At 42.6% G+C, this 239,932-nt stretch overlaps 2 protein-coding genes across 3 annotated transcripts; both read left to right on the forward strand.

The window, feature by feature from the left end:
• The first annotated feature begins 11,258 nt into the window (after positions 1 to 11,258).
• On the forward strand, positions 11,259 to 64,094 carry FGL1 (fibrinogen like 1). The gene is made up of 8 exons (XM_084856661.1): positions 11,259 to 11,336; positions 17,023 to 17,098; positions 31,194 to 31,374; positions 38,002 to 38,161; positions 44,504 to 44,601; positions 47,926 to 48,014; positions 48,765 to 48,952; positions 62,212 to 64,094. Exons 2-8 carry the CDS (start codon positions 17,033 to 17,035, stop codon positions 62,369 to 62,371), a joined length of 942 nt encoding a protein of 313 aa, XP_084712787.1. The 5' UTR covers positions 11,259 to 11,336; positions 17,023 to 17,032; the 3' UTR covers positions 62,372 to 64,094.
• Positions 64,095 to 97,720: 33,626 nt separating this feature from the next.
• On the forward strand, positions 97,721 to 238,534 carry MTUS1 (microtubule associated scaffold protein 1). 2 transcript variants are annotated; one of them, XM_084856662.1, is made up of 16 exons: positions 97,721 to 97,839; positions 129,065 to 131,235; positions 133,997 to 134,177; positions 144,390 to 144,575; positions 154,770 to 154,904; positions 156,696 to 156,800; positions 158,113 to 158,163; positions 192,475 to 192,692; positions 214,432 to 214,498; positions 225,325 to 225,539; positions 226,485 to 226,590; positions 227,002 to 227,075; positions 227,497 to 227,592; positions 230,287 to 230,403; positions 234,047 to 234,144; positions 236,312 to 238,534. In XM_084856662.1, exons 2-16 carry the CDS (start codon positions 129,208 to 129,210, stop codon positions 236,526 to 236,528), a joined length of 3,894 nt encoding a protein of 1,297 aa, XP_084712788.1. In that variant the 5' UTR covers positions 97,721 to 97,839; positions 129,065 to 129,207; the 3' UTR covers positions 236,529 to 238,534. The 2 variants fall into 2 exon arrangements, with proteins under 2 accessions (XP_084712788.1, XP_084712789.1); XM_084856663.1 differs by lacking the exon at positions 144,390 to 144,575 and having other exon boundaries at positions 97,744 to 97,839.
• The last annotated feature ends 1,398 nt before the right edge of the window (positions 238,535 to 239,932 follow it).

Raw genomic sequence — 239,932 nt, forward strand, 5'->3', positions numbered from 1 at the left:
AGGAGCAAGCGTCTTTTAATTTCATGGCTACAGTCACCTCTGCGGTGATCTTGGAGCTCAAGAAAGTAAAATCTGTCACTGCTTCCATTTCTTCTCCTTCTATATGCCAGGAAGTGATGGGGCCAGATGCCATGATCTTAGTTTTTTTTAATGTTGAGATTCAAACCAGCTTTTGCACTCTCCACTTTCACCCTCAACAAGAGGCTCTTTAGATCCTCTTCACTTTCTGCCATTAGGGTGGTACTGTCTGCGTATCTGAGGTTGTTGATAATTCTCCCGGCAATCTTAATTTCGACCTGTGATTCATCCAACCCGGCGTTTCTCATGATGTACTCTGCATAAAAGTTAAATAAGCAGGGCGACAATATACAGCCTTGTCGTACTGCTTTCCCATCTCTGGTACAAGGTGCTCTGGTGCTCCCATCTTTTTAAGAATTTGCCAGAGTTTGTTGTGATCCACACAATCAAAGGCTTTAGCATAATCAATGAAGCAGAAATAGACGTTTTTCTGGAATTCTCTTGCTTTCTCCATGATCCAGCAAACGTTGGCGATTTGATCTCTAGTTTCTCTGCCTCTTCAAAACCCAGCTTGTACTTCCGGTAGTTCTCGGTTCACATGCTGCTGAACCTAGCTTGTAGGATTTTGAGCATCACCTTGCTGGCATGTCAAATGAGCGCAATTGTGCGGTAGTCTGAACACTCTTTGGCATTGCCCTTCTTTGGGATTGGAATGTAAACTGACCTTTTCCAGTCCTGTGGCCATTGCTGAGTGTTCCAAATTTGTTGGCATATTGAGTGCAGCACTTTAACAGCATCATCTTTTAGGATCTTAAATAGCTCAGCTGGAATACTGTCATCTCTGCTAGCTTTGTTGTTAGTAATGCTTGCTAAGGCCCACTTGACTTCACTCTCTAGGATGTCCGGCTCAAGTTCAGTGAGCGCACTACCATGGCTATCAGGAACATGAAGATCTTTCCTGTATAGTTCTTCAGTGTATTCTTTCCACCTCTTCTTAATCTCATCTGCTTCTGTTAGGTCCCTGCCTTCTTTGTCCTTTATCATGCCCGTCTTTGCACAAAACGTTCCCTTGAGTTCTCCGATTTTCTTGAAAAGATCTCTAGTCTTTCCCATTCTATGGGGAAATTACAGGAATGTAAATGTGTTCCTATTTGTGTTCCTATTGTAAATCCTGTAATCTGTCTCCGATTTTCTGAAGTGGCGACTTTAATGTGTACTAATTATCAATTTGGCTTCTATTGATCCTGTATCAGGTGTACCACCTACAGTTAATCTCCTGTTTTGCTTTAAAAAGAAAACAAAAGGGCAAAACAAAAACAGGGCTATATTTCTCTTTATTCTTGTGTCTGTTCTCTGCTTCTCAGTCAGGGGGCCTTTGCGTTCCACATATGGCTAGAGACAAGTCCCAATAATTAAGGGCACAATCCTATGCATGTTTAAGCAGAAAAACGTCCTACAACTCCCAGCATTCCCCAGACAAAATGGCTGGGGATTGCTCAGGATTACGCTTTAATAGATGTTACGTTTTCAAAAATGAACGAACAAGCATTAGTCTTGTTTCCACCACCATCACCCTGGGTGCATCCAGTAATCTTGGTGCATGCAATGAGGCTAATTTAAAGGCTAATTCAATCATGTCTGCATGGCTCCTACAGACTCCATTTTAAGAACTGCAGGCTTGGTAAAAACCACCCCCTGCTTTCCCCCTCCACCCGGTGCCTGGCTTTCATCTTGTTTGATGAAGTGTTCTGGAGAACTCAAGGCTGAATCATGACTTTGTGACATGTTGATTGGACTGAATAAAAATATTGCAATACTGTGGCTTTGTGGAGGGAGGGGTCTTGTGGACCAACGCATCTATCTTCTATTTTTGTCTGATTATCTCAGGACATCTTTTAAAAAATACAACATGTGGTCTACTAATCAAGGTGGTCTAGGAGTTGTCACTATTGCCATCTCTCCCTGCTAGAACTGTGCTCCTCCTTCCCTCAGGAAGCCACTAGGTCCAACTACCCCTCTGAGCAGGAGATGAAGCAGCTGATTGAGGTGAACTGTCACATTTGCCATTTCCTCCTGCTGTGGCTGCTACATCAGCAGGACTGGGCCCCTCTTATAGCAGACTGCTTAAGAACCACATTTAAAACTACAACCACCACACAATTTTGCTTCTACTTTCTTTACCTCCAATCTCCTGAAATGTGCTGCTTACTCTTGCTGTTATTGGCCTTGATCTGTTTAATGCCTTTGGTCGCTCTTGTTTGATTCCCTTGTTGCCCTATGTGATTGTGTCCTCAGCTGGTTCTCTTCCTCCAAGTCTATCAGTGTTTTTATACAGAGGAGCTCTTCGTCTGTGTTCCTTCGCTCTGATGGGGTCTGTCAGGGCGTTATTCTTGGCATTCATTTACACAGTGGAGATGATGGTTGCTTTTTTAGAACATCTACTCTTCCTACTAATCTTTTTCAAGCCTGGTTAATTAACCTTGGACAGATTAAAATAGATTCTTTCTTGTGGCCATATGCAAAATTCATCTGTCCAGCAGATGGCAGAAGAACGCAAGGAAAATACATGAAGTGCCTGTGTTTGGTACAGGGAGCTATGACTGTTAAGAGCTCCTAGAAATGCCAAGCAAGTACAGGATTAAGATGTATGTGACCCACAAAGCTTTATTTGTATAAGAGTGGCATACTTCTCCAACATTACCAAGCAGCCTGATCTAGAATATGTCCATGCTGCTGCTGCTGCTGCTATTATTATTATTATTGGAAGAACAAAGTAGATTACACATGCTACATCAATGCAAAATTGTTCTGATACAGATTCCAGTATCTAAAAAAAGCTTGACATATTTAACCAAGAGCTGTCCATTACAACCATGACCGTCAGCTTATCTGTCTGTCCAGTGTCTAGCACCATAACTGGGTGGTGGCTGTTCACATGATATGCTAACCCATGGTGGGTGGCAAGCTATGCTGGGTAGGTGGTTATGCAAACAGCCTACTGTGCTCCTATCAGACAATCAGGCAAACATGCTACACAGAGTAATGTATTTCTCTCTCACACACGCGCGCACACCCCCTCTTCCTCCTCCTCCTCCTCCTCCTGTAGTCCTCTGCCCAGCCAGGCAGGTATCCCAGGGTTTTTTTGCAGCAGGAATAGAGATCGCTTGGGAGGAGCAGAGTGGCGGCAGCATTTTTGGCCACTCTAGCTGAGCAGGTCCATAGGCAATCTCTGTAACCCACGCTGGTGCGACAGACAACGCACTAATCCACCATTGGTAAAATAACCCTTATTGCAGAACATGGGTTCTGAGGGTGGCTTAATCGGTGGAATTAACCCATTATAGGCAGGAAAAACACCCCATCCCCCATGATACACTAGCTCATCATGGGCAGCTCAGGCCGCTTACCCATCATGGTTTAGCGTTGGTGTCCTTTTTGTGTGCCTGCTTCCTGCAGTTCTCGTTGTACACAAATATGTTGAACTGATTGTAGAGGAAACTCATACAGAAATGCCCACAGTCCTGAATAGTTGGTTTGTGGAACTGGATGCATTTTTAATGACATCTGAGGGACAATTACATATAGAGATCTAGAACTGCATTTTCAAGAGTCTGCGAAAAGTGCTCAAGACTGCCCAGTGGAACGAGACATTAAAAAACCCAGCTGTAATCCCCACTTCTCAACCTTATGGCTAAAATCAAGTGGATTTCTAGCTGTAACTCACTATCCTAAAATTATAGAAGGAAAGGGGAACTCAACAAAATTTAACCTGTTCTTATCAGTTTACTATCCAATACGCCCTCGGTTTTAAGAGCTGCAAATTAAATGGATTTTTGGAACCCAGAGACCCTCTGGAATCTTAGTCTGCACCATTCCTTGTATTGCAGTGATTTTAAAAAATTTCTTTACTATGGCTTTCTTCACACTGAGCTTTTATCCTGCGATTGAGATTGCTCCTTCATGGAAGTTTGCAGGCTCTTTACATGACACAGTGACCCTCCAGGGCATCTCCCGCACTAAATGTCCTTTGTTTCATTTTTAAATAGATTGCAGATAATGAGCTATCAAATTACGCTGTTGTGTTCCGCTTGAGTTCCCTCCATAATAAGAGGAAAAGCGGCAAGATCAATGAAAGATAATGGAAGACTCAGATACAGGGAAAAGGAGGGGGAAAGGGGAGGGGGAAGTGGGTGAAAAAGGGAGTCTTGATCCTGCATTTAAAATGGAAGCAGAAAGTCCCGTTTTAAAAGCAGGATTTTAGGCTGGTGTAGAGATGCCATATGTATTTATTTACAGTATTTTTACCCTATTCTTCAACCAAAAACAGCTCCCAGAGTGGCTTACAAAGATTAATACTGAGACAATCCCTGTCCTCAGGCTTACAATCTAAATGACCACTATGCAAAAAGAAAAGTGATTCAGAGGGAGGAGGAAAAAAGCAAAACTTGGAGACCATTTCTGATTGGTGTTCTTTCTGGCAGAACAGGATAAAATCAGCTCCCGGCAATCCCAGGGAAGTGTCAGTTGGAGCTGTGTGTTCCTTTTGGCAGGGAGAGATGAAGCAAGCTCCTTGCAGCTGCTCCCTCTTTGGCTAATATATGGGGCCAGGTTGGTCTCCCCCTTGCCATGATGTTCTTCCTGGGAGCCAGGGGTTGCAGCCTCCCAGTGGTCCTTGGTTCTCTGGCTGATGGATGATGAAGTCAAGAGTCTCCAGTCCCAGGGAACTGTCAGTAGAATCAATGCCATTCCTTCCTTGGGGTTTAAAAAATAATTTAAACATCTTCTCAATAACATTTTTAAAAGCTTCCCTTTTCCTCATCTCCTTCCCTGGACTGAGCTATTTAAAAATCTGGCCTTGTTGGTTGGGGGACAGAGCGGGAAAAGTTAAATATAAAATTATTCTTGAACTTTTAAGCATCTTGTTTTATCTAGCTGCTGGCCTTGAAAATTTCTGTTCGTTTCTCCTTTCCAGACTAGTGCTCTATTAGATTCTGCAAATCATGCTATAAAATGGTCCTTCATAAGCAAAGGGAAAATGTCTACACACAAACTCTTTCATCAGCCTGAAAATCTTCTGGAATGAATCTTATCCAAAGAAATTTAGGAGAACTCAGGCAGGAGTATGTGGGGCTGTAAACAACTCTTGATCAGGCAAAAATGATGAAGAGTTTTGTCTAACTTTAAAGCTTTTGCACACTAACAAGGTGGCTCTAATAAAGATGTTTTTCTATACCTATTTTGTATTACTCTCTGCTAGCAACACAAGCAGTTTGCGACTATCCCAATGAAACCAGACATTCCCCACTCCTAAGGCATTGTTTTGGGAAGCAAGATGGGTGAATGCCAGACTTGAAGACTTCATTCCAAAAAAACAAAAGCTTGAGGGCACCATGTGCTTTAATAATTGAAATGTTAAAAAAGAGCATCTGATAACCATTATTCCTCTGCATTTTGAGGTGCCCCTAGAACAGAACTGTTTTCTCAACACCGTATGACTTTAATTTAATACATGTGTCAGCATTCAGGAATCTAGTGCATCAAGCTATGTTGGAAAGTTCAAAGACAGCATAATTTTCTGTCCATATGCTTTCATACTTTTCATACAAAAATGGTTCTGACTGAGATTTCAAATCATTTTATAATACTATAAATTTGCATAGTGCTCACATCTGATCTGAAACTACCATGGCTTTTGACAGAAACTGTCAAAACATGTTGCCCACTTTCAACAGAGAATGAAATACTGGGTTACAAAAACTTCAAAGGGAAATGGAAAGATTGCCCACTTTTACTCGGCCACTAAAGAGTGAAATATTAAGATGCATAGCCAACTGATGAATCCTATGTCCAATGGGAAAGATCCTTGGCCATCTGGTGACTTCTGAACATGCTTCTTGGAAAGTAAGATCCAAGACATAGAAAGCAAAATGGCACAGGCAGTTGCTGCTTCCTAGAAAATGAGTTGTACCGCTTTATCAACTTACTGGTCTACAACAGTTGTCTTTTTTGCCTGATCATGCTGGTGCGGAGGGGCCTGGACAATTGGGGGAGGGGGCAAGCTCTACCCCCCTCTGCCTCCCTCTTTTGAGGTCCCTGTTTTGGAATGTTCGATACATTCAAATTCATAATTTCTTTCTTGTTCAATGGTTGTTCATAAAAACATACAATACTAAGCCAGTAAGAAATTATTTATTCTTATTTACCCAGTCACTGGATAAGAACCAAGAAGCTATCTTTTTCTTTTACACACTTTTTATCTTGCTTTACAAAATCACTTTTCATCAGGCCAGAATATACAGGCCTCTGAAAAAGCGTTCAAATCTAGCTTCCCAGTGCATGCGGAGGATCTCCTGATTGAATATGAAGGATTCAATAGCACTTAGAATGCTTGTGCTTGTCCCTGCCCAATGCATATGTGCTCTATTCGTCTTCATGAAGTTTCAAACTAAAACTTGATTCCTAAATACATAGCACCAAACCAAGTAAGGGTCACAAAAATGTTCATGGATTTTCATAAGAATTTAAGCATAATGGCTCCCAATATATGTTTCTTATTAGAAAAAACAAGTGTTCATCAGTAGTCAGATATCCAGCAGAAATCTCAACCTAATGTTTGGAAAAACCACAAAAGGCAAATGAATAAGATGCATCCCAGTCCTATGTATGTTTTCTTGGGAACAGGGCCCAATAAATTCAGCAGAGCACATGTAGGATTGCAATCTTACAGTCTTCTTAGATCACGTTACTTTCTGTTAAATTTTTTAAAAATCAAGTCCAGTTCAATGTGTCCTTGACATTCCACCGTTGGAGGGTGGGGAAAGAATGTAAATAAATTAATTCATAACAGATGGTATGAAAGGCAATTTGAGCGAGGACTGAGCAACCATTTTTTTAATTGTACCAACTTTGACCTCTCTGTATTTTTTCATGACAGCTCAAGATGAAGTGCAGCTACACAGGCTAGGATTCAGCCTTCTGAGAAATGGAAAAGTTTCAAGGTGGTACTTAATGCATGCAAGACAAGGCACTGGTCTGTGGCAGTGTGAATGACCGGTATATAATACCATCTTGCAAACAAGGATATTTTACCAGATCCTGGGATTCTGCCAAGTACAACGCTAAAGAAGGAAAAGCTCAGCTTTAAAAATGAACGACATAAGAAACCATTAAGAAATTATTTCACTAGAAGTAGCCATGTACAAACTGGAAGGTTGTGTTTATCTTTCCCAGCCCTTGGATATATTGCCATGTGTTTAGGAAGCAATTAAACTGTAAATGTTAGCATTTACATATAGTGAAGAAAAGGCTGTATATGAGGAGAGCAATGGCTGTAAGATGATATTTAATATGTCTCTTCTTTGTTGAGGATATTTTTCATAGATTGATAGTTCAAGCTTATAAGTAAAGGGTGGGCAAATTTTGGCCCTCCAGATGTTGTTAGACTCCAACTGCTACCATGCCTCACCATTGGCTATGATGGCTAGGGCTGATGGGAGCTGCAGTCCAACAACATCTGGAGAATCATGTGTTTCCCATCCCTGTTATTTACTCAAAGTCAGCCCAACTGTGTTCAGTGGAGCTTACAGGTAAATGTGCATAGGTTAGCATCATTAAGTTAAGATCAAGAAATATAGCTCCCTTCTACCTTGGACCCCATCTTTTAAAACTTCTATTTAAATTTTAAAGCAAGAGATGAGGTAGCCACATCTTCTCCTGCCCATTTCCTCCATGGCCCTCTTGTCTGTCCCCTCACCCCTCTACTGTAGTAAGCCGGTCTCCAGATGTACCACACATCAGCAGAAGACAGGGCAGCAAAGGAAATGGACAGGGGGAACTGCAGCTGCCTTGTTTCTTGCTTTAGCAGGAGATGCATAGAACAATGACTGGTGTCCACAGTAAAAAGTGGGAGCCCAGATGTTTGTTTATTACATTTTAATGCCACACTTCCTCCAAGGAACTCAGGATGTTGTATATGGTACTCTCTCCCCCTGCCCCGTCCCCAGTTTATCTGCACATCAAGCCTGTGATATAGGTTAGGCTAAAGGGTTCATCACACGGAGCTTTTATCCTGCTATTGAGATGGCTCTGTCATGGAAGTTTGCGGGCTCTTTAGATGACGCCGTTACCCTCCAGGGTGTCTCCCACCATTTTCTCCAGCCTATCCCGTCTTTTCCCCAAATGCAAAAACTGTGGTATTTTTCCCAGCCCATGGAACAGGAGCGCCATGACCTCCCCATGAAATTCTCCCATAGCGGAAGAAACCACTCTGTCTGCCTGTTGTGGGCATTTTTTTTCGGTTGCTGGGGTGCGGTCAGGATGATGAAGGCATTGAGGATGGGAGCGGGGTTGCAGGGAAGGACACCCAAGCAGATTTGACAGGCGCGAGGCAAGGATTGCCTGCCGATTGCGTCTCCTGCCTCTGCATTTCTCAGTCAGAGGGAGAAGAGGATGAAATGCCTCCCTGCAATGAAGGGAGACACATCTGCTCCCTCACCCCACCAAGCTCAGAAGCAACGTTCTCTGTTGTTTCAGAACACCCTATTAAGTTCAGGGTGGCTTACTCCCAAGTAAGTGTGCCAATGGTTGCAGACTTATACTGTGGTATTATCTCTACTCAGAAGTCAGTCAGAGGTTTCCTGGGGGCTACAGTACAGCAGAAGTTAAGCTATGAAAACAAGACTCCACCCCCCACCTTGCACACATGCCAGAGAGGGAGGGAGGCAGTTCCTCAGTTCAAACCACATGGCTGCCATGTAAAGAAGTCCTTCCTAATCCCACAAAGAAACCTAAAGCAGGAAGCTCTGGAAAGGATGTGGGATTTTGAGGGTTTTTTGCTTAATGTAGAAACACCCAAAGAGATGGTGGCCAGCTCAAGATTACCCAATGAGTGTTGAGACTGAATGGGGATTTTTAATCCCAGTTTCCCTGTTCAACACTCTAAGCTAGCCTTTCCTAACCTTGGATCCCCAGATGATGTTGAACCACAACTCCTATCATCCCTGGATGATGAGAATTGTCATCCCATAACATCTGGAGACTCAAAATTGGGAATGACTGCTTTAACCACCAGATCACTGGCTTGGTGAGCCTTAAAAAAAATGATACTCATGGGAAATAGAAGTCTTGCTGTCAAATCACAAAGTGGGTCAGACCAAGTCCTGATGAGTATATTTTTTTTAAAAAAAGAAACTTTTTCATACGCATATCCCATGTCCTCTAGTACAAATCATATGAACGTTAATGCTTTTTTAATACATAAAATTAAACCAGTAATATTACAAAGTTTGGGTCATGAAAAAGCTGCTTGCACAAGTCTGGTGGCTAACACAATCCAGTTGAGAAGCACATGTTTTAACATCTGGATCCCAGAAATTTCACTCTGAGGTACTAACCTTACTAGGGCAAAACCTGGAGAGGAAGTCCTGATCAAGGGCACCATGAGTGTAGCCAGTACAGCTGTTTGAGGTATGTTTTGTGATGATTCTCATGATGTTTGCCAAATACAAGAAACTGCTCCGTGTAAGATGCTGAAATGGTATGTCAACATATATAAGCAGGAACCCCAGGACTGTTTAGTTTAAATTCTGTGCCACCATGATCCCAGGTCATTCTGTATTTTTTCTTTGTCTTTTACAGGGATTCTTTGGTACTCCAGGCAGTACCAGGGAAACGTGAAAAACAGTACCCAGCTACCAGCAGTATGATCAGTGATGCAATAGGTGTGTGCACATTAATTCTCATATAACAATGACCCAGAGTATGGGTTGTTGTTGAATTGTGGGTTGTTGTTACATGCGAACCTGCACTATGGTTGAATTATGGGTTGTGTTAACCATGAACAACCCAGAGTTCACAACCCAACAACAAACCATGAGTTCTTTTCCCAGATTGTTCATGGCTACAAACCTATAGTTAGTGCAGGGTTTGCATGTAATGACAACCCACAATTCAGTGACCACCCATACTCAATCCATGCTCTGGGTTGTTGTTATGTGCAAACCAGGCCATAGTGGCTCGGTTCGCATGTAACAAAAACCCATGGGTTGTTTAAACCGTGAGTTGTTGGGGCTGACAGCAGCAAGCAAGCGTGCTGCCTCCCACATGCTTGTTGCTTCTGCTTTCAGTTAATAATCCAGGAACATCCTGTTCCTGGGTTGTTATTGTGACATCCAAACCCAGAAACTCTGGGTTGGTTAGGAGTTAAACAACTCAGAGTTAATCCATGGTTTGTTGTTGGGTTGTTTGTTAAATGAAAGCAGAAGCAACGAGTGCACAGCAGGCGGTGCGCTTGCTTGCTTCTGCTAGATATCAGCAATTCCTGATACTCTGGGATTGCTGTTTCATGCAAGCCGTGTTAGTGGCTGGGGTTCGTACATAACACTAATACATGGTATGAGTTGTTGAATTCTGGGTTGTTGTGATGGGCACACCCAGCCATGCTACCAAACCATAGTTTGTTAACCACAAACCAGAAAGAAAACTGATGGTTTGTTGTGGCATTGTAAACTCTAAGTTGTTTAAACCATGGCTTGTCCTCAGGTTCAGTCCCAGAACTGTGGGTTGTTCATGGGTTGTTTTGCCAGGCTACAGACGTGGTGGTCAAGAATGGTAAAAAAACAGCCACTCCACATACCAGTACTGGAGCATGGTAAAGGCATTTGGGATACAGGAACTGAGCAGGCAAAGGAGGAGGGAAACAAACAACCCAGGGATTGAGAAAACAAACCACTGTTTGTTTGATCATCTGCCAGACAAACCCTAGGTAGGACGACAAAACATGGCTTAATCATGCATTAAATAAACCATGAGTTAGTGTTATGCATGCACTAGGTCAGTGTGACTCCTGATGTCACCCTTCTCCATTAAATTTGCATATTTATCAAGCTACCAATACTGGATTACAGCTATTGCCACTCTAATGTTTCAGGGGAATTTGCTTCCTTCTCTCTAATGAAATGATTACCTCCAGTCCTTAGTAGGACTGGAGCATGTCTAAATCCTGTCCTAAATTTATTTATGTCATGTGCCACATGAAGGAAAGAGATTATTTTAATTTTATTTTTAGCAATAGACTTTTTTTTTATCCCCCCTCCCTTTTACTTTTTTGTTAGATGGTTGATCATCTTAGTATTGTATTTGTAATGCATTAAGTTAGCAGTGGTCTACTACGGCTCTACTGAACATTCCTCCCCACTGACTCACTACAGAGTTGTTCAGAAATTAAGAGCAAAAACTCTCTCAATCTGGAGAAGGATGTGAAATGCTTTGCCTCAGCTCCGAAGACATTAACCACTCAAGGATCTCTCCAGCATTCAGAGGTAAACACTATAGGAATTTTTTGAGGGTGGTAGCGATCTCTGTCTTACCAGTTATACAATTGGGGTACAGTTGCACTGGTGTGCTGTAGTGGGATTAGTATCTTAATGAACTGATGGAAAAGAAGGTAAGGCTGCAATCTTAAAAAGCATTTACTAGGGAGTTAGTTCCACTGAACACAGTGGGACTTGCTTTCAAGTGAGCACACATAGGATTGCACTGTAAGATTAGTATTTTGGCCTTCAAGTAAACACTTAAGATTTTTCATGAAAGGAATGTGAATATGTTTAAATAGCGGGTGCTTCCAGGCAATCAGAGCAAAAAACATTTTTTGCTGTCACGATACAAGCACTAGTCTGATTCAGTGATGCACGTTATGTGGTGGTTCCCAAGCAAGAGAGATCATTCTGCTGGGTAAAATTTGCCCTCCCCCTCATTCCTTCTTCATTCATTTGCTTGCCACCATTGATGCTGAGGGAATCGTAAGCCAGCCCACCCATTCAGCCATTGCTGATCCTCACGGGAGAGGGGAGAAATTAGGGCATCTCTACACCAGCCTAAAATCCTGCATTTAAAATGGGGCTTTCTGCTTCCTTTTTAAATGAAGGATCACAACGACTCCCTTTTTCACATGCTTCCTTTCCCCCCTCCTCCCCGTATCTGAGTCTTCAACTATCTTTCATTGATCTCGCTCCTCTTCTTGCCGCTTTCCCTCTTTTCACGGAGGGAACTCAAGTGGAACACAACGTGGAACCCAACGGCGTAATTTGATAGCTCATTATCTGTAATCTATTTAAAAGTGGAAGGGCATTTAGTGCAGGAGATGCCTTGAATGATCAAGGTGTCATGTGAAGACCCAGCAAACTTCTGTGAAGGAGCAATCTCAATCACAGGATAAAAGCTCAGTGTGAAGGAGCCCTCACTCTCCCCTTAATTAGAGTTCCTGCCAGCTGCTGGGGGAAAAGTCAACTGGCCACCGATTTCCATGTAAGGATTCTCATGCCATTGCTGCTGCTGCTCTTTAGAAAGATTAGTAGTTTGTTTGGATTGTTTTTCCCCCTTCCACATCCAAAGGAATGCGTACACTTTTTAACAAAGAGTGAATTGACACGATTCCACCCTCTCTTCACATCTGCAGGAGTCCCGCTATGTCAGCCTTCCCAAAGCTGGTGTCCTCCATGTGCTTTGGCCTACAACTCCAAGCATTCCTGACCATTGGCCATGCTGTCTGGAGCAGATGGAAGTTGAAGTCCCGAACATTTAGAAGACGCCAGCTTCGAGAAGGCTGCACTACATTTTCCAAAGCAAATTAGGATAAAATGGGCAAGGGTTGTGTCAATTGCACTTCATTTTGCCTGGAAGCTGTTGGGAGAGGGCTGAGGTTCCATAGTTTAAACTCCAGCAATGAGGTGAAAGTGACGAATGTGTTGTCAATTTCACCTAATTTGGCCTTGGAACCATAGTGGGGCCTGCTATCATTCCTACTCCAGGAAATGCGTAGCAAAGGGACAGAGATGTAGAACAGATAATGGTGAAGGAGAGGCAACAGAACCGAGAGAGGGTGCTTCCAGGTGAGGCTTTATAGCACCATAGCCCTGCCTCATTCACATCATTTTACGGGGAGCCCAAACATCATTGTCTTCCACTCATAACCCTCCCATGTTTTCCCATTGCTGCTTCTGTCTTTTTTTCTTACCACTGAAATCCATTAAGGAAAAAAAAAGACAGAATGGCTGCACAATGCTTCTAACTGGTAGGGCTAGGAGGCTGGAAGCACCCACAAAGCAAACCTTCAAATCAGGTGAGAAGATAGCCCTACGTCAGTTCAGTCCTCAAATGATTGTGCTGCACTTGCCCTGGAAGCTCCAAAAATTGCTACAAACCAACACTTTAAAAGGCAGAGAAGGAAGCAATGCCTTTAAAAAGATTGGAAATGTGATGGTTTGGGAGCAATATCATCTAGATTCTCAGGAACAGCGTAGGCAAATGGTTTTCATATATAAGGAAAAGCCTAGTGTGGAAGAAGCCCTGACAATCTAACAGTAAAAAATCAATTTATAACGTACAGTCCAATCCTGTGTGTCTTTACTCAGAAGTAAGGGCTACTGAATTCAAGAGTTTGCTATCAGGCAAAACACATATGCTAATAGTCAAATATGTTGGTAGTCAAATATTTTCCCTGACATTATTAATGGATATTTTCAATCTGCATGGATAATTTGAAATAATAATGGAAGTTTGGGGATGATGGAAAGGCTGCCTGGTGCAGGAATTTATTTAGTATTATCAGAGGGCAAGGAAGAGTGCTATAGGATTATTTCTTGGCAATATGTCTAATGTTTACTTTTAAATCCTTTGAATTCTTGCTAACAAAACACTCATAACCCATGGGCTGTTTTAGGGTTGTGGGTGGTTTGTTAACCACACCAACAACCTACCCTGCACTGGGTTCAGATGTCACAATAAGCCATGGTGATTGCCTGCTGTGGCCTGAATATTCAAAATGGCCACTGACATGCACCACAACCAGCTATGGCTTAAATAAGTCATGGTGGGTTCAGCAATCATACAAACCACTCCATTGAATCATGGATTGTGAAATCTGGGTTGTTTATGGGTTGTCATTATGTGCAAATCCAGAACCATCAGTTGTTTCACCAGGCTACAAAGGTGGCAGAAAAGAGTGGTAAAAAACCCAGAGGCTCTACAGGTCAGAACTACAGTGCCACAAAGGCATTTGGGATACAAGGAGGGAGCAGACAGAAGAGAAGGGGAACAAACAATCCAGCGATTGAGAAAACAAATGGCACTTTGTTCGAAAGTCTGCTAGACAAACAGACAAACTGGGTAGGGCAACAAACCATAGGTTAACCATGAGTTAATAAACTATAGGTTAGTGTTATGTGTAAAGCAGGTCTTACACAAGAATAAGCACCAATATTGCCTTATTTGAAAGTGACTCAGTGGTTCAATGGGCAGTAGCATGTAACTTTAAGTATCACCTTTGACTTACAACTATGAACCTATTACATATAATTAACTTGTTTATTTGTGGGGTTAATCCTGCCATCAGTTACCTAATAATCGTTTATTTGTGGCTTGCAACCCTGTCATCAATTGCCTAATGATGAGTCAGCAGTTATGTAGCACATTTCAAGTGTTTCAAACAGCTTCACATACATGGCCCAGTTTGCACATAACAACAACCCATGGGTTATTTAACCCATGGTTGGTTGGGCCCACATGGGAGCGAGTGAGTTGTTGAGGGGGAAACAACCCAGTGTTTTAACCCAACAGCAAACCATGGGTTAAAACTCTGCATTGTTTCCCTCTCAACAACCCAGAGTTCCAGGTTCACATGTCATACAGCACATGTCATGGAGTTGTTTTGTATACTGGATGCAAAGCAGAAGCAATGAATAAGTGGGAGGCAGCACACTCGCTCACTCGTTCCTGCGTGGCCCCCCAAACCCTGGGTTAAATAACCCATGGGTTATTTGAATAACCAATGGTTAGTCATTACATGCAAAGCAGGAGCTTTTCAACACAAGGCTTTTATTGTGCACTTGTGATTCACTCACAGTTGTTTACAGGTGCTTTAGACATCATCGTGACCCTCCAGTTTTGCTACTGTTTTTTAAGAGCACTTTTGTGAGGAGTTTTGGAGCAGGGAAAATGCAGTATTTTTTTCATCCCAAAAAGTGTAAGTCCCCATAGCGTAATTGTTTAATTCTGCTATACCACAGTGCCTCCTAGAGGTCATGTAGTGGAAAGTACAGAAAGGCAGGAAATAAAAAGCTCTTTGTGTAGGGATCCGAACTTACTTCTGCATTGAAACTGGAAGTAGATACAGTGAGTTAACAGCCTTGTCTAGAATAGATCCAGGTCATTATCTCAGTAAGTCCTGTTATTATCCCCATATTGTTGATAGTGATGCTGAGGCTAAGTGAACAGTGCCATGCTGACTGGGGGTCATGGGTCTGAAAAGGCTGAAGATTACTATTTTTAGGCTATAATCATATGCACATTTATTTGTGAGTATGACCCAGTGATCATAGTGGGGCTTCCATCTAAGTGAACATGCATAGGATTATGCTGCATCTCTTGCATGTGATATTTCAGTTTGTGAAAGTCAACAATAACCCCCCCTCCAACACTCACTTCTACCACATGACCAGTTGCAGCTGTGTTGTTAAGATTAATTGAGCAACATAATGGCTTTATTGCATTGAAGACTCCCTTATCTGTTGCTTCAGTTTTTGTGTGTGCCTAATTATAGTCTTTCATTCCCTTTAATTTGTGTTATTGTTTTCCTTTCTCCTATACAAGTATATCTCATTAGCAAAAAAATCAAAATAATGATGCAAAACCCCATTTAGCCAGCAAAACAATGTAAATGTGCACTTAATGTCCTTGGACTGGAAGTTTGAACTTCTGCAAGCAGCTAAATACCTTTCATTTGTCCAAGTTGAAAACGTTGCTGGAGTGCAGCCGAGATTAACTTTTTAGAATCCCCCTGTGGAAACCTGTCTTCCAGGCAAAGTAATGTGAAAAGCTTGAAGAAAATGTACAGGAAGAACCACTCTTGTAAGAAGGGAGGGGAGTGACTTTTGTTTATGTCAGAGAGTTCAGCCCAGCTAAAATGGCCACCAGATGTGCTGAGAGGATAGATGCACCTAGCAGTGGTACATACTAATCATGCACTCATGCAGATGGATAGCCGCAATAACTTTGTAAGTTGACTATACATAGTTCTGTGAGAATATTTACCTTTGTAGCATTTTATCACTTATTTGCACCCTGTTTTTCCCTGCAAAAGGAAGACCAAAGCAGCCAACTACTTAATGTGAAAACAAATGCAGTGATGTCAAATACAATGGTTAGATCCAGATTCAGTTATGCTTAGAGCAAACCCATTGAGATAAATTAAGCACTTGAGTACTTAAGTGAATCATGACTAACTTAAGTTCCATTGATTTCATTGGTTTATTTTAAGCATGACTAGGTTTGGATCCAACCCAGTATCAACAGCCCTGCACTCCGTACTTACAAGAGGAGTACGGAGCAGCCAAAACGGGGCGTTGGGGGGGGGCGTTCTGGGGCGGGGAAGGCAGAAATGCTGGTATGACACATCCTATGTGTCATCCGGCAGCCTCCTTACTCGCTCTGCCTTTCCACGGCTAGACAGCTGAAATTGGCTGTCTAGCTGCAAATGCAGGGCAGGAGAAGCGTGGAGGGAACAATCCCCTCTGTGCTTCTCCTGCCCTATATTGGATAGGCGGTCGCCTCCACGTTTGGCCGCCTATCCCGATAGGATTGTGCCTCAAGAGGTTAATAAAATACAAGCCATATAGCACAAGCAAATCCAAGCATACTTCTGTGCTGTAAGAAGTTAACAGCAAGAACTAAGCTTTGTATTTTTCTCCTTTATAGTATATTGGTCGGAGAGCATTTTTTTTTAACCTAACTCTGCAATAAGATATGGTTGTTTTGACTTGTTTTTCCTCTAAGAATTGGGGTTTTGGAGTAATTTGGTTTCTAGCAGTATACTTCTCTGCTCCAGCAATGCAATGCAAATGATGGAGCAAACAGCAGGCCCCTAATGGCTTTCATAAATTCAGTGCTGAGTAGAGAGGAGCTTGTGCTTGGAGTTCTGCTGACAAAAGATGAAGTTGTTTTCTTTTACAGGTTCATCAAAATGAAGAAGTGGCACTGTTTTCATTTATTTCTTCTAAATGTGTTGGTAGCAGTCACCGTTGGCTTGGTAAGTTTTACTCTCTGCCAGAGTATTTACAGTGTCTTCTCACTTGTAAGAAGTAAAACCTCAAGTGGGCATATTTATATTTAGACCACATTGAGCTCAAAGATGAGATTTGGTTGAGCATGACCACACTTAGCTAATATAGTAAAGTTTAGCAATGCTACAGTTGTGCCTAAAACCATCAGGAGATCAGAACTATTTTCTCAGGGGGCTTTTGTTGTCATTCCAGATGGTCAATCTGGAGGACTCTCCCCCTGAAAATAAGTGCTGCTTGTTACAGCACTGTTCAAACACCCTGTTGTACTTTTTATGGATTGCCTATACATTAAACTATGAGTCTAAGAATATATAAAAAATGTAATATGTGAACCAGAGATGAGTTTCATATGGCAAGATTTTTGAAACAGCTGACGTCACAGTCCCCTTTTAGAGGTAAATACCTAACAGTTCTCATATTATATTTTTACAAGTGGGAAAACTCACAAAATGTTACAGTGTGAAGTGCTTCCACTCAGGATGCCAGACAACCATGTCCTTTCATAGGATGCTCCATTCCCCATCCCAAGATTTTCTATCCTCCTGCAACAGACACCCAGCATTCTGTGGCCACTGAGCATGCCCAGTCATCACTGGGTAGTTTTTGTGTGTCATTCTCCCTTCCCCTAGAGTTTTCCCCCACTAAAGTTCATTTGTAGTTCTGCAAACCTTAGTGGTCCCCCAAGCCTACTGATGACCTCCCTCTCACGGTTGAATGGTGCTGTTTTCGTTACATAAAGATTGGCACTTGTCAAGTGTATTTCTATTAGATATAGAAAGACATGGTTTGCTAGAGCACACTAGTTTCTTTGAGAAGCCCTAAAGGGATCTACCAATCGCTTTTTAAAATAATGGTTTGTAAACTTTTTGTTTGTTCTTGTGAGTTTCCATCTGTCACTCCCATCCCATGATGCAAAAGTTCCTTCGTAGCGTCTTGTTGCTAACTAATTCACCCACAATGCTCCCAAGACTAGCTTCTGGGATATTGTTCTACCATGTGAACTTCAGGTTACCTAGAACTATCACCAGGAATGACTTCCGTGTAACTATGCATGAAAACCTCTATTATGTCCAGTCTTGGCTATCACTAAACACAATAAAGGATTAACTTCCATGAGAACTAAAATGTAAGACGACTGGACATGACCTTTGAATTACAAAGAATATTTGCCTCTTTATTGTTCTTAGCGGTAGTTCAAATTGTCTCACTCGATGCTGAATATCCAGGTTCAGAAGTATGAAGTGTTCATATAATTCAATCCTCTTGATGTGCACACAAAAGACAGAAAGGGGAGCTGAGAGTGCCTTCATCATTAGCTCTTTTAACTTGACATAAACCTTCCTTAAGATGACATATCAGTCAGATGTTAACTTGTAATTGGCCATGCAAAACCATAAAAATAAAAAGCATCTCTATGTGTTAATGGCAGCAGCTGGGATAAGCATGTGATTGCATGTCCAGACCACAAGATTTGACAGCAGCTGTTTAATATCTGGCTTTGAGTATAGAAAATAACAAATAAATGCTGTCAATATAGTAGGCAGAGCCAGTTACACTCAGTCTGCTTCCAATTAGTGACATAGACCCAATCTAAACAGCATTTTTTCCCAGTGATTATGTCATAATGTTTTCCACTTTGTTTCTTTCAAAGGACTTTAAAAGGCAAAAGAAAACAATCACCAATCACTCTAAATCTGTTTGCTTTAAAAGTTATTACCCCCTTTTCTGCAAGATTCAAGCTTAGAGGATTTAACTCCAGTTACCTGTGAAGTACAATTATGCTGTGGTAAATTGGAGTGGTGCATAGAATTCACTGCTGTGCTGGTTTCTGTTAAGGTTTGAGAATGGTCCTTGTGGCTTTTGCCTAGAGGGAGCAAATCTGACATTCTGAACAGGAGAAATGTGGCATTGTCCTTAAATGACTTGTTGCAACATCAGCAAGGGGGAGGGAGGGAAGCTGGTTATTATCTCTAATCTGATTTGTTCATGCGGATGTTTGATCCACCCTTCCCAAGTGCTTTGGTAAGTAAATTTGCACAGGAGGAGCGTAATAGCCCTGGGGCCTTACTTATGGAGTAGAAATGATCTTAGGGCACAATCCTATGCATGTTTAGACAGAAAAAAAGTCCTACAATGCCCAGCATTCCTCAACGAGCATGGAGAATGCTCGGATTGTGTTTAGGATTGTGCCCTTACTTAGCTTTCTGGCATCTCGAGAATTGAGAGCTCAGCTGAGTGGAGCAGCTAGGGCTGCACCTCAGCTCAATGTCTGGGCCCCACAGCCCAGGGAAATGTCCACCCAGAGAGCAGCAGGGGATGAGGAGCAGTGGCAAACTAGGCTGGATATGGGCATACCAGGGCCCACCAGGACTGATGCCAGCTGCCACAGCATCCTTTGTTTCTTCATATATATATATATATATATATATAGTCAGAAGGGATAGAATGATCTCAATTCAAATTCAGGGTAAGCCATTTAATATCACAGGGATCCAAATATACGCCCCAACCACAGATGCTGTAGATCAGTTCTACGAGGATCTGCAGCACCTACTGGATAATACGCCAAAAAGAGATGTTATTTTTAGGGGTGTACGAAACCCGGCTTACCTGGCTCCGTCGGGCTCCGCAGGTGGGGGGAGGCACTCCATCCCTCCCCCCAGAATCTTCACCGGGGGGGTGAGGCCTCCCCCCAGAATCCTGCCGGCTAGCTCCGCTCCGCGGCCAAGCTGCAGAGCCGCCAGCCGGCTCCAGCCACCCGCAGCCGGACATCCGGCTGCTGGGCAGCCCTGCAGGGATGCAAATGGTGGCTGTCGTAGCTGCCATCATTTGCGTCCCTGCAGTGAGCCGTGATAGGCTACGTAAATATTTACTTAGCCTATCACAGCAGGGGGGAAAAACCCAGCGTACACAAATGGCAGTAGCCGCCGCCATTTGCGTACGCTGGGGTTCCCCCCCCCGCTGTGATAGGCTACGTAAATACTTATGTAGCCTATCACGGCCTCCACAGGGACGCAAATGGCGTCCCTGCATTAGCTGTGATAGGCTACATAAGTATTTACGTAGCCTATCACAGCTGAAGAAGGAGGAAGCGAATGGCGGCCGCAGGACAGCCGCCATTCGCACAGCAGTGCAGACGGGAGCAGGTAAGTGCTCCGTTTCGCGCGCCTTTCGTGGGGTGGGGGCGGCAGGCACTTTGTCCCCCGTACCTTTCGTGGGTTGGGGGGGCAGGGGCTTCGTTCCACAACAGGTTTCACCGAGATTCGTCGTGGAATTCTCTGACATTCCTAGTTAATTACAGGAGGCTGGAATGCTAAGGTGGGTGGTCAAATGACACATGGAATTACAGGCAAGCATGGGCTGGGAGAACAAAATGAAGCGGGGCATAGGCTGATAGAATTTTGCCAAGACAACTCACTGTGCATAACAAACACTCTCTTCCAACAACCTAAAAGACGACTTTATACATGGACTTCACCAGATGGTCGACACCAAAATCAGATTGACTACATCCTTTGTAGCCAAAGGTGGCGGACATCTATACGGTTGGTAAAAACAAGACCTGGAGCTTATTGTAGTTCAGATCACGAACTTCTTATTGCACAATTTAGAATCAGGCTAAAGAGAATAGGGAAGACCCACGGATCAGTTAGATATGAGCTCACTAATATTCCTCATGAATATGCAGTGGAGGTGAAGAGTAGATTTAAGGGACTAGATTTAGTAGATAGGGTCCCGGAAGAACTATGGACAGAAGTTCGCAACATTGTTCAGGAGGCGGCAACAAAAAACGTTCCAAAGAAAAAGAAAACCAAGAAGGCAAGATGGCTGTCTGCTGAGACACTGGAAGCAGCCCAAGAAAGAAGGAAAGCAAAAGGCAACAGTGATAGGGGGAGATATGCCCAATTAAATGCAAAATTCCAGAGGTTAGCCAGAAGAGATAAGGAATTATTTTTAAACAAGCAATGGACGGAAGTGGAAGAAGATAATAGAATAGGAAGGACAAGAGACCTCTTCCAGAAAATTAGAAACATCGGTGGTAAATTCCAGGCAAAAATGGGTATGATCAAAAACCAAGATGGCAAGGACCTAACAGAAGCAGAAGAGTTTCAGAAAAGGAGGCAAAAATATACGGAAGATCTGTATAGGAAGGATAATAATATCAGGGATAGATTTGATGGTGTGGTCAGTGAGTTAGAGCCAGACATCCTGAAGAGTGAGGTTGAATGGGCCTTAAGAAGCATTGCTAATAATAAGGCTGCAGGAGATGACGGTATCCCAGCTGAACTGTTTACAATCTTGCAAGATGATGCTGTCAAGGTGATGCATGCCATATGCCAGCAAATTTGGAAAACACAAGAATGGCCAACACATTGGAAAAAATCAATTTATGATTTGGAAAACACAAGAATGGCCATACCAAAAAGGGGAAGCACCGAAGAATGTTCAAACTATCGAACAGTGGCACTTACTTCACATGCTACTTATACCTTACCCAGTAAGGTGATGCTCAAGATCTTGCAAGGTAGACTCCAGCAATTCATGGAACAAGAATTGCCAGATGTACAAGCTGGGTTTTGAAAAGACAGAGGAACTAGAGACCAAATTGCCAATATCTGCTGGATAATGGAGAAAGCCAGGGAGTTTCAGAAAAACATCTATTACTGTTTTATTGACTATTCTAAAGCCTTTGACTGTGTGGATCATAAGAAATTGTGGCAAGTTCTTGGTGGTATGGGGATACCAAGTCATCTTGTCTGCCTCCTGAGGAATCTGTATAACGACCAAGTAGCAACAGTAAGAACAGACCACGGAACAACGGACTGGTTTAAGATTGGGAAAGGAGTACGGCAGGGTTGTATACTCTCACCCTACCTATTCAACCTGTTCGCAGAACACATCATGCGACGTGCTGGGCTTGATGAATCCAAGGCTGGAATTAAGATCTCTGGAAGAAACATTAACAATCTCAGATATGCAGATGATACCACTTTGATGGCTGAAAGCGAGGAGGAGCTGAGGAACCTTATGACGAAGGTGAAAGAAGAAAGTACAAGACTGGGTTGCCATTAAACCTCAAAAAAACCAAGATTATGGCAACCAGCTTGATTGATAACTGGCAAATAGAGGGAGAAAACGTGGAGGCAGTGACAGACTTTGTCTTTCTAGGCTCAAGGATTACTGCAGACGCTGACTGCAGCCAGGAAATCAGAAGACGTTTACTTCTTGGGAGGATAGCAATGACAAATCATGATAAAATAGTTAAGAGCAGAGACATCACACTGACAACAAAGGTCCGCATAGTTAAAGCAATGGTATTCCCCATAGTAACCTATGGCTGCGAGAGCTGGACCATAAGGAAGGCTGAGCGAAGGAAGATAGATGCTTTTGAACTGTGGTGCTAGAGGAAAATTCTGAGAGTGCCTTGGACTGCAAGAAGATCAAACCAGGCCATACTCCAGGAAATAAAGCCAGACTGCTCACTTGAGGGAATGATCTTAAAGGCAAAACTGAATTACTTTGGCCACATCATGAGAAGACAGGATACCCTGGAGAAGATGCTGATGCTAGGGAAAGTGGAAAGCAAAAGGAAGAGAGGCCGACCAAGGGCAAAATGGATGGATGATATTCTGGACGTGACAGACTCAACCTTGGGGGAGCTGGGGGTGGCGATGGCCGACAGGAAGCTCTGGCGTGGGCTGGTCCATGAAGTCACAAAGAGTCGGAAGCGACTGAACGAATAAACAACAACATAGTCAGAGGGAGTGCTGCTCCCTCCCCATATAACTATGTATATGGTTACAGATGCTCATTTTATTATTCTTGCTTTAAAAATATATTATTTTCTACAACAAAATGGTGCTTATTCCCAGGTAAATGTGTTTAGCATCAGGGCAGCAGAACTCCATTTTATTCCTGTAGACATGATGGTGCTATGATTTTAAGTGAGCAATACTATGGTCCCTGGGAGAGCGTCTCAGGGACCATAGGATTGTTCGGATTCCCCCTTCCGAGGCTGGAGATAGTGCTCTGACCTCAGAAGGGAGAGTCAGAGATCCAACCCCCCTGCCCTGCCCCCTCGCAGCTGGTGTGGAAAGAACCACATCAGCTGCCCTCTGAGGTCAGAAAGACAACCTTGGAGGTGGAGGAAAGGGGGCAGTCTGGTGGGTGGGGAGAGGAGGAGACTGAAGGGGCCAGGATAACAGTTATCCTGAGCCTCCTCCAGCCTCCATCCTTTCCCCTCCAAAGTGCCCTCGCTAGATGGGCTAAAACTCCTGCCTAGTGAAATCTGCAAGGCAGGAGGATGAGGAGGCAAAGACTGCCTCCGCCACTCCTCCCACCCTGCATTGGATGATCAGACACCTCAGAGTTTAGGGGTTTCCGATCACTAAGCGCTCAGTCGATAGGATTGTGCCCTAAGTAAGTTTAAAACGCAAAACTGCACATTGATCTCCATCAGGAGTCCTGTTTAGAATGGACAAGTGGGCCTCCCACGTTTCAAATTGCATGTGATTATTCCTCAGGAGCTCTACTAACTCTGGCCAACTAACTGATTCCACCCATGGGTTCAGGCAACACGATAACCCACACTCAAGGATTTTGAGTATGGGCTGTGTATGCGTTGTTGAAACATGAGTTATCATGTTGTCTGAACCCAGCTGTGCTACCAGACAATGGTTTGTTAACCATGAACAACCCATGAAGAAAACCCATGGTTTCTTGTTGGATTGTGAACTGTGGATTATTCGTGGTTAACAAACCGTGGTTTGTTATCACAGCTGGGTCAGACAACACGACAACTCACATTTCAACAACAACCCACGGTTCAACGACAACCCACACTCAACCCATATTTGACCCATACTCAACCCCTGAGTGTGGGTTATTGTGTTATCTGAACCCAGCCAGTGGCTACTATTAAACACCAGTGACACCAAACATTTTGAATCTGGGGTGGCCCACCTGTACTTACTCCACCTTGAGGCTTTCACCATCCCAATAGCAATAGCAGCTTTCCCAAACCTGGTGCACTGATATAGAACCGGGTATCCTCAGGTCTAAGTAAGTGTTGCAAAGAAACCCCTTGTGCAAATCCAAGCTCCTGCTCCCAGCATCAATACTAAGATTTATGGTGGTGAAAGGTGCTGGGGGGCGGAGAGGGGACAAGCCAGTGCAGAAAGAGATGAGCTAGCACTGTGCAAGATCCTCTGTGGATGGGGATCTTGTGTGCTTGATTTTTTAGAGAGCAGCATGATGCTCTCCTTTAGCACACTCTGGGAGAGAGCAGAGGACAGGAAGGCCTGGCGTGCTATAGTCCATGGGGTCACGAAGAGTCGGACACGACTTAACAACTGAACAACAACATGATGCTGTCACCATAGCAATGACTATTTATTTATTTAAACTATTTCTTGGCCACCCTTCAGGGCAGGAGCCCTCCCAAGGCAGTGTAAAACAATAAAACGCACAATAAAAACCAATGTAGTATTAAAAATAATAGGAACACAATAAAACCAGTAAGAACACAATAAAAACAGCAACAACCGCAAACTTATCAGGGAAAGGCCAGAGTAAAATAGTATGTTTTCAGGGCCTTCTTAAAAGCCTGCAATGATGGGGCCTGGTAGACCCCTAATGGCAACTTATTCCAGAGGTATGTGGCCACTGCTGAAAAGGCCCTCTCTCATGTGAACACCCACCTAACTCCTCTCACAGGTGGTCAAATGAGAAGGGCCTCTCATGTGGATCTTAAAATTCGGGCATGCTGATATAGGTGAAGGTGGTCCTTCAAGTAATTTGGTCCCAAACTGTTTTAAGGCTTTAAAGGTCAAAACCAGCACTTTAAATTCAGCTCGGGACACACTAGTAGCCAGTGCAACTGGTGTAGAAAAGGCGTTACAGGATCAAATCAAATCAAATCGTCCCCAGCCCCCAATATTTGGGCAGCTGCATTCTGTACTAGCTAAAGTTTCTGGACCATCTTCAAAGGCAGCCCCATGTAGCTCAGGCATTCCAGTAGTCCAACCTGGACATCACTAGTGCATGAATAAGTGAGGCAAGGTGAGTCCTCTCCAGATAGGGCCACAGCTGGCACACCAGCCTAAGCTGGTAAAATGCACTCCTGGCTTCCCCAGTTAGCACAGAGTCCAGGAGGACTCCCAGACTGCACACTTGGTCTTTTAGGGGGAGTGCAACCCCATCTAATACTAGCTGTAAACCTCCATCCAGAGCAATTGGTTTCTCAACCCACATTACCTCCTTTGTGTGGATTAATTTTCAGCTTGACTACCCTCATCCACCCCAATACAGCCTCTAGACACTGGTTCATTTGTAGCTAATACATCTCTTCACTCTTCCACAAATGTCTTGTATTTCTTTCAGAGAGGGAAAAAAAACCCCTAAAAAACCTAGTATATATCCTCACCCAGGCATCCCCTCCAAGAAGACCAGCACTGATCAGCCCAGAGCATTGGTTTGTTGTCATCTGTAATGTATCCAGACATCCATCAAAGAGGTGCTATGGCAAAGTAAATGTCTAACTCCACTTTCTCCAACCTGGTGCCCTTCAAATGTTTTGGACTTCAATTCCCATTAGTCTCAGCCAGCACAGCTGCTGTTCAGGAATGCTGGGAGTTGTAGTCCAAAACAACTGGATGGCACCAGGTTGGGGAAGACTGGTCTACTATTTTGATTAGGGTTGTCATGGGTAATTTCCCAATTGTCATAAAAATCCCCCCCCTCCACAAAACCTTAATGTTGGGTTGTCCCACTGCCAGCATCAATTAGGCACTTGGCTGTCTAACACTCATGTGCAAATATGGGGGTGGTGTTGTGTCTATTCATACATTGCACAGTGGTGCACACCTAAAGCACACTTAATGGGGAGCCACAGCCAATCCTGGCTCCCTCTCATACGTGCCCGCACATGTTCTTTATGCTTTGCATTTTCAAAAGTACACTTCAAAACATCTTGGGGGCAAACAAGATGTGATGGTAGTAGCCACATTTGTTTGTGTTCTCATGTCTGCCCCATTCATGCGTAAAGCAGAAGGAGAGGGCAGGAGATTACATGTAGGCAAAATAAGCTGAACCCTCCCCCACTTTGCTTTCTCGCACTCTCACTCGGACACCTCTGTTCTCCCAGCTCACTTCCTGTATCAGAGGTGGGCTGGGAGAAAAATGCGTGGAGCAGCACAGTGCGGGGAGAAGGGGAGTGGTTCAGTGACGGTTCAGCTGCCCTCACCTCTGTGGCCCCTTTTGATGAAAAACTTCCCATCTCCTACTTCCAATTCTTATGCAGTTTAAAAATGTATCTGTCACTATTGCATCTAGGCTGATTCTGAGGTATACACTAGATAAAGTATAATGTGTAAACTAGTCTGAACATAGGGGAAAAAATGGTTCACACGCTCAGAACACATATGGCATGGCATCCTTGTAGAACATGGCTGAAAGGCTGATTTCTTGGGTGTTTTGCACTTGCAAAACCAGAAGAGGGAGCATGTATGTTACGGCATGGTTTTCTAAATTCTGTTGAGCAAAGCTTATAAGGGAAAGTCCATGTAAGTAACCACATATCAATTAAAGCCTATTACATCATATAGATTAATAGGGACAAAGTCAAAACTCTTCGTTTCTCTTTAGTGTTTGTTGATCACACTAGAATCCTGGTAACCAAACACTATGAAAAATGCACATTCTATCATTATGCATTATTGGTGTCCCACCTTTCCACTGGCATGCTCAAGACAGCCCATGAAATTACCTCTGCACAAAACAGTATTGGTGGCTACTTTTTCCCTTTAAAAGCAGGGCCAAGTTTTTGCTAACCCCCATTTGCATCTATTTTAAAGTGAAAAACCATAATCTTATTTTATGCATATGTACTCCTTACATAAATGATGTCATCAGCATGGTGTTTTTTTCAGGTATCTGAACCCAAGTACAAAAAGCTTTTAAGAGAATTAGGAAATTCTCTTACAGTTCCCCTGATATCTGAAAAAGGCACCTCATATGTATGTTTTTAGTAACATGCAAGTTTACTGAAAGTCAGTTAGACTGCAATCTTATACATGTCTTCTCAAAAGTAAGCTTCCTTGAGTTCAATGAAACTTAGTCCCATGTAAGTGTGTATAGCATTGCAGTTTTTATTACTCAGTGAAAAGGCAGATAATTAATCTGCTGAGGGTGCAATCCTATGCATATTTTGTCAGAAAAGAAGTATAATATATAATATGGCTGTTTCTAGGAATGACATTATTCAGCCTGCACACAGAGAGGCAGGCATCTTTACCCTGATGTAGCATCACAGCCAACAGGCAGAAAAGTTGCCTTCTGGATGGATTGTGAGAGCATAACTAAAGCTGCTTTGGAATGGCACTGTGCCTGTCCCTCTGGAATAGTTTCCTGACCATCTGCCTAATCCCACCGCATGTTTTCCAGGCTGTTCTCCATTGCCATATATTGGATTGCACTCAAGGGTAGGAATTAAATGAAAAACAAACATCTGAGACACAACACAAATATTTAAAAGGCAAGCATGCAATCGAGATCACTCCAGAGTCAACATGCCTCAAGCAACAAATGCTTATTTAAAGCAATTTAGGAATGAATATCGAAGGCGAGAGGGATCGAATCTAAAAATAATATTCAATTCTGATTTTTTTCTTTCCATGTAGTCATTGAAGTCCTATCCTGCTCAACTCCCTGCCTTCCCATCTAGTTTGTTTCCTGCAGTTAGTCAACAAAACTGAATCACAACTTTTGGAGTGAAAAAAGAGGAGTGGGGGGAGAACTCCAAGAAACCTGCTCCCATACCACTCTTCTGTTTTACCACAAGTAACAGTATGTAATTATGGCCCAGATTGTGTATGTTTCCTGGATATGATAACAAATTCCTGCTTTTAAGTCAAGCCAAAATGTAATCAAGTAGGGGCTGACGAATTTCATATGTTGTAGTCAACAAAATTCCAGTGCAGAATTGCCCTGACATAATTCTTGGTGCTGTCACATCAATAAAAGGAGAATGCTGAACAGAATTATGTGATGATGGACATGATGGAAACAGCTCAATGATGGATAGATAATATTTATTTGTTTAAATGAGTAGGTCATCAATCAGCATAAAGGGAAAATGAGACAAACAACAGCACAGAATGAGGATGAATATGGGGGGGGGCAGTTCTCATGTAACAGCTGCAGATCATGGGTTAATTAACCCACAATTTGCCATGGCATGTGCCAGAAGAGTTTGGTGGCCAATTTGAATCTTCAATCCCTGCTTGGGCCAACCACGGGTTGCTATGTGACGTCCAAACCCCTGCACTATAGATTAATCATGGGCTAGACAACCCACAGTAAATTTAGCCTACAATTAGTGGGCTAAACAACCTAAAGTCAACCTATACTATTCAAAAAGGCTGTGGAATACACACACCGTGGCAAATCTTGGGTTAATTAATCCACAATTTGCTGTAGTTACATGCAAAGAGCCTCAATGTGTTCAGGAGTTCTGGATACACACATCACAAAACAACCTTCAGTAAAGCTGATGATTATGTAAAGCAGAAGCAGCAAGCACTAGGACCACACTTCAGCAAATCTTGGGTTAATTAAGCCACAATTTGCCCCGTTACATGCAAACCAGGTTGTTGTTTCTTGCTGATACCTTTATTTGGGATAAAAGAAATTAGGCAAGTTTTACTCACTATAGATTTCATCAAATGAACTGTTTCTGGGATTATTTTTCAGCAAACCCATCAGTTATTAATACTGGCAGAGTCAAGGGATGCCTGTAACTTACACAGTACCAGCTTTGCTGAATTCCCTCTCATAAGGTACCCATGTATTTTGGATGTACAGAGTTTTCTTTGTCTGAGCTCCAAAACAGGGATGTCAAGCACAAAAAACCCAGTCTGTTCCACAAGACTTTCCTGAGAAGCTGCAATGCCCTTTAAACACCAGCAATTAAACTTTTAATTGATTAATTGGACCAGTTAATCAACAAAACCTTGAGCTGCTATTAAGAGAGTGCATTCCATATTTTCTTTTTTTTAATATATTTTTATTTATTTTATCTTTATAAACACTACCAAAATTACTAACAACCTACTCAATACTTCAATTCTTATCCATACAATATTTTAGTTTTGTTCAGTCGTTCAGTTAGGACACCATAATAACAGAAAGAGAAGAAAGAAAGGAAAAAAGAAAGGGAAGGAAGGAAGGAAGCCAAGAAAAAAGAAACAAGTTCTTTCCCCTTCCCTCCCTCTCTCCCCTTCTCCACCCCTTAAGAATTAAATTTAAACTCCAACATCTCCCAACCTCCAATGGTATTCTATTTTAAAAAACTATATCTATTATACAATCTTACAATTTAGTAAAATAATCTTTTATATCAACGCAATAGTTCTACACTTCATTCCCAGAAGCCTGAATATTAGTAATAATAATAATAATAATAATAATAGTAATCAAAAAGAGAGAATATAGTATTGTATAATAATAAAACTTAAGATGAATCTTCAACAGTCAATAATATTTTCTACTAGATATTTTGTCTACTTTAAAATATAAAATAGAAGAAGAAACATAAAGAGAAAGAGAGAGAGAAATAATAAAAATAGAATACATAAAGGTAAAGAAATATGTATAAAATCATTTCTTCTGAGTTAGCCTAGATCATGAAAGCTACACACAAGCAGTTAGCAGTACTTGTTTAGAAATTCCATTTCATGGAATTGTGACAGAATTCTCATGCATTTTAACATTCAACCAAGCCCCTGCCATTTCATGATTCGTAAACTTCTTCATCTGGTCTTCAGACATAATACAAAGTGTAGTAGGATATTTTAAGTAATATTGTAAGTTCATTTGTTTTGCCAGATTCTTTGCTTTGATAAATTGCCTTCTTTTATTCGCCACTTCTTTGATGTAATCTGGGAACAGCATAATTTTATCCTGTTTCCAGGAAAGGCTTCCAGCTTGTTTTGCCAAATTCAGGATATAACACTTTGTGGAGACTTTTGCAAATTGAACTATAATTGTATAATCATTCCCTTTAGGATTTGGCACACGAAATGCCTGCTCAATATCAAGAGAATAATCAGAGGATATAGAAAGTATCTCATGCAGAAGTTTATCCACAAAACTAGACAATTTCACATCATTAGATAAGCTTTTAATCCCTACTATATTTATGTTGGCTCTCTTCGTATAGGCCTCCAACTGAGAGATTCTGTCAGATATATTTTTACAAATAACTTGTGTCATAGTTTCATTTCTTGCCACTCGGTCTTCAAGCTCATTAATTTTGGACTCCATTTTTTTCTGTGACGCACTAATTAAATCCATGGCTCTCTCCATATCAATGATGGAATTTTGAATTAAGTCCAGCCTTTGAACTAGTCCCAAAAATTGCAAAGATAGGGTTTTCATCATCGTAAATAATTCTGCTAAATCTTCTGTTTTCGGCACCTTTGACACAGGAGTTGTGGGAGGTTGAAGCAAGCCCTTTTCGTCTCCTCGGTTCAGCCATAATTTTCTCCAATAAATCTTACAGGTCCTCAGATGTTCTCAAATATTTTCAAAGTTCTAAAATTGTCTCTCATAGGTTGCTGATTTTTCTTGCAGGATATATTGTTATGGAACACGCCAGCCCTGTTTTCTCCTAAAAAATAGGAGTCTCATTACAGCTTTTCGCATTGGTACAGCCCTGGGGGGAACCCTGGCATCCAGCTCCTCCACTATTGCGTGGGGGTTACCTTACTCCAGGCAAAAATCCAGAGCTATTTGCCTTGCCCCACCCTTTCAGTTCTCGGGGGGAGATGAAAAGGTATTTCAACCTTTTAAAAAGCTGTTTGAGAAAGCTCGCACAGAGAGTCCGTGGAAGCTGCCAGGGCTACATCGGCCCCAAACTGGAAGTGAGTGCATTCCATATTTTCCAATAGGCTCGTGGAGCTGAATGTGATGGGCTTTTACGGTGACTGGTGATGAACCTGCACTCTAATATTTAGCAATTCACTAATGTTCTTTTTCTCCTTCAATAAACTGCTCCAGCAGACTTTAGAGAGTTGTTTCCAAGAGCAACTGCGACTCCAGGCCCAGGTGAGACTTCTGGAGCACAGTGTAAAGCAGCAACAGGCAAAAATTGTACAGCTCTTAATGGAGAAGGATATGCAGAACGGAGATCAAGGAGGTGAAAATAGTGTCATCGATCTAGGAGAAGAAAGAGAATATAAAGGTTAGAAATGAAACTGGGGTGGGGGGGTTGCTTTACAAATAGGCTCAGTTCAGTCATCACACAAAAGCATGATGTGCACTTACCATAGTTTAGAACCCAAACCATGGCTGGAACTTCTGAATGTTCAGTAGGCAAACCCTGCTTGTCTACTTTCAGCTTCCATCCTCTCTCAGCACTACATTTCAGAAATGCAGCAGCCTTATAGGCAGAGTGATGAATATAACTATGGTTTGTCAATTCAGACATCACACCAAGCCATGGTTTACAAACCATGATACGGAGTTGGATCCAGAATCTGCTTTCCGTAAGAGGAAGGGATCTTCCACAAAAGGAAGGGCTCCATTTGTGGAAGGTCCCTCTGCCTGATTTTGGAATTGCCCCCCCACACACACACACTACAGCTCATTCCATTCAGCAGGGTTTCCTGCCTCTCAGTGTAGTATTTTCAGGGTGCTGGAGGGGCTGCCGTGGAAAGGAGGGGGTGGAGAAGTCCACCTCCATCAATGCAGTTGATCCAGCATAAATCTGGATCCAACCCATGGTTTCTTATTTGCTTTGCCAGGCAATCACAAACTATGGTTTGTTAATTTGGATATCACACCAAAGTAGAGTTAAGCATTCTTAACCATGGTTCGGTGTGAAGTCTGAAATGAGGCATATGTGAGGAGGGCAGCAAGCAGCCGTTAGTTACCTTAACCTCCGCCACTGTATTTCAGACAACATGATTATTCCTCATGAACACTTACTATCTCTTAATGGTTACAGCATTAAAAAGTAACCACAATTAATGCTCTTTAACTAGGAAACTTAACTATTTTATCTTGCAGATGTCAAAGAGCAAACCTTTAAACCTCCCCCTGGCCCCATTACGGCCTGAAAATGGACCTTTGTATAGCATTTTCATGCTGCACGAAAAAGAACTTAAGGGTGCAATCCTATGAAGATAGTCGGCAGCCTCTGAACTTGGAGGCTGTTGAGTATCCAGTGCAGGACAGCTGGAAAGCAGAGGCGATCTTCGCCTCTGCTCTCCAGCCATCCTGCATTTCTGCTAGCTGGGTGATTTTGCCCATCTAGCAGCAGCACTTCGGAGGGGGAGGGAAGGAGGCTGGGACAGCCATAGGAAAAGTTGTATGGCTGCCACCCCAGTCTCCTCCCCACCTTGCCTCTGGGAATGCCCCCTTTCCCCATCTCCGCACTCCATTTCTGACTGCAGAGACGTAGCCAGAACCATGCTGGCTATAAGGAGGAGGGGGAGGGGAGCGCAGTTTCTGGGCTCCGAGGTCAGAGCCCTGTTTCTGACTCAGAGCCCAGAAACCAAACCATCCTATTATTTTTCTGGGGGGGCATGGGATTGCTCCCTAAGTGCAGGAATAGGCAACGTGGTGCCCCCCAGAGGTTTTAGGCACTCAGCTTCCATAATCTCAGACTATTTGCCATGCTGGCTGGGGCTTATGGGAGTTGTAAGCCAAAACATCTGGAGGGCACCAGTTTGGCTACCCCTGGCTTAGGGCTTTAACTGACTTGGCTTACTATTTCTAAAAGAAATGTTCAAATGAAGATTATTGGTCTCATCTCAATTTGCACTGCGGTGGTTTCAACAGCCATCTCTACAATCCCGAGCACACTTTCTAGGGAGTAATTTCATTTAATTTAGTGGGATTTACTTCTGAAAATACATGTTTAGAATTGTGCTGTCAATCGGTGCACTCTTATTGGGACTTATCTACTCTCATGGTAAATTCTGGCTTACTCTGAGACCTTGATTTCAAGTTTGGAACTCTTTATGGGCAACTATATGGTCTGGGTTCAAGACTTGAAAACCCACATTCAGTGGAAACCAGATAGTGTATTTCAACTAAGTAGCTACTCGTCAAATAGAGGAGGATGCAGGCCCATGGAACTGTATATTGTCTACACCAGCCTTCCTCAACCTGCTGCCCTCCCGATGTTTTGGACTACAACTCCCAGAATTCATGACCATCGACCATGCTGGATGGGGCTGATGGGAGCTGAAGTACTAAACATCTGGAGGGCACCAAGTTGTGGAAGCCTGATCTTACCCTATTTACAGAATCAGAAATGTATGATGATGATACGATGGCACGTTTTTGAAATGCAACACAATCAGCGTGTATACTGGGGTCTCTGCTCACTTCCAGATAGTTATGCAATAGATTATGGACCCGATGTTTATTATACATAAAGTCCAAATGTAAAGTCATAAAGGTGCAGGATAGGAATTTACTGTTTTATGTAAGGATATAATATCTGAGAAATGCCATTTCTCCCATTTCCTTATGAACATAAGAACGGAATAAAAATCCATCTATTCCAGTATTCTGTTTTCAACTGTGCCCAGAAAAAAAAGGGGGGGGGGAATAAAATCTCAAAAGTGCATGAAACAAGGTTTTAATTGTCCCAAAACATTTCAAAGTATGGTTCTTCAGGGGCACTACAAATAATAAAAATGAACAGAAAAAAACAAAAAAAGAAGGCACCTATATCAAGGAAAAAATGATGGGGGTAGGAAGATGAATTCTCAAAGGTAGACAAAACATTTTTTTTGGCCTAACTGTGCCCACCCAAATGTTTCTGGGATGCAGAGTATTAGTGATCCATGGCTGTTCCCTGCTTTTCATCTACAGCATCGGGTAGAGGTATGCTGACTATGAATATGGAGATGCTATCTAGCTATTATGTTTAATAGCTATTGATAAAGGATATACATCTATGCTACTATTATGTCCACATTGAGAAATGGATCACCTGGCAGAAGCCATTTCATCAGGTTGCAACAGAGGGAGAGATGGGAAGCAGTGCCCTCCACTGGCTCTGCTGAAAGACTGGAAACGTTTGGTTCTTCCTCTCCTTGAAATGGTTGTTATAAGAAATTTGTAACTAGGAACCGGTCTCCGAGTTTGCCTTTTTCCTCCTCCCTTCTAGTCCCTTTTCCTTTTGTGCCATTTATTTCAGATTGTAAGCCTATTTTACTGCTGATCTTTAAAGCCTTTTGGGGAACCTCTTTGAGCTAAAGAGTGAAGTAAAATAGATAATTAGTTTTTAAGATACAGGTATGCAGATGGAGGTAGGGTGAGTGCTGGACTTAAGGATGTGAATGATAGGTCTGGCTTTGGAGACTGCAAATAAAGGGGGATTTTAAAAATATAAATATGTTTTCAATAAACATATTCAAATAAAAACGGAGTCAGTGGAAACAGTGGAAAAGAATTTGGGGGTTTTATATATATATAATTAAGTCCAGTTTCCAACTGTTTTCAGTTGATTTAACCAGCAAAATATTATTACATGCCTTGAGTTCTTCCAGAAGCTGATAATGAAACAGTTCAACATGGAACAAGAGCATTAAAAAAACAGCAAATGTTAGTTTAGCTTTATAGGCATATATCTCTGGGGGACTGAGGCTGCGATCCTGTATCCACTTTTCTGGGAGTATTCCCACAGAACTCAATGGGACTTGCTTTTGACCAGACCTATAAAGCAGGGGTCCCCAACCCCCGGGCCGCAGACCAGTACCGGTCCGTGGCCTGTTAGGAACCAGGCCATAGTGGTGTGCGAAACCCCCTTACTTTGGGTCCATGGGGGTCCGCAGAGGGGGGGAGGCGATCCATCCCTCCCCCCCGGCATCCTCGCCAGCCCCATCCGGCTCCGCTCCGCGGCAAGTCTGCAGAGCTGCTGTCCGGCTCCGGCTGCTGGTGGACTTCCGGCCACTGGGACACAAACGGCATCCCTGTTCTTCAAGTAATAGGCTATGTAAATCTTTACGTAGCCTATTACTGCAAAGAACAGGGGCGCAAATGGCGTCCTCTATGCGGATGCCATTTGCATCCCAGCGGCCAGAAGTCCACCAGCAAAACCATCCCCCCCCCCCAGTCCATGGAAAAATTGTCTTCCACGAACTGGTCCCTGGTGCCAAAAAGGTTGGGGACCGCTGCTATAAAGGATTGTGCTGTAAGAATCCAGTATAGTCCCCAGATAATCAATTTCCATTTTTACTTTTTGTGTAGCTTTGTTGATGATGACATCATTCTCCAGCAACAGTCCAGATACAAATTTTGACTTCAGTGCCCTTTCTGTGTTCAGCAGAAAGCTAGTGTAGACTGGGCAGTGAAGGAAACAAGACCAGTGGCGGCTGGTGGCTCTGATTTCGGTGGGGCTGTAAATCCATTCTGGGTCTCAGTCAGAACCAGCCAGACCTCTAAAGCAGCTATCCAGGGTGCTGAACCCTATCCCCAAAATATGTTCAGCACCTGGGATAACTCCATTCAAGTTCTGGCTGGATCTGACTGAAACCCAGAATAGATTCACAACCCAACCCAAATCGGAGCCACCAGCCTCCACTGACCAAGACTATTACTCCATTGCTGGCCTTGTACGGCTCCGGACCACGTTCCTAACTATCTATCAGGACACACAAGTCCTCAGACGTGAGGCCTGACTAAGCTCCTACAAAGAGAAAGGGGAGCAGGATCTGGTAGCAGCCCCTTGCACAAATGAAGACCCTGGAGACTCCATACCTCCTGAGGCACAGCCAGAGGCTGGTTTCCCTAGGGCTATACAGATTTTGTTACATCCATTCTGTCTGTGTTTTGCAGATTGTCAGGCATCTTTCATTCCATCATCTGCTCACTGATGGAATCTGATTTTTTTTTTTTAGGGTTGTATGAGAATTTCATTCCACTTGTTCAAGTGCTCATTAGTGCAAGTGCAAATGTGTACTATTACACACACACACACACACAAGTTAAAAAAAAACTCAGTCTGCAAGTCTGCAGAATCCACGCAACTTAGAAAAAGCTAGTCTGCTGTGGAATGCGCAGGTCGGATTCATAGAAATACAAACTCATTTGAATCCGTTGCAGATTTCTCCCACATCCCCAGCTGACATCTCATCCCTGGGAGTTCCCAAAGCAGGGACTCCACTGTCACTTGTTGGGACCCCCATCTTGGCTCTGGGATCCCCTTCATCACTGCCAGGAGCTCAGGAATGGTAATCCAAAAAGGGCCCAGGCTGAAGCTCAAGTCCTTCAACGCAGCCTGATGCTTCCTATCCAGTTTACTGAGGAGGGGGAAGCAAGTCTCATGCACACTCTGGATTTTGGCTCTGAGCACTTCCAGGAAGAGGCAGAGCCCTCAGGCTCTATATTATAGAGTCTATCAAAGGGGAGGGGAACCTTCAGCCCATAGCAGTTCCCCATCAGGCCCACAGAGCCTTACGGGATTCCTGCAGAGAGGGGGTGGTTAGCTTCCAAGCCCCGCCTCCTGGAGGAATCTCCAATCTGTGGTACGCTGCTTCCATTTTCAGAAGCAGCCATGCATTTCATGCAATGTCTGGCCCTCAGGGAGCAAGTTAGATGCAGTTGAGCATAGGCTCTTATCAGATCCTGCAGTTTTCTTCGACATATGGAGCAGAACAATGTCTGCATGGAGTGCCACCACTGCTGCTTTTCCTGCAAAGATAAATTGCCAGCAGCAGGACATGCTGATACCCCAAAGCAGAGGCTATAAGGATGGGGGGTGTATGGCTCTCCAGATGCTGTTGGACTGCAGCTTCCATCATCTTTTGCCATGCTGGGTTGGACTATTGGGAGTTGCATTCCACCAACATCTGGAGGGCCACATGTTCATCTCCGTTGTTTGACCCAGTATCTGGTGGCTGGCTTTATGTTCTCTAAAAGAACTTATACCACAATGTCCATACCAGCCCCAAAGACCACACATAATCTGACTTTATGAAATAATTTCAGAGCAGCTTGTATCTAACAAGAAAAGCCACCTGGTCAAAATATGGCCTTTGCTGTTTTTGCCATTTCTCCCAACATTATATCGCCTTCTGCTCTTTATGGAAAGGGCCCATCAAACCGGTGATGTTTTCACACCCTTCCCACGTCTAGTCTTAAAAGCAATCATAAACAAATAGAGAAACCTGTTCCTACATGTAGATCTCCCCAGTCTTACAGAAGGGTGAATGCTCTCTGGGATTTTCAGTGCTAATGGAAAAAACCAGCATTATCTTACCACAGCTGTAGAGTTCACCAGCACCTCTTTATCATAGGATAAAAGCTAGGCAGTAAAAGTAAGAGACAATCTATGAGCTTTATGATACAGGCCACATGGAATTGGAGGAGGGGGCACCATTTTACTAGGATACAATCTTGTCCAGACAATTACCATGCAAATATTTTACCATAGCTATGACTAAATAATGATGATGAACTATCATGACTCTTACTAATCACCAAGTGAAATGCAGACTCAGCTGGGATGGGGAACATGTGACTTACCAGCCTTGTTGGACTGCATCTCCAGTCATCCCTCACCATTGGTTATGCTGGCTAGGGCTGATGAGAGTTGTACTCCGCCATCAACTGGAAGGCCGCATGTTCACCACCCCTGCTTTGGTTTTCCTGCTTGTCTGGGATTGAGGTGGGGGAGAGGATAAAAAGTCGCAATGCATTCGACAGGCCACAATTTATGGCCAACGGACGGCATTTGGCTCAATGGGGTCACAAATTGTTCAGGCCAGCACTAAACAAATGTACTACAGAAGTAATGAGAACAAGACTAAATGTAACTATGTTGAATAACTGATGTTTTCGGATGGTGCAGATTGTGCTGAGATCTATAATGCTGGACACAGACAGAATGGATTTCACAAGATGAGACCTCTAGGGAGCCTTACTGGGTTCTTGGCCTACTGTGACATGTCAGGAGGAGGAGGATGGACAGTATTTCAGAGACGTTCGGACGGGAGTCAAAATTTCAATAGGTAAGTTTTGGACCTACAATTAGAAATAAGGCATGGACCCTTGGAAAAAGGTCAATAGCAATGGTGAATCTTCTTATATATCCCAGGAATAACTCCTGGCAGTGAGAGAAGCAACACAAGGAAGGCCAGGATCTCTTCTCGATCATCCCAGAGTGTAAGACACGGAATAATGGGCTCAAGTTACAGGAAGCCAGAATCTGGCTGAACTTCAGGAAAAAGTTCCTAACTGTTAGAGCAATATGACAATGGAACCAATTACCTCAGGAGGTGGTGGGCCCTCCCACACTGGAGGCATTCAAGATGAGGCTGGACAGCCATCTGTCAGGGGTGCTCTGACTTAGATTCCTGCATCGAGCAGGGGGTTGGACTCGACGGTTTATAGGCCCCTTCCAACCCTACTATTCTATGAAAATCTGTTCTGTGCTTCTCTTGAGAATGCTGAGTTCAGCTATGGTTGTGCTCCGAGCACCCTGGAGAAGCTTCTGCCTTTTGCTCCTCCCACAAAAATGTGCATGAACTCAGTGGAGGCTGGTGGCTCTGATGTCAGCAGGGTGGTGAATCTGCCCCAGCTTTCAGAACCAGTAAGAACTCTAAAGGAGCTATCCAAAGTGCTTCACAAAGCACCTTAGATAGCTCCTTTAGAGTTCTGACTGGTTCCAACTTAAACCCGGAGCAGATTTGCTGCCCCACTAACATCAGAGCCACCAGCCTCCACTGCACAAACTGGATTGGTTTGGAAGGGGCTGTAGAGCACATGCCCTGTTTACAAAAGGTCCCAGGTTGAATCCCTAGCTTCTCCAGCTAAGACTAAGAAAGAATCCTTCCCCAAACCATAACGTTCTGCTGCCAGTCAGTGTCAACAATACTGAGCTAGATGGAACAGTGCTCTCGCTCAGTAGAAGACAGCTTCTTACGTTCCTATTACTCTTCAGCCATTTTCACATCACGTTTCAAATGGTTTCCTTTTAAATTGTCGCAAAATACTTCAAAAATTGGCCGCAGTCGATTTTTCTTCCACAGTTTCTCCTGCATTAATACATCACAGACCAGGATCCTTCCTTTAACTCTTCTTACATGCCTCAAAGAGTTCTGTGTCTGAGGTGAACACTGCTTCGGTTCCTGGTGACTAGGGTAAGGTTGGCCAAAGCCTGAGAGGACCTTCCTTTTTGGCATGAATGGTTGGAGTCAGATTCCTGACTAGGGATGGGTGAGAAATTTATTTGGCAATGTGAACATACCAAATTTGCACTTCCCAAACCTGAACATGAACTGAAATGCAGTTAGGGCACAATCCTACACGTGTTTAGACAGAAAAATGTCCTACAACTCCCAGCATTCAAACACTGAGAGTTGCAGAACTTCTTTTCTGTCTAAACATGCATAGGATTGTGCCCTTAGAACATCAACATCTGTACTTTTCCAAAGTTTGTGATGCAGCTCGCAGAAATAAAATCCATACAAAAAATGCTTACTTATGAAACGGTGTGTACAAAATGGTGTGTTTAGTTGGAAGAATGTGCATAAAAACACTTTATTCAAAGGAAAAATCACTTGCAAAAATGCATATATTTGAAAAGAGGCACACAAAAATGTGTACAAAAATGTGTATACTTCGAAAACGGCATGAAAATATGTACAAATGTTCAAGCGGACTTTTAAAAAATTGCAGTCTGATGTGGAAATGGGATGGAATGAACTTCACAGTGGAACAATGAGAACCTGAGTGAAATGGAGCTTGAGAGATCTGATCATCCCTATTTCCAAGTAGGGGTGGTTGAGGAATTCAACTTGAATTCTGATTCGAACTGACCTGATCTGCACCTCCTGGACCTGGGGTACCCAACAGGGTTGCCTGAGTGCCTCTCTTGACTCCCACCAGGCTCTGATGTTAATTTTCTTTCTTAAAGTTTTCTAAACAAAATAAACCGGAAGGTTGTCATGCATGCTGCAAAGCAAATTGCTGCCCTCCAGCGCCATCTTCATTTGGGTTCAGAAGAATGGTTTTGTGTTTTGAAGCTCAGACCCCACTTCTGCCTTGTACTTACGTTCTTCAGCAAGTTACTTTTCTTTTAGTCTCACCAGCTTGCCTTCTGGAAATGAGTATTTTATGACTGGCCATGCCCACCATAGCAGCCATTTTATGAATGACCAAGCCCTTCCCCCATGGCAGCCATTTCATGAGGGTGCCCGTGATATTCCTTCAAAATTCCAAATGTGCCCACTGACCCCAAAAGGTTGGGAACCCCTGTGACTAATGTGCAGATCAGAACACAGTTATTTGTTGGGTTTCACAAGTTTTGCAATGCAGTTCTCAGCTCAAAAAGGGTATCAAACTGTATTTTTTAAATGGGGAGTTTCGAAATAAAATACATTCAAAAATGCATGTTTTGAGGGGAAATACATTTAGAAATGTGAGTTTTGTGATAAAATACGTTCAAGAATATTATTTAAATGCCTTTTTAGTGTGGATTTTTAAAAAAGAATTGTAGATTAATGTGGAAACAGGATGGAATGGATTTATGAGTGAACACAAGAGAAAGTAACATGGATTGGAAATACACTGATCCATCCATCCCTAGGGATGTACGAGTCACTTACCTGTTCTGGTCGGGGCATCCACTGGGGGGGGAGGCGCTCCCTCCCCCCAGGAATCCTCGATGGCCGGCTCTGCTCCGCAGGGATTCCACAGAGCCGCTGGCTAGCAGGGACGCAAATGGCCGCCGCCATTTGCATTCCTTATTTTTGGCCGTCTTAGTCTACGTAAATATTTACGGCGAAAATAAGGGGGAACGCAAATAGCGTAGTGGGCGCCGCCATTTGCGTACGTGTGTTTGTTTGTTTTTTAACCCAGACGTGATAGGCTATGTAAGTCTTTACGTAGCCTATCACATCTATGTAAAAAAAGAAAACACACAGAAGTGACCAGACTGTAAATGGCGGCGGTGGCAGCCGGTTGAAAGACCATCCGCTGCCGCCGCCGCCACTGGAACCACTGCCGTCTGGAACATCGGCCCCCACTAAGTCTCGACCCAGGGGGGATCCGCGGGGGGCGGGCAGGCCGTTCGCCATGGATTTCGGGGGGCCGAATGCACTGTCATTCAGCCTCACCGAGATCCATGGCGGAATTCTCTGAATCCCTATCCATCCCTATTCCTGATACCCAAAGGAAAATAACTAGAATTTCCATCACACTGGAATTGGAGCAGAAGGTGGCCTAATAGGACCAAACATACCAAAAGAGTTCCTATCAGGCAAATCTCCATGTACTGGGTCTTTACAATACAGCAGCAGCCTTCTCTGCACCCAGTCAAACCATGGTAATCATGCCATTTGTGAGGGAGCTGAAAACTCCTCGGTTCCACAACCCCTCTGCAGGGGTGGAGGACCCATTAAAATGGTCCACCCCAGGCATCTTATGGATCCAAATGGATTCCTGAACGCATTTGGGGATTCTCTGGAGCACGCCAACGGCCACTCAGTCAAGACCCTGGTGGGTGGCTGGAATGCCACAGTCACTGGGGCATTAGATCGAGTGGCTCCAAAATGCCCTCTCCCCCTGAACAGGGCTTGGACTGCACCATGGTTCAATCTGCGGTTACGAGCTCTGAAACAGGAGGTGAGGCAGCTAAAGCACCGGTGGCGGAAGTCTCGCTCCAAAGACGATCAGACACAGGCTAGAGCTGTATCTTCAGCCTATCACGTGGCGGTGAAGGCAGCAAAAAAGGAATATTATGCTACCTCTATCGCATCCGCAGAGTGCTGTCCCAGGACGCTGTTCCAAGTGGTCCGGAGCCTGGTCAGTCCAGTTGCTCTGGAACTGCTGGAGCATTCTAAGGCCTCCTGTGAGGCCTTGGCAAGGCACTTTGCGGATAAAATTGATCGGATTAGGAGTGCTATTCTGTGCACTGTGGATACAGTTAGTGGGCAAGAGGTGGTCTGTGGCAAACCAGTTTTGTGGGATCAGTTCCAGCTTCTTCCTTTTGATGAAGTGGACAACGTGCTTCCATCTGTAAGGCCGACCACCTGCTTACTTGATCCTTGCCCATCTTGGCTCATTATGAGCTGCAGAGAGAGACTGGGTGGGGGGATCAGGGTGGTGGTAAACGCCTCCCTTGAGGAGGGAGTGATGCCATCAGCTCTCAAGGAGGCAGTGATAAGACCGCTCTTAAAAAAGCTCTCCTTGGATCCCCAAGTTCTGAACAACTTTCGCCCAGTCTTGAATCTGCCATTTTGGGGCAAGGTGATTGAGTGGGTGGTGGCGATACAGTTGAAGGCACACTTGGAAGAAGCCGATTATCTAGACCCATTTCAGTCGGGCTTCAGGCCTGGGCATGGGACAGAAACGGCCTTGGTCACCTTGGTGGATGATATGAGGAGGGCTCTGGATAGGGGCGAATGCTCCTTCCTTGTTCTCCTCGACTTCTCAGTGGCTTTTGATACCGTTGACCACGGTATCCTCCTGGACCGCCTGGAGGGGTTGGGCATTGGAGACACCATATTATGGTGGTTCCAGTCCTTCCTCTCTAGCAGGTACCAGAGGGTAGCACTGGGAGAGGAGGTTTCACACCCATGGCTGCTCACTTGTGGGGTGCCACAGGGTTCCATCCTCTCCCTGATGCTATTTAACATCTTTGTGAAGCTGCTGGGGGCCATCATCAGGAGGTTTGGGGTGCAGTGTCATCAATATGCAGATGACACGCAGCTTTACCTCTCATTCAAATCTTCACCAAGGTTGGCGTAGAATCCCTGTCCAAATATCTGGATACAGTGAGTGGCTGGATGGGGATGAATAAACTGAAGCTGAACCCTGACAAGACCGAGGTACTTTTGGTGGGAGACAAGAGGAGATTGGGGGATGTCGACTTGGTGTTGAATGGGGTATGGCTACCCTTGAAAGACCAGGTCCGCAGCCTGGGGGTCATTTTGGACTCCCAGCTGTCCATGGAGGCTCAGGTATCAGCTGTGAGCCGGACAGCGCTGTATCAACTCCATCTGATATGGTGGCTGTGCCCCTACCTACCTTCCCAACCATCTGCTCCCATCGGTAGTACATGCCCTGGTCTCCTCTTGTTTAGACTACTGTAATGTGCTGCATGTGGGGTTACCCTTGAAGATGGTTCAGAAGCTGCAGCTGGTAAAGAATGCGGCGGCTCACCTGATTAAAGGCAGCCGCCGGTGAGATCACATCACTCCAGTGCTGAAGGAGTTGCACTGGTTACCAGTTGTTTTCTGGGCCAAATTCCAGGTGTTTGTTTTGACCTTTAAAACCCTATACGGTTCTGGCCCAGCCTATCTTAAGGAGTGCTTCCAGCAACACCAGAAAGGCTGCTCAACAAAATCTAGGGATGGGAGGATCACTTACCTGCTTCCGTTCCGGGGGAGTTGATCTGTCCCTCCCCCCGGAATCTTTCCTGGCTGGCTCCATGGCAAATCTGCAGAGCCGCCGGCCGGGGCTGCCTGCAGCCAGACCTCCATCCGCTGCCGGGCTGTGGCCACAAATGGCGGCTGCTGTAGCAGCCGCCATTTGCATCCCTGCGTTAGCCGTGATAGGCTACGTATATATTTACATAGCCTATCACGATAAAAAATGGCATAGTGGACGCTATTTGTGTCCCTGCTCTTTGCCGTGATAGGCTACGTAAATACTTACGTAGCCTATCACAGCTGAAGTAGGGAAGGAAATAGTGGCCGCAGACCAGGGCAGCCATTCGCAGCCACAGACCAGGGCAGCGGGCGGACCGGACAGCCGACAATAGGTAAGATCCGTCCCGGGAAGTTTTGCAGGGTGGCGGGAGGGATTGCTCCGTTCCACCATGGACTCTGGGGGGCCGGATTCTAAAGAATCCGGCCTCACTGGAGTCCGTGGCGGAATTCTCTAACATCCCTAACAAGATCAGCCTCGGATGGCCTTCTCTCTGTCCCATCAGCCAGGACAGCCAGGTTGGTGAGGACGAGGGAGAAGGCCTTCTCTGTGGTTGCCCCCACTCTAGGGAACTCCCCTCCCCTCTTTAATGAGCTTCCACCATGCATTAAAAATGTGGTTGTTCAAGCAGGCATTTGGGGTGGGTTAGGGTATTTTTAGAAATATGATGTTTTAATGTAGAATTTTATTGTTTTAAACTGTTTCTATTATTGTACATCGCCCAGAGTGGCTGGGCGACCATAAATAAATAAATAAATAAATACGACTGAGTTCACGGAAGCATATATGTGGAAGCAAACCCCCAATATTCTAACATTAAGGGTGTGCTGTCGTTTTGAGGGCCATGCAACCTGTTCTTAAGACCATTGGTTAATCCTCTTTGAATGACAAATATCAGAGGTTTACCTTTTATTTTTCAGAGGCTGGGCTGAGTATGAAGAAGGTTTTGGTGATTTTGCTTCATCAGACGGTGAATACTGGCTTGGAAATAAAAATCTTCACTATCTCACCTCCCAGGGTAAGATATGCACACTTAATGTTTATGAGAAAAAACCAAACCAAAGATGACAGGAACATTAGCTACTTGTGCAATACCCCCCTCCCCCAAGAGAAAAAAAAAAGTTGGAATGAAGAACCTGATGTCTTCACAGTGGTTGTAGCTCAGTGAAACCATTCCAGATTAGTGCATTTGTGTATACTTTTCTCTCCATTCTTGTATGACAAGTTGGGTACTTCCAGATGAGGCTTTTATTGTGCAATCACCTTGCCTTATTCTTGGAATTATACAGCTGGTTGAGACAAAGCCATCTTCAGTTAGTAACCCTTCTGTGTTTTCCGACTGCTTCCATCTTTTTTTATTATCAGGATTCAAAAATCAGTTAAGAAGGAAAAGCTGCATAATGCCTTTTTATGGGGAGCGCTAAGCTAAGAACCCTCCATCTGGCAGCACCCTATGAACTTATTAATAGTTTATAATGGCTGCAGTCCTATACACACTTACCTGGTAGTAGGCCCTATTGAACTCAATGGGGCTTACTTCAAAGTAGACATGTATAGGGTTGCACTGTAAAGTTTCGTCTTATGCACAGATTCCTAAGAGTAAGACCCACTGAATACAGTGGGGCTTACTTACAAAGGGTGTTTGCAGACTAGACTTTTATCATGCCATCACCCTGCCTTGTTTGTGGAATCTTACAGGGGGTCCAGAGGATGTCATCTTCCATTCATAACCTTCCTGTTTTTACCCACCATTTCTTACTTCTTTTTCTTTACAGCAGAAAATCCATTAAGGGAGCAATCCTATGCAGATAGACAGCCACCTCCGAACTCAGAGGCGACCGCCTATCCAGTGCATGGCAGGAGGAGCACGGAAGAGATCGTATCATCTCCTCCACACTCCAGCCGCCCTGCATTCATGGCTAGATGACCGAGTTTGGCTGTCTAGCCGCAGGATGTCCGAGTGTGTGGCGGGGAGGCTGGATGACACATAGGAAGTGTTGTACCAGCACTTACAAACTCCCCGCCCCCAGGCATGCCCCCTTTTGCCCTGCTCCGCACTGCTCTTACAAGCATGGGTCGATCCGCGCCACCTACAAGGCATCAGGGGAGGGAGTGGGGAGGCGGTTCTCTGGGAACAGACCAATCCTATGGCTGTCTAGCCTCTGTCTAGTGGCCATAAGATTTCACCTTTAGGGGGGGAAAAGACAGAATTGCCTTCTGATTGGTAGCCCTCCATCTGGAACCACCCCAAGAAAGCATGAACAGGATTGCACTGTAAAAGAGCTGAACTGTGAAAGAGAATGGTTTGAAAGAGGGATCACTGCTTTTATTGTATATGCTTATCTCACTTTCACCTCTGGAGAAATGAGTTTTGCAGAGGTGAGAGTGGGACAAAGGGAATGCATGTGCAAACTACTAGAAGTGAAGCCTCTGAAAAACTATTGACCATCTCCAGCCTTTGTTTAGACAGGCTTGTGGTTTCAGAAGACCCAATAACACTTCATACATGTAGTTATAAGGTTCAGCTTTTCTCCCTCTTCTCCCTGATTACTGCATGATGGCTCCAGTGTTCCTCCTTACATATTTTGAAATAGCCTTCTGCAAACACAGTGCTTCCAGACTAGGCAATTGCACTACCTCATTCATGGAATTTTCTGGGGGTCCAGATGTCACTGTCTTCAGTTTGTAATCCTCCTGAGTTTTCCCACTTCTTCTGTCTTTTGTTCTTACTGCAGAAAATAAGTTAAGGAAGAAAAGATGGAATAGCAGCACAATGCCTTCTCATTGGCAATGCCAAGAGCCATCTGTCTGGAAGCATCCAATGAAAGGGTGCTAATCAATAGGGAAAAAACCCAAACTTTTTGATAATGGCCTGTTACAGATCTGGGAGGTGGGATGATTTTCTCTATTGTTGGATCCCTTCTTTACAAGGTTTTCCCAAAAAGAATGTCTGATAGGCTGACACACTCTACTGTGTCTTCTGCTTAAGGAGATTTTGATCCCTATTGCCAAGGAGCCCTCCCTTCAGCTCAGCTCCAGAAAAATGAATAAAAAGAAAGGTGCTTTGGATTTTCTTGCCCAAAGCCAAGAAACATAGAACTTAACCAAAACCTTGTGAAAATCCTAAGGACACAAGCAGTAGTTTTGCAACCATGTGATCATTCACATGGGGAAGGGTGTAGACTTTAGAGCAACGATGGGGAACCTCCAGTCTGCAGGCCAGATGTGATCCCTGGGGATTCCCCATCCAGACCACAAGCTTCTTTTGTTGTTATCGCAAAATGATGATGGGAGATAAGAGAATATGTAAAAGCAATTAACCTTTCAATGCCCCATTAAGAACTGAGCTCTGTGTTTTGTAGGCATGAGAGCTGTTGCAAAGAATTCAGGTGTGCATTTTGCAGGCATGAGATCCATTGCACTAAAGCTTACTTCTGAGTAGATTTGCTTAGAATTGAGCTGTGTATTTTTGGTAAGAAAATGTCCAAATTGGTCAGAATTACATCTGGTCAAGTCAACTTTGCTTTCTCTGTACTTGGCCCACTGTTGCAATGTGGCCTGAGACCCTTCCCAAATCAGCCCTTCGCAGGCCAAAAAGGGTTTGACATCCTTGGTTTAGAGAGAAATTCCCTTTTAAACAATGCAGCCAAATGTCCAAATATAGAAATGGAAATTTATTGCGGGGGGGAGCAACAATCACACACACAGAATTCCATTAACCTAGTTAGACATTACCTTCTTCAGAGTAGAGTATTGGGTTTCAGAGCATATGCAGAGTTCATTGCAGAGAGGAGGGTTTGAGAGAGAACATCTTAGCCTGAGATTAGATGTTATTAGGAAGATGGTGAGGAGTGAGAAAATTCTCACTTCTATGAGAATCCCTGTTCAGAAAAAGCCAGCCCCTTAGCAGAGACTGTTGCTTTGTTAAATAGTGTGATACCCTCCATTTCGGATGTCAGTGGTCTAGCCAGAAAATAAAAATTACTTAGTGGCTGGATGCACTTTTATATAACAACCCTAAACTTACATCTCAATAAACCCAGCTGTTTTGAACCAGGTAGCCTATTATAAGAAAAAGCTGATGTTTTGAATGCTTATTTGAGAACAAAAAGGTGAAATGAACCTGTTTGGGTTTCCTGGCATGGTGCGAACTTACCAGATGCTCTAGGGGGCACTGTTAAGCTAGATCAGAATATAAGTGTGTTTATCACATGTCCCAATAAACAAGAATCACAGTTCAACTACATTACACAGGAATCCTTCAGTGCTTATAATGAACTGAATGGAAGCTCCCCTTTCTTCTACTCTGGGTTATTTATTCTTAACACTGTTATTTATTCAGGGAATTATACCTTAAAAATTGACCTGTCTGATTTTGTGGGTGAACAGCGCTTTGCACAATATGAAAATTTCCGAGTTGCAGATGAGAAGGTAATAATTTTACTTGATTAACTTGCACCTTGAAATTTATAATTGCAATTAGGATTCCTAATACTACAGAAAAAATGTTCCAAAACTGCCATATCTATTGAGATGGTATGTGTGTTAGCATGGTGTAGCAAGTAGAGTTCTAGATTTGGACCAAGGAGACCTTCATTCAAATCCCCATTCAACCATGAATATGTGACCATGAGGCAGTCAATATATCTCAGCCTAACCTACTTCACAGGGTTGCTGTGAGGATAAAATGAGATAAAGCATAATTCATGTGTGTCACGCTGAGCTCTAGGAGGAAGGATGGGATAGAATAAAGTGATAAATAAAATAAGAAGTCTGAACAGGGAAACATGATAAGGGGACACTACAGGTTTGGGAAGTTTGATTTTTAAGAGCTCTGCAAGTCATTTTGGCTACATGTTGGATCTTTCACAAAACCAGGATTTCCACCACAAGGCCTCATCTGTGGTGCTAAGAAGTCTTCCACAGGACTCCACCTAAGAAATGTGATTTCTATTTATGTATTTTAAACTTTGCTATTTTTACCTTTTCTTCTTCACCTTAGCTTCCTACTTGTCTCTTTCATGACCACTGCATGTTTAATGAAATTGTAGGCAATGTTTGTATTTACAAACAATTCTGGTTGGATTGTGCACGTCAGTTGCCTTTCCAAATAAGTTCCTGAAATGCTGTGGCTGTGTTTTCCTTATACGATTCTTACACCTTCTCCCAACATTTCACCAGAGTTCCTACAAGATGAGTTGTGGACAATACTATGGAACAGCTGGTGACTCCCTCACAGGCGGATTTCACCCGGAAGTGAAATGGTGGGCAAACCACCAAGGAATGAAATTCAGTACCAAAGACAGAGATAATGACAGCTATGAAAGGAACTGTGCTGAAGAAGATAAAGCTGGCTGGTGGTTTAACAGGTCAGGTATCTTTTTGCCTTACTTGTACTTAAAATATTTTACTATGATTTTGTTTCTAAACACATTTGTACTAATGCAAAAACTCTGAATCTGCATGGTGACCTGTCAGCCGACTCCACTGCTAGCACAGGTTCACCCTACACCAGTGAGGAATACTGTAATAGAATCTCCTTCCCATATTAAGGCTGCAGTCCTGTGCACACTTGCACAGAACTTAGAGAACCTTACTTTTGAGTCAACATGTTTAGGACCATGCTGCAGCATAGTACAGAGGCAGTTATTACAGCAGAGAGCTGTATTGACTCCCCGCCACCCTGGGGCTACCAAAACAGGCTTTAGTAAAGCAGACAATCCTGTGCATTTCCCCTCTCTTCCCTAGCCATTCCCTGCTGATTTGTTTTCTACCTCAACTTCTACAAACCCTGGCTGTGACTGTACCACAAGGGTGGGATGAAGGGAAAGTAGCACAGGAGTCTTTGCAACACATATGCTAATCCGCGGGGGATGTTGGCATGAAGTATAACACTAGTAGGATGGAGTGTTAAGTACATAAGACTGACAACGCCTCCTATTGTACCGCCATTGCTAGCAGTTGTGGATGGGGCTGCCGTTGACGAAAACATGATTGGAAGGCATTTTAGTGGGGTTGAATGTGATTGGAACATACTGTGAACCGCAGGGGTGGGAGAGGAGAAAACCTTGTTCGCGTTAACCCTGATTTGTTTCGTATCACCATGTATTCAGCCGAAATATATATTTTGCTATGTGCTAGAGTCTTTGGGTCTCTTTGCACTGAACAGATCTATTGGCAATATTCTGGGTTCCCTTTATGTTCCCTCCAAGCAGCTTACTGAGTATGCATCTCACCACTGCTTCCCATTCCCATCACCACCACCCAGGATTCAGGAACAAAGTAGACATTATGGTAGCAGCCCATGAGTCAGAATGCAGGTCATGTCAGTTCCCTTTGGTGCAAGAAGAGGCGATGTCAGCTGTGGCATGGGAAGCATGGCTTATGCCCCCATCCAAAAAAAAAAATCCTTCTTCTATGTACTGGGAAAAGAGCTGTTGTGGAGGGGAGGGGGGGAATGCAGATAGGGGGAAGGGCTCAGCACTCTCCTCCTTTCGTCCCATATTATGCTTGAAATTGCCCCATCCCCAGCTTTGTAGGAAATTGGCACTGACCCAGTTCTGACACCTAGGTCTGCCACCATCAGGCCTCATTTGGCCCACAGCCAGATCAGATGTGACGCTTGGATGGAATGTAGGACAGGCTGGCCTCAGGAATGACTTAATACATGTTAATAGCATGATTTTCACCCCCTGCTCAGAGCGACTCAGCATGTTTTTAGCAACATCATGGGGAACTGCACTGCACCAGTCAGACAGAATGTTATGAGCAAGGAAGGGAGACTCTTACATGCAATCATGTAAAATATGTCCATGCTTTAGCCAGGGTATATGTAAGGAAACTTTAATGACAGCTGCCAAATATATATATATATATATATATGTATGTATGTATGTATGTATGTATGTATGTATATGTATATGTATATGTATATGTGTCAATGCTAGATTCAGTTGGTTGCAAAAAAATAATAAGATAATATAGCTATGCATCAGCTATAGAAATATGCATGTTCCTTTAGAAATGACTTGCTTTTTAACACTTTAGACCAATCTAAATTCACTTAACAAGGCTTGCCAATCATAATCAGTGTTTGTCTGCCTTGTTTACTATGGATTTCTATATTTGCTGTGGTTTTCCACAGGGAAATTGCCCAGACCTGTCTATTACCTAATAACTCACAGGCTATGTCACCAATGGCTGCAAGTGTCTTGCAATCAGTCCTAAAAAAAAAGGTTGATCTGAAGCCAAATTGACTGTGTGAAAGTACAATGTGTTTCAGCTCTCATCAACACTAACGTGAAAAAAAGGAGGAAATGAACCTGTGTGTAAACCCCATTCCCAATGAAGTCAAACCTTCCATTGACTTCAGAAGGAGATTTGTTAGTTGTTGCCGAAGATCTGGAAGAATCACATTTGTTTCCGGTGAATCACTACTGAATGTTCCCAACTGAGACATATTTTTTAAGAGTCACAGAATAATTATTATAAATGCAATATTCTAGCTTTCATTGTTGTTTGGTTTTATTATTAGTTTCAAACCAAACATAGGCATAGATCTGAACTTTCTTTCCACAAACCTAAAGAGATCATGTTCATGGAATGGCACTTTCCTCCCTTACCTCTGCAGTTCCCTGTGTCCCCTGAAAATATGATCCTGGAGTTTGGGGGATCCTTGGGAATAATGTGAGGGCTGCAGATGGAGGGAAGAATTGACAAAAATCACACACACCCCTTTAAGTAAAAGGAGGAATAATTTAGGATCCAAGCCACATATTATTTTTGAGCATGCAAAATTAAACTTAAAATTACTTGCAGCTCAGTCCTATATGTCAGCCTTCCCCAATCTAGTATCCTCCAAATATTTGGAACTACAACTCCCAGCATTCCTGATCATTGGCTATGCTGGCTGGAAGCTGATGGGAGTTGAAGTCCAAAATATCTGGAGTGCACCAGGTTGGAGAAGGCTGCTATATGTATTTACTTAGAAGTAAGTCCTACTGAGTTCAGTGGGGCTCACTCCTGATTTAAGTGTGCATAGGACTGCAGCCTCATTTGGATTTTAGATTTTTACGTATTCTTTGTGAGTGGATTGCCACCTGATTGCTCTGAGATCAAGAGGTCTGTGAATGAATTATGTTCAAGGCTGGATTATCTGTTAGGCTATGTATGCCATAGAGTCAAACTCAGTCCCTTGCAGTACTGTCTGTAACAGGTCTTGTATGTGGAAAATGTGTATACCCTACGCATCTCAGAAACTGGTGAATCTACTCTTATCACAAGACAGGGAAGGAAGTGGCCATATTTTGTGCTGTGGGGAAACTTAAATAACTGTCTAGCAGTGGAAATAGAACTGCTGCACATTCTGAACTAAGTATGGGATTGGCTGCCTTAACTGGATCACTTTGATTCACCCAGCACAGAGATGGTTCATGGCCTGATTTCAAGTGCTGCAGGAAGAGCACCGCACAAAAAAGTATATATAACAACTCTTGAATTAGGCACATCACTGTCACTATTTCCATTTAAGATGCATGAAACCCTAATTAGGAAAAACCAAATTGACTAGAATACCCAAGAAAAGCTTAATCCAGCGGGCGGGCGGGCTTCAGCAGTGACAGCACTACAGCATTTTGTGGCTGATTTCGAAGGGCTTTACTATACGAGGCTGTTAATCCTCTGTATCTGCTTTTGGTTTCATCACAGAATTGAGATCTGAGCACTACACAAATTGCATTTCCTTTCCTGTTTTTCAGCTATATAACCTCTAAGTGGCACTGTGGTATAGTAGAATAGTGCAAATACACAAGTGGAAAAAGCATTTTCTTTTGCTTTCACAAATAATACCGCATTTTCCCTGCTCTACAGAAGCTCTCTGAAAGTGTTCTTTAGATGCAGAAGTGAAACTGGAGAGTCACATCATCATTTAAAGAACCCATAAACAACCGTGAGTAGGAAATGATGAGCGCACAATAAATGCTTCATGCAGAAAAGCTCTTACTTGCCAGAAAGTTTCCCTTACTTAACAGAGTAGTGGCATGGGATGGCCCTGCTATTACTGAGTTCAAAGTGCTATAGTCTCAACAACCCATGGGATAAAACATAAGGAGAGCTTGCTAGCCTTACACCTTGATAAAGTGCTGGCATACCTACAGTCAAGGACATCTGCACCAAGGCCAGTGTTGGGACAAGGCAAGGAGAAACATTGTCCCTTTACTCAGGCGCAGAGTCCCTAATGCAGCCATCTCATCTCGGCACAGCAGTTCATAGGATTAAGCTCATCTTCTATGCATCCAATGAACTGGACTCTTTCCCCTGAACACTTATGCCAGCCTTCCCAAACCTGGTACCTTCCAGATATTTTATACTACAATCCCCATCATCCTCACCCAACATGGCCAATGGTCAGGAATGCTGGGGGTTGTGGTTCAAGACATCTGGAGGGCAATAAGTTGGGAAAGGCTGTTTTATACCACAATAGATATGTTAACCTTTAAGCCTTAAAGTTCAAGGTGTCACAGGGCTGTCAGTTGTTTCTTTAGGCAGAATAATGAGTATGCTGGCTGAGAGGCATAGGGGAGGGAGAGATCTGGCTAACCTGAGCTTTACAGTGACAGAATCACACAGTGGAAATCTCTGCACAGTTACGTTTGTTGGCTCCTCATCATAACATGCAGCAGTAATTATAGCCTGTAAATACGGGAGGCTTTGTACTGCAGCTGAAGAGTTCTGTGTCTCTAAGAACCGATAGCATTATTGTCTGATGGGGACTTTGTTGTGCAGGGCTGATGCTCTCGGAAAAGGACGGTGCCCGTCTCCACATTTTTCTGCTGCTGGTGGTTGTTTTTCAAGTCATGTGTTTTATACTGAACAATGAAGCATTCGATGGAGCGGTGTGTATGCAAGACCCAGACTTGCAACCACAGGCAGGGGAAAGCACAGACTGTAGAACCTTGTTGTCATGTAGGCACAATGAAAGCTGATGCAGCTACCTGGGCTGCTTTGCAGAGGATTGCCCACCTGGGTTAAAATATGATTGGCTGGCGGGTGGGCGGGACTTTTTTGCCTTTAAAAATACAGACATCAGAATGACAGATGGGATGATCAAAGATGAGGTCTAACCAACTGACTCCAGTCTATGGCTGCTTCCAGATGGACAGCTCCTTGCTCTACCAGTCAAAAGGCATTGTAAAACTATTCCATCATTCGCTGTTTAACAGATTTTTGTGTGTGAAAAGATGGAAGGTGGTGTTGGGAAACATAGGAGGGTCACAAGTGGAAGACAACGTTGTCTGGATCCCCTCCCCTCCCCTCCCCTCCCCTCCCCTCCCCGCATAAAATTCTGTGAATGAGGCAGAGCGATTGCACAATATAAACTTCATCTAGAAGGACTTTATCAGCTCTATATGGCATTCTACCAGAGATTCAGTAAATCTCCTGGGTGTATTGCCTGCCTGGGATGCAGAAATAAAGGAGTTATCAAGTACCTGCTCAGGCCTTCTGTGCAGTCTGCTGCTACGCATGTTAATTGGAAGTTAACTCCCATGGTATTCAGAGAGGCTACTACCATGTAACTCTACATTGGAAAATGGCCTTTGCCGGCATCACACTCTGTCCAGGAGGGAGAAGGACAGAAGCCACCACTGAGCTCATCTACCATTAATCTGTTGGGCTGTGGTTGCCTCTATCTTTGCAAGAGCAAGTCATGTGTTGTTTGTTCTGGCAGCGGCTTCACAGAGATGGCCACTGTGCTGCTGCTGTAAATTACAGATAATTTCCCTGCAAAGATAGCTGTTGTGGCCGAGGACTGGACAGACTGATGGGGGAGGGAGGCCGCAGCAGCAGCAGCTTCTTATTTTCCATCCCAGAGCTCAAGGTAGTGCAGCTAACCAATTTACCCTTCAATCCTATACTCGTCTCCTCAGAAGGAAGCCCCATCCAGCTCAGTGGGACTTACTCCCAGGTATGTGTTTATAGGATAGGAGCCTCGGGCTGCAATCTTATCTACAGATACATAGGAACAAGGCCACTGAACTCAATGGGGCTTCTGAGGAAACATGCATATGACTGAGCTGATTAGGTGCACGTTGAGAGATGTATGTGTGGAATTTACCAGCAGGAACATCAGCTGCAGGCCTCTAGTTCCTTTTACAGTCTGAAGAATACAATAAGAGCCATCCTGGTGCAGGCCAAAGTCCTATCTAGACCAACATTCTCTTTCCACAGTGGTCAACCAGCTGCCTACGGGAAGCCCACAAGCAGGATATGAGGGCAACAGCACCCTCCAGCTCTTGTGCCTTAGCAGCTGGAGGTAACATATACCTATCTGATCCTGGAGGTAATATGTAGCCATCATGACTAGTAGCTATTGATAGCCTTATCCTCCATGAATCTATCTAACCCTCTTTTAAAGCCATCACGATGTTTATTATGCCAGCCATGGAGATGTTTATTATGCCAGCCATGGAGAGCAGGAGTTGCTCCCTTTCACAATTCCTTGCTTTTAGGCATTTAAAAATCACCCTAACTCAACTGTTCACTTAATATGGAGGATTTGCCATTGAATCTATGTGCTTTTTTAAAGAAATGTCAGACACTTGGCCTCTCCTTCTCTGAGGCCCTGGAGAACTGCTCCAGGCAGTGTGGGTCAGAAGTCGCAGAACTCTGCTTTCTCCCATTTGTGAGAAGCAACTATAACCAATAATGTAGAAGTATCATATAATAATGGCCTGAGATTACCTTAACTTAATTCTTTTATGTCTTTATTAATTTGCGAGTAGCTTATCTCAACAGGTATTTAAAGCAGGTGCTTTAAATCCTCAACATTTCATCAAATTGCCCACATGCCATCACATTCTAAAGCCAGGGTGAGAAACTGATTTTTGGTAGGAGGCTGGATGACCTCCCCACCCAGCCCTCCGCAGCCCAAATGATATCAGGGAGTGTGGTCCTTGGCTGATGTACTGGTGAATCATCCATCTGGCACTTCAGTCAGGGACCCAGCTTTGCCGTGCACAGGCTTCCGAAGGCTATATTTGCCCTGCATCTTCTCTCATTGGTGCCACATTTCCAGAGTCCAAACCCAACAGTTGCAGGTTCAAGGGTCCAAGAGTTTCAAGGTGGTGAGCACAACAGGGATGAGGCAAAAGGCACTGTCTCAGCAGGCCAGGTCGCAGGCAACAAGTTCCCAAGGCCACACAGCAGAAAAGAAGCAGCCAGAAGGAGAAACAGAGTTCAGTCCAGAAGTACTCACACCAGGAATCAGTCAAGGAAGCCATTCCAAGGCAAGGGAAGGTCCAGTTAACATCATTTCCAGCAACTCTCACAGCCTTACATTGCTGTTTCGATGCAGAGGCTATCAGAGCTTCACCCAAGCCTGTGAGCTGTTAGTGACTGCAGCTGAAAAGGTCCTCCTTGTGAGCAAGCCTCCTACATGCCAGTAAATCTTTCCTCACAAAGAGGTCTCTGGCTCAGTCTAGTATGCCTTCTGAGTTCCTGTCTTTCCAGGCAATGTCTCTCCTGTGGGCTTGGGAGTTTCTCTGCCTCCACCTCTGTTGCAGAATCCTTGTCTTCCACAGCTGATGACCTCATGGTAGTCATCCCTGAGGGCCCTGGCTTCTCCTGGGAAACCTTGGGCATTGCTAGTGGCAGGTGGTTCTTGGTCATCCAGCTCATCCTCTGAGGATGAGTATTCTAGCAAGGGCATGACAATTGGGTAAGGATATAGGGCAGGTGAAGCCAAGCTGGCTAAGCACCTCCTTTGCTTGCCCCTTCCCATCCTGACTGAGGCAGCGAGGAGCAGACAAAGGGAAGAGACTCCACTGGTGCTTGCAGGAGCTCCTACAAGTGCCAGCTGAGTGCTCAGCACTTAGAGTACTGCTCCCCCAGGGAAATCCCCTTATCTCCTACTTGTGATCAGCAAACACAAGGAGATTCTTCTCCTCCCCAAGCCCCTGTAGCTTCCAGGTCAGGTGGTGGGACTTGAGAAGGGAGCAGGTTGGGGAGGGGAGTGAGCTGTGCCCCTGAAGGGAGCCCAAGTCTCCACAAGTTGAATGGGGAATCTCCACAGACCAGATTAGGCCTGTGGGCTGGAGGTTCCCCTCCCTGTTCTAAAAAGGATGTTTAGCCCCTGCTCCAATTGTCTCCCAATGGGGACCCCTTAATTTTCTCCCATACAAATGAATGGTTGCAATTTTCTCCTATGGCAAAAAAGTGAAGTGCTACGTGTAGGGGTCACCCTTGGAGTAAGGGAAAAACCTACCATCCATGCCTGACACTGGGTGGCTAGGCCCACAGTGGCATGGATCCCACTGGAACATACTGGCCCTCTTCAGATGCGCTTGGGGAGAGAGTGGTTAGGGTAACTATGGAGGGTGGGTGTTTTTTTTAGCAAAACCACAATGTGTGGGTCTGCCAGACAATCGCAGATCCACGTGGCACTGCATGGTTCTGCTAACCACCCCCCTCTGTAGTTACCTGGCAATCATCCTGGTGTGATTACTGCACATCCTGTCATCCTCCGTGATGCAAACAAGCTCCCAGCAGCCACTCCGACGGCTGTAATGGCCATACAACCATGTCCATGACAGCTAGAGCGTTGCCGGCAGTGGCAGATGCTCTAGCCAGCAGAGTCTATGGTTCTGACCTGGAAGTCCTCTGGAGCCCGTTTTAACCACCAGGGAGCCCACCAAATGACACGGTATGCCACCCTGAAGCCCTTTAACCCTGTTGCAGGGGGATGGTTAGCCTGGGTGGCTTACTAACCATAAGGAACGTGGCTTTCTCCCCCCACATGACATGCTAAGCCACCGTAGTTAACAAAAAGCACCTAACCATCATGGCTTAGCATTATATCTGGACAGGGCCAAGAAGTGCCATGCTAGATCAGACCAAATCCCTCTCTAGCCCAGAATTCTGTTCCCACAGTAGCCAGCCAGATACCCATAGGAAGCCCACAAGCAGAACATGAGGGCAATAGCACCCTCCTGCTTGTCTTTCCCATACACTGGGACATTCAGAAGCAAGAGACTGGTGCGGTGGGGAAAATGTACTTTGTACCCCTCCAAGGTCCCTTGCAATAAACAAGCCCCTGTTCCACCCTTTCCGTCAGGGTGATGGGCAGTTTACTTGTAGTCATCTTTCCAAGGTAATGCATTCTGCAATAAATGAGAAATCCTATCCAGCCCTGGAGCCTGCTGTCAGAAGAGAGATTCTTTTCACTCTCCCAGCCTCTGAACTATAGCTGGTGAATAATACTGACAAAGCATTTGCTATTATGCTCATGTTCAGAAGCTATAGATTGGCTGACTCACAGCAATATACTGCAGAAGACACTATTCCATTCTCCAGGTGGATTTGAAAGAGAGAGAGAGAGAGAGAGAACCAAATCAGCTGAGCTTCTTTATTTCTTATGGAAACAAATGAAGCCCTGAAGCATCGTGGAGAATTTTGGAAGTCAGTTTACAGAGGTAACAGAAATGGCTGCAGAGCATTCAGCCCAGAGAGGGAGGATTTCCTCATAGCCAATTAAAAGGTAGCTTAGAGAATCTAAGCTGTTGGCTGATGGCCAGTTCGCCTATATTTAACCTGCACTGAGATTTCCTAACACATAAACATCAGTTGCCTAATAGCTAGGCTGAGGGTACTTTTGTTCTGTCATGTAAACCCCCAAGTGCTGGCAGCAAATGCATTCACAAAGTTACTCCAAAGCAACTAACGAAGGGAGTGATCACATTCCTTTTGTGGGTATCTTAATTTTCTTAATTATGTTTGATCACCTTGCCCCTTGGCACAATGTTTACAGTTTTGGAAGTGTTCTCTGATTAAGGGTGCAGTCCTATGGATGTTTAGACAGAAGAAAGTCCTACAGCTCCCAGCATTCCCCAGCCAGCACTGTCTAAACATCTGTAGGATAGCAGCTTAAATGAAGCTGATTAGCAGACAAAATGGCAGGAACCAATGACATGCAAAGAACAGACACAGGGACAAAAAAGCCTTTTGAGAAAGCTCAAACCACAAGGAATTTTTAGGTAGCAAAAAGGAGGGAGTGATAGAGGTCATACTCTTCATGATGGGCAAGTTCCTACCTTTCTGTTTTTACACCTTTCTGTGGGATGTTTTAAAGAGGTCAAGCACAGGGACTACGACAGCATATAGCTGAAGGCAAGAAGGGAGGGCACCAGTACAATAACAGAAAGACAGGAGAGACCAATGGTGCCCTGAAAATGGTTTGTTGGCCCAATGCATTTCAAGTCTTTCAACTCTTCTTCAGGGGCTACTGGTTTAATCCATTCAAAGCATAACTAAAATAATGTTCTATAGTACTATCTTAAGGTAGTATTTTGAGATAGTATAATTATCCTTTAAGGGCGCAATCCTAACTAGATAGGCGGCCGCCTCTGACCTCAGAGGCGACCACCTATCCAAAGCAAGGCAGGAGAGGCACGGGGGGGGGGGGATCGTTCCCTCCGCACCTCTCCTGCCTTGCTATTTTTCACTAGACAGCCGTTTTCGGCTGTCTAGCAGCAGGGGGGCCAACCGGGAGAGGAAGCTGCCGTACGACACATTGGATGTGTCCTATATGCAGCTCCGCTCTCCCCACCCTGGAACACACACAGGAACGTCCCTTTTCAGTCGCCCCACGCTCCTCTTGCGAGTGCAGAGGACAGGGCTTCTCTGCCCTGCCTCTGAAGCAGTGTGGACGAGGGGAGCAGTCAGTTTTCCAGGAACCAACCTCAGAGGTTGGGGTCTGAGGTCGGTTCCCAGAAATGAGCATATCCTATGGCCCTCTAGACGGTGTCTAGTGGCCATAGGATTGCTCCCTAAATGAATTAAACCTGTTGCTCTCAGAGAAGAAACACAAGACTTTTAACATTATTGGGCTAATAAATCATTTTCAAGACACTACTATGGTTTCCACTCTGTTAATTTAAAACACACACACATACATACCATACAAAATTGCAGTCTGGTATGCACTTATCTTCTGGGACATTTCATTGAGGTAGTACTCTGTATAGCTATAGCATGTTTTAAATTATGGTTAATCCAGACCCAGTGGTCAGAGAATACCTCTAGAACCACATTTGGTTATGCTGGCTGGGGATGATGGTTGTTGTCGTCCAACCTATCTGGAGAGCACCAGGTTGGGGAAGGCTGCTTTAGAATCATATCAGAGTGGGTGTTGAAGGAACTAAGCCCCCCATAATAGTTTACACAATCAGGTTGGCTGGTCAAATCATGATGCATGCTAAGTATGGAAACATTCAATTGCAGCTTAAAAGCATTCCATATAGTGGCTGTAACTGTGTGTGGAGAGAAGTGATAATTTGTAACTAGGGATGTACAAGAATTTTGTTTCTGCTTGCAAAACATGCGATTGTATTCTTTTTGCAACCCCAAATGTGGATATGAGCAGCAGAATGTGCTCTCCAAAAATGTTTGCAAATTTTCAAACATGCACCTGTGTTCAAAAAAGATGCACAGTTTGCCATGAAAAAAGTTCGAAACTGTGCATTTTTTAAAAATTCAGTTTCTATGGGGGGGATTTGCACAACTTTAGAAACCCAGACAACTTTAGAAAAATTTTGTGCAATTTTCATGTTCAGTCATGTCCATTTGATGCTATTCTCCCATTTGCACAAAACAAATCACGAATGTGAGTGCATATCGAGGAGAGAGGAGCATTGAGCTGATGTTCGGAGAATCTTGGTGAACCTGAACATTGCTTGTTCACCCATCCCTATGTGTAACCTCTGGCCATGTGGTAAAACATTGTGTTAAGTACAGTATTTTATACACACACACTTTGTTAACTAGGGAAACAGTATGTTCAGTACTGCTGGGTTTACCACATACTAGGAGGGTAAAGCTGACTGTAATTACAACCATCCCAGCTGTTGTCAGGGTGGAAACTGAGCCGATAGAACCCCAGAGCAGTTCTGATTCTGAGGAGGATCAGCAATCTGTGGGAGAGGAGCCAGCTCATCCCTCACAGGCACAGCAGCTGGCAGAGGTTCCTCCTGCCAGCATTCCTGAGATAGATAGTGACCCGGGCAGTGAGAGAGTGTGGGAGGGGGGCTTGCTAGATGCTCGACGCAGACGCAGGGAGCGATGAGCAAAGGAGGGCACGGAAAGGAGGCGTAGCACCCGTTTGGCGCGCAAGCAACAGCTGCGTCCCATGGACCCAAGGGAAAGAGAGAGGATCTCTCCCTAGCCCATAAGTTCAGGGTCTTCAAGTGATTCTCCTTCAAATGGGGACCAACTGCCTACCCGGAGGATAGGCTACTCCGCTGTTCATTGCTTAGTCGTTGGTGATAGCATCTGAAAGAGTCATTCAGTTGTAAAAGGATTAAAGCCTTAAAAAGAATCCTTTCATCTGTGTCTTGAATTGGCTATTGGAGTGTACTGAAAGAAGCCACTAGGGCGCTCCTGACAGCTGTGGAATGAGCTCCCTAGAAAGGTTCCCCTGGTGCCTACATTGTACTCCTTCCAGTGCCAGGTGAAGATCTTTTTATTCTTCCAATATTTTAGCATTTTAGCTTCCTAATCTTTTAGCTCTTGTGTTTTAAATCTGTATTTTAAATCTCTGCATTGTTGCTAGGTTTTATTCTGGTTGTACTGTTATATTGTGGTTTTAAGCTTTCATATTTTACATTGTTTTATGCTGCGCTTTGTGGTTTTAATTTTTGTGAACTGCCCAGAGAGCTTCGGCTATTGTGCAGTGTAGAAATGAAATACTATATCTATATCTATATCTATATCTATATCTATATCTATCTATATCTATATCTATATCTATATCTATATCTAATCTATATAAAATGGCACTTGCGCCCCTGCCAATTCCCTTCTGCAAGTGGTGGGTCCTGCCAACTCCATTGTGCAAGCAGGACCCACTGCTTATGCAAGGCAGATTTAGTGCTTCCTAGGGGAAGCCCCCAAAAGAGCTGAAATGCTTGTTTCTGGAAGGAGGCAGATCAGCAGAGCTCCCTTATGTAAGCTCAGCTGACATGCCTCCTTCCAGAAGCAAGTGTTTCCGTTCATTTCAGGTTGCCCTGGAAGCCCTAAACTGCCGTTGCACAAGCAGTGGGGTCCACTTGTGCAACAGAATTGGCAGGGCGGAAGAGAATCAGCAGAGATGGAAGTGCCCCATTGGATTCTGCCCATGGAGTCCAGAGGAGGTTCTTAAATTCTCAGACAATTGTCCAAGTCCCTCCCTAGAATACCTAACTGCTGCCATTTTAAGAATTATGGTCTTGAATTCAAAGTTCCTTTGTCATTGTGCATCATTTAGTAGCATTGGGCTCCATCAATATCCAGTATATATTTCAAGACAGTTTGGGTATTTTGACATTGTTTGGGTATTCAAAATGTATACTTTTTTGGACAAAAAAATGTCAAAATATACATGTGGATGGAATTCACTGAAGTGTTCTATCCATCATCACCTCAGTCTGATTCATTCAGTAACTACTTTAGAAACTTGCAAAGCATGAAGAGAGGGTTTTATAACTGGATTTGAGCAATACAAATAAGTTTAATTTGCCATATGCAAAAACCAAAGGGAACAGATGAATCTAAAGGATATCCTTTATTTCCTTTTTGTTCTTTTCTTTCTCCCTACCAGATGTCATTCTGCCAACCTGAATGGCCTGTACTACAATGGACCATACTCAGCAACGACAGACAATGGGATTGTATGGTATACATGGCACGGGTGGTGGTATTCTTTGAAATCTGTTGTCATGAAAGTCAGGCCATCAAACTTCACTCCTAATGATGTTTAAGTTTGTTTCCTATACTCACCCTTTTAATCAAACCAGCCTCAATAGTATTGTGACATTTGCTTTGTTCGTTTACCTCTATAAATAGGGGATGACCCTTCTGTGGACAGTGGACTACAACTCAACACATTTCAGTGGTCTTAGATGTGCATAGCTCTGTGTTAAGGAAAATGGGTTGTACACAGAAGCACGTAAGAACAGAATCTGGCCCAAAATGGACAGTGTGGCCTCCTGTACCTATTACATAAAAGACTTATTAGACCATTTCTGAAGACGCTTCAATTGTCTGAGGGTTTGGGACTCAATATGTTTATTTCTGTTTAAGGTGTCACATGACTCTTTGTTGATTTGATACAACAGACTAAACTGGCGACTTCTCTGGATTAAGCAACAATGCTTCCTTAATTCTCCCATATTTTTTATTCCCTCTCACAATCAGAATATATCTGTTGTAAAACCCCACTAGATGCAATTCAGTCTTTCACATACTTTAAACTAGTGACCTATATATTGCAGCTTCATCATGCATAGTCTGCAATTTCCATAACCCAATCTCTAGCTTGTCACATTACATTTATGTGGGGTGTAAGACTGGGGAGGTAAATTTCATAATGGATGCAGAGTAAGTGAAACAGAGTGGATTTGATCAAGCGTATATTTCTCATATCAGGTTAGGGGAGTCCATTCCCCTTTGTTGTTCGAATCTATAACTTCTGCCATTCATTTCTGATGTGACTTACAGTCGTTAAAGAACTGGAACACTTCAGCGAGTATATTCTCTGTATCGGGGTAGTCAATTCAGTGCTTCAGATTTTTGGACTACAATTCCCATAAGCCATGGCCATTGGCCATGCTGGCTGGGGCTGATGGTAGTTGTCATCCAAAATGTTTGGAGCAGTGGAGGCTGGTGGCTCCGATTTCGGTGGGGCTTTGAATTCATTCTGGGTTTCAGTCAGAACCATCCAAAACTCTAAAGGAGCTATCTGAGGTGCTGAACCCAATCCCCAAAATATATTCAGTGCCTCGGATAGCTCTGTTAGAGTTCTGGCTGGTTCTGACTGAAACTCAGTATGGATTTACAGCTCTACCAAAATTGAAGCCACCAGCCTCCAGTGGTCTGGAGGGCAGTGAGTTGCCTAGGCATGCTTTACATAGTGGGCTCTGAAGCAGGGATAGCCCAAGACATTTTGCCTCTCCCAGTGGTTGTGACAGTTAATGTGAGAAATGCACCATAGAATCCCATGCGATGTCACAGATGGTGCTGGAGTTCAAGTCTGAAATTACGTGCAGTTATGTACATCCACGGCACCATCATGTGTAGTTATACGAGTGTCACGTCCACTTATTTGCTAGTATCTCTGGTGACAAGTGACACCCCCTTCACCCTGCCATGCTGGCACCATTTTAGAAACCAAATTGCTGCAGAAATATTGATGACACAAAATGAAGAACATGATAAAGTGCAGGGCACTTAAAGCGGGGCCATTTGTGCAGTTCTAATAAGAGCAGGATATGTTTTGCTGATTAACCTGCTTGCTGTTAATTACTTGTCAGTTTTATTTTATACATACGTTTGTGTTTAGATTTCATACATTTATTTCTTAATTTTTTTGTACAGTAAAAACACCACAGAAAAGATTGTTTTTTAGTGTCAGAATGTAAATGAAATGGGAAGTACAGAGCGGTGGTAAATATTAGCAAAAACAGTCTGATTAAAATCATCTAATGCTGCCATGTGTTCCAGATCATTTTTGTTGTACAGCTTACTACACAGTTTACAAATGATCACCTCTCAACACTTCCAAAATTTTGTTTACAGTGGAATTCTGAAAAGCAATCAGGTATCTATGAAGCTTTTGCCTAAGTCTCCTCACATACGTAGTTGGTGTGAGGCTAGAACACCACTCCGAGCTTTCAGGGAGGATATAAATGGAATATAATCACACTAGAATTGCCACATTGCTTATATACTTGCTTTAGATCCCTGACTGTATCTAAAGGGCAGCCATCCCCAACCTGGTGCCCTTCAGATGTGTTGATCTATAACTCCCATAATCATCAGCTAACATGGCACTGGATGTAATTAATCCACATTAAATGAACTTGTTTTGTGTCCTTTTGGTCAAGGCAGTGACTGGGTTCACACAAGATGCTAACTCACACTCAGTGGTTGAGTGTGGGTTGTTGTTGAACCATGGGTTGTTTGTTGAACCGTGGGTTAGCATGTTGTCTGAACCCAGGACATTTTCCGCAGGATGGCTTGTTAACCATGCAGCGTGGCTTATTTTCTTGAACAAGCCACCTTCAGAACCCATGGTTTGTTGTTGGGTTGTTCAGGATGGTTAACAAGCCAAGCTGCAGAAAATGTCCTGGGTTCAGACAACACACTAACCCATGGTTCAACAACAACCCACACTCAACCACTGAGTGTGTGTTAGTGTGTTGTGTGAACAGCCCCTCTCTACAATTAGGCCAAATTAACATTAAATGGAATTCTAACTGAGATCTGAACCAAACTAAAAAAAAATATGTATCAATCTCCATACATGTGTGTGGGAAAGGGAATAGTCCTGTGTTTCTTCCTGATTTAGTTGGCACATGTACATCCTTTCTCAAAGTAAGTTACTATTTATATGCCTTATACATCAGTGTGCTTTAGGAAATAAAGAAAGGTGGTTTTGCCATTAAAGAGCCAGCTCAGGAAATCTGACTTCTATTCTGGGCAATCCTATAGAGATTTGCTGTTTGAGGTTTTGCATCTTTTATTTTACCATGTATAAAACAGGAGAGCACTACATTTTCACAGAATTTGGGAAAGTTTGCATGCTGTTCGGATACTAGCTTGCTGTGTGCATACAAACCTATAAATATTTAATATTCAAGATTCATCTGAAAATCCTTCTGTTAGTGAGTTCTTGTCTGGATAATGCCCCCCAAATTATTGGAAGTATAGCCTGCCTTTTGCAGGTAAATCTACAGCAAGGGAATGTAGAGCCACTTCCAGTATTATTGTTTCTTAGGGTGTAATCCTATCAGGATGGCCAAAAGCCTCTGAACTCAGATACTTATGGCCATCCAATGCAGAGCAGAAGGAGCAGTGGAGGCGATCTTTGCCTCCATGCTCCTCCCGCTCTGCATTTTGGCTAGACGGGCTTTTTCGCCCATCTAGCTGGAGTTCTGTGGAGTGGGATAGAAGGAGGCTGGGAAGGCCTTGGGATATAGCATAAGCTGGCCTCCCCAGTCCCCTCCCCGCCCACCAGCACACCCCCTTTCCCTCCTCTCTGAGGTCGCTTTTGCAAACTTGGAGAAGCAGCCAGCGCAGTTCTCTCCATGCCAGTGGGGAGGAGGAGGGGAAGAGGTTGGGGAGAGCTCAGATTCCTAGCTCCAAGGTCAGAGTGCTGGCCCCAAGGTCAGAGCACTGTCTCTGACCTCTGATCCAGGAATCTGAACTATCCTTAGGGCCCACAGACTCTGTCTAGGGGTGATAGGATTGCTCCCTCATTTGCATTTTTTAAAGCTATCATAAGGGAGTGGAGAGGGTAGAAGGAACAGAAAGAAAACCCTATTCCAAACTAGGGTTGTTTTTTTTTAATTCAACAAACAAGAATTAAAAAATATACACAATAATTGCTTTTGGGAATTAGCTGGTTGTCAATAGACACTATATGAACTTCAAGGTGGACGTAATCGGTTTAAATATCACAAACAAACCTACACATACTACACAAACAAGAAAGAAAACAAAATCAATACTGTAGATGTCCATGTACAGGGTTTGAAAGGTGGGGAAATTAGCTTGAAGTCCCACAGTTTCTAAAGTGAGGGTCGCTGTGCATGGAAGGTTAGGCCGCAGACATGTGCAGTAGATCTGGGCTTGAATGGGCTGGAGTATGGTTCGGAAGGTTGGACAAGTCAGGGCTAAGCAGTTTCTGAGACATTCTGGGAGAAACAAAGGAGAGGGAAAGAGGCATGGGAGAGGAAGATGGTGAGATTAGGGAAGCAAAGGAGACCAACAGTGGTTGGTCTCTACCCACGATCAAAGTGACAAAAGAGGGCAGGACTTGTGTTACCTACACACACACACACACACACTCCTATTTCCAGCACCTTGTGCACAACTGCTTCTTTTGCTTTCCTCTTTCAGATATCTGTTCTTCACAACTGGAGCCACCATGGTTTCAGATTACATTCTGTGTCAAGACAGCTCTTCCGAAAGACTTGTCTTGACCACAATGGGCATGAAGAGGAAGCAAGTTGAGCCATGGAAATGAGAGCCTGGCCACAATCCTTCCCACTGGCTGACCAGGGCAAGGTTACATCAGAGTTGCTGGGCTTCCAACCCAAAACTGGTTGAAAAATCAAAAATAGACTGAATTCATATATATGTATGTGCATACACACACACACACACACACACACACGTGTGTGTGCGCGCGCGGACATAATAGAGAAAGTGGGGAAAGGATTGGAGGCTATGACTTGTAGGGAAAGGACCTCCAGAAGATGGGGCAGAACTGAAAGATACCTTTCCAGGGTTCCCGATGGATTGCTCCTGAAAACAGCACTGGGGTGCAGGGAAACTCCTGGGATTATGGTGAAGGAAGCCTGCAGGTTAGTCACCACTTCAGCTAGAGTGGGGGGCTAGATGGCCAGAACCAGGTAGTCTAGGTAAAAGATCTGATGAGTCTCTGTCACAGATCCCTGGATTCCATGGCTCAAAGTGATTTCAGCAGGAGAGTGAGAACCAATCGACACAACTAAGACACTGGGATTTGTTACACAACAGAAGTTACAATGATACAAGTCCCTTCAGTAGGCTGAAACCCAAGTGATATCAGCAAAGGAGTGAGGGCTTGAGAGCTGGTGGGACTGGCAGGCATAACTGGAACACTGAAGGCCTGAAGTTCCAGGTTCTTATAGTGTTTCAACAAATGACACTAAGAAAAGCTCTGGATCCAACTTAGACCAAACAGTCAAATGAGGAGATGACTTTGGGCAGAGCAAACAGTGGTCTCAGTAGGGTGGCAGCATTTTCTCAAGCCTTGCTCAGGGTAAGCTATATCCAATCAAGACAGTATTTCTTGAAGATTGGTGCTTGAAGGTGTGGGAACCTCTGCTTAACCACCATGCTTATGCAGGTGGTATGCAACTCTTTGCCCAGGGTATAGTCATGCCGAATTTCTGATTACTATGCCTAATCTAATCATGAGACACTTAGCTTGGAGTGGCTAGATGAAATCATATTGCTATATTTTGGCTCAAGTATGTCACCAAATGCTAACACCATCATGACAAGATTGCTTGCTGAGTACCTTTTCCATTCAGCTGGTGACACAAGTCATCCAGATCCATATTCCCCACAGGTGCCAGGCTGAACTTCTTAAACTAACAGTGTCACGTTCTACCAAATACTGGAGTGAAATGTCTCACAGTCTCCATATTAGGCAGCCTGCCAACAGTTCCTTTCACCAGGCTCCAGTTTCCAGCCTAGTGACTGTATTTTGCAATAACTGCAGTTTCTGAACAGTCTTCAAAGGTAGATCCACATACAACACATTGCAGTAGTCTAACCCAGAGGTTACCAAAGAATGGATAACAGCCAGGCTACCTCTGTCCAGGATGGGTCACAGCTGCCACACCAACTTCAGCTGGTGACAGGCACTCTGTGCCACTGGGGGCACTTGAGCTAATGATCCTAAGAACATAACAAGCATTCTTAGACCAGGTCAAACCTTTGGTCCACCTAAGCCAGTATTATGTAGGCTGACAGGCAGTGCCTCTCTAGGGTTTCAGGCAAGAGTCTTTCCCAGCCCTACCGAGAGATGACAGGGATTGAACATGGGAGCTTTTGCACACAAAGCATGGGTAACCTCCCAAGGACTAGAAATAAGTTTTTCTTCATCTCTCAAATGTTCATTAGTTTATATCAGGGGACACCAACACTGTGCCTGTGGGCGCCTCCAATGGCACACACAAATGGCTACCTGACATGGTGCCTGTTGGCACCCAAAATATTGTTTATTTATTGTATTTTCCATTTTTTTAAATATACATACATGGATTTGTATGAAATGCCTACAGTTTTCTAACCATTATAGGTGGGCTTCAACAAAAGTGGCCCAAATATCCAGATATGTGTCCATTTAAAGGTGGCATCTATACGCCATCCTTTCAACTACTGAAAACACTGTAAGGTCCTCAATCCTTTGCATTATAGGAGGTGAGTGTTTATCCTTCTAATATAGTAATATCAGTCTTTTAGCTCTCAAAAGAGTGCAGAGAATCCATTACGCTGACCATTTGTTAATTTCCATGAAGCAGGTAAATAATTTAAAAGAGTGTGTACAACATATGTTTTAAAGAAGTATTAGCTGTATCTCACTAGCAGCAGTTAGCCAAATTAGACGGTCCCCTACTAAAGAGATGTTGCAGTGTCCAACAGACACGAAGCAAAGGTTTTTGCAGCCTAAGATCCGTGGACACGAAAAGGCAGATGCCAAAGCGGCAATCCACTGATTAAGCCTTTTGTGGTGGTGCTCACAGCAGTATCTCAAACTCCCAAATGTGCCCATAGGACCAAAAAGATTGAGGATCCCTGGTTTATACCATTGAAATAAAATATTTTATTTTAGGCACATATTCTTGTACAAAAGATTGCATTTTATGGACATTTATTGTGAAAATTGACAGATCAAATATCTGAAGTCCAAACCACCTGATGGCATTCCTATAGCACTTTTTTAGTGTTCAAAGTGCTTTGTCTCCATAATCGTCACAACAGGTCTGTAAGTCAGGTCAGTTTAATTGCAGATAAAATAGTGCCGCTGGTAGAATCATGGCCTGGCTAAGACCACTTTGTGAGTTAGTGAGATTTGAATGGGGCCTTGCCGCATCACATCTTACAATAGCCTTGTGTGACTGGGGTTTATCAGAATTGTAGTCCAATACATCTGAAGAGCACCAGGCTGGGGAAGGTGGCTTATACTTTTGGCCACAAAGCTACACCAGTTCTCTTAATTAAGTTAGGGCACAAGTGCTGTGGCACAACACTCTATTTGAAGGTGTCCTCTGTTTGATAGGCTGCCCAGTCCAAGTGTGGTTTAAAGTCAAAGAAGCATAAGGAGGGAGAGCCAAAGGCATTGATATTGCCCATCACCAGTTAGCATCTGCATAGGACAGGTCACCTAGGTGCCATCTACACCGGGCTTTTACTCTGGGGCAGGTGTGAGTAGAGGTCCATTGTGATAGATCACGCAATTGCAACTTCTCAGCCATCTGTGGTTTTCACCCAGAAAAAGTGGAGTTCCAAGGAGTTGTTTTACTGCGATTTTGGGGGGTTGCTGGTGGGCCTTCTGTTCCTTCCCTGAACTGACTACGCATCTTACAGTGGGCGTGTTGTAGGTGTGCGTAGTGCCTGCATCACTCTGTGATGCCCCTTTACTCCCCCATTCCTTTGCAGCTGCGCAGTTACAGAGGCACAAAGGGGCGTTTTCATTTTTTTAATCACACTTCCGCACATTTTTGCAGCTTCGTATCTTCACAACAGTTGCTTTTGGACTCAGTGCCCAAGGGCTGGGGAGGGTCTTGGGGGAAGGAACAACATCGCTCCGGGCACCATTTTGGAGTGATGTCTAGGCACATAGCGCTCATGCTTGTGAGTGCGAACCATTGGGAGAGTCTCAGGCTGGGGAACTGACAAACTGATAGTGTGGAAATGAAGGAGCACAAAACACCCAATTTTTACAGGGTAAGAAAGACACAGGGTCAGAAAGACACAGGGTCAGAAAGACACAGCAGAGCCCCTGAAATATAAAACAGCCACTGAAGTGTTGCACCCCCGCACTCATGGGACTGCACAGTTGCACATTTTAGTACAATGCCCCCCCCCCAGGGCACGGCGAGTCTGTTAAGGAAGTGCGCAGTACATTGCGAGTGTATTCGAAATGGCATGGTGATTCGAAGCTGCATTGCTGCGCACTTGCAACAGGGTGGAGGGTCAAAGCAGTGCCATATAGCTGGGGCCCTAGTCAGCCTACTCCAGGGGTGGACAGAAGGTAGATCTCCAGATGTTTAGAACTTCAATCCCCAGAAGCCCCTGCCAGCATGTCTAACAGTCAGGAATGCTGGGTGCTGAAGTCCAAAACATCTCGATCTCTACTTTCTGCTTACTCCTAGTCTACTACACTATGGAGAGATATTTGTTGTTGTTGTTCAGTCGTGTCCGACTCTTCATGACCCCATGGACCATAGCACACCAGGCCTTCCTGTCCTGCGCTCTCTCCCGGAGTGTGCTCAAGTTCATATTCATTGCATCGGTGATGCTATCTAGCTATCTCATCCTCTGCCGTCCCCTTCTCCTTTTGCCTTCAGTCTTTCCCAGCATCAGGGTCTTTTCCAGAGAGTTTTCTCTTCGCATTAGGTGGCCAAAATATTGGAGCTTCAGCTTCAGTATCTGCCCTTCCAATGAGCACTCAGGGTTGATTTCCTTTAGGATGGACTGATTTGACCTCCTTGCAGTCCAGGGGACTCGTAAGAGTCTTCTCCAGCACCACAGTTCGAAAGCATCAATTCTTCGGCGCTCAGCCTTCCTTATAGTCCAGCTCTCACAGCCATGCATTACTACTGGGAAAACCATAGCTTTGATTAGACGGACCTTTGTCGGCAAGGTGATGTCTCTGCTTCTTACTATGCTGTCTAGGTTGGCCATAGCTTTCCTCCCAAGGAGCAAGCGTCTTTTAATTTAATGGCTACAAGAAAATAAAATCTGTCACTGCTTCCATTTCTTCCCCTTCTATATGCCAGGAAGTGATGGGGCCAGATGCCATGATCTTAGTTTTTTTAATGTTGAGTTTCAAACCAGCTTTTGCACTCTCCTCTTTCACCCTCAACAAGAGGCTCTTGAGATCCTCTTCGCTTTCTGCCATTAGGGTGGTATCGTCTGCATATCGGAGGTTGTTGATAATTCTCCCAGCAATCTTAATTCCGACCTCTGATTCATCCAACCCGGCATTTCTCATGATGTACTCTGCATATAAGTTAAATAAGCAGGGTGACAATATGCAGCCTTGTCGTACTCCTTTCCCAATTTTGAACCAATCAGTTGTTCCATGTCTGGTTCTTACTGTTGCTTCTTGACCCTCGTACAGGTTTCTCAGGAGACAGGTAAGGTGGTCTGGTACTCCTATCTCTTTAAGAATTTGCCACAGTTTGTTGTGATCCACACAATCAAAGGCTTTAGCGTAGTCAATGAAGCAGAAATAGACATTTTTCTGGAAGTCTCTTGCTTTCTCCATGATGCAGCGAATGTTGGCGATTTGATCTCTAGTTCCTCTGCCTCTTTGAAACCCAGCTTGTACTTCCGGTAGTTCTCGGTTCGCATACTGCTGAAGCCTAGCTTGTAGGATTTTGAGCATCACCTTGCTGGCATGTCAAATGAGCGCAATTGTGCGGTAATTTGAACACTCTTTGGCATTGCCCTTCTTTGGAATTGGAATGTAAACTGACCTTTTCCAGTCTTGCGGCCATTGTTGAGTGTTCCAAATTTGTTGGCATATTGAATGCAGCACTTTAACAGCATCATCTTTTAGGATTTTAAATAGCTGGAATACTGTCATCTGGAATACTGGAATTCCAGCTGGAATACTGTCATGTCCGCTAGCTTTGTTGTTACTAATGCTTCCTAAGGCCCACTTGACTTCACTCTCTAGGATGTCCGGCTCGAGTTCAGTGACCGCACTATCATACTGTATTTCTATTTAAATTATAATATTAATATCTAAATTTGCATCTATACATATAAATTTGCTTATGTAAATGTTATGCAAATTGGTGTCCTCTTTTGCCTTTTTTGGTGTGGTGATACATTTTCTCTGTCAGGGCTTCTGTGTTTGCATCACCTCACTCTTGACTACAAATGCAAAAAAAGGACAGGACTCCTGTACCTTTAACAGCTGTGTAGAATTCCCTCTTCTACAAAACAATTAAAAGTGCAGGAGCCCTGTCACCCTCCAGTACATGCAAGAGTCAATGCCAGCATAAGCTTGTTCCCCCCGCCCTCAAAAGAGTGAAACGGTGGAATTTACTGTGTTGTAATGCTTTTGAGGGAAATGTGAACTGAAGGCTCTGGTGTCAACTCTGGGTTGCTGAGTAGGTTTGAGGGGAGTAGGAAGATGGGGCCCAAAAGCTTCCTACTCCATCCGGGTAAAACCACTATGGAAGGTCAAAACAGAGTAGTGGGTATTTCCAGGGGCAAGGTCATTTCTCAACAGTCTATCATTGTCACAGGCTAGCATTTTAGTCAGGCTGGCTAATGACAGTAATATTTCCATAGCCACAACCTGGAAGGAAGTAGGAGCTAGATGTGCTGCCAGGGGATTAACCGACACTGAAAATTGCTATTGGGATTTTCTGGCAGCCAGCTGTGAAACCACAATGGGAAAAAATGAGTGATGTATAGTCACGAGCTAGCCAGAGAGTGTATTAGCATGGCTAAAAACGAAATGTGAGGGAAGTACACTAGACCCTGACTTCAGTAGTAACCCACAGCCCACTGAGTGCAGACAAGATGCTTTGATTTTAATAGAACTATCCTGTAGTAAGTGTATTGTGATTATTTGTACTTAATGATTGGCTAATTTTGAAGACATGGGCTTCAACCTCCAGTCCAGTGACCCTTCCAAGCCACAGATCCAGTCTGACTCTGAAGTCTTAAAATGAAATACAGGTTCTGTGCGTTGGGAGGGACACTGCTAACCCTGATGCCAACATGTAGCTCAAGCCCACATCCTTGCCCATGTTGTCCGGGTAAGTTGCCCTGATTTCCCAGGGCATCATCTGAAGGCACATGAAGCAGCCACCTTGCTGAAGTTAAACAGGTCTGAGTGTGCTCAGTGCTTAATGGGGAGACCACCTGGAAATCCCATGTAGCCACTTTGAGTTCCACTAAGGAAGAAAGCTGGGATATAAGTGTAATAAAAATATAAATAACAATAGAACTCTTCTGCAGTAAAATGGAGTAAAATAAATGGGTCTGGATAAGTAGTGTCCTTCCCAACCATAAGATAAACATGTAGGCTAACACTACATTCAGGATCACTGTTAGATACCTTCCGAGGCTCCAGTTCGGGTAGGGATCTACTTCATAGCACACTGAGCCTAATAATCCAGTCCTGTCTCTGCCTTTACTAGCCCATACGTTTTTCTGCACCTTCATGTGTCTTCCCATTGGGAACGTTTCAAAGGATTTTTATTTTACTATTTTATTTTATTTTTATTTAAAGTAACAATATCCCCAGAACAGAAAGAATTTCCCTCAGATTCCTCCTATATCTTTCTGAATCCAATGCAATGCAATAGTGTCACTAGATAAAAGAAGTGGTTTGGGAGTATAACTTTTCCTACAGTAGTACCAACCAAACAGCTTGCTGCCTTCAGGACATATTCCAGCTGTCAGTTGCTTATGAACAGCTTCCTCCCCCTGCTGGCCTACTGTCAAGGTTCCTACTGTCATTTGCTAACCCTTGTTTCCTAGATGATAACAAAATTGTATTCCCATGGCAGTTTCCTATTCATTTGACCGTTTAGCACACTAGGATGTAACCACCCGTATGTAAGTGGCATATGAAAATATGTTGAAGCATTTCTGCAAAATGCAGTTTGCACTAAGGCAGGGGTGGACAGAAGGTAGATCTCCAGGTGTGTTGGATTTCAATTCCCAGAACCCTCTGCCAGCGTAGCCAATAGTCAAGAATGCTGTGAGTTGAAGTCCCAAACATCTGGAGATCTACTTTCTGCCCATCCCTAGACTACAGGGTGCTCTTTGCATGGCCATGCTAGTTAGACAAACCATTTGCATGCAGACAGACTTAGATGATATTCATACTCAAATCAATTAATGTATGGAAAGATTTTAGTCTTTTAGTCCCTTTTATTCCATGGGGGTTGCAGGCAGTTGTAGTCCAACACATCTGGAGGGCACTAGGCTGGGATAGAGAGAATAAATTAACTGGGGGTTTGGGGGGGGTGGGGGGAGTAGCAGTAGTTTCCTGCTTGCCAGAACAAATTCAACCTATGCAGCTTGTAGAAACCATGATTACCCAGGCTTGTATGCCTGCTATTGGATTCTTCCCATCGTTCTGTTGGGTTCTCTGCCATCTTTTATGTACTGATACTTTTTAGGGTGTTCACAAGAAGACCACACACACTGTTTCATCCTAGATTGATTTACAGGCTCAGTCATAGCTGATTTATGAGGTTGGATGACTCACTGGAATATCCCCCCCCCCACTCATTGTTCACATGGTAAACTTGTCTTCAGATGTTGTATTGCCTAAAACTGACCACTGTGCAGCTCAAAGGTTTACAAACACTTCAATAAATCTAAACAGGTCTAGTAAAATATCCCAAGAAAACTGTGTTTCTTTTATTACCAAGGCCAAGATGGAGGCAGTTGTCTCTGCCATGGCACTTAACAATGGGCCTTCCTTTATAGCTGGCTTTGGAATTTGGGGTCTGTACCAGCCTTCTCCATCCTGATGCCCTCCAAATGTGTTCAACTACAGCTCCCATTATCCCCTGCTAGCATGGCCCATATGGCAACAAAGTGGTAGCTAAAGATGCAGCCCAACACGTCCGGAGGGCACCAGGTTGGGGAAGGTTGGGCCATATCAGAGTTCCTTTAGTGAGCATTCACAAAGCAGTTGTCAATTATTTATTGAAGCCTGGACTTAATCTGTAAAAGAACAAGTCAAATCCATGAGCAATCTACAGATATCATTTGAATACTTAGAGACAGGTTACAGTTGCCAGCTGCCTGACTGTTGCCTCTTTCATTCCACCCACAGTATCTCTTTTCACCTAAGTTTATTTGGAACACCAGTCTGTAGAAATGTAAAATGAGACCCCAAGAGAAGTCATCTTATATAAAGGTTCCAGTGTGCTTTCCTTTTTGCCAACTCATTTCGGTACAAACCAGTCAAACACTCCCTGCAAAAGAGAGCCTTCATTGAGTTTCACTCATTAATCATTTAAAGCAAAAGGGGTTTAATTTATGTTGTGTTGCCTAAAATCTTTTCAACGGATACGGAATGTGACAGAGAAACACTAAACTACAATGGATCACTAGATCAGCTGTTGAGAATAAATTTAAATATCCATTCTGTACAAACCCCACAATTACAGTCTGAAAGAACAAAGCACAGCAGAAACATCTATTTTAGCAGACAAAAAGCTGGCTGCTAATTTTCATTATGTTATCATCATGGTGGTATGATGAGATAAGATGGCAATGTGAATCCCATTTTGTTGATTTCCCAAGTAAAAAAAAAAATGAATTTCAAGCAACCATTAAAAAACTGCCGGCACTCAATGCTGCAAATTATGAAAACTATGAAAATTGTGCAGATTTGCATAATTTGCACAATTTACAGCCAAAACTTAAGCAAATCATGACCGCAATTTGTGGAAATGGCACCCACGGGCTCCACATTGCGGATCCTGGTGAAATGGCAATGGAGGGGGGGACGATTAAATTCCCAGGTTTGGGGGGAAAGCCTGTGGCTCAGCTCGCAAATGCAAGCTGAGATGGGAGCTCTGGGAAAATCTGATGAGCCCCAAAAGGATTTCCCTGCAATGGCCATCCCTAGGGGCCTTATCATCCACCCAGTGAAGGCTGATGGCTCTGATATCAGTGGTGAATCTGGTCTGGGCTTCAGTCAGAACCAGTCAGAACTCCAAAGGAGTTAAATTCTAAAGAACTCGAAAGGAGCTCCTTTAGAATTCTAACTGGTTCTGACTGAAGCCCAAAGCACATTCAACACCCCACTGACATTGGAGTCACCAGTCTCCACTGCCTCCACCACACCTGAGTGCAGCAGGCTAGCTTTAGAAGCACAGAGCTGGTTGCTTGGGACATATAGCTCTGCCCTCCTACAGGGGGGCTGCTGCTGCCCCCTCCACACCACTCTGCCTAATGGTAGGGCCAACCCTGAACTCAGGGATCACCAATTTCCATAGGTGGGGGGAGGGTGGACCTTCTCCACTCAAGCTTTTGAGAAGCCAGAGCCTGGCTGTGATGTCATGTGTTGTTCCTGATTTTCTCTTCCAAATAGCCTCAGCGAAGAAAGAAACTAAGGCACTTCGACTTTTGAGTTATCTTTCTGTACTCTGAGGCGGGCATAACAATCAATAATGTGTATTGTAACAGGCTATGGGCCCCCCAATTATATTCCAGCCTGAGCCTCTACCTGGAACAGCTTTGTCTTCTTGTTCTATCAACTAAGGGCCCCCTTTGATGTTACCTTTGTGGTATGGGAGCCATTGCAATGTGTGCCCCTCCCATTACTCAGCCTCTAGCAATGTCAGAAGATTTAGACAAGGATAGGCAACTTGGCACCCTCCAGATATTTTGGAGTACAACTCCCATTGGTCCCAGACAACTTGGTCAATGGTTGTAGTCCAAAACTTCTAGAGGGCACAATGTTGCCTACCCCTGATCCAGGGCATGTGGGAGAAATGATTTCCTGGGAGGGGAAGCACTAAAATGGGAAGCAGCCCATCATGGGCTCCTCCCACATGCTCTTGACCTTCCAACATTATCAGAATGATACCTTAGGGCACACGATGCAGCAACTTCTGTCCTCCAAAGGTCCTGCATCAAAAGAGGCCCTAATGCAGCTAGTTTATTAATGGTTGTAATTAAAATGAAAAATCAACCTGCATTTATAATACAAAATCATATCTGACCACTTCCAACATAAGCGCATTCTTTCAAAATACATTAGTTGCTTGGCCACAGATACCCATGCTCTAGTAATAACCCGATTAGACTACTGTAATACGTTACACATATGGCTTGCCCTTGAAAACTGTCCAGAAAAGTGCAATTACTTTAAAACCTGATCACTAGGCTATGAACTGGGACTAGGTGATGGAAATGTAATCAACTAGTACGAAACCTGAGGAAAAATAAGAGGACTATTGTGAATGCTAGCTCAGTAGTAATTACGTGAGCACATTTATTATTATAAATAAATATAACATTTTTATATCAGGACCAATTATAGGAGTACAGACAGCTAAAATCATAATAAAATGATACAGTATTCTTTTACTTACAAATTCCCAGAAGTCCCAATACTCAATCACTCTTGCTTCAATATCAGTAGCATCACAGTGCTTTACCTGCAATTATTGGCTAGAGGAATTCTCTGGCTACACTGGAGCCATATCGACACCATTCCCTCCCATTCCTCAAAGCAGCGGCACAAAAAGGTAGGATGTGGAAGGAAGAGAAGCCTAGCTGTCCAGGGTTTAAAATTCAGTTTTTCACAGGTAGGTCTGATCTCCACAGCAACAAATGTGAGATGAAGATGACAACTGGAAACACTCTAAACAACAAAAACCCTCACTAAGCATATGCAGCTCAAAGTGTTACACTAGGTGTAGGCAACCTGGTGCCCTCCAGATGTTGTATACAACTCCCATAATCCCTGATAGCTGGGACTGCTGGGAGTTGTAGTCCAAAACATCTGGAGGGCACCACATTGCCTACCCCTTTCCACTTAGTACATAAGTCCCATTGAACACAATTGAACTTACTTCTGAATTGCCACCAAGAGTACTGTAGAGCTAATTCACATTACAGCTTTTAGAATTTATTTTTCAATTGGTGCAAGTTTCTCTACCACCGCCACCACCCTCAGCAAGGTCTGACTTCTGCTGCTATCCAGGGAAAATACCTCTATAATACTGAAGTCTTAAGCCTTTTACATGAATGTGATCTCCGTTTACAAAATGACGTAAGTTGGCTTAAATTCAGGATGTATGTTTACCTGCTCATTCCAAATATCACTGTCATGAGATACTCATTTGATTCCTCTTGCTATTTCGACCTAATTTTTAGCCTTGATATGTAGTCCTTATTTTAACTCAACATTTACATTCTACTGTTGTTTATTTAGCAACATTTGATGCAACACATACTTCATCGTTCAATGTTAAGGGTGAAATTAAAAGCATATGTTACAAATTCAGTGGTGCTGGAATCTCTATGGGAACACAAAAAAAGGGTGGGGGTGGAGAAGGGAATTTGCCTAAACAGAAGTTGCAGATGTTATTTTGGAAAATAAACTGGAGCTACAGAAATATATTTTTCAGTGAGTTGAAGGTGGTTTGGAAGAAGTATCACAACTCGTGGGAGTGTCCGCTCTTCCCACTTATCCCTCCAGCAAACAGGTTGGGCAGGTTTGTATTGGTTCAACCCCCCCCCCCAAAAAAATGCCTGTTAGAGCAAATGCAACAATAGGACAAAAGAAATGTGTATGTGGGAAAAGAAATGTGTGGGAAATGAAATGAAATGAAACTTCTTTTAAAAACCCATCCTTCTTTAAAGTCTTGCGCAGTATAATTATGCACACCTTTACTGAATTTAGTGGGACTTATTCCCAGGTAATTATGCTCCGGGTGCCCCCACCAAGCAAAGCAAGGCAGGTGGCTATTAAGGAAAGGGCTTTTTTAGTTGTGGCATCCCAGTTGTAGAATGGCCTCCCCAGAGGTCACCTGGCACCTACACTGTGGTCATTTTACCATCAGGTGAAGACCTTTAATTTTCCCAATGATTTTAAATCATTCAATTTTTATTGTTTTAAATTTATTGCTGTGTTTTTATATCTTTACACTGTAGCTGGTTTTTATACTAGTTTTTTACGGTAGTTTTAAACATTTAAAATTTTATATTGCTCTATCTGTATTTTATGTATGTTGCTGTATTTTATGGTTTTAACTGCTATGATCTGCCCACGGAGCTTTGGCTTTTGGTTGGTATAGAAATGTAATAAATAAAATTAACAAACAATGGTTTGTTAGTACAGCCACATTCATATATCACAACAACCCAGAACTCAACAACTTATACCATGGGTTAGTGTTATATGTGAACCAGGCAACTGAAAGGATGGACCTATCCTGCTGAGAGCGCAAGATGCGCTCAAACCTCCCTCATCCATGACATGATCCTGGATGAGGGTGCAGACCTGGCATGTATTACGGAGACCTGGCTGGCTGAGGCTGCTGCTCCAACCCTTGCAGCCATGTGTCCAGCCGTATTTTCGTATGTATAGCAGCCGAGGGCTGGGGATCGGGGAGGGGGAGTGGCTGTTATCTACCGAGAGTCCTTGGTCTCCACCAGACCCCCTCTCCGGGAGACCAAGGTTGCTGAGTGCATGTACTGGAGGTTGGGCCTGAAGGGCAGTCTGGGGATTTTGCTCGTGTACCGTCCACCCCGCTGCACGACTGACTCCTTGGCCGAGGTGCTTGAGGTGGTCTCTGATGTGCGTGTACAGTCCCCTAACTTATTGGTGTTGGGGGACTTCAACGTACATTCGGAGGCCATCCTCACAGGAGCACCTCGAGACTTCATGGAGACCATGGCTAACTGGGAGCTGCACCATATTCTAACTGGGCCCACCCATGTAGCCGGTCATGTACTAGACCTTGTGTTTGTTTCTGGAGAAGCGGGGAGTGATCTGGAAGTCGGGGGTATATCCACCGCCCCCTTGTCATGGTCAGATCACTATCTGGTGATGTTGGACTTCTCGGTTCCACAACCCCTCCGCAGGGGTGGAGGACCCATTAAAATGGTCCGCCCCAGGCATCTTATGGATCCAAATGGATTCCTGAATGCGCTTGGGGATTCTCTGGGACACGCCAATAGCCACTCGGTCGAGACCCTGGTGGGTGGCTGGAATGCCGCAATCACTGGGGCATTAGATCAGGTGGCTCCAAAACGCCCTCTCCCCCTGAACAGGGCTCGGACTGCACCATGGTTCAATCCACGGTTACGAGCTCTGAAACAGGAAGTGAGACGGCTAGAGCGCCGGTTGCGGAAGTCTCGCTCCAAAGATGATCAGACACAGGCTAGAGCTATATCTTCAGCCTATCACGTGGCGGTGAAGGCAGCAGAGAAGAAATATTATGCTGCCTCTATCGCGTCTGAAGAGTGCTGTCCCAGGAGGCTGTTCCAAGTGGTCCGGAGCCTGGTCGGTCCTGTGGCTCCTGAACCACTGGAGCATTCTGAGGCCTCCTGTGAGGCCTTGGCAAGGCACTTTGCAGATAAAATTGATCAGTTTAGGTGTGTTACTCTGCACGCTGTGGATACAGTTAGTGAGCAAGAGGCGGCCTGTGGCAAACCAGTTTTGTGGGATCAGTTCCAGCTTCTGCCTCCTGATGAAGTGGACAAGGTGCTTTCATCTGTAAGGCCGACCACCTGCTTACTTGATCCTTGCCCATCTTGGCTCATTATGGGCTGCAGAGAGAGACCGGGTGAGGGGATCAGGGCAGTGGTGAACGCCTCCCTTGAGGAGGGAGTGATGCCATCAGCCCTCAAGGAGGCAGTGATAAGACCGCTCTTAAAGATGCCCTCCTTGGATCCTCAAGTTCTGAACAACTTTCACCCAGTCTCAAATCTGCCATTTTGGGGCAAGGTGGCGATGCAGTTGAAGGCACACTTGGAAGAAACTGATTATCTAGACCCATTTCAGTCAGGCTTCAGGCTTGGGCATGGGACAGAAATGGCCTTGGTCGCCTTGGTAGATGATATGAGGAGGGCTTTGGATAGGGGTGAATGCTCCTTCCTTGTTCTCCTCGACTTCTCAGCGGCTTTTGATACCATTGACCACGGTATCCTCCTGGACCGCCTGGAGGGGTTGGGCATTGGGGACATCATATTGCGGTGGTTCCGGTCCTTCCTCTCCAGCAGGTACCAGAGGGTAGCACTGGGAGAGGAGGTTTCGGACCCATGGCCGCTCACTTGTGGGGTGCCACAGGGTTCCATCCTCTCCCCGATGCTATTTAACATCTATGTGAAGCCGCGGGGGCTATCATCAGGAGGTTTGGGGTGCGGTGTCATCAATATGCGGATGACACGCAGCTCTACCTCTTGTTCAAATCTTCACCAAGGTTGGCCATAGAATCCCTGTCCAAATGTCTGGAGACGGTGAGTGGCTGGATGGGGAGGAATAGGCTGAAGCTGAACCCTGACAAGACCGAGGTACTTTTGGTAGGAGACAAGAGAAGGCTGGGGGATGTTGACCTGGTGTTGAATGAGGTACAGCTACCCTTGAAAGACCAGGTCTGCAGCCTGGGGGTCATTTTGGACTCCCAGCTGTCCATGGAGGCTCAGGTATCAGCTGTGAGCCGGACAGCGCTGTATCAAGTCCATCTGATACGGCGGCTGCGCCCCTTCCTTCCCGACCATCTGCTCCCATCGGTAGTACATGCCCTGGTCTCCTCTCGTTTAGACTACAGTAATGCACTCTATGTGGGGTTACCCTTGAAGACAGTTCAGAAGCTGCAGCTGGTACAGAATGCGGCAGCTCGCCTGATTAAAGGCAGCCGCCGGTTAGATCACATCACTCCAGTGCTGAAGGAGTTGCACTGGTTACCAGTTGTTTTCCGGGCCAAATTCAAGGTGTTGGTTTTGACCTTTAAAACCCTATATGGTTCCGGCCCAGCCTATCTTAAGGAGCGCCTCCAGCAGCACCAGACAGGCCACTTAACAAGATCAGCCTCGGATGGCCTTCTCTCTGTGCCATTAGTCAGGACAGCTAGACTGGTGGGAACGAGGGAGAGGGCCTTTTCTGTGGTGGCCCCCACTCTGTGGAACTCCCTCCCTAGGGAACTCCGCCATGCCCCCTTTTTAATGAGCTTCCGTTGTGCATTAAAAACATGGTTGTTCAGTCAGGCATTTGGGGTGGGTTAGGGTATTTTAGAAATGTTTTTACTGTAGAATTTTATTGGTTTAAACTTTTTTATTGTACGCTGTACTTCGCCCAGAGTGGCTGGGTGACCAGCCAGATGGGCGATTAATAAATTTAATAATAAATAAAAATAATAAAATGCCTGAAAGAATAGAACAGGAATATTTAGTGAGCAAAATCTTCAGATTATGATTAAATTAGTTGTTTCTGAGCAGACAGTATCTAAGCTTTTTCTGGGTGGCTGCTGTTCTGACAAAAACAGAAGATGAAAGAAAGTTTGAAACCACTAGATCAATAAATACCTGAAGGAAAAGACTGTCAGAATCTTGAGTTTGTTGAAAGACATGAAACCAGAAGATGCTCTGACAATTTTGGGTTTATTTCATGGTCTGCTAGAGACTATGCTGTATGTTAAAAAGAAAATGAAAAAAGAGAATCTGTTCCAGGTACTGTTGGGGTGCTTCCAGACGAGGCTTTTATTGTGTAATCGTTCTGCCCCATTCACAGAATTTTATGGGAGGTATAGATATTATTGTCTTCCATTTGTATCTCTCTCGTCTTTTCCTATTGCTTTTTCTGCCTTTTTTCTTACCACAGGAAAAGAAAATGTTATTTATTTACAAAAGCACCCCAACTTTCTATTGTGGTTAATGCATTTAAAATCTAACAACTCTTTGTCAGAGGCAATAATCACTTCTTGTCTCTTTGTCCTTTGGGAGATCACCTGAAAAACATTTTAGGCACAACAAAAGAAGCTCCTGAGGCTTGACTTTTCGTCATTTAGAGCTGAACTGATTTCCTCTCCTGAGCAGCTGATCTGCAGAATTTTCTCCTTTTTGAAAGGGCTCCCAGAATGCCTGACAGGTAATGGTAGTAGTGCAAGATGGCAATGCAAGGAAAGGAATACGAAAAGGTGAGGCTTCACCATCCACATCACCAACCGCCTCGGCAGCAGGTGAATCAAAAGCACATGAAAGAACAGCATTGCAATTGCATTGAACATTAGGGGAGAAACAGCCACAAACCAAGTTGTGGAAGAGAAGGAGAGTGGCAGGAAAAACACTGGAGTGCAGCGGTTCAGCAGTCATCTGGATTCTTTGCAACAACTGAGTGAACAAATTATGTCAATTCCAGAGAAAGCCGCGAGTGTGGGAGCAGCCTTTAGTTAAGTCTAGATCAAAACCCCATTTATGTCCGTGGGAAGTCACATGTTGGCTTTACACTGTATGCTACAAAGACAATTTTGGTTTGTGAGCTCAAATTCATAACATGTATAATCAGGTAATGATGTATTTGAATTAAAATGCCAGCTCATTTTGTTCCTACAGATGAAAACAGACACCTAATTAAGTGCACCTGTTCCTGCAGGTGGAAGTTCACACTTAAAGAGCAACATCGTGTAGTCTGATCAGGAGACTATAGGAAAGTTAAGAGGACAGGTCTCTGCCCCCAGGACAACATACACATGTATGTCCAAACCTCCTGTATTTCTCCAAGTTCTGTTCAAAGACAAGGTGTGCACATTCTTTATTTAAATTATAAAGGCAGAGTAGTAGGGAGACTTCAGCTGTTTCTTATTATATAGCTTCTGTTGATTTATGCACACAGTGATTAGAGTTTCACCTATCACTTTTTTCTAGAATGTAATAAATTTAATAGGGATTCAAGTGCTGAGGGACCTTAACCCTGATCACATTTTCTTGGGGACAGGTTACGGTGATTTCTATTGCCCAGTTCACATGTCATGACAACACAGTTTTTAAAACTATTGTGGATTATCATGAATGACCCCAAATGAGCCCGATTGCTCCCACTATGAATGGAAACGGCTAAACAATCCATGAACCTTCCACCCATGGCTTGGTTAGTGTTATGTACAAACCAGGAATTCTAGTTTGTCTCTCCTCTGACAAGCCAGAGAAACAACCCAACAACAAATGATGCGTTCTTTCATAATTATTAACCAGTACCCATTAACCATTGCTCTTTCACATAACCACCATAAATAAAATCCCCTATATTAAATGAATGATACAAACAGTTGTCTCTTAAATGTAAGGGTATAAAATGTGGTATTCCACTGGAGACATAAAAGTCCACATATTTTTGGAAATGGACTCATTCAGATCTTTATTCCAATTAATTTTGAACATTTGGGGCACAATCCTATGAAAGTTTAGACAGAAAAAAAAGTCCTACAATTCCCCTGCCAGGGCTTTGTGAGGCTTTTTTTGTCTAAACATGCATAGTTTAGATATTTTTTAATTAATTAGATATTTTCATCAAAATATACATTTCTGAAATTGTCTTGCTAATTTTTTTTATCACACCTTGATAAACCCCCGTTTTTGTGAATAAGTAAGAATACTCTCTGCCTTGCTTTGATGCTATTTTCCTCCCCATTCATTCTTTCCAAACTAGAGTTCTACTACTTTATCTCTCTTGCAGGTGTTTCCTCTAGTGGCTCCCTGCTCTTGGAATGCTTTGCCTTTTGAGATCTGATCTGTTAGATCTCCTTCTTCCTCAAGACGAAGGAAATACCTTCTTCCTCCTTCTTCCTTGCAATATAATTGTTTCAGTTAGCATATTTTTAATTGCATTTTTTTCTTCTCCATTCTCTTTCTTTTCTGTCAGTGGATTGGATCCAATCGTGCCATTCTGCCAATGGAAGGGAAACCGCTGGCGGAACAGATTTCCTCCCTGCAGCCACCCCCCGCACCCCCTCCAAATCTGCTCGGGAGGGTTGGGGGACCCTCTGGAGTTGATTCAGGGCATACACAGGGGGCAGGAGGAGGAGGAGACAAGAAAGTCCCATTGTGCAAGTGGATTTGAGTGGATTTCTGTTCAGGCAATGTTGGATCCAACCCTTTATCTTTTCCTTTCCTCTTGTGTATTGCCTTCCCTAATGACACTGTAAGCTGTTGGGTAGGCTCTTGTTCTTTTACAATGTCTAGTAATTACGCAACACAATCCTAACCATTTTATTCCAAATGAAGTCCCACTGAATTTAATATGGCTTATAAGAAGCAAATGCAGCTATGAGTACTTAACAATATTGTTATTAGGTAGATACATTTGCCTTTCAGGCTGTTTCTGGCCCATGGACTAGCCATTTGCCATAGTTAAACTACGGAATTCGCTACTACAAGATGTTGTGACAGCCACCAAATGAGGCTGCAATCCTATATACACTTACCTCACAGCAAGTCCCACTGAACTCAGTGGGCTTACTTCTGACATGTATAGGATTGCACTGTTAGCTTTAAAAGGGGATGAGACAAATCAATGGAGGACAAAGCTATCAGTGCCTATTAGTCATGTTGGCTATATGCTACACCCAGGACTAGTAGTTGCTGGGGAACAACAATAGGAGAAGTCTATTCCCCTCAATCCTGCTTGTGGGCTTCCCATAGGCATCTTGCGATTCAACACAAGAAACAGGATGCTGGACTAGATAGGCTCTTCTTGTTTTCTTACACAGGTACTGTACATTTCTATCTCAACTTCTGTGAGTGGCTTTGTTGGGAAAAAAATGTTTTTGCTTATAATCATGAAGATACTTGCAACAGGATTGCCTGCCTTCTTTTCACAAACGAGGCTGCCAGTATGCCCTTTCCTACAGATGAAGCATTTTATGTTTCTTTGTAGACACAGGTGCACTTTGGCAAACAAGCTGTGTTCCGAAATATATTGTTCCACATTCCTTCTTCCCTGAATAGTGGGACATTCAGGGCAGCCTTGACTGAGTAGGTTTTGTTATCTGTGTCTGAGCCCTAGGTGGGCATGGAAAGCATTACAAGCAAAGAGCAGCTCTAACCACCAAAATATTATTCTTCACCACTGAAAAGTTTAAACTTATTCCACAAATAGATCTGTGGGTTAAAGAAATTCTGGAACTGAGAACTAAATGTAGCATTTAACAGGAGAAATGCTCCAGGTTAACTTGGTCCTATTCAGAGCCCGTTCCTTTAATGATTCCAGCAATAATTTTTTAATGTTTGGTTCCGTGACATTAGGGCAGATTCTTGACACCTCTGTGCTACTTAATTTTCTTGTTAACTCATATCCTTTTCTTATCCCTTCCATCTAATGTCATGGCAGAGCCCTAAGGGGGAACCATGGGGATCCCACTGTGTGCATGTGTGGGAGGGGAGCACTTGCAGAGAATAATTGCCAGAGGAAAGAGTATTAATCAACCCCCATTTGCAGATTTCCCCCCACCCCTGCCATTTTTAATTTAATTAATTAAATTTATTTTCCCCCCAGCTGAGTCCTGAAACAGGAAGTAAACCCAACAGAGGAAAGGGCAGCATGAAGAGGGGCATTTGCAAGAGAGCTTAAGCTTGATGTTTTATGTTTTTGTTGATGGAATATCTCTGTTTTTTAGTCTGTAATTGTTTAAAACCAGGTTTATTTTGTATGTGAGTACATGCTGAATGCTTATATTATTTTTGAAACAACCCTCTTTTAGAATATGAAGCAGATCAGCATTATCGGGATGAAGACACATGCCATGTTAGTCCCAGGGTTACCCTGCAATGCATATGTACGTTGGGCGCAGCAAAATCTAAGTGACCTCTTCCCAGAATTCTTGCATACTTTCAGAGCAGGCAAAACTGGTTTGAGTCCCTCCATCTTCCTGGCAGTGGGTGTGACTCAGGGTACATTCTCAATTAATTGAGTGGACATTTATCATTAAGGAGAGGGTGGTGTGAAGACACGTGATGCTTTTCTAAAGCTAAGCAGGTTTGACCCTGTAAGTTACCTGGATCAGAGACTTCCTGGAAACCATATGTTAGCAGCTCTGTGCTTCTCAGAAAAATTCCAGTGTGGTACTGCTGCATGTTGCATGCAGCCCAATTACACCTGGTTATCAGTTCCATACTTTGGGCACAATCCAGTGAAAGTTAGTTTTTATAAGACTGCAGCTTTAGTCACCACACATATGCTCAAGAGTAAGTCTTGAAATAAGTAGGACTTCTGAGCAGAAAATGATAGGATTGGGCTGCAAGTCTTATTCCAGTGCATTTGATGAGACAGGAATGACTAACCTTAATTTTTTATGCAGAAATTAGATTCAATGAGATACCTTCAATGGTGTACTTCAGAAATGAAATGAGCCCTTAAAAGATATCTTGTTGATCTTCATTTCTACATAAAGTGTTTACCCCAACCAAAGTTAGCCATGACTGTGTCCTATTGAAGGCGCTGGAATAAAACTTGCAGCCTGATCCTACCCATGTTTACTCAGAAATAAGTCCCACTGATTCCAGTCCAGAGAGCTATGCAAAGTGCTCCATGATGGGGGTTCAGAATCCTTCCTTGCCATCCCAGAAACATGCTCCTGTGCTACACAAGTGGGAAGAACTTCAGAAGTGACCTCAGGTGCAGTGTACAACTTCAGGCACTTCCATATAACTAATGGGGTTCTTTGGATTGATGCCAATATTTGGTTTAAATAAAGACTTGGTGGACTCCCCCCTCCATTTTTTTCTTTCTGCGCTCTGATCTGAAGAAATGCCATTAGCATGAAAGCTAACCCTATTTTGCCAAGGGGGAGCTTCAGAACATATGACTTTAAGTTCCCTTCTCACTTCTTTTGTAGTTTGAAATAATTTTTAAAACAAATATTACTGTTCTTTCCCTTGAAATATTAATAAAAGTGATAGGGAGAAGCAATAAGAATATGCACTAAAACTGTCAGATGAGCTGGCTTGAGGGGAGATTGCATAAAGCAAGATATTAGGGGTGGGGGGATTAAACATGACAAGCTTTCAAACAATGTGAGGATTCTTTGTCACTGCCTTACATATACACATGCCACACACTAAACCATGCTCCAAGTAGAAAGTAAAAGGATCCCTGATTTTTATAATTTTGCTTAATAAAAGTTTGGCTGTTCACATTTCAACCATGAAAGCAGGTTTTCCATGACTCTGAAGGCATATTATATGTCAATGACTGTTGATGTAGGCAACAATATTTACTGAAATAGCTTCTATTGGTGTAGGAGAGTTCAAGTTTTTAAGTTAACTCTACATCAAGTAGACTAAAAAGGTATACGGAAAGCAAGATTCACTATTAGTGCAAATTTTTAATGACTAAAACAAGCACTAACAATACAATCCTATACAGGTTTACTAAGCAGTAAGTCCCACTGAATTCAATGGGACTTACTCCCAGGTAAGTGTGCATACGATTGTAGCCTAAGACCAGGTTCACATGGAATGACAACCCATGGGTTGTTTATGTTTCATTGACCCAGGAACGCCCTGTTCCTGGATTGTTTGACGGGACAATCAAGCTCGGAACTCTAGGTTGCTGAGGGACAAACAACCCAGAGTTTGAATCCATGGTTTGTTGTTGGGTTAAAACTCTGGGTTGTTTGTCTTTCAGCAACTCAGAGTTCTGGGTTTAGATGTCGTATCCAACAACTCAGGAATGGGTCATTCTTGGGTGGTTTGAGAACCAGATGCAAAGCAGAAGTGGCAAGCAGGCAGGAGGTAGTGTTCTTGCTCACTACCATGCAGCTCTGACAATTCATGGGTTAAACAACCTATTAATTGCCCATATGTGCAAACAAGGTCGAAGAGTCATTCCAGAAAATGCCATGTTCATAAAAACCAAACAGGAAAAAAGTTATTATCCAGAATTCCTGGCAGTTAAATATTGGTTGTTGTGATAATCCTGGGCAGAGAGGACATGTCGATCAACAAAGCATGTTATCACTGGTGAGTGAGCAGTTCCCCCCCCCACCCCCCACCTCACAGAAATGTTCTGTGGCCAGATGCAAAAGAGGACAGGGCTCCTGCACCTTTAACAGTGGTGCAGAAGAGGGGATTTCAGCAGACGTTGCTTTCATGACAAGCTATACCAGATGAAATTCCTTAGTAAAATACATGAATTTACTGTAGACAAATAACTTGTTCTGTGGAACATAGATGTATATACTGAACACCCATGTACATTTACTTAAAAACTAATAAGTGGCCTTCCTTCCAAGCAAAACCCTAGATCAGAATACTTTTACTGAGAAGAAGATATGAAACAGAACTTGAATCCAACTAAAAGTACTTGAGACTGAAATATGAAAGTATTTAGAACAGAATTGTTAGGTTTTGACTAGGTTTTTGCTTCTCCATTCTATTTCCTTGTCTTATTTGTCAGTTACCTCTGTCTCTTTTAGATTTTTAAAAGCCCAGTCTTATCTTGATTTTTAAAAGCAAACATTGACTTCTGAACATGTTCCTCCCCCGCCCCACTTTTATAATCATATTCAAGCATTTAGTTTTTTCTTGCTTACTAAATTCTTAAAGAAAGGCATATTATAGCAGCCTATGTGTGTAGTTTGGTTCTTCCCCACCCCTGTGCTGAAGTGAATCGTCTGTGTCTTCTCTGTGTTGCTCCTCCCAAAACTGAAATTAAAGAAGGTTTTTGTTAATTATTGTTTGCTTGCTCTTGGCTCTTATCGCCTCTGATGTCATCCTGTATTTTTTGAAGTTAACCTGCCTTCCATAAAAGAACATGAAATATAAAACAATAAATTAAAGACACCCATGATTTGCTTAGGTAGTTCTGCTTTTCTTTAGATCTTGTGTCTGTGTCTGTGTGTGTGTGCATGCTAGGTTGTTGTTCCACCAACACTATACATCCAAATTTCAAGACAGTGTTGAAAAAGCATGAGACATAGTATTTATATTAATTACCTTCTTATTCCAATAACACTCCATGTGTGGCAAAGCAATCCAGCACAATATGAGGCATCTTCGGGGTGTTGGCAGGGGCAGAGGTGGGCGAGGTGCTGCTGTCAGTAGTCCAGATAGTGCGTCCTGGTGCAGTAGGGCAGCAGAGTGCAGAGGCCAGTTGCAGTGCTTGGAGGTCGCTGTTTGAGGAGGCTGACATGGGCAGGTGCAGTAGTTGCACTCTACAGGAGCAGCATCTCCTTCTGTAGTGGAAGAGGGGAGCCTACTGATGGACGTTAGGTCAGAGGTGTCTGACGTCCTCAGCGTGGTGGAGGGTGAAGAGGAGGAGATCCTCCATGGGGTGTTGGAGGACAAGCAGGCAGAGGCTCCAGCACCCAACCCCTCTTCCATTGTTCCCCCCACTCGTGTGGTGCCCCCCCAGACTCAAGGCAGTCTGTGTCTCCTCCTTTCCTGAAATGTCAGGGCAGCATTGTGTGGGACCACTTTGAGTTGGGAGCGGATCCCACCACTGCAAGGCGTCTCTGAGCAGGGGGAAACAGCCAGGGCACTACAGCACCAGCAGCCTGTTCCTGCACTGAAGGGGGCAGAACCAATCGGTCTTGCTCACAGAAGAGGCCCCCACGTCCCAGCAGACTGGCAGCAGGGGCAAGCATAAGGCTGGCAGTAGGGATGTACGAAAGTGACTTAACTTTCCGTGGATTATGTTGATGGTGGGGGGGAGGCGTTCCGTCCCTCCCCCCGGAATCCTGGCCGGGGGGGGAGGCACTCCATTCCTCCCCCCCGGAATCGTGGCCGGCTGGCTGTGCTCCGCAGCGATTCTGCGGAGCTGCCAGTCGGCTCTGCCAGCAGCCAGACATCTGGCTGCTGGCTAGCAGGGACGCAAATGGCGGCGGCCGTAGCCGCCGCTGTTTGCGTCCCTGCAGTCAGCCGTGATAGGCTACATAAATGTTTACGTAGCCTATCACGGCTGATTTTTTTTAAAAAAACAAAAACACACACGTACGCAAATAGCAGCGGCCATAGCCGCTGCCATTTGCATTCTTTATTTTGGCACATCTTAGTCTACGTAAACATTTACGTAGACTAAGACGGCGAAAATAAGGGGAACACAAATAGCGTGGCGTCTACACTATTTGCGTTCCCCTTATTTTCACCGTCTTAGTCTACGTAAATGTTTACGTAGACTAAGACGTGCCAAAATAAGGAACGCAAATGGCGGCGGCCATGGCCGCCACCATTTGCGTACGCACGTTTTTGTTTTTGTTTTAAGTCAGCCGTGATAGGCTACGTAAACATTTACCTAGCCTATCACTGTGTTTTTTTTAAATCTAGCCATGATAGACTACGTAAATCTTTACGTAGCCTATCACGTTTTTGGGGGGGGGGTTACCTGGAAATGGTGGTGGCGGCAGCCGGACGGAAGACCGGCCGCCGCCGCCGCACTGCCGCTGGAGCTGCCGCCGCCAGGAAGATCCGCCCAAGGTAAGTCCCGGGGGGGTGGCGGGGGGGGTGGCGGGCCGTTCTGCCACCGATTTTGGGTGGCCGAATGTGCTGGCATTCGGCCTCCCTGAGATCCATGGCGGAACTTTCGTACATCCCTAGCTGGCAGTGCTGCTGGAACTCCTGCAAGCTCTCCGTCTCTCACCCCCAAGAAGCTTAGGCAGGCCACCAAGGAGGAGCTGGGGCGGGGGAAGGATGGGTCCACCACATGGAGGCTTCCAGCATTCAAAAATCAGTGGCCCTTCTGGGCAAGGCACTGATCGTGTTCATTCAAGATACATTCAAAATACTCATTTAATGTGTGCTACAAACAAACAAAAGCAGATTAAAAATAACTTCTTCCAGCCTGCCTGCCAGGTAATGTGTGTATTCAGCCATAGAGAGGCTGAGCCGGTGATTCTTCTGAATAAGGATTGTTTTGCGCTTCAGAGAAACCTGCAGCAGAGATTAGGGATCATGACCTCTGCATCAACACACTTGCTCTTCTGAGTTTGGTCTGAGTTTCTGGGAATATCAAATTCAACCTGCGCCTAGCACCCAAGCCAGTGGGCCAAACTGCCTGGACTTTGGCAGTTGGGATGCCCTCGAGGGGGGCTGGGTGGGGCCCAGGTTTCACACACCTCCATGGAAACAGGGAGATGTTATAGCTCTTTGCTTTGGGAGTTTTTGTGTAAAAAAACGTAATTTCACCAGCACCTTGCACACAAGCCAGTGGGTGAAAGTTCCTGGAATTTGGCAAGTGGGATAACCCTCAAGGGGGGCTGGGAGGGGCCCAGGTGTCACGCATCTCTGTGGAAAAAGGGAGAAGTTACAGCTCTTTGCTTTGAGAGTTTCTGTGGAAAACATCAGATTTTAACTCTGCCTAGCACAAAAAACACTGGGCCAAACTCTCTGAAATTTTGCAGGTGACCTCCTCACCAGGCGGGTGGTGAAGTTCCCAAATTTATGTCTGTATCATAAAAAACTTTAAAAGTTATGACCATTTGTGTTTTCCCATGCAAGTCAATGGGAAAACACCAAAAACAGGTGATCCAGATATCCGAATTCCACTTTGGATTCGGATCTGAATCAGAGCGGAGGGGGTCCAAATTGGTCTGAAGTGGACAGGGGTCGCTTCAGAGGATCCCAAATAGCATCCGAAGTGGATCGGGGGGTCCGTGCTCAGTCCTTGTTTTGACTTAGGTTCCTATGTGAACTGATGATTAAAACATAAGCATTTGTATGCAGGTTTGCACTACACAAGTAGTTCCTTTCCTCTGATAACGATCTGTGTATAACTTGAACCTGGAATAATCTTATACCAGAGGGTGGTAACTGTACGTTACTGCCTTATCTATTCTGTGCTTTTTGAATTATCACTCAGAATATATGTGTTGTGGGTGGCAGTGAACTGAAGCAATGCATTGACTCCAACTCTTTGTAGCACTGTCTTGCCATGGCTTTGATCTGCTTCCATAGACAGGACTAAAACTATGGTGCCCTTGGCAATGTTCAAGCATTTGCACATTTGAAAAAAGTCCTGTAATGGTTGCTTCTCCACCACTCACCCATTTGCAAAATTGTCTCCTCTCCATCTCCCATTTTCTATACAATTGCTATCCTGGCTTTCTTTGTCCAGCTCTTCATTGTCACATCCAGCTCTACGATGACATGAGTCTATGTATTTTCTGAAAGAAAAATGTACTCTGTGTATTATTGAAGTGCTGATTCATACCCACAATGCCCTAAGCTGGAAGCAGGGAACCTTCCAGATGTTGTTAGACTACAGCTCCCATCATCCCTGACCATTGGCCATGCTGGCTAGGTCTGATGGGAGTTGGAGCTCCAGAACATCTAAAGGGCCATAGCTTCCGTACCCTGTTCCAAATTGTTTGGGACCAGGCTATCTGAAGGGGTGCCTCTTCCCATACAATCCTGCCTGCCCACTGAGTTCATCATCAGAAACACTGCTCCCACCATTTTCAGAAGCAGGGTTGGTTGGTTGGTTGGTAATCAAGATGGGGGCCCTTTCCACTGTGGTTCTCAGATTATGAAACTCCCTCCCAAGAGAGGTGTAGTTGGCTCCCTCTCTTTAAAGCTTCAGGTGTGCTTTTTATTCAACCTTTAACGAGGTTTAGGGTACAATCCTATCTATTTTACCCTCAATGATTGGAAGGCCCCGAACCCAGAGACTTCCAATCATCCAATGCAGGGTGGGAGGAGCGGCGGAGGTTATCTTCACCTCCCTGTCCTCCCACCCTGCATTTTTTGCTAGATGGGCTTTTTTACCCACCTAGTGACAGCACTTCAGAGGGAAGGAGGCTGGAGAACCCTCAGGATACCTCATATCCTGATCTCTCCAGTCCCTCCCTGCCGCCAAAATGCCCCCCTTCCCCCATCCTTTGCCCCAAGGTTGCTTTTCCAACCTTGGAGTGCAGCCGCACAATTCTTTCCGTGCTGGCTGCGAGGGGGCTGGGGAGGGGCGGATTTCTGACTCCCCCTTCCGAGGTTGGAGTGCTGTCCCCACTATCCTATGGCTCCTCCGACAATGTCTAGGGGCCATAGGACTGCTCCCTTAATATGGTTTGTCTTTCTGCTTTTAAACTTATTTTAACACAGTCTTATCATATAGGCTTGTTTTTTCTTAATAATCTTGGACTGTTTTACTGGGTTTTTGTGTGTGTTCTTAATCATTTTGAAACCTGTTCAAAATTTACTTATAAAGAAAAACAGAGTGGATACTAAACCCACTGCTCCCTTAATGCCAGTATTTTTGAAAACAAAAGGTGGCGATCTTTGTTTTTACATAGGGAATGAGTTGCTTTGGGAGGAATATTCTTAGATTAGAAAGTACCTGCCTTTTCCCCCTTTCCCACAGTTTCCCCCTTTCCTGCCTTTCCTACAGTGGAAGACTGTATGTGTTTGGGGATTGTTATGATAGCGGCAGTGTGGGGAGATGGAGGAGCTGAACCCATATGGGGGCCTGAATTGGGAAAGCAAATGAGGAGGCTGACAATGTGGAGATAAGTGCAAGGTAGAGGTGGGTAGATGGTATATCTTCAGAACCCTGCCTCACAGAGGAGGGCTTAAGTACACACACCCACACGTGCGCGCATGCACCCCCCCCACACACACACAAATACATACATATCAGATAGAATTGTTCACAAGTAGGAGGTGAATTGCCTGTAACAGTCAAGAACTCCTAGGCTATAACAACAACTCTGTTTTATCCCAAAAATGCTGTTGAAGTTTAGCAACAACAGCAATGTGAGACATTCCCTGCAAGTACCATTTTCATCAATGGGATCTCTGAGTCAGGTGTTTACTCACCACACAGGTACATAGATTCATGATGTACCTGCTTGTGCAGGTATTTTGTGTGCTTTTCCCCCTGAGCTAACTACAATAAAAGTAAACAGAACATTCTTTCATGTGGCAGTAAAGCAAGACTACATTCTGCATTCCATTCATTTTTTATGCTTGGTGCAAAGAGTACAATGCCCCCTGACGTGTTCAGCTCTGCTTCTGATTCATCTAAAATAAAGCCAGGTCACCCATATTCTCTGCTAATAGTCTCCCATGAAATTTAGATCTAAGATAGGGACATTTGGAATTTTCTCAGAGCATGAAAAAGTGTTCTCATGCCTATTTAGATGACCAGACTTTGTGTAGAAGACAGACTTTGGAAGGAGCAACTTGTCGTGTCCCAATGTGACTGGGTTGGGGAAAGTTCCACCTGCCTAAATCCCTACCTGTTAAAGGTACAAGCCCCCCATCCTCTTTTGCATTTTGTCATTGTTCCTGCTAATTACTATTTAGTGTCAAAATTGTACTAGGAATAGCATAGCACCAAACACACATGGCATGTTGCCAGCTTAGGTGGTCAAGGTTGACTGCCAGATCCTATACATGTTCACTCAGAAGAGGAGGATGGCCAGGGTGGTGAGGGGTGTGAAAATAAACTTCTATAAGAAATGGTTGAAATTTAGAGTTCAGTTTGTTTAGCCTGGAGAAAACAAGACTAAGGGGAGACATGATAGCTGTCTTCAAATATCTGAAGGGCTGTGATGCACAAGATGGAGCAGACTTGTTCTTTGCTGTTCCAAAGCACAGGACTAGAATCAATGGGTGGAGATTCCAGGGAAGCAGATTTTAGCTAAACATTGGGAGAAATTTCCTAATAGTAAGAGCTATGCAACAGTGGAACAGATTGCCTGAGGAGATGGTAGGCTCTCATACAAGGAAGCTAGCTTGGTGGGTATACAAAATAGGGCCTTTTCTATAGCAGCACCAAAACTGTGGAACTCCCTCAAAAGGGAAGTCAAGTTTGCTGCATTCTTATTGAATTTTAGACCTGCAGTTAAAACGTTACCATTTTGCCAGGATGTTAATGGATTTTAATATAGTTTTTGACTTGTTTTAAATAATGTTTTGTTTCTGTTCTAATTTATTGCATTGCAATGTTGCTTTGAGGATACCGGTGGGCTGAAAAGTAATTTACAAATACAATACAATCTTGCATTGTACATCCTGTACTGAGCAGTGGTTGGACTACATGACCTCCAAGGTCCCTTCCCTAAAATTCTGTGATTCTAAGTAAGTCCCGTTGGGTTTAGATGGGCTCACTTCCAGGTAAGTGTGTCTAGGATTGCAGCCTTAGAATGCAACATCCTGAGCCCAAACACAGACTCAGAGAGTTCTTGAATGCTCATTGAGCTCAGCTGCACTGGGTGAGTTCCTTTAGGAATAATGATAAGTTATTATTAACATTTGAATAGCACTTTCAAGTGTTCAAAGCACTTCACATGCATTAGCTGGTTACAAAACCCTTGCAAGGTAAGTCAGTATTATTATTCCTCATATTGCAGATGGGGAGGCTGAGGCTGAGAGATAATGGCTTGTCTATGCCAGCAAGCGAGTTCATACCAAAGGCAAAATTCAAAGCAGGGACTTTCTCTTAAACTACAATCCGATACACACTTATCTGAACTCAATGGAATGGACTTCTGAGTAGATATGAATAGGATCGCACTGTTAGCCACCATTGCTGCCTACAGCAGCTTCAGTGTGTTTATTGTCTGATTAGTTCCATTCTGTAAGATTATCTTTAAAATTGGCACTAGTAGTTAGCGTGCATCACAGTCTACCTGAAAGCTCCAAAACCATTTTCTTCATGATCATCTGTTATGGCTAGAATAGTGAATCATTATGAATCATTCTGATAGCCTGTTAAGATATGAAAAGTACATCACAATCCTCATATTAGGCTATAATCCTACCCTTACTTACTTGGAGCCAAGTACCACTGAAATCAATGGGCTTTACTTCCAGGTGGACATGGACTGGGCCAGGCTGTTTATTCCCATTACAGTTAGGAACCTGACCTTGGAAGAAAGCGTCTTGCAAAAAGAGTTACAGCACAGTCCCATGGCTGTATACTCAGGAGTTAGTTCCATGGATTTCAGTGGGGCTTACGCAGGTAGATGGGGATAGGGTTGCAGCTTTAATACCTGAACAAGAGTGCACAACTGAGTTATTGCCAGCAAAGCACAGGTCAGATTGGAATATTCTGCTTTCGTTTATGAATTCTATTGGATGATTTGATATATTTAAACATTGCCTTTTACTGCACCTGCAAAGAATTGTGGTCTGTTGTTGCCCTGTTCATTTTACAATGGTGCTCCCCCCCCCCCGACATCTTCACCAGCTTCGTGCAATATGATCTCAGATTCCCTTATGTCAGTAAACCAAAACCATACCACAGGAATGGACTGGTTGTAGTTTACCACAATTCCCCTGGTGGAGTTGGCAATATGATTTTCCTGAGTGAGCACTCCTGTGCCTCTAATACCTGCCTTACTCAGTAGAAATTTACCAAGTTAGGCTTTTCTTCTTCTTTTTCTTTTTAACGTGGAGATGGTGGGGAAAGCCCCAGCTGTACTAAGATGCTGCTAGTCCGGAAAGCCGTTGAAGGCACAAGAGCCTCGCTAAGGAGAACAAGTTGGCAACACGGTCGTCGGGTGTTAAGCCTAGCAGGGGCTGTCCCGAGACTTAGGACAAAATATTTCTATTTAAATCCTGCTCTAGTCCCGAGACCAACACCGCCGCATTGACCGGCTACCGGCACGTATTCCTCGTCCTCTCGTATTTGCACGAGTGTGTGAGCATTGCAGGCTGACTAACCTATTGTTGGGGGAAAAGAAATTCATTCTCTCTCTCTTTCTCTCTCTGTCCCCCAGCCGCCACCCCCCCTTCCCCTTCTAGCTCGGGCCAGGTATTGAGGAATGCTGTGACGTCACCAGGGAAGGCAGGTGCTGCGGTTCCCTCAAGGCACAAGAAGGAGAGAAGATCGGCCTGGCTGGTCCCGGCTGGTATTGAGCACGCGCACTGGGCAGAGAGCGGACCAAAAAAACACACAACCAACCCCCAATTCCGAGAGAGCGAGGCGCGCGCGCGCGCGCGCTCGCTCACAAGCTCTCAAAGCAGCGCGAGGCGAATCGTCCTGGTGCAGCTGCAGTCTGCGGAGCAGAAGGTAACGAAACACTGCAGGGCTGTGCTTTGGAAGGAGGCTCGAGGAGAGGCAAGGGGAAAGAGGCGTTAGCCTGGGCTGAGAGGGAGGGAAACGTTCTGGCTGCCCTTTTGTCCTGTGGGTCTTTTGTGGGGCTGCGACGCAGCGGGTGGTAGAGAAGGACCGAACTTCGGCATTGAATTTAGGGGACGCTGGCGGGGGGAGGACGGGCCCGCGGCGGCGGCGGCTGGTGCTGCCCTATGCGCGTGGCGTCGTTGCTCCCGAGAAGGCAGTGGGACAGCTCTTGGGGCCGTGGCAAGGTGACGACTAGTGAACTTTAAGCGCGAGAACTTTTTAAAGGCTCGGCGCTGAGGGGAAAGGCTGGCTCTGTGCTGGAGGCGCGGGGGGACTTGTCGTTGCTGTCAAGTTGGCGCGGGAAGCTGGGAGGGGATAGTCTGAGTCCCGTCCCCCCCTTCAGGACACGGTTGGGCCAATAGGAGTCGCGGCAGCGGCGGTGGGGGGCTCTCATTGGAAGGAGGACCTGGGATTCTGTCTCTTGCCTGAGAGTTAAATCTGCGTCCCGTCTTTTCTCTGGTTGCTTCCCTGGCGCGGCTTGCTAGCCTGGGTTGTTCCTGCGGCGCGGCGCTCTGTAGCAAAGCATAATAATAAGCCTGCGAAGGGCTACTATTGTGGAGAGGGATTCTGGCGCCTTGGCTCTCGGCCTCGGCTGCACGGTCTCATGTCCCAGTCGTCATCGACAGCAGCAATTCTGAATATTCATACCGGCAGGCGCGCGCGCGCTAATAACCCAGGTCGTGGCTTCCCTTCTCCTCCCCCAGTTTTAATCGGGGCCGGGCGCTTAAGGAAAAAGTTGGCGAGGATGTTATGGCTAGGCCAAAGGGCTCTTTTTACTATCCCATTTGCGCCTGCTCTGCAAAGCCTGTGGAAACTGGAAACAGACCTGGTAGGCTGTTGCTGCCTTATAAACATAAATCAAAATTTCCTAATTCTGAGTTCAGACAGCAAACCTCCTATATACGTTCTTTAAGAACTCACTTTAAGGATAGTGAGTTGAGGTGTTGTCTCAGCTGACGTTAGAAAGCGCCTTTTGTGTACGCCTTTTTGTATGTGTGAAGTGGAATGTGGAAGATATCTCCTCTTAAATAATGTATGCGCTGGCCAACCAGAGGTTCACATTTCAGCCTGGTTTATAGACGTTCTGTCTGAAAGCTCCCTACAACCTGGCGTTTCCTACACTTGGCACATCTGTAAAACCTCTATCTGCTAGAACATACATCTGGCTTCTTAAAAATGTGTCTCTTGCATTTTATCCCACTCTAGCAATTCTCATATATGCATAGAGAGAGAGGTTCAAATGCGTTTGTAGTGTGTAAATGCCCCTCAACTTGGATCTGAGAGACAAAAGTTCTGTTTACAACTTCAAATTGGGTTGCCTCAACTTCTCATCTGTAAAAAGAGATTATTAAGCCTGCAAGCCTATGACACCTGGGACTAAGTCCCATTGAACTCAGTGGAGCTTACTTCTGAGTAAGTATCCACAGGATTGTGCTGTAATTTGTTACTCTTGCAGGATGGTTGTGAAGATGCATGCCACCATGAACACAAAACATTCTGTGTATTAAAAGTGCCATACAGAATAATAAAACCTCCCTACTGATTTTAGTGGCAATTACTACCAAACAGGATATTAGCGTAAGCAAGTTTAGAACTGTGTGATATTTGAGTATGCAGGAATAAATAAAGATTTGTGTATCATAGTACTATGAATCCCGCTTGTCTTTCTTTGCGTTTCTCTCTTATATTCAGGAACTTGATTTAGACAAATTTGTGTGTATGTTCTGTCTTAATCTTCCCTAGCCATGAAATTCTCTGAGCCAGAAACAAGGGTTAGGTCCTTTCAGTGCACCGCAGTCAGAAGTCTCTTTCTTTCTCTCTCCCCCCCACCCCTCGTTCCTGGCATCAAGTTGCTTCTGTGCTGCTTCCTCTCATCTAGGTTAATGTCAGGTTTTCTCGTCACATTGATAGCCACTACAGGATGTTTATAAGATAATATTTATAAACTGCCTTTAGAGTGCCCAGCAACAATACTTAATCCCCCCACCTCTCTCTCTTTCTCACACTGGAGCAAACCAGAACTGCTAAACCAAAAGTGGAATTCCCAACGGTTGGGGGAGGGGAGACTCCAAGGTGACCTGCATATGGCTGCAAGACAAGATTGTGAACCAAACTGGGAATGTCTGTCATGGGAACATCTGGATGAAACCATCACCGAGACAAGTGGCTTGCGTCTGCATGCTTGCTTCTTCTTACAAGAGAAGCAATGAAATGCTTGTCTCTGTCAGGCAAGCCAAACAGTCAAGTAGTACTCCAGCTCTTTCACATCCAGTAGAGATGTCCTTTCTTTCTCCTACACAGACAGTTGCATTCTTAACTCAAACCATCCTTGCTTTGCATTTTGCCTTGCTGTGATGGTTAGTGTAATGGGGAATAATGACTTGACTGCAGTTTCAGAGAGGGAGTTGTCCCTTTAGTTAAGCTTCAGCATATTGTAGTACACTGGGATGGACTGAGATGGTCATTACTTTCCAGTGTTAATTTATTAAGCTTAAATGGATATGCAGTAGATATAAAATTTGTAATTAAGTTGTCTAGATCAATAGTCCCTTGTCAGACTTGGGTTCTGTCTTTCAATATTTTAGCAATATAAAGACAGCAGTCTGTCTGTCTTCATCTCCCTTCTCTCTCTCTCCATCTTTTTATTTTGATGTTGAAAAAACAACACCTAACAAAAAGATGTGGTCATGCAACCAACTAGCTGGGATGCACAGATTGAAGACCAGTGGTGTAGACCAGGGGTCCCTAACCCTTTTGGACCCGTGGGCACATTTGGGAATTTGAGAAACTGCTGTGGGCACCACCACAAAATGGTTCCCATGGAAGATATGGCTAGTTACATAATGGCTGCCATGGGGGCCTAGCTAGTCAAAAGTAAGCGAAAGAGGGGTGAGACTAGAGGCTGGGATGGAGGGGAAAATAGCAAGGTGAATGGGTAGAGAAAGAGCAAGGCTAGAGGCTAGAAAGAGAAAGAAGACGGCGCTAACATTTTCTAAAGTTTTTCCTTTAAAAAAAATGTTTTTTGAAGGGGACAGGGAGGGGAGAGCTTTGTGGGCACTGTTGGAGGTCTCCGTGGGTACCACATTGGAGAGCCCTGGTCTAGAACAAGAGTAGGCAACCTGGAGTCTTCCAGGTTTCTTGGACTACAACTTCCATAATCCCTTACCCATGGTCATGCTGGCAGGGGAAAATAGGTTTTGTAGTCCAAAAGGTCAGGAGGGCACTTAAGTTGCATCCCTGGTCTAGAATGAAAGGTCATGCTGGCTGGGGCATGCTGGGAGTTGTAGGCCTTTTCTTTATCTAAACATACATAGGATTGCACCCTTAATTACTTTGGGAAAATAGTAAAGTCTACTATTTAAAAAACAAAGGTTTTTTTTTTTAAAAAGTGGGGAGGAGTTGTGCTGTTTTCCATCCCACAGTTTCCATAGATGTTTGTAGTAGTGCTTTGATAGCCTGCCCAGCTCAATCACAGGGTTCCTTGCCTGACCTCTCTCCTATGAGAGAAGGTTACAACAGCTGGGATTGTTTAGCTTGGAAAAAAGGAGGGTAAGGGGAGACATGATAGAGGTCTACAAAGTTATGCATGTTGTGGAGAATGTGGACAGGGAGACATTTTTCTTCCTTTCTCAAAATACTAGAACCTGGGATCATCCCATGAAGTTGATTGGTGGGGGATTCAGGACAGATAAAAGGAATTACTTCTTCACACAGCATATAGTTAAACTGTGGAATTCGCTGCCACAGGAAGTAGTGATGGCCACCAATTTGGATGGTTTTAGAAGGGGGTTGGACAAATTCCTGGAGGAAAAGGCTATCAGTGGCTACTAGTCTAGATGGCTATGTGCTACCTCCAGTACCAGAAGCAGTGAGCCTATGTACAGCAGTTGCTGGGGAACATGGGTGGGAGGGTCCTGTTGCACTCATGCCCTGCTTGTGGGTTCCTGGTCAACAGCTGTTGGACGCTATGTGAATAAAATGCTGGACTAGATGGACCCTTGGTCTTATCCAGCAGGGCTCTTCTTATGTTCTTACCTTGTGAATTTGTAGGTAGGGGAGGTTAGTCTCTACAGTCTAGACTGTATTAATCATATCTGGAATGTGATCTTCATCCTAATTTATGTTTTGGCTACATTACTGGTGGAGATAGTATCAAATAAATAAATGCAGACATCCAAGTGATGTAGGTAAGTGGTTCAATGGGGAAGGTGCAAAAGAGAAGATATTAACATCTGGTCCTTTACTCATGCTTAGGGAACGTGTAGCTTTAAATGCTGGGGAGTTGCTTCTAAAATAACGATTTTGTGGTATGTCATTTACTTGAATTAAGTACTTGCCTCTTCATTTAATGGTCTTTGCCAAAATTGGTGTTTGACCTTAATAGTTGAAGGTAAAAGGTAAAGCATGCAAGGGGTGAGTAGGTTGTAAGGGGCGGAGGAGTGGGGAGAATTCCAGTTTGTTTTTCATCTTCTCAGTAGCTACCAGTTAATTACTTATTTGTTCTTCAACTCATTATACAAAACATCAGGCCTGGTATTTTCTTGGGGGAAAGCTTGGTCAAACAAACAGATCTATGAGACACACATTGACTGCATAAAACAACAACAAATCTTAAGTGGTTAAATGTTTTATATATGCTCAGCAATAGCAGAAGTTATTTGGGTTGCGTCTCTTGTTAAACATTACATTGGGGAAAAGAAATGTTGAATAGGCACAGGAATCTTTGTCTGTTTCAATCCTCCCTCCACCCTAATTACATGGTCCTTATTTTCCTCACAGACAAGGACCTTAGCCTTGACCTGAGGGGAACCTCTGTCAAAGCATAACTGGATTAGTCTTGCAGTTTAATCCTTCCCATAAAAAAAAAGCCCTCAGAATTCAATGTATTGTGACTTGCTAATGTATTGTGACTTGAGACTGCCCACATTTCCAGTAAAGTCAGGAAACTATGAAGTGCTTTTAAGTCATGGGTGTCAACTTGGGACATGAGTCTTGTCCTACCTACATCTCACAGTGATAGATGGATGTTTCATAGATGTTTCAAGGCATGAGTGTGGTTCCCAAGAGCCCACCTAAGTGTATCAAAAGTTTTAAAGCAGTCTCGAGAGCTAGCTATTTCTTTTTATTTTGCAATAGTGTTGTAATACTAGTGTGCAAAAAAAAAAAAATCTTCAGAAGTCCATAGTTTAATGAACAAGGCATTTGTGAATTTAAAATGCTGTTTAGAAGAACCTTGATCCTTCACTGTCCCTGGATCTTCAGGGGATGACAATGGCAAGGACTGCATTTGTGCAATTATGCTTGGTGCACCAGCTGCAACTGTTCCTGAACTGGTCTGAAGTGGCAACCGTTTTTCATGCTGTGGTGACATCACGTTCAGACTATTGTAATGCACTCTATGTGGGGTTGCACTTGAAGAGCTCTCAGAAGCTTCAGTTTGTGTAAAATTCAGCAGTTAGGCTCCTGGTGTTGAAAGACCTGTACTGGTTGTCAGTTGCTTTCAGGGCTCAATTCGTTGATTTAGCCTTTAAACCCCTAAGGGAGGAATCCTGTGGCCCCTAGACAGCATCTGAGGGGCCATAGGATATTTCAGATTCCGAGAGCAGAGAGCGCTCTGACTCAGAGGGGGGAATTGGAGCTCTGACTCCCATCTTCATGGCAGCCAGCACAGAAAAAACCACACTGGCTGCTCTCCAAGGTCAAGAACTTGACCTTAGAGAAGGGGAGAAGGGAGTGTTTCAGTGGGCAGGGAAGGGAGGAGACTGGAGAGGCCAGGATACGAGCTATCCTGAAGCCTTTCCAGCCTCCTTTCCTCCCACTCTCCCACAAAAAAGCCCATCTAGCAAAAAATGCAGGGCGGGAGGACAGGATGGTAATTGTATCTCCCACTCCTCCCACCCTGCATAGGATGATCATAAGCCTCTAAGTTTGGGGGCTTACGATCGAGGATGCAACCCATAGGATTACACCCTAAGCAGTTTAGGGCCTGGCTATCTAAAGGACAGCCTGTTATGGACATGCCCTGCTATTAAGATATGCAGGAGGAGCCCTTTTGAGGGCACCATTACCCACAGAGACCCATTTGCTGGGTACTGGTGAGAGGGCTTTCTCCTGTGTTGCTCCCAAAGTGTGGAATATGCTCCTTCAAGAACTTTGATTGGTCCTCATTATCTTGGCTTTTAGAAAGGTTATGAATATGAATCTTTTTAAACTAGCCCTTTAAATTATGTAGTTTTTATGTTCTATTCATCTACTGCTTTTAATGTTCTTATATTTACTGTTTTAAGGTTTTATTGTTTTAAATTGCTGTACACCACCTTGATGGCTTTTTAGCAAATAAGGCAGTATATAAATGTTGATAATAAATAATAACTTTGCAGCTGAAAATCACTGCCTTTAACAGGGAGTTTAAATTTTAAATTATAATTTTGAATATGCCAACTGCTTAAATTTCAAAACTAACTTGTAACTATCACACCCCTTGACTTGGGATGGTAGTTAGATCATCAGCTTCAGACAAATTCTTAGTTGCTTTGAATGCTTATACATCCATTTGTTTCTATTTATATAAAACATTTCTGGCAAAGATTGGGAAACTGGAAAGGGCACTCACTTCAAATCTGATACTATTGTTCTGCGGCCAAGGAAAGATAGGGTGTGAATTATTTCTTGAGGCTCACTAAGAAATTAAAGGATCAAAAACGTTTTTTTTAAACCAAGCATGCCCTGAGCAACGAAATACTTGCTAAAGAAATGCACAGGACAAATTCAACTGCTTGGAATAAGCTGATGAAATCCTCAAGTGCCTTGCTTTGGTATGCTGGCATATAAAATGCCACTGGGTTAAACATTTTCCAGGCATCACTTGTAAAGTTATTGGAAAAAAATCGGGTTACACTATAACAGATGTTTCATAAACTTCTATTGCAGTATGTACGCAAGAGTGAGTAGAATCTGTTAAGGTAGGAGAACTATGAATCATCAGCCTACACACATACACACAAACACACACACACACACACAGTTATTTTTATTTGTTGTTTGTATGGGAAATCCTGTATTCTAGTTGTGGTGTTAAACAATTCACTCTCTGTATGTCATGCTTGAGAGTTAGTGGTGACCTGTCAGAAGCTACAGGCCGAAGCTTGTTTACTTGGAAGAAAGCCCCATTGAAAACACTGGGACTAGGTTCTGACCAAACAAGTTTCTCTTATGTTTCTGAAATAAATGTATGCGGTATTAAATGACAGAAGTATTCATATGAGTTGTGTGCTTTTTTAGAAGTTTATTTTTAAGCCTATGAGAACTTAAAATTTAGTTGATGACAAGCATGGATGCAGTCCAGACGTTTATAAGCTACACTTCTAAAATGAGCAGATAAAAAATAATAATTTCCTGCTTCAGTTGTGAAGTCGGCTGTGCTCAGCTAAAGCAATAAATTGTAGTCCTGGTTGAGCACAAGGTTTGGGGGTGGGTGGTTGTTTGCTGAGATATAATGGGAAAGCCTTTTGGCTGTTTGCTTTAAAGACTGTGAATGAATCTTCTGGAAATGGAATTTAATTGTACCTTTACTATTTCTTTCAGAAACTTCTTTGTTTTAAATCTCCTCCCTATTATGAAGGGTAGTTCCAAAATGAAGTGCTGATGACCATCAGGGTGGTATAGTAGTAGCTGTACACTTCCCCAGTTCCTGGAGATTTCACGGTGAATATTTATTGAATATGTCGAAACCTATAGCAGTAGTTCATTCTGAATCAGAGACATCTTTTTAAGACTGTATCAGAATACACTTGGAATAAATAGACAGAACCAGTGTAGCAAAGAAAATTTGCTTACATTTTTGGTTTTAATGGATTCATTTTACTTGGATAAAGTTGCTGCTGATAAAAAAGCAACCTTCAACACAAGTTGAGGCTGATTTGTACATTTATGAACATCACTCCATGGCTCTTGCCTAAATGTGTGAACTATCTTTCTTGAAAGATATAATGAAAGCTGTGTCTGTGTAGGTTGATCACTTGTTTAATAATGCAAGTTATCATTTTTATGTTGCAAGCATCAAGTGATACAAATGTGAACTCCCGCATTCTGACAAAGTTGTGACTTCAGTCATGACTTATGGTTAGCAGAATGCACGGCATCCATGAAGTTATCTTACAGACCAGTGCTTGAAAGTGATGAGATCTAACAAAATGATCTGGCACTGAAGCTGCATATTATGGCATGTTACTTTGGTTTAGGAAGCTTCTCTTCTGTGATGGGGATAGGCTATGAGCTGCGAAACGTTGCTTGACGTTAATAGGATAATACCGTAAACCTGTCACAAAGAAAAGATGGTGTATTTAAAGTAAAGTTAGTAGCACATGATTTAGAATCATGTTACTGGATTAAATCCCCCTTCGAGTGAATTGAGTGGGGACAACTTGAAGTGGTGATGTGTGGAGGTTTAAGGTTGGAAATTAAAGTCCTTAAGGCCATTTTCTTAATAATCAACCCAAAAGGTGCATGCAGTATACACAGCACAAAACTTAGAAGTATAGAACTTAACATTTTTCCATCATATAAGATTAATTGTCTAATCTTAAAGCAAAGGGCATTTTCATGTGTGATTAGAAGTATACTTTCGGTTGTGGAATGGTACAGAATGTTAACATGAGGGAAACTGTGGTCTTCTGCTTACTGAATCAGATGTACATTCTAGCCAATGTAGGTTTCTTAAATTCCTGTATTACGGACATGGGAGATTCAAAAAATGATTCAAGCATTGCTTTTGAAAACAGCTAACTTTTTCAGGTCCATTCACTTTAGCGCTTTCCCCCTTGCATTCTGGCACCATCCATGTGAATCTCTTTTGGGCCACTACTCTTTAGATAATCAACACTATTGTTGATGTTAGAGTCAGGGGTGCCATTGACTCGTCATTCAGGAGTACTGAACTTCCATTTCCATTCTTGTAATGATTTGCCTTAGAAAAATGTCTTGTGACAAAGATCATTGTCATATCTTTCAAACTGAACTGTGCAACAGACACATTCTTCTGCCCTAATTTTTACATAGTGTGTGATATATTGGATAGATTAACTTTTTTCACAGCGCTGCTATTCCTTATAAACCTTCCCAGCTCCATAAATCCCACATGGAGCAAGATACTTAACATCTATGAATTTCCTTCCACATAAAACTGTCTTGTACAAAAGCCACTACTATCCATAAAAGAAAGCTTGCACAACTGGAGAAGAGGGGTGTGTAACAAAATGAAAGAGACACTTGAAACAACCTGAGTGTGTTCTGCTTCCCAGAAGGAACCGGGAACTAGTTGAGAGCAACACCCACTTTCTTAGGCCTGAAGGGAAGAGAAGAACACAGACTGAGAGAGCTCTGTAAAATTTTTATTTAAATAAAACTTACATTGGGCTATAAAGCAGAGTTTGATGCTATATAAGTAAGCAATTCCACAGTCTTGAAAAAGGTTGTACTTTGTGACCTCCCTTGTTTGTCGGCAGGAAAGAGCACTGAGCTGGAAATAGGAGATAGTGGTTAGTCTCACCGTGGAAAATTAAGGCAGGTCACACCTTTTAGGGGGCACCGCATGCCAAAGGTTCCTGGTGCAGTCACTGGCATCTCCAACTAAGTGGAGCAGGGCTGGAAAATACCTCTGGCTGGGACCCTTGGAAGGACCTAATGATGTTCTAGAATCTTGCTTGTAGCTTGATGGGAGCAGGTATAAATAAGCCCATCACAAATTGCTCACCGCTGGTAACACAGTGCTATTTATTGGAATTGTAGTTCACACATTTAGCTGCAAGTCATGGGCTGTTGAGAATTCCAGTGATGTGAGAACCAGCCCTGAGTAGGGATCTAACTACACTTTGCATACACATGCATGTAACAAAAGCTCAATGGCTGCTTTTCCTAGTAGGCTACTTCAGGAGGAAGATTTGGAGCATATAAAAATGGGACTGAGAGCTTAACACTTTCCCTGTATTGTATTTTCTGTTATCCTTTACTAGTAGCAATAAAATGAAATAATTTTGGACAAAACTTGAAATTAGGTGGTACAAAGCTATTTATTTCAAAACTCAGATGCAGACCAGAAAAAAGACCCTGTTGCTATGATGCCATCTAGTTCTTGCACAGAGGAACCTGTCATCCACCCAACTCATCAGTCCTCTCTCAGTTGGAGGGGCTGTAGTTGTCCTTAAACTCTGTACATCTTGTCCATATTCCTATCCCTCTTCACTTCCTAACAGATGCCTCCCTCTCAGTTTTGGAAGGCTACTAGACTTCCAGCTTCTGAATTATAGTAGTTTCTCTCCAATTTTGCATCCTAAGCGCAATGCAGAATAGTACAGTAAAATTGTTAGGAGGAGGGCAGTTTGCATCACTTCTTCCCAGCAAGTGTTGTTCGCATGTTCTTTGAAAGAGAATTTTTGGAAAACTAGGTTTAGCTAATGTTGTAAACTGAAACTAGTAAAACAAAGTTCTTTGTCTGAATTCTTGTGGAACTCATAAAAATTGTAGAATACCTTGTTGAAATAGGGTTAAAGGAATTACGAGTATGATTAATAATCAAACATAGCAAGTCATGCCTGTTCCTGTTAACTTTTTCCATTCTTTTGCCTGGAGCTGCAAATTCTGGTTCCTGAATTTATTTTTCATGCTTGGTGCCTTAGCTGGCTCTTGACTTCTTTGTCTGGTTCTCTTCTTGCTCAAAGATGAATGGTGAAATCTTTTTTCACTTGTAGGAAAGGAATTCAAATTCTCATTACTCTGACAATTCTATCTCTGTTACTAAGGCACTCCCCCCCCCCCATCTCAGTCCAATTTAGGCTGCAATCCTATAACACTTGCCTGGGAGTAAGTCTCATTTAACTCAATGGGGCTTCCTTCTGAGGAGACATGCATAGGATTCCTCTATTTGTTACCTTTCCGTTCTAGTCATTTGACCTCTTGGTGCTTCTGCTCACTTTTAAAAAGACTTCACAACCATTCAAAACAGTACCAACTTGCTATCATCAGGCTTAAATTGTTTGCTGTCCGTCTTCAGGCAAATGCAAATATTTTACTCTGAAACAGTATGCGAACTGTTTTCTGTCCTATATGTCGACATTACCAACATACTTGCAGAAGGCTAAAGAGGTTCTGTCGTTAAGGTCATTAGTCCGGCCTCACTCCTTTCAGGCCAGATGAAGTAGTAGTTGATACTCTTTGCTTTCTTCACAGGAAATACAACATTACTAATGTGCATCAAGTAGCATGTTTCATATTGTTACATTGTCCACATTATCTACTAGCAGATTTATATTTAGAGCAATAAGAAAACACTTTAAAAAAATCCAAGTTCCACACCCCATGTTTTTCCCAGAAGGTGTATATGAAGATGAGTATGGGATTTTATGCGGAAATGTGTGCACTGAATGCATAATGTCCATCAGGGATTTTAATTATATTGAATAGGATAATTTGAAACTGTGACCAGAATCCAAAGAAACTCAAAACTAGTTCACTGAGTCAGAGGTGGCTTTAGAATTATGTTCACAAATACCACTACCACCACTCCTTGCATGGCAAACAGTTTTGAAACTGAGCAGTTCAAAGGAAGGTAAAATGTAAAAAAGAAAGAAAAAGAAAGATCCTCCAGGCTAGTGCAAACTCCTTGCATGAGCCGAAATCGGTCTTTGGACCCTGGCCCAGATTAAAGATGTCTAATCTGTGTTGCTCAATTCCTATGAAGTGAAAAAAGTGTACTGTACCTACTAGGGCACCAGATTTGTCAACTGTTGCTTTTCATTATCTGTCTGGTGATATTTCTACTAGTGGCAAAGGTTGCCTTGACATAAGGGTAACTGATGGCATCAACAAAGCTTGTTGGCTTTAGAAAATCAGTGCAAAATGGAAACAGTAGCTACATGATGTATGAAATCAAGCCAGCACTTGCTTGATTTTCAATAGTGGGGAGCTAATTAAAGTAAAAACTGCAGGAGACACCACTGTGGTCACATCAAGCTAACTTCTTAGATTAGGTATATTGATGAGAGAGAAATTATGTAGAGGTCACTCAATAACACTAGTGTAAGTTATATTTAGGACTTGTGTATAACAGACTCTGGTTAGAGTAAAGCTACTATTAATACTGTTCAGTTATTTATATACAACATGAGGGAATAGCAGTGTCTATAGTGAGGCAGCTTGTAATACTCATTATTTTCCTTCCACCTCTCCCTGGCCCCCGGCTCTGATTTAAGAACAACTTGAGTTGTGTTCTTTTGACTCTGCTACCATGGTTAAGTGTAGATGTGGAGCAACCTGGCTAAACTGTAATAAAATTAACTGGTTGAACAAGCTTTCTATCATGCTACAAAATGAAGCCCTGTTTATAAACTTGCTAGAGAAAGTTTTATCCACACAAATTGTTCTTATGAAGTATCAGTTTGACTTCATTGATACTAAAGAAGAAATTGTGATGAAACACCTGATGTTTTGCAATTGTATGAAGTAGTTTACAAGTATTATACTCAGATCTGATGTCTGTTTAAAGTACGACATATTTGCGAAGTTTGGAGAAGGCTGTTGGGTTAGGACACCAAAGTGTTTCCCTGGAGTAGGGATCAGCAACTGGAGGCCATCAGAGGGATAATTCCTCCTCCTCAACCCTGCGAGGGATGTGGATGGAATGGCATTGTTGCAACCATGCATGCCAGCAGCTACTTCAGAGAGGGGTTTGGCTTGCTGGCCTCCCACTTATGGTGGTCTTCTAGCAAATCTAGATGCTGAACATGATTCTGTAGAAACCCTGAAATGCGTAAATACCTATTCTGTCTCGATAAGAAAGAAACCCATTTAAACAAACTTTGTTTTAAAAACTTCAATAACATATTAGTGGCTATACCAAAATACTTCAAGACTTTGTAATCAAAATGCATAAAGCAAGCACTTCTAGTAGGTGAAGGTACTCCTTCATAAAATGCAGTGGTGAAGAAGCTGGGTTAAGTATGAAGGAAAGCAAAACTGAGCTGAAACTCTAATCATGGCTGGTGCTCCTATATAAAGGAGAATTTGAAGTTTGCAATTTGATATTCTAGATGTCTTTCATGTACTCTGGCATCTTCCTGTCTCTCATTGCAAACTGTAACTCTTAAGACTAGGGAGTAGCAGGCAGCCCTATGGGGACATGGCTCCCATGTCCTTAGTGCAGGGACGGGAACACGTGGATCTCCAGATATTACTGACTGCAAGTTTCATAATCCCTCACCATTAAATATGCTTTCTAGGGTTGATGGGAGCTCCAGTCAAAAAACATCTGGGGAGCCACATGTTCCCCATTACTATATTAGTGGTAAATGTGAATGGGGCCTTTTTTTAATGGTTCTTGGAATGAGGTCCCTGATGTAGGATATTATCTAGGTAAGTGGTTCATCGGATATATTAGCTAAGCGTAAGAAAGCTTTAGGTGCTACCTATGCTACACACTCTTTGATTATTTGAGTGGTTGTAGTAGTCCTGCCTTACACTCAAGGTCCTGGGAATTGTTAAAAGATACCCAACACCTCCCTACACAGAACTACAGTCCCCTGGGTTCTCTGGCGAGAGGGGATGACTGTTAAACTAGTAGGGTGTGAGAGAGGTGTGTGTGTACACACCCGCAAGGAATTGACCATTTTGAATGGACAGTTGTAGTACAAACTCATCTTAAATGTCTGTTTTGCTTGAATCTGAGATTATAAACAACGTACATGTATATCATCTTTAGGAATTCCTTCCATTCACAATGATTGCAGGGAGAGGGATAAGCTGAAGATAAACTTTTCCTGACATGGTAACCTCCAGATGTTTTGGACTACAACTCCCTGGGTTCCTGACCATTGGCTGTGCTGCCTAGGGCTTATGGGAGTTGAAGTCCGAAATATCTAAAGGGTTCCAAATTGGGGAAGTGCTGGAGATGAATAAAAACTGGATGCTTAGACTTACTGGCTGCTGACATGAGTCTTATGTACATATACTGTGTGTGTGTGTGTGTGTGTGTGTGTGTGTGACAGTGAGTGAATGAGAGAGAGAGCACACATGCATAACTGAAATGTTCTCAATTTATGTTCTATTGAAGACACTATAAAAGTCGACTTCTATACTAAGGTGGAATTTATTTCTAAATAAGTGTGGTTAAGATCACAGCTCTAGTTGGTATGTTACTGGAGGTTTTTAATGTTGGAAAGTGAAATGGGTGTGACCTTTTTCATTACTGAGCAATTGAATCTTGATATTTTGCCACTTTTAAGAGGCTATTAACACTCAAAACATTGTACCCTGTGCATAATTTTATATAAAAGAGTCTATACTTCTAAAAGTACTGCTGTGGTGATTCTTCTTGAACAACAAAAAAAAAAGTTTACTGGTTTAAAGGGTTTCTCTATAGAGTCTATGCCACTAAACTAGGAAATATTGAGTTCCACTTCCCTAGATTCAAAGGTTTTTGCAAATCATGTTCTCCGGCAGTTGCTAGGCAACATCAAATGCTAATAGTCTATGCTCCTCCCACATCTAAATGGCTAACCAATTGCTCAGTTTGTCAAGCTGTGTTTTCCTTTCAGTGTAAGTAATGTTATGGGGCTAGCAGTGGCAGTACAACACGGGGACGTCTGTGTGCCACTATCCCTCCTTAAAAGCCATGAAAGGCTTGGCAAGAGCTAATGGGCAGCATGCTGCTGGCAAACAACTAGCCCTTCATGCAGGGTTGGCAGCAAGTCCCAGGAAAATTCTTCAGCTGGAAAAAAAAGTCACTAAACTCTGCCCTGTTACTGCTGCACTGCTGATCTGATCTCTGAATACAGCATCCTCATGAGAAGAGTCTTTGTAAAAAAAAACAAAACAAAAAAAACACCCTACATTTTTCCTATTCTTGTGGTGGCTTTTTGTGCTAATGTATGCTAGGAACAGGATCTGCATGCTGCCAATAAGGCTCGGTAAGTATTTTATTTCTTCTACTTAATTTTGTGAGGAAATGGAAGTTTATTTCAAATGTTACTAATCTTTAAGTGTTACATTTGGAACAATTCAGTTGTGCCTTATTCACTGTATGGTATGTTGCTTCAATAGGAAAATACATCAATACTATTTTTACTGCTCTGATCATAGTATACCTAATACATTAATGAGATCCAGCATAGACTATATTGTTCAAAGAGGCAAGGCTGTGAACCTTTTTAGCATGTTTTATGAAACATTGGGAAAACACAGTATTAGGGTCTTCTATTCTTGAAAGTAAAAACTTTCTAAGGGAATTAATTGACTTAATATAGGTGGTTGTTGTTGTAGTTGCTGCTGTTGTTAAATATCCTGAAAAGTGGCCTATTCCTTTGCAAGAATGAGCACGAATCAGATTTACTTAGATGACGATCAAACTAGGAAATAACCAATTAGCAAACTGAGTAAAAATGGCCAGCTTGGAATATAGCTGTGTTCATCTATGTTTGATTTTTGTCATGCCAAGTGAAATTATACTGTTTTACTTGCTCTATATAATTAAAACTGCTTTCTTTCAAAACTCTTGTATACCAGACAAATTAAATGCCTATCACATTCTCTCTCTTGCTTGTCATGAGAGAGATTAACAACTTTCCAAACAAGCAACTTGAAAAATGATTAAAGCTTCTACAGAGAAATCAACACATCAGATTGTTACGGAATTCAGAGGTATATCTACAGAGTCCCGTCCCCCCGCCCCACTTCAAATGATTGCCTAGGGCAAATGTGAATAGAAGGAGTGGTGCAAATAATAAGACAAAAACAGAACATCCATCTTGGAACACTGGGAAGGTATCTTACCGCTCGTATGAGTGTTAATGCAGAAGTAAATTAATTCATTTATACCCCACCTTTTAACAAAAAAATACATAATGTAGCTTACACAAAACATGAATAAAATACTTAAAACAGAATAAATATGCAACCTAAAAATGCAATCGGGCAGCAGCAGGTAAAATTGGAGTTCTGATTGTAGTCTTAGATAACTTATCCTTAAGTTAACTTAGGGCACAAGCCTATGCAAGTTTAGACAGAAAACAGTCGTACAACTCCCAGCATTCCCCAGCCAGCTATGCTCGCTGGGGAATGCTGGGAGTTGTAGGACGTTTTTCTGTCCAAACATGCATAGGGTTGCACCCTTAAGGAAGTACACAGAAGGAAAGTTTCCCATCTCCATCTCCTCACTGCAGCCATCTGCACTCTCGGAAATCCTCTTTTGGAAGGTCAGGCAGCTCTCCAGAGCAATGTGGGATGGGTTATTGGGGATTGCCAGGGAGGGGAATCACCCCAAATTGGGCAGACCTATGTCTGATATGGGGTGAATCTCCCGTGCCCCAGCAATCCTTAAAGTTTTATCCCTTCAACCCTCCAGACTGGCTTTTCAGGGGCCTAAGGGGAATGAGATAGTTATAGGAAGCTCTCCTTTCATGAACTTATCTTAGGATCCAAGCCAACCTGAATATGTTCCAGGGACATTTTAAGGATAACACCCGCATTCATGAGAGTGGGACTGCACCCTTCCAGTTGCTTGCTGTTTAGAGGCAATACAGACCATTCTTTTTTATTGGAATACTGCCCAGTTTTGTTTCAGCCTTTTTCGCTGTAGAGGAATGACTCTACCAAATCAGTTAATGCATATGAAGCTAGGCAGACAGTAGTAATAGCCATAGAAGATATGAAACATTAGGGATAGTTTTGGTAGTGTTATGTCCCAGTCCTCTTGGTCACTGCTTGCCATGCCAAACTCTTTTGAAAGGAACTTGGAATCAGGGCATCACTACAAGGGCATGTTTTAAAGGCAAAACTTTGCCTTTAGAGTGTAGTTGTTGGCACTTTATAAACTATATTTTGTAATAATGATGTTAACTGGTAACTAAGTTTTTTCCCCTCTGCCCAGCTATGAAAGCAGAATTCCTTGCTGGTTGATCTTAATGGATTTCATTTCAGATGATAGCTACTCAATTCACTTGGAAGCCCATGTGGTAAATTCATAGATTTGAGTTCAGATATTTTCAGGGCTCCTGTATGCCATTTCAGATGGCTTCTGAGAGGAACAAAGGATATACGTTTCAGGTTGTTGGTGGCCAGCTCTTGTAGCAAGTATGCTATAAGTTTAACTTCAATTATAAGCCTACTCAAATTTGCCTTGCTGCCTACTCTCCCTAGTTGAGGAGCCAGACATAGGTGAAGACCTGATTATGCTATAGCTAGGCCCATAAGCCCTCCTCTACCGCAGGCTGGTTACCTGTGCCTTGAGGTGCTGGAACTTATTTTCTGCAGCATGTCAAAACCTGAGTGTGATGAATAAAACTAGTTTCTATATTAGAGGCTTCTGTTGTTCTCTCCCATAGTCCTAAATTACTTAAGTACTGGATTACACCCAATCTTAAATTTATCTGTTGGTTGCTTGTACAAGTGCTGTTAATAATCTCCTCAAGCAGTGGGTGCTTTTAGATATTTGAGTTTATGAAACCAGTTATAGGACACTGAATAGAATTTATAATTCTAGTGGAAACTTTCATTCTTCACTATCTAACCAAGACATCTTAGGTTTGTTTATGAGCACAGGAAATGCGTGGAAAGTCTTACATGTATGGGATGTAAATAGGCATGTCTCATACTATGTAGGTAGGTTGGTGAAGTAAAACACAAATGTTTCAGAAGTGGACAATTTAGCTAAATAAGACCAATGTATTTCAGGATTTACTGCTGATGTGATTTCTGGTATAAGCAAAGCCTGATAGAGTTTAACTTCTTCAGGCCACATGAAAATGTTTCCATATTGCCTTCTTAGGAGGAATACTTACTCTGATGTTTAGATTTGGCTGACATGACTGACAACGTTCTTGGATTGTCATCATACCACCAAACTAATTCTAGAGTTTAGAATTGGATTAACAGTGTGGTGTGTGACGTGGATTGTTGCATGTCTTCTGTTCTGTTTAAAGGATTTAATTCCAATAGCGCATTAATTAGGACAATAAAATACATTAAGTAAAAGTTTTTTGTAATACATAAGTTAGAAAGTATACCTATGTAATTCAGTTTATTGTATAGCGGTGGATGGGGTTTGATTTAATCTGAATTCCCCAAGAGTGCCTCATATTCTTTCTAAAAAGTCAGCTTTTAAAAAAAAAATACCACTTGATCTTTATCAGTTTTAAATGTGTTTAAAGAAGAATGTTCAGTGATTCACAGCACAATGTTATACATGTCTACTTAGAATTAAGTCCTTCAGGTTGCAATCCTATACACACTTACTTGGGAGTAAGCTCCACTGAACTCAACAGGAATTCTGAGTAGACAAGTATAAGAATGTGCTGTTGGTGACATTTTAAAATCTGATTAAGAGAGTCATTATAAACATACGGGGGAATAGTTTTCAGGCATATGAAGCAAAACACAGCATGCATTGTTTAGTAGGCCAGTTTATCATTACTTCTTTCAACATTTTTAACGTTTTATGTTTTAAATGAGGTAATATTGCACTCTGGATAATTGTAGGCTGCTTCCTGTGTGACAGTGGCAGTGGCAGTGGTGATGTAGTACAGATGGTAAAATCAGCTTGATGTCTACAAAAATTACTAGAGACTTGTGTGCCTGAGAATATTGCTTCTGTTACTTAAATTAAACCAGATTTTACTGTAACCTACTGTACTGTGTGTGTATGAGCGTGTGTATGAGTGTACGTACACACTTAAATTAGTATCTTGCTGTATGGCCTATATGTGTTCACATTCTGCGCAATCTAAATTAAAAATCACTGTGGTTAACATTTTAGAGAAGAAAACGTATCTCCTTCTGAGCCCCCCAAATAATTGGCTTGAATCTGTTTTACAAGTTGGCTGTGGTACAAAAATACCATTGTAACTACGTTAGCAGAAGTTGCTGTTGCTGCTGAAGTGATATCAGTAATATGAATGGTGTTTTTAATAGTATTCCTGTGCCTTCATACAGGTATTGCTCTTTTAAAAAACAGCAGCCAAAGCTAACTCTAAAACCTGATGTGTCTCCTGGACAGCACCTACGCAATCTATTTGTAACTGGAATGCAGATAGCGTGGAGTGTCGCATGCTTCCAGCACTGTTATCCAATTTGCGTGCTTTTAGCATAGATATCTGATTGGAGAAAAGTATGCTCTTAACTAGAAATTGTTGTGGTCTGCAAGTGCTCAGTGTGGGTGGGAAGCAATTAGGGTAATACTAAATAATGCTACTTGCATGTTAACCTTTGGTTGCTATACCAAGAAAATGCCTGTTTTGTTTTTGTTTACCACTACGTAAAAGTAAGCTTGCTTCAAGATGCAATTTTCTGAAGGTAAGTGAAAGTTTCCAAGGGAGATTCTTCTCTGTTTCGAATGAGGTCACTGATTTGCAACTGTGACAAACTGGTATCTCTGTACCTCCAACCCTGCAAGGCAGGACAGTTTGCAAGACATCCTTTGTAAATATTCCTCAGAGGTAGGCTGCCACCACCCACATAGTAATAACTCTTATGGGATATTCACATTTAATAACTCATTCCCTTGATACAAGGAAATCCAGGCGTATGCTTTTTATATATGGAGAAAGGCTCCTTTTTCAGAGTTTCCTTTAACCGCCTTAACAGCCAGGTTAATGGTGAAGCCAACCCTCAAACTAGGCAAGAGAATAAAATCAGCTCCACTTTCCAATTTAATATATTTATTAAAGAGCCAAGCAGAGAGAAATTCCGAAATAGTCAGTTGCTTTAAAAATCAAATGAAACATCAAACTAGCTCACTAAACCTTACTTATCAGGAGACAAGGAATAACTCACCAGAGGTGGGGTATGTAAGTGAGGAATGAGCCCCATGGTTGGGACTGTAGCTAGTAGAGCCCCTGCTTTGCATGGAGAAGTCCCCAGGTTTCATCTCTGGCACCTCCTAGGTTGGGCTAGGAAAGAATCCTGCCTGAAACCCTGGAGAGCTGCTGTCAATCAGTCAGTCAGCGTCAGCAATACTGGGCTAGATTATTTTATTTATTTATATCCTGCCTTTTCCCCAATGCTGGGACTCAAGGCGGCTTTACAACAATAAAAACTTTTACAGTTAAAACATATAAATAGAAATCTACAAAAGTTAAAAATATAATTAAATCATCACTAATATTAAAATCGTATAAAATATCGACATTTTAAAAGACAGCAACAACATAAACAATCCAATGACCTACCTGTATAAAAAAGTTTTTGCCTTCCTACAGAAACATACCAAGGAGGGTGCCACTTGGTATGGAACAACAGTCTGACTCAGAATTAGGGATGGACGAAAGTCCCTTACCTCATCCCGCAGCTTGCTTCGCGGTGGGAGGGAGGCGCTCCGTCCCTCCCCCCGAAATTCTGGGTGGGGGGGAGGCGCTCTGTCCCTCCCCCCGAAATTCTGGGCGGGGGGGAGGCGCCCCATCCCTTCAGCTGCGAATCCTCCTGGCCGGCTGGGACGCAAATGGCGGTGGCCGTAGCCGCCGCCGTTTGCGTCCCTGCAGTCAGCCGAGATAGGCTACGTAAATCCTTACGTAGCCGATCACGGCTGACTTTGGCGGGGGGGAAGCACGTATGCAAATGGCGGTGCCCATGGGCGCTGCCATTTGCGTTCCTTATTTGGGCACGTGTAATCTACATAAACATTTACGTAGACTACGGCGAAAATAAGGGCAAAGCTATTTGCGTTGCCCTTATTTTTGCCATAGTCTACGTAAATGTTTACGTAGACTACACGTGCCCAAATAAGGAATGCAAATGGCGGCGCCCATGGGCGCTGCCATTTGCGTATGTGCTTTTCCCCCCCCCAAAGTCAGCCGTGATAGGCTACGTAAGGATTTACGTAGCCTATCACAGTGTTTTTTGAAAATTTAGCCATGATAGGCTACATCAATCTTTACGTAGCCTATCACGTTTGTTGTTGTGTTTTCTTTTCACCTTGGAAGCGGCGGCGGCGGCAGCCGGTTGGAAGACCGGCCGCTGCCAGGAGCCGCCAGCGCCAGGGACATTCGGCAAAGGTAAGTCCCATTCCGGGGGGGGGGGGGGACCATTTCTCCACCAATTTCGGGGGGCTAAATGCGTTGGCATTCAGCCTCCCAGAGATTCATGGAGAAATTCTCTGACATCCCTACTCAGAATAAGGCAGTTTCCTATCTTCCACCTAGGCTTGGAGCCTGGTTTGTCTGGCTGCCTGGGAGGACCTGGTCGTGCATCCTCCAGGAGATTCCTACAGTACCTCTTTAACATAAGCTGAGACATAGGGGAGGTGAAGCAAGAGAGTCAGCCTGGAATATGTAGAGATGTAAATGTTGGTGTTCCCACTGCTGGCCATGTCCTTTGTCCAGTTTCCTTTTCAGAAGAACAGGGCAGTGAGGTTCGGTTCATCACAAACGGCCTTGGATAAAACCAAAGGAATAAAGGCTGCAGAAGTATGAGCTTGTGCCTGGAGCAAGGAGGCACGTAGTGTAGTAGTGAGTTTTACAACATTTTAAATTTAGCTGACAAAACTAAAGAGGTGCTGCACTGCTCTGAGGATCTTTTACAGTGAAATCTTAGGCATGTCTACTGGGAATAAAGCCACATTGAGTTCAGTGGGACTTGCTTCTAGGTAAATGGGTATAGGATGTCAGTCTCCTGTCTGTCTATTCATATTCTCATTTTCTCTCTGTCTCTCTCTCTCATTCTCTCACGCACACCTGTTTTTTAACCTAATCTCAATTACTGATGAGAACATCATAATTAAAATGTAAGTCAGTACAACAAAGCAACATCATCTATTCTATGCGTGATGCAATATTCGTATTATCTACCCACATAAAGGGTTTACAATCTAGAAATGTTTTAGTGAAAATCTGAATAACTTTGAATGTCAAAGTAACACATGCTGCCTTGTAAATGCACATTATATCTTCGGTTTCTCTAACTGAGATGTTAGCAGATTTTGGAAACTAATTGGGTATGACAGGAACAAGGATAATTGAGTATAACTTTTTTTTAGCACTAGCACAAAAATGAGATGTCAGTTGCTCTGAAAGTTTTTTTTTTTAAATAATTCACATAAACTATCAATTTCATACTATTTGTTGATGTGAGAAGCTGGGACTCGGGATTCATTAGGCTTCAGTTTGGGGTCCCAGTTCAGGACATGGGTCTCTTTCCAAAGACTTGCAGTGTAGAAGAACAAATATAAAAGGGAGAGGAGAGGGTTTTCTTTTCAGCACGGTAGAAGCAAGTGCTCTGAGAAGCCCATTTCTCTTTTTTGTTTGTGTTAATTTAGGGGATATACAAATGTATAAAATAAAAATGTACTTAAAACACTTAAAATATATAAAATAGAGGAAAATACATTCCATTGGAGTTGACAAACTAAGAAGCATAAAATATAAACATAAAATGGTCACCAGCATCATGCATTTCAGATCTTAGAGTTGTACATGCAGCAAATGACTGAACTACATATGAGGCAAATAAGACCCATTTTTCAGGCTGGATATAAATACTTATAAAAGTTGAAAGTGCTTCGAGAGAAGCATTGCTTCCCGTAGTGTTCATACCTTTATTTTGTCACATTACTGCCTTTGGTCAAACAGATCTTGCAGGTTTTGAAACAATGGGAAACACCTGTTTCCCAGAGGCAAAAGTGAATGGATGAACACACACTGCTAGCACAGCACCTTTAACTTCCTGAATATTGTTTGTCTCCAGCCTCCCTTACCATTCAGATTTTTCAAAGATCTTACCACTGCAAGAAGAAAAGAAAGTACACTTCTTTTGATCAGAACCCAAGTGGCAAGCATGAATGCTCTGTTTACTCACAGCTCTCTCTGAAAAGCCCCCCTCAGGGTTGGTGCCAGAAGGAAGCTTTGTCCCTTTCCCTCACACAAGTGGAAATGCTTTCTGCTTGTGCAACTGGGATTTTATCCGCTGTGTATAATGCATAAGAGTGCAGTCCTCTCTGAATGAGCTCCCAAAGAAACGTAAATGTTTAAATGTGGTCCTTAGCAGAATTCTCACAAGTTTCTTCTCAACTCTGTAGTGCAAGAAGTTAACATCTGGATGAATTTGAGTATGCTTGGATAAACATAGTTCTTGACTGACTCACAGAGGAGATTGTGGCTTTACTGCAACTCCTCAATTATTGAACATTTCTTGCAGTTTCATACTGTAGAGTGCCAAAAGGACTATTTCTGCCAACACAAATTCAGACCCCTTGCACTGCTGGGATATTATTCTTTTAATGCATGTTTAACAGTTAGATGTGGTGTGTATGGAATACTTGCATAACTTCATTCCAGGAAATCATTTACAACCCTTATAAAACAGGGTGTTTTCTTGAGATTCTTGACTCAACGTGGCTCCTGTACAGATTTTTCAGGCATTAACATCTTGGTTTCTGTGCAGATCTTGAGTGTCTGTACTTTGTGTTGGGTACCTGGGACAGATTAGGGATTCTGCTGATGTACTGCCCACCCTGCTACCCATCAGACTTTCTGCCTGAGCTGACAGAGATGGTCTTGGACTTGGTGTTGCGCACCCCTAGGATGTTGGTTCTGGGGGATCTGTCCCAACATGTTGGATGTCCCAACATGTAATTGGCCCAACGCATGTAAAAGGACACACTTGATCTGGTTTTCTCAACTGGGAAGGAGGATAGTGATTTGAAAGTGGGGGAATTAACATCTGTCCCCTTGTCATGGCCAGATAATTTCCTACTGAGGTTTAAACCTTGGCAGCCTTTCCCCTCTGCAAGGTGGGGAACCTATTAAAATGGTCCACCCCCGGAGGCTAATGGATTCCAATGGATTCCAGAGGGCTTTGAGGGATTTTCCTGCTCATATGGCTGGTGTTCCTGTCAAAGCCCAGATCAATCTGTGGAATGCAAAGATGACTTGGGTGATTGACATGATCGTGCCCAAGCACCTTCTCCCTCTGAGTAGAGCCTGTCCAGCTCCTTGGTATACATATGAGCTGAGGGCAATGAAGCAAGAGGGGAGACTGCTAGAAAGCAGGTGGAGGAAAACTCGTGCTGAGTCTGACTGAACACAGGTTAGAGCTCGTTATCGATCCTACTCTGTGGCGGTGAGGGTGGCAAAGAGACAATTCTCCACCAGCATTGCATCTTCTCAGTGTTGTCCAGCGGAGCTTTTCCAAGTGGTTCATGGCCTGTTACATTCTGGGTCAGGGAGAGAAACTGTGGAACCCTCAGTAGCATGCTGTGACAAGTTGCATGGTACTTTGAAGATAAAGTCACTCAGATTTGTCATGAATTGGATGCCACAATTAATGTAATTCCACTAGTAGAGGCATCAGAGCACTGTCTGGTCCAGTTTTATTGGATGAGTTTCAGTTATTGAGGCCCAAGGATGTGGACAAGGGCTTGGCCAAGTCTGGTTGATCGCCTGTGTGCTCAACCCTTGCCCTTCATGGCTTATCACATCAAATAAAGAGGGGATGTCCAGCTGGGTCCAGGAGGTGGTAAATTCCTCCTTGAGAGAGGGAGTGACACCGTGCTCTTTAAAAGAGGCAGTAATCAGGCCACTCCTGAAAAAGCCTAACCTGGACCCAGGGGATGTTAACAACTATAGGCTGGGGCCAACATCCCCTTCCTGGGCAAGGTACTTGAGCGGGTGGTTGTGGGACAACTCTAGGCACTCTTGAACGAAATGGTTTACCTAGATCCATTTCAGTTGGGCTTCAGGCCTGGTTTTGGAAAGGAAACTGGCTTGGTCACCCTGTGGGATGACCTTTGTCGGGAGAGGGACAGGGGGAGTGTGACCCTGTTGATTCTTCACAGCAGCTCTCAGTACCATCGACTATGGTATCCTTCTGGACAGGCTGTCTGTGTTGGGAGTTGGAGGTACTAAACTGCAGTGGTTCCGCGCCTACTTGGATGGCTTCCAGAAGGTGGTGCTGGGGGATTATTGCTCTATGCCTTAGCAGCTATGCCATAGGGGTTCCACAGGGCTCTATTTTATCCCCCATGCTGTTTAACATCTACATGAAACCACTGGGAGAGGTTATACGGAGGTGTGGGCTGAGGTGCCATCAATATGTGGATGACACCCAACTCTACCTCTCTTTTTCATCAAACCCAGGTGAGGCAGTGGCTGCTTTGAATCAATGCCTGGGCACGGTAATGGACTGGATGAGGGCCAATAAACTAAGACTCAATCCAGACAAGATGGAAGTACTGTTAGTGGGTGGCTTGCCTGCCTGCCTAGGTGATGTTGAACATATTTTGGAGGGGGTTGCACTCACCCTAAAGGATCAGGTTCATAGTTTGGGGGAGCTCTTGGGCCCAGAACTGTCACTTGAGACAAAGGTAAACTCAGTGGCACAGAGCACTTTTTATCAGCTTAGGCTGGTATACCAACTATGCCCTTATCTGGACAGAGATAGCCTAGCTACAGTTATTCATGCTCTGATAACCTCTCATCTGGATTACTGCAATGCATTATACATGGGGTGACGTTTGAAAACGGTCCGGAAACTTCAGCCAGTCCAAAATAGAGCAGCAAGATTGTTAACAGGGACTGGCCAATGAGATCACATTATGGCAGTACTTTTCCAGCCGCACTAGTTGCCAGTCCATTTCCGGACCCAATTCAAAGTGCTGATATTAACATTCAAAGCCCTAAACTGCTTGGGCCAGGTTATCTGAAGGATCACATCCTCCCATATGTGCCTGTCTGGACCCTAAAATCATCATCGGGGGTCTTCTCCAGGAGCCCTTTCCAAAGGAAGTGAGGTGGGTAGCTACCAGGAAGAGGGCCTTTTCTGCTGTGGCATCCTGGCTGTGGAATGATTTCCCTAGAGAGGTTCACATGGCACCTACTTTGTACTCCTTCTGGTGCCAGGTGAAGATCTTTTTATTCTCCCAGTATTTTAGCATTTAAGCTTCCTGATCTTTTAGCTCTTGTGTTTTAAATCTGTATTTTAAATCCCTGCATTGCTGCTAGGTTTTATTCTGATTGTACTGTTATATTGTGGTTTTAAGCTTTCATATTTTGTATTGTTTTATGCTGTACTCTGTGGTTTTTTTGTGAACCACCCAGAGAGCTTCAGCTATTGGGCAATATAGAAATAAATAAATTGGCACTGTAAACTATTTAGATTAATCCCATGTGTGTGTTTTATATCAAATGTTCTTACAATAAAAAGGCAAGTAACCATTATTGTCACCTCAATATGTCAGAACTTAGAAGGTCGAGCAGTATGTGGCTTTTAAGTTATCATAAGTCTAAAACCTAAACAGGCCTGACTACGTTTGTTTACCTCTCGTAATGAAATAGGAAAGCACTTTGCTATGTGCTTGATTATAGCTGTACAGCACCAGGCAGCCAAGGATTACAGCATGCCTGGCCAAGACCCTGATCACTTAGAACTCCAAAATTAAAGCGATTTGTTCCTTAAATTAAGGGGGTGAGGAATACTGTGTTTACTGGCTTCCTGAAAGTAAATGGTGCTCTGTAAACAAACTGCTTCCATTCAGAAGCACAGGAATACCCCTGCCACCTTGAGCCTTGCTGCTCGAGAGAGATGGAGAATGGATTATACTGGGTCTTCTACCCATGCAGTTGATGGTTGCCAACTGGGGGTCCTTTGGACAGCATTATCAACCCCTTCTCAGCCTTTTGGTACATGATGATCGGTACTTCTGTCTTGTCTGGTAGAGATGTCAACACTATGTCAAGTGTAGGCTAAATAGAAAGTTCACAGTAAAATCAAATTTGAAGTGTTTAGGCCAGCCCTCCTCAACCTTGTACCCTCTAGATGTTTTGGACAACAACTCTCAGGGTTCCTGACCGTTGTCTATGCTGGCTTGGGCTAGTGGGAGTTGAACACCAAAACATCTGACGGGCACCAAGTTGGAGAAGGCTGGTTTAAATACAATTCAAGTATTTAAATGCCCTTCCATTAAGACCAGCATACTGTAGGTTGCAACCTTATACCTACTTACCTGTGAATAAGCTTGATTCTGAGTAGGCACATGTAGAATTGTGCTGTTAGTGTTTAGACTGTCTCTGACCTCTCTTACGTGCTGTCATCATGAGACAGTGGCTTATTATAGGAATGTTGGAGAAATTTGCAACAGATTCAAATGAGTTCAGATTTGTATGAATCCGATCTGCAGATTCCACAGCAGATTGACTTTTTTTTTTTTTTGAGCCATGTGGATTCCATGGACTTGTGGACTGCTTTTTTACTCTTGGGGGCAGAATTTGCACAGATTTGCACTTGCACTAATGCTCATTAGTGCTTTGGCACAAGTGTGCATTAGTACAATGTGTACTTGCACAAATGTGCTACTGCATATTAGGTAATGTGCATTAGTGCTAATTTGCATTCACTAATGCACATTTGCACAAGTACAACAAGATTCTGGTTTTTAAAAGTCCTGATTCCATCAAAGAGTGGACAACGGAACAAAAGATGCCTGACAATCCACAAAACTCAGATGGAATAGATGTAACAAAATCTGTACGTCCCTACCTATTCATGCTGCCCTCTAAGCATCAAATACGAACAGTTGAGAGCCTACAGAAAGAAACTCTTGGTGGGTACTCGCAGCTTATGAGATTTATTCTTCGGGGGATTCATAAATCCTGAGCCAGAGCACCTAGCTGAGAAGAAAGGAAAGGCTTTGGGCAGGTATATAATGGCTGAAGATAACTAAACATATCATCAAGCAGCCGAACTATAATGATCTTTAAATGTGTTTTCCTGCTTTTGAGCCTTCAGGGAAAGGTGGATTAGAAGTTCAAATAAGCACAGTAAACACGTGATCATGCCACCACATGAGGGTGTTATTTCCAAATAGTGATTCAGGAAACCATTGCCATAGATGTCTGTTGAGTATCTCACAAGCAATAGGTGCCAGGGATAATACCTTGGTGGATGCTAAAGGCAAAAGTGTACAACACGGTTGACACTTCATAAATATTTAAATAATAAGTGTAAACACATGGGTGGTGGCACATAGTCCCCTCCCAAAGGTTATCCTTTGCGTGAGCGGCCCTCTCCCACTCAGTGACGTTTGGCATGGTTAACAGGGCTGTTAAGCTGAAAAGGCTATAATGGTAATGAGGAAGTGGCCCTAGTAGTTAATAGTCCCACTGATGAAATGCACTGGACTCTGTACCTCAGCTCTGAGGAAAGGGATGGTGGCCCAGTGTCCTGGTTAGAGTTGGGAAGAGAAGCCACCTTTGGAGTATTTAGTTCTTGTGTTTAAGAAACGTAAGTACATTGTTCATGAGGTACTGTGGAAGGTTGCTTAATTCGCAGAGAAAATCAAGGGTAAAATCAAGAAACAGGCAACACAGCTTCTATTAAATTGCAGAAGAGTCATTCAAAAACTATATACAGCCATCAATATTTCACCACCATGTGCCATCAGGTGTACAAGAGACAATACAGATGAGAAATTTGTAGGCCTGGTGCCTTAAGGGGGCTTAAGACCAGGGTTGGGCAGCCTTCAGTTCTCCAGGTGTTGCTGGACTCCAGTCATCCCTGACAATTAGTCATCCTGGCTGAGGCAAATGGCAGTTGGAGTCCAACAACATCTGGAGGGTTGCAAGGTTGCCAGCCCCAGTTTAAATCCATCCTTCCCTATGAAGCTTCAGAGAAAAAGAAGCCCAGGACAGTATAAAACATTCTGCCAACATTCCCCAACAACTGGAGGCGGGGGGAGGAGTCTTCATGACAACGAAATGAGAAGCGTGTTGGACTATTCAGATTTTCATGGAATCGGCTTTGGTCCATCTGGAACACATGAAGCAAGATAACCTGAGTGTAGCGCACCTTTAAAATCTGGTTTTCAGGGGGTCACACAGAGCTTGAAAGGAACATACTTCCGGGTGGGTTGGGGGGAGTAGAACTGAACATCATCAAACTGGCAGGGGCTACTCAACCAATGAGAGAGGCTTGTTTCCTAGCCCATGTCCAGGCTCTTCCCTGCTACTACATTATTATTAATGGAGAGCAACTAATTATCATAGAATCATAGAATAGTAGGGTTAGAAGGGGCCTTCAAGGCCATCGAGTCCAACCCCCTGATCAATGCAGGAATCTAAGTCAGAGCACCCCTGACAGATGGCTGTCCAGCCTCATCTTGAATGCCTCCAGTGTGGGAGAGCCCACCACCTCCCTAGGTAATTGGTTCCAATTTTTCCCCATGTGTGCAGATTTCCCTGAAGAAGCCCAAATCCCTGATTCTCCAGTGCAGCATCTGAAGGCTTGCTATGAGAGCATCTCCCTCCAATTTTGCCACATTCCAGCAATCTGCCACGGAGTTATTGGTCCCACCCCATTTTTCCCCATGTGTGCACTTTGACTTGAGTCAAAATCCCCGATTCTTGAGTGCAGCATCTGAAGGCTCCCCCTGAGAGCAGCCCCCTCATTTTGCTCCAGTCCAGCAAACAGTCGTGGAGTTATTCCTCTCTTCCCTGTTCCCCAATGTGTGCATATTTACCTTGAGAAGCCCAAATCCCTGATTGTGCAGCATTTGAAGGCTTTCCCTGAGAGCCCCCCCCCCCCCGCTTTTGCTCTATTCCAGCAAACTGTCACAGAGTTATTGCTTACACACAAACACACACACACACTTTTTTCCTTCTCTGGGCACTTTCTCCCTGCTAGTAATGACAGGCTCCTGAGACCTCACCAGATCAGAGAAGCAACTTTACATAACATAAAAGAAGTAACTTCACACAATATCAGCCATGCAGTTAAACACAACAGAGGAGAACCAAAGTAATGCAAACATCAGAGAAGTGCATCATCATGGAGGCTAATTACTGGCAAAATGGGAATGCAGGGAGATTCTGTAGGTTGGAAAGGCTTAGTGAGGTCATGGCCAGGTGAAAGTCATACCCCTGGGCAGGGCTATCATGCTGAAGTAAATGCAGAGGATAGGGGCGCATAGTACCAGAAGCATGGAGAAACTGAATTAAAGAAATAAAACGGAGTAAAAATAGTCTCAGAAAATCTGGCTTTTCCACTGGAAACCTCCAGGGTGGCTGCAGATTGGCCACAATGTCATCTGCCACCAGCGACCTTGAAATGCACAAAGTTCACAACAAATCCCCTGTGAGGACAGGCCACTGTTATGAAGAAAGGAGTGGAAGGGACTGATGAGCAAGCTTGATGTGATTTAGAAGTGGCTGTGTAATATTGTAAGAGTTACAAAAATGCAATTTTCTTAAGGCAAATATGACAAAAAGCAAATAAGATTGCATATATCTCATTATGAAGATCTCAAATCTGTTATTGCCTATTAAGCACGGATGTGCTGTCAAATTAAGTGCAAGAATATGATACTGAATTCCAAGGGTCAAACTGTTTTAATTCCAACTGGATATTATTCATCAAAATAAACTATTTTTATATTTAGTCTGTGTATTAAATTTATTGGCTACATTTCTTCTCAAAAAAGTCATTAAAGGAGCTTACAATAAAATAGCTATTAAAAGTTAACAAAAACAATTCACCTGGTGTTCTATTAATGTAGTATTGTCTTCTAGATGGCTGGGCAGTGGGTTTCTGAGGGTATCCTATATGTGGAGTAGGTATGGTTAAAACTGGCAAACTATTGGAACCAATTGAAACCAGGAGTGCAGGGGTAACATGAGTACTGATGGGAATCACCTAACTGTCACATGAAATCTGTATGTGTAAAAGTTGTATATCAATCTGAGAGTGGATTCACACATATGTGTACAAATGTACAGATATATAGCTCTACGTTAGAAGCAAAAGTGAATATCACTGAGTTGTATCCACACTATGTTACGTGCATGGAAAAGTCCAATGAGAAGTCAAGGTGAAGATTTAGGGGCAACGGTTTAGCTTGCTTGTAGAATGGAGCAAAAGGGACTACGTAATATTCACACACTCAGCGCTAACTGCTTTGTGTTGCGAATTAGCTCTGATCTTTTTCTTGGTTCCTAAAGCTTTGATTATTTGGGGTTATACAAATAGAAAGCAACAGAAATTAGGCAAAGGTGCTTAATTCACCATTAGATTATCAAGTTTTTTGATAACAGTTCAGGGAATAAAGGGTTGACTTCTCATATGCCTAATTTTTCAATGTGTCCAATTCTAGATCAGAGTTGTGAATATACTTGAAAACCCTACAGTCAACAAAAATGAATTAAAACTGAAGAGAAACAAACACAAATGGAGAATTCCTGAAATCCTGAGAATTTCTACAGATAAGACAATGACAAGCTAGAAATACAATCTAAAATGAATGTTGAAAATTTTGAGGAAAAGGATTTGCAGCCTCCTTTAATGATCAGGGATGAAAATGGCAATAAATGTGTATGCAACGCTGCTGCATCAGCTTCTCTGAATGGAAGCACTGTCAACCACAACCACCACAAGGTGGAACAGGAAGACTATATAAAACTTAAGGCTACAAGTGAGGTAAAAGACACTTCTTCAAATACTCAGTACACTGAAGCACGAAACCTGCAGAAGGCTGCCAGTGACTATATCTGCATGGGAACTTCAGAAGTGGAAGCCATACATGCCCCATCTTTCAAGGAACAGTTCTACATGTATGCCTTGAATCAGAGTCTTCCGGAACCACAGGGCCTTCTCAAAGAGAGTCTTGCAATAAAGAGAAATCGGAATTGCAGTACTAAGGAATCTGTGCCTTACTGCCAGGCAGACGTGTATTCAGTGCCTCTTGCTGCTGTGGAACTGAACACAAATACTGAAATTCACTATGAGTCAGGTTGTGCTCAAATGGAACAGGAAGGTGCTAGCTCAAGTGAATCTTTCATTACAATTATCAACCTGGGGGATACTGTGGGAAGTAAGTGTTATGAGGTGGGGTGTGTCCCTGTTTCTTCTAGGGAAACTTGCAAAACTATTCCTTGTGCACACCATGCTGCTTCTCCTAAGCTAGATGCTTTCAGCAGCTCAACTGTGACCGGTGTCATAAACCTAGATAGGGGAGTGCTACCTATTCCTCTTTCACTGGCAGGAGATGCTGTCACCAATTATATTGACTTAGTATCGCAGAATAGTGAACAGCATGAAAAGCGAGGAAAGCAAGGTGATGAATGGGGTGATCTTCACTGTAGGGGCTCACCAGAACTGGAACCGTTTAATTCTTACAAAGATGAGAATAAGAAATATATGCATAGCACACCTGAACATGACAATAAATGGCCCAACGAACCTGGAATAGATGATGCTGTCAGTGGCTTAGGCCCTCTAGCAATTCAGAGTTTCAATGAGCATTCGGAACAGGAGTTTCACAAAGATGAGGAGAACTTGACCAATGTACAAAGTATCTCTAGAGGAGACCAGGCTTTGCTAGATGAACATGAGAAAGCATCTGAGATGATGCAAAATGATATGCCAAAGCTAGAAAGGGCTGCTGTGCCTGAGCCTAATTGCCAGGCAACTTTTGTGGTTTTTAGTTCCACAGCTGATGAGCACAACTTGATGTCTCCTCCTACAGCAGGGTCAAAAAATGCAACCTTTGCTGTGTTCACCATGCCAGAAGAAGTAGGTGATGGAATTTCTAAACTTGGGAAGAATGTCCCTTTCATAAAAGAGCAGCCCAGGGGGACTTCACTCAAAAGTAATTCTGAACGAATTGTAATTAAATCCACAAACAGATCTCCTTTTGCAGCAACCATTACCAAAGCTAGGAAAGCAGAGATAGTGAGCTTTCCAAAACCAAACTTTAAAAACATCAAACCAAAAGTTATGTCCAGGCCGGCATCACAGTCAAAGGAGAGTGCTGCCTTAAAAGCAGCTCAAAGATCTCCTCAGCTATCTACTGCTTCCTCATCCTCCCCATCTTCCTCCCCAAGGCAACCATCTTCGATAGCAGCATTGAGGAAAAAAACTGACTTGGATAAAGGTACAAAAGCAGAAATACCAATGAATAAGACCTATAAGCAGCATTTTAATAAACACCTTCCTAGCCAAGCTGTGCATGCTGCAACTCATTCTGAAAACACTTCCCACAAGGTTCCAAAAACAACAGCATCAAAGCAGAATGTGGAACAGGTTGGCAAAGCTAGGTATCCTAGTTCAACATGCTCCCCTGTGGCTGTAATGTGCTCCCTAAATTCAGGTGGGACACTGAGTGACAACATGGAAAGTGCAGCATCCTGGGTACAGCCTTGTACTTTAAGTAGCTCTCAGATACCTCAGGAAGAGGAGGAGCAGAATGACGTTCTGGGAATCACAGGAGGAAGGTCTGCCCAAAGTGCTGCAAATGAGGCTTCTGGACTTGCACATCTTCCTTTGGTAAGTTTTTATTTTTAAAAAACACTTTTTAAATCCACCTTCAGGCTATGTTTTCAGAGCACTGATTGCATGTTATTGAGCTAAAACCTTTAGCTATTTCAGCACAACACACCATGATGGTTTATTCCTTGACTTTGCACAGAGAAGGGGGAAACCAGGTTTGTTTCCAGATAGAGGATTTATTACAAATTTTGGGAATGCTGGTTTCTAACTTAACACCTACAAACTGCATGTGGTTATGTGCTAGTTGCTTCTTCTCCAAACATCAAACTAGTAAGATCAGCATTATGAGTGGCACAGTCCTAAACAGGCAGTGTAGCACAAAGCCCTCATGTGACTTTGTGCCTCTTCCTTCAGGCAGCTCCTTTTTCCTCTCCTGATTTTCTTATTCATCCTTGCAGTGAGGAACTGCCTGAAGGACAGCCTGGATGCAGCCTATTGAAGATAAGATCTGAATACACCTGTTCACTAAAGACCTAATACAAGAAAGCTTGTTTATAGCTTTTATCTAATACCATAATCTTGCATGTAATCTTGTGTGCATAGCAAGATGTGGTCTTTTTGAAGACTGCAACTAGCAAAACCCGAATATGTGACCATAGTGCAGCAAAATGCAACCCCAGCTTTCAGTTCAACATTCGTTTAGACTAAAATGATCAAATACCTTGACAGTCTAGAGCTGGAAATCTTGTTGCACTACAAGAGGAAATGGTGTGTGTAAATTATGTTGCTTTATTAAATTACCAAGATGACAGCTACTAGCCATGTTGTTTGTACAACAACAACAACAACAACAACCCTCTTCTTCCAGCGTGGTAATTAAAGTATTAAACAAGAGCTGACTTCGGTGAGAATGCTTAACAAGCCTACAGCAAATTTCTGATGTCAGTTGTAAGCATATGGATGCTTTTATTGCTTTAACGGTTTGTGGGCATATTCCTTGGTATACATTACCTAGACTTGAGAACATGGGTTTTAGTTTTAGCACTGGTATTGGATAAAAATTAAGGCTTGCATACAATTGTTCACAAATTTGGATGCCAGCAGTGATTGCTCCTTCCCCTTGAGTGACAGCTTTTGCCCTGGAGTTCTCCATGAATTGCAGAAAACTCATGGGAGGGAAGGGGCCGGACTTTCACCTCATGATGTGTTAGAGAAGCTGTGAGAGTGACCTACTGCTTTTTTCCTCCTTGGAAGCCCAGTGCAAAATGAGATGAGAATTTGCCCCTTGTACATGTCCTTTGCAGAGGACTTCTGCCTCTTTGGGCTGGGCCTTGGACAAGGCTGGAGAAGGTGAGTCCCTCTTGCACTTTTCCAAAGCTAAGCACAAAAACTGGGCCCTCCCCTGTACATCACCAGAGGATTTGGGGTGGGGAAGGGTTGGTGGTGATCACAAATAATGACTGCCTACAAAGGCAAGTGAAAACTTTTGGATCCCTGCTTCTATACAAAATCCTTGGGTTTTGTATAGAAACAAATGTGGATGTCTTGAGTAATTCTACTTCTAGGTTTGCATAAAGCTATAATATGTGATATGAATATGAACTTGAGCACGCTCCGGGAGAGAGCGAAAGAAAGGAAGGCATGGCGTGCTATGGTCCATGGGGTCACGAAGAGTCGGACACGACTGAACGACTGAACAACAAATAATATGTGATATAATACATATTTTTTTAAAATAAGAGTATAAAACAGAAATAATACTTGATAGTTCCACCCTTAAAGATGGCCTAAAATTAATTTTGCATAAATAAATAATAAATGAAAATAAAATACTTGAGTGAGAGGTATGTTGGATTACTAGTATGGGAAGTCTGTCTTGACTTCAATAAGTACTGCTTGTTGCATGCCTTATTCTTACATCTGATTTGGATATTTGATCTTGCTTCAGTGCTTTGAAAGTTGGGTGGAGGAAAATGATTCTTCTATACTATAGAAGATACTGATTCAAACTGCCAGCACAGGGCTATCATGAACAGATACATTGCTTTATACTAAGTTAAACTGCTGGTCAATCTAGTACAGTATTACCTAATGGTGGTGGCTCTCTAGGATCTCAGGCAAAGGTTTTTACAAGCCCTACTACCTAAAATGTTTCAGCTGGCATGGGGTTGAACTGATAAGTTATGTGTAGAACACATGCATTCTACCACTGGACTGTTAGCCATCTCTACTCTAGGTGACCCAGTACCATGTGGAGATTCTACATATTATCACACACACACACACACACCCCAATCCTGTGAACCTCTATATTAAGGGTTCATATTGACGAAAGACACTGTGAAACCTATTTATCTCAGCCCTTATTGATTTATTCAGTGACATCCTACTCTTTTCCTTTTAACATTTCCCTGAACTTTTCAGTGTAACATTTCCTGCATGTGTGATCATAGTGGGAGGGAAGCTTATAGATTCCTGCCTAGATCAGACTTTCATTTACTCCATATCAAAATTAAATACCAAAAGTAATGTGTTATCCATTATCTAATGACCACAGCTGCTCTGCCTTCTTAAATAAGAGCATGTAGAAGGCTTTCATGAAAACAAATGTTTGTTTAATGATGCAGTTCAGATATCCCTCATTTGGGACAAACCTTCAGCTTATATGTGATCAAATGGTTGTTCATCAGCCTCTGTCCAATGTTGTCTTAGTGCTCTGTATTATCATAAAGCTAAGTTCATATAGCTTATAGACTTATCCTGGAGCTTGATCCTTATCTTCTGTTTTTGTTTTTCTACATGGTGTTGAACAATGCAGGTTTCTTTGCCTAAAGCAGAAACAGCACAAGGGCAAAGTTTTCCTAAGGACAGCCCCATAGCTCTAAGGACTATACCAGCATCCAAGATGGTATTCCGTTCCAGGAGAGGAAGTGAGAGTAAAAATGTTCTCACAGCCAAAGCTGCTTCTCCTCAAAGAGCACTTCTGTCATCAAATTCTGGTGAGAAACACTTCTATTAATTGGCTTCTTTGTGTGGAATCTCCTATGAGAGGGCATTGCAAATAACGTGATTTGAATCTGTTAAAATGTTTACTGCAGGTTAGTGTTGACTCCAAGACATGAACGTGCATCCAACCTGGTGTTGCTTTATGTTGTAAAGTGCTTCGTCTGGTATTGCCCATGCTAATAACTCATTGTTATTCTTTTAAACTCCACCAAAATTTACATGCATCTTGGTTTATCTCGGATCTCTTCTACTTCCATAAACTATCCTGAAATCCTATTTCTCTAACTGTACTATGACTGTTTCTGGTTGGTAGCTATGGTTCAGCAACCTGTGAGATCAGTTAACCAAAGAAATAGTGACTTGCTCAAGGCCATGCAATGAGATTAGAGGGGATTTGAACCTGGCTTTCCCACATCCATGAGCAACTTTCTAGCTAGCACATCATGATGGCTGCCTTTCAGTCTCCTGCATTGATAGGAGGGTGTGCTACTGCTAGAACTAGGGGCAACTAGGGGGAAGAAGGTTAGCATCTAAAATTTGGGTCTCAGTTTGGAGGCACTCATATCCTTCAGTGATGTGGATTATTGCTGCCTCTGTTTTTTTGGCTTAAATGGACACTGTCGTTAGCTATCTAGCGGTCCTTGGCATTTTCCATACTAGAGTTAAAAATCTGGATTGTTGTTCAGTCATTAAGTTGTGTCTGACTCTTCGTGACCCCATGGACCATAGCATGCCAGGCCTTCCTGTCCTCCACTCTCTCCCAGAGTGTGCTCAAGTCCATATTCATTGCATCGGTGATGCTATCTAGCCATCTCATCCTCTACCGTCCCCTTCTCCTTTTGTCTTTAATCTTTCCCAGCATCAGTGAATTTTCCAGTGACTTTTCTCTTCGCATTAGGTGGCCAAAATATTTGAGCTTCAGTATCTGTCCTTCCAATGAGCAGTCAGGGTTGATTTCCTTTAGGATTGACTGATTTGACCTCCTTGCAGTCCAGGGCACTCGTAAGAGTCTTCTCCAGCATCACAGTTCGAAAAAATCTGGATATATGGCCAGAAAGCTTCTACATAGGTTCAAAATAAATGCTGGCTTTACTTTCCCCCAGTCTTCTAAGCATTGTTAACTATAAAGTTGGTCTGGACATGAAAAGCTAACTTTGAATACATGCCATCATTTTAAAAAGCATGGTAATGACTTGTTATCCCGAAAAAAACTGTTTTAATTAGACTGGCTTTCCCACCTCTTAAAGACAACAACCAACCCAAAGTAACATGCATGTCTTTTGTATACCTTAGGGACATTCTCTAGGCTTCTATGGCAGGAACCATCAAGCTTGGGTTGCTAATAAACACTGATGTATTTAAACTGGTTTCCAGATAGCTCTCCTTTGCATTGTGAGGAGAGGGGAAGGATATTGGCCCTGAACATTATGGTTAGAACAGTTGTTGTCTCACATCTATGGCCCTTGTATTGATATTCTTGGACGCTGGAGCTGGTTTGAACCTGTAGCCTTTGGCCCTTACTGAGATGTGCCACCCCTGGCTATGGAAGTCCAAACTGATCATAGCTGATCGTATAAAACTGGTATTTCTGCACCTCCAACCCTGCAGAGTAGGACAGGCTACACGGCACCCTGTATTCCAGAGGTAGCATCACCACCACTCATGTGTAATTAATAATGCCTCTTAACCCTAAACAACCCAGAGTGCCGGGTTCACACATCATGATAACCCAGGTAGGGGCATTCCTGGGATGTCAATTGAAAGCAGAAACGACAAGCACAGCAGTGACCAAGCAAACCCAGTCAAAGGAAGATCTCAAAGAACAAATGTATTTCAGTGGGGTCTGGGCAGCTTGCAAAGAGGGAAATTTAAAATGAACAGCCAATAACCTGGGAGGACCTGGTCATGCATTCTCCAGGTGATTTCTGCATGTACCTATTTAACATAAGGCTGAATCGAGGGAGAGTGGGAGAACCAGCCTTGAATGTGTAGCAATGCAGATGTTGTGCCTATGGCAGCCTGGCCATGTCTGGGCATGTTTTTTGTTCTGACAGATTTCTAGAAAGGAGGCAGATGGGAAAGTGGAGCTTGTCACAGAAAACCTCTCATCTGTCTTTGTAGTTAGATTTTGCTACATTGTAGCCCTTAGTATCACTGGCCCGATTTTGTGCTGCTGTCGATTTCCTCTGTAGTAATGGACATGAGAGGGCTTTGGCCCTGCACCCCTTAGAAAATTGCAGAGTCTTTGGACAAACTGATGTGGTGTCAGTGGTCAGACAGGCACAGCCTCTTAAACACGCCATCCATTAATCAAGTATGGATGGAGTGTTGGGCATTCTCAGTGACAGCTCTACAGCTTTGGGAAATGCCCTGTCTGGAGCCTTCCTAAAGCTCTGCTCTTAAATACCTTTTTTTTTAATCTGAACATTCATCAGATGGCTACAGATAAGGATGGGTGAGTTCAAGTTAATATTTTCAATTTCAGAGCTAGCTCAAATAGTCATAGGTACTTTCTTATGTACTATAGGTGGTGCCGTAAGCCATGGCTTATTCTTCTCTCTCTTATCTCAAGAGAGTATTCTTCGAAGCACATTAACAAGGCTTAGTGCTGAGATGGGGAACCTCAACCCATGGGCCTAATGTGGTCCATGGAGCCTCCTTAGATTCTGCCCCCTTCCAGTGCTGGCTGAGCACCTTTCTCTATGTTGAGGAGCACGGAGCTCCATGCCTCTATCAGCCCAAAGGAAGGCAAAATGGGTGATGTGAAGATGTCATTGGGTGTGCCATAGGTGAGGGCATACGTGCCATAGGTCAGGACAGTATACTTCGTTATGAAGCATCTATCAGTTATACAGATGTCCGTCACTGAGAAATCCAGCCCTTTTTGGGTACAGCAGTTTCTTGTGGCACCCCCGATACAGCTTGAATTTGCAAGCCAAGCTGGGTGTTTGTTCCCAAAATCTGGGAACTTTTTTGAGTTCGTTTTTTACATAAAAAGTAATTTGTACAAATCACGCAAATTACAGCCACAAATTGCGTAATTTGAGCAAATTATGGCCAACGTGTACATAATGTGTGCAATTTACAGTTGTAACTTGTGCAAATTGCTTTACACAAATTTAAAAAAACACCTGGAAATCCATGACCTGGCCCAACTCAATGCAGATCGAATTGGGCCAGCTCACAGGAAAGCGAGCCTAAGTCCATGGGGCCAAGCTGACCAAAGTTCAGTGAGCTTCACCCCCTGGATGGGTTTCTCTTAATAAGTTATCTGGATCATTTTTAAGAAAGCCTAAATCTTGGCTTGGCAAGACTACCAGCAGTGTGTGCGTGCGTGCGTGCATGTGTGTGTGTAATTTGCCCAGTGTATTGCCCCTGCAGTAGGCTTCGAACTCTTAATTTAGAGGTGCCAAGATAGTGATAAATCAGATACAGGTTTACTTACAAGGAGATACTTTATTGAGTACCATCAGCACACAGGCGTACCCAGTGGTTGGATCAGACAGCTTCTCTGAACCCAGAGCCATGGGGTAAAATGGGTTTTATACTATACATGTCAGCAATGAGGCAGCATGACAACACAAAGTGTTAATTGGCATTCATTCCTAGCACAGACTAACAGTGCTTGTTCAGAAGGAAAACAATCAGAGCTTTCTCAGCACAGACACCTGCAGCTTGGCATAAACATAGCCTCAATTCCCAGGCACATACTAGGCCCTGATAAGATACTAGCCTTCGTTAGCATGGAATGTGCTGTGGCTGCTACTATCTACCTTTGACTCATCTCACATGCTCAGAGGCCCACTGGCAAGGGAATTGCACCAATAATGAACTTAAGCAAAGCATTATGGATCTCTAGGCCCCTCTAGAACTACAGGTGACTTGGTTACAGGCCTGGGGCCAATACACCCAGAGAAAGTCTGTTATTGGGTGGCTTAAAAATATGATGGATGGATGGATGGATGGATGGATGAATGAATGAACGTTGGGCTGCTGGGGGACAGTAAACTGAATGTATTATATTTCTTGTATCTCTCTTTCTCTCTCCTCCTCCTGCCATCCATATTGGCATGTCTGAAATAACTATTGCGTACCACCCACCTGCCTTGGAAGTTCCCAAACTATCCCTTTAGTGGGAGTTTGCATATATCTTAGGTGGGGGAGATGTTAAGGAACTAGAAGCAGAAGCTACCTGTGCTCCCTTGTTTTTAATATCAGTGTATCCAGAGCCACAGTTGGAGTTGGGCAAGTTCCTTCCCTAACAAAGGGCGGAAGTCCATTTGGAGATGTAGTAACAACATAGTCCCTCTTGGTCAACTGTGTCCAGGTTCTTTGTGAAGTCCTAAGTATAGACCTATAGCTTAAACACCATTGATGTGAGGAAGAACATAGTTTCATTAGCATAATTTTAGCTGTTGTTTCCACCAGGATGAGCCTGGCAGGAAGGCTCCAAGTAAGTTCAAATAAAAGGTGAGGCTTGTTCAGCATACACTGAAGAACAAAGAGCAGCATAGTCTGGGATGCTTTACAGCAGCCATGTAAATAATTAAGGGATCATCCCTTGCTCTACTTGCCAAACGCCGCTTCTTTTCCTGCTGTGAGATCCTTGTTTTCTAGATAGTTATAGGGAAAAAAACCCTCATATTTGGAATGGACCCAACATTTTTGGATTTAATTGGACTTCTGAAAATTATTTTCTAATTCATGTGGCCAAGAATTCCTGGGAAGGCCCAAGCTGTTGTTCTTGTTGTTTTTATTTAAAGATCAATTTTGGATGTCTAGGCACTTTAACTGGACACAAATGGTTCTTAAAAAAAACAACAGTCCCCCAACATTCTTTCTTAGATACACACGTGTTCGTTCTCTTTCTCTCTCTCTCTCTCTCTCTCTCTGAGCTTGCTGCTCTACTCATGCTAAAGGCTCTAGTGCTAGAATTTGCAAACATTTAGTGCAGAGGTCAGCCATGGAATCTGAGTGCATCCCTTTAACCCTCATGGGAATTAAAAGAACCCCTTCTCAGCGTGCAGCCTTCATGCTTTAAGCTGGGGAGAGCGGGTGCTTAACCCTTTCCTCTCTGTCTGGTTTTTCTGTTCAACATTGCTCCTTCTCACTGCTTTTCTCCCTCTGAGGGAGAATTATGGGGACCTTCTGTCTTCCCCTGGATAAAAAATCAGCTGGAGGACGTAGGTTTCAACATTCCCTCACTGCCTTTCCTCTGTTGAAATTCACAGCTTCCCAATGTTGCTCTTGATTAAAAATAAAGGGTTGGGATAGATGCTTGCAACTGTGTCACATCTAGGCTAAGCCTCTGTTGTGTCTTTACTGTTGCCAAATACTCCCTTTGTTATACTCATGGCTTTGACTTCAGAAAAAAGGAGCAATTTAAAAGTACCTGCAAAACCCTTACCTGGGCAGATTCTAGAATGTGACAATATAAGCCACTTCCAAGCACATCAAGATCTCATGCCTGATTATTGTATTAAAGGATGGCTGATCTGAGAGAATAAATTAAAATGGCTTGGGTTCTTAAGAGCAAGGAAGCAAGGCCCTGATTATAAACCCCTGTTGCCCTGTTTATAACTTTGCAGTGGACTTAGGAGCAGACTGTATTACAGGAGTGATGACATTGATTGGATAGCTATATAAAAGGTTTTGGCCTGAGGAGAATGATGAAGAAACTTAAGTGCCTTATTTAACAGCAACTTCATATTTTTCAATACAAGATTTGGACAGCGAAAGCTTCAGTTAATCTGTGTACCTGAAAGGCTTTCTGCTTAAAGGCAGGGAATACTTCAATGTATCCAGCAGAAGGAAAATATCCTTAATCTTAAACAATATACCCAGACAAATATAAAAATATTTGACTTTCCCTGTAGTTGTGCTGTGTTCCCATCCTGTGCTCTAATTTTTTAAATGTTAGAGAAATTTCTAATTGGTTTGATATCTGTTACTACAATACAGCAGTTATAGCATGAGTGATGTTAAGGGGGTGGGGGGAGAAAAAGAAGCCCTTGAGAAAGTAAATGTTACACGGACTGAATTGCAAGGCTCTTCTTCGTAGCCCTTCTCCCCATAATAAGTTACAAACTCAGTTTGGAAGATCAGAAATACCTTAGTATATATGAAAAGAAATAAGACAGCAATCCATGACACATTTTCTTAACTGTTCTTTATTTCAGTTTTGAAGCAAAATATTTAAAATGGGATGGATGTAGGGAAATGTTTCCCATGAAATCTAGTGGTAAATTCTCTTGGTCCAAGTATCCAATAGTTGGAAGCATTTAATAGGCTCAGAAGCTAAGTAGGTTCATTAATCTTGCCCTATTCCTTGATGAGACTAAAGTCAAGATGTCAGTTTGCATCAGGAGGACTCGAAGACCTAAACTTTCCCAGTGACCACCAGGGAAACTTTCCCAGTGACCACCAGGGTAACAATTTCTTGTAGTAGCAATTAGCAGAGCCATGTTGACTGCTAGAGCTTAATCTAGGCAATTTAGTTTTTTGCTGTTTATCCTATGTTTTGCCATTAAGCTCAAAAGCGCAAGGTATATTAATATGATTGCATATGCCAGGAGGTTCTACCCTCCACCCCATCTGGGTCTGAAGCATGGGTGGAGAGGCTAGGAAACGGAATGCTTGTTAGGTAAGTTATCAGTGCAGGCATTTACTGCTCCAAATATCAATCACATCTGGAATAAATCTACATTTGAAGTTGATTATGTACCAGTTCCTTTAAGGTGTTTTTTTTTTTGTTTGTTTTTTGGCCTCTTATCAGATCATTGGGGGTGGGGGTTGCCTCTTATTGTTGGGATAACGGTGTAAACCTTTCAACTGAAATGGTTTAAGACCAGACATTTTCTCATCATCTTAAATACATGGTGCTTTCTAGGTTCCAGACAAATAGTTTTATTTCACTTCCTGTAGGCTGTGGGTTGTATTCAATGTTAGTCTAACTTAAGTCCCATTCATTTTGTGGTCTACTCTAAGTAGGACTAACATTGGATACAACCCTTTGTTTTTAAAAACTCCTTCCTCACCCTTCTTGATAAAGAATTTCAAGAAAGCATTCATGCCTACATAGAAGACTTCACCTTCTTCCCTCTTATCTGTGCTGTGGTACAGGGGAGTATATTTTTTGTTCTGGCAAGAGCATGGAATCAAGGTTCCCATCCTTCTTCCGTGCCTGGAGAGGTGTGAGGATGCTCTCTGATGCCACACTGACTTCAGAAGCCCAGGAGAATGGCAGGGGCTCTCCCTGAGGCTGCACTGAACCTCAGAGAAGCTTGGAAAACCGTGGGGCTTCTTGCTATTTTCTAAGACCTGGTTCACACGTAACGACTAACTGCGAATTAAACAACCCATAGTTAGTCGGGGCCATGCAACAGCGAGCAAACCATGCTGCTTCCCACCCACTCACCACTTCAGCTTTGCATCAGTTTTCATAAACAGCCCAGTTTCTGGGTTGTTTGATGCAATATCCAAACCCAGAACTCTAGATCGTTGAGGGACAAACACAGAGTTTTAATCCATGGTTTGTTGTTGATGAAAGAAGATGCAAAGAGGAAGTGGTGAGTGGGCAGGAGTGTGTTGGCGCAGCCCCACCAATTCATGGATTAAAAATCCATGAATTGGTGTTGTTTAACCCATAAGTTGGCATTACATGGAGTCCTATCGCAGTGGGGATGAGCTCCCCTCCCTCTCTTCAGCTGTGGAGGAGAGCAGGGGCTTATCCTCCTCTCAGTTGTGCTTATCTCGAGTTCAGTGTAATGCCAGAAGATTCAGCCTACTCTCTCTCTGGAAAAGGGCAGGTCACCGCAAGAACAAATTTTGGCTGCCTACCAGGGCCAGCTAAGTTCAGTTGACCCCTGCATGGAATTCTGTTCAGCTTAAGCTTCATTGCAGTTTGGCTGTGTCCCCTTTCAGCCTTTTCACATGCTTTACTCAAACAGTGGCTGCTGCAACTAGAGCAGACGTTATTAGACCTGTGTATATATGAAAAGGAGCCAGTGCATAGCATCGGTAAACCATCATGCATGGCATGGAGGCAGCTGATGGTACAATCACAGCTGTTTGAAACTGAGCTGCTTGCAACCATGTGGCTTTGTATTCCTCTTCATCTTGTATTTTGGAGCATTACCTTGGGGAGGTGTGGCCTCTGTGCTGCCTTGGTAATGTATGAATTGGATCTTTATTAGCACCTTTCTCTTATATGCTTTACAGTTTTGAGGCAGGCCTTAATTGCAGGATTTGTTGTGAGTGGAGGTGATGCCTACCCAAAATGTAAAACTTTATTAGACCGTTGAATAAGGTTGTTTCTTCTATAGCATTTTCTAATGTACACTATTTTCTAATGTTTACAATTCCTGTCTGTTACATCTACTGATATAGTTACATTATATCTTGATTCCAGAAAGTTGAATAGCTGGTGTTGAAAGTTGCGGGGGGAAGAGGTGTTAAAGTAGCATTGCTAATCTGAACTTACAGGATCTATTACTGATAAAATAAAATAAAAAACCTTCTATTTACCTGTTGTTCTTCAGGAGCTTTCCTCCTGAGGCAAATAGCAGCTTCAGGGGGAATTTTAGTCAGGAAAGGATAAACATCCCCTCCATGTGCCACATTCCCACTCGAGATTGGAAGCTCCTGTATCTGCTTTTTAAAAAATATAACATTCAATACATTAAATGTGATCACGTATTTAATGCATTGTCCAGTTGTAGCCAGATACTATCTGTGCCCTCAGCTAACTATTCAGACCCCTCAGTTCACTATCCACAAATTTCATGCTGGTTTACTTGGAGAACGTATGTTTGGGTGGTGTGGGTTCAGGTGCAGGGGAAGAACAGCAGTGAAATAGTCGTCTGGACCTTTAATTTAGCAATTGCATTCAGGTTTTTTTAAAGTTAAATTGTTAGCTAATTAATGCAGGTTACCAGTAAAACTGCAAAAAGTTACCCAGGTTGGTATACTATCCTACAGTGCCACCTAGTGTTGAGGAGAGTAATGGCACTGTACTGTTTTTCAAATCGGGGGTTTAATTTTTTTTTGCCAAATATATGTGTTTTGAGCTTCTAACTCCTTATTTCAAATGGAATGAAGCTTTTTATGACTTGGCTTAAAAATAAAATCTGGTAGCTGATATTTTCTGGAAATGTTAACATAATTCCTACTGATGTTCCCTGTACAGGCTGCAGAACATCTCCCCATGCTCTAAGCTCCCCAAAGGCTCCTAACATTTGCATAAAGCTCTTGGATCTGCACATCGATTCCTTGGAGTGGTTAAAATGTGCAAATAAGTATCTGCAAGTTTTTGAGACCGTTGTGCAGAAACTATGAGTGCATTAGTGTGGTTCAAGAGAACAACCACAACCAGAATGGTGTAGAGGCTAGAGTGCTGAACTTGCTCTGGGAAGACCTATACGCAGCCATGAAATTAATTAGCTACTACTCTACCTCACAGGGTATTTGTGAGGATAAAATGAGACTAGCCATGTGTGTCATCCTGAGGTTCTTGCAGAAAAGATGGTATACAATGTGATAAATACTGATTTTTTATTTTTATTTTTTGCCGATGGGCTTTTCTAAACAGGGCATTTATCATGCACTTGTCATTCCCTATTCACAGTTGTTTATGGGTTCTTTAGATGACATCGTGACCCTCCAGTTTCACTTCTGTGTCTAATCAGCACTTTTGGCAAGTTTTTTAGAAAAAATGAGGCATTTAATTGTGAAAGTGAAAGAAAGTGCCATTTCCATTTATTTGTGATATTCCAGTATACCACAGTGCCACCTAGAGGTTATGTAGTGGAAAAGCAGGAGAGGAAACGCTTCTTGTGTAGTGCTCGTATCTCAGTTCTGTGACAAAACCGAAAGTATATACAGCGAATTACAAGCCTATTAGCAACCTTGTGTAGAAAAGCTCTATACTGAATTCCATTATTGTGGAACACCTTATTAATGCAAACAGTTCTCCATAATTACAACTGTTAGTTAGGTGCAAGTGTGGTGTCTTACCCGTTTCAGCTTCTGCTATGCCATAACTTGTCTCTTAGACATGTAAGTCTCCCCAGCTTAGTATTACATAGTGGGGCGAATAAAGTCAGACAATGTTTTACTTAACTGTTTTACTTAACTGTTTTAGAGGTCACTGTTTCTTTATGTAAGTAGCAGTATTGGTGCTGACTCGTCCCCCTTTATGCTGGCAGGAGTAGAAATTTTTTCTCCCAAGGGAAGGCTTGCTTCTCTGAAAACTACACCAGGATTTTGGACCAGTTTGGGTAAATCGGTTCCCAAATCGAAAGTGCCCATCAAAGGACCAGGATTTCGGAGAACCTCTAGCATCTCTTCAATCAGCAGCACTCAGAGTGACCAAAGCACTTGCAGCAATCATTGTAAGTTCTTGGGAATCAGTTCTTGGGAATCTGTTTCCATGGCTAGTTGGATAAAATTCTAAATGGCTTTTTTTTATTTTGCTGCATGAATGACATTGTGGCTTCCTTGAGATGTTATCCTAGTGGACTGGAGGTTCCCCACCCTTTGTCCTAGCTGATAGGTGGAAAATAATACTTGGAAAATAGTTGTGTTATTTGGACTCCTGATATGTCTTGCAAATATGTCCCTGTAGAAATCATTTTTGTACTTTGACTCATTTTCATTGTAGCATACAATCTTTCTGTATAAAATAGTGTATTTCTAATTTACCTCTTACAGCAGGTGCTCTCATTTTGTTATGCTTTCAAATAAGCTGATGCCTACAAGCTTAGTCTAATGATTTCAAGTATATAATTTAAGTACAAAAGGAGTTAATGGTAAACAACCCCCTGATAAAGCTAACTGTTGCCTGTTTAATTACAGTCTCGAACAAGGTAAAATGAAGGGGAAATGTAGGGTTTGGGGGGCAGGAGGAGGAATGATGCCACATATTAAAGAAGCTCAAATCTGCTATATGGAGAAGAGGGATATTATGATAAAACCATATTGCGCTAAGGAGGCAAGCAGCAGCACAGCCTTCTATAAGGTCTAATAACGTTTTTTTCTGTGCTTCCCTTTGCTTTTACAAGTAAATTCCTCCCCACGTGCAGATTTTTTAAAGAGCAATCCTGATATTTAAATTATGTAGCATGCATTTCTTCTACAAACAGATTGGCTCTGCACTGACAGCCATGTTGGGCTTTTCTTTTCTTTTTTTGCTGTTCAGTTTACTACGATGCCTGGATCACCTAAGGAGGTTGTAAATGCTCTGTTCATTTTTTATTCTTGCTGTTAACAAAGGAAAGGTCTTTGCTTCATAACAAAGACATGTGGGGGTCTCCTTTTCAGATTAAGTATCCAATTGATGACTCTTTCTTAGCCTGATTTGCTAGTTGGCTTAATCTGTTTTGTCTTCTGCCTTGAAGCTTACAATTTTTTTCCACTCTCATTCACTAAGAGCAAGCGTGGGGAATACGAGAGGGTGAACATGGCTGCGGTCTTTCGGGCTTTGAGCTTGCTTTGATCATTTTAAATGACTATACCAGGAGGACTTCGCAGTTGCACAGAAACTGACTTTTCTCCTCATATTTTCACCAATTCTACCCTCACGCCACCGGCAGATTCAGGAAGCCACTACGATATTACCTTATTGACCTTGCTGGTAGTGGGATCTTACAGCTTTTGTATAATTCCTTTGTTAGCCACATTTACTGGGAGAAGAAGTAGGTGATCATCCTTTTTTTTTATATTAGAAAGGGCAGCATGTGTTGACTTTTTGAATAAAGTGAATGTGTCAGATGGAATGCTTTTTAATTCTAGATTGTTTCTTTTTATTGTGATTGAGGTGGGAGGGAGGAATTTATTCAATTTCTGCCTAACTAATGTAAGCCTGACCTGTCTTCTAGAGGTATAATCAAATCTAGAGAATATATTAGCTGAATGATTTCCATCCATAGAGTTTTGTTCTCTGGATATTTTGGACCTGGTTTTTCTAATTACACCCATTTTTCTGTCTCTTCCCCCCACCTCCCCCTATGTCTGTTTGTGTATGGCTTTGCTCGGTACACTTTGGAGTCAGAGAAATTAACAACCTATGGTAGACACTACAAAATCTCTCACTGTCAGTTTTGGAGGGCATTCAAAGGTCAAAGTAAGATGATTGTACAATAACTGAAAACTTACTGTATATCTGTAGATAACTGTAAAAGGACTATTTCTTGAAGAAACTAAGCGCAGGGCAGCAATTCTGCTGCTGTGTGCACTAAATGCTTTGTGTGATTCCCATAGACATTTTTTTGGTCCTGTAACATGTCTCTGTGTGTTTTGACACTGGACAGTTCACACACCCCCTTTTGAGGAAATTATCTTGCCTCTTCCCACAAAAAAAAAAAATGCAATAATGGAATTTAAACTGAGCTTATGTTAGAATTGTTTCTGTGCTGTGGTCAGGCTTGGTTCATGAAAAGAAAAGTCTTAATAGTATTTGTACTGGAACATGTTGGGACTGGGGGATGAGATGAGAAGAAAAAACTCTGCTTATGCATATGTTACATCAGTATTTTAATTACTGGCACGCTTTTAAATTGTACTTTGAAGTCACTTGCATAGAAATGACTGTATGCCCAGTAAATACAATAGCAGACATCTTTGTTAAAAGACTGGGATTGAACTGAGAGAAGAATGTCAGCATCCACGCATTATATTAATAATCTTGCTAAATACCTTAAAAATCTGCTAAACTTGTGATAGCTCTGGTTGTTTCTCCAAACTAATAAACAAATTCAGTGTTGTCTTAAGACAGGAGTGCACAACCTTTTTGGCCCTGAAGGCTGCATTGAGTGTCTGCTGGGGTGGTGGGTGGTGCATATGCGCACACACGTGTTCATACACATTATCTCACACACCCCACGCCCCCCACCAGCAACAAATCTTGGCCTTGTAGCAACAGCATCTGTTCCATGTCACAGCATGAAGGTATTGAAGACCCTTCCCCTCCCCAACCCAACCTCCCCAACCCAATCACCAAAAATGGAGAGGAAACAATGCTCTAGGGACGGGCTCTATGTTTATCCTAGAGCATTCCCAGAGCATCCAAAGAAGCTGGCAGGAACCTTCAAGCACTGCTTCCTAGGATGCTCCAGGGACACTCTCTAGGAATGAAGCTTCTATGGCAGGAACCATCAGGCTTGGGTTGCTAATACATGCTGATGTACTTAAACTGGTTTTCTAAAAAGAGATTAATGTTAACTTATATTTGAAGATTTGTGGGGTTAAGAGCTGCAAGGAGAGTAGCCAGTGAGAGAATGTTGCCTAACTTGGCCAAGTGATTAGTTTTCTGCTTGATCTGATGCAATACTGCAATGTTGTAGTCATCCAAACCTAATCTGGGAAAATACATTTGTAATATACGTTGACTCATCTATGCAAGATGTCTTTTAAAAAACTTAAACATTGAAACCACACAATTTTGAAAAAGAGAATAGGGGGCATACTGGACGGAAATACTGCAAAAACAGTTGGGTAATACACAACAGTTATACAATAACAAGGGTCACTTGGACGACTGCAAATAATTAAATATTTGAGCCATTGTATACATTGCAGAAGAGAAAAGGCCTGTATTGCTGTTGCTGTTTGCATTTGAAGGTTATTTGCCTTCATCTGAAAATGCAGGGTAAACACGATGCTAAGGCCTGACCTGTAGAAGTACTTGTTGTGTATTTATGATATGGATATCCTTCAGATGCTGAAGGATAGAAATGACCCACCAGCTGTAGAAACACAGGGGACCAGTTTCCTTCTGTAATGTGTGGAACAGCCCTTAGATGCCAACCTATGAACACAGCATGTACTTCTAGTACCCTGTCACATTCTTCTGAAATGGATTACCCTCTGTTGTGAAAGTTGCATGCCAGTCTTTCATTGCTGGAAAGACTTCAACTTTTTACCACCATCCTACAGGCTGCCTGAAGGAACAAGATTCCCACTATTGAGCCTTGGTTTGTATAATGCCCATCCTTGCATTAAACTGTTTTTAAAATACCCAGAGCTTTTCTACACAAGGCATTTATCACGTGCGCATCATTCCCTACTCGCGGTTGTTAACGGGTTCTTCAAATGACATCATGACCCTCCAATTTTGCTTCTGTATCTAACCAGCACTTTCAGCAAGTTTTTTTTAGAGCAGGGAAAATGAAGCATTTAATTGTGAAAGCAAAAGAAAGCTGGATTTCTTCTTACGTATTCACACTATTCCACTATACCACAGTGCCAGCTAGAGGTTATGTACTGGAAAAGCAGGAAAGGAAACAGTCCTTGTGTAGTGCTCAATTCTGCCACAAAATTGAAAGTCAGTACAGCCCATTAACAGCCTCATGTAGAAAAGCTCCTTAATGTACAATATAGTGTGCAATAAAAGTATGATGGTGTATCTTTTAATGTTGTTACAGAGCATGCTAAAAACAGCCAGCTTACTGACATTTTCTTCTGTATAGATGCTGACCTCTTGTTTCAAGCATGTGGCATTTGAGAGAATCCCTATGGGAGCTCTCTTAGCTGTGTACTTGTTAGTTCCTGGGGGTTTCCCCCCTAAGCCCAGTAGAACAGAACTCCCTCCCATCCACCCCTTTCCTGGTATTGCAGTAATCTTCTGTTGCTTCTGTTTCTACCAAGGTAAATGGCACTGGTACTATATAAGGACACAATCCTATAATAAAGTGAATGGGCTCTTCAGTTGAGTTTCAAAGTAATTAATGGATAGTATAGCAGTCTCCAACTTCATTGGATGGTAGTTGTTTCTCAAATGCAGGAGATGGGGAGCTAGGGTTTGGCTAAGTTTGCAAATATGGCTGTACATCTTGTGACAAAAAAGGTTAAGATACGAAGTTGAAAGTCGAGAACTATCATTATTAAAAGCCCCTGCTTGTTTCAAGCATGTGGCATATCTGCTTCTGTGCAAGATGACTTCAAAATATGTTTAAGAGAATTTGGTATTTGAATATTTCATCATAATCAAAAACGTGCAGTCCTTTAAACATGATTAAGGAAGTGAGTGGGCTTCAAGAACATAGGCTCCTTCTCTTCTGCTGCACCAGTTCCTTCCTGTTATTTCCCCAACCCCTGTTGGCCATTGTTAAGCCTTATGTTGGCACTGATCATGACTGTGATTAGTGCTTAGCAGGAGTTTGGTACTAGGGTTAGATTTCAAACCATGGTGTTAAGGGATGCAAGGAGTGTGGACAGGGTGAAGATTTGCATAGGATAGGAAAGGGTCTGGGATCTTCTTGTGGCAGAAGGTGGCAGAAGGTTTGGAGGTGGGGGCCCAATTCATATGATGTATGATGTAGTTCCTTGTCATGTGTATGCTTTTATTCAATATTCAGCAGTGGTATGAGCTGTAAGCAGCATACTGTTGGGATTTGGTTTTTAAATGGGCAGTTTACATTTGGCTTTGCTGCTTACAAACAGGGCCTCAATGAAGGTAGTGTTTTCAGTATATTAGAGATGTGTGAAGAAGAAGCATCTAGGGCAGTGAGACAAAAACTGATCTCCAGTATAACTTTCACAGGGAGCAAAAATTGAAAGTTGTTTTCAGAAGTGACTGGTGGTAGATCTGGAGGGGGGTGGTCTTTGCTCCAACTTCCTCTTCTCCCTTCCTTAGAGCTTGGAGCACATAGCCAAATACTGATCCTTTGTTTTAGGGATGTACGAAAGTCACTTACCTGGTCCCGCAGCTTGCTTCGCGGTGGGTGGGAGGCGCTTCGGTTCTCCCCTCGAAGTTCAGGCTGGGGAGGGAGGCCTCGCCCAGCCGAAATTCAGGCCGGGGGGGGAGGCGCCCCACCTCGCCCGGCCGAAATTCAGGCCGGGGAGAAGCGCCCCATCTCCCCGGCTGCGAAATACAAAAGTGAATGTTAAAAAAAACAACAACACCTGTGACTTTGGAAATCTAGCCGTGATAGGCTACGTAAATAATTACGTAGCCTATCACGGGTGTGTGTGTGTGTTTTTACATTTACTTGGAAATGGCGGCGGCGGCAGCCAGTCAGAAGACCGGCCGCCGCCCCCACCCCCACCGAACTGCCACCGGGACCCGCCGCCGAGAGGGACATTCAAGGGAGGTAAGTCCCATCCGGGGGGGGGGGGGGGCGGAGAATTTCACCGCCAATTTCGGGGGGCCGAATGCATTGGCATTCGGCCTCCCCGAGATTCGTGGGGAAATTCTCCGCCATCCCTAGTTTTGTATGGATGTAGGAATTCCTCGACAGGAAAAAAAACTATAACTTTGCCTTGTTTAAAGAGGAAGTTATGTGGGAGTGTGATAAGCATTCAAAAGGGATTCACTATAAATATTGTTGTTGTTGTTCAGTCGTTCAGTCGTGTCCGACTCTTCGTGACCCCATGGACCATAGCACGCCAGGCCTTCCTGTCCTGCGCTCTCTCCCGGAGTGTGCTCAAGTTCATATTCATTGCATCGGCGATGCTATCTAGCCATCTCATCCTCTGCCGTCCCCTTCTCCATTTGCCTTCAGTCTTTCCCAACATCAGGGTCTTTTCCAGAGAGTTTTCTCTTCACATTAGGTGGCCAAAATATTGGAGCTTCAGCTTCAGTATCTGTCCTTCCAATGAGCACTCAGGGTTGATTTCCTTTAGTATGGACTGATTTGACCTCCTTGCAGTCCAGGGGACTCGTAAAAGTCTTCTCCAGCACCACAGTTCGAAAGCATCAATTCTTCGGCGCTCAGCCTTCCTTATAGTCCAGCTCTCACAGCCATACATTACTACTGGGAAAACCATAGCTTTGATTAGACGGACCTTTGTCGGCAAGGTGATGTCTCTGCTTCTTACTATGCTGTCTAGGTTGGCCATAGCTTTCCTCCCAAGGAGCAAGCGTCTTTTAATTTCATGGCTACAGTCACTGTCTGCGGTGATCTTGGAGCCCAAGAAAGTAAAATCTGTCACTGCTTCCATTTCTTCCCCTTCTATATGCCAGGAAGTGATGGGGCCAGATGCCATGATCTTTGTTTTTTTAATGTTGAGTTTCAAACCAGCTTTTGCACTCTCCTCTTTCACCCTCAACAAGAGGCTCTTGAGATCCTCTTCGCTTTCTGCCATTAAGGTGGTATCGTCTGCATATCGGAGGTTGTTGATAGTTCTCCCAGCAATCTTAATTCCGACCTCTGATTCATCCAACTCGGCATTTCTCATGATGTACTCTGCATATAAGTTAAATAAGCAGGGTGACAATATGCAGCCTTGTCGTACTCCTTTCCCAATTTGGAACCAATCGGTTGTTCCATGTCTGGTTCTTACTGTTGCTTCTTGACCCTCGTACAGGTTTCTCAGGAGACAGGTAAGGTGGTCTGGTACTCCCATCTCTTTTAAGAATTTGCCACAGTTTGTTGTGATCCACACAATCAAAGGCTTTAGCGTAGTCAATGAAGCAGAAATAGATGTTTTTCTGGAATTCTTTTGCTTTCTCCATGATCCAGCGAATGTTGGCGATTTGATCTCTAGTTCCTCTGCCTCTTCGAAACCCAGCTTGTACTTCCGGTAGTTCTCGGTTCGCATACTGCTGAAGCCTAGCTTGTAGGATTTTGAGCATCACCTTGCTGGCATGTGAAATGAGCACAATTGTGCGGTAATTTGAACACTCTTTGGCGTTGCCCTTCTTTGGAATTGGAATGTAAACTGACCTTTTCCAGTCTTGCGGCCATTGTTGAGTGTTCCAGATTTGTTGGCATATTGAATGCAGCACTTTAACAGCATCATCTTTTAGGAATTTAAATAGCTCAGCTTGAATACTGTCATCTCCGCTAGCTTTCTTGTTACTAATGCTTCCTAAGGCCCACTTGACTTCACTTTCTAGGATGTCCGGCTCAAGTTCAGTGACCACACTATCATGGCTATCAGGGACATTCAGATCTTTCCTGTATAGTTCTTCTGTGTATTCTTTCCACCTCTTCTTAATCTCATCTGCTTCTGTTAGGTCCCTGCCTTCTTTGTCCTTTATCATGCCCGTCTTTGCACAAAATGTTCCCTTGAGATCTCCGATTTTCTTGAAGAGATCTCTAGTCTTTCCCATTCTGTTGTTTTCCTCGATTTCTTTGCATTGTTCATTTAAGAAGGCCTTCTTGTCTCTCCTTGCTATTCTCTGGAACTCTGCATTCAGTTGGATATACCTTCCCCTTTCTCCCTTGCTTTTCGCTTCCCTTCTTTCCTCAGCTACTTGTAAAGCCTCATCAGACAGCCACTTGGCTTTCTTGCACTTCTTTTTCTTTGGGATGGATTTCGTTGCTGCCTCCTGAACAATGTTACGGACCTCCGTCCATAGTTCCTCAGGCACTCTGTCTATCAGGTCTAATCCCTGAAATCTATTCCTCACCTCCACTGTATATTCATCAGGGATATGATTGAGGTCATACCTGAATGGTTTAGTGGTTTTCCCTACATTCTTCAATTTAAGCCGAAATTTTGCAACAAGAAGCTCATGATCTGAGCCACAGTGAGCTCCAGGTCTTGTTTTTACTGACTGTATAGAGCTTCTCCATCTTTGGCTGCAAAGGACATAATCTGATTTCGATATTGACCATCTGGTGATGTCCATGTGTAGAGTCGTCTCTTGTGCTGTTGGAAAAGAGTGTTTGCTATGATCAGCGTGTTCTCTTCACAAAAACTCTATTAGCCTTTGTCCTGCTTCATTTTGTACACCAAGGCCATGCTTGCCTGTTATCCCGGTGATTTCTTGACTTCCTACTTTAGCATTCCAATCCCCTATGATGAAGAGGACATCTTTTTCTGGTGTTAGTTCTAGAAGGTGTTGTAGGTCTTCATAGAACCGATCAACCTCAGCTTCTTCGGCATCAGTGGTTGGGGCATAGACTTGAATTACTGTGATGTTGAATGGTTTGCCTTGGATTCGTACTGAGATCATTCTATCATTTTTAAGATTGTACCCCAGTACTGCTTTTCCCACCCTTTTGTTGACTATGAGTGCTACTCCATTTCTTCTAAGGGATTCTTGCCCACAATAGTAGATAGGATGGTCACCTGAATTAAATTCGCCCATGCCTGTCCATTTTAGTTCGTTGATTCCCAAGATGTCGATGTTCAATCTTGCCATCTCATGTTTGACCACCTCCAGCTTACCTTGATTCATTGATCTGACATTCCAGGTTCCTAAACAAAATTGTTCTTTACAGCATCGGATTTTCTTTTCACCACCAGACACATCCACAGCTGAGTGTCCTTTCGGCTTTGGCCCAGCCGCTTCACTCTTTCTGGTGCTACTTGGAAATACCCTCTGCTCTTCCCCGGTAGTATATTGGACACCTTCCGACCTGAGGGCTCATCTTCCGGTGTCATCTCTTTTAGCCTTGTGTTATGTTCCATGGGATTTTCTTGGCAAGAATACTGGAGTGGGTTGCCATTTCCTTCTCCAGTGGACCACATTTTGTCAGAACTCTCTGCCATGACCTGTCCGTCTTGGGTGGCCCTGCACGGCATAGCTTATGGCTTCCCTGAGTTACGCAAGCCCCTTCGCCACAACAAGGCAGTGATCCATGAAGGGGATTAAATATTGGGGAAATATCATAAATATTGATAAATATTTATAAAATAAATATAAAATTTATAAAATAAATATTTCCCCAAATAAATATTGGGGAAATATCAAAGATAAAGCATGCAAGAAAGTGTGCATGAGGAGAGAAGAGGGCCAACTCAAACTGCTAATAAATGGATAGCCAGAGGAGCAGAACCTCCAGGCACAGTAATAGGAAGATTATGAAGAAATAACAATATAGAGGGAAGAAAAGAGAATGCAGTGAGAATGTAGCATGTTGTCTCTACCCTCTTACTCCATGCAATAGCCACCAAAGTTTGATAGCTAGAATATGCTGAATGTTATGGCACCATTAAGCACTCTGGTGTCTTAGTTGCATGTGCAACTTTGGAGGAGGGTATCCCTCACAGAAGTGTGTATGTGTGGTGGGGAGGCCTGGTAGACTGATTACAACTATGTACACAAATGCACAATGAGCATGTTACCTTGGCATAGAGGATCCAGCTATGTAGATGCTGGTTCCTCTGTCCCTGGGTCATTGTATGTACAGTTCACCATCATTCATAGACTTCAGGCATTTCTCTTTCAACCCTTGCAGCACCCGATGCTAAGTTTATTTTAACAGTGTAAGAAATCCTGGATTTTAATGTGTCCATTTACTACCCATTGAGGATAACACTTCATACATCTGATGAAATGGATTCTAGTTCATGAAAGCTTATGCCATAAAAATTTGTTAGTTTTTAAGGTGCTGTAAGCTGTTTTGTTATGCGTGCTGCTACAGACTAATACAGCTTCTTCCCCAGGAGCAAAAACATATTAAGGGTGCAATCCTATTCATGCTTAGACAGGAAAAAGTCCTACAATTTCCAGCATCCCCCAGCGAGCCATGCTGGCTGGGGATGCTGGGAGTTGTAGGACTTTTTTCTGTCTAAATATGCATAGGATTGCACCAAAGGGCATTTCTGTTAAATACCGTGAATAGTATTCTTGGCATACAGTACTTAAACTGAATTTCCTAAGATCCTTGTGGCTTATATTTTTTTCTTCATAGCTACAAGTGCCACAATAATCATCAAGAATGGACAGTGGCCCTCCAAGTCTGCTTGTCAAAATGGTATAGCTGGATCCATCTCTTTAAAGCCAGTGCCCAGGCCAAGAGTGCTTTCCCTGAAAAACACACCAAAAGGTATTTGAACTCTTATAGTGGCTGTCATAACTTTATTTTTCTGCATGAGAGATGGCCCTACGTATGCCAAGGAGCTCAGATTTGTATGAGCAGCAATCTTGCAAGATTAATGAAGAGAGATGGGGGGAGGGGTGTTTTTCAAAGCTAGGTATATGTTTTCACTCAACAAGGCCTATATGAGATGGGGGAGACTACTAAATTGCCACTGGTGAAATGCATGCTGGGAACTGACAGAAGGTTGTCCAATCCTAGTACTTATTTTAGTGTGCTAGGTGCTGTACCAACCATAGAAATAGGTGGTCCCCGCCAAGGGGGTTTATGGGTCACATTAGACCAACCTTCCCCAACCTGGTGTTCCCCAGATGTGTTAGACTACAACTCTCAGCATCCCCAGCCAACATGCTGGGAGTTGTAGTCCAACACATTTGGAAGGGGCTAGGGAAGGCTGGTCTACACAGCTGAAATGAGTAGAGAGAAAAGTTCAGTGACTGATGAAACGACTAGCCTTTGATCTTGTGCTGGGAGCGAGCGCAGTAAGATGGTCATCCTTTTGGACTGGCAAAAGAGCACCTTAGAGCTATTGCAGTTGCATTTCTTAGCCTTAAATGGTCAGAAAATATAGCCTAATGCAGTAACAATGGTCTCCTTAAGCCAGAAAATGGACTTTTGTGTTCAGGCAAAGCCCAGTGTGGTAACCTGGAGGAAGTTTGAGCATAACTGAGAGCTTTGGCTTTTGGGCGGTATAGAAATGAAATAAATAAATAAATAAAATAAACTGACAAAAGGTCACTGCGGACAGAGGAAATGTCAGAACTTATTATTTGTTTGTAACTCATGTGGAATATGTTGTTTCCTCGTCATCTAGTAGGGAAAGTGCTCTGCCAGTTCACCACAGAAACTGGATAACTTGATTACATCTTTGGATTGAGGCCTAGCAGAACACTTTCTGTAAATAAAGAAAAAGTGCAGTTAGCTCCAGGTTTTTGTAAATTAGACTTTAGGGCTATTTGGATGGTACTTGGGCATTACTTTCTCTGTATACTGAGGAGTTCAAGAGAAGAAGCATGCAAATCCACAATCCTCTTCCTGCACATAAAAGGTTGGGGGAGAAGGAGAGAAGAAAAGTATTGTCCAGTCTTTCTGTTTCCTGGATGAGAATGTACTTACATTTCCTAAATGTCTTAAGGGGACTAACTAGACATGGTTAATGAGATGGAATTGCTGCTGCTACTCTGCGCCTCTTCTCCCCTACATTTCCTAAATGTCTTAAGGGGACTAACTAGACATGGTTAATGAGATGGAATTGCTGCTGCTACTCTGCGCCTCTTCTCCCCTCTCACCCTTCGAAACTTCTAGTTGAACACAATTCATGATGAGACCCCACATTCCGCATTGTCCTGTCCCTGCCTCATATCATTGACTGACTGGAGTGGGGCAGTGCGCAGCATGATGTCACATCATGCATTGTGTTGATCTAGTTTATGAGGAAGGGATGGGGGAAGAGAGAGCATGGCCCTTACAATATTGAGTTAGACTCTGTGTGTGTGTGGTTCTACTAACATTTTTTTTATAAACATGTACATGCTATTTGTTTAAAGCAGCCCTCCCCAGCCTGGTACCCTCCAGATGTGTTGGGTCGCAACAGCCATGTTGGCTGGGGATGATGGGAGTTGTGGTCCAACACATCTGGAGGGCACCAGGCTGGGGGACGCTGTTCGCAAGTCTAGAGATATGTTGGATATTATTCATAGACCAAAATCTAATCTAATTTCTTTGTGTGGGTTTTTAAAGGAGCAAAAAGCAAGTTAGGCTCAGTGAGCCAATGTGTGCCAAAATCGGCCGGGTCAGTTCTTCCAGGAAGGAAAACTAGTGATCCAAGAGGGAGCCAGCAGTTGGGTAAAGTATTGATCTTGTTCTTGTGGTGTGGTGATAAAATTAAGGTAATACCATTATTTGTGTGCCTTTGCCAACGACCTTTCTAGTCACATGGCTGATGCATCGGTTAACAGTTATGAGTGCTTACACAGCATTGGGTTTTGCATATTGTACTTAACCAGAGCCATTTAAGCATGTATGACTTAGGCATGCCTGCCTACATGCTTGCTTCCTCAATGACTTCAATAAGCCCTCAGTGTGCTTAATTTAAAATTATGCCTGTTTCACTGGAAAAACATTCTTATTGGCTGCATGTATCAATTGCAGAATCCTATGATGACTGTATCAGTTATGCCACTTGTTGGGGCTTCAGTGAATGACCCGGTCTGGATGTCACAATAACCCGTGGTTTGTTAAACCATGGGTAGTTGTGAATCAAGCGGGAGTGAGCAAGCATGCTAGTTCTTACCACCCAGTTGCTCACACTGCAGCCAGGTGGACCTAAACAACCCAGGAATGATCCATGCCTGGGTTGTTTAGCATGATGTCTGAACCTGGAATTGTAGGTTGTTGAAGGAGAGACAACCCAGAGTTAGAAGCCAAAGTTTGTTCTTGGGTTCTAACTCTGTGTTGTCTCGCCCCCAACAACTCACAATTACAGGTTTGGATGTCATGCTAAACAACCCAGTCATGGACCATCCCTGATTTGTTTAGCTCAGCAAGAGCGCGTAGGCAGCTGGCAACAGTGTTTTTAATTTTTTTAAAAACAGGAGCATAGCTTCATCTATCAATAAAAGAAAATTCTTAAGTGGAAACAATGCACAAAGGTCAGGCCTTGTGTCTTTAAATAGGGAACAATAGGGGGAATTATATTGCATGCTGTTTTTCTGTTAACAACTTGGAAACTCATCCCAGTGACAATTGCATGTTCACTTCTAAAGATTTTTCTTGAACGTGTTTTGTCACTTCTCAGCAAAACAAAGCATATAGGTAGGAAGATTTTGCACATCTCTACTTATTACATTCATTCACTGTAAAAGCACAATCTTCAAGTACTTTAAAAATTAAAAATAAAAAGGGTGGATTGAAGAGTTTGCAGAGACAATTCGCTGGAGGCCAAAGTAGATTTTACCCAAAGTAGATTTATCTGTTCATAAATGCCACCTTCTCACGCGATTCTTCCTGCTGTTGTTGCTGTTGTTCAAAGGCTGCCAGGCCACTTCTTACATGTGTTTGCATGTAACATGGAATTTAAGCCCATGATGAACTTGCTTGTATGTTCATTTCATAAAAGTGAGTGTGACATGTCAAGTGAGATTTTTGTCTTTCACAGGGCCTTCAGGACAAAATGGGCCCCGAAGTGTATTGTCAACATTCAATTCTGGTGAGTTGGTTAATCTCAGCCTCTTTGCTTGCTTCTAAATGTGTCATGCTACCCAGAAGGATTCCAGTCCTAATCCATATATGTTACTGCTGTTCTGGGTGAAATATGTTGTGGGAACGTTTGGGCTTTTTTTGTTTACTATGCTTATTTTTTGATATTGGACTTTTATATTGATATGGGGTCTCTGTAGTCTATGGCAGCCTTGGCCAATCTTTTACCCTCCAGATGTGTTGGACTGAACTAGGGATGAGTGATGTTCGATATCTACGATGTTTGGAGAATCCTAGCGATCTGGAACATCACTTGTTCACCCATCAATTTATTGGTCTGCCAGTTGCTCAACCGTGCCATAAGAATGTAGTGTAAAGTTGCATATGTATTGGCCCCAGGCCTGTAACCAAGTCACCTGTAGTTCTAGAGGGGCCTAGAGATCCATAATGCTTTGTTTAAGTTCGTTATTGGTGCAGTTTCCTTGCTAGTGGGCCACTGAGCATTGGGTATGCCTGTGTGCTGATGGCACTCAATAAAGTACTCCTTGTAAGTAAACCTGGATCTGATTTATCACTATCTTGGCACCTCTAAATTAAGAGTCTGAAGCCTACTGCAGGGGCAATACAATTGGCGCAGCGAGCAGGGTGCCAAGAATACTGCTATGTTCAGATTCAAAGGGAAGGAGAATGCGGTTGTTGGCATGCAAAACCAACTCCTGGGCTGTCTGCAGTTGGAGCTGTGGGGTCCGGTTGCAAAGCAATTGGCAGTCCTGAGTGGATCGGGAGCATGCCCAGAAGCCGAGAAGGACTGCACGCTAGTGGTTCTGGAAACTGTGTAGGAATCTCTGAAGCTGGAAAAGTGGTCAGCCAAAGAGCTGCAGAGTGCAGGAACTCTGGCATGGCTTGTGCTGCCAGTGTTGCAAACTGTCAGGCAGAAGGAGTCAGAATAGAGAAAGAAAACAGCAGAAAAGCTCAAGGACAACCTGGGGAAAGAGCAAGATTTAAGACTGTTAATTAGAGAAACGTTGCAAAACAGCCTGGCCTTCAACGAGGCGTGGGAGCCTGAGGCTGAAGAGTTAGCCATTAGACTGATATGCCAAGCTCAGAAGAATTGCCCAAAGCATGCCGAAGTGAGCAACATCATCACCTCGCCCGACTGGGATGAAATCCCTAGGAAGCAGAAACTGAAGATGAAGACGAGGAATGGAATAAAGGTGAAGAACCAGGGCATGGGCTAGACCCCTCTTAGAGTGGAAAGTGCGCCAGAGTCCCAAGGCAGAGTGAAGCGGAGCAACCACGTTGAAGATCTCTGTCAAGGTAACAGTGTTTAACTTTGAACTGTTTTAGAATTTCATAGAGCCTATAGCTACTGACCATCAGCTATATGATTTCTGAAGAGCGTAACCATTAAGCTTTTGCTGTGGGATTCCCTGCAATGAAGAAATCTCACTGATTTGAGTGTCCAGTCTTGGACTGCCTGAGCGTGTGCACTGAAGAGATCGAGAAACCGGTCAGCGTGTTCCTAGCCAAGCCAAAACGCTACTACCATGCTCCTGCAAGCTGCAACAAACCGTGTAAGCTGGGAGACCCAACCTGATTGAGAGGAAAAGAAGATATCGTAGTAGCTGTCTTCAAAAACAGTAAGACCTGCATGGCTGGCACTGTAAATTACGTCACAACTGCAAACTAAGGCTGTTTTCCTGTTTGAGACCCCAGCAGGAAAAAGCTGACCTGAGTCATTTGTTGCCCCTGACAAGGCAAAGATTTGGTTGCCCTGTATCTCATCGTGTCTTGTTTCGAATTTGGGATTTACAAATACAAACAAACTGTGAAGCTTTATTTTCAAGCCCTGCAAATCACCCCGTCGCCTCCCAAAGAAGATTGATGGCTGCGTAAAGAATGCAGGTATAAGGCGACCCCTGTCTCCCTGCAGCATCCTGAGTTTTGGCACTTTGTTTCTGTGTGCCAGCCAGGTTGAGGGAGAAGAAGAAGGGGGGGGGGGTCATGTTGTGAATCCCTGGCTAGCCTGTTTAGTGATGGACAGCCCCAAAGGTTTTCCCCTCACTCAAGCCTCAGTTTTCCTTAGTCCTCGTTTGAGAAGCATTTAAAAGTTCAATTGTTGTTCCCTTGCTGTTAGAGCTGTGCAGTTCAAAACTGCCCTGTAACTTTAAGTGTACTTTTGCAAAGGGGAGGGGATCACAGCTCTCCTTTTCTCTGTACAAAAGAGACAGTTTTGTTGTTTTTAACGTGTTTGATATAGCTTAGATTTAGATTTCCAACTAGACCCATTGAAAGCTCAGAAGCACTGGCAATGTTTTTGCAAGCTCCCTAGTTTAGACAGTCGCTTCCCCTCACCAATCTCTGAGCAACCAAGCTGGGACAGTGTGGGGGGAGGAGAGTAAATTTTTAGAGAGAAGAAGTGTTATGAGAGCAAAAATAATGCCAAGGCCCAGCTTCAGTAATGCAGTGAGGCCTTGTAAGTTATAGCCAAGATTTGATTAGAAGTAGCCTGGAAGGGCTTAGGCCTATTCAGTTTTTAGAATGTCAGAGTCTGTGTGAGCTTATCTTTGTCAGTGTTCTCAGAGCAGAGCCAGGGGGAGTCTGCCAACTCCCTGTCCGCCGCTGGTCTAGCCTTGGCAGGCAGGGAGGCTAAAACATGTCTGTGAGAACATGACAGAGGTAGAGTGGGATGTGCAGAAAGGTTGCCCAGGTTGAAGCGCCACTGCTGGAAAGCTGAGCGGTGCCACTCTGTTTAGATAGAAGCCTTGCTGAAAGGCTAAAGGCCCTTGTCTGTTGAGGGATCTGGAAAAGGTGTCCAGTCACACCTTCTCCCTTAAGCTGACGTAGAGGCAGGGAGCCTTTGCTGGAAACATCATTGCCCAAAGCCTTCTCTGTTTGGATCCATCATCATCTGGGCTTTTAGAGGCACTCTGCATATGGACTGGAACTTTGGATTGTTAAAGACTTGCCATGGAAAGTACTGTGAGGCTTTTCATAGACTTGAACTCTCATTGCTGTAGATTGTGTGTCTGAGCTTGTAGTCAGCTCAGTGTACAGCAGGCTGAGTTTGATCTACAACTTCTGGACTTCCCTCTGCCAGAACTCATGCAGTGTGGAGTTGCTGATGCAAAAGCCATAGCCTAGAACTCTTTGCATGTGTGAGCATGCCCTTCCCTTGACCTTGATGGGCCCTGACCATGTAACCTGGAGGAGCACTATGATTGTTAGATTGACTCCATCATGTCTTAAGCCGTGCAAGAAGTGTTTTCCGCTCATGGTGTTAAATTTCAATGAAAGTTTGTTGTGTGCATTTTATGATTTCTTAAATACTATGTAATACCTGCAAATGTCTTTGATGTCAGTTACAACTCCGAATGACACTGAGTGTGGTTCCCAATGGTTTGATGTTAGCGCCACCTGGGACAGAGCCTTCAGAGTTAACACGCAGAAGGCAAACAAATCCATGAGGATCAGAGAGGGGTTTGAGCAATCGCACGATGGATAGGATGGCTTACCCCCTTAAAGGTGTATGCCCCACCATGGCCATTAGTGTGTGGGGAACAAGTGAGACACAACAGAGTGGCACCACACTTTCAACGACAAGTGGGGTTCAGTAGGGGGTGCCAGACCATACATGCATGCCCCAGTGACCATGCCCAAGGGTGGGTGTGCACAAATTGGAAAGAGCGCCCTGGCATTAACTGGGCTGCCCCTAATTGTAGTTATTGGATCTGTGGAGAAAAAGCGTGGCCGTGGTTGCCCCCCGGGTGGATTAGAAGATGCTCCCTGGGACTGCTGTGGGGTCCCTATAGGTTTGTGAATACCTTGAAGAGCCCTGCAGTGGGTAATACAGGGCTTGGAAGGCGAGGTGGCAACGAGACATCTACAGATCAGCTGATTATGCCTGGAACTTATTACCTGGGGGTGGAGTAGCCACAATAATGTACAAGGTGAATATTTTTGGAAAGGCAATGGAAGTGGTATTGAGCAACACTGCTGAGGCACTAGAAGCCATTGGGATAGAGATGACAAGCATGGGAACTGCTCTTTTGCAGAACCGCCTGGCCTTAGACATGATTACAGCGGCCCAGGGCAGTGTTTGTGCCATGCTGCAGCAGGAATGCTGCCTGTATATTCCTGACAAGCAAAGTGTGATAAATCACAGCTTCAGGGCTCTGTATGCGCAAAGTGAGAAGATACATCACCTAGAAGGAGAATCCCTCTTCGAGCCAATTTCAGACTGGTTTCAAGGAATCGGGGGTGGGGGGGAAGCAAGTGGTTGCAATAATTCTGACTGATATTGGCAGCTTTATAGCTGTGTGTGCTTGCTCATATGGCTGTCGCATTTTAAAGTATACATTACAGTAGATATCAATCCCCTGGTGATCAAACGACAGGGCAAAGAAGATCCGACCCTCTGGGTAAGAAGAGATTGTGATGAGCAGACTGGTATTGTCCTTTGATCATCTGGGGGTGGAATGTATTGGCCCCAGGCCTGTAACCAAGTCACTTGTAGTTCTGTAGGGGCCTAGAGATCCATAATGCTTTGCTTAAGTTCATTATTGGTGCAATTTCCTTGCTGGTGGGCCTCTGAGCATGTGAGATGAGTCAAAGGTTGATAGAGCAGCCTCAGCACATTCCATACTAATGAGCTGGGGTATCTTATCAAGATGTGCCTGGGAAGTGAGGCTTGTTTGCCTTGAAGCTGCAGGTGTCTGTGCTGGGAAAGTTCCCTTCTGACCAAGCACTATTAGTCTATGCTGGGAATGAACGCTAATTAACGTTTGCTATTGTCATGCTGCCTCTTTGCTGACATGTATGGTATAAAACCCATTTTACCCCATGGCTCTGGGTTCAGAGAAGCTGTCTGATCCAACCATTGGGTACGCCTGTGTGCTGAATAAAGTACTCCTTGTAAGTAAACCTAGATCTGATTTATCACTATCTTGGCACCTCTAAATTAAGAGTTTGAAGCCTACTGCAGGGGCAATACAGCATGGCATAGGTGGATCTCTTGCTGGCAGTCTAGGACACAGCTGTAATATGCATGTATTTGAATGAATGTAATTTTAAACAAGATAACCCTAAGGTTTATTTACTAGGGATGAATTGCAGCATCCACTGCAGCATCCAGGGATGCCATGGACCTAGGGCTGGGCAAACAAGCAATGTTTGAAATCGCTAGGATTCTCTGAACATCATCTCACCATTTGTCCCATGCCCGATTCCTGTTCATGCTTGCGATCACTGCTTTCTCTACATGAACAGGAAACTTGCACAAATCAAGCCGCAACTAAATGGGAGATTTGTGCAAATCTCCCCAATTTGTGCAAATTTCCTGCATAGACTAAAGCAGGACTGATTCAGTCTACTGAGGAAATTTGCACAAATGCACAAATCGAACTGGGAATTGATAATGAGACGAACACGAGCACATTTTTGACAATTTGCAAATATTTTCAGCAGACATGTGCTCACGTTCGGACTTTCAAACAGGGCATGCTCGCATGTTTTGTGAGCAAAACCAAAATTCTCATACATCCCTAACTTCAACTCCCATAATTCCCAGCCAGCGTTGGTCATGCTGGCTGGGAATTATAAGGGTTATGGTCAAACACATTGGGGAAGGCTGGTCTATGGTGCTTAAAGGTGTACTTCCTATATTTTAGAGTTTATTCATGTAAGTGCTCACTTCGAAGCTGGGCAATCTTCCTCGCCCCCATCCAGCTTAGTGAATAAGGCTTTGTGAGTATCATTAGCAGAAGCTCCAGCTCTGATGACCACAGAGTGGTTTGAGTGCTTTTCATCCAGTTGGATTTCATTCTTTCGGCAGAGCTTGGCTGGAACAAAAGCACTTGCGGGAGAGGCTTAGGGAGGCAAGTCTGGGGGCAGCGACCATTTTGTCGCTGAATTAGCCCCTCCCCCTGCTTCATGCATGACTGGCACAGACCTACATTTAAAGAAGTGGATGTGCTGCTGCATCACAATCTGGCCCCAAGGGAAACATAGGGCACCTAATTCTGTTTTTTCTAAAAAGCTGAATGTGAGGGTAGTTGGTGAAAAGGCAGGTAATGCTTTACCCCTCCCGCATGAGTGCCACCCCCTATGGTATTTTTAATTTATTTTTCTTTACCAGCTGAGCTATGAAAGCAGAAATAAGGCTAGCTGAGGAAAAAAACTGCAGTGGAGGGGGGCATTTATAGGGGAACATATGCATAGGAGGGTGAAACACCCTGCCTACTGTTTGTCCCTCCAATGCTCCTCTACCCTCATTTATGTTCATGTTTCTGAACTTTGTAATGATCATGCTTGTAGAAGGAAATTGCTCCAAAGCAATAAAAAAATTAGCTGACTGGATGTATGAAACATGTTTAGTGTAAGGTGTGTTTTGCACTTCCTAACTGCAGAGATAAGAGTTCATCTCAAAATATACTTTATATTTCTAGTAATATTGGCTCTGTATTTGTATTGAGAATTGCTACATTGTAATTAAGGCTACAATCCTATGCCCAGTTTCCTAGGAGTAAGTCCCATTGAACTAAATAGGACTGACTTTTGAGAGCCATATATAGGGTTGCCTATAGCTTTCACTTCTGTCTGGTTAACAAGATACCCATCTGCTTTTAGTAGAACTGCTTTCAGAACTAACAAATGACTTTGCTAAAGAAGCACATCAAAAGCTGAATAGTAAATGGCTGTTTTAGGCTGTTGTGCACAGTGATAGTTTGAGGTATACATTTTCTTTTTCTGTATTTACATTTACAGTTACAGTAGTCTTTAAAAAGAGAAAATGGCTTTTATTTCATACTTGGGACATATCACTGAAACCTGCAATATTAGAATAGCGCTTTACATTTTGCAGATAGTGGAGGGGGCTTTACACTTGTAAGTGGACTGAGCCTTCCTTTGAAATACAAATAATAGCAACCTGTAAATTGAAATTATGCACATTATTGATGATGAAGGAAAAAAGTAGGTAATTTCCTTCCAGCTTAACCAAATGAGTGCAACTAAGTCATTCAAATGAAAGCTTTCTTTTTGTTCCTGGGTTTTGTGTAATTTGTTGTTGTATGCAAAAAAAAATCAAAACAATTCTTCCTTGGAAAATGACTACGCGCAAAACCCAACTAGTGTTGTTTTTCAGACCAAGGCCCTGCAAATAGTAGGCTCAGATATGATATAATATAATGATGTACATGTATATATTACACATTACTACACTCTAAGCTGAATTCCCCCCTCTCCCCCTGGCAATGCTTCAAGCTAGTAAAGGAGATTTTATAACTTTGCGTATAGTCTATCCTGATTCTTTCAGAACTTGAGGTACATGATGAAGTGTTAAGTGGTTTTCAGCTGTGTTCTGGGGAATCCTTAGGTTCTATGGAAGGTTATAAGAAGTTCATTAATGAGAAGAGAGGTCATACAGGATATGTTTTCTTGAAAGATGTCTTGCCTGTTCAGTACCAAACTTCCCCAACAACATGCAGTAGCATGAAAGTGTCGTGCTTCTTCTAGGGGAAACTCTGCGAGCTTTATGGGAGTCACTTTTCCATGGTTCTCTGTCATACAGCTGTGGGGAGGGAGGTGTCTGTAGCACAGCCATGTGGGCAGGGCCAATTACATGGATCTTTTCTACCTGATCAGCACCTTCCTCCTGGCAGTGCATGAACCGAGTGGGAAAGACCCATGCATTTGGCCTTTGGCCAAACATGTTTGTAGTGCACAAACACATGCACCTGCAATTCTGTGTGAGAGCAAAAACACCTGTTGGATTAGACCAGCCTTCTTCAACCTGGTGCCCTCCAGATATTTTAGGTGACAGCTCCCAGCATCCCTGATCATTAGCCATGCTGCCTGGGTCTGGTGAGAGCTGAGGTCCAAAACATATGTAGGGCACCAAGTTGGGGAAAGCTGGTTTAGACCAAAGATCCATCTAGTCTACCATCCTGCTTCCCAAAGTAACTATCCAAATGCTTCTGGTAAGCCCACAAAAAGGGCATGTGGACTGTAGGCCCTTCTTGCTGTTGGTTCTCAACATGGAGGAGCAACTCTTATGCAGCTCAGAGTGAATGAGAAGTGTGCCTCCACCTCAGAGTGTATCGATGGTATACTCCCAACCTGGCACCCCCAGTTGTGTTGGACTACAACTCTTATCATCCCCAGCCAGCCCATTTAATAACTGAGGATGATGGGAGTTGGCTTTAAACTTAGAGTACCAAACAGACATGACCAGTGAGACTTGCAAAACCTAACTCTTCTGAATCCTATGCAATACATAGAACAGGACAGATGCATATAATGTAGTAATTTCACATGTAACACTCAGTGCCATTTGTCACTGAGCAACACATAATTCATTCACATATATATTTGCTTGTGATCTGCAATATATAGACTAAACTAATCATATGCATGCAGTTCACTTTTAGTGTACAGCTTGGTGTACAAGGTATTTTTAGAGCTCAACAGTAAATCATTGATCAGATTAGGTGTGTTACTCTGCACACTGTGGATACAGTTAGTGAGCAAGAGGCGGCCTGTGGCAAACCGGTTTTGTGGGATCGGTTCCAGCTTCTTCCTCCTGATGAAGTGGACAAGGTGCTTTCATCTGTAAGGCCGACCACCTGCTTACTTGATCCTTGCCCATCTTGGCTCATTATGAGCTGCAGAGAGAGACTGGGTGAGGGGATCAAGGCGGTGGTGAACGCCTCCCTTGAGGAGGGAGTGATGCCATCAGCCCTCAAGGAGGCAGTGATAAGACCGCTCTTAAAGAAGCCCTCCTTGGATCCTCAAGTTCTGAACAACTTTCGCCCAGTCTCAAATCTGCCATTTTGGGGCAAGGTGATTGAGCGGGTGGTGGCGGTGCAGTTGAAGGCACACTTGGAAGAAACTGATTATCTAGACCCATTTCAGTCGGGCTTCAGGCCTGGGCATGGGACAGAAACGGCCTTGGTCGCCTTGGTGGATGATATGAGGAGGGCTCTGGATAGGGGTGAATGCTCCTTCCTTGTTCTCCTCGACCTCTCAGCGGCTTTTGATACCGTTGACCACGGTATCCTCCTGGACCGCCTGGAGGGGTTGGGCATTGGAGACACTGTATTGCGGTGGTTCCGGTCCTTCCTCTCCGGCAGGTACCAGAGGGTAGCACTGGGAGAGGAGGTTTCGGACCCATGTCCACTTACTTGTGGGGTGCCACAGGGTTCCATCCTCTCCCCGATGCTATTTAACATCTACGTGAAGCCACTGGGGGCTATCATCAGGAGGTTTGGGGTGCAGTGTCATCAATATGCGGATGACACGCAGCTCTACCTCTCATTCATATCTTCACCAAGGTTGGCCGTAGAATCCCTGTCCAAATGTCTGGAGACGGTGAGTGGCTGGATGGGGAGGAATAAGCTGAAGCTCAACCCTGACAAGACCGAGGTACTTTTGGTGGGAGACAAGAGGAGGTTGGGGGATGTTGACCTGGTGTTGAATGGGGTACGGCTACCCTTGAAAGACCAGGTCCGCAGCCTGGGGGTCATTTTGGACTCCCAGTTGTCCATGGAGGCTCAGGTGTCAGCTGTGAGCCGGACAGCGCTGTATCAACTCCATCTGATATGGCGGCTGCGCCCCTTCCTTCCCACCATCTGTTCCCATCGGTAGTACATGCCCTGGTCTCCTCTCGTTTAGACTACTGTAATGCGCTCTACGTGGGGTTACCCTTGAAGACGGTTCGGAAGCTGCAGCTGGTACAGAACGCGGCGGCTCGCCTGATTAAAGGCAGCCGCCGGCGAGATCACATCACTCCAGTGCTGAAGGAGTTGCACTGGTTACCAGTTGTTTTCCGGGCCAAATTCAAGGTGTTGGTTTTGACCTTTAAAACCCTATATGGTTCCGGCCCAGCCTATCTTAAGGAGCGCCTCCAGCAACACCAGACAGGCCGCTTAACAAGATCAGCCTCGGATGGCCTTCTCTCTGTCCCATCAGCCAGGACAGCTAGACTGGTGGGGACGAGGGAGAGAGCCTTCTCTGTGGTGGCCCCCACTCTGTGGAACTCCCTCCCTAGGGAACTCTGTCATGCCCCCTCTTTAATGAGCTTCCGTTGTGCATTAAAAACGTGGTTGTTCAGGCAGGCATTTGGGGTGGGTTAGGGTATTTAAAAAAAAAAAAATTATGGTAAAATTTTATTGTTTTAAATTGTTTTATGGTGAGTTGTACATCGCCCAGAGTGGCTGGGTGACCAGTCAGATGGGCGAGTAATAAATTTAATAAATAAATAAATAAATAAATAAATCATGCATTTGGCAAAACCTTATTTTGATACAAAATGGTTCTGTATGTCAACCAACAGAGATGAATGGTATGTCCTGAGCTAGAAGTACTATTAATATAAAGTGGTAAGTATAGATGTCTTACTGATACTGGGCTCCTTGACCAATAGTTGTAAAAACTTTCCCAGCATTGCCAATTGCTGCTCAAGACGTCTTCCTGTTGATGAAATAGCTGGATGTTGTGATGCTAGTAATGGTTATCGTCACTTCTAAAACTGACTCACCTGTATCCAGATTGATTGGTACATCCAAAATATTCATGGGAGTAAATTGACTAATACAACATTACTGTATATGCAATGTGAGGCAGGCATTTGTTGTTGACATACTTGCACAGCAGGGTGCCATAGCACCTTTTGGACATAGCAAATATTGATGATCGTAGAGTAGTATTGCACGGATATTTAGAGATCTGTTCACACAGTATTAAGCAATACGTGTACATCTACGAATGAGCAAAGAGAGAGAAATGAGAGATTAAAGATTCCTATATACAATGGGAATACAGAATGCTTTTAGGAAAGATTCGCTTGGGAACAATTGCTCCATTAAATAATTGTCTGCCATTTGGGCAATGTGCAAATAGCTTTTCAGAGAGTTGGGAATAGTATTGTTGAGGTATTGCCTGCCATCTATTGTGTATTTTATTTTATATGACCAGTTTTGGTCATGCTCTTTGTACACCACCCATGAGGATGAAGGGCAGTATAAGTTATCTAAAATATATTAATAATCTGTGCTCACTTTAGTGTCCTTCCATGGTCTAATTTTCAGGTTTTGTAATGCTTCAAACTGTTTCATAAAAAAGCGGAAAAGAGAGGAAACCCATCCAGAATTACAACCCTTTAAGTGCTGAATAGATACTGCCAGTGAGGAGTTAAGTGCTTCCCTTCCTCCCCAATATGTAGAACGGTTCTGAAACTTGACTCCTTCCCCCACCCCTTTTTAAAGGGTTACATGCTCAGATTTGTACTCATCCTTTTTATGTGGTAAAAACAAATGCCCAGATCCAAACCTTCACCAAGCATTTGGGGGAGAAAAACATTCTTAACGTGGAGGGTAATTCAAGAATGTTCCCCTCCTGACCCCCAAACTGGGAATGAAATTGACAGTACTAGAAACTGCTGGAGAATCTAGTTCTAGTGAATTTAACCTCCCCATTGACTTGTAGAGGCATGGCCATAATTAAGGAAGAGGAGCATGCAGGCTCCCAAGTGAAGCTGCTGGAGCAAGGATTGCATGGGAGAAGAAGACTTTCTTGTACCACAAAAATAAATAGACGTATTTAGTGCAAGAGGTAGTTGACTTGACTGAGTCATATTAAAGGAGAACGGCAAGATGACAAAGGAGCTGATGAAATACAACGTTTGATAGACATGTGCAAACAGTGTTCTGGGTATAGGTCAGGGCTGGGCAACTTGTGGCCCTCTAGATGTTGTTGGACTGCAACTTCCATCATCCCTCATCATTGGCTATGCTGGCTAGGGCTGAGGAGAGTTGCAGTCCAACATCATTGGAGAGCCACAAGTTGTCCGCCCCTGGTATAGGCACTAGGCACGAATGCCCAGTAGCATGGCTTCTTTTAGATACAGCAAGGACTTAGAGGCTGTCTGATTTTTATGTTAAATGGGCCCAGCAGCAAATTTTCGTTCTAAAGGAAGGTGATGTGAGCTAAACATTAGCAAAAGGAGTAACTTGCATTTGGGTATCAGAACCATAACTTTTGCATTTGCAAAGTGGTAAACAACGTAAGCAGAAACAGCCAGTCACCTAGAATTCTTATACCTCGGTCCTATGCATGTTGACTGAGAATTAAGTTATATTTAGCTCAATGGGGTTATCTCCAAATAAGCGTGCATAAGGACTGCAAACTTAGGCTGCACTCTCTGCTGATGTACTTCTGGTGCAACAAGAAGTGGGAAAAGTAACAGGGCTGCCACTTGCATCTCATAACTCTTTAACCAGCTGTTAATATGGACCCTATGGCTTGGATGAACATTGGCTGAATACAGCCAAGGCACAGCCTTGTGCAAATCTCAGGTTGATTTCTGTTATGCAGCCCAATGTTACATTTAGGGCACCTCCTTGTGTCACTCTACTTCCTGATCCCACCCCCTATCCAACACCAAGTTTTAAAAAATCAATTGCAACTTTTGTGTCCTTAGTAGCCGAAAAATAAACACATATGTGGTAAAACAGAGGATTGTTGGATTAGAGTAAAGATCAACAAATGAGGAGTGTGATGTGGGGTGTGCAAGTGTAAAATACATTAGAAGTTTTGTGTTGCTGATTAGGAAAGAAGAAAAGAGACAGACATACAGTGTTGATTGGCTGTGGAGATTATAGATCTTCAATATCATTGGGTTTCTTTCCTGAGATGGGATTGAACACTGGGTTTCTAAGAGCATTTGGAGGGAGGGGGAAGATTCAGTTATGGCAGTTGGAAGTTGGTGGTTGGGAAAAAAGGGTCCTAGGAAGGTGGGAAGCAAGTACTTCCCTTGACTTACTTTCCCCCTGAATCTACAGGGATATAGATATAAAGTAACACAATGAAGTTAGCTACCATAAATTAGAGGACAGTGTTTTGTCTATTTTGTTTTGATTACCTACTTGGCTGACTTTGTGTGAAATGATATAACGTTACTGTTAAAAGGAGAATTCAATACATGGCTGCTGATCTAGTGTGGCTGAACATAATCAACTCCCACGTTGTTGTTCTCAAACTGAACAGCTTTCCCAGTAACAATCAGGTACAGGATAATGAAGGAAAGCAAGATATAGCTTTCTGCTGATCATACAGGTTGATTCCTATCATACAGCCCAATTTTATGTTTATGTCACACCCCCATGGCACTATACTTCCTCCCCCACCCCCAGTTCAGCACTTCTTTTTAATCAGTTGCAACTTTTGAAATCTTCCTATCTGAAAAATTAGACCTAGATAATTGTAGACTTCTGGGTCGCTGCAGGCCATGTCATGTTAGCTTTATAGTGTGTGTGGGTGTCTGGACGAGGGGACCTCCTAAAATGCACCTGATATCCCTTCTTGAATTTGCCAGTTTCCATGTGGATATTATTTAAACTAGCCTTCCCCAACCCGATGCCCTCCAGATGTGTTGAACTACAACTCTCACTACCCTCTGCCAAGCTGAGATGATGGGAGTTGTAGTCCAACACATCTGGAGGGCACAAGGTTGGGGGGAAGGCACATGTATCATAATCCAGTATTAGGACTACTGGTTACTTAATAAATTGATAATAATAATAAATAATAATAATAAATTGACTAAATTGAAGCTTTTTTTAATGACACAAAGCAGCAAAATCAGTCTGATTCTTCTCTCTAGGAACATTTTTTTATCCCATTTAGGCAAAGAATTCTCTCTGGTAGGTTCATAAGCACATAAAGAATAGGAATAAATAAATAAAAATTACCGGTATCTGATTAGAAAGTGCTGAAATACAGTTGGCTGTCATTGCTGGGTTAAACGCATTTCTGAATCATGAAAATGGAATCTGATGAATAAAAGGCTCCTTGGTTATATGAGGTATAAACTTAATCCATCTTGTGCAACATTAAACCTTCTCCTCTAGTGGTCTTTAAAAAATAATGATATAATCTGTGACATTACCAGATGATATATTCAGTTTGGAAGACCACCCACTTTCTTCTCCTCCTCCTCCTCTTGCTTCCTATCAGTACTGGGTCCCATGGTAGATTAAGCATGAACAGTGTGATGTAATTCAGAGGCTGTTTGTCTTCTGAATCACAGACCAGTTTTATTCTAAGGGTGAGCTTTGTTTTACAGCATCTGGTGGGGAAAGACGCTGCCAGCAGCGTTTACGTTGTGGATATTGTATCTACTTTCCTGGATTCTCCTGATTTTTCATCTGTCTGCGGAATCTTAGTGAAGAAACGAGGGAAGGTTTTGATGTGTCGTGAGGTTGTTTTTTCTGTCCAACTACTGCGTGGCCTCAGTGCTGAGTTACAAATATAGTATGTGACAGTACATGGAGGCTGTTTCCTGCTTGATTTTCTTCCAGTTACGCTGAAGACATGTTATGGTCCCCAAAATTCTCCTTATCCAACATGCATGTTCGACTAACTGCAAAAGGATTACTCCGAAACCTTCGTCTTCCTTCTGGGTATAGAAAAAGCACAATTATTTTTCATTCAGGTTGGTAATTCTTCTCCATGCATGGGGGTACATCTTGTTTACTTCTGCTACTGTTGATAGCAGTTGGGATTTATTCAGGGTGCTGATTCTTGCAGCATTCGATCTTAGAAATACTGCATTTGTGAGAGCTCAGTGTGTGCATATGTGAGAGAGGGGAGGAGGGGTGGATGTTTGTGTGACAGATGTGTAATTTGTTTATAAAGCAAACATGATTTCAGTATGAGTCTCTTTTTATAATCTGGCATATAAGATACCTTCAAATGTTCACATATTAGAAGTCTTCAGCTGTAAGTATGTTAAGTAAAGCTGTGTTCTATACAGTTGTGAAATGTGTGTAGCATAATAGCAGTGCCTGGAATTCTGAAAGGTTATCTCTAAATTTAGTGAAAAATTATTATGGATTTAAATTAATAGCCTCAGTTCTAGTGCACAGATAGGCAGTAGAAATACAGTAAATACAATTCCTGGAAAGGCAGGAATGAGTAGAATGCCTTTAAATGTGACCCAGTTGCATTGGTATCAACATTTTGGTACTTTATTTTAGAAATGCATACTATTTAAAATAGTGCACACAACAAATAACTTAATGACATAAAGTCATTTTTTTGTTGTTGTTTTAACCATGCCTGTATTCCCAAACAATTTAATGCTGGCTGTGTGTGTTTCTCTTCTCTCTCCCCACCACCGTCTCATGGGCATTTCCTTTTCAGCCTGGCAACTGATAATCCTTCCTAACATCTCAGTCCCTTGGGTATATTTGACATGCAAATCAGCAGGGCACAATGGCAGCTCTAGGTCCCTCCCTCCCTCTGTGTGTGTGTGTGTGTGTATGTAATATATTTCCATATTCCCTCAGTTGCTTAGCACAGTCATCAGACTGAGCTTATAACTGAGAGCAATTGGTATAGTTTTGAATGTTTCATGGGCAAGTCAATTATCATGGGCAGCACAGCTGATGTGAAACAGTAAAACTCATTATTTGAATATCTTAGTAGATATGCCAGTTAAGATTGCTACTAACCAGTTGGTGAACGTTGTGGATTGTAGGCTGCCTTGAAGCACAGTTGGAGTACAAAGATAAAACAATAATATATCTGCAAAAATGTATGTATAGAATGCAATTGGCTCAATAACTGGACTTGAATAAATATTTACATGAAGGCTCTTGTGCATGTAGTTTGATAAATATGGCTGTCTTTGGGTCTGCTCTTCTACAATATTGGATGTCCTTAACTGCAAGTGAAATTTCAAAACTGTCCTTGCAGCAGTCTTTTTATAGAGTCTGCTTATGCACAGACCATGGGGGGGGGGGAATAACCCATAGGGATTTGCATATCCCTGTTGGGTCATTGCACTGCATTCATGACTCTTTTACAGGCATGAAACACAGCTCTTGGAATGCTGGGTTAAATTTACTAAATACAGTAACAGGCCATTCATCTAAGTTTGGCCATATTTTTGTTTCTTAAGCATATAGTTAATAAAAGCTGTGTGTTCTAAGATAGCTAAGGTTCAAGCATTAACTGCTTGTTCTGCATTGGCTACAGGTAGAGCACTTGGATGGAGAAAACTGTTATACAAGTAGCTGTGGGTTGAGGATACAAGCCGTTAGCCTATATATAGTGGCTCTGAGACTTACATGCAGCAGCAGTGTCCTCCCCCCTGCCTCCCCAAGAACACAACACAATAAATGTGGATGCTGCTGTGCATGTGGGGAGGAGTTTCTGAGATGTGAGTCAAAATTGCTTACCCTTCTTGCTCTATCATCGACCTGTACAGCTTAGCATTAATTCAGTTATAAAGACTGGTAACTAGTTGACATGAAAGTATGTCCCCACTCTTGCACTGGTCTCATCACAGTGGCAGTGATACTCATCAAAAAAAATTAAAAGGAGCTTTCCTTGCTGCCTGAGCTTTGTTATCTCGTCCTTTTAGTGTTACTTCAAATAACAACAGGGAGTGCATAGGTGTTGCTGCCTAGTTAAATAAATTATTGTTGATTGTTAAATTTGCATATGAACAAAACATTTGTTCAAAGAAAGGAAAAACATTATTAGATGTTAGATGTAGTGTTTGCCTGTGTTGCAGATGTACCATCTTGGAAGAGGCATTCCCTTCTGCATGAGAGAGGAAGAGCCTGCTAAGCTTACCCTTGCTAAGATGGCAACTATTAACTGTATTTTTTGTAGGTACTTGTACTTTAATTTTTTTTTTTCAAAAATGTGCTACCCAGTTATTTGGACATACCTTTGAAATCTATTAACTGGTTAAAAACTAAATGTTACATCCCTCATATTGAATATGGTCACGTAGTGAGTCAGTAGTGGATTTCTAGTGCCTCAAAGATGCATCACAAAAATATTAAACTTCTCCCAAGATCAGCCCAATTTTGCTTTGTATCAACATGGCTGCAACTAAAAAGAGGGCAGAGGACATTAGAAGAACTCAAGGCTGAGGCAGTACTTGAATTATTTATACTTTCATACTATGACTATAGATTTGCATAGGGAGCTTTTTGCAGCACAGGCCACCCTACATGGACTTCTTCATTTTTGTGCTAGCTTTGCATGAACAGCTCCCTTCCCATTTTACTGGAAAGTCAAAACATTTCTTGTGGTACAGCCAATTGCTTTTATGTAGCTCCAATAAAATGAAAGAAGGTATTTGTCTATAGCAGCATCTAGCTTCCAAAAGACACATGGTGATCCGTGCTCCGTAGCTGCAAGATTGGAACTTCTTTTAGCACAATTAGGATAGTGGTACTAAAACTGCTTTTCCTAATACTAAAGCAAGATTTACTGTAGAATATATTCATGAGCACGCAATGTTCTGTAGCTTTTGTATATTGAAGCATATTATAGTAGACTTCTGTGAAGGCTGTGTCCTGTTTTTAGTGTTATATAACAGTAAATATTCTCCCAAGTGAATTCCTTTTTTAAAAGCCACTTATGGTAACTTAGAATGTTGCAATGATTCTTTAATACTTAAAAGCTTCCTTGGACATCAAACACAAGACACATAAGCTATTAGTTAAATGTGAATTATGTCTCTATTTTGTTAAAATGTCAAAAACATCTATGTAGAACCAGTAAAACATTGTGTGCTGAAGGAGTGAACAGAAATGTTTGGTTCAAGTTCTTCATGCATCATTGGTGTGACAGAATAGATAAGCATCTTTAGATCACTGTCATGCAAGTTAGAGGAAGAGATTTAAATGTTTATTTTGAACCATATAGATTAATTTTTATGCTTCTTAATCTACTGCTTCTGAATCTGAGGACTTGGAATAATTAAGGGTGGTATTTCTTGCTTCGCTTTGATGACATCTTCCATTTTGAATGGCGCATCTTTGTCCTTGTTCTCTCTTTACTTATTTCCTCTAATTAATTTCTCTCCTTAAAAAAATTATGAAATAACACTATTTTACAATTAGAAAAGAATAAGAAGAAGCCAATAACAAAGCACCTTCCCTGTGGGGAACAGAAACTGACTAAGGGGTCTATACATCGGTAATGCTAATGCCACACTGAATTAGGGGCAGAAGCAGCAAGCACAAACCTTTTAATTAAAGTTGCAAGGGACCTCTGAACAGGAATAACTTCTGAGTTAATTTATAGTAGCTATTGGGACGGGTATTGTGGTATGCCATAGGGCTATAAAATGTTTTATGGAAGTATCACTTTAATCCCACTGCCAGTTTCTCATGTCATTGTTGGATGCAGAAGCAAAACCACTTTGGTCTGCCACATTGTAGAGGAACATCTAGTATTGGCACATAACATTCTTGGATCGTCTGTAGTATTCAGAATCCATAGTCATTGAATGGTTCCTTTGCAGGCTTGATGGCTATACCTTGACTCATTTTAGGGTATCAATTTAACTAAAGGTTTACCTGTACAAGTATTACTAGAGCTATGTGACCATAGAAAGCCTTAATAGAAAAAATGCATTGATAACATCTAGTGTAGTTGATGTGTCTTTAGCTTTACACTTCACAGACTGACTGGAAGAGTCTGATGGGATGAACTGGTGCACTAACAGTTCATGAAGTGACTGAATCAGCTTATATTATTGAGTGTCCTAGCATGAAAGTAGTTCCAAAATACTATATCTGGCTAAAACTATTTGTCTGTTACTGCGAAGCAACAGTAAACTGAACACTAGCGTGTTGGCATCTTTCCTGCAGTAGAAGGGGTCGTTGTTTTAGTATGGCCAATACTTGCAAGGATTGAAGCCATTCTGGCCATCATTCTTGGTCACAGGCCCAAGGTGAAAGTGAGCAGCCCACACAGAAATAACTTGCCTTAAATAACCTGGCATAGATCTGTGTGATATATTTGATTACCATCTGTATTAAAACCTCTGTGTGTGTTTGTACGCTCTCTCTCTTTGGGCTTGATCTTGCTAAAGTTAAGCTCATTGATTTCAAGGCAGGCATTAAGCATATGCTTAACTTCCATTAAAATCAGTGTGGCTTAATAAGTGTGGTGGGGAGGCGGTTCTCCGGGAACCAACCAATCCTATGGCTGTCTAGCCACTGTCTAGCAGCTATTGGATTGCGCTCTAAAAGCATATTAAGCCATTAAACAGCTACTACCAATTATTAAACCATTAAATAGCTAATACCAGAAGACACTCTCAGAGCTTTGCATTCCATTATCTGTTTTCTGAGCTTGCTCTCCACTTGAATACTGACTGCTATTGTGAGGGAAAGCATGTCCTGAATTTCAAAGGACTGGAAAAATGCTGGTTTTGTTCTGCAAGTATCCTTATGCTGGTGGTACCCCAATGTGTGAAGGCCAAGCACCATTCTTGGTAAAAAATAATAGTAAGTAAAAAATAGCAAAATGCCTCTCATGTGAGCACAGGAGGGAGAATGAGTGAGTGAGTACATTGTAGTAAACCTCTGGGAGTAGAGGATGAGCTTTTGGGCATTGCTATTGAGGGGAAGAACATGGGCCCAGAGACTCAACGCCAGCTCAGGAGAAGTGTCTTCTTGCATATCTTCTGGCAGCATCAGGGTTGTTTCACTGCTGAAGGTAGACTTTATAGTGTCCCTTCCACATAGTCCCATCTAGCTCTTGGCCATGCTGAAGTGTGAGCTGTTAAGAATCTTGTAATATGATTGACATAGTGGCCTCTCTGTTGCCAGTAAGTTGTTTTGTGGCTAACTAAAGCGCTAGCACGCAATCCTATAGATGCCTACACAAGTAAATCCCTTCTGAGTTAAGCAGGTATAGGATTGCAGCCTTAGTTCAGTTTAATTTCCTTTTGAGGCCTGAAGACGTGCTTCTGGCATGCCACCTGAGATATTTTAGTTTTATGATTTGAAAGCTGTTCCGAGTTTAGTAGAGTTGCACGTACAAGCATCCAAAAACATTTGTAAATTTATTTATGTCCAGAAGAACTGACCAACCTGATTGAAGGGAAAGGCGCAAGCCTGTGAAATGAGTCACACTTTAATTAAACATTTAATTTCCTTCTTTGGTATTTGTCTTTCAGCACTGAGTATCTATATTAAAAAGCTATGGCACTGGAGGGCTCTTAAGGTACTAAGGGGCTTCAGCTTTTTATCATTCAAAGTATTAAGTTGAACACAGGCTTGAATGTTTAGTTTGAGTTACAATTTCAGAGTAGACAGGTGGGTACAAAGGCAATGCCAATCTTTTGAACCAACACTGCATATGTCTGTTATGTTGTGGGACTGTAATATAGATAACCTAGTTAGGTTATTTGTACTGTTTGTACTGCTTACCAGAGAAGGTTGTATTGTGTTATTAAAAACTTCGTTTCTAGAATGGAGAAAAAGCATTGAAAGTCAAGTTTGTAATTCTAACTAGCTGGCCACTATTGGAAACAGCTTTTGGGTCTTTGTAGTTGGGTCCAGCAGGTTTGCTGTTACATCTCAGGTGAACTGTCATGTCCTAAAAATAGCAGTGAAAGTGCATAATGACATGTACAGTGACAGTCATGTGCTATGCAGCTGCCCCTGTTAACAAGCAGTTCTTGCTTTTTGCATTTGTCTATAATGTGGGTGGTATCTTTATTAACACAAAGGAAGATGTTGTTGTACTCTGGCTAAAGTTAAGCCACTGTCAGGTCCTGGCAGCCACTTCCAAACAAAACTGCTGGCTCAGCTCAATTTCATTCCTTATTGGAGTAAAATCTAGCATCCAGGAATGCTGCAGAAGTTGTTAGGTAACTTAGAGTCAATGTAGTGCTAGGACTGGGAAAAGATGTGTTCAAATCCTTATCTTGAGGATTAAATGAGATAAACCTCATAGAACATGCTGAAAGTGTGAAACACAGTGATGGGCACATTTTCTCAGTTTCCAGAACCGGACTGTGGACATCAGAGGTATGAACCAATTTATTATTTACACACACACACACACACGCACGCGCGCGCACACACACACACACACACACACACACACACTATGTCCTGGGCAGCATGTAATGACAGCCCATGGGTTAAACAACCAATGGGCTGTCAGGGACGAGCAGGAGAGAGCAACCACAATGCCTCCCATGTACCTGCCACTTCCGCTTTTACTCAGTAATCTACAATCAGCTCGTTTGTAGCTTGTTGAGTGTGATGTACAAATATGGAGCGCTGGGTTGTTTAGGGGCTAAACAGTTAACTCTAAAACAAACCATGGGTTAACTGGGTTCGCAGGTCACACTCAACAGTTTATGAATGGGCCGATGGTAGGTTTTGAATAAAACCAGAGTTGGCTGTTTTTACGCTCTCTCCTCCTCCCCAACAGCCCATATGTGGTTTAACCTATGTGTGTTACATGTGAACCAGGTCATTATTTGCTGCATTTCATGGGCCTAGGCTAAAGCCTTACCATGAGTTTCGTCATGACTCCATATTGTGGTAGCCAGCATTGAGCATTCTAGCTCTATCTTGTGCTGTCATTTAAACAGCTTAGTGTGGACAATGTTAAAACCGAGGCAATTGTAAAGCCATAAGGATCCAATCCCTCCACATGCCCTAAGGCAGGATCTTTCACGCATAAATTAGCCTAGCAATTATCTGACCCTAATGATTAGCGCATCCAGATGAGTGTATGAGAACTGGAGTATGAAAACAACGTACCCCATTCTAGCATTGCATTAGTTAAAACAATGTGGATGGCTCTGGCAAGCAAACTTGGCTGCACACTACTAGAAAATGTTTGAAGCCAGTCCCCAAATGAATGTCGTCTTGTGGAGGCTTCTTCCCAGAATAAAGCATGGTGGTTTAATAAACCTCTACTAATGAAGCAAAACCCATCCATGGAGCCTTCTGCCTAGCCTTGTAGTACTAGTCAACCCTCCCTAAACTGATCTCCAGTCATTTCGATCTCTTCTAGAAATAGGAGGATACTCCAGGGTCTTAAAATAAAACTTACTAAAGCAATTAATGGACATAACATTTTTTCACATCTGACTAATAGAAAAATACAATAGCTCTATGTTTTTTGAGATTACGTTGCTCTAGTGCTCTCCTTTAAATTCCAGGAGATATCGAACTCAGATGGGCTGGAGGGCTATACTGGATGGCCAAAATCATTATGAGTCCTTTCGCACATAATGAGAAGCCACCATGGGTAAATTTTCCCTCAGGGCTTCTCGTTGCGGCACCGGCCACCATTTTGAAAATTCAAGCCACGACAGAGGCGTGCCGCAGCGTGTCATTACATGAGAACTTCGCAAGGATGGGTTGTTGGGGTGGTTAAGAAACCACCTACAACCCTAAAGCAGCCCATGTGTTCTGGGTGGCTTCTTAACCACCCCAACAACCCACCCTCAGCAGATTCTCACATAATGACAAGCTGTGGCATGCCCTGCAGTGGCTTGAATTTTTAAAATGCGTAATGACAAGCTCCACAGGGAAATTCACCCACAATGGCTTGCAGTTATGTGCAAACCAGGTCAGTATGTCACAAAAATGGCAGACTTGCAAGGATGCAACACTAACTAATCAATTCTACCTACAGACACTAAAACATGAATTCCCCACCTATCCCAGTTCATTGCTGCTGAGTAAACTCAATAGTATCTCATTCATCTAGGATAGGAAGCACCATTTCCACATCAGGGGAGGTGCAGATGCTTTGGACATCACTACATTGCCTAATCACATGTTTACCCTGATCGCCTTCTCCTATCAAAACCCACCAGCCAGCAGAGCTCCACTCATGGAGGGTGTCTCCACCTGATTTGGGGTGATCCTCCCGCTTTCCCTCACTTCATGGCCTATCCCATTCAGCAGGTCCCATGACTCCCTGGGTGGGTTTGCACGATTGGGGAGGGAAAATAAGCCACGGTAGTTAATTTGCCCTCCCATGTGTGCCAGTCGTGAGCATTTCCGTAATTACCTTCATCGGGCATGGGTTGTCATGACATCTGAACTTGGCAGCAACCCTGCAATAAGCCATAGGTTCCAGGGTGGTTTATAGACCACCCCCACCACGCAGTCTCTCTGGGTTCAGGCATTACAACAACCCACACCCAGTGAGGGTAATTATGGAAATTAGGCAGCTCACAACCAACATGGACGGGGTGGAAAAATAAGCCACCATGGCTTATTTTCTCTTCCCATTTGTACAGACCCAGTCTCTGTGTAGTAATTCCAGAAGGCTGGAGAGGCTGCTGTGGGGACAAGGGGACAAGAAAGTCTGCTTCCACCAGCCCAGTTGCACACGCCTAAATCTGGATCCAACCCATTTTATTAGTGTTCAGTTTGCTTTATTCCTAAGAATCTTAAATGGAGTCATGCACTGATCTTAACTGCATCTTAACTGCATTATGTACGAGTCAATCCCATTGAAATCAGTAGTGTTGATCTCCAAATGATGTTTGTTTTGCTGTACAAATATGTAGGAAACCTTAATATTACCAAATGGTGGATGTACTGACTTTGCTGTTTTATTCATTTCATGGATGAATGACTGAACACTGGATTGTTAGTGGAAGAACAGATCTATGAAACCTGAAAACAATTTATAGAGCTTCATAGGGGAAGAGAAGGACTTGATTTACAGTGGAGGGTGACCTGACCCTGGTCACACTTTGCAAGCTTCTATCAACATCCCCCCTCCATTAAATTAACAACTTACTGCTGCCCAGAGGCTGTAAGGTTTTTAATTCTTCCAAGGCTTTAATTTCACAAAGCAAGCATTTTTAGTGAGGCTTAGTGATGGAGGTACTTTTGATGTCAATTTCTATTCAGTTTATCTTTAAACCTTGCAGAGGATGAGGCAGAGTGGGTTTAGGGGTTATTTAGAGTGTGCGTGTGCACGCGTGTGTGTGCACACGTGTATGAAACAGGCAGTATCAAACTATGTCATTCTGCAAACGCAAATGTTTTTCTAGGTTCCAAACTATTTACAAGAGGAGAATCTAACTAAATGTATCTTTGCGCAAATGTGGTCATGAATCTGGTTGTGCAAGCAGTTGTGTGTTACACTTGTACAACCCATTGTGCAACCAGTTGCACATTATACTTGTGCAGCCCGTTGTACAACGAGTTGCACATTATGCTTCTGCAACTGGTTGTGTAAGCATAATATGCAACTACTTGTGCTACGAAAAGAATTCGCGGAGCTCCGCTAGAGCTGTTTGAGTTTGCGGAATGAATCGTTGGATACTGCCCATATATATATATGATCTGAGCATTCTTGGCTTTATCTTGAACCTCAGAGGAAGAATATGAACAGTAAGCAAGGTAAGGTAAAAAGGCTGTAAGGGCTGTGACTGTTAAAGGATACATATTCAGGACATGTTGCTGGCCTGGCATTTCTGATGCCATGCCATGTTAAAGAAACTATGCAATAGAAATATTTTGGAAAGGATAGTATATTTTTATTCTGCAGTAAGATGTAAAATGCATCTTAATTCTGCATCCACCTTCTGAGCTGCTCATGTGGCATTTTCAGTAGCACACTCAAACTTGTTTTGAAACGGTAAATTGCATTTCTAAATAGCTACATGCTATGATAAAATATTTTGATCTTCCTTCTTGTATGCCATCTGTTGCATGGAATTAAAAGCCTAAGCAAGGCTAAACATTAATGTATGGGAAGGAGGAATATCCTGAGCGGTAGCTCTTTGTGTAGAATCTGGCACAAGGCCGCACCTATTGCATTCAGGTGATGGTCAACAGGTTGGGGCACAAGCACAGCCCCTGACGCCCGGTCCTACCCAGATGCATGGCTTTGGTAACCCACTGATGGATATTAGAGGGAAATTTATGATGCTTTGGTAAATGGTGGTATGAGGAGAGAGAGCTATGCTTTTACATATTCTGCAATCATTCACAGCAAATTTGGGCATTAACACAAGACTAGGCATTTTCCAGAGGAATGGGATCCTGAGATCTCAATTCTGTCAGCCTGAGCATGAAATAAATCTTGTTTGCTTAGGTCTTTTTTTTCCCCTTTTTTTCTTTTTTTTTTGAGTAAAAGATGAAATACAAGGGTGATAAGGGTTGGGGAAATGTTTGCTTGTTAAATTTCAAAATAACATACTGATCTCCCAGTTCATGCCTTGTAATACAAAAAACAACTGGCAGAGAGCTACAGAGAGGGACAACCATATATCCATGAAACAAGGGTCATCACCCAATTAAACTTAACTTAATTGACAAATCTTAATTGATAAGCCTTGAATAAATGCATGCAGATTTAATCAACTGAATGTCTATATGAAGAAAAAACAATAGTTCTAAAGAGCAAACCATACATTTAAAAGATATGTTTATATGTCACAGATGTCTTCATCTTCTAAGGAGCAAATGCATACTTGTCACCCATAGTTACTATGTATGTTTTTTAGTTAAAATCTCCTGCTCAGTTAATTGGGGTGCCATTTTAGTCTATCAAAATATTTTCCAGTCTCACTAAACATTGCACCTCTAACAAAAATGCAACTTCTCTGGAGACACAGATGGCTCTTCATCAGAGGATGTGAACAAGGACATAAATCTAGCTGTCCTGAGTTCATCTTGTGATGTAAGATTGAGTATAGGTCTTCCTAAAAATATAAATAAATATGAACAGTGATCAATAGGATCCCAAAAAATGCATGTTGTGATGCCGTGGGGGTAGGTGCTAATTGCAAGGCCTGTTTCTCCATTTGTTACAATGATCACTCCGTCTACTCAATATTGCCACCGACTCCCTGAAAAAAATCAGGGTACACAGATGTTTTGGGGTAAATTAGATGGTGGTATTTTTTTGCCCACCTTTTTGAATATGAATTCTGGAAGAGAAACATGTCACGTATAGCTTCAGCTTCAGTAGACCTCTAAGCGTAATCATGTGAGGCACTCACATAACTTAATATGCCATTGCTGATGCTATCCATGATGCTTGAAGAACTGCATTTTTAGAGTAAACCTGGGTTGTAATTTGAGTATCTAAATCATTTTCAGAGAACAATATAGAAAGCAGAATTCTAGATCCTTGGTGGATCGTATTCAACTGTTTTATTCCCAGGAATGATGTATTTACATTTTCATATTCTAAAGTGCCTATAATAAATTGTTGGTGTTGTTCAGTCATTAAGTCATGTCCGACTCTTCGTGACCCCATGGACCATGGCACTCCAGGCCTTCCTGTCCTCTGCTCTCTCCCGGAGTGTGCTCAAGTTCATCTATAATAAATAGATAGATGCTATACATACATTTTGGGGGAGGGAGAGAATTAGCCAGAGGCCCTCAGTGCAGGACAACAATCTAAAATTGTATGCACAAAGAAGAAACGGGGAAAGGAATGGAAGAATGATCAGTTTGGGTATATAAGAGGGAATAATTGAGGTTTTAATAAATATTTCTACACTGTAGTAGAAGGAACCAGATGGTGGTTGGACATTAAAATGTAGGACATTAAAAAGTAGACATTAAAAAGTAGGGAGAAGGGTCACTTACAAAAGCTATACAGGTGTCTTGGCAATAGGAAGTAGTTAAAAATCAATTTCAGTTCATTTTAGCACTTCTGAAAACAAATGTGGTATTGAGCATTGGGACATGGAACATGGTTGTCTTCTCAATGCTTAGAAGCATTTATGAAACACTTATTTATTAAATACTGCAATTCTCTCAGGTTCTCAGATGCGAAGAATATATGTCAGCATCTCTCTCTTAGTAACCCTGGAGTCATGTTGTGGTTTGTGGTACTAGTGCAGGATATACCTCATCTGAACCACCTCTGCAACAAGCCTTGCAATCAGTCCACAAAACACACATTGATTTCACTGGATTCCCAATGTCTACTTCCCCCCCACTATCCTGAACAGTCCCACTGTTCACACCCCCATCTGCCATGCATTTAAATGGGTAATTATGTCTTAAATAATAACTTGCTTGTTCTGTGCTGTACCAATCTTTTATAACTAATCCCAGCAGGCTTTTTGAGTGTGAGAACTGTTTGGAATTGAAGATCAGAATTGCAAACGTATTAGTTCTAACTGGTTACAAGTCTAATTTTTCATCCAGTATGTATGATTACACAATTCAGTGTTCAGTCTCCTGAGGCTTCACTTTGGCTTCATATATAGCATATATATTCTATACAACAGTGTAACAACAAATAAGGTTGCTATATTTAATACTAGTTGGGGGGGGGGATCTGTTTTAGGCTCCTTGTCTTTTCAGCTCAAATATGTTTTTATCTGTAGGGTTAAATCATTCATCCTTTTAAGATATTTACTGTTTTAAGCGAGATTGGAAGTCGGGAGTCACATGCAGAACTCCCACACACCTTTAAAATTTGGCAGTAATTGCTGTTCACACACCTTGGCCACATCCTGTTTGATGTGAACTCAACCTTCCTGAATGAGAGCTGGATATTATATGACTCTGTCATACATGGAAAATAGTTTCCATAAGTAAAATGGAACTTCAAATGTGTTAGTCATAGTTGAATTAGCCAATCTTTACAGGATTTTTACAAGGCTATAAAGATTTGATCTCTCAAACATATTCCGTTCTTGCTTCTATTCCCCCTCCTCTAACTGGATGTTTTATAACCATGATATGCTGTAAAGATATTCCCCTTCCCCAAATATGTTTTCCACCTAGGCATTGGGTCAATGAATTGGTCTCCTAAAGCACTGTCTGAGGCTGTAGTTGGAAGTTGAGCAGTCATGAGGAGATGAAAACAGATAGCAATAAAATGAGTAAGCTTTGATGGTATTTTTTGTCCGAGGTGGAGGTACATCAGGGTGGTGGTGCACTTTGCAGTAACGATGCACCTTTCTAGAAACCATTTACTTGTTTTTATCCATGTTGCGATGAAGATGATGTTGCAGTCAAAAGCATAAGGCCATTCTCATACATGATGCAGCCAACAAGTTTATGTCATGTTTCTGATGTGTGCCACGTTTGAAACAAGAGACTCTAAACTCACAAAGAGAGGCATGGAACTTCACTTGGTTTTGACTCCCTGGTGTGTGTCCAAAACCTTTTCTCTGCCTCCCCTCTAGCACATGCACTGCAAACACATTACAGCACTTCGTGTGCTCATGTAGAGGAAACACTTCTGTCTTGTAAAGTCAAGTGTGAAGTGGTCTTAAGTGTGCATGCAGTATGTCACATGATATTTTTTTCCTTTGGGCATTCTGTGACCTAGTCACCTAGCTGAACACATAGAATATACCAGACGATGGTAAATCTTTTACAGCAAACTGTTTGTGTATTTGCAGAGCCTAAAACTACAATGAATCTTGAATTGTAAATGTTCTATATCTTAATCATTTTAAATTCAAGGATCCTAGCTTAAAAGTGTTGATACACCTGAAAGCACAGGTTTATTTGGTCGTGTGGAGATGCTTCCTTACCATTCTGCTAATGTGTTAAAGTGATAAGTCATCTTGAAGATGAAGGTAAGTGCATGCCAGCACTGGTGATAATGTGGCAAAGGTAAGCTATGAATTCATATAGCTCATATAAACAATCTTTTGAGGTAGCAAAGCCATCAAGTCAAGACATCATGCTCACATGATGGGGCACATTGAGAAACCAGATACCTCTAAAACTTCTGTGTATAGTTTTCAGCATGTGGATGGATTCTTCTTTACCTGGAAGGGCATGTTCCTCTTAATTATCTCCCGTATTGCCAAAAGAAGACAAGCTAGTCATACAAATAAGACAACACCCATATGCATTCTTTTGATTGGACTGTGAGTATCTTTTGAATGACATCCTACTTAAATGTAGTAAAGGATTTGATTGGTTTAGGTGTGGCCACATCAGGCATCCATTACACTGGTATTTTCTTGCCAAGACTTGCAGTTAAACTGAGCTTCAAAGACTGGGAAGATGTGCTCTGCTTCTGTCCAATGTCGTTATTCAGCTAATGAAAAAGGCCAAATGTCTTTACGAAAAATGTTGTTAATGAAAAAAGGCTGTCTGAATAAGTAATTGTCTACTCCTCCTTCAAGAAGAAACCTGTTTGCAAGACTTGGAAGGTGGGGACTAGAGACATTTCAGTTGTACTTTCACAGTGATGGAAAGCTTGGCTGTGATCATAGGAGAATCTAAAGCCAACCAGGAGATGACAAAAATTGAACAAAAGGAGCATAATATCATGGTAGAATCCAGAAAAGGAATTGGAACCACCTTAGATTTACAGATGATGCAGCAGGCAGTTAAAGATGATCTTGCAGCAGAGATCAAATCCAGTCAGTTGGAAATAAAATGTGTACTTGAGGAGATCAAGGAAGCATGGATGGAAATGGAAATAAGACTAAATGCCCAGGCTGATTTGGTGACACTGCTGAAGGAACTGAGCCACAATCTGACTAATATTAAAGTTTTTCAGAATACAACGAAGAGCCAGAAAATGCCTGCTAATTTGCATTGTGTTATGGGAGATGTTAAAGACCAGACATTCCAGTTCTTGGATGAGAAAGTTGGAAGTATTGACAAGTGGGAAACTAACAGTTTGAGTGAGGGGAGTGAAGGGAGTTTGACTTTGGGTAAGATGCAACTTAATAGTCTTTCCTGATAGTACTACAGAGGTGAAAAAGTTGTTTTTTCCCCTTCGGAGGCTGGGAGGAAACTTCCTATGTTTAATTGTTTCACACTATTAAGCAATCCTGTAATTCAACTGCTCTTTTTCTTGGCTTGGAAAAGTAGCTTTTAGCTTTAAAAAAGAAGCCATGCTGAGATGGTGTAGAGAATTCTATGTAGGAGGCATTTAAGTTTTGTTCTATAACCTGTGGTGGGTTAAGATAAAGCTAGTTAGAGGTGCTAGAGCATCTCATTGTGAATTCTTATACGAAGCAATACGTAGTGAGCCTGTCAGATGGCTTAGACAAGTGCGTCTGGGAAAATGACTAACAAATTAAGCATGTCCCCCTCTGTTGCCTAGAGGGTTTGAAACTCTGTTTGAAATGCACCTCACTGTGTAGAATGACTCCATGCTTGAAATATTGTCAAATCTGATAAACTGCAAGCAAGTCTGGGAACTGGATCTTCCTATACTTACTAAAAAAAAAAACCCACAAACCAGTGGAACTCATATCATGTCATGACATTTTGATCATGGCTTTGTGATGAGACTTGGTTTAGCCTGGGCAAATGTATTTCTCTAGCCCAGAACAGATCTCTCCACAAGGCAAGGCCATAATCCTTACCTGGTGCACAAACAGTAATGGACAGAGCAGTGCTAAGACTCTTGCAAGAGATGATGCATGCTAGAACAATTTTCCATCTTCTTGAAGCAAGAGTAGCAGGACTAGAAGGTAGTTCTTTCTTGTTGTAAAGTGTACAAGACATATCTTGTGGTGATCTTATGTTGTTGGCATAAGTGACAGGAGAGTTCTCATAAGTTTGCTATACTTGTTCATTGTGTGAATGAGAGGATTGGATTGATCCTCAGGATTGTACTGCTTACCTTATGATTCCATAGTCTTATTTAGTAGTTAAATATTTTAGATCAGCGGTTCTCAAACTTTCTTTTTTTTTTTGGCAAACCACTTGAAAATTGCTGGGAGTCTTAGTGGACCACTTAACAAACTTATTTTACTACATATCAAACACAACTCGTAGTTCAATCATATGTTTTCAGTTCTGGCATCATCCTGAAAACCAGTGTCGTATTATGAAAATCACGGGCCCTAGGCCAGGCTGCAGACAATTACCCCTTTTCAGGGGGGAAATTAGTAGACCACACTAGAGGCATATTATGTAAATAGTGGGCCCTAAGCCAGAGCCTTGTTAGCCTGTTCAATAATCTGACCCTGGTCAGAGTGATCTCTATTTTAGTGGTCAGAAAAAATAAACCAAGTGCAGAGCCAAGTACAGATATTCTGGACTGTTCCACAGTCTTTCTACAGAGCACCTAAACTGAGCTCATAGACCAGTAGTTCTCCGAAGACTACAGTTTAAGAACCTCTGTTCTGGACTCTTTGCCCCTACATCAACCACAGGATGAGTAGATCACTAGGCAGAACTAACCAACACAGAAATGTATCTTGTGATTGAAAAGCATTGCCCTCTGGACACTTCCTTCTAGCATGAACTAGACTGGGACTTTGCACCAGAGAAAGAGAAAATGGTGTCTGTCTGCCTAGTCCTATGCTCTTTCTGGGAGGCAGGGGTCAACTAACGATCCTCATAGGTTGGGTCTCTTAATATGCAGTGATTTATGGTTATGTGAATGCTTGTTGCCCTGCTGAGTTCCTCCATAACTACTAAATTCTGTATCGACCACCAATGCAACATGTGAATTAGTCCTAACATGGGTAAACTTAGTAGTACAGATAGCAGCTTATGACATATTGTATATGTTAGAAATATAATATTCAATTAGAAAAGTAATGATAAAATACTTGTAATGTGTTTATTCACTTCTGTTGACTGAACCCCTGCACCATGTGGTTTGCACTTGGGGCAGAAACTCTAACTCACAGTCTACTTAGGTAGTGACTCACTTCTGGCTCCAAGACCTGACAAGGTTTGGAATCAAGTGATGATGGCATCTATGATGAAGAAGACACATTACTATAAAGCAAGGAGTGCTGACAACATGATGATAAAACCACAAGGAATGCAATAAATCTAGTTACAACTAGCCTCCCTACAACTATTACTTAGCCTTTGACATGCTATCAAGGGCTTGTTCATCTGCATAATTACTGTGTTTTATATTGTCATGTGCTACCTGTGCCCTTTGACAATTCACAATGGGACAATTCACAAAACTCTTTCATGACAGTCTTGATGAAGGAGAATGAATACAGCTTACAAATTAAGGAGGAGGGGAACACTTCACTCCAACTGGCGTTGTAATATATTCATACATATTCATTGCTGTAGCAGGTAGGTTCTGTTAATTTCTTGTTGCCCTTGTTTCATTAATACTTAGGTATATAACCAACATATTGGATAAGGGGTTGAGGAAAGGACTAGGTATTGTTTCTTCTTACTAAGAACAAAGTTTATTTTATAGTTTACTTTAGCAATGTTTGTTTATTGTCTGTTCCATCTACGCATTTGACAAACTAGGCCATTCCTCCAAAAGTGTATTCCAGAGGCTAGTTTATATGGTTCCACAGACAGGGGGGCGGGGGGGGGAGAGACTTTTTAACACAGAAGGATGTATCTTTTAGAACTTAAATCTAGTTCTCTTCAGAACACAATGTGGTGCATATTTTCTGTGAGTTCAACTCTTAAGAAGCCACTTGATATTTTATTGATTTATTATCTATTCATCATAGCATGTGATAAGATCCAAATTTTTGAAGCCAGGATAAACAGTGTTTCTTTTGGTGTATGGGCACATGTAAACTTGTTTAGTAGTGAAATGTTTTAAGATGAGCCCAAATGTAGCTTATGCATTTGGTATGAGTAATAGAACCTGAAACTCTGTCACTCTTTTAAGAATGAGCAGCTCACATCTTAAAGTAGCTCAAAGGTGCTCAGGATTAGCCCGTTACCAAAAGCAGATATTCATTTGTAATGATGGGCTTATTGGGTATCAACCAGGTTAACACTGTCTAATCTTGAGCAATACCGAAGGACAGATTTGACTACTTTAATCTAACAGGAGTAGACAGCGTATTGGTCTATAAAGCCCATCCTGTCAGTTCATATCTTTTTCAAGCTGAAAGCTTCCTTTCCCCCCTCTATTCATGCTTAGAAGATGGGGCTGTAGGGAAATGGACTTCGGGGCCAGAGCAACATTGTGGTGGGGCTGACATGTCCTGTAATCTGCATACTTTGCTAGGCATAGAATATTGTAAGCCTTAAAGCTTTTTGTATGTTGTATTTCTTAAGACACAAAGTTCTGTTCCTCATCCTTCTTCAGTATTTATTTGGTGGTATAAAGTCATATAGTTTCCTTTTGACACTTCTAATTTAAAATGCTTTAAAGTATACATTCATGTTAATAAAGTAAGAAAAGACAGCATGTATTGTATTCTAAATCTAGTTCTGGAGTGAATTTTCTTTCTTGATCTTTGAGGGTCATCATAGTGCCTTTATGGAGTGTGGGTGTGTCAAGATGGCAAGAGTATAAAAATTGAAGGAGTAATTTTACAAATGCAAAACTGGTCTTTCAGCTGTATAAGTAATACTATGCAGTGTGCTGAAGATTTTCTCATTCTCTGTAAGACACCTGCCCAAAACACGACATGCTGTATCCCTGTATTTGGTGACGTTGCTTTATAAAATAATATTGGAAATCCATCCTTGGGAAAATAGAATGAGATAAAGTTTGTATAATCTCCTTGATCATCAATGGCGCTAAAAGCACTGAAAGATCTACATCTTTAATGTAAATGGCTGATGTTTTATAACTGTCAATGAGCAGAGCATAATAATAAAAATCCCCAAAATGCTTTATAATGCTGGAATTGTAGAAAGGGACCCAGTGGCTTCATCTTTCTCTCCATCTTCTAATATATTATCTAATAATGATTCAGCAATAAATTCACTGTTTAATGGACCTGGGAGGCCCCTTAACTTCAAAGCTTGAATTTTTCAATACAAAGTAGATGGCTATACCTAGTTGGAACATCTTCTGTTGAAGGCAGAAATTGTAAGCTGTAATTGCAAAGGCGATTAAGAGCATTAAAATGTACATGGAAATGTCTATTCTGCAAATGTTTATGCTAAGTATGCTTATAATACTACTTTGAAAACAGATTGTGCAGTTCATTGCATTTGAGAATGCAGCTTTGACAAAAGGGTCTATGTACGTAAATTATATGTTGGAAAGGCCTTCCAATACTTATAGTAAAGTTACTAAAGTAGAAATAATTGATCTGATTCAGATGATCAAACGTGGTTTGTTAACCATGGGTTGTTTGTGAGCACGCACCACAAATGAGCATTTCCACCTAGTTCTGCTTTCAGTTAACAACCCAGGGACACCACATTCCTGGGTTGTTGCATGCCCTCCAAACCTGGAAACTCTGGGTTGTTTGGGGGTTAAACAATCTGGAGTTAACCCATGGTTTGTTGTTGGGTTAACCCTGGGTTGTTTAGCCCATAAACAACCCAGAGTTTCTGTGTTCGGACATCAAAACAATCCAGCGTTAATTGAAAGCTGAAGTGGAGTGCGGGCAGCAGGATATCACAACATAAAGCTAAGGGATAAGCTTTAGTATTAATTACAAAAGATAGCAGTGGAAGATTTTGCTGGCAATCTGGCAAATGCATATAATGAATCTTGATAATTTTGAATTTTGTGAGGTACTTCGCTCATTACAACTGTCAAGACAATACTCAAATGCATAATTTCAACAATGAGTGATTTGATCACAGTTTTATTGGTTTGTAGTGTTAGCATTTTATGACTGAAAGTTGTTTTTTGCCCTTTTTTTTTGCAGTTGACAAGGGTAAACAGAAGAGTCCTAAGAACTCATGTATACAAACCCGAACTTCTACCGAAGTGCATTCAACAGAAACAAAAACACATGAGCTGACACAATACAAAGGAAAATGTGAAAACCAAAGTGGAATTATCCAACAGTTGAAGAAATGCTTGGCAAGCAGTAATAAGAAATTTGAAGCATTAGCTCTTGTGATTCAACACTTGCAGTCTGAGGTAAAGTTTAGAGTTTTGAATATGCTTTTATTTAGTAGCATTTGCTTGGTTTTTTAAACCTCACCTACCCTTACTTAACTTGTTTTTTAAAAATATCTAAAATGTGGGCGGGGGACCTAGATGTTTAGAAGCCTAGATGTAATTTTCAATAGCACAAATCTGCACTCTGGGATGGTTGACTTCCCTCCCCATTCCCCTTCCTATGTTGTAAATATGATTGCCCAGATTAGGAGATCCCATCATTAGTTGAACTTGGGGTTTGCTTAACCCTGATTATTTAAACTACTACAGAAGACTGTGTGTGTGTGTGTGTGAGAATTTACATTTACCATTGGGGAAGACTCTGTGTTCAAATAAAGGCAGCATCTCCCAGTTGCTGTGTTCATTTCTATGTTCTATCTCAAGGCAAGTGAAGAACATGGACAAGGTTCCCCTCCTTCCTCACAGTGGGCTTTCCTACATAAGGCTTTTATTGTGTGCATGTCATTCCTTACTCACAGTTGTTTGTGGGTGCTTTAGATGATGTCATGTCCTCCAGTTTTGCTTCTGTTTTTTAAGAGCACTTTCGCAGGAATGTTTGGAGCAGGGAAAATGCATTATTTTTTTCATCCTGAAATAAAGCGCAAGTCCCTGCTAGTGTAATTGTGTTATTTTGCTATATTACACTGCCACCTAGAGGTTATGTAACAGAAAGGCAGGAAAGGAAAAGCTCTTTGTGTAGAGATCCAGTCTTAAATCTGTGACTAAACCAGAAGTAGATACAGCAGGTTAACAGCCTCATCTAGAAAAGCTCAGTGTGTCTGTGTGTGTGTTTATTTTTGAGGGTGGGGTAGTGACAAAGTAACGTTTGGACAGCCCCATATACAGAGTAGGAAAGGGTAGGTTTTTATCCGTTTTACCATTGAGAGCATGAAATATTTCAAAATACAAAGCAAGCAAGTCTGGTTAACAATAGGGACATCGGAGAAATCCACAACGGAACCAATGAGTTCAGATTTTGATGAATCCGATGGGTGGATCCGCAGCAGACCAACTTTTCTCCTGTTGGGTGGATTCTACTGACTTGTGGACTGTTTTTCTAACTTCCCTGATTCGTGCAAATTTCATTGTTGAAAATTATATGCATTTTTTTTTAAATGGCCAAAAATGTGCATTTCCCCATAGGCTAAAACGTGAAAATGCACATTTTGGGGATGTTGTGCATTTGGGGGGAATGTGCGCATTTTCACACATGCACATTTGGACAAATTTGCAAAGTAACACCCCCCCGCCGACTCCATCGATGGGGGGACTGCAGAATGAAAGGCACCTGACAATCCATGAAACACAAATGGAACACATTTTACACAAGCCGTACAGAAGTTTACAATACATTAAATGTGTGTTTAGAACAACTTCAAGTCCCTTCTTGGGTGGTATCAAGTGACTAAACACAAAACCATGTGCTATAATTAAATTGTGTGCTCTGTGTATAAGTTGGAATTGTAATGCCTTTGTTTTTAAAGTTCTTACCAGCTTGGGCTCTTAGTGCCAAATCTGTTCAAATTACACAGAATCTGTCATCTAGTGCTTGTAAACATTAAGTGCACCGAGAGGAAATAATATTCATGGGGCACAATGCTATTTGCAAGTTTCTCCTTCCATATCTCAACAGCATTTTATCCAAATGAAATTTTTAGGTAATATTAATGCTGTTCTGGCTAACTTCCCAGAAAAATTAAAACTTGCTTTGCTCAAGGTCACAAGTCAGTAAAGTTGACACTTCATTCTAAGTAGATAGTCCTGCCTTCAAGATTTTGGAATAATATTGTAAATGCTACCCCTCCCTACACCCCAAAAACAGAACAAAATTAATATAGCACTAAAATTGTTGTATGAATATGAACTTGAGCACGCTCCGGGAGAGAGCACAGGACAGGAAGGCCTGGCGTGCTATGGTCCATGGGGTCACGAAGAGTCGGACACGACTGAACGACTGAACAACAACAAAAAAATTGTTGTATAACATTTCAGTACTGGAAGTGAAGCTAAAGAAAAATAGTATAGAAATCAAAATAGACTATGCAGTTTTTTGCTCTTCTGAGTGGTGCATGTAACAAAAATTTTTTTTTAAAGAGCAGTATAAAACCAGTATACATGTCTTCGATAAAAGTCTTGTCTGAATTGGAAGATTAAAACTCTGTGTGACAGACTGGAGTTTGCAAACTATGTCAGCTATTTTAAATATTACCCTTAATTACTAGATATGTCTGGCTACTTAAAGTCCTTAGTGCTATAAAATGAAGTTAATAAGCATGCTAAAGACCACAGCGTCATATAACACATGTAGAAAAATAAGAGCTGAGTCATTGATACATCTCAGCCAATCTATATATGAAATAAGGACTGTCTTGTCCAAGCTTCATTTCTCTTTGCCATTTTTTTCAATATCACCTTTCCAAGCTCCTCTGATTCCACTTTTCCTTATGCCTGCATCTTTACCCACTGCATCCTCATCCCTTTTACTTTAGTGCCCTGCCTCTTTCCCCTCTTCCTTTCAATCCCATTGAGCTATAATGTATGTCTACAGATACATTTCCACACATACCCAACAATAAGCAATGTTTCCATACATCTTCCAGCTAGGGTATAATGGGAGTTATCCCTACTGTTTGCAAACCCCCAGAAAAATGTCGCCATCTAAGTCCTCCACTGTTGACCTGTTATGTGTGTATGGCTGGTTTTTGTTATTGTTGCTTTGCTTGGTCTGCTATATTCATTCCAGTTCTCCCCATATCTGGTACTCATTGCCCATTACTCTCGGCCCTTAAAACCATAGTTATCTCCCTGACAAATGCATTCAAACCCCTATTTAGTGACGGATTTCTGTGGCTCAGGGGATAGCAGTTCACTCAAGGGCAACTTCTCCACCTCCATTTACCATCTCTAGAATGAATATTGCCTTGCATCTCAAGAGTTGTCATCAGGATGCGACAGAATGTAAAGTATTTGGTAGACTAACAGCACTATATGACAGGTAGGCTGAACTGTGATCTTTCCATGAATTGAAATTAAAGATAATTCAACCACCAGAAAGTCCTCTGTATGGGTGCAAGTGAAATCAATATATTGTGTGGGAAGCTCTTCAATATGCAAAACCATTCTTGCCCTACATGTTGCTTTCCTAAACTAGCACGCTTAAAAGGCGGGGGTGGGGGGGATAGTAGTGTGGAACAATTGATAAGCAAGCCATCTAGGGTGTTGCCGACAAATCAAGAATTACTAGCTAGAAAGCAACTATGAAAAAACAAGGCAATTAGGCTAAGGTTAATATTTTTTTTCTTTTCTTTTAAATATGGTTAAAGTACCACAATGTGACTCTTACCCTCTATACTTGGTGAATGTGGTTGACCAGTTTAAAAAATAAAATACGTAGCATTGCACTTCTGAATGTATGAAATATTTGGCAAGCTGCCATCGTGACCTCTGAGTAACCTGTGGACCTCATATAGCACATATAGTTACTTAAAAATATTAATTAATTATACCTGTCACTGTTCTCTTAACCGTTAACATGCTTCATGTTTTTCAGGTTTATTTCTTTATGTAAAAGTGGTTGGAACTTGATAGTAAATCTCACCTGCCAATTGTGTCTTTTAAAGATAAACCTGGCTTATATTCAGCAGTGCCATTTTAGTTTTTGGGATGTGTGGTGTGGTGATGGGGAAGGTGATTTCAATGAGCAAGTTGCAGGAAAGTGTTGAAATACATTCAAGCTTAAATTGCAGATGTCAGGTTATTTTAAGTGTGTGTTTTATGATTCGAGTCACTTCATAAGTAGAGAGGTAGCTGTATTGTTCTGGCTATAGCCCCTTCCCAGTTTGTTTTTCAGAGGTTTGTTCACAGAGGAACCCCAGTAGAGTGGAGTGAGGTGGGGAGAAGAAAGGAAAGAGGAAAATGGGGGGAGAAGAGAAATTGTAAGAGGCAAATTGTAAGACAGAAAAGGTGAATAAAGAAGCACCTAGACTTTGCCTGCAGTGTCCATTTTACCAGCAACAAGATTCAGACCTCTCTAATACTACTCCAGCCTGCACTGGAGAAATCCTTTAAACATTTCACTTTCCTGATTAGTTGTATTTTATACCTTTAGGTAGTTGAAATTACCCATGTACCTCCCATAACTTAGAACTTAAGGGCAGTATCCAAAGGTAGTCCTACTTAGATTAGGCCCATTCACTTCAGTGGGTCTACTTTGTGTAGGAGTACCATTGGATACTACTCAATAAATCTCAAGCTGTAAAATCAATGTGTTGTAAGCTTCTTTAGATGCCTTATATAATCTGGAAAGATGGCCTATAAATCGTTTACATAAAGAAATGTAGTTTAAAAATGCATGGAAGTGCAACTTCCGGTGGCCCAAAATAAATGTATGAATTTAATTCTATAGCATAATGCCATTAATTATTTTTATTTATAAGATTTATAACTCACATCCTCTGCCTGCCACACAATGTAAAATTTAAAAAATCATTAAAATATAACCCAAGAAACACAGGCACACAAATCATACCATTCAGTAATATTTGAGAGCAGCCTTAAAAAGGGAAGAGTGACACAACACATCACACATTATTTTATTTTTTTTACTTTTTGCTATTTAAAGTTTGTAAACTTACAGCTAATATACAACATGTTATTTTCAGGATACAGAAATTGCACCATTAAAAGTCATTTATAAAATGTTTCTTCAAAATTTACACTGCATATCAGGTAGACCACTTATTACTGATCTCTCATTATGATATGAATGGGAACCAAACCCTTATAAAAACATGACCCTAGTTTCAAGTCCTTTTGGCAATCTCACTTTATGTGTCAGTTTTTCTGAGAGTGCCATTGACCATATTCTATCCATCCATGCATTTTCCTCTCCCATGGCTAGTCACCTGTTTTCCAGTGGACTGCCATTTCCAAGCGAGCAGCTGCCGATAGGAGACGTATCCTCATATGTCTAATGCTCTTTCTCACCAATAAAAATTGAGAATAAAACCAAAACTCCACAAAAAGTATCATAGAATCATTGAATAGTAGGGTTGGAAGGGGCCTTAAAGGCCATCGAGTCCAACCCCCTGCTCAATGCAGGAATCCAAGTCAGAGCATCCCTGACAAATGGCTGTCCAGCCTCATCTTGAAGGCCTCCAGCGTGGGAGAGCCCACCACCTCCCCAGGTAATTGGTTCCATTGTCGTATTGCTCTAACGGTCAGGACGTTTTTCCTGATGTTCAGCCGGAATCTGGCTTCCTGTCACTTGAGCCCATTCTTCCGTGTCCTGCACTCTGGGATGATCAAGAAGAGATCCTGGCCTTCTTCTCTGTGACAACCTTTCAAGTACTTGAAGAGTGCTATCATATCTCCCCTCAGTCTTCTCTTCTCAAGGCTAAACATGCCCAGTTCTTTCAGTCTCTCTTCATAGGGCTTTGTTTCCAGTCCCCTGATCACCTTTGTTGCCCTCCTCTGAGCCCTCTCCAGTTTGTCTGCATCCTTCTTAAAGTGTGGTGCCCAGAACTGGACACAGTACTCCAGATGAGGCCTAACCAGTGCTGAGTAGAGGGGAACTAGTACTTCCCGGGATTTGGAAGCTATGCTTCTATTAATGCAGCCCAAAATAGCATTTGCCTTTTTTGCAGCCACATCACATTCCTGGCTCATATTCAGCTTGTGATCGACAACAATTCCAAGATCCTTCTCGCTTGTAGTGTGGTTGAGCCACGTATCCCCCATCTTGTAACTGTGCATTTGGTTTCTTTTTCCTAGGTGCAGAACTTGGCATGTATCCTTATTAAATGTCATTCTCTTGTTTTCTGCCCAGCGCTCCAGTCTATCCAGATCACTTTGAATTTTGTTTCTGTCTTCCAAAGTATTAGCTATCCCTCCCAATTTTGTGTCATCTGCAAATTTGATCAGCATTCCCTGCACCTCCTCCTCCAAGTCATTAATAAAAATGTTGAAGAGCACTGGGCCCAGGACTGAGCCCTGCGGTATCCCACTCGTTACCTCTCCCCAGTTTGAGAAGGTCCCATTGATAAGCACTCTTTCAGTCCGATTCTGTAGCCAACTGTGGATCCACCGGATCGTTGTTTCATCTAGCCCACTTTGAGCTAGTTTGCTCATCAGGATATCATGGGGCACTTTGTCGAAAGCTTTGCTGAAGTCGAGGTATATGATGTCTACAGCATTCCCACGGTCTACAAGGGAGGTTACTTGATCAAAAAATGAGATCAGATTTGTCTGGCAGGACTTGTTTTTGACAAATCCATGTTGGCTTCGAGTAATCACGGCATTGTTGTCAAGGTGCTTCCAGATGGATTGCTTTATGATCTGCTCCAGAATTTTCCCAGGGATTGATGTCAGACTGACTGGTCTGTAGTTCCCAGGTTCCTCCTTTTTACCCTTTTTGAAGATAGGGACAACATTAGCCCTCCTCCAGTCATCTGGCACTTCCCCCGTCCTCCATGATTTCTCAAAGAGAATAGACAGCGGTTCTGAGAGTTCTTCTGCCAGTTCCTTTATGACTCTAGGATGCAGTTCATCTGGCCCTGGAGATTTGAACTCATTCAAAGTAATGAGGTGTTCCTTGACCATATGCCTGTCGATCTCAAGCTGCAATCCTGCCCCTTCAGCCTGTACTTCGCCTTTGCCAGGGGGGTCATAGACCTTCTTTTGGGAGAAGACTGAGCCAAAGTAGGAATTGAGCACCTCTGCCTTTTCTTTGTCATCTGTTATCGTTTTGCCATCCTTATTTAATAGCTGAACCACCATTTCTTTCCTCTGCCTTTTACTATGCACATAGCTGAAGAAAGCCTTTTTGTTGTTTTTAACATCCCTTGCTAACCTCAGCTCATTCTCAGCTTTAGCCTTCCTGACACCATCCCTGCAATTCTGTGCTATCTGCCTGTACTCTTCCTTTGTTACTTGGCCTTCTTTCCACTTCCTATATGTGTCCTTTTTTGTTTTCAGGTCATCCCTAAGCTTTTTGTGAAGCCACATTGGCTTCTTCTGTTGTCTTCCACCTTTTCTTCTTGTTGGAATTGCTTGTGATTGTGCCTTGAGAATTTCCTTTTTTAAAAGCTCCCACCCATCTTGGACTCCTTTTCTCGCTAGCATCGCTTGCCATGGGACCTTACTGATCATTGTTCTGAGTTTATGAAAATCAGCTTTCCTAAAATCCAGGGTACGCGTTTGAGTACACTCGGCTTTTGCTTCCCTTAGAACCAAGAACTCAAGTACAACATGGTCGCTTTCCCCCAGAGTTCCTGTAACTGCTACTTTATCCACTAAGTCATCTCTGTTGGTTAGGATCAAGTCAAGGATAGCCGATCCTCTAGTTCCTTCCTCTACTTTCTGTAGGAGGAAGTTATCCGCCACACAAGTCAGGAATTTCCTGGAGGGGCCATGTTTTGCAGAATTTGTCTCCCAACAAATATCGGGGGAAATTGAAGTCCCCCATTACTACTACATCATGCTTCCTTAAAACATTGGCTATTTGCTTTTCAAAAGTTTCATCCTCGTCTTCTCCTTGGTTGGGTGGCCGGTAGTAGACTCCGACCACCAGGTTCCTTTTATTCTTTGCTCCATTTATTTCAACCCAGATGCTCTTGATGGGGCTACCAAGCTCCTCCTCCTGTATTTCTGTGCAGAGATATGTATTTTTCACATACCGTGCAACCCCACCTCCCTTTCTGTTCCTTCTGTTCTTTTTGAACAAGTTATATCCTTCAATTGCTGTATTCCAGTCATAAGAGTCATCCCACCAAGTCTCAGTTATACCTATCAGGTCATAATTTCCCTCTTGTATTAAGAGTTCAAGTTCGTTCTGTTTGTTTCCCATACTCTGGGCATTAGTATATAGACATTGAAGACCATGTGCTTCATAGTCTGGCTTTCTTCCTACATGTGTCTGAAGACTATTATTGGGCGCTATCAGAGCTGTTCTCTCCATTGCAGTGCATGCGCCTATGTCCATCGTTACCCCCAACATTACATCTCCCTTCCCCGTGGGATTCAGTTTAAAGCCCTCCTGATTAAGTTCTTCATGCTATGGCCAAACACATTCTTCCCATCCTTTGTGAGGTGCAACCCATCCCTAGCCAACAACCCATCTTCCAGGAAGTATAGCCCGTGGTCCCAGAATCCAAATCTCTCTCGTCAGCACCACCTTCGTAGCCAGTCATTCACCCGGAGTATTTTTCGTTTCCTTTCTATCCCTCTTCTAACTACTGGAAGGATGGATGAGAAAACTATTTGGGCCCCAAAGTTCTTGAGTTTCCTTCCCAAAGCTTCAAAATCAGTTCGTTTTGTTACTTCATTAAGAAGCCGAAATACATTCCACCAGTATTCCATAACCATGGGGTGGGTGAACCACATATGGATCGGAATGGCCTTTGAGCCACAACCCCTCCAACAGAGCAGAAATAACCCTGGGGGCATTCTAGAAGGGGGAAGGGGGAAAGGTGCCAGCGATGCACTGTTTTCATGGATGCTTCCTTAATTTGTGCTCTAATAGTTCTAAAGGGTGCGGGCAACGACCACATCTGATTCCACTGGAAATCTGTAATCTGCAAAACAAGATCAGTTTCCCATTAGTTCTTAAGTCCCAGGGAGGTATTATAGCTCTCCTGGAGCAGCCAGTAATATATCAATGAGACTGTCCCCTTCATGCTGTTAGATTGACCAACCTCGTAAGTTTTCTAATAGCATGAGTGATTGCATAATGTTTTCAAGAGCCAGTGTGGTGTAGTGGCAAGAGTGTTGGATTAGGAGCTGGGAGATCCGGGTTCTAGTCCCCACTCAGCCATGAAAGCTCACTGGGTGACTTTGGGCCAGTCACACACTTTCAGCCCAACCCACCTCACAGGGTTGTTGTTGTGAGGATAAAATGGAGAGGAGGAGGATAATGTAAACCCCCTTGGGTTCCTTGCAAGAGGAAAAAAGGCGGGGTATAAATGCAATAAATAATAATAAGAAGAAGGAACTGATATAGTTCTTTTGCATCCAGGTCAGTTCCCCATTTGGAAAAGCACTGGCCAGATCTTCACAGATATTGGTTTATCCATACGGAACAAATCTCAAATACAAAACAGCTCCTTTTCCCACCATCCCCAATACTTCATGTTTTTATGCACGTCCCATATTTTTAAAAGCTTGACAGAACAGAATAGTCTTTAATGCCCTTCTAAGGCAAAGAAAAGAAGGAGCCAGTCTCACCTCTAATGGTGCATTTTAAATGTGTTTCCTGTTTGTAAAAAGATGAATTACAAATGTTTAAAGAGTAAAAACAGAGTAATTCCACAATCTTTAAAAGAGATTCTGTTATCACAGTTGAACATTGCACATGATGCAATACAGGAGCAGGGTGGAATGATCTAAATCAAGGCTATCTAAATCAATGATATAAATCTACGATAAGAGAGACTAATTTTAATTTCCCCCATAATGTAATTCATATATTTCTTGAACAAGTACAGAATTAACTGACTACTGTAGGACTCGACTACTGCTCCAGAGGGCTGGAGGACCCTCCAGAACAGTGTGGGAGGTAGCACTGGGGGCTGCAGCTAGATAGTGGAATTGGCAAAAGTCCCCCCCCCCCCTTCTGTCAGCGGGATCTCTCTTCTGGATCAAATTTCTTCTGAGCAAAAGACTTCATGGAGGGTGAAGCTTAAATCCAAACTTTGCTTTTCAAGTAAATGAGGCAATTAATTCATCCTTAGGAGCATAATCCAAACTCTTTGGACATATAGTCCATCTTCAGTATTTCCTTCTTAGTAAGGCTGCAATATTTAGTCAATCCAGTTGATTAAATTTGTTAAAAACACTTTTTAAATTAAGCAGTTTGTCAGGGTTTTTTTTTTAATACAAGTACTTATAAAAAGATGAACTGCCAGGTTTGAAGGAGGCCTGGGCAGAAGTGCCTCCCACCCCCTCCCCATGCCCTTTTTTGTTCTCCCCCTCACCCATTTAAAAACTTTTTATTGGATAGCGGAGGTGCTCTGTCTGCTTGCTCTTCGCTGCCTGCTGCCACTCTTCCTCCTCCCTTCCCTTTCAGCCTACCCCACTTGTGGGTCTTTTTAACCACTGGCCAGCGATGGTGCTCCTCTCCTTCCTCCTGGGCTGGCTGACCGACCATCAGCACATGCTGCAAAGCACAGCTTAGTTCTTTCTACTGCACAGCTGGTGCTTTCGTTGTGCTGGATAAAGCAGCATGCTATGGGCAGTACATTTTGAAAGGCAGGAATGTTCAATTATTATTACCACTATGGGAGGTGCCATTTGGATTTTTCACTTTCGGCACCAAATGGCTTGGGTGCTTTCTGCCTCACTACAGGTAAATGCTTGCATTCCTCCATATCTTCCTCCCACCCCTCACCCCTCCATGTATGAAACCGGCATGACAAGGAAAAAGCTAAGCTAGAACCCTGCCATGTATTCGTCTATTCATGGAAGGATTTATTTATTTTTGTATGGATATGTTTGTATTTCAGTCATCTGAGCCTCCTACCTTCAATCAGAACTGATGAGTCAAGAAACAAGTTTACCTCCTTATCAGCTCCTTGTGTGAACTGGGCATCAGTATGATGTCAGAAGTTCATTATTTTAAATCATTGATGAAACACAGACTTCAGACTAGGTCAAGTTTTTAAAACAATTCATGGGGCCATTTGCATTTGACATGATATAACTCAATGAGTCTGTCAGGGGTTTGATAAATATCAGTAAATGTTAAGAAGGAAAACTTTCAGGGAGAACTAAATATATGCCAAGAACACTTGTTCAAAATGGTGCACTGAGCATTCTTGTTTTACCACACTGCACCAGTTTTGGGGGCTATTACTGGGCCTGCTTCAAAAAGCAGTGAGGTCATAAAGCTATATTAATGACACCTCTGTTGTCATGGTAACTGTTGATGTCACAGCCATTGTTCTTATTCCTGTACTTTGATCTTGGGGGAAAGATTGAGGTGGGCTTGTTGTTTCTTAACCATAGGCTTTTAATGAAAACATGGCTGGAAAAATGTCCAAACACAAATGCTTTCTTCCTTGAAATAGCTTTCTAAGTATATATGACAATCTCTTCCCCAAATTGGAATTCCAGAGATCATGGGTCTGTCTTTTCTCTTGAAAATATACATGTCAGATCTTTAAAATACGGTATTAAATTAAATACCCATGAATTTATTGAGCTATTCAGACTTCATCTTATCTATTTCATCAACACTTTTATTGCAACACATGGGTTGCAAACTGGTAAAATTCTTTCATGCCTTCTTTGGATTCGATCGATTGGTACATTTGAATGTAATATCCAACTACAGGAAAGAGGTGGTAAGTCTGCTACAATTGCATTTTGGTATTAAAACAAGTTATTTGAGTAGTAGTTCTAATCCAGGCAATTCTTGCATCTAAATACATATGTTATTGTTCATATTTTTCCACCTTGAAGATTTTTTTGGTACCACGGAAAATAAAAATAAACAATCTTTGATTTGCATGCATACAAACACTCTTTTTCCATCCTGTAAACCTCACAAATCTAACAAAAGCAGACAAGTTTTTGTCTAAAGATCACTGGCTCTTAAAAAGTAGCTTGCACATTTGGAACACAGAGGACCCCACACTTCTTTCCTTGTTGGGGAGAAGAAAAGTAAAAATTATTTACATCAGTGGGAGTCATAATGTTTATCTAGTTGCGTCATGTCTTGTTCTGCTACCTCACTACTGAGGAAGAGTAGCACACATCCATTATCTGTGGAACCATGCAAGGGAAACGGTGCTGGAATGCCTTCTGTACTACCCAGAGAGCTCCCTGCTTGCTAACACACTTTCGTTTTTCTTGACAGGATGTGGGGAGAACTGGATATTTTTACCCTATGCCTTTCCAGGAAGATCCTGGAGCTAGGTGGCTTAGAGGAGGTGAGGGGGTGTGATCACAAGAATGGCCTAGGACTGAGCAGGACTATAGATAAGACATTTGGGGGATTTGGAATTACAGGCATAGAAAGGGGGAAAGGATTTAAAAGAAAGTGTTATAGTACAATACCTTTTATAATGTTATAATGCTATATAACCCTATCCAGACACAACCATTTTAGCAAGGTGGTTAACGACAGTGACCAGAAGAATCTATTTTTAATGTTTTTCAAAATTAGCATTATGGGAGTATAGTGCTATACTGTTATAATGCCACTTTAGAGGAAAAGTGTTATAGCATTATAGAGGTATAGTGCTGTACCTGTATTGCTAATAAAAAAAAAATCATTAACAAAATGGTTTTGGTCACCTCCATTAACTACTTGCTGCAGGTGGTGACAGGAAAGTGGCTTTTCCAGTATATAGCATTATTTTTATTTATTTATTTATTTATTTATTTCATTTCTATACCGCCCAATAGCCGAAGCTCTCTGGAGCATTATATCATGAAGTGATTTTTGCTATATATATTTTTTAAATCTATAGCTGGAAAAGTGTTTTAGTGCTACTTAAAAGATTGCTTTAATTTTTTTAACAGTTTATAAAAATGGTGCCCACTGTCAAGGGTTTAGTGAATATGTACTGAACTGTGACAAGTTCAGCTGCCCAGTAAGGCACTACCCATGTCAAAATCATGCCCATTAAAAGAAGTTTTAAAAGTAGTGCTAAGGTCACTGATGTGGGTGGAACATGATGGGATATACACACACAAGATGCACAGTATCTCCATATAATGGAGAAAGTCAGTGGCAATTATTCTTGTAACTTACAGCAGAAGAGCAATGATTTATTAGTGCTAGGAACCATCTGTCTGGAAGCACTCCCTACCCCTGTTGCCAAAATGGAGGTGGTGCGTTTTCTGTGAGTATTTTTGCCCCCTTTACAAAAGAACGCAAAACCATTTGCAAGGGAACGTGTGTTAGGGCAGGGTTACAGAATCTCAGGCCCGGGGTCCGAATCCAGCCCTCGGGGGTCTGAATCCACTCCCCGCCCCTGGAATTCCCCAGAAGGCCACAGTCCCTCTCTAACCACTGATCATTTGGTGGTTTCCTGCCATTCTAAAAGGTTTGCTAGTTTGGCTTTGCCCTTTTTACCTTTGGCCTCTCCCACTACTGGAATGCAGCCCCCAAAGTGGCGCTCAGGCTGAAAGAGGTTCTGCACTCCTGTGTTAGGGAGAAGAGACCGCAGCCGGATATCTTCCTCATTTGAGTGCACATCCCAGAGACTGGTTGCCCTAGAAACTGGGACCAATTCCCTCGCCCTCACCACAAGTAGTAGCACATAAGGGGAACAACATAGTTAAGAAAAATCCACAAAAGAATGGAAGATAGGTTTTGTCTGCAGAAAAAGAAAATTATACCACCTGCAAAGAGGGAGGGGTTGGCAAAAGGCATTTCACTGCCTGAGGTGAAGGACAAAATGTCCCAACCCCTGTCCCGTTCTGCCACCATCCCATCTACAGAAGCTGGCCAAACTGACAGTTGAATCTTAATTCTGCGCTGGCAATGGGACAGTGTCCTCTACTGTACTTGAGGGCAGCAGGCTAACTTAGGGGCCAAGAGCAGACTGTATGGCACACATACCACCAATCTGTGCAGCGGCAGTCTCTCTCTCTCTCTCTCTCTCTCTCTCTCTCTCTCTCTCTCTGCCTAATGGTAGGTCCAGCCTCGAGTGGCAAGTTTTGCAGCTTAAAATAGAATCTTACAAAAATAGGGTCAAGTGCTGGTCATTCCTTTTTTCCATCCTAACAAGAAATAATAGTATCTTCATATGATGAGCAATGCACATACCCAATTTGAGTTGGAGCATTTATTGATCTGAAATGTTAGCAAATTTTCTGGAACTTGCAGATCTTGCATTCTTGGACATTGCTCATCCGTGAAGGCAAGAATTAATCTCCTACTTTATTGTATTTATTGTACTGCATCATTGCTCTTATCAGGCTTTAATGAATAGCTTTAAAATATGGGAGAAAGAAATTAAATGCAAATGCAAGGAGGAGGAACCTTGTTTAGTTTTTATTTGGTGTGATCCCTTGGTGTATGATGAAACCCACTTTGATACTTTCAGTCCAAACGGATCCCAAATTCAAATTATTTCTCTCCTATTTTACTTTGGAAAATTACTAGCTTAGTCCCTTAGTCACAATTCTTCTATGAAATACAAATAGTGACCTATGAGACCAGATCTGAATGATTGTGAAATTCTTTACAAAGTTATAATGTGTGATAAAGAAATAATTTTTGAAAAATAATTCCTGCTTCTCCCAAGATAGCCTTCATTTTGAAAGTTGCTAAAAATGGAATGCAGTGATCTTCGATGCACTTTATACAAAACCTATACGATGAGACCAATGCACAACAAAAATAGGCAATTGCATTTTACACATTTTTCCAGCAGCATATTGTGTGATTATCTTTGCACTACATTTTATACGCTTTCCACTAGTATAGAATCATAGAATAGTAGGGTTAGAAGGGGCCTACAAGGCCATCGAGTCCAACCCCCTGCTCAATGCAGGAATCCAAGTCAGAGCATCCCTGACAGATGGCTGTCCAGCCTCGTCTTGAACGCCTGCAGTGTGGGAGAGCCCACCACCTCCCTAGGTAATTGGTTCCATTGTCGTATTGCTCTAACGGTCAGGACGTTTTTCCTGATGTTCAGCCGGAATCTGGCTTCCTGTCACTTGAGCCCATTATTCCATGCCCTGCACTCTGGGATGATCTAGAAGAGATCCTGGCCTTCTTCTCTGTGACAACCTGTCAAGTACTTGAAGAGTGCTATCATATCTCCCCTCAGTCTTCTCTTCTCAAGGCTAAACATGCCCAGTTCCTTCAGTCTCTCTTCATAGGGCTTTGTTTCCAGTCCTCTGATCACCTTTGTTGCCCTCCTCTGAGCCCTCTCCAGTTTGTCTGCATCCTTCAAGTGTGGTGCCCAGAACTGGACACAGTACTCCAGATGAAGCCTAACCAGTGCTGAGTAGAGGGGAACTAGTACTTCCCGGGATTTGGAAGCTATGCTTCTATTAATGCAGCCCAAAATAGCATTTGCCTTTTTTGCAGCCACATCACATTCCTGGCTCATATTCAGCTTGTGATCGTCAACAATTCCAAGATCTTTCTCGCTTGTAGTGTGGTTGAGCCACGTATCCCCCATCTTGTAACTGTGCATTTGGTTTCTTTTTCCTAGGTGCAGAACTTGGCATGTATCCTTATTAAATGGCATTCTCTTGTTTTCTGCCCAGCGCTCCAGTCTATCCAGATCACTCTGAATTTTGTTTCTGTCTTCCAAAGTATTAGCTATCCCGCCCCATTTTGTGTCATCTGCAAATCTGATCAGCATTCCCTGCACCTCCTCCTCCAAGTCATTAATAATAATAACAAAAATGTTGAAGAGCACTGGGCCCAGGACTGAGCCCTGCGGTACCCCACTTGAGCCCACTTGAGCCCCTCTCCCCAGTTTGAGAAGGTCCCATTGATAAGCACTCTTTCAGTCCGATTCTGTAGCCAACTGTGGATCCACCGGATCGTTGTTTCATCTAGCCCACTTTGAGCTAGTTTGATCATCAGGATATCATGGGGCACTTTGTCGAAAGCTTCGCTGAAGTCGAGGTATATGATGTCTACAGCATTCCCATGGTCTACAAGGGAGGTTACTTGATTAAAAAATGAGATCAGATTTGTCTGGCAGGACTTGTTTTTGACAAATCCATGTTGGCTTTGAGTAATCACAGCATTGTTGTCAAGGTGCTTCCAGATGGATTGCTTTATGATCTGCTCCAGAATTTTCCCAGGGATTGATGTCAGACTGACTGGGTCTGTAGTTCCCAGGTTCCTCCTTTTTACCCTTTTTGAAGATAGGGATAACATTAGCCCTCCTCCAGTCATCTGGCACTTCCCCATCCTCCATGATTTCTCAAAGAGAATAGACAGCGGTTCTGAGAGTTCTTCTGCCAGTTCCTTTATGACTCTAGGATGCAGTTCATCTGGCCCTGGAGATTTGAACTCATTCAAAGTAATGAGGTGTTCCTTGACCATATGCCTGTCGATCTCAAGCTGCAATCCTGCCCCTTCAGCCTGTACTTCGCCTTTGCCAGGGGGGTCATAGACCCTCTTTTGGGAGAAGACTGAGCCAAAGTAGGAATTGGGCACCTCTGCCTTCTCTTTATCATGTGTTATTGTTTTGCCATCCTTATTTAATAGCTGAACCACCATTTCTTTCCTCTGCCTTTTACTATGCATGTAGCTGAAGAAAGCCTTTTTGTTGTTTTTAGCATCCCTCGCTAACCTCAGCCCGTTCTCAGTTTTAGCCTTCCTGACGCCATCCCTGCAATTCTGTGCTACCTGCCTGTACTCTTCCTTGGTTACTTGGCCTTCTTTCCACTTCCTATATATGTCCTTTTTTGTTTTCAGGTCATCCCTAAGCTTTTTGTGAAGCCACATTGGCTTCTTCTGTTGTCTTCCACCTTTTCTTCTTGTTGGAATCATTTGTGATTGTGCCTTGAGAATTTCCTTTTTTAAAAGCTCCCACCCATCTTGGACTCCTTGTCTCGTTAGAGTCGCTTGCCATGGGGCTATACCGATGATTGTTCTGAGTTTATTAAAATCAGCTTTCCTAAAATCCAGGGTACGTCTTTGACTACATTCGGCTTTTGCTTCCCTTAGAATCAAGAACTCAAGTGCAACATGGTCGCTTTCCCCCAGAGTTCCTGTAACTGCTACTTTATCCACTAAGTCATCTCGGTTGGTTAGGATCAAGTCAAGGATAGCCGATCCTCTAGTTCCTTCCTCTACTTTCTGTAGAGGAAGTTATCCGCCACACAAGCCAGGAATTTCCTAGAGGGGCCATGTTTTGCAGAATTTGTCTCCCAACAAATATCGGGGAAATTGAAGTCCCCCATTACTACTACATCATGCTTCCTTAAAACATTGGCTATTTGCTTTTCAAAAGTTTCATCCTCGTCTTCTCCTTGGTTGGGTGGCCGGTAGTAGACTCCGACCACCAGGTTCCTTTTATTCTTTGCTCCATTTATTTTGATCCAGATGCTCTCGATGGGGCTACCAAGCTCCTCCTCCTGTATTTCTGTGCAGAGATATGTATTTTTCACATACAGTGCAACCCCACCTCCCTTTCTGTTCCTTCTGTTCTTTTTGAACAAGTTATATCCTTCAATTGCTGTATTCCAGTCATGAGAGTCACCCCACCAAGTCTCAGTTATACCTATCAAGTCATAATTCCCCTCCTGTATTAAGAGTTCAAGTTCGTTCTGTTTGTTTCCCATACTCTGGGCATTAGTATATAGACATCGAAGACCATGTGCTTCATAGTCTGGCTTTCTTCCTACATGTGTCTGAAATCTGATTCTAAAATCTGAGAATTGGCCTGTATAGGTAACATGCTTTGCTGAGGACTGTTAGCCTGCCTACAACTGGCAGTGGCTAAGGACACAATGCTAGGATTTATGCCCTTGATGCTCAAAGGTTTATGAGTATCGAGTGCGAAGCAGGAGGACCTGTGGAGGTGATGTTCACTTCCCTGTTCCTCCCGCCCTGCATTTTCTCTAGACAGGCATTTTTGCCTATCTAGAAGGAGTGCAGCAGAGTAGGAGGGAAGGAGGCTGGAAGGGGCCTCAGGAAACCTCGTGTCCTGCCCTCCCCACCCAGTAGAACACCCCCTTTACCTCTCCAAGGTTGTGTTCCCAACCTCAGAGAGGCAGCTGGTGCAAAGGGGGGGGGGTTGGACTTTGGATCCAGGAATCCGAAGTATCCTATGGCGACTGAAAAACTTCTGGGTTATCCTACCAGTGTTTCGTTTTTTAAAATAACTTGAGGCTTGGGTCTATAGAGCTCACTGCTACAGTTTTAAATACAGTGCTCAGACCTCACCACCAAATCCTGCCTCAGCTATAAAACCTTTCACCTGCTCCCACGAGAATAAAAACTCTCTACCTAAAAGAAACTCAGTAGCCTGCTTGCTATAGTGTAGGCATGGGATTGACATTACCAATAGAGATAACCTTTCAAAATGAACAAAAAGGTGTTCATTAATGAAAATTATTTACAAAAGTGAAAAAGATGTCCCAGTACTGGGGAAAAGGCGGGGTAGAAATATAACAACAACAACAACAACATAATATGCCACTCTTCATATAATAGGTTGAGATTGCTTAAAAGTTATTACATTAAATATGGTTGCTTACCATTCCTAAACCGAGTCTTTCCCAGCTAAATACAATCTCAATCGCTTTTCCTTCAGATCAGGGTTTCCCTAAGCTTCACCCCACAAACAGGAACAGGGTTAGGAATTTCCCTAAACTTTCTTACAAGCAGTCTTCCTCCGCTTCCAGTACTTCCTGCTTCTTCTGGCGTCTAAGATGATTCAGATGTTATGTTTCAGGGACTACTTGCTGAAGTTCGCTCTAGTCAAACATAAAATAGGAACCTGAAACATGTTATGTATAATTTGGTTTGTTCATAAAATTATCATTATAGTAAAAAGTATAGTTTATTCAGACAATTACAAATTTACTAAGTTTACTTTTAAAAGTTTTTAGATATAATATTTTTATGAGTAAGCCACATTATACATAATATAACTTTAGGAACATAACACCTTCTTATGGTTCTTAAAGCAGGGTTCCCTAACCTGGTGCCCTCCAGAAGTTTTGGTCTACGTTGCCCAGCATTCCTGACCATGCTGCCTGAGGCTGGTGGGAGCTGAAGTCCAAAATAATTGGAGGTCACCAGGTTGGGTGGAAGGCTGCCCTAAAGCAACAAAGTGACTTTAGATCTGTAAAGAACACTAAAAAAATAAGTATTGCTTATTTTTCCATTTTCCCCCCAGAAAAACACACACACATTTTTTCTGGAAATTTTACAACGCTAGCTAACACAGTTCCTTGAATGTGCTTAAGCAGTTTTTTTGATCTTGCCTTTTGAACAAGTGTAAAGCTTCCACAATTCTTTGTGTGACATGCTATATTCATAGGGCCTTCTTCACACTGCTTGCTTGCTTTCTTCACCATCGTGTCCCTGTTTACATCTAACGAATGTTTGCTGTGTGCTTGATGTTTGCTGAATTTGACTGATTACATGACCCACCCCGGCTGCTAATTGACTTTTTCATTAAACATTTTTAGTCAATTTTTCTCTCTAGTTCAATCTCACAAGATGTTGATTCACTGCAGGATATTACCACCTCAAATTTAGTATATCCAACTTGTTGACCTTCTGAATAGTAGGCCATTCATTTTAACAGTAGTGCATTCTTACCAACCTAATGGGTGGTTCCCTATTGCCCCCAGATCTCTTACAAACAATATCTGAATTGTTGCTATTATCCAGTCAGTAGGAGCGGCTGGCCACTAATCAGGTTATCAGATAAGTGGATTTTTCTTATTGTGAGTTTTAAACCAATTTGCAATTGGAATGAATGTCTTGGAAATAACAAATGTATTCTCAAGGTGGGGCTTTTTCTCTTGTCTGTCTGCATGGCAGTTCTTGTTCTTTGAATTCAGCTACCGTAGTTCCTTGTGTACTTGTTACTTGTTAAGTACTTATGCTACTGATTAATAAAGAAACACTATTTCTGAAATTTATGGATTTCAGCTAGTCATGTTGGTCCATTAGGGGAAAAAATCCAAAATTATAATATTTGTGACACTTTAATTTGGTCTGTATGAAGTTGGGAGCAAGATTTGAGTTTCCCAGAACTATTCAGGCGGGATTTCAAGCAAAACAGAAGGGGGGGGTGTGAGAGAGAGAGAGAGAGTCCCATGAACTTTATAGGGTTTTAAAATCATTCTATTTTTGAATATTTTAGCTTTCACCAAAAATAGCCAAAGTAGTACACGAGAAGCCCCAACAATACTAAGTAAATACAAAGCTGGATTTGGTTCTGGGCTTCAGCCTTCTGGGAAGGACTAAAGGGGTAGACCTGGGCCAGTCACTAATTGTCTGCAAGATAGGAACAAAAGTGAGTAATCTGAATCATAGGGTGCCTGGTAGGGCATCCACAAAACTGTTGCTAAAATATTCATGCCTACATAGCTGCACTTGCTCACATTCATCTCTTGTTTCTGACGCATCCATCTCTCCACCCCCACTGCCTGAATCTAGATTGTAAGCTCCTTGGAACAGGGATCTGTCTCCTTTGCTTGTCGTCATGTAAAGCCCAGCATTTACATGACGACAAACACTGATGGAGCTGCGTAACAAATAATATTATAGTAATATTGGCAAGGCCTCTTTCTTTGCTCTCCTCCTTTCAATTCATGACACTTTTTTTTCTGTTATAAATTAAGAGTGAAAGCCTAGACTAACTAATTCAGAAAAGCTAAAAATAAGATCGATTATCCATAGAGGTGGTCAGGATGTTTTCTCTCCTCTCTTCTCTCCCGCCACCTCCCCTCCACTGTACCAGCTGATATTTGAGTAAGTGGCAATCGATCTTTGTAATGTCTGGTTCTCATTTTTCAAAAATGAAAGGGCTATGGCTTTAAGTAATCACTGGCTGCTTGTGCCAAGTGCAGACGCTGCAGTGTCTGCTTCTGTTGGGGGAGAGACCAGTAGAAGAAGTACGGTAGCTGCAAAGCATGATGAAGGAGGGCTGAGGCAGTGTCCAATGGAGTGCTACCTAGCAGTGAGTTAAATGTGGCCCGACCAGTTTGGTTTGTGGTAGTGCCTGCCACCTGTACACTCCTGCTGTGTGTATGCAGGGGGCAGAAAAGAAGCTGGGGGCAGAAGCTGTGTACGATGGGCTGCTCTAGCAGCAGAATGTGCCTGTATTCCCAGTGTGCTGCAAAAAAGGTAATTAGTATTTGTTCTGTAGTGCTCTTCTGGAATAATGTCAAGGGGTTTTAAGCAGGGGTTTGCTGCAAGCAAGGTGAATATCAGTCCAGCAGCAAGCAACTGGATCTTGTGATCTCTGCAGTGTTAAGCTCTCCACAGCAGTGGCTGCATCTAGGAGGCAAAGAGTGCACTGAAACACTCACACATGATAGATTTATGTGGGTGTTGCTTGATTCTTGTTTAGTTAAACTCTTTGCTGGGCTGTCTTGGAACTTGTTTAATACTGCGTTTGTTAAGTGGGAGTGGATAGAAAACATGTCTCTTTTGTGAAGTGTAAATTTCAGGATGGTTTTGTGCTAACAACAAAAGTGTTCACACACACAGAACCCCCTATAAATTGGTTTTTTGTCTGAAACCTTGATACACAGAGCAACTTGCACCCTCGATTGCCTTTTGGATTTTGCAGCGGGGCTTTATCCGTGTAGAAGACTAAACATTCAGTGCCTACGCTCATGTTTACCTTTGTTACAAAGTACGTTACACGCAATGTTTATCTCTGCCTGATGTCCTCAAAAGTTATGGGTAAGAGGCATGCATCATGGATCCTAGAAAGTTAGTTGAATACTAGTTATACACTGTTTAAGGATTAAAGTCCCCCAACTTAACCTGCAGAATAAGGTTTTATTAATGTGAACGTAAAGGTTTCATGGATTTTAGTTAACCAATGGCAAGATTCTTATTTAAACATGCCCGTTTCCTTCACTCAGGCCATCTGTGTTTTCCTAATGTTACAAAACTGTTATCCTGGATGATTCATATCTCGGCTTCTCTTTCCTGTCGCTTGTCATTCTACAGATAGCATGCAAGCTAATTATTGGAAGGTGTCATGTTTTCTGCTTGGAGCGTTCCCTAACCTTGTGTGTCTGTGTGCTGTTTTTTCCATAGAGGGAGGAAATACTGAAGCAGCGTAAAGAATTATCGCTAGAACTTCTCAATCTTCGTGGAGAGTTGGGTAAGAACATGCAAATTTGTGTTGTCCTTCATTTAAAAATAAAAATGCAGCTGCAAAACTGAGTTAAGACATAGGTCATAGTATTGAACCAGCACAATCTAACCCCCTAACTGCATTCTGTTCAAACGTTTATGCTCTGCATTTCTCTGGAGTCTTGGCTACATGACCCTGGGTTCATTTGAATTCCTGGCACCAACTTGACTAAGTTATCCAGGGCTGCCTCTGGAAACATGTATCTGATGGTCAAAACATTTCACTTGTGTGTGTGTGTGTGTGTGTGTCTTTTCAGCATGCATTTGTTCTTGTTTGCTTAAATGGTTTTGCAGACATTTGTTTCACATTTTTCCAGTAAGTGAAGCAACTGTAAAATATGCTATATTTTATTCATCATGGTGTGTCATGCTGGGCCTTGGTAGACAACAGACTAAAATGAATAAGAAAAAAATGTCACTTAGAGTAAACAGATTAAATGTTTCAAGGCAGCAGTATAGCAGATTACTGTAATGCTTAAAATGGTTTGAAATTAGGCATGACTTAAATTTGCCAGATGAAGGTTTGTCTCTTAAAAGGATCTTTGGGGCACAATCCTATCTGGATGCCCTTCAGCCTCTGAACTTGGAAGCTGATGGGCATCCTATGCAGAGCAGCAGGAGTGCAGAGGTGATCTTCGCTTCCACACTCCTCCTGCTCTGCATTTCAGTTAGGCAGGCATTTTCGTCTGTCTAGCTGAGGCGTTGGGAAGGGAAGGAGGCTGGGGAGGCCGGAGGATTCCTTGTAAGCCAGCCACCCCAGTCCCCTCCCTTCCCATGGGAATACCCCTTTCTGAAGTCGCCTTTGTGACCTCAGAGAGGGAGCCAGTGCAGTTCTCTCTGTGCCGAGGGGGAGGGGAACTCAGGCTCCTGAGTCCAAGGTCAGAGTGCTGTCTCCGACTTCGTATCCAAGGATCCAAGAATCCAAAGTACCCTATGGCCTGCCAGATGCTGTTTAGGGGCCACAGGATTGCTCTCTTAGATTGTTTAAATCGGGAACTGGTTTTGATACAGTGATTAAGAGAATGAGGTGTGTGCAATTTCACATCTTGCCTCTGGCCACAACTCACTGGGTGGCCTTAGGCAAGCTACTGACACTTAGCTTCAGCTTCCTCTATAATATGGAGATAAGACTGGCCTACCTTACACAATCAATGAGATAATAGCCTGTTCCGCATGTAATGGCAAATCGTAGCTTAATCATGCACCCTTTTTACTTCTCATTCCCACTTTTAACCAACAACCTATTATTGGCCAGTTATAAATGTGACATGTGAACCCAGAGCGGTGAGCTGTTTAGGGGCTAAACAGCCCAATGGTTAACCCATGGTTTGTTGTTGGATTAACTGCCGGGTTGTTTGGCCCCTAAACAACCCAGCCCCCAGGTTTGCACGTCGTGCTCAACAACCTACGAACCGGCCAATCATTGATTAAAATGATGGTTGTTGATTAAAAGTGGAAGTGAGGAGCACGTGGGAGGCAGTGCGCTTGCTCACTCTTGCTCGTGCATGGAAAATTGTGCAAACTGGGTCATAGTATGTGAAGCACTTAAGCAAACTGCTATATAAATTCTTTGAATCTGGGCCTGATAAGTGTGGTTGGAGTACACCCTTCATATTCTTTTCAGATGTACTTAAAGCCTTTTTTATTAATAGATTAACTATCACGTTTTTAAAGCAGGGTAATGTTTTAAACAGCAGTTTCAAAAGAGACCGTTGTGTGTTGTGTATTCCAGTTAGAGTTGTCTATTTAGGTTTCAGGTTGTATTTGTAAACACAGCTTCAGTCACATGTGACTGTAATATATTCAGGACTAGTCTCAATTATTGTCTCGTGGCTTGCTATTAGAAGCTTACAATAGGTTAAGTAAAGGACCTTTTTCTGTTTTGGGTCATAAATGTCTTTGAAAGTCTTCTATGTAAATCGTATGCATAAATACAATTTCTTAAAGTGATTATTTTTCAAATGGTGGTTGTTCTGCTATCATACACAAGGAAGAATATCTCACACACACGGAATAATGTTGTGTAAGCAGAAGATAATGCATAAAAATGCTACTGATCTTCTCAGTCTTAGAGGGCTTTCTTTCTTCTCCCTTCCCCTGCCCATTTTTAATATGAAGGTTTTATATTCATTTATATTCATTTTAATATGAATATTTTTAATATGAAGGTGCTAGAAAATTGTACTGAACATTTAACAGTTTTGATAACAAGTCTTGATTAAGCATTATGTAGAGAGGGCAAATTGCCTTCCATTTTTGAGAGAAGTGATGCCAGGAGACTTGGGGATGCATGAGGAACAGCAGGAGTAGAGAACATGTTTTTTCATTAAACAAATAAACTATAAAGGGGCCATGTTTATGGACACATGATAGCTCACTGTTTCATCCTGTTTTGTCATCCAAGTTTTTGAAATGAGAGGTCCATCTTTTGGACTTGCAAAAACAACACTCTTACATGGCCTTGAGTGAAAGTGAGCTCTTTGTATGAGCACAGAGAGTGCTAGTGCAAAGCTGATTAGTTAGGCTGCTTTGAGGTTGTTAGTTCTAAATGGATAAGCCTAGAAAGGAAAAGTGACTTGCATTTTTCATACCCAGTTTATGTTCTAAGGTCTGAAGTTGGATTTCTGATTTGTGAATCTCACCCATCCTAAGGTTACCTAGTACTGACTAACTTTGGGAAACACCCATGAATTCCATTGCAGACTTTGCAAGATATGCTTATTTGTGATCTTCATATCTTGTAACATTGGCACTAGTTCTCATATGCATTGTTTCCTAGTTTCAGATGGTGGCAAATGGTCACTTCATTTATGTTCTTGAGCTCTGATGTACCTTTTAAAATATTTAGGAGTTCCTAGTTTTTGTTTTGTTGTTTATGTGAAAGAGTATTGGACAAAATAAAATTGCAAGTGTCAGTAGATCCCACATTTGAGCAATCATTTTAAGTAGATATTCCCAAATAAATCGTTGTCTTGTTAAAAAAAAAAAACAAAAACAACCCTGGGAAACAGTGGATTGCCCTGAAAGTTTAAGTTTTCAGTTGTAGGGTTGTGAAGTATTAACCTACTTTGCATACCAATTTGTATGGTTGGTGCTGGAACCACTGCTGCTGCTTTGTCATGGCTCTGTTGATATACAGTGTGTGGTGGGGAAAAGTGGCCAGAGGTGTCTGGGGGGGGATTGCAGGGCCTGGTTGCACAGGCATCCTGAAATCTGTTGGTGCTTAGCAATTAGCCCCTTGTGGACTGACATGCATAAAGCTGAAGTCTGCTCCTAAGATTTGGATATATTTTTCCAGCTTGGACTTCTACAACTGTAGCAAGTCAAAGGGTTTTTCTGGCTCTTAGTTTGTCTTAGAGACAGAACATCACATCATTCATTATTCTCTCTGCCACGCACATGCACAGACACGCACACATGCAATGTTGGTACCAAGGAAAGTGCTATTTGTTGTTGAATACAAAGCTTGAAGTCCCCATGGAAAAGAAATGAAAAGGATCTGTTCCAAATCTGGGATATGTTAACCAGTGTACCTACTTATCATTATGCCATTCGTGACATATCCCGCTATGGCATGGGTGGGGAACCTATGGCCCACCAGACTCTTTAGACACCAAGTCCCATTAGCCCCAGCCAGCATGGCCAGTGGGCAGGGATGATGGGACTTGTACTCCAACAACATCTGGAGGTCCTCCCTTGTCCTATGGCATGACGAAGAAAAAGAACCTCAAGTTGGAGAGAAGAATAAGTTTTGTTTTTACTGGCTCCTGCTGAATTCCATGGAATAAAAAGCGCTACAGTTGGCGTGTCTGAGGAGGGGGACAAAATTGGCCCCTCAGACTGAGGTTTACAAGGGCAGGAGACAGATCAAGCCTCTAATACTCAATGGTGGTGTTGAGGACATCCTTTTAATTTCTCCTAGATTAGTGAATGTTGTTTACACATGTGGTGTGGAAAAGTAAAATCCTACACTTGAAGATGCTGTTTCAGTGGATGTAAAACCTGACCTCCTTCATTGTCAGTAACCCAGCCACTTCCATTGGACTGTGTACCTATGTGCAGTCCACTTCCGGTGTCTCTGCAATAATTATCCAGTCACAATAATAGGTATTTTACCCCGTCACCATAATGGGTATTTTAACAATTGACATAGAAGCATCCTGCATGTTTCCTTATGGCAACACCTTCATTATCTGCCTCAATTCAGTCTTTAGCTACACCTGCTATGGAATAATCGATGTGGGAGATGCACTCATTTCATTTTATACCATGTGTCTTCTTGAGTCGTCTATCCTGTAGTGAAACCTGCTGTACATTCAGCAGTCCCATTTAGGGCTTTACCTGAGCAAGATGGTCAGACATCTGTGCATGATGCTGAAGTAGTTCTTTGCCACAGTCAGAGGGGCTTACTGAAAGTATCTGTGGCTCTTCACGCTTTTGAAAGTAGTTCTTATCAAAATGGATCTCCTGACTTGCATTGAAGGTTATCTGGGGATATGTAGTACATCTGGTATTTGACAAGACTTTCTGATTAGTTGTAAAGGGTTGCTGTTAGAGCTGCAGAAACCAAAAGCCTGTGGAAGTTAAAAGGGAAAAAAAGACAAATCAGACTGTGGTGATAAAAAGGGAGATTGGACACATTTATGCAGTCATCATTATTAATACCTGGCCCTTTTCCTAGTAAGTATAAAAGATTTTCCTTATGGTACCTTGCTGGTCTGCAAAGGGGGTCCTTGAGCATCTATGGATCGTTTATTTTATCTTAAGTGAAGGGAAGCTGAAGATTAGCTTAATTCTTTCTTTTTTCTTTTTTAAAGAAAACAATTTCCAGTTTCAACGTTTGTAAAGTATATTGGCTTATTGGGTTCTCTTAATGGTGCTTATGCTGTCTCTGGAGGGAGATGAGAAAAGACATTTCTGTGGTGGCATAGCACTGTGATTATGAGCGTTATATAGATTTCTTAAGAGTAGCAGAAAGTATTAAAGGAAGCACCAGTATTAAAGGAAGCACCGGCACATTTTGCCTCTTCCTCTTTAGAAACCTGGGGGTTTGTTTTGTTTTAAATGGTTTTTGCAAAGAAGTATCAACTGATTTTTGTCCTACTGGATTCATTATAATCATTATAATCAGGTTGCAAAGAGTCATTTTTGCTTGATTGAATTATGGGCACAATGAACACAAGGGTTTCCTTTTTCCTTTTGAGGTTCATGCCTTTCAAGATGTCTAAAGGCAGAGAGAGGAGGAGAGAGAGAAAGTTGTTTCTGTGATAATAGCCACCAAGTGAAGGGATGGCTCATAATACAAAATAACGGCACAAGCCATAATTCGTTGTTACCTGCCTTCTCTTGGCAATTCAATCCCATTGGGTTCTGGAAGAATAACAGACTACCCAACCTTTTCAAGCGGGCTGTATGTAGTGGCTTCCACTCTGTTTATGTTCCTCAACTTCCTCTCCACTGTGAAACTACCCTCTCATCTTAGCATTGTGGCTACTTGTCTCTCTGGCTGCTTCAGTACTTAGAATCTTATTCATTCTCACAGACTCTGTTGCCACACTTGATACTATGACCTCCTGAATATCTTTTTCTACCATTCCGTAAATCTACATATTTAGGGTAGCAGCACTTTCATTGAATTGGTTTCCAGTTCCTTGATAATTATACACTTGAGACATATTAGGATTTATTGCCGCTGTGTCAGTAAATATTTCCTTTCCTGTTGGAGGTTTTGTTTTTTATAGAGTTGTGCTATAGTTATATTAATAATGGTAAATAAAACTTCCGTGTCTGTAAGCACAGAAGCATATTCCATGGCTGCTACTTGAATGTCACCATCCCCGCTTCAAGCTTTATTCAGGTGTGAAGAGCAGGTGTCCCACACCTTGCTTCACCAGGTCAAGTGTCCCTGTCTCTCTGGCAAGCAGCAGACAGCTCCCCCTCCCCAAATCTCCCATTCAGTTTGGAAAAGCTGAGGAACAGCAGGAGTCTTTCAAGCATCAGATGAGAGTCCTGTTATCTTTCTCCATTCTCCTCTGCAAATGCAAGAAGGACCGCCTCCCCTTTCCCAAGCGCTCTTTCTGTACCAGAGGATTCAGTGGAGGGAGTTGCTAATACTAATGACTGGTTAGTATGCCAAGCCAACATTTTCTGGATCCCTGATGAAGTGGCAACAGAACTCCCCAAATCTCAATATTCAGGCCCATATTCAGGCTGGCTTGTTCCTTGCTGGAGTGCTGCCCTCTGAGATAAACTTTGTGTCCCAGATTTTTATGTTTTATGTAAAAAAAAAAAAAAGTTCCTCTTTCATACTACTCTGTTAATCATTATGTCTTATGCCTGTGTACCCCAAAATGGTTAAGGTATTTCATGTCTATTCCATCTCTTTTTGAGGAAGATTTTTACTTATGTCCCATTTCAGATATTTTTAGTAGTCAAGATGCTTTGAACTAAAAGGTACCTATTTCAGGCTTCTAGGTCATGTTGGAAGTACCATTTCAATTGTGATACTCCCATCAGTGAGCCAGTGACAGTGGGTGGTCGAAGTGTCCCTATATATGTCATAACATCAACTCTCTGCCTACTTCCTTCAGTTCTTTAAACAATAGTAACTGTCACCTCCACTCACTTTCCCTCAAGGTGCAGAACTATAAAATATGCATACGTTCAGCAATATTAGCTGATCTGTTATAGAAGTTCTCTCTATTCAAGTAGAAAGAATATGCAGTAATTTAAATCCAGAAACTTTCTTCCGAAAATAGATTATGAAATCTGATAGCTTATACTTGTTAAGAACAGTTAAACATTTTGCTCTTGTGTTTCCTTTAAGGTATTGTCACCTGAAAAAGTTGAAGCGGTTTAAGATAAAATCGCATTCAATCAGCCAGCTTTCTCCTTTGTTGACCTTTGAGGATAGAACATTTTATTTATAAATCAAAGCATTTATAGATCACCTTCTGGCCCTAAAAAGCTCCTCCCGCCACCACCCCACAGTGTTTTTACAAACAAGAATTGAAATGCAACTAAAAGTAGAATAAAAAAATACCTTAACCAGCCACCTAAAAGGCATCAATGAAGGGGCCAAACTAACCTTCCTTGGGAGGGACTTTGGGGAGCCAAAACTGAAAAGGCCCCGTCTCGTGTCCCTGCCAACCACATACTGGTTGGTATGGCAGTGGCTCACAAATCAAGCCTCTGAAGATGAATGCAATTGACATCCCAAACTTGACAGAGTCCTGCTTAGACTGAAAGAGTGAAGTACCTCCTGAACCTAAGGAAGACTTCTAGAAGGTAGTGAGAGTAAGCGAGATGACTGTAAAGAGGACTCCAGTTGGATGCTATCCCTTGTAATGAGCTGTTTCTGAGATGCACTCAACAACAGTTCACAGGACAGAGCTTACAAACTGCAAAGGCTGGAATAAATGTAAAAATAGACTTTTCACATAACTGTTGGTTTTTATTTACTCAGTGTATTTACTGGATATCACTTAAACTGAATAAGAAAAGGGCTTAGCACAAAGAGTACCTAGGTTTGATTGCATGATTTGTAACTGCAGTGTAAGCAGAGTAAGGGGTGGCATCCACTCTGGACCTTATTTCTGTATTGATTTTTTAAATAAACTTATACTGTCCTTTAACAAAAATTATCAGACTGGTTTACATCATAAAAAAATGAAAACAAAATGTGTTAAAATAGCAAGGGAATGTAGCATAAAAACAGGATACTAAAATTTCATCAGAAGTTAAAAGCCTGGAAAAACAGAAAGGCATTTGCTTGGTACAAAAAAGACCATGTGAATACTAGGCAACTCTCTCAAGAAAGAATTCTGTAGATGGGGCAGCGCTGCAGAGATCACACTTTCTCTTGTTGCTACCTGTGTTACCTGATTTGGTGGAACATCTTGAGAATGGTCTCTGCAGCAAGTTGCTACTGCTGCAGAGTCCTCTGTCCCTTACTTGTGTGTGTTAGGAAATACCCCCTCAGAGCTCCATTCCTGGCCTAGCTCCATGACAAGTGAAAGTACACAAATCTGGCAAAATGCCAGTTCATAAGATGTCTGAAACAGGTATGCAGGCCACATGTTCCTCAAGGTCTTCTTGCAGACTTTGGCATTCTGTAGTCACTCTCCAGTCAAGGAAGAATGAGAGAAAAGCACCCTTTCATCTTAGTAGTCATGTTTTGTTCTATGATGATCTGACATTACCTCATTGGGAGCTTGAATCATTTCTCTCTTGTATTACAGTAATATAAGATAATATTTCAGAACATAGGCCTTTAACACTTAGGCTTGGATCCAATGTTGCGTGAGCAGAAGTCCGCTCGCACAACGGCACTTCCCCATCCTCCCTCATGCACCCAGAGCAGATTTGGGGGGCACAACGGGGCAGCAGTGGAGAGGGGAAATCTGTTCTGCCAGTGGTTTCCCTTGTGCTGGTGGAGGATACCATTGGATCCATCCGTCTGAATTTTAAGTCCAAATTGCTTGCTCTTACTCATATTAAATTTCAAAAGGATAAAAATTAAGCCTACGAACTCCAGGCAAGATCTAGTTAAGATTTTGTTCTTCATTAGGATAATTTATTTATTTAAAAATATTTTAAGCTACATTTGAGAACAAAGTCTTCAACAAATATAAACCATGAAATTCAGTAACATACACTGCATTAAAATCAAATTTACAAACTCAAAATGTTCAAAATAAACAACACTTTAATTCTGCGAGCACAAAATAATTTTCACAAACCACAGCAACAAGTCAGGAGCGTATCTGGTAAAACCAGTTAAGCCATTCGAAATAAATTAATCTTCAAAGCTTTTTTGAATGCCAAGACTGATGGAGCCAACAACACTTGGGTGGGAGTTCCACAGATTAGGGGCCTGTGCTAAAATGTCTCTGTCCGCACTTGTCGCCAGTCTAACTGAACTTAGAGGCAGGCCAACAAGCAGGGCCTCTGATGCCAATCTTGGGGCCTGGTCAGGTTCGTACTGGTGCAGGCAGTCCTTCAAATAGCTTGGTCCCAAACCATTTAGGGCTTTAAAGGTCAAAAACAGCACTTTTAAAATTGGGCCCAAAAATGCACTGGTAACCAGAATCCATATAGGTGTAATATGTTCTGACATCCTGAATCCCAGTAAGCATCTGAGTAGCTGCATTCAGTACCTAGTGATGCTTCCAAGTCTTCTTCAAAGATAACTCCATGTAGAATGCATTACAATAGTCTAGCCTTGATTTAACTGAGACTAGGGGTACTTTGAGATGAGGCTTTTATTCTGCAATTGCCCTGTCTCAAACACAGAATTGTACAGGGCTGAATCCAGACAATGTTGTCAACCATTAGTAACCTTCCCATGTTTTCCCACCACTTCTTCTATCTTTTTTCTTACCAGAAAAAAAAAAACATTAAGGAGGAAAAGCTGAAATAGGTGTACGATGCCTTTTGATTTGTAACACTCGGAGCCTTCCATTTGGAAGGCTTAGGTCCACTCTAGATAGGGATGCAGCTGGCATAAGCTGCAAAAAAGCTGTAAAAGGTGATCCTAGTCACTCCCCCCGCTTGTGCTTCCACAGACAGTGCCAAGTCCACAAGAACCCCTCAAGCTGCGAATTTGGGCTTTTAGGGGGCAGTGCAGCCCCATCCTAATGGGTGTACTCTCCACCTACCTCTGTCCTATCTTGATTAAGCTTCAGCTTGCTTGCCCTCATTTGTCCTAAAACTTCCTCCAGAGACATGTTCAGGAGTTCCACAGCCTCCCCAAGGTTTGTAGGTGGAAAGCTGAGGAAGAGGCCAGAGCTTCTGGTGACTTCCCCAGGCAGTTTCATGTAGATGTTAAATAGCATGTGGAACAAGATGCCAAAAGCCACAGGGCAAAAGTCCCCCAACACTACCTTCTGAGACTGGCTCTCCAGGAAAGACTGAAACCACTGCAATGCCGTGCCTCCTAAGCCCAAGCCAGGCAGCCCAGAAGGATACCATCACCCATGATATTGAAAGTCACAGAGAGATCAAGAAGAACCAATAGTGTAAGGACCATAGCTCAGTGGCAGAGCACATGCTTTGTGGGCAGAAGGTCCCAGGTTCAATTCACAACAGCTCCAGGTAGGGCTGGAAAGATACCAGTCTGAAACCCTGGAGAGCCGCTGCCAGTCAGTGTGAACATCACTGAGCTAGATGGACCTAGTATAAAGCAGCTTTCTATGTAATGTTCGTAATAGTCTTCTGTACAGTTTAGTTTTACATAAGACTTCTGGAACTTCAAATGAGAATTTGCAAAAGGCTTGCTTCCTGAAAACTCTGTTAGAGAAACCTGTTGTCTTATTAAGCGCTTTTAGAAGCAGGACTTAAATGAAATATTATATGGATAGAGTGTTTCTGTAAAAACATAGGAAGCTGCCTTATTCCAGATCAGACTGTTTGTCTGTCTAGCCCAGTAATGTCTGCTCTGATTGGCAGGAGCTCTCCAAGGCCTCTGAGGTCTTTCCCACCACCTGCAACCTGATTCTTTTAACTGGAGATATTTGGAATTGAATCTGGGACTTGGTGTGCTTTACCGCTGAGGTATGGTCCCTTCCCGAAAGATATTGAGAGAAGCCTCCTTCTCCCCACTGGCAGCAGTTCCACAGGGCCATGGACCAGTGACCAAAGGATTAGAAAGAAGGAAGCGACTGCCCACATGCCACTGAGGGCGTTATATTTCTTACTTGTGCCTCTTCTCTAGAAGAAATACCATAACTGTTGAAAGATGTGTTTGTAAAACTCTTTGTTTTGAAAAAGGGTATTTTTATCTCTCTCCCCCAGTTACTAGTTCTGCAGCCTGTGAGAAATTGGAGAAAGACAGAAATGAACTACAAGCAGCTTATGAAGGGTTTGTACAGAAGCTGAACCAGCAGCACCAAAGTGATTTATCTGAACTGGAAGAGAGGCTGAAGCAGTTCTACACAGCAGAATGTGAAAAACTACAGAGCATTTGCATTGAAGAAGCTGAAAAATATAAAGCACAGCTCCAGGAGCAAGTAAGTGGAGTTGCACTGGGATTCATGTTTTGAATTTCTTGAGCACAATCTCCTTTGCAGTGTTCATTTGTTCCAAAGTCGCTTAAGGAGGAGGCATCCCCTTGTGTATGAAACACTTTCACTTCGGAGAATGTTACTTTATTTTGCACTTTGCAACTATGGGAAACGCCTGTTGATACCTTTGCTCCTTTTAATGGCAGTGTGCTTCCACCTTGCCACTGACATGACTTCAGTGAAACTGGAGTCTGTTCAATTTCAAGAAACAAAGTTTTGAAGTTCCTCATATTTCTGTCAATGAGGAGTCAGATTATCTGTTAGCTTAACTGCTAGTTAAGCAAGGTAAGGTTCATCCAGACACTTTGGGTGCTATCCATAATAAATAATGGTATCTGAATTCCATTATGTTTTTTGTAGCCGGCATTGGAGGCAATGCAGATTCATATCTTCTTGAAGAGCCCTTGCTGAAGTGCCCTGGCAGATGCTTCTTGTGTGGGGGGGAGGGGAGCTCCATTGTGCACATGGGATTCCTCCATGCTCCCTCTTTCCAGTGCAACTTAGTTGCTTACATTACCTGATCCTGTGGGGTTGGGTAAAGCTTCGCAGGATCATGCTGAATGCATTAGAGGGCCTGTCGGGCTCTCTTACTGGAGCTGCTTGTTTAGCTTCTGGTGTAAACTGATCAGCAAAATATTACCCTGCAAACTGTATGTATCTTGGGGACCATTTTGCTGCAGTATCCAAGAAATAGGGACCTTAGCAGCTGGATTCCTGTAATCCAGGGCTCTTAGCAGTTTGTTACTTGTGATACCCTAACATTGGTTTACTTGCTGCTTGCTTTGAATGACTGTTTCTTCTGGGATGCTTTTATACAAAGTGAAAAAGAAAAGCTTATTTCTCATCCTAAGTGAGAACTTGTTTCCTGTTTTGAAAAATGTTACTTACTAGGTTGACAACTTGAATATTACACACGAAAATTTTAACCTAGAACTTGAAACCAGTCATACAGAAAAGATAGATGAGCTGAAGAAAGAGTATGAATCATCCTTTTCAGGTAAATTGTATAATTTATTTGCCTTCATTGTACTTAATGTGTTCATTACTGACGGAGAGTTTTAAAATAGGAAATGTTTCTCTGTCATGCTTTAAATATATCTAAAGCAGCCTTCCCCAACCTGGTTCCCTCTAGAAATGTTGGACTGCAATTGCCATAATTCCCAGTCAGTATAGCCATTGGCAATGCTTCTGGGAGTGATAGGATTTGCAGTCCAATACATCTAGAAGGCACCAGGTTGGAGAAGGCTGATCTGAGGTTATTTATCATCCTGGCCATTTGACGAGATTGTTAGTCACTTACCAAATTGTGTTTTCCCTACCAAGATAACAATAAACAACTTGTAATTGCAATGCACTGAATGTTAGGCAAGCACACACGTGCAATGTTAAAACTCTCAACATTTTTCAGAACTCAAGAAAACCCATGAATCAGAAAGGAAGACATTTGAAGAATCTTTCCAGGAGAAACAAGAAGAACTAGAGGTCTGCAATTTCTCTTACTTCAAGTACAGGCAACTATGAAATAAATCACTGGACTGTATGCTACCACAACTTCAAAATCTTTACCTGTATCTTGTGTTTGTAAGACACACTGGACACATACCCTAACCTTCAGTATGCTGTAAGAAACCATAGAACTGCTTGGTAGCCATAGCATAAGCAATGTAACTGTTATTGCTTTATTAAATGTATGTTACTTGCTCAGATCAGTTTCCTGGCCAGAGTTACCCGCCCTGGAGCATTCATTCTCTAAACCTTGTATTAAGGACCACTTCAATGCCTCATTCCCCATATCAGTTCTTTCTGACTTATGCCCACTCAGCCTAGCTCAATAGTATTTCCTAAAATGTCTCCTGATGTTAGAGGCTCAGGGCTTACATTTGGCTATTTTTTTATCTTTCAGAGAAAAATTGGTGAATTACAGAATGAAAATGATTCTTTGAATGAAAAGCTTAAGTTGGAAGAGCAAAAACGAATAGCCAAAGAAAAAGCAAATCTTGTACGTATTGACTTGAACTTATACCTAGGTGTACACCTGGACAACATCTGGATAAATCTAGGGCCTTTAGTTGGGATCATTCAACTTTTGAAATTCTATGACACTGGGTTTGTCTGAACTAACATTTACATTTTTTGTTAAAAAGGGCATGTGTGTTGTAAAGTGTTCAAGTAAGAACAAAAACAGACCTTAATGTAGTGGCATAGCCAACTGATCAATCATGCACATTTTCTACACCATGTGTGGACTTATACGGAGTGATCATTTTCAGATATGGATGTATATGATGCTCAAGTGTGCATGCACAGCCAATTGAAATAATGTTTCTATTTAGGCATGCTACAGTGACTCATATAAGAATTATATACTTTTTCATAAAAGAACCACATTTACACCATTGTAAACTAATTTAGTGCTTTTATGAAAAAAAAACATACTTATCATATGACTCACTATATGTTATACTGTGTTCAGTTGGCTGCCATGTGCACATGCCCCAATATCAGAAAATGATCACTGTGTATTAATTCACAAATGGTGTGAATTTGGTGCCTTTACAAACAAAAGTGCAGGATTGTTTTATGAATCAGTGTTTTATATATCATGTGCAATCGGCTGCATGGTGCTAGCACATGAAATAATACATGTCTCCATATCTGGAAATGATCTCCACAACCAGTGTAAATTTGGTGCTTTTCTGGAAAAGGGCACAATTTCTGCGAAAAAATGAATTATGCTGCTGGACTGTCTTGCTTGTTGACTTACCTGAAGCGGCTTGAGCAGCAGCCTCCTACACGTAATGACAAAGCAGTCAGTCCTGTTCTTAAATTTGTTTAATTGTGGTGTCTTCAAAGTTAAATAACTGGATTACTAGAGAACTTTTTTCTTCAGAGGCAAAGCATGTATCATTTTCTGTCTCAACTCTTATAACTTATTTAATTTTTCACTATTAATAAATTGTTCAAAATATGAATGTCAAGAATGTTATGGCTTCAGAAATTAATAAATTGCTGCTAAAGTTAAGGCACACCTTCAACTTGTAGTTCTTGATCTGGGCTGCATCCTGATGATTGCCATGATTTAATGTTGTGCTTTTTAAGAGAAGGATTAAGGGGAGTGGAAGGAAAGTAAGAATAACAAAGGGAAAGACAAACACATACAGTAAAAGAAGTTTCTCCCACATTGCAAGTTGGGTTTTTAGGTGGATCCCTGGGCTAAAAACACGAAACCTAGTGTAGACTAAACTTTTATCTGGATAGTTCTTAAACAAGTTTTGATTATTTATTTGTTTATAATGACACTTAAACCTAATTGGTAACAATTAGTTACCAAAAAACACATGGGGGTTATGTTTGCATGTATATGTGTGTGTGTGTATTTGGTCAACATTTGCTTTGATTGTTTTCTTGTCTTAAATGTTTTCTTGAATGTTGGCTTCCTGAGTTGGGATATCTGGATAAAGGGATATTATCAGTCTTTAACATTTCTTCCTAGATGATAAATTCCAGACAAATGTGACACATTCCATTGGCTTAGTTCCTGCAGTTTAAGCTGGAAAATATTAAACACCTGTTTCTCTTAAGACATTTGTCAGCTTTTAGTTTCAGAACCTTACCTGCTTGTGAATATGTTGATAAGTGTTCATCTGGGCTTGACTGCTGCTTCCCTCCTTAGTTCTTAAGTTTTGTTTTGTTACCTGTCGTTATTAACAATACACGATACAAGGTAAATCCTGCCTGGGTGGAAGGTGCTGGTGCTACAGGGTGCATACATATTTTAATTCTGTAATGGACTCATTGCCTGTATTAGCAATCCAGTGTCCTTCAGAAAGCCTTCCCATGTTCACCTCAGTGGAAGACAAGGGAGAGGTCTTGGTATGTGAGGGGAAATAGAAGCATGCCTGGGGTTGCCCATTAGTTGACATGAACGGGGAAACAAACCATGTGTTGGATTGGGACGACAGAGACCTTTTAAAGGAAAATGCCTGTTGTTGTCTTGGATGTCATTTCAACTTGACTAGATTTAATTTATGCTACCATTTGAGCCAAAATGGGTAGAAGAAAATCCTATTTCTTATTTTTGGGAATATCCATTTTTCAGTAGTGCTGTCTGGGATCTCTTAATATCAATTTGTTTGATCAGTATTTATTGTAAACTAAAAACAGTTTTTGCTTTTATCCCTAGTTAATAATATTGAAGTCATCTGTGTTTGTTCAAGAGCATATAATATAAAACAATTCTGAATAGATTCAACAGACATTGTGTATGTTCTCTCACCTCAAGATAACTTCCTGTGATTTCACAGTAGAAGCCCACATAAAACATTTATTGCTATGTCGATTTTCCCTTAGGTTGTCCTAGTAGTTCTATTGCTGCCTTTAAAAGGGCAGCAATAGAATCACTTTATAAAATTGTTTACACCAAAAAAACAATTTTAACAAGAGCAGCCTTCATTTTGAACTAGGCTATAGACAGCATCACTTGTAGCCTTTGCAAAGAGAGTGTTCACTTATTCTTCCATATATGTATCTGTGGGTGTGAAGTTTTAGATGTACTGTGTGTGTGTTCTACCCACCCACAAGGTTGGCCAAGCAAAAATACAGTCAGTATTTTACAAACCTAATTTAAAACATGTTTGCTACTCATGGCATTGTTGAGGGGCCTCCCTAAACTTTTCTGCTTGTAATTTTTCAGAAAAACCCTCAGATTATGTATCTGGAACAAGAACTGGAAAGTTTGAAAGCAGTGTTGGAGATCAAGAATGAGAAACTACATGAGCAAGATATCAAACTGTTGAAGATGGAAAAACTGGTGAGCTTTCCAAAATCTGGATTTGTATTGATAATGCAGAAATAGGCACTGCAGGCAGTTGAACTACTAAGAAATAAAATTGAAAAGGGGCACCAAAATCTTTTCTTCACTTTGGAGCTAACGCATACTCATTGGCCTTTACCTAAATTCAGAAAGCAAAGTTAATTAGCCATGAACTTACTGTGTGCCCTTAGGGGAGTCATTATTCTCTCTGCTTCAGCCTCCCCACTTGAATTATGAAGATGACTTTACAGAGCTGTTGTTAGGATTACAAATAGGGGAATAGAGATGTGAAGCCCTTGGAACATTTAGAATGTGCAATATTGGTTATTATGTATTACCCTTCATGCGACCCCTAGAAAATGATAACTACATCGTATAACAATTCCACTGTATTTGATGCGGAAGGAAAATTACATCCTGCATTAGTATGTTGACTTTTAAGGACCAAAAATGTTCGACTCCAGAGCTGTTCATCTCGTGGTCAAATACACTTTCATTCCATACCCTAGAACACCTAAATTAGAGTTATGGTCTATAAAGAAGAACATGAGTGAAACCTGTGCATTCCCCCCTTCCTGTAGCTTAGTGGTAGAGCGCATGCTTTGCATGCAGAAGGTCCCAAGTTCAGTCTCCAGGTAGGGCTGGAAAAATGTCTGCCTGAAACCGTGGAGAGCTGCTGCCAGTCGGTGTCGACAATACTGGGCTAGATGAACCAACAGTCTGACTCAGTATAAGGCAGTTTCCTATGTTCCACTAAGGCTTGGAGCCTGGCTTGTCTAGCTGCCTGGGGGACCTGGTCATGCATCCTCCAGGAGAGTCCTACTGTATTTCTTTAACATTGGATCAGTGATGGCTAAATGGACCAATGGTCTGACCTCAGCTTCCTATGTTGTAAGCAGGTGATAATAATGGTGTCCTAATTTCTCAGTCTATTGAGAAGTAGACCCTAATTTTTTGAGTACACTTTGATGACTTGAACTATCAAAATCACACAAAATATGCATGGATTCTGTACTGTTCAGATATACTGTGTAGATAAATCAAGAGCTATACCAGTCGATCAAGTTGTGAAGTTTTCAAATACGGCAGAGTAATATAAGCCAGGCTCTGTGTGTCTGAGATCCCTGCTTGTCCCTGCCGGATCCAGTTCCTTCTGCTTCATGCCGCTTCCTCTGGACAGGAATGTGTGTTACTGGATATTTCCACATCTAGCATGGAGCCTTACTTGGAGCCTTCGGAAGTAATTGATACAGATTCGCTTCATGATGGAAATCTTAGCTTTAAAAGGTAGACAAAACACTGTGGAAAGATCCCAGGCAGTTTCTAACATGAAATGGGAGTTGGAGTAGCCTCCGGGATGCACAAAGGAGTACTTTCTTTGAATCTTGGAAATTTCAAATGTGTTGATTGATGACCAAGGACTATGTCACTTAACTTCTATGTAGGCAGTGGGCACAGGTTGCCCTATGAAGTTCAATGAATGAAAGAGAGACAAAACACTTTGGTCTGTGTTTTGCACATATTTTTTGCCATGGCAAAGTGCTCGCACGTATTGACAACATGTGAGATAATGGATAGAAAATCTGGTTTTATGTGAAGCAACATTGGAGGGATTCTTTTATTTAAAAGGCCACTTATGGTACACCACCTGAATCCTATACTTAAATTGTAGGTAACGCATGAGGATGTTTTATGCAGACTTATTTCCCTGCATATATAGATGTAGCATTCAGATCTTTTAAGGTTCTACTGGAGTCATCCAAATGCAGAACAGAACAAGCAACACTCTGAACAGTGAGTCCAGAGAGAGAATGCTTGTTCAGGAAATTCTAGGGCAGGGGTGGGCAACTTTGGGGGCTCGTGGGACTGAATTCCCGCTGAACCTCAGTCCCACTGAAATCTGGCAGGGCAGCAAAAAGTGGCAAGTTCACTTTAAAACAAGGAGCATTCACTTGTTTGGAAGCAAAATCATGCTCCCAGGAGGCTTCCAGGAACGCTGTTCTGCTTCCAAAAAAGGCACATGCTCCCTGTACACCTTGTTTTAAAGCAAAATTGTCACTTCTTCTTGTTCCTTTTGCTTTACAGAAAGGAGAAGTCAACAGGGTGTGGTGCCCAACTGACAGCAGGAGGGAGGGACAAGCGTTGTGATAATTGGGATCACTGAGGTCTCAAGCATTCCTCTGACATGATGTGTTGTTCTCAGAACAGATGTGTTTGGGCTCTAGTCTCCAGAGTTCACAGAGGTATTGACACTATATCCTGGGAAGAGAGAGTTGGGTCTTAAGAGCATGTGTTACTCATCGATAATTTTTTTTTTAATTTAAGAGGTTGTTATATTTCTCTTAGGGTGCAATCCTATCTTGATAGTCAACAACCTCTGAAGTTGGAGGTTGCCGAGTATCCAATGCAGGGTGATCCTCTCCTCCATGCTCTGGCTGCCCTGCATTTTCTCTAGACAGGTGATGTCACCTGTCTAGGCGCAGCTTTGGGGAGGGAAGGAGGCTGGGACATGCATAGGAAGCTGTGTAAAGCAGCTTCTGCAGTTTCCTCCCCTCCCCTGGGACTGCCCCCTTTTTGCCATCTCCATTTCCAACGTGGAGACATAGCTGGCACAGAGAGAACCACGCCCAGCTATGAGGGGACTGGGAGCGTGGTTTCTGGGCTCTGAGGTCAGATCCCAGAAATTGAAATACCTTATGTCCCCAAGACACTGTCTAGGGGACATAGGATTGTGCCCTCAGTCATTGATTTAATCAGGGAGGCAGAAACATAAGCTTAAACAAAGGGAACTAAAAGCCACCAATCAGTCTTCCTTTTTTTCCAGAATATCTGAGACCTTATCAATTTATCAAGCCAGGGTAGATCTGTGTGGGGTTAGAGGATTTTGCAAGTTTTTACTGGGCCTAGAGAAATTAAGTTTGGGCTCTGGAGTTATGTTGGATACATAACAAATAGCATGCTTATTTTTCCTGGTACCCCAGTTCTGCATTTCCTCCCCACACACACCCTCAGATGTATGTGTAGATAGATCTTAATCATATTAGTGATCAACTCTGCCAACTCAGTACTCAGTACTCAGTATTGCTTTCAGTACTTGTCTGAATTAGCTCTGACCTTACTTATATTTATACTCCATTATTCTTCCAGAGATCTCTGGGTGGCAAACATGGGGATTCTTTCCATTTCATTTTTACAACGGTCCTGTTTAGCCAGTGAGAGCCCAGGGTCATCCTGTGAACGTTATGGCTGAATGAAAATTTAAACCTAGATTATCTCAGTCCAAGTCTGTTCCTGATTCAGTACAGTCCATGGCTCACAGTTAAACTTATTGCAGTTCTACAGTCTGTGGGTGTTCTACAATCTAAGCCAGAAATATTTATAGTAGGGTAATCACACTGTGGGCAGTAATGAAAAAGTGACATGTATGAGGGTGCTTGCTTCTTAGGTGTGATACTTCATCAAACTCTTGTAGCACCTTAAAGACGTAAAACAATTTGCGGACTATAGCCCTCTTCATCGGACACGACCATCAAACACAGCTCCATTTTATTAAGTTATTCTGGGAGCCCTGGACTCTGAATTACATGATGACCTGACTTCATATAAAATCATCCTTTTTTTATTGTACATTTTATCCAAGGTGGAGAACAACACTACCTTAATGGAGAAAATGAGAAAACTTCAGCAGGAGAATGAAGAATTAAAAGCCCGGATGGACAAACATATGGAGCTTTCCAGGTACTTTAAATCATTCCTTTTAGGGTGCAATCTATGGCCACTAGACAGCAGCTAGACAGCCATAGGATTGGTCAGTTCCCGGTGAACTGCCTCCCCGCCCCCTCGTAGGTGACATGGAGCGACTCTAGGCTCATAATAGCAGCATTGAGCTGGGCAAAAGGGACCGTTCCTGGAGGAGGGGAGGGGCGGGAATTGCGGAAGCCTCTTTACGAGGCTTCCTATGCACTGTCTGTCCCCCGCCCCGAACCGCTCCAGCTAGACCGCCAAAATTGGTCATCTAACCAGGAATGTAGGGCAGCTGGAGCATGGAGGAGAAGATCCCCTCCACACTCCGCCCACCCTGCATTGGATAGGCGGTCACCTCTGAGTTTGGAGGTGGCCGCCTATCTGCAGAGGGTTGCTCCCTTAGTTGGTCCGTTCCTTAACAGCTGCAATACTTCTATGGAAGGGGGGATTTAGACAGGTCAAATGAAAAAGAATGTTACAAGCTACCCTGAGCCTAATGTAATAGTGCTAGGCTTAAGCTAAAATAAATAAGAGCATGGCTTACACCCTGCTTCAGTGTAGAGTTGCCCTATTGCAACTTTCTCCATTTGCTGAACTCCAGATGTCTTGGACTACAGCACTCATCATCCCAAGCCAGGATGGCCATGGTAAGATGGTCAGTCCTTTGTGATAACTTTTTCAGATTTTTTAAAAACGTGCTTACAGTTATATGCCCTTTTCCCTTTCCCTGCTGCTATCTTTTGTGCCTGGAAGAAGTTAATTCCTTGGGTTCATTCCCTCCCTGCAGCAGGAAGTACAGAGCCTTCTGTATCCCTGCTGCTACATCCTATGTAGGGATGTACAGATTTTGTAAAATCCATTCCATCTACGTCTCATGAATTGTCAGGTGCCTTTTGTTCCATCGTGCACTCATTGAGAGAATCAGATTTTTCCAATGCCCCGAACTTGCGCAAATGTGCATTTGTGCAAATTCGTACTTGCGAGAATGTACGAATCCCCCCAAATGCAGATTTTCATGCTTTAGTCTATGGGGGAAATGTGCATTTTCAACCAGCGGTTTTTATTTTACGTATTTTTCTACAACTCCATCTGGGTAACATTCCAGAAAGTTAAAAAAAAACTGTCTGCAAGTCCACAGAAACCGTGTGTCTTGGGAAAGCCAGTCCATTACAGAATCTGCAGCTTGGATTCATAGACATCTGAAGTCATTTGATTCTGTTGCAGATTTCTCTGACATCCCTAATCCTGTGGGGATGTAGGAAAATGGCTTGGCTTTGCACATTATAGTCTTAAAGCAGAGCTGGGGAAGCTCAGACCTGGGGGCAAAATCCAGCCCTCTGGGGTTCCCCAGATGGCCACACACCCTCCTCTGGTCTCATCCCATTTCCCCAATGACCAATTGTTTGGTGGTTTCCCAGCTTTTGTGCAGTTCTTTTTCTCCATTCTAAAAGGTTGAATGCCTCTCTTAAGGCTTAGTTTTTGACAGTAAGAGCTTGACGCTACAATATTATGGCACTTTCTATATTTTTGTCCCCACTCCTTTTGCCTCTGCCTGACCCACCACTGGAATGCAGCCCCGAGAGCTTCTCCAAAATTAAATTCAGCCCTCAGTCTGAAAATAGTTCCCCACCCCTGTCCATTTTAAGCCAAGAAGATAGAGAAGTGAATACTGCACAGTTTGCTAGTCCAATCCTTGACTGAGGCAAATTACTTGGACCATAAGTAGCTGAGTGGCAAGTAACAATATGTTCACATTATCATTTCCCTCCAGTAGTACTTTGGTATTGGCAGGACAGAAGCCAAAACAGGGCCACTGAGAAACAGTCATGAGATGTCAGCATGCTCTAATGAACTTTGAGGTATGCAGAAATACAAAACATTATTTGAATCCACCCAGTCCAGGGAGGATTGAGCATGCTTGGTGGCCTCTATGAGTTACAGCATATAGCACATCGGTTGGAGAAGAAAACCAGGGAGGAGGTTGCAAACTGGTCTGTTTGGTGAGCCCCTAATATCCTGGACAAAGGCATGGCTAGCTAAAACCTTGAACAGGAGTACTTCTGTTAGGGGGTGAAGATGCACTGCAACATTTTGTTGCACGTCCCACTTGAAACTTACTCATTCCAAACTGTAAGAGTGTGCTTTCCTTTTCTCTCAACAGGCAACTTTCCACTGAGCAGGCAGTTTTACAAGAGTCTCTAGAGAAAGAATCAAAGGTAAATAAACGCCTGTCAATGGAAAACGAAGAACTTCTGTGGAAGCTACACAATGGAGACCTGTGCAGTCCAAAAAAACTATCCCCTAGTACTCCACCAATGCCTTTTCAGTCACCAAGGAATTCCAGCTCCTTCTCCAGCCCAACTGTCTCTCCTAGATGACACCACTGTGTGGACAGACTCTCTGTACAGGCATTTCATTCATGCTCTGCAGAACGAAAAACACGGACCGAGGGAGCAAACAGCTGTACTAGCTGCATGTGACTGACATGTAACTGGAAAACTACTGTTGTGAGAAATAACTATAACATACTGAAAGTTCAGGAGTAGGATTCAAAATAGCACTCCTCCAAAAAGACTTCAGTAATAACTTCTCTGAACGTTGTTGCACAAAGCACTTAAAAGAGCAAGAAAAGTCTTGTTCGTTTTTGCCTTTTTCACCCAACTCTAGGGAAAGAAATGCTCAGGGGCTTATAAATAAAAGATCTCAACCTTTAATACGTTCCTTATTATAGACACCTTCTTGTGACTCTGGGTGTGACGTGAATGAATTGGATGTAGCACACGCAGTGTGTCTCTGATGCCACCCCCTTGTATATTATAAAGGACAAAAGCTGAAGAATATAGTGACATGTACTTCATGAATAAAATATTGTCATTATGCATGTTTTATCAAAGATTTCCCCCTACACTGGGACTAAGGAAAAGCTGACACTTGTGCTATATGTTCTTCCTTATCTCTCTTCTTCAGTTTAGTAAAAGGATAAAAGGAGATGCTATTTCTGTTTGATTTTGTCACTGTTTGCCTACATCATAGTTGAATTTATATGATCATCTCTTAAAACATAATATATTGTTCAAAGTATTTTTAGGCGTCCCCACTTATTAGTTCTCCCCCCCCCCCCAGCTACAGGCCTCTCCCCTCCTTTTTTAAAAAAAAAATCTGGTAGAAAATTCAGACATGCAGCCTCTTCCAATGTCAACAGCTGTAGAAGGCATCTGCAGAAACAAAAGGGATGATTTTACCCAAGATTGCAGGTTTTCAAAGCAAAAGAAAAACATGTAGATACTATTATTCTAAAAGAGCAAGAGGTTGTGTAAATCTGCCGATTGCTTCCCCCCCTTCCTTGCATTGTGAAGAACAAACATTCTGAACTGATAACTCATCAATGTGCACTTTAACCAGTAAATGCTATAAGGAGAAATCCATATGTAGTTTGTAACTAACAGATTTATCCACTCTTTCCAATTGGCTACAGGACTGCATCCTCAGTTTCATTACGCTGGAGGCTTTCTCTTACTTCCTTGAATCAGCGAAACAAAATGTGATTGTTTTGCTGAATTGATATGTAGAAGATGTTCATGTCATAGATAATATTTAATACTGCATTACAATTTTAAAGATGACATAGTGCATGTTTGCTCTTGTTAATGACCTATTCAACATTTATGTTTGAGATTAGGTATGTCTTGTAAGTACAAATGCACTCTTTATTATGGTTAAATATTGTCTCTGCTTTCCGATATAGATGGAACTGATAAGTGCTATGGCTTGGTGTGCAGTCATCACTACTACATCCCATAATGCACTGGTACTACCTTTGCTGTAGAATAGTCAACTTGTTAGGCAAAGGGTGATGAAATCATGCGGTTATTTTTGCAGCAAAGATCTTGAGAGTCATCAGCTACTGTTGTCCCTTCCAAAAAACTGAAAGGGGAGTCTTGGCAAAAACGGGAAACAAAATGTAAACTTGGGAAACAAAATGTCATGCCAAACATTTTTTGACTAGGATGCAAAAATGTTGGCTCTGAAGGAGGAAGGTTTTAGTTCTGTAATTATGGAAGTATATTATACTCTGTAATATCAAAAATTTAAGGCTGAAAATTCAAGGCTGAAATATTTTAATTTTACATTGTATGAAGTGTGCCTCCCCGTGGAACATTTTACTTGCCCTTACCCATTTATGGCAGTGTACACGCCACTGTAGCTAGAGATGTCAGCACTTCTAATAAGCTGTTGTCCAGAGATTGATTTATATAACCATGAAAATCCGCTTTAGGCTGAAACTTGGCTTAAAAGTATGTCTTGGAGCAATTTATTTCTTTGGCATATTTGATGATATGTACTGAGTGTTGAAAATTTAAATAAATTTTTTTTTTACTGGTTTAAGACTCTTGCTTGGATAAGTATAAAATAAAACATGGAAGCAATAGTAGTGTAACTGCTAAAGGGTAGTTTTTTCATTCTATATAAGAAGCACGGTGTCCAATGTCTGAGCCATTCATACAGAAGTGGTTTCTGTTCAGGTTGAGCTTACACTTGAAATTTCTGACATCAAAACAGTAATTATAAGATTTCATAAAGCTATTCATAAAAGTGCATTTTGTCAGATCTCCTTTGGCATTTCGTATATTGGTCAGAATACACAGGGGACTCTCCTAGCAAAAATAATGTGCTTTATTTTTCTGGTCATTTTCTGCAGCCATAGCACCTCGTGTCAGCTCAAGACATTTTGCTGCCAGAGATGAAGGACAAGATAGTGTGTCTCTCCCACTCCCCCCCCCCCGGCCCACATGTCATGTAGAGAAGCCCGCTAGACTGGTTGAATCCTGCTTCAACACTGGGGACAGGACAGCATCCGTCTTCACACCTGAGAGCAGTAGGCTGGTTTAGATGGCACAAGGCAAGTCATGTGGTGCACACAACTCTGTAATCTTAACACCTTCCTGCTTCTCCCCACCTCCCAGCATTTGGGAAGACTGCAGTCTCAAAAGGCAGCTAAGAAATGCATTCAATAATTAATAAAGTTGCTACCTGAGGTGACTGCGCCATTCTACCTAAGGGTAGGGATGGTCCTGACAGCACTAAAGTGGAGGAATAATTATGGAAAAAAATAATTTGTGTAGTAAGGATAACAAGGAATGGTGTTCTCCAACCTCCAGCTTGAAACTTACTTTCCACTGAGTGTTGGATTTCTTGCTGTATTTCAATTCACATTTCAATTTCCTTAACTCTGTCAGGAAATGCAACTATCTATATGCTGATCAAGCCATGCAAGGTTGGTGCGTTTATCTTGGGGCCAGTTCTTACATTATAGAAGTGGCTGTCAGGTCTGCACAGTTGTGTCTCATGCCTCCCTGGCAACGTTTGGATCTGGGGGGTGAGGGCAACACTTGAATGGAAAATAATCACATCGATTGTGCTCCTCCCCCCCTGCCCCCTATGGCCATTTAAATCAAAATGTTGATACCATGTGCCAAAGAGTTTTGACTGCCTCTGAGAACTGGGTTTTCAGAGCGTACTGTGTGCTATAAGAACTAGAAATGTGAATGTGATATCCCACTGCCTGTAATCCAACTTTACCTACAGGCAACTGGGGCATAACAATTGGTGGCCCCCATTGAGGATGGCTGTCTGGAAGAGGCATTCAGCCAGTTCAGTGAGGCTCAGATGAGCATTGTGTGGTGGATGGGGATGTATATTGGGATACATATCCCCGTCCACTTCAGCTATGTGTACAGGAGATATCCTCTGCAGGTAGATGCCCTGTGCCAGATTAGAATTA

This window comes from Heloderma suspectum, chromosome 5, assembly GCF_057233095.1.
Source record: "Heloderma suspectum isolate Gila_16-S chromosome 5, 16-S_ref, whole genome shotgun sequence".
NCBI lineage: Eukaryota > Metazoa > Chordata > Lepidosauria > Squamata > Helodermatidae > Heloderma > Heloderma suspectum.

What these genes read in the sequence shown, in the direction of transcription:
- FGL1 (XM_084856661.1), top strand. Translation starts at nt 17,033, where the DNA reads ATGAAGAAGTGGCACTGTTTTCATTTATTTCTTCTAAATGTGTTGGTA. An exon ending in TAGCAGTCACCGTTGGCTTG is followed by an intron (nt 17,099 to 31,193) that starts GTAAGTTTTACT and finishes CTGCTCCAGCAG; the next exon opens with ACTTTAGAGAGTTGTTTCCA. An exon ending in TCACTATCTCACCTCCCAGG is followed by an intron (nt 44,602 to 47,925) that starts GTAAGATATGCA and finishes TTATTTATTCAG; the next exon opens with GGAATTATACCTTAAAAATT.
- MTUS1 (XM_084856662.1), top strand. Translation starts at nt 129,208, where the DNA reads ATGAATGTTGAAAATTTTGAGGAAAAGGATTTGCAGCCTCCTTTAATG. An exon ending in ACTTCTGTCATCAAATTCTG is followed by an intron (nt 134,178 to 144,389) that starts GTGAGAAACACT and finishes TTATGCTGGCAG; the next exon opens with GAGTAGAAATTTTTTCTCCC. An exon ending in AAACATATGGAGCTTTCCAG is followed by an intron (nt 234,145 to 236,311) that starts GTACTTTAAATC and finishes TTCTCTCAACAG; the next exon opens with GCAACTTTCCACTGAGCAGG.